This window comes from Gnatocerus cornutus, chromosome 7 (genome assembly GCF_029298725.1).
Source record: "Gnatocerus cornutus isolate USDA-ARS CGAHR chromosome 7, icGnaCorn1.1, whole genome shotgun sequence".
NCBI lineage: Eukaryota > Metazoa > Arthropoda > Insecta > Coleoptera > Tenebrionidae > Gnatocerus > Gnatocerus cornutus.
The window spans coordinates 8,072,434-8,336,055 of NC_142239.1; the positions used below are offsets into that span (position 1 = coordinate 8,072,434).

The 263,622-nt window shown below is 36.2% G+C and overlaps 8 protein-coding genes and 1 long non-coding RNA gene across 12 annotated transcripts; 4 read left to right on the forward strand and 5 right to left on the reverse strand.

Moving 5' to 3' along the window:
• Positions 1-9,216: 9,216 nt before the first annotated feature.
• Positions 9,217-128,723, reverse strand: LOC148170692 (uncharacterized). The gene is made up of 4 exons (XM_088041965.1): positions 128,529-128,723; positions 128,429-128,470; positions 61,158-61,344; positions 9,217-9,682 (listed from the first exon to the last, which is right to left on the reverse strand). Exons 3-4 carry the CDS (start codon positions 61,302-61,304, stop codon positions 9,401-9,403), a joined length of 429 nt encoding a protein of 142 aa, XP_087898091.1. The 5' UTR covers positions 61,305-61,344; positions 128,429-128,470; positions 128,529-128,723; the 3' UTR covers positions 9,217-9,400.
• On the reverse strand, positions 32,533-34,163 carry LOC148170693 (uncharacterized). Its single transcript, XM_088041122.1, has 4 exons — positions 33,657-34,163; positions 33,294-33,605; positions 33,094-33,238; positions 32,533-32,704 (listed from the first exon to the last, which is right to left on the reverse strand). The coding sequence occupies exons 1-4, from the start codon at positions 34,065-34,067 to the stop codon at positions 32,607-32,609; spliced, it is 966 nt and encodes a 321-aa protein (XP_087897248.1). The 5' UTR covers positions 34,068-34,163; the 3' UTR covers positions 32,533-32,606.
• LOC148170694 (uncharacterized) lies at positions 74,111-74,773 on the reverse strand. Of its 4 annotated transcripts, none has more exons than XR_015770491.1 (3): positions 74,683-74,773; positions 74,303-74,607; positions 74,111-74,256 (listed from the first exon to the last, which is right to left on the reverse strand). It is a non-coding gene; the product is annotated as an uncharacterized LOC148170694 (long non-coding RNA). The 4 variants fall into 4 exon arrangements; XR_015770493.1 differs by having other exon boundaries at positions 74,327-74,607; positions 74,679-74,773; XR_015770490.1 differs by having other exon boundaries at positions 74,679-74,773.
• LOC148170695 (uncharacterized) lies at positions 92,492-93,077 on the forward strand. The gene is made up of 2 exons (XM_088042230.1): positions 92,492-92,933; positions 92,965-93,077. The coding sequence occupies exons 1-2, from the start codon at positions 92,492-92,494 to the stop codon at positions 93,075-93,077; spliced, it is 555 nt and encodes a 184-aa protein (XP_087898356.1).
• Positions 103,578-104,221, forward strand: LOC148170696 (uncharacterized). Its single transcript, XM_088042232.1, has 2 exons — positions 103,578-103,823; positions 103,874-104,221. The coding sequence occupies exons 1-2, from the start codon at positions 103,578-103,580 to the stop codon at positions 104,219-104,221; spliced, it is 594 nt and encodes a 197-aa protein (XP_087898358.1).
• Positions 106,053-106,576, forward strand: LOC148170697 (uncharacterized). Its single transcript, XM_088042233.1, has 2 exons — positions 106,053-106,168; positions 106,207-106,576. Exons 1-2 carry the CDS (start codon positions 106,053-106,055, stop codon positions 106,574-106,576), a joined length of 486 nt encoding a protein of 161 aa, XP_087898359.1.
• Positions 128,724-168,208: 39,485 nt separating the features above from the next.
• On the reverse strand, positions 168,209-168,716 carry LOC148170698 (uncharacterized). The gene is made up of 2 exons (XM_088042234.1): positions 168,489-168,716; positions 168,209-168,343 (listed from the first exon to the last, which is right to left on the reverse strand). Exons 1-2 carry the CDS (start codon positions 168,714-168,716, stop codon positions 168,209-168,211), a joined length of 363 nt encoding a protein of 120 aa, XP_087898360.1.
• Positions 168,717-182,222: 13,506 nt separating this feature from the next.
• Positions 182,223-182,657, reverse strand: LOC148170699 (ADP-ribose glycohydrolase OARD1-like). Its single transcript, XM_088042235.1, has 2 exons — positions 182,581-182,657; positions 182,223-182,535 (listed from the first exon to the last, which is right to left on the reverse strand). The coding sequence occupies exons 1-2, from the start codon at positions 182,655-182,657 to the stop codon at positions 182,223-182,225; spliced, it is 390 nt and encodes a 129-aa protein (XP_087898361.1).
• Positions 182,658-256,886: 74,229 nt separating this feature from the next.
• On the forward strand, positions 256,887-257,504 carry LOC148170700 (uncharacterized). The gene has a single exon (XM_088041711.1). It carries the CDS (start codon positions 257,026-257,028, stop codon positions 257,305-257,307), a length of 282 nt encoding a protein of 93 aa, XP_087897837.1. The 5' UTR covers positions 256,887-257,025; the 3' UTR covers positions 257,308-257,504.
• Positions 257,505-263,622: the final 6,118 nt, after the last annotated feature.

Below are 263,622 nucleotides of genomic sequence, written 5' to 3' on the forward strand. Positions count from 1 at the left end.
ATTCTGCACGAAATCATCAAAATTCTTACAGAAAACCGCATATTTCGATGCAAAACGACGATTTCTCGCCGATTTTCGTTGTTTTCTGGCTTGAATTCGCAAAGAAGAGCACGAAATCTACAAAATCATGACTTTTTACCAAGATTCAACGGCTGAATTGCAAGAAAACAGCAGAATTCTGCACGAAATCATCAAAATTCATGCAGAAAACCGCATATTTCGATGCAAAACGACGATTTCTTGCCGATTTCCGTTGTTTTCTGGCTTGAATTCGCAAAGAAAAGCACGAAATCTACAAAATCATCACTTTTTACCAAGATTCAACGGCTGAATTGCAAGAAAACAGCAGAATTCTGCACGAAATCATCAAAATTCTTAGAGAAAACCGCATATTTCGATGCAAAACGACGAATTCTCGCCGATTTTCATTGTTTTCCGGCTTGAATTCGCAAAGAAGAGCACGAAATCGACAAAACCATCACTTTTTATTAAGATTCAACGCCTGAATTGCAAGAAAACAGCAGAATTTTGCACGAAATCATCAAAATTCTTAGAGAAAACCGCATATTTCGATGCAAAACGACAGATTTCTCGCCGATTTTCGTTGTTTTCTGGCTTAAGTTCGCAAAGAAGAGCACAAAATCGACAAAATCATCACTTTTTATTAAGATTCAACGCCTGAATTGCAAGAAAACAGCAGAATTCTGCACGAAATCATCAAAATTCTTACAGAAAACCACAAATTTCGATGCAAAACGACGATTTCTCGCTGATTTTCGTGGTTTTCTGGTTTGAATTCGCAAAGAAGAGCACGAAATCTACAAAATCATCACTTTTTACCAAGATTCAACGGCTAAATTGCAAGAAAACAGCAGAATTCCGCACGAAATCATCAAAATTCTTACAGAAAACCGCATATTTCGATGCAAAACGACGATTTCTCGCCGATTTTCGTTGTTTTCTGGCTTGAATTCGCAAAGAAGAGCACGAAATCTACAAAATCAGCACTTTTTACCAAGATTCAACGGCTGAGTTGCAAGAAAACAGCAGCATTCTGCACGAAATCATCAAAATTCTTAGAGAAAACCACAAATTTCGATGCAAAACGACGATTTCTTGCCGATTTTCGTTGTTTTCTGGCTTGAATTCGCAAAGAACAGCACGTAATCTACAGAATCATCAGTTTTTACCAAGATTCAACGGCTGAGTTGCAAGAAAACAGCAGAATTCCGCACGAAATCATCAAAATTCTTAGAGAAAACCGCATATTTCGATGCAAAACGACGATTTCTTGCCGATTTTCGTTGCTTTCTGGCTTGAATTCCCAAAGAAGAGCACGAAATCTACAAAATCATCACTTTTTGCCAAGATTCAACGGCGTAATTGCAAGAAAACAGCAGAATTCTGCACGAAATCATCAAAATTCTTACAGAAAACCCCATATTTCGATGCAAAACGACGATTTCTTGCCGATTTTCGTTGTTTTCTGGCTTGAATTGGCAAAGAAGAGCACGAAATCTACAAAATCATCACTTTTTACCAAGATTCAACGGCTGAATTGCAAGAAAACAGCAGAATTCGGCACGAAATCATCAAAATTCTTACAGAAAACCGCATATTTCGATGCAAAACGACGATTTCTCGCCGATTTTCGTTGTTTTCTGGCTTGAATTCGCAATGAAGAGCACGAAATCTACAAATTCATCACTTTTTACCAAGATTCAACGGCTGAATTGCAAGAAAACAGCAGAATTCTGCACGAAATCATCAAAATTCTTACAGAAAACCGCATATTTCGATGCAAAACGACGATTTCTCGCCGATTTTCGTTGTTTTCTGGCTTGAATTCGCAAAGAAGAGCACGAAATCTACAAAATCGTGACTTTTTACCAAGATTCAACGGCTTAATTGCAAGAAAACAGCAGAATTCAGCATGAAATCATCAAAATTCTTAGAGAAAACCGCATATTTCGATGCAAAACAACGATTTCTTGCCGATTTTCGTTGTTTTCTGGCTTGAATTCGCAAAGAAGAGCACGAAATCTACAAAATCATGACTTTTTACCAAGATTCAACGGCTGAATTGCAAGAAAACAGCAGAATTCTGCACGAAATCATCAAAATTCATGCAGAAAACCGCATAATTCGATGCAAAACGACGATTTCTTGCCGATTTCCGTTGTTTTCTGGCTTGAATTCGCAAAGAAAAGCACGAAATCTACAAAATCATCACTTTTTACCAAGATTCAACGGCTGAATTGCAAGAAAACAGCAGAATTCGGCACGAAATCATCAAAATTCTTACAGAAAACCGCATATTTCGATGCAAAACGACGATTTCTCGCCGATTTTCGTTGTTTTCTGGCTTGAATTCGCAATGAAGAGCACGAAATCTACAAATTCATCACTTTTTACCAAGATTCAACGGCTGAATTGCAAGAAAACAGCAGAATTCTGCACGAAATTATCAAAATTCTTACAGAAAACCGCATATTTCGATGCAAAACGACGATTTCTCGCCGATTTTCGTTGTTTTCTGGCTTGAATTCGCAAAGAAGAGCACGAAATCTACAAAATCGTGACTTTTTACCAAGATTCAACGGCTTAATTGCAAGAAAACAGCAGAATTCAGCATGAAATCATCAAAATTCTTAGAGAAAACCGCATATTTCGATGCAAAACAACGATTTCTTGCCGATTTTCGTTGTTTTCTGGCTTGAATTCGCAAAGAAGAGCACGAAATCTACAAAATCATGACTTTTTACCAAGATTCAACGGCTGAATTGCAAGAAAACAGCAGAATTCTGCACGAAATCATCAAAATTCATGCAGAAAACCGCATAATTCGATGCAAAACGACGATTTCTTGCCGATTTCCGTTGTTTTCTGGCTTGAATTCGCAAAGAAAAGCACGAAATCTACAAAATCATCACTTTTTACCAAGATTCAACGGCTGAATTGCAAGAAAACAGCAGAATTCGGCACGAAATCATCAAAATTCTTACAGAAAACCGCATATTTCGATGCAAAACGACGATTTCTCGCCGATTTTCGTTGTTTTCTGGCTTGAATTCGCTAAGAAGAGCACGAAATCTACAAAATCATCACTTTATACCAAGATTCAACGGCTGAGTTGCAAGAAAACAGCAGAATTCTGCACGAAATCATCAAAATTGTTACAGAAAACCGCATATTTCGCTGCAAAACGACGAATTCTCGCCGATTTTCATTGTTTTCCGGCTTGAATTCGCAAAGAAGAGCACGAAATCTACAAAATCAACACTTTTTACCAGGATTCAACGGCTGAATTGCAAGAAAACAGCAGAATTCAGCACGAAATCATTAAAATTCTTACAGAAAACCCCATATTTCGATGCAAAACGACGATTTCTTGCCGATTTTCGTTGTTTTCTGGCTTGAATTCGCAAAGAAGAGCACGAAATCGACAAAACCATCACTTTTTACCAAGATTCAACGGCTGAATTGCAAGAAAACAGCAGAATTCTGCACGAAATCATCAAAATTCTTAGAGAAAACCACAAATTTCGATGCAAAACGACGATTTCTCGCTGATTTTCGTTGTTTTTTGGCTTGAATTCGCAAAGAAGAGCACGAAATCTACAAAATCATCACTTTTTACCAAGATTCAACGGCTGAATTGCAAGAAAACAGCAGAATTCTGGACGAAATCATCAAAATTCTTACAGAAAACCGCATATTTCGATGCAAAACGACGAATTCTCGCCGATGTTCATTGTTTTCCGGCTTGAATTCGCAAAGAATAGCACGAAATCGACAAAACCATCACTTTTTGCCAAGATTCAACGGCTGAATTGCAAGAAAACAGCAGAATTCTGCACGAAATCATCAAAATTCATGCAGAAAACCGCATATTTTGATGCAAAACGACGATTTCTTGCCGATTTCCGTTGTTTTCTGGCTTGAATTCGCAAAGAAAAGCACGAAATCTACAAAATCATCACTTTTTACCAAGATTCAACGGCTGAATTGCAAGAAAACAGCAGAATTCTGCACGAAATCATCAAAATTCTTACAGAAAACCGGATATTTCGATGCAAAACGACGATTTCTCGCCGATTTTCGTTGTTTTCTGGCTTGAATTCGCAAAGAAGAGCACGAAATCTACAAAATCATCACTTTTTACCAAGATTCAACGGCTGAGTTGCAAGAAAATAGCAGAATTCTGCACGAAATCATCAAAATTGTTACAGAAAACCGCATATTTCGCTGCAAAACGACGAATTCTCGCCGATTTTCATTGTTTTCCGGCTTGAATTCGCAAAGAAAAGCACGAAATCTACAAAATCATCACTTTTTACCAAGATTCAACGGCTGAATTGCAAGAAAACAGCAGAATTCTGCACGAAATCATCAAAATTCTTACAGAAAACCGCATATTTCGATGCAAAACGACGATTTCTCGCTGATTTTCGTTGTTTTCTGGCTTGAATTCGCAAAGAAGAGCACGAAATCGACAAAACCATCTCTTTTTACCAAGATTCAACGGCTGAATTGCAAGAAAACAGCAGAATTCTGCACGAAATCATCAAAATTCTTAGAGAAAACCACAAATTTCGATGCAAAACGACGATTTCTCGCTGATTTTCGTTGTTTTTTGGCTTGAATTCACAAAGAAAAGCACGAAATCTACAAAATCATCACTTTTTACCAAGATTCAACGGCTGAATTGCAAGAAAACAGCAGAATTCTGCACGAAATCATCAAAATTCTTACAGAAAACCGCATATTTCGATGCAAAACGACGATTTCTCGCCGATTTTCGTTGTTTTCTGGCTTGAATTCGCAAAGAAGAGCACGAAATCTACAAAATCGTGACTTTTTACCAAGATTCAACGGCTGAATTGCAAGAAAACAGCAGAATTCTGCACGAAATCATCAAAATTCTTACAGAAAACCACAATTTTCGATGCAAAACGACGATTTCTCGCTGATTTTCGTTGTTTTTTGGCTTGAATTCGCAAAGAAGAGCACGAAATCTACAAAATCATGACTTTTTACCAAGATTCAACGGCTGACTTTCAAGAAAACAGCAGAATTCTGCACGAAATCATCAAAATTCTTAGAGAAAACCGCATATTTCGATGCAAAACAACGATTTCTCGCCGATTTTCGTTGTTTTCTGGCTTGAATTCGCAAAGAAGAGCACGAAATCTACAAAATCATCACTTTTTATCAAAATTCAACGGTTGAATTGCAACAAAACAGCAGAATTCTGCACGAAATCATCAAAATTCTTAGAGAAAACCACAAATTTCGATGCAAAACGACGATTTCTCGCTGATTTTCGTTGTTTTCTGGCTTGTATTCGCAAAGAAGAGCACGAAATCTACAAAATCATCACTTTTTACCAAGATTCAACGGCTGAATTGCAAGAAAACAGCAGAATTCTGCACGAAATCATCAAAATTCATGCAGAAAACCGCATATTTCGATGCAAAACGACGATTTCTTGCCGATTTCCATTGTTTTCTGGCTTGAATTCGCAAAGAAAAGCACGAAATCTACAAAATCATCACTTTTTACCAAGATTCAACGGCTGAATTGCAAGAAAACAGCAGAATTCGGCACGAAATCATCAAAATTCTTACAGAAAACCGCATATTTCGATGCAAAACGACGATTTCTCGCCGATTTTCGTTGTTTTCTGGCTTGAATTCGCAATGAAGAGCACGAAATCTACAAATTCATAACTTTTTACCAAGATTCAACGGCTACATTGCAAGAAAACAGCAGAATTCTGCATGAAATCATCAAAATTCTTAGAGAAAACCGCATATTTCGGTGCAAAACAACGATTTCTTGCCGATTTTCGTTGTTTTCTGGCTTAAATTCGCAAAGAAGAGCACGAAATGTACAAAATCATCACTTTTTACCAAGATTCAACGGCGTAATTGCAAGAAAACAGCAGAATTCTGCACGAAATCATCAAAATTCTTACAGAAAACCGCATATTTCGATGCAAAACGACGATTTCTCGCCGATTTTCGTTGTTTTCTATCTTGAATTCGCAAAGAAGAGCACGAAATCGACAAAACCATCACTTTTTACCAAGATTCAACGGCTGAATTGCAAGAAAACAGTAGAATTTTGCACGATATCATCAAAATTCTTAGAGAAAACCACAAATTTCGATGCAAAACGATGATTTCTCGTCGATTTTCGTTGTTTTCGGGCTTGAATTCGCAAAGAAGAGCACGAGATCTACAAAACCATCAATTTTTATCAAGATTCAACGGCTGAATTGCAAGAAAACAGCAGAAATCTGCACGAAATCATCAAAATTCATAAAGAAATCCACTTATTTTGATTTCTCGCTGATTCTCGCCGTTTTCTGGTTTAGATTTGCAAAGAAGAGCTCGAAATCTACAAAACCAACAATTTTTATCAAGATTAAACGACTGAATTGCAAGAAAACAGCAGAAATCTGCACGAAATCATCAAAATTCTTAGAGAAATCCGCATATTTCGATGCAAAACGACGATTTCCCGCTGATTTTCGTTGTTTTCTGGCTTATTCGCAAAAAAAAGGCTCGAAATCTACAAAACTATCACTCTTTATCAAGATTCAACGGCTGAATTGCAAGAAAATAGCAGAAATCTGCACGAATTCATCAAAATTATTTGAGAAATCCGCACTTTTCGATGCAAAACGACGATTGCTCGCTGATTTTCGTTGTTTTCTGGCTTGAATTCGCTAGGAAAGGCCCGAAATCTACAAAACCATCACTTTTTATCAAGATTCAATGGCTGAATTGCAAAAAAACAGTAAAAAACCTGCACGAAATCATCAAAATTCTTAGAAAAATCCGCATATTTCGATGCAACACGACGATTTCTCGCTGATTTTCGCCGTTTTCTGGTTTGAATTTACAAAGAAGTGCTCGAAATCTACAAAACCACCAATTTCTTTTAAAATTCAATGGCTGAATTGCATGAAAACAACAGAAATCTGCACAGAATCATTAAATTTCTTAGAGAAATCCGCTTATTTCGATGCAAAACGACGAATTCTCGCTGATTTTTTCTTGTGGTTATAGATGAAAGAGTTGGTATACGCAAACCCCGTGAATTAATGGAATTGTCAAAATTATTACGTTTACATCAAATTTTTACAAGTCACTTTATATTATGGTATGAAGATCAATTGGATTAACGTTGCTTGTTGCACCTTTTGGACCCTAAACAAAAATAGTTGATTTATCTACATTGAAAAAGCAACAATTTCACTAAATAACACTTGATCACAAATGTTGCCCGACCCTATATTAGAGATAAAAAATATTAATTCTTAATACACTTGCTGAAGTCCCTTCGATGTTTGTTGTCGAGGGCGACCAGTTGAGTAGCGCAGACCTGCTCAGATGATTTGACTTTCAAGGGTTTTTACGACGGTGCGGTTGGGGGGCCAAAAATTTCGGCTCTAAAGCCTGGGTTGTCACTCAAACACTGCTTACGTGACTCGCATTTAGGAGTAGTGTTATTTTTATAAATACTATCGATTTTCTAATTTGAAAACGCTTTCTTGTGATCTTGTTATTTTAAATTTTATATACTTAATTTCACAATTTGGGACTGTTTTTTTTTACTATGCAGTAAACAACAACAACAATAGCAATGATGGTACTTGTCACGTGCGGATTTCACGTGCCACGTAAACTTCGAAGTGACCTAAAACACAGCGTTAAGTTAGGTCTCAAAAGAGTATGATTAACTGTTGGTGCAGAAACGATTCTCTTCCGTTTTGTTTTTTTCTGTTCTTCATCTTCTTCTTTGGTTCCTTTTCTTTTGATCTTCCCTTTTTGTAGCTGATCCAGAAGGATTCTTCCATCAGTGAAATCGAGGGGCAGTCAATCTATCTTTTGAGACCTAACTTAACGCTGTGTTGCATCAATGCAGATGAATTTAAATTCAAATGTGTTTCAGCAAATTTTTGTGGTATCTTTGCTTAATTAATCTACCTTTATTATTTTCGAAGGTCATTGGCCTCCAAATCTGCACACAAATTGACACAATTGACATTTATGCAGCGATGCCAACTTGGAAAATAAAACCAACTATACGAAATGTCACGTTTGAGTGCCTAGACATTCAAAATGTAATTTTCTTGCCGCAAATGAGAATCACAATCTCATGAAAAGTGACAGAGGCCCCCAAAAAAAATGTAGCTACTAGTTGTTATCTGAAGATTCACGTATTGAATAGTTGGTTCGAATTTTTTTGAACAACTGTATGTATAAGTTGATGATATATTTTTATTCACAGTCAGTTAATAATACATAAGATTCCATTCTTTTAAAAGTTGGGAAATGAGCTATTACCATGAGAGTTATAGTATTCCCAGTTTCCTAAGGTCATATTGCTTACGCTATTGTTGTGGAGTCATTCCTCTTTCAATAGGCGAAATTATCCAAACTACTCTATCATAAATTAAAAATTCTTGCCTGGCTACCTAGTTTCCATCTGGCTGTTTCCCCGGATTACAGCAGGCCTTTGATTAACAAGCGTCACCATCATTTTAACAATGGTGCATATTATGGAGCGTGGCTACCTCTTAAACGAAGTTAAATAGGTTTATGGAGGCTATATAACCTTATTCCACTGGGAATTCTATACTTCCTCGCGGGTTAGGAAATACCCATTTCCCACCCTCAAAATGCCGGATATCTTAATTATTATTAAAAAGCAGGTAATATTCTGCAACTGACATTTCTAATAAGTGACAAACATAAATTATATTTGGCTAGCATTGTGCAGATCTTGACATGTGATGTCTGATTTTGAATGTACCTACGCCTCTTGAGTTGCGGATGGCAGCAGGAAAGGTTACGGCGGACCAGCTCCCTGAAAATAGAAAAGGTCGGTTCGAATTTCTTTTCAAGAACTAGTGCGCCCAGCAAGGAATGCGAAATTATGCATCAGAAGCATCGTCAAAGTTAATTTTGTGATAATGAATGTTGTTAGTTCAAGCAGTTTGATCTCGGGCTGTAATCTACTATTATAAAGGTTTTATGGTGCTGATTAGGAAAATCATATTATTTTATCTTTGTTTTTTATTGCTTATTCTTGAATGCATTCAATTTGTTTCATAAACTAAGCCTCAAATTACATTTACTTATCACCCACAAAATTGTCTTCATTTTGAAAAGGTGTTGTATAAATTAAATTGAAACTCAATTAAATTTAATGTCTTTTTTTATTAATATGTACATTATAGATGGATAAGTATAAAAAATTACAAATGTGTGTCAATCGCTACGACGACTTTTCTACATTTTGGAATTTGACCGTCGCGTCAGTCCAGACGATTGACTTCTTTGTCGAGCTTCTGGCGTTTTTTGGCATAAATCGCCAGAAGCTCTCATTCTCTAATATTTATGTTTTCTATCGCCCGGTTCAACGCCGTTTTATGATGAGCCGACCAAGCGAAGACGATTTGGGCCAGAGATTCGTCCGGTTCGGGATTGCTATCGGGCATAGATTCCTTAGAAGACGGCGAATCTTCTATTTCGTCTTGGTAGGCCTTCCCGAGGACCGTTATATTTTTCCCCCGGGAAGCATGAATCAATTTTCTTAGCGGTGGTGTAGGTGAAGTTGCAAGAGGAAGTACATCAGTCAAAAAATCCTCTATAGACTCGCAACCCTGTGAAAAAAAGAAAGATTTAAACCAAATTTTATTGTTGCCAATAATAATTTAAATGCAGAAATATAGGGTGAACCCGAATAAAGTGCAAAGATTTTAATCCCAATATCAGACAACACAGTCTGACATATTGGCCAAATTACGCGTTCCAAAACGTGACCGTTTGTAAAAAAAAATGATTAAAGTTTTCTCCAGAAATCTGGATGCAACACTGATTGTGCGGTAGGTCGAGGATCAAAAAAATGTCTTTACCGGAGATCTCGTCAGTTTAGCAATAATCGTAGTACAGAAATGTGGGTTTTACAGTGCCAAAGTATTTAAATATGGATTATTTTGAGTTAGATTCTTTTATTCTTTGCTGATGGTATCTTCAAAAGTGTTATGATAAACCTAGAGTTATAAAAAGTGTTTTGTTTGCTAGTGAACTAGTGAAAAACTAAATTTATACGCGTAATAACATTGTGGATTGTCCACAACATGTCGGGAAAAGTCACCTTACCACCAATTGAGATAAAAATTGGTCCTTTTGAGAGCCCAATTTATTTCAAGCGAATAAACTTTTCGCAATAAGCACTTTAGAAAATGTTGTTTTAAACCCAGTAATTAAGTGAAAGTTTAACAAGTATGATAAGAGCAAGCGTAATAGTTATTTAAATATTAAGGACGGTTTACTGATTGAGGGTAATAAGCTTTGAGGTCGAGGGCGCTTGCGCCCGAGACAACCAATATTACCCGAAATCAGTAACGCCTAACGCCCGTGATGCTTATTACGTTTTTTGCACGATCTAATAATAATAATTGATTTTGTAACGTAATTGCGTTTATTTTGTGTTTATTACGTGGAGGATTCCGTCCAAAACAAGATTGAATTTGCAAACAAAATTTTGTTCCGAAATGAAGCTAATACTTCTGCTCTCGCCATTGTAGCGAGTACTTCGAATCAACCTCAGGTATCCAGCACAGATATTATTGAAAGTGAGAAGATTGTTAGCGCAAATGCTCTTGTAACATTTAATAATTGTTCAAATATTAGTGTAATTGTTAATAAACAAATTTCAATTTCTAAAAATGTTTGTAATTTACACCGGTCGGTCGGTAAGAAAGTAATTACCACCCACGGTCGGTAATTAATTACTTACCGATCAAGTTGTTGGTAACCATAACTTCCCAATAATATTAAATGCTCAGTAAATACACCAAATCGCCAGATCGTGCAAAAACGTTTTTTGTTCGAGCAGTTTTTGGAGTCTTTGAGAATTAGCGTTTAAATTTAGTCCCATAAGCGTCGAATAATGGGTAAGCCAATGGTTTCTCTTGTCCGTTTGAATAGAGCAGAAGATAAATTGACAATTAGTATTTTTCGTTGTAACAACGAAAAAGACAACATGGACGAAATTAATCAAAAAATAGTAATAAAAAAATTGCTATAGCCTTAGTAAGATCACACATTGAAGGACGAGATGTGCAAGCACTTCCCCGAGATTTAAATGCTCTTAAGGGATTTAAAGCTGTAACTCTAATTCATGTTAGCAAAAAACACGTCAGAAACGCAAGACATACCTACTGTTTGCCACTGTTTGCCTAAGGCAAAAAGCCGTAAAAACCAAGATCGTCTGCTAAAAATGCAAAAGTCATACATGCTCTTCGCATAGACGCACTGTCCATCCAAATTGGCTTTAATTATACAGGTTGTCCGGAAAGTCGCGCACCACCGTGAAACTGTATCATCGGACAATGCTATGGATCACCGGAAAAATGTTAAAAAAAATCCATGTCTTCAATTTTTCGAGATATGATGGATTAAAGAGGCAAAGTTTGATGCGAAAATTAACGATTTCTGTGCAATAAGTTTACGTTCAGATAAATTTGTTACCTAAAGGACATTTTGCGCAAAGGCAAGAAAATCGGAAAAATTTTGCAAGAAATGCCTAAAAACTGTTAACAAGGTTTTTGAATCAACAATCTCCATCAGTGTGTCATCGTTCACTTGAAACCATAGTTACATTACTCGTTCATGAGCCGACATGACTAACGCCAACAACAGCAACAGCAACGTTATAGCTTTGAATACTAGAAATTGAAATTATTGTTTTTTGGTACCCTGGAGAACCACCCAATTACCCCCCTTTCAAGGTGGTGCGCCACTTTCTGGACACCCTGCATGTTTTTGTAAACGACTATTTTTGTATTCAAAAGCCAAAATTTCTGTTTTATTATTGGGATACCACGGGACCCCACCAGGCACTTAACGTTTGTTCAGATCACCAAACCAGTTTAGGGTTAAAAGTTATTTATAATACATATTTAAGTATTCAAATTATTATCATTTATTGCATTTACATTTGGTCGTGGAGACTTTTTCAGACTCAGGTTAAATTTCTTAGCGGAAGTCATCATCTTAGTCTTCTATATGCTGACTGAATGATTTACATTACAGAATAATCCATTTTTATAATAAAAAAATTCTTGATTTTGGAAAAGTTCCCCACTGTAGATGGAAAGTTCATTGATCATTCGGAAAAATCTGCTGAGCTTGCTCGGAAGAATTAGATACATACCAGATTATTGCATCTATTCAAATATGGATATTGTCAGTGCACTTGGTAAATGCAAGCTTGCATTTCTCATGACTGGGGTCATAGAAACACGTAGTGTGCATGAGTTTGGGACATAAACAGGATCCGGCAACACGTGTGTCCACCTTCAAAATCGTCTTTAATTTTAAAGATAAAATTTTAAAAATTTGCGTACGCTCATGGTTGACAAAGCTCTAGAAGCTGGCGCAAAAATTTGCAGTAACAACAGCAACAGCAGCAAAAGCTTCACCACCACCAACATACATCGAACGTAAAAATAGAAGAAGGTTCGTGGGATGATTTTGATCATCCAGGATATCGCTCTGTTGTAAGGGGTGATATTATAAGACAAGTTCCACCTTGCTTGTCAAAAAGCAAAAGACGAGAATTTTGTAGACAGGGAAGGTTGCGGATGAGCGCTTATTCGTGGTATTCCGTAAGTAAATTATCTTGAAGTAAAGCAAAAATATTAATGTTAATGTAATTACAAGAATGATCGAAAAAGTGATACAACCATCCCTTTTTCTCTACTCTTCCCGCCCTGTCACCTATCAACACTAAATGTCCCTAGCTTGCAGTGCCCTCACCTGTCACTGCGCGCTAAGTTCAAATTAGTTTAATACAATGACATACCAAAAAAGGTCACAAAACGCATAATATTGTCCGTAACAGCACAAATCTTTGACCCATTAGGTCCAATCGGTCCCATCATTATGCGAGCGATAATTCTATTGCAACAACTTTGGTCTTTGAAACTGGGTTGGGACAAGTCAGTACCATTATCAATTCACATCGCGTGGACTTTGTTAATAAATGAGTTTTAAACAGTTGAAAAACATAAGCATTCCACGCAAAATTATGTCATATTCATCTCAACTCGTGGAAATGCACGGATTTTTAGATGCCTCCAAGCATTGACAATTAATACTAACTAATAAGACTAATATAAACCAGTGACAATTTGATGACAAGGGTAAAACATAATATCCCACAAAAAATCGCGCGAGAACTTTATTAGGCCGACTCAACGATCGTGTTAAGCTGGCTAAAAACACCTGTAAATACGTTGAAGATTTTTGTAGCGAAACGCGTTTCCAAAATTAATACCTTGACATCACCCGAAAATAAGTACCAGGTACGATTGGAAGCGAATCCCGCTGATATCATCAGTCGTGGTAGATCGCCGTTGGACCTATTAAAAACAAACTCTGGCTCAATGGCCCGGAGTTTCTTCTAGGTTCCGAAAAAACCTGGCCAAAGTCACAATTTAACCCAAACCCAGATAACGTTCCGGAAACAAAAAGCCCAGTAGTGCTTTGTAACGTAAGCACTCTGGCTGCCACGCTGTTAACAAAATATTCGAGTCTTAAGCGACTTCAAAGAGTCACAGCCGGGATACTACGCTTCATAAAAAACTGCAAAACCAAAACCAAAATCAAGACCGTAAGCATAAGCAACGATAAACGCAATGAATCCCTTGAAGTCATAATTCGCATTGTTCAAAGAGATGAATTTCCCGCGGTTTGGGCACATTTAAGCGCGAATAAGCCAGTACCGAAAGAATCAAAAAGTTCTGTCGTTAGATCGATATATGGACAATTCGAAGGTTATTCGTGTTGGTGGCCGACTCAAAAACTCCAACTTAAATTTCGACGTGAAGCATCCCATCTTAATACCAAAAAATCATTTTGTCACCAAGTTAATTATCAAGCACGAGCATATACGACAACTCCACGCAAGCCCACGGGCTACTCTGGCACCTTTACGTCAACGTTTTCGGATAGTTTCAGCTCGCAGCGCGGTTCGTCAGTTACATCCCCGTACCACCCGCGACGCAACTTCGGCACTTTGTTGCATTATATAGAGTCGTGAGAGTAGTAGAAAATATAGTTTGTTAGACGTAGTAAGAGTAGTTCACCTTTAGTTGTAATAGCATAAATAAATAGTTTTTAAAAAGTTTAAAAAGTTTTTCCCACATCGAAAACTTAACTGGCGAAGTTGGTAGAATTGACTGAAATCATCTCACATCGAGTTTTGATGATCTTCGTTTCAACGATTAATTCAGTCATTTAAAATTAAGTGATTGGTGTCTTCATACATCGAAGAATCCGAGGAAGAAGAGAATGAACAAATTTGTCACACTCATCAGCGTGTAAGTTGCTCATCCTTTTGCTTTCCTTCCAATTCACTTTATTTTACTTTTACTTTAAGTTTTAAAGCATCTAAGAAATTTAGCATTTTATTTTTAATTAGTGTAGGTCAAACAATTTTGAAGATTTAAATAATTTGATTGCTCAGCTAAAATCTATGAATATTGTTGATAAAATGTCGGAAACAGAAACAAATAATACTAATACAATTAACGATCCTTTATTAAGATTTTATGCAGATAATATACCTCATTTTGATGAGAACCCCTATCAACTAAATCGATTCTTAAGTTCATGCGAAAATCTGATTAGAACATTCCAAAATGCAACAGGTCCAAATGCTGCAATTAATGTTTGTTTATTGGATACTGTTTTATCAAAATTAAGAGGTCGAGCCGCAGATCTGATTGGTTCGAGGACCGAATTAGTAGAATGGCACAATATAAAAAACGCATTAATTTTAACATTTTCCGATCAAACGAGTATCGATTGTTTGATCCAAAACTTAATAAATAACAAACGGGTAAAAAACGAAACGTCAATTCAATTTGGTATGAGATTACAAGATGCAAGAAGTCTTTGTTGCAGTTGTCAAAATTAAATTCTAGCATTCAGAATGAACAGGAAAAATTAATCAAAATTGCGCACTATGAAGATTTCGCCCTAAAAACCTTTATTAACGGGTTAGAATACAGTACGCAACTTCCGGTTAGACTGAAAAATCCCAGCTTTTAGAACAAGCTCTATCGTTCGTGATAGAGGAAGAAAATTTCCAATATTTAAGCGTAATGCGTAAATTTAAGAGTAATGATCAAAATTTAAAGCAGCAAACATATGAACCTCAACCCCGATGTACAGTTAATGATAACAATCAGTCAAACTTCAAATTTAACTCAAAACCTCCACTCTCTACTTTTAAACGAGTTCCAACAACACCATATCGCAATTTGTCATATTCGAACCTGTTGCGTACCCAACGCACATGCATTTTCGTGGTAAGCGCCACGAGTGATTCAAACGGGGATGTGTCGTGGGGATGCGCTACCCGCCGCCACCAGTAATGTGTTGTCGGCGGTAAGACAGCAATGTACACATGTAAAATGAACTGTAAAAACCAGCACCCTTACTTTGGAAGTTAACCCCACCTGCGTTAACATTTGGTCCTTCGGAGCCACATTGGCAGTAGCAATATTTTGGGTACCGTCGACAATTTTGGTTCTCTCAGTACGAGCCAACGAGGAAGCACCTCTCTCTCACCGGTATCAACACCAGGTGTACACACTCAGCGACGTCACCAAGACGCCATCGTCAACAAGACAAACTTTCACATTGATCGTCAACAAGACGACGTCACTAAGACGTCATCGTCAGCAAACGATCTCACAGCCATCGTCAACAGAACAACAAAAAGGTCAGCCCTTCAACCCATTTATCATTATCCCTTTTTTGCTTGCTCTAATAGGGATTGTGTGTAAATTTTCATAAAGCATCGCGATTTTTACTTTGCTGAAATGGCAGAACAAAAATTAACAAATCTCAAATTCAAAAGATCACAAATCTTTAACAAATTAGGCAGAATTAATAAATTCATCACTACGTTCAAGCCAACTGATCAAATTTCTTTGGTTAAGTCTCGTTTGGATGTAGCTTGATCAACACTTGCAGAATTTGAAAAAGTTAACTTCGACATTGTTGACCGGACACCAGTTAAATCACAAGCACAGTCAAATGAACAAATACAATTTGAAACTTTATATTACAGTATTGTATCAAATTTAGAAAATTTAATTAGAAATTCAATACAACAAAATGAGACTACAACAGCTATTCTCAAAGATGCGAGTCACAATCGTAGCAAATTAATTTTGCCAACAATTCAAATTCCGGAATTCAATGGAGCCTTTGAAGGATGGTTACCCATGTAGCACCGGACGTCCATCGGACGTACAGTTCATGTCCAAAATGATCCATATTTATCCGTCTATGGATGGTGTGTTTATGGACATTTGTTGGCTGTACAATGGATGTACATTTTAGGACTGTTTTTTGATGGACACATAATGGATATCCACTGGATTTATATTTTGGGATTAATTAGGGATGTAGATTTTTCGACGTCCAATGGATATCCATTTTTGGACTATTGTTGGATGGACACATAACGGATATTCATTGGATGTACATTTTTGGATTTATTTGGGATGTACACTTTTTGATGTCCAATGGATGTCCATTTTTGGACTATTGCTGGAAAGACATATAATGGATGTCCACTGGATGTACCATCGGTGCCCTTTAAAAACTGGTACAGCAAAAATTTGTTTGCTGTAAATGTTGCTTTACAATTATTGTCAATTTATTTGTCAGCGTCGGTTGATTTGTCAGATCCAGTAAATGTCAGCATGCCGAGACTAAATAACATTCAAAAAGAGACAATCGCAGTGCGTTTAAGGGATGGGGTTTCAATTCGTCAAATTAGCAATGAATTAGGTGTGAGTAAGAGTACTGTTTTGCTTGCAAAAAAAAAATTAATGAGTACGGGAGCATCGTCAGAAAAGCAGGTTCCGCAAGACCGCGAGTTACCACTCCCCAGGACGATCTGCAGTTAACGAATTATCTAAAAGAAAATTCTTTTGAAAGCGTCATATCTGCTAGACAAGCAACTCTTTTTCCGGCATCTTTGAAAACCGCCCGTAAACGAGTGCGTGAAACTGAACTACGGAATCGATGTGCGGCAAACAAAATATTTTTAACGGAAGAAAATAAAGCACAAAGAATACTGTTTGCTCAACAATATGTTAATGAACCGCAAGACATGTGGGACAGAGTAATATTTTCTCATGAAAAACCTTTTCAATCGTGTAATAATGGACACATCAGGGTTTATAGACCTGATGGGATGAGATATAATGAGAGATATGTGCACGACTACAGTAAATCAGGTCGATTTTCCGTTAACGTATGGGGTTGGATTAGTGGCATGGGTCCTGGAGTCTGCCTAATAATAGAAGAACGACTTAATGCGGCTGTTTACCGAAACATTTTGCGAGATGTAATGCTCCCATCGGTGCTACCAGTATTTGATAATGTTGAAAATTTTATATTCCAGCACGTTGGTGTTGATTTACTATTTTAAAATATATTTTTTCAATGTGTTATTGTAGGACAACTGTCCGGTTCACAAAGCTCGGATAGTAAATGAATATTTAGAAGAACAAGGCGTAAATGTTTTACCTTGGGCGGCCAAAAGCCCTGATCTGAACGTTATCGAAAATGTTTGGGCACGTATGAGAAAGGTCATTTATACCAACGATTTTCGTCCAAGAAATGCAGCCGAACTTCGTCAGAGTATTGTTCAGTCTTGGGAAAGCATTACTCCCCAATTTACAGCGCACCTAGTTTCTTCTATGCCCCGCCGTCTCCAGAGTGTAATAGACAGCAACGGCGCTATGACCAAATATTAGTTCAGTTCCTTTAAATACTCATAAATGCTTAATTTGTTATTTTTCGAATTACTCTGTGTTTTACAATTATTTATTCAGAAAAACAATTTGACAAGTTGTCATCTAACGTCATGGCAGTTATAACCTAATTTAATAATTCTCACAAAACCCAGGTTAACACGATACAAATTTTCAATTTTTGACACTAATCAGTTGTCAATTCGTACCAGTTTTTAAAGGGCACCGATGGTACATTTTTTGATTAATTTGGGATGTACACATTCGGACGTCGAATGAATGTATATTTTTGGACTTTAGTTGGATAGACAGATAATGGATGTCCATTGAACGTAAAATTTGGAATTATGTATGGATGTACACTTATGTACATATATTCAATGAATCTACATTTCTGGACTATTTTTGAATGAACATGTAATAGGTATCCATTGGATGAAAAATTTTGGATAAACTTTGAATACACCCCTACGGATGTTCGTTGGATGCACTTCTTGCACGCGACTCAAAAAAAAACTTTTTTTAGTAAAGTAAATAATTTTCTCAATATTTGCCTCTTATCAAATTGTAGCATAAGGTTTGGTGTTTTTAGTAGTCCGAATGACAAAATCTATCAATTAGGATGGTGTGAGATATCAATCCGAGAATAGGAAGTAATAATGAAACATATTTTTCAAATTGAGATAGAGCATGGTGCTGTTTGGTTGACGATTTATATTGGATAATCCATTTAATAAATGCATGAATCTATTATTTTGAATTAACAATAAACACACATTTAACATAGCTGTCTAGAATATGTACGAATTCATAAATATCTGTCCCTCTAGTGTGTCGTTCGTACGAGATCTTACCTCTCAAATTAACAATTTGGAACTTTATACGTATAGTAATATTTTGTCAGTCACTTTTTTTTAAATTAGGAACATTTATTTACAAAAGAAAAGTTGTCAGTTCATCTGAACTTAATAATAAAACAATTAGAATAATAAACCTTCATCGTCGCACTTCTTGTATTGCATTTTGACGGAAACCCCTGGAAACATGTGACGTCTCAAAACTTTTTTTTCTCCGTTTTGTTGATTTGCCGGCACCGCTTGAAAGGAAAGCAGGTAGTGATGTTATCTCAGTTTAACAAATTAAGTTTTTAATCTAGCGCATAGACTTTTTAAGTAATAGTTACTACTAAATAATTACAACTAAAAACAATGAAGACGTATGTATAATATATACTTATATTTATCAACATACTCTTTGTAGAACAGTTAATATAAAATAATTTCCAATGAATATCAATAAGAGAAAGTTTGAAATAGTATAAAAGAGACGTAAGCTCGTAAACCCTAAAAAAATTTTGGATCGGGAACCATTGTTAAAAATTCGACTGCACTGAAGGGTGGACACTTTAGACAGGAATTTATTGCACCAATCTGGTCCAGAAGGCCCTTCGACAAGTGCCAGATGTTGAACAAGTGTTATTAGACACTGTTATTGACGAATACTAAGAAGAAACAAACACTAAATTAGTTAAAGATGAACCAATACTTTTGACTTGATGAATACAAATATGTGTGCTTGTTTAGCGACTTTATTCATAATTAAGACAATTTAAATTACATGTAAATTTTGTTTATTTTTTCCTTAAGTTATATCTGTTATAATATATTGTAGTATACTTTTATTACTTGTAGATTATAAGTATTTTAACGGAAGTTTTAATAGATACAATTTTTTTTTATTTCTTTTTATAAAAAAAGTTTGTATTTTATTAAAAATGGAATAATAAAATTACTTATTATATATTTATTTAATTTTAAAAAAACATTCATACGATATATGATCAATTTGAGATAAAGTGTTTTTAATGAACGTGTGTTGTGTAATATAGTGTATAATTAGTAAGCATTTTAGGTAAGTATAATTTTCAACTTTACAATTTTACAATTTTTTTATAGCCTCCCACTTTTTTATGGTTTTACCACCATTTTTGCCCTTCGTTCTCAAATCCTCTTGTTTGGGCTACGCGACTGGTGCACGTGACCACGTAGTTAGCGTCGTGTGTTAAAATAATGCGCTGATTCGGAAATTCTTTCTACCGTTTATTGGACTACTGATACAGATTCTTGGTTCCTTTCTGAAGGTTGTGAACCGACTCGTCTTTACAATAATAGCAACCCTCCCAAGTAAACTTTGTACATTACTCTTTAGAGTGCGCTTACGCACCTCCTACTCAACCATCCCAGTTTACTTGGGAGGGTTGCTATTATTGTAAACCTTCAGAAAGGAACCAAGAATCTGTATCAGTAGTCCAATAAACGGTAGAAAGAATTTCCGAATCAGCGCATTATTTTAACACACGACGCTAACTACGTGGTCACGTGCACCAGTCAGGTAGCCCAAACACCTCTGACCACTTGATTTCTGTCCTTGGTCGGTGTACCTTGTGTTTTCAATAAGTGTGGTTGTATAATTTCTAGTATAATTTTTAAAAATTTTTCTCGCTAAAAGTTTCTACATACAACATAAAGGTAAATCTTATAAGTCTTCTATAAAATTGGTATAAAATGCCTAAATTTAGTCGATCTGTTTATAGAAAAGCAACTGAAGATTTTAATAAAACAATACAATCTCTTGAAAATAAGTCAGATAGCGCAACTCATGAAAATTGCAATAATTTAGCAACAGGCAGTACTTCTAGTATTCAATCTTATAATGTGCATGTTAGCAATACTGTTTTACCAACTAATTTAACGTTTGATACGGATGATCAGCAAAATCCTGATAATGAATTTGAATCAAATTCGAGTAAATGTAATTTTCCGGAAATCGTCATTGAAACAGCATTTCCTTGCGACATTAGGCGCAGGAAAATTGGATTTCCCTGACTAGTACTGTAAAAACTACAAAAATGACGCAAAATAATTAGTTATTTAAACAAGAAAAATTTATTCAAAATTTCGTAAATTACACTATTTACAGATATTAACACTAATTGTAGAATTCGATATATTTGCAATGTTAATTCCAGACAGAGATTTATGATCAAGTTTAACCTTTTTATCAAAAATTTCAGTCGAGATTTCGGTGCAACAGATTTCAGATGAATCACTACTTGTAGAGGGACACGTCTCGATATTAGTGAAGGGTCTTTTTTTCGGACCAGCTTGTATTTTATTAGCTATATCTAATTTATTTTCGATGGACTCTTCTATGTATCCTTCTGCTACTGAACTGCTTTGCCATCCTCCATGCCTTTTTAAGTTGGTAATATCTCCTCCTCCGTCTACTAGTAACGTCGCGGAACTGCGCCGCATACAATGTCCTGTGTATTCCAGAGGTGTTGGTAGACCAAGGTAGGTAGCAATTTGAGAAGGAAATTTACCAAATGAATGCAAGCCCACTGGTTGGACCGTACATTTCCCTTTCTTGTAATTTAAAAATAAGCGCTTGTGTGGAGTACTAGGCGGACGTAATTCCAAATAACGTCTGTATGTAGCAAGATTTCTTTCATCAACAACTACAAAGCGTCGAGGTTTTTTTGTTTTAGAATCAGGAATGTGTACTATAAGCACGTTATTTTGATCTTCAATGTCGTCAACTAACATCCTTGATAATTCGTCGCATCGACAGGCTCCAGACACCCCAAAAATAAGCGCCACCTGAAATTACCAAATTTAATAAAACTTAAATATGTGATCATTGTAATAACTTACTTTCATTAATAAAAATTCCTTGTCGGGAGCTTCAAGCAGAAATTTATCTATCTGGTCCCGAGACAAACATTTCGATTTTTTTGGTTGGTAATCAGTCGATTTTCGTTTTAGGTAAGCAGTTACCTTACAAAACTTGCTGATATCCAAATTTTGCTTCAACAAAAGCACGGCTTTCAACATAGAGTAAGTGCTCCAGAGGCTTGAAGCCTTATAAGAACTTGATTTTTCCGCAAAATAAGCCAGAAATACGTCTTCCGTTAGCGAAGTAACATTTTTAAGCCTGCGCCAATCTTCAAAGATTTGGAACTGCTTTTCATACCGCTCCTTAGATTTCGACGGTAACAATTCTTCTGTAGCAGCAGCGGCTGCTTTGCTTAGGTCAAAAGGAACATCCTCACCAGTGTTTTCGCTTGTATTCATAATTAATTAATGAAATAAACACACAGCTCTGACGTACGCACAAAATTTTATAATTGTTTTGTTTGTAACCATCGTTTTCAACAAATTGACAAACTAGATTTTTGCGCAATTAATTAAAAAACTTGTTGGAAAATCTCGATTTTTAACGATTTATTGCGATTTCCGGAAAAATTTAATACAAAACTCGTCAGTAAAATGTCTTACTTGACTCGGAGCTTTAAAATACTCGGCACAAAGTGCCTCGTATTTCAACATAGCTCCTCTTCAGTAATGAGACATTTTCCTGACTTTTATGTAAATAACTATTTTTTAAGGAAGAGCAGGAATTAGAGTTTGAAAATGGATTAATAAATTGGATTTTAAAATTTGGTATTAAACATAACGCTGTAAATGGTCTGCTTCAATTACTAAAACCAATATTCAAAAATTTGCCTTCTGACAGTAGAACTTTATTAAGAACACCTAGATCTTGCGACATACAAGTTGTTGATCCTGGTAACTATTACCATTTTGGTCTGGAAAACTGTGTAAAAAAAATTGTTTCACGTTCTGGGGGTCTTGAAATAGAAAATAAAATTGAAATTTTAGTTAATATTGACGGTCTACCGATTGCTAATAGTTCTGGAAGTCAATTTTATCCTATTCTTTGTTCGTTATTTGACAATACGAAAATTGTAGAAATAGTAGGAATTTACCATGGGTTACAAAAACCAAAGAATGCTAATGAGCTTATAAACGATTTTGTTAACGAAGCTATTGTTTTAACAAAAAATGGTGTCTTCATTGGAGAGAAAAAATATGATTTTAAAGTTAAAGCAATAATTCTAGATGCTCCAGCGAAAAGTTTTATCACATTTACAAAAGGACATGCAGGTTATAGTTCTTGTTCTAAATGTGATATTCGTGGAAATCGAAATGATAAAAATGTGTTCTTTTCAAAAACTGAAAATTTAAATAATCGGACAGACGTTGATTTTAGATTAAAAACAGATAGCGACCACCATATGGGCGTCACTATATTAGAACAAATTCCAAATTTTGATATGGTTAAAGACATTCCTTTAGATTATATGTATCTAATATGTTTAGGAGTAATGAGAAAATTATTAAATTTATGGTGCGGAGCTGCAAAACCTCCAAAAAAATTATGTGGTAGACAAATTATTGCTCTTTCAAACGTATTGACAGAATATTCGTCTAACATACCAGCAGAGTTTGCAAGAAAGCCACGTTCGATCAGTAAACTTAAACGTTGGGTAGCTACAGAATTTCGTCAATTTCTTTTATATACAGGTCCGGTAAGTTTAAAAATTGTTTTTAATAAAACATCTCATCAAAATGAATTGTTTCAAAATTTTCTGTCGTTACATGTAGCTTCCACCAAATAAGTAAAACTTATTTTAGAAAACATAAGGAGTATGCGAACGAATTATTAAAGTATTTTGTTCAAACTTTTACAATATTATTTGGAGAATAAATTGTTTCTCACAATGTACATAATTTACTCCATATTGCTGCAGATGCCGAAAGATTTGGTGTACTAGATAACTTCAGTGCATTCAATTTTGAAAGCTACTTGTATAAAATAAAAAAAAAATGATTGTTTCTGGTAATCGTCCACTTGCTCAATTAATACGACGAAAAAAAAAATTAGAAAGCTGTAAGCTCAGCGTTGTAAGATGTCTGACAAATAATTACGCATTAAAATTGGAGCACAGTGATGGACCCCTATTACCCACATTGACAAATCCACAGTTTAAAAAAGTTGTATTCAACAATTTTATATTAACTAATTCCAAACCGAACAACTGCTGTCATTTATACAATAATAAGATTATTTTAATAGAAAATTTTGCGTCAAATTTTGAAGGAGACATTGTTATTTTAGGTAGAGAGTTTTTACAAAAAGAAAATTTTTATTCAAATCCATGTAATTCATCGGATATTGGAACTCATTTAGTTAGTAAGCTTGGTCCGTTACAGTTTTGGTCTATTAAAGAGGTAGATTTTAAATATGTGAAGTTGCATTACAAGGATAAATACGTTGTCCTGCCTTTGCTTCATACTGAAGACATAAAAACATAGTGAATAAAATCAGATAACAAATAATAATAAATTAATTAATTAGTATTAACAACATACCACATATTACATAAAAAATCAATTTATTTTTACGACTAAGCATACAGCCACATTTAAAGGAAAACAATTGCGGTACTACATATTATTATATCACCCTATTATTGTACATTGTTTAGGGCTTTTGTCATCATTTAAAACTTTAAAATTTAAGGTAATTTATCAAAACACGTTGATATGATATTTTAAGGGGATATTCATTGTCTGCCTATTGTTTCCAGTATGTCTTGGATAATTGTAAAATTTATCAATGAAAACAATTGCGTGGAAGCAGTCCCAACATTATGGATGAATACGATCAAAGGAACATGTCGTTGGCCTCCCTATCGCAACGACGTTAAGTTGAGAGCGGCAATCAAAAATTGTGAAACACCAAATGAAGACTGGGCAAATCACAAAGTTGTACCATTTGACAATGGATGTTACGGTAAAATTTATTATATACGTTTGAGGATAATGTAAACATGTTTTTTTTTATTTGTAGACGATTACAATATTGCGATGAGCAAGTCGGACAAGGCATTATATATGTCGGACTTAAATTCCGATCTAGAAAGAACTTCGTCAAACAACACAAATGTTGGAAAAAGAAGTTTCTCGCAACGATTAAATTCTTCTTCGTCAAGTGACGAAGAGGAAATAATCAATAAAAATTTTCCAAATGCTCCACCTCTAAAAAAAGATATGATTTAACTTATTTTGTTAAGAACTGATATTGCTATATTATAACATTTTGAGTTGCCCAAAATACATATATGGAAGACGACATTATGATCCTTCCGTTTGAAGAAGAACCAGAAAAAGGTAAATTTTTAAGAGTAAACTTGTTAATACAATAAAAACAAAAATTGTTTAAGGCTCATGCTGTAGTTGCCAAAAAAAAATGGAAGATATGGCTAATGACATTGCCCAGATTAAAAGTAAGTATGCTAATTTAAATACATAAATTATTACTAACATTTATGAATTTATTTTTTTTAGATTATGTTGACAGCCTAGTAAAAAATATGGCTATTGTGAAGGCTTCACAAATGTAATGCCTCAAAATGTTGGAATTATTTCATGCAGCTGGTTCTAGTAAATCTTTGGGAACACAACCAGAGGAAATTCAAAAACAACTGACGGAGTTGCCGGCAAAATCAAGCCAAACTCTGGAAGCTTTTGAGTTGCTTTTGGAGGATAGGGAAAAGCTTCTTTCTATTGTAAGTAGAATATTACAAAAACAGGATTAGGTAAATAGAATTATATATTTTATTTCAGGCCACACAGTTCTCTTACGTAGGTGGAGACAGCCTATATGAATTCATAAAAAGAATTATAAGCCGAATTCTGTCCGACCAGTTAGGAAGTAACTACAATATGAAGGGCCGTGGACACAAATTGTCATTAGGCAATTCAGAAATCTTACAATTAATTATAGGTATGGTGGATGTTTCTAATTATAAGCAAATAATGCAAATATCTTTGGTCTTTTATAATATGTAGCATTCAAAAGAACTGACTTTTGAACTGAAATTTTGATAACACCAATGTAATATTTATCATGTACAATTTTTTCTAACAAACATTTTTCAGAATCCACTAAAACATCAGGCAAATTTGGGCAATCAACAGAAAAAGAAATCGAGTCATGTGTAGGGAAATGGCTTAGGCGCTGCACCGAAAGAGTGAATAACCGAAAGAAATGAGTTTTACATTACTTTTTATATAATTATTATTTTACTATACTTTTTTTATATTTTAATGAATGTAATAAATCCATTATATTTAATAAAATTTTATGCAATTAATTTTTCTTTTTAATTACATCCGACTAGCATCCATTGAACATCCCGAAAACGTTGGTACAATAAAATGTAATCACTGAACATCCAATGTACATAAATTATGTGTCCAAAAAACGTTCAATGGAGCACAAACTGGCATCCAGTTAAGATCCAGAAAAGGTTATTCTAATAATGGACATCCAGTGGACGTCCAGAAAATATCCTTCAATGTCCATTCACCTTAATTTGGGGTCCAACTGGCGTCCAAAAAACGTACAGACAAAGTTAATCCAATACTGGACGACCAGCGGATGTACATTTATTGTCCAAAAAACATCCGTCATTGCCTATGGACATCCATTCGATGTCCAAATTGAATGTACAGTCGGTGTTCAACAAACGTCCAGAAAAAGTCAGTCTTAATATGGACGTCCATTGGCCTTTTATTGGATGTTATTCCTATATTCAAAACACATCCGTCGACGTCTTTTTACATCCAATTGAAGTCCAGATGGCATCCAGAAAAAGTACAGAAGAGGACAGTCCAATAGTGTGTATCCAATGGACATCCAATTTGGCGCAAACTGGATGGATTATGGGCTTTAAAGACCAATTTTGGTCAGAAAAGGGACATCCATTGGATATATCCAAGCACGATTTAAAAATGTACATCCATTGTACGTCCCCGTGCTACATGGGTAGCATTCAGGGATATTTTTCAGACTCTGATTCACAACAATCCAAAACTGAATAACATCGAAAAATTTCATTATTTAAGGTTATCTCTCAAGGGCGATGCATCCAAAACAATAGAGAGCCTTCCATTAATTGAAACAAATTATCAAGTGGCTTGGTCTTTGTTAAAAAATCGGTTCGAAAACGAGCGATTATTAATTCATGCACATGTTCGGAAAATTCTGAATTTCCCAAATATTCCAAAAAGTTCGGCTACCAATTTAAGACAACTAGTCGATGACTTATCAATTAACATTGAAGCGTTAAATCGTTAAACGTATCAATTGATACATAGGACGCGATTCTGATTCCAGTTATCACAGAAAAATTGGATTTTCAATCTTCAAAAGAATGGCAATCAAGACTAACAAACAATTTGCCAACATTGGATGAATTAAAGACCTTTCTTCAATCTCGGTGTCAGTATCTAGAATCAAGCGCAACTGTTCTAACAAAGGGACAATCTAAACCTAAATTTCAATCACATGTCGTAACAAATGAAAAAAGACACTGTGTAATTTGCAAGGGTAAAAATCATTTTATCTACAATTGCAATAATTTTCTCCGTATGAAAGTTGCGGAACGAATAAAACAAATGAACTCGTTGAAGCTATGCGTTAATTGTTTACATGATAACCACCAAACGGAGCATTGTAAATCAAAACGAACGTGTCGCGAATGCAACCATGCATTCATGCAAATCATAACACATTATTGCATCCCAATTCCGGTGACGATTCAAAAGAGTCGGTTGCGTCAACAAGCTCTTCTCTTCATTCTAAGAACGGTTCAAAGCAAGAGATGCTTCTCGCAACTGCCATTGTTCTCATAAAGGACATCAATGGTTATTTACAGAAATGCAGAGTTTTACTCGACAACGGGTCACAGTCAAATTTTATAACCAAACGAATGTGTAAAATGTTAGGCTTGAAAACGACTTCTTCGAATAATGCAATCGTAGGCGTTGGTAATCAGCAAACCGTCTCGACAGAATCCGTAGACGTTACAATCAAATCGCTTCATAAAAATTACAACGCACACGTCACATGTTTTGTATTGAAAGAAATTAGTGCAAACTTGCCTTCAAATAGTTTCTCAATTGATAACCAACACATTCCCTTCCGAGTTACCTTTAGCGGACGATCAATTTTACCTTTCAGATAAAATTGATTTACTTTTGGGCACAGAATTGTTTTTTGAACTCCTGCTAGATGGTAAATTTCAAATTGACGGTTAAACGGCTGTACTTGCCATAAATTCATCTCTGGACTTGGAAAACCAAATAAAACGATTCTGGGAACTTGAAGGTTATCACCCCATCCAAAAACATTTGACTTCCGATGAAAAATTTGCGGAAACGCATTTTTTGAACACGTTCACACGTGATGATGGTGGTTTTGTAGTTTTTTAGTTAATCTTCCTATAAAGGACAACGTCATGTAACTAGGTCAATCAGACCAACAAGCCAAAAAGCGTTTTTTTTAATCTAGAAAATCGATTAAAGAAAAGTCCAGCACTTAAAGCAAAGTATGTCGAATTTATGACGGAATATTCTGACTTGGGCCACATGGAATTAGTCTCGAATAATGAATCAGACAATTCAGAAACGTATTATTTACCGCATCATCCCGTCTTTAAGGACAAACAACCGTCCTCAAAATTACGCGTTGTTTTTGATGCTTCCGCCAAATCGACCAATGGCAAAAGTTTGAACGATAATTTGGTCGTGGGCCCCACAATTCAAGACGAATTATTATCCATCATTCTGCGTTTTCGTACATTTCAGTACGTATTTTGTGCTGATATCGTCAAAATGTACAGACAAATTTTAATCGATTCGAATCAAACTGATTATCAGCGTATATTTTGGCGCAGCGATAGCGATGACGAATTGCGGACTTATCGCTTAACAACGGTCACGTATGGTACTTCATCGGCGCCATTCTTGGCCGTACGTTGTTTACATCAATTGGCGCATGAAAATCGTGAAAAATTCCCGGAGGCGGCAGATATTATTTTACGAGATTTTTACATAGACGACTTAATTACGGGCGGTAACTCAATTGAAGAATTACAATCAATTCAACATCAACTGATAGAAATTTTGCGATCAGCTAAATTCGAATTAGCTAAATGGGCGTCAAACAACATAAACTTATTGCCAAACTCTGCGAAGGATTTAATAAATACCACAATAAATCTCGATAAACAACAAGATACCAAAACATTGGGTCTTTTTTGGAATTGTAATCAAGATACGTTACGATATAATGTTCAAAACATTCTTATACCAAGTGAGTTAACAAAAAGAACGTTACTTTCGATGATTTGTCGCATCTTCGATCCACTTGGCTTAATTAACCCAATTGTAACAGTGGCAAAACTTCTTATGCAACAACTATGGGAATTGAAATTATCATGGGATGAATCGCTACCTGACGACATTAGTGAACAGTGGACACAATTGGCCAACGATTTACAAAAGATCGGAAAATGTCGAATTCCTCGGAACGTGGTACCAGCAGAAACGGTTTCTATCGAACTCCACGGTTTTAGCGATGCGTCGGAAAGAGCGTATGGAGCTGCCTTGTATTTAAAATGCACAAATTCAAACGGTGAAACGCATGCAAATTTATTAATTGCAAAATCGCGCGTGGCTCCTCTTAAAACGCAAACGATTTCCAGGCTTGAACTTCAGCGAAAATATTTCAAGTGAACTCACATCGTGTGATCTTTACTCGGAAAAAAAATACAAACTATGCAAACTATTATCCTTACGCAGAAAATGCTACTTCGACTTGTGAAGAAAATTATCGTAAAGAAGATAATGATGATATGCAAAACCCAGAAGCAGCCTGCAACGACATGAATTTTTATCTGAGTGACAACCAGAATTATCATAATCGCACGGTTAAAAATGCAAGTTGGCAAAATTTTACCCCAAACGGTCAAAAATTAACAATTATCTAAAATCTGCCATACATTTACATCCCAGAAATAAACTCCTACTTTCTCATAGATACAGGCAGTACAAAAAGTTTCATTTCACCAAAATTAGCTCGTGATCTTTGCGAACCATTTAACAAAAAGGAAAATTTTCGAATTGAAACAGCACATGGATTTTCAAAACATTCGGAAATCGCTTTCATTCCACTTTTCGACATTTTTTGCACAAAAATTAAACATAAATTTTGTGTTTTCCAATTGTCACAAAATTTTGACGGGTTAATTGGAGCTGATCTTTTAAGAAATTTAAAAACTATTGTAGACTTCCAAAACCAGAAATTAATAATAAACAATGACAAAATTTCAATGATCTACGAGGAAAATGACATCGCTGTCAATGCGAATTCCAAAGAGTGCAAACCATGCTCTGTAACAGTTCAAGCTCAATGTCAACATATCGTTAAAATTCCTTTGAATTTAAAAGATAAAGCAGTCAGAAATAATTCAAATGCTGATGCTATTTCTCAGATCAAAATCAATGCATAATGACGATGTTTCAAAACCTGTACAAAATTCAGATAAATTTGTTGGAGTCAAATACAAGAAATTAAATGTTCTTCCCGATTTAAGTAAACCTTCTAAAGTGAAAACTCTGCAAAATATACAGATTTTTCCACCAGTTGAAGACCCACATTCAACTCAAACTACAATTCATTCAACTGATAACGCAAATTTAATTAACGATGGGATTCCAATTTTAGATGAAATTATTAATAACAAGCGAAACAAATTTTCACTTCACTAAACCATCGTCCTAAAATTGAAGTCAGCAATGATGATTTTGAAAACCACAAAATTTGCCATCAACATAAAAGTAAAATCAACCAGCAAGATGTTAACAAGACTTTCGGCAGATTAAAAAGAAATTATTATTAGCCATCAATGGAAATTGATGTTAATAATTATATTAATAACTGCCAAATATTCTTGAAAAAAAAACATACATTCCCCTGTTTTAACTGAAATCAATTGACAAATCTTTTTAACTTTTAAATGCTGATGTTTTCAAATTTCTAATTGATTGTAAATGCTGATGTTTTCAATTTTCTAATTGATTCTTTTGCTAACCATTTAGTTAACAAGAATTTCAAGACGAAACTACTTCTTCTTTATTTCTAGACAAAATCTTTTCGAAAAAATCATTGAGATTAAATTTTGTAGCAAAGGAAATCAAATTATTTTTATAATTCAAATTTCACTGATCAAAGAATTTGTTATTAAAATTTTCTCACTTACCCAAAACCTGCATCCAGCTTATAGTCATTTAAATCTCAATCCAAATACCTAACTTTTAATGAGCATATTACACTTTCTTCAACAAAATCTGGATAGAAATTGCTCCAGAAAATGCATCTGCTACATTCTTCATTCCTGGCTGAAATATCAGTAGTGTAACAAAGCCGGTTCTAGACCGGAAGTCGTAATCTCGAGCGCCCGTCCGGTGATGTATTGCTGGTCATCTACCAATCAGGCGCACAGATGGTGTCGGCGGCTCTTCCGGCGTATTGCTGGTCATCTGCCAATCAGGTGGCGGGTGATTTAAAAATTTGACACATGGCGGTGCGAATTTGACAGCTGGTGGCGGGAAATTGAAATGTGTAGCCGGTTGGAGGCGCCGCGAGCCGATAAACAGTTCAATTTGCGCGTGCGCGGCTAAACGGCGGGAAATTTAAAAATTTGACAGATGGCGGTGGAAATTTGACAGCTGGCGGCGGGAAATTTGAATTGACAGATGGCTGTAAATTTGACATTTGATCGTTCAAGATGGCGTCTTTAATTGTGACAGCTGGTAGAGGATCAAGATGGCGGTGACGGTTTGGGTGACAATCATAGAGGGCGCTAGAGAGAGAGCAAAAAATTCAAAAAAATTTGAGTGCGGTTCTCGGAAAAAATTGCAATTTCTCGGAAAAAAATATTATAATTTCTCGGAAAAAACATGTAAAATAGTTCGTTATTTGGGTGTGGTCATTTGGTCTGATTTCCGCGTTTCTCGGAATAACCGCAAACATTGATAACAGACCAAACTAGATGTTTTCAAACAAGACAAAAATTTAAAATAGTTCGCAGGGTATAAACAAGGTGTTTGAGATTTTCAGTCGCTGCTTGTATTTTTTATGAGACTTTTGGTGGGTCGTATGTACGATTTTCTGTAGCGGGATATTTAAAAATGGTGGAGTGCACGCCATCTATCCATCGTGGTGTGGTAGAAATCTGTATTATCGATTAAAAAATTTTCTGGAAATATGTAAAAAGTGTATGGGGCAATGACACTATTATAGCGATCGAGTACCTATATAATAATAAATTAATGAAAAAAAAAAATTCTGCAGATCGTCTAATGTATGCAGGAATCTGCAAATCGATCAACATTAGTAGATGTCATATTTTTAGCGCAAATTTTGAATTCGATAAGAGGTGTGTGAGTGGGTGGTGCGTGCAAATATAAATCCAATTGAACTTCCGTAATTTACAAGTATTCAAAATGAATACGCAAACAAGAGAAGAAGTCAAATCAATTATTAGAAACCGATGGCCTAATCTTAAATTTGTAAGTTTATGATCTTTATATAATATATTTATGTTTTATTTTAACCTATCTTTATCAGTTTGTCTTGGTGTCTCTTGAAAAACTCCCTGAAGATGCTGATATTCTCAATATATCAGGGTGTGAACTAGGCAGTGTAGGTTGTATAAACAATACATGGGGCCTACATATTTACCATAAGGTGAGTTCCTTTTTTCATATATTTTCAATTCAAGGAATTTATTTTTGAATATCTTCACAGTATCCTGAGACAATTCGAAGGCGTGGAAGACCACGGAAAAGGAAGCCTTCTTTTCAATTTATTGCTTTGTAAATATATTATATACAAATAAAATTAAATAAAAGTATAAAGTTTTATTTATTATTCAAAATAAAGGGCGTGCAATATAAGCAATAAAGAATTACTTAACTAATTACATATATGAAAAGCGTGTTTGGCGCTTTTTGGTAAGGAGCTTATATTTTTTCTTATTATAGTCATCGTCGTCGTCGTCCTCATCGTTGCAGTGATCTGTGAGAAAAATATTATCAATATTTCATAAGAATGATCATCAATGTGATGATTAGAATAAATTGAATAATGATCCCCACGAAAGTGAATTAATTTTATTCAAACTAATAAATCGTTTATTGTCAAAAGATGATAAAGCTTTTATTAATTTTAAAAGTGCAAAGTGATGTATTTGAATTAAATGTATTCTGTCGTGCCCATTTTTAAAGCTGAAATAAACAATAAAGCAATAAATAGCCTGTTCAGAATACGATTTTTCACAATACCTACATTTCATAATTTGAATTTAAATTCGAATCTAACGAATAAATTGTGTTAAATTAATCTTTATGCGGTAAATGATGTTAATATAGATGTTAGTGTTAAAATCAAGACATTGATATTATTACCTCTATTTTTGTGCTTCAACTTCCTCGACTGTGGCATGTATGAATTTGATCCTGCTGATATTTTAACGAATTTGTCGATTGAGAGAGTTAGAAATAAAATTGAATCAAGTTGCCATCCACTTCCAGATGATTCAAAATTACATGTCTGCGAATGAAAAATTAAATTAATACTAATAATAATAAGACATGTAAGTACTTACTTGGGCAATGAGATTTCGAAATAAAAGCGTCAAAATATCGTGTAGTTTCTCATTCGTTGTTGTTTTCAAAAATATTTTATTTTCAGTAGTAAAGTATTTATTTTCTCCGTTGACTTTATCATCATCCGCCAGCCGTAACACATATTTGCTACATAATTCCAAATTAAATTTGAGAGCACCCAATTGTTTAATTTTTTTATGTAACAAATCTTTAATCATATTCATCGAATCAACCAACAACTCGAAAAGTTCCACATGGTTATGGTTGTAGAGAATGTAGGTCTCAACGCGCGATTTGAACGCCAATAATGGCTGTAAAGGAGAAATTAATACCAAAATTTAGTTAAAATAAAGACTACTTACTTTGATTAGAGATAACCTTCGTAGTGGAGCTAATGTTGATGATGATGTTGATTGCTGGTGCTGGTGCTGCTGCAGTCCACTTCCTTGAGGTTGATGATGATGATGGGAAAATGCTTGTAGTTTTTCGTCTAGTAAATGTTTTAAACATTGGAGTTGAATAAATTTTGTTTGATTTTTGCGTTTTTCCCAGACAGATTTTGATGAACTCAACAATAGGTTTTTACATTCTTTTGTTGACTTTGCAATTTCTTCATTGATTTCGGTCACATTTTCTTTCGAATCCAAAGAAATATTGTTCAACATGTTTTCTATGTTCTTGATTTGTTCATCCATGCTAGTAGATGATGTTGATGAAGATGCTGATGATGACGATGACGACGACGATGATGATAGTTTCGTTGATTTATTCATGTTTCTCAAATTCAAAAACGTTGGCCTTTTCTGCCTTACCAACGTCTTTCTGCCCTCTGAAGATGATACTTGATCCTTTACCGCTCAACAAATAATTTCGAAGCTCGGAATTATCCAAAAAGTTTTGCGCCAAACGTTTGGGTAAAAAGAGATCACCTTTTCCATCAACAGAACAAACAACCGAATTTCCAAATTTTGTTTTAATACACTTTATATTAATAATTTTATACGAATGATCAACTACTAAGTCTTCATTTGCCCGAACACGATTGGGCAATGTGCATGAAGCGGTGTCATTTAATGACTGAAGAGTATTATGATGATTGGAATTCATTTTAATGATTTAAGTAATGCACGCGGACAGTAAAACTAGAATGAAGTGTCTGAAACTGAAATGAATAATAGATCTCCTTGTATGAAATAATTTATTACGTCACACAAAAATGATAAGCAAAAGCGTAAATTTGATTGGTTCTAAAATTAAAATATTTCATCATCGGTAGAAACCACCGAAGAAGAGGAAGAAGACGATGAAATATGTACAGTACTTGCTAATGTATATTTTTTCAAATGTAATTTAATACAACACCTTTTAAATGACTGTATTGAAAATAATGGTTTGTTGATGCACCATCCACACCAAGACCCAGAATCACCTACGTATTGGTACAATTTAGTAGATTTTATGACATAATGTAAAACAACTTTTTTTAGTTTAATACTAAAATCTGAATAAGATGTAACGTTTAATGAAATTATGTGGTCCACACATTTAAAACATACTCCAAACATACAGAGGTATTCATCATCACCAAACGTAACATCATAAAAATCGAAATTTATGCAAATGTACTTGTATCTTTGAATATTTCGAATATGTAGTCCGTATTCATTATAATAAGGGTTTTGGTATATCAGTAGTTTCATAAAGTTTTCACACTTCACTCTTTCACCCCACGTATAATTTTGATTAAGACAATTTTCACATTGACAATTAGCAAATTCGGTACCACTTTCAGCATTTTCAACGGAGATTATAATATCATTCTCAAGTCTTTCAGTCCAATAAAATTTGAGAAAATCGTACCATAAAATTGTCGGTAAAATATTGTATAAATTAACAATGCTATTTCCAAATGGAAAAGATTTTATTATTTGTATAAACGTTAAGTTTTGCAACGATTTTGGAGCTGAACCACTCATTTTTACTGTAATTGATTGATTGATTAGCAAACGACAGCACGACTTATTGCAATTGATTCGACTGGAAATATAAGAATATAAAACACGGAACTTTACCACTGAGGGAACGTTTTTTAATAAATCTGGGAAACCACGATTACCATAAATTACGTAATTGAACGGAAAACCTAACCAATGAACTAATTTGATAAAAAGCTGTAGTTTTCCTTAATATTTCATTAATCAGTAATAAAGTTAAAATCTGATTTACTCATCATTCTGACAAATTGGGATAATTTAAATCAAATTGTTTTTCATTAGAACAATTTATTTCGAATATCGACAAATCTTTAATATTCGATCGGGTGAACACAATTAAATTCATATTATTAAAAACCGTTAACACTGATCGAGTTGGTGATGTAATATTTTCTACAGATAAGACGGAAACATTACCACTAACAGAATGTTTTTTATAAAACACGGAAACCACTTTTACCACAACTTCGTATTTTTACAAAATCCTTTAAACTAATTTGATAAAAAACGGTGGTTTTATTAGCATTTTATTTATAAAACTTATAAAAAATATAAGTATAATATAAGTATAATTAAAATTTTTAATTTACTCATTATCATCTTCTATTTCTTCTCCTTCTTCTTCTTTATTTTCGAATGTTACAAGCCGAAATTCTTAATTTGAATCAAAATGTTTTCATTGGGGCAATTTATTCCGAATATCGACAAATCTTTGATAGCGGATCGTGTGACCGCATTTAAAAATTCATCGAACTCAAAGAAATTCATTTTATTAAAAAAGTACATTTTTCCGTTAACATATCGTATTGCACCTAATAATTTATGTGCAGGAACGCCTGGAAATCGTTCCGATATCAAGCCGACACTATTTATTTTATTAGAACACGGATTAATGTTTACAAATTTATTATGATCGAGAAATAATATCACATCACCAGAATAAGTCATTAATGCTGAACGAATTGGTGATGAAATGTTAAACATTTTTTCTACAGTTATCGGGTTATTATTTTTACTTGATAATGTTAATTGAGGTAATTTTACGATATAAATTTGATTTTTTACAATAATCATTACTTTTTCTTCATTATTTGAAGGCAATTGAAATATTACAGAAATTTCCTTAAAATCCAATGGAAGAAATTTCAACCAATCAGTAATTAACATTGGTTTCGTATATGAATTTTTTCCAATTTCGATTAACCATACCCATTTTTTGTAAAAAATATAAAAATGGTTTTTTACAATTAAAAACGTACTGATTTTTTTATTTAATTTACACAAATCCGGATATGTTTCATTTTGTCCTGAACTCGATGAAGATGAGCTGATACTAGTGGTAGCTGTAGTAGTAGTGGTTGTTGTTGTAGCAGTAGTTGGAAAAGTATTTTCATTCTTCTGGTTAATGCTTTTGGTAGTAGGCAAATATGTTCCATATAAATTTTCAATTGCTCGTATATCATCAGTATTTAAAATTTTTTACCATGTTGATAATAAGCATACATAATAGATGAATTTATATATGAATGTTGTAATCCTAAGGTATGTCCGATTTCGTGAAGAATAACAGACAAAAAATCTAAATCATTTTCGTTTGGGTTATCGTAAAAATTCCATCTTTCCGCTGAATCAATATGCACTTCCGATACATTTGAATGATTAGGATAATCAGCATGTGCTAAAACTCCTCCTTCTCCATCTAATTTACTAGAGCAGGGTCTTCGATGTATGAAATAAGAATGCACACCGTTGGCGAATGTAATAAAAATATTTGGAAATCTGCTGAAATTCTCTTCGATAAACTTAAAATTGGTATTTTGCTCCCAAATTTGAAATGCTTCACGAATAATTTTTTTAATTTTTTCATCTCTCATATATGCACGCCACGTGAGGTTCATGTGATGCCATATTTTATCTTTCTTTACATTAAAATCCGATAAGGTATCCGGTATACCACAACGAGGACGTTCGATAAATTTTAATGTTTCGTTATCAATCTCTCCAGTCGAATTTAAGCTGTAGAATTCTTGAAATTCAAATAAAGCAGATCTTATTTTTTCGTAATTATTTTCTAATAATGATAAGGAGTCTGATGATGATAATGATGATGATGATTCGTCAGTACTATCACCGAAAAGATACCCATATTTATACAAATAATGAACTACAATTTTCTTTTCATCTTCACTATTACTGTTGAGATAATTCCCATAAATTATCATGCGATTTAAACATAACCACAAAACTAATAACAAAGTCGTTTTCATCATTATTTATTCGTAAAGATGAAGTGTTTAACTAAGAAAAAAATCGTAGTTACGTCTTTATATATCTATATTGAAATCAAATACATATGTATTTATAATTACATAGTACAAACATATTTATCATTACAATAGAAGCTGTAGGCACCTATGTATTACTACAATTCATATTGTACAATTTGATTTCTATTTAATTTATTGTATGTAAATGTAAGTAAGCCTGAAAGTAGTACGATTAGAGACATTTCAATAATCGATATAACTAACAAGAAATCATTGTAATGTTTGCATTTTGCTAATTTTACTTTTTCATCAAATTCATTAAAAATATTATTTACAACATTATTCCATACAGATGAAAAATTCATTGACGGTTCTGATGGTTTTATTATTGAAATTGAAGACGTAGTTATTGGTACTTCCGCTGACTGTGATAATTGTGTTGGTGGAATAAATAACGAATTTGATAATTTAATCCAATCAGAATCGAAATAAGATCGATTTTGAAAAACAAATCTTAATTTATAAAATATTGTTCGATTTGATGATGTCATCATACTCGTTATTGTTGGTGACATCGTCGTCGTCGTCTCGGTTGCCGATATCGATGAATCGTAATCGAAATTATTTTCTTCATCTTGAAAAATTGAAAGTTGAAAATCTCGCCCCATATTTTTCATCATCATCCAATTATCAGGCCATGTATCGTTAAAATTATCACTAATGGAGATATAACATTCAATTATATCCGAAGTACGTTGTACATGTAGAATGTTGTTAATTAATACAACAAATAATACATATATATTCATCATCTTCTTATTGTGTTTTATGATGTTGTTGTTGATGATGATGATGATGATGATGATGATGATGGTTTCGTTTGATGTCAATACACCTGGGGCAATTTTCTAAAGAGGGTGGTGGTCCGTCAATTACATCGACGTTCTCGTTGTAGTCGTTGTCACAATAGTAATGTTCCAAACAGGGTAAATGATTTTTGATATCGGAATCTTCTTTAAAAATTGCTGGTAACTGGTTGTAAATTTGAAATAAATCAATCGAAGATAAATTAATCAATTGAAATTTAATTTTATCCAGTAGATAAATTTTGGTTTCTTCAAAATACAAAATTTCTTGTAATAACTTTTTCTGTCTAATCACTTCACTACAACGATTACTGCTGCTGCTGCTGCTGCTGCTGCTGCTGCTACCGTTATTGCTACTACTGCTAGTATCACTACTGTTATTGTTCATAGCAACACACACACAAATAATTTGATTTAATTTGATTTATGGAAGATCATTTATATAACATTTCTCCCTCTTTTTTACTATCAGTTTTCATATAAAGATTATTATTTTTACCATTTTTGATGACAATAAATATTATACAATATGTATTTGAATAAAAATTTTGGTACAAAAAAATCTTGATCTTATTTCAAAGGTTGCAACTCTCAAATATATGAGCTGTCACACTATTTTTCATCATAAATTTTGGATCAGTCTCATTACGTATGCGAAAAAGAGATAGAGCATTGTCGAAAGAGGAAACTATATGAAAGATCATATTAAGACAAAAATCAGTCAGTGTTTCTACGTATAGAATGAATAAAGTGTCGAAGAGTGTTTCTGAAAATGGATCAATTTTGTTGTGAAGATGCAATCAAAATTTCAATAAGTAACATTGAGAATGATGCGTATTGTTCGTTTTCCGATTTTCTTCAAAAAATAATGATAACATCATCATCATCAACAACAACAACAACAACAACAACAACAACATCACCATCAACACCAACATCGAGAAAAGTGTCATCTATAAATTTTATATCGATCTTATTCTTACGTGCAACAGATACATCGATAAAAAAATTTCATTTTATAGTGTAATGAGTGAAATAAAAAAAATACATCTTTTGTATAATAAACTAAAAGTGATTATTCCCCCCATCAAATGGAGATTTAAAACCAAATGCAAAAAATGTAAAAAGAAAAAGAAGACCATCAATTTACTGCGACGACTCCCGTAAGAATGATGGTGATTAAATTAGATCTTATTAGGTATGTAGTAGGAATAAATTTAGACCAATCATAATCATTATCAATAGGTACTTTATTTGTCATCTAGAAGAAAAAGAAGTTAGTTGTTAGCTAGCTAGCTAGCTGATAATATTGATGTGTTGGTGATTTCCTCAGCTCTCTACGAAATAATTAATAATGAAGATTATCGTGTGTGACATCCAAGGATTTTGTATTCCTGAATTTATTCCGAAAGAGCTTACACTGTTCGACGGAAAACAGATCAGCCATTACTTTTTCAAGTCTCCAATACCGTACCAATCACTTGATCCAGAATCGCGTCGACAAGTCAACTATTTAGAAAAATCGCATCACATGATACGATACACTTCAGGAATAATTCCATACCAAGAAATCGACAACATTTTAGGATATCATTTCGATTCCGAACATGGTGAGCGGGTCGATGTGATCTACGTTAAAGGAAGAATGAATGTAATTTTCTTAAAAGACTACTTCAAATATCACACCGACACCATTACATGGTCTCCTGAAATTATTAATATAGAAAAAGACGTCAACACCACAATTCAATGCATCGAGAAATTTCCAAAGGCCATTCCGTTCTGCATGTATCATGAATATGCTTCAGGAAATAAAAAACTATGTATTTGTAGCGCCAATAATGCACATTATTTATATAATTGGATATGTAATAATAAAATTTATAAGAAATAAAATTTGTGTTTCGAACACTTTTGTCACCTTCTACAAGCTTAATTAATACAAATTCATAATTAAAATGATAAAATTAGAAATATCAACGTTTGCGGTGAATGCAATATGCTTTCGTATCTGCAGGAAAACCACTTGCGGCTTCAATATCAACCTTAAGAATCGATTCGAAAGTCACTAACTTGGTTGATTGCACTTTAAAAATAATATTTAAATTACTACAACTACTCTGTACCTTGGAATTCAAATCATAGAGCTCCTTTAACCCTCTGGTCCCCTTTTTGTTGTTTCTTAAACAAATTTTAAATTACGTCGTAATTAATCTGACATCTGTTATAGCCAACTGGCATTGTGATTTTGTGAAGATTTTTGTTGGAAAAGCATTCCCGAAGTATCTTTTACCTTTCTGAGGGTAAATTGAGGTCTCTCGAACCCGATTTTTTCATTCGCAGACATGCAATTTTGAATCGTCTGGAAGTGGATGGCAACTTGATTCAATTTTATTTCTAACTCTCTCAATCGACAAATTCGTTAAAATATCAGCAGGATCAAATTCATACATGCCACAGTCGAGGAAGTTGAAGCACAAAAATAGAGGTAATAATATCAATGTCTTGATTTTAACACTAACATCTATATTAACATCATTTACCGCATAAAGATTGATTTAACACAATTTATTCGTTAGATTCGAATTTAAATTCAAATTATGAAATGTAGAAAAATCGTATTCTGAACAGGCTATTTACGACGACTCCTTACCTAAAAACGCCAAACACGCTTTTCATATATGTAATTAGTTAAGTAATTCTTTATTGCTTATATTGCACGCCCTTTATTTTGAATAATAAATAAAACTTTATACTTTTATTTAATTTTATTTGTATATAATATATTTACAAAGCAATAAATTGAAAAGAAGGCTTCCTTTTCCGTGGTCTTCCACGCCTTCGAATTGTCTCAGGATACTGTGAAGATATTCAAAAATAAATTCCTTGAATTGAAAATATATGAAAAAAGGAACTCACCTTATGGTAAATATGTAGGCCCCATGTATTGTTTATACAACCTACACTGCCTAGTTCACACCCTGATATATTGAGAATTTCAGCATCTTCAGGGAGTTTTTCAAGAGACACCAAGACAAACTGATAAAGATAGGTTAAAATAAAACATAAATATATTATATAAAGATCATAAACTTACAAATTTAAGATTAGGCCATCGGTTTCTAATAATTGATTTGACTTCTTCTCTTGTTTGCGTATTCATTTTGAATACTTGTAAATTACGGAAGTTCAATTGGATTTATATTTGCACGCACCACCCACTCACACACCTCTTATCGAATTCAAAATTTGCGCTAAAAATATGACATCTACTAATGTTGATCGATTTGCAGATTCCTGCATACATTAGACGATCTGCAAAATTTTTTTTTTTCATTAATTTATTATTATATAGGTACTCGATCGCTATAATAGTGTCATTGCCCCATACACTTTTTACATATTTCCAGAAAATTTTTTAATCGATAATACAGATTTCTACCACACCACGATGGATAGATGGCGTGCACTCCACCATTTTTAAATATCCCGCTACAGAAAATCGTACATACGACCCACCAAAAGTCTCATAAAAAATACAAGCAGCGACTGAAAATCTCAAACACCTTGTTTATACCCTGCGAACTATTTTAAATTTTTGTCTTGTTTGAAAACATCTAGTTTGGTCTGTTATCAATGTTTGCGGTTATTCCGAGAAACGCGGAAATCAGACCAAATGACCACACCCAAATAACGAACTATTTTACATGTTTTTTCCGAGAAATTATAATATTTTTTTCCGAGAAATTGCAATTTTTTCCGAGAACCGCACTCAAATTTTTTTGAATTTTTTGCTCTCTCTCTAGCGCCCTCTATGATTGTCACCCAAACCGTCACCGCCATCTTGATCCTCTACCAGCTGTCACAATTAAAGACGCCATCTTGAACGATCAAATGTCAAATTTACAGCCATCTGTCAATTCAAATTTCCCGCCGCCAGCTGTCAAATTTCCACCGCCATCTGTCAAATTTTTAAATTTCCCGCCGTTTAGCCGCGCACGCGCAAATTGAACTGTTTATCGGCTCGCGGCGCCTCCAACCGGCTACACATTTCAATTTCCCGCCACCAGCTGTCAAATTCGCACCGCCATGTGTCAAATTTTTAAATCACCCGCCACCTGATTGGCAGATGACCAGCAATACGCCGGAAGAGCCGCCGACACCATCTGTGCGCCTGATTGGTAGATGACCAGCAATACATCACCGGACGGGCGCTCGAGATTACGACTTCCGGTCTAGAACCGGCTTTGTTACACTACTAATATCTCCTACATCAAACCAGAAGAATCGGAAGAAAAAAAAATATATCGTGATCGTATTAAACGAAATCGTCACCATTCTTCTTTGAAGCTAACAAGAACAACGTGCCCATGCTGGTGAAAACATGTGTTTGACACTTGCAAGATTTGAACATTCAGCATTCAGCATAGTATGAAGTGTAAAGTCATTTTTCAATTGCAACTCTCAAAGTGCTTCAAAATTTGAAACTATCGGAATTCCTTCAAACTTACAACGAAGAAAAAAAGAAGAACTATCGTGAATGGACCGTTTTACAAACAGAAGTTTATAGGTAATTTTATTGTATCTTCCAATAGTTTTAATTCTGGTTACCTGGTTTTGTTAGGTTCAAAGATTTTTCGCATCATCAATCGAAGGAATCAAGGCAATCAAACTCGTAAAAGCTGTCCGAACGAAGAACCCAAGGACCAACCAATAGTCTTTAGAAGGCTTTTTTCAGCCCTAAGGTCGCTTCTTCGGCAGGGAGGATTTACATCCCCGTACCACCCGCGACTCCGCGATAGTGCAACTTTGGCACTTTGTTGCATTATATAGAGTCGTGAGAGCAGTAGAAAATATAGTTTGTTAGACGTAGTGAGAGTAGTCCACCTTTAGTTGTAATAGCATAAGTAATTAGTTTTTAAAAAGTTTAAAAAGTTTTTTCCTAATTTGTATCTTAAACATTCCCAAGTTGCTATGGAAACAATGCTATTCTAACATTCCGTATCGAAATGGATATTCTAGCACTGAAAACGAATTGGAAAATAGCGAAAATAGCTGTGTTACAAGAACAAATTAGGAAAAATAATATAAAAACCTCGTTCATAAGGCCATTTAGGCACTCATCCATTATAAAACTCGCGGCTTTGCCGCTCGTTTTATAAACTTGGATTCGTGCCTAAAAAATTGCCTTATGAAACTCGGTGTTTTAATATACTATTCTCACATCGAAAACTTAACACGTCAAGTATTACACCGCTGTTTACCATGTTTTTACATTCATCCTAAAAGAGCAAAAATCAAACTCGTTCGTTTTTTGTGTCAGGAGTAAATTAAATCTGTTGGTCGTGAAAGACGATTAATCAAGGTCTTTGTCGCGTTGTTCATATGTTTCTCGACAAAGACGATTCACATTGAGTGTGCTACGAATCTGACAACGGAGGGGTTTCTTGGCGCATTGCAAAAGATTTACAAGCAGACGTGGACAACCACGTGATTTATATAGTGACATTGGTTCGAATTTTGTCGGGGCTAAAAATAAATTAGCTGAATTTTTTAATACGTTAAGGCAGTCAGAACCGAAAGTTACGCGCAAATTACCGATTTTACTACTAATATGGCCCCTTCAGAACACAATACATTTTTAATGCTTTTAGCTTGGTTTCCAAAGTAACTTGTGAAAAGTTAATGGTCAGTCACCCTTTTTTTAAAAAGTCAAAATTTTAAGAAATATATCCTGTTTTATCAAACGTGAATACGGTTTCGGCCAAGAAAAGTTACCATTTAAAAACACTTAAAATTCGCTTTTTTACTGTTTTTTCTGTTGGGCTACTTCAGAACAAAAATGAACATGATTTTGGCCAAACAAATTCCCCTTTTAAAAACACTTAAAATTAAGAATTTTGCCCTGTTTTTAATGTATATTTTAAAATTAACATTTTTCAAAAATTTTACCCTGTTTTGAATTTTATACTATACAGGCCCCTTCAGAACACAACACATTTTTAATGATTTCAGCCTGGTTTTCAAGATAACTTTTGAAAAGTTAAAATTTTTAAAGAATTTGCTCGGTTTTTCAAAATCACCCTTTTCAAAAAAGTCAACATTTCACGGAAAATACACCGTTTTTTCAAACAAGAATACAGTTTGGTCCAAACAAATTTCTCTTTCAAAAACACTTAAAATTCGTCTTTTTACCGTTTTTCTGTTGGGCTACTTCAAAACAAAAATGAATACGGTTTCGGCCAAGAAAAGTTACCATTTAAAAATACTTAAAATTCGTCTTTTAACCCTGTTTTTTCTATTGGGCCACATGCCCTTCAGAACACTTTGTGTTTTTAGTCATTTTGTCTTAATTTTAATGGTATATTTAAAAAGCAGATATCCTCCTCTCAAACTCATCTAGAAAACCATTTTAAACGAAAATTGATAGATTTTTCCGACGGGTAAAACACCCGGGTAAAAACTATATTTGATAATGAATTAGGATTATATGCGATTTTTCCTGCTTTGAAGTTTGTACTATATGGGCTTGTTCAGCACAACAGTTCAAATTTAAAGTCAAAAATAAATAAAGATAAAGTTTAAGTGATCTTAAATCATTTAAAAAATATAATATTTTAAGAATTTATAAAATAGAAAATTAATTATTTATGATCCCATTCCAAGAGTAAAAACATCTCCATGTTTATAAATTCTTTCAATTGATAAAGTCTCCCATTTATGTGCATAAATACCGTATGGACCATTTGTTATAGGTCTTTGATATGGGCTAGCACAAGGTATTACTTCTGTAGCTTTTTCCTCTTCTTCCTTATATATTCTCATATATCCTTTACGGATAAAGTAAAATAGATCGAGATATCAAATAGGATCTTTGAAACATTTTTTAAATTTAAAGATAACTTCTTCTTTCATTGGATAATTAAATTTAATTTCTATCATGTTATTATGGCTAATTCTTTGATTAAATATTTTTTCATATCTCTTTAAATTATAAAGTCTACCTCTAAAGTAATAAAACCTGAAAATATGTGTTGTTTGTCTTCGCTCGACATAAGTTCGTCTAGATCTTTTTGTAATTCTTGTATAAAATCTTGTGATAATTCTTGATAGCATAATACCAAGAACAAATTAAGTTTGTGTTTGTTTTCTCTGATAAAGTCTTGAGATAATTTTTGATATTGTGATATTGCACTATCAACTTTATCTGCAAAATCTTTTATAAAATCTTCAGATAATTTTTGATAACGTGATATTGTGACCCAATCGAGTACATTGTGAAACTCTCTAATAAATACTTCAGATAATTTTTGATGGAATGATACACATTTCCAATCAACTTTAGATCTAAATTCTCTAATAAAATCTTCAGATTCGGTTGTTTCTCATATCATCTTCCGTCATTAAGTTAATTTTTCTCCATTCTTTTTCTTTAACCCTAAGATAAGAGGAATTATCATCTGAGTCAGTTAAGTCACTTGAATAACTTAAGTCAGAGACAGCCATTTATTTAAAAAAAAAATCATATGAAAATGATCTAAACAAACACTCATCAAACTCAATGTTCAAGACTTTGTCATAAAATATATATGTTTTTCCAGAATAAGTTCTAAATATTGCATCATTTCTTTTTCCTTTTGGTATTCCTAAATTTTCAATAGATTGACCGTTATATCCACTTTTAACATTAAAACTTGGAAAATCAATTAAATAATATAAATTTTTAACAACCATTAAAACATCACCTGAAGGTCTTTGATAAATATGTGAAATTTCTTGAAAATCATCTGGCAAAAAATATAAATAATCTTTAATAAATTTTGGTTCTTTATCATAAGTCAAGTCTTTTAAATTGACTAACCAAACATATTTCTTATAAAAAATATACATATGATGATTTGCAATTAAGAATGTATCAATTTCTTTATCAAAATCACATAAATTACCGAATATACCTCTAGGCTGACCTTCAGGGAAGCTTTGCCTCACAGTAGGTTTAACTGTTGTTGTTGCTGGTATTAATTCATATTTTAATCGTTCAGGTCTTTCATATAAATATTGAATTGCCCACACATCGTCTTGAGTTAATTTATCAATATGACCTTTATAATAGGCGTACATAATTGAATTATTATTTGCAGAATGTTCAATACCTAATGTGTGTCCGATTTCATGTAATAATAAAAAATAATAAAAATTAGTTTTTTCATCAGGTGTATTGTCTGATTCCCCAAAATACCAATTTTCATTTATCAAAATGAATTCCTAGACATTCATCATTATTTGGAAAGAAGCCATGTGCTAAAACATTACCTTTTCCTTCAAAACTGCTAGAACATATTCCTTGTTAACACCGTGAATTATGATTATGTTGAAACAGCGTATTAGAAAATGAAATAAGTATGTCCGGTTTAACGCTATTGTAATTAAATTTTAAATTTGAAACAGATTCCCGTTGATCAAAGGCTTTTTCTGCTAATTCTTTCAATTCGTTTGTAGCTAACGAAAAATACCATTTAAGATTTGTTTTATTCCATTTTTGATAATAAACTCTTTAAGCTGTTGGATTATCTTTGACACCACATCTGGGTGTTTTCATTAAATCAAGTGTTTCCTGATTCAAAGTTCCATCAGTTGGATGTCATTTTGAGGTTTGACTCTCAAACCTCAAGGGATGTTTTTTACAAGGCGGTTGTTGGGTAAGAAAAATGTCTCTACTATTTAATTTTATAACAGTTATAAGCTGTTTAACAAACCACAAGGAAAAAATATTTATTAGATAAAATAGATGTGAATTTAAAGTAGTATATATAGTATTAAAAATAATATCTTGCGTTTGTATATTCCACACAATACAATACAAACTGATTTTTTTTTTCAGCTACACAATGGGGATTCAAGCGCCATGCCAGAGCCAACTATAGCTTACGAGCCTACGCCTAGGAATCGTGACGTCACATCAGTGGCCGTACCGCGCTTCGAAAAATGCATTGTTTTAAAGGGAAAGACGCCGTCCGTTCTTCATAAAAAGGCCTCTAAAAACTTCCCACTTGTAAAACTTTTGTAAAATTTTATAAATTATGTTGTGATTTATAATGACAACAGCAAATTTTAAGAAAACAAGCATTTATTCAATCATACATACAATATATAAACCATATTTAAATGAGAAACCAATACACCAGAGCAGATTTTAACAAATCTTTCATCAAAATGTTTAATACACACAACACTGCTCTTGTTAGGTACAAAGTTTTTTCTATTTATACACTGTATCCACTTATCTTTCAGAAGTTTATTCTTTGGAAATTGAAAAATCGACACTTTTTCACTTTTATTGTAATTACTTCTACAATTAGGTACACAGCAACTATTTGGCATTTTGATTAAAAAGGTATTACACCTATTATATGTATGTAGACAACAGAATAAGTAAATCAGTTAATTTACAACTTTGGTCACACACCTTGTTTGTCCGTTCGAAATGAAGCAAGTACTAAAAACATTTTCATGAACATGGGAGTATTTATAAAACCCAGAGAAAATGATGGAAAGGGGTATTTTGTCATATTCTGAGAAAAACATTGAAGGAAGAAATTCCGAGATCCTTCTCAACCCAAAAAGTCAGAAAAAGAGGTAAATCTTTAATATTATTCCGAGAAGATTTAATGTAAACATGAATGCTGAATACGTTTCCAGAAATAGAGAAAAATCTGGTCACATTTTTTTCCATTTTTTGTAGAACTAGGAAATAAAATTATTAGATAGGCATAAAAAAGCTTTGGGTCGATGGTCGATGTCCTTTTTAAGAAAAATACAATGGTTTTTGTATTTCATGATTGAAAGGGTGCAAAATACCTAACAGTACCTAAATATGGGGCTGTTTGTTCCCGCTTGAGCTGCCCTAAATCCGGCACTGCTATTAAAATGTCAACTTTCAGCATTTATTACACAAAAAAATTATTTGTAAGGTTTCTAGGAAAATCAAGCTTTTAAAACTATTAACCGTGTCCGCCCCAGTAAAAAGTCACAAAAAAAGAAGTAATTCCGTAATATTTTGAGAAGAACATTTAATGATCAGATTCTAAGAACATCCCAAAAATTGTCATTCCAAGCAAAACGTAATTTACAATGTCTAAGTTTGTTAAAATGAAGAAAATAGACATCTCATTCCCATATTTCCAAAAGCCGCAATGGTGACCGTTCGGCCACTGTGCTGACGTCACATCGGGTCTCCGGCCGCTAGGCGTAGGCGCGTAAGCTATAGTTGGCTCTGGCCATGCCCATCTCCAGCATCTTCGGGGACACCATCTCCCCCGAAGAGCAGCACCCTATAAACAACATCTTCACAATCTTTAAGTTCAGAATAACAAATATTTATATTGTTAATGTCATAAATATTTAAACAAAGTTTGTTGGAATTTTATTATTATTATTATAGAGGAATTACCAGAAAAACAAAAACAAGGCAAAAAGGCGAATTTTAAGTGTTTTTAACGGTGAAGTTGTTTCCCTGAAATTCGTATTCATTTTTGTGCTGAAGCGGCCCAATAGAAAAACAAGGCAGCTCCCTTAAAGTTTTAACTTTTTTCAAGATACTTTGAAAGACGGGTTAGACTCCATAAAAAATCATGTGTGTTGAGGGGGCCTTAATAGTATAAAACAGAGTAAAATTTTTGAAAAATGTTAATTTTAAAATATACATTAAAAACAGGACAAAATTCTTAATTTTAAGTGTTTTTAAAAGGGGAATTTGTTTGGCCAAAATCATGTTCATTTTTGTTCTGAAGTAGCCCAACAGAAAAAAACAGTATAAAAGCGAATTTTAAGTGTTTTTAAATGGTAACTTTTCTTGGCCGAAACCGTATTCACGTTTGATAAAACAGGATATATTTCTAAAAATTTTGACTTTTTAAAAAAAAGGGTGACTGAAAAACCAGGCAATTTCTTTAAAAATTTTAACTTTTCACAAGTTACTTTGAAAACCAGGCTAAAGCATTAAAAATGTGTTGTGTTCTGAAGGGGCCATATTAGTAGTGATTTTAAATACGAAATGGCATTTCATTCCAGCAAGATCTCCACATATGGGTGGTCTATGGGAAGCCAACATCAAATCGATGAGAAGACAACTGAAAGCAGTAATCGGTAACGCCCATTGAACATTAATCGAGTTTCAAACACTGTTGGTTAGAATTGAAGCGTGTTTAAACTCCCGACCAATGCTACCACTAAGTCCCGATCCAAATGACTTGTAAGCCGTAACCCCTTCCCATTTTCTGATTGGAGAGCCATTAACAGCACTTCCAGAACCCGACCTCCGCGAAGTTTGGATCAACCAATTGTCCAGATGACAGCTGGTAGAACGTCTTCAACAGCATTATTGGAATCGGTGCTCCCGCAAATATCTGAGCAGTCTCCAACAACGAACTAAGTGGAAACAAGACGAAGTCCCCGAGAACCTCGTAGGGACCTTGATGCTACTCGTCGACAATTCACCTCCACTGTGTTGAAAGATGGGCCGTATCGCCTAGGTATAGAATTCCCAGTTTCTTAAGGTTATATTGCTTACGCTATTGTTGTGGAGTCATTCCTCTTTCAATAGGCGAAATTATCCAAACTACCCCCATCATAAATTAAAAATTCTTGCCTGGCTACCTAGTTTACATTTTGCTGTTTCCCCGGATTACAGCAGGCCTTTGATATACAAGCGTCCCCATCATTTTAACAATGGTACAAATTATGGTGGGTGGCTACCTCTTAAATGAAGTTAAATAGGTTTATGGGGGCCATATAACCTTATTCCACTGGGAATACAATACATCCAGGCAACGATGGCCATTGTCGTGTGGTCAGCGTTCGCACCAGCCAAGGCGTCGTAAAGCAGTCGTTGAAAAGGTTGTGTCTTCTACCCATCCAGGACCAACAGTAGTGACTGTGTACTACGGACTTCAGTCTCCACGTGAAGGACAATTCACATTTTTTTCTTCTTATTGCCTTGCCTTTCTTTACTCATTTTAAGTTTATATATACATATGTTTATTCGTTTGTCGTTAATGAGTTAGTTAGGCGTAATAATCTTTGTAAATATAATATATGTAAATACGATTATTGAAGTACTAAGTAAGTAGCTTCAAGGGGAGCAGTATGTTTAGGCCACCACTAGTTCTGTACCAACTGAGGGTGGCAGGGTGGGGTGAGACATTACAATTTAGTTTTTAAGGAATCAAAATTCTGAACTCGACAGAGTATTACCGAGTATTCAATAAACGTTTAAAAAACAGTTTAAGTCGAATAACTATTCCGTCTTACAACATTCCAACGTGAGGTGAAACAGTCGTTTTAAAATTAAAATGAAAGGGCAAAAAATGTGGAGATAAGAATTAAGTTTATAATATTGGCAGCATCGCCGAGAAAAATAATCACCAGTTAGTAAGACTACCTCCGTATCACTGGAACTTTAATCCGATAGAATTGATTTGGTCACAATTGAAATATTTTGTCCGGAAGAAGAATGTTACTCCCAAATTGCGCATTGCCTTTAATTCGCGAAGGAGTTGCAACCATAACTGCCACAAACTGTCAAACTGCGGGCAACACGTAGTTAAAGAACATATTTATAGGCAAAATTTTGTTCCGGAGCTTATTATTAATTTAGAAGGAGATTCAGATAGTGACTGATAAAGTAACCCAGAAGGTATAAGGCTATATAGTAGCAGTAAAATTATCCCATTGTGTAAAAGTTAACTTGTCTACAATAGAAAACATCCCAGAGTGGTAAACCATCTGGTTGTACCGCTGCGCTTACTTTGGTCACTTCGACCAGTCCCGGCTTAATAATATTTGAAAATTATGGAAACATGTGCATGAATTACATCAAACTTGGACAAAGAGATTATTATTAATTGTAGATTACCCACATTTCTATTGTTTTTCTTAAAGAATGTAATAAATGGTAAATTAAGCACCACAGATAAATCCTAATTTTAATGATTACTAAAATATTTTAAGCCGGTTCTGGTTAGTTCAGGCAAACCATGATTTATTGTTGGGACACGCGCTTGCCGATAAGGGTACAAAAGAGATGATAATTGACGGTCAAAATTTTTATTAGTGCAATATAGCCTTATACCTTCTGGGTTACTTTACCTGAGTTTTATAAATTTTAACTTTATTGCTATTTTGAAAAAACTTTCTGTTTGTTAGTTTATTCCTAATATATAACATTTATTTCTAAAACTGTTTTTATTACCTATCTTTTTTGTAAACAATTAATTATATGAAACAAAATAATTGGGTATCCTGTTCTAAATTACGTGAGATAATCAGATTATTCCACAAGTTCACCGTGTTAATCAATCGAGTTATTAAATTAGATATTTACATAACAAGTGCGGAAAGTGAGCAATTTCGCCACGAGTGTAAATGTAGATGCACGAGGCGCCAGCTGAGTACAGATGTTACACGAGTGCAAGAAAGACACTTTCCGACGAGTTGTGTACACTATTTTTCCTACGACCTTCCATCATCAGGAAGAAACCATAAGTCTTGACAATAGTTCATTTCTTATCTTTTCTAAATATCATTTTTTACGACCATGAGGTTTTATATGAATAAAAGTGACGTATTCCACATAGTTAGATGGTTGATGTTTTCGTACATCAATTTACGAAAGTAAAAGTCACCAGTGTGAAATGGATATATCCGCATAGACCTGTCAAAATTGTCTTGGCAAAAACGACCTAACCAATTCATTTTTACCATTATGCATGTTGTTTTACAGTGAATCGTCTAGATATTTAAAACAAAAATTCAAGAATTACATTTGTTTGATTTTATCAAATTACATTTGTTTCAAAATAACTGTCAATTTTGACAGGTCTGTGCGGATATATTTATATCACACTAGTGACTTTTACTTTCGGAAATGGAGGTACGAAAACATCAACTTTCGGAGTCATTTAACCGTGTGGAAAATGTCACTTTCATATGGGGTCGTAGGAAAAATAATTATTCTAATTCTATTTGTAAGTTTCATATAATTGCCTTTCAAGCCATATTTTAAGGAATTTCATTGTTCCGATTTGTAAGATTGACCAGTCGGGTAAAAATATTTATTACGGTTCATTTCAAGGCAGATAAGACCCAACCACTTGAGGTTTACTATGTTTATGGAGGTTTGTGGTAAAGAGACTGTAAACAATATAAAAACTCAAAGCCATAACCGCATTAGACCGTTTGGTGAACTGTAATGATATACCATTTTGTAACGTATTATAGCTTAAATATTATAGGTTAAATAGCTGACAATTGTTTATCAGGTAATTACTAATTAGCAACGCCCTTTGGAGCGTAATGAATAAACAGAAGCACTGTTAAAACGGATTCGGATTCTTCTAGAATCTCATAACCGTTCACATTCTAATGGGATTCAAGCTAACTCCAAAAAACTAGGAGTTGCCACCATCTGGTTACCATTTAGAAGTCTAGTTCTGCAAAGGAAAAATAGAAAAAATCTCTTACCATGAATAAGTCGTTCCTAAATCAATTCCTATGACTGTGCCCACTTCTTCCTTCTCCTTTTTGTCTTAATTTTCAAACAATTGACTTTTGACAGATGTCGCTATATTCGCTATTTTAAGGTTGATCTGCTAAAAATATAACGGTAAATTTCAGGTTCGAAGCAACTATGCATCGGTCTCACTCGTCTCACTTCTGGGTAGGTAAAGTTTGGGGTATGGTCAAATCGAGGGTCAGATCATAAAATAGTAAATAAACATAAATCTAACGGAGTAGAAATGCAGCACTAGTTTGAAAGTTCTTTCCACAAATATTTCACAAACAAAAAAAAGACACATTTTTTAAAACAAATGTTGTAAGTTTTGCTTACATTTTGTAACGTATTACCAGTAAATATCCGAAATTGACTCCAAGTTTATTCAACAAAAACCATTAATTAATTCAAATTGAAACAAATTGGTTTTAAAAGTATGACAAAAAAATTACAAGATTTGAAAAAGATATTTATCTTACTCGTCAACAGTGTATATGGACAATGTCTAGAAAATTTTGATAAACGCGTAGATATAAAATTGGCTTCTCACTAGAGAAAGCAAAAATAAACAACCTGGGGCACATATCAAAAACAAATTCTAAAAATTGTACAATTTTTGTAAAAACCTGGTTGCGAATCAAATAAATATAGTTAAAATGTATGTATATAACAAAACCAAATTATGTTGGGTTTTGTACTTTAGAGTAGACTAAGGATGTTAAGTATGATTTTTTTTAATACCTTCAAAAGCTATGTAATTTCTTCATTTAATAGTGATTTGTGAAAATATTTGTAGCGATATACAGGGTCCGGCAACACTTGTGTCCACACCCAAAATCGTCTTTAATTTTAAAGATAAAATTTTGAAAATTTGCACTCGCTCACAGTTGACAAAGCTCTAGAAGCTGACGCAAAAATTTGCTTTTTATCACTGATAGTTTTGGCGTCGTGACGCCTTAAAATGTAATTTTTAGGGAATTGTGAGGGTTTGTGATATCAACCCTTAATTTAATTTTTTTCCAATAGAGATGTGTTAAGACTATCTCAGTTATTATTTTAGATTCAATGCAAATTCTTTTCAAAATTTGAGAAAAAAATGCGGTTTTATCAAGTTAGTTTCCAATTTCATTACGTCAAAATTAGGAACTACGTTTACACCCATCTGTCAATATTTTGTGTCACAAATGACATCTATCTTTTGGCTCGCTTTAGATTGTAACAAAAGTCTTACTTGGTGAAATTGTCGCTTTGTCGATGTTAATTAACGATTTCTGGTGTCCATAAAGTGCAACATGCCCGTGTTAATCAAAATTAACCTTTATAAGAATGAATGAAGTGACTTGTGAAATTTTGGTGTAAACGTAGTTTGCCGCTGCGCTGTCAGAATTTTGAAAACTAACTTGATAAAACAGCGTTTTTTTTCCAAATGTTGAAGAGAATTTGCATTGAATCTAAAATAACAACTGAGATATTTTTAACATATTTATATTGAAAAAAAAATAAATTAGGGGTTGATATCACAAACCTTCACCATTAACTAAAAATTACACTTTTAAGGCGTCGCGACGCCAAAACTAGCAGTGATATAAAACAAAATTTTGCGTCAGCTTGTAGAGCTTTGTCAACTGTGAGCGTATGCAAATTTTCAAAATTGTAACTTTAAAATTATAGACGATTTTGGGGGTGGACACAAGTGTTGCCGGACCCTATACAGTAACCGTTTTGATTTATAAAATTTTTATAATCATTAATGAAAATAGAATCACTCCAAATGATTCAAACCTGAGTTCGCCAGGTTGCTTATCCAAGCTTTTTATGAAACCGTGCGAAGGTCACAGAAACATGTACATGAAATGATTTCCGAATTGAGAAATAAAGACTCCCTCTCTAGGTGATCAAAAAAATTCACCAAAAACACTCGCTTGGGGTAGAAAGACACATGTCTCTTGCTCAAGAACATAAACCAGCTTCAAATTCATACTACATTTCACATCACCCCATTATCAAAGAAACGTCAACCAAACCAAACTCGGAGTGGTTTTCGACGCCTTAATCAAAACCTCTAGCCATATAATCGGACCCAATGTCCAAATGATATTTTTCAAATCATTTTACGATTTCGAACTCATGCATTTGCAATGACAGCTGACATCAAACAAATGTATCATCAGATTTTATTAGACTTGATACATTATGACTCATCAATACGCATTTCGAAATGTTAAAACTAATATTATGCCAGATTGGCGACGCCACCTTAATTTACCACTAAGATATTAGTTATGTACTGTTTATTGATTGTGATTATCGAGGAAGATTATAGCATCCTGACACAGGAATTGCATCACTGGGAACTCTTAAAAACTGTTGCCGTTGTCAAAATACTCGGTGGGAACCGCTGTGTTTGCATCAAAGATGACGAATGCAGTTATCTTTGAGGGCCTACGATTCCCACTCTGGAGGTGGACCCACATATAACCCCAGAAGAAATGCGATGTTTCCTAGCTATTCTAATTGTGAGTGGCTACGACAGCAAGCCAGGAAAAAGATATTATTGGGATTCATCCGACGATATGAAAAACATTGCCGTATCTAATGCAATGAGACGAGACAGATTTACAGAAATAATGAAATGTTTACATTTTGACGAGACAATGGTCAAATACTACGGTAAACATGGATGCAAACAGTTCATAAGAGGCAAGCCAATCAGATTTGGCTTTAAAATTTGGTCTCTGAATGCATCTGATGGGTATTTGCTAAATTTTGAAGATTACCAAGTAAAACACCCTCACGCAAACGAGAATTACGATGCAGCTTTTGGTAAATGCACCGCACCTTTTGTAGCAATGGTACAAAAAATTCCAAGTTCTCATTACCCTTATAAGTTTTACTTGGACAACCTATTTACAAGTGTAACTTTGTTAGACTATATGAAAGAAAAAGGCTACGAAGTTGCAGGTACATTTCGCGAGAACCGCATTCCCCATACCTGTCCTGTTACAAAGAAAAAAGATTTGAAGAAGGCGGCAAGAGGAACATACATTTCCGCATTAGATAAAACCCACGGAATAATTTTTGTAAAGTGGGCGGATAATAACATCGTGACGGCGGCTTCAACGTGTCATGGAGTCCAGCCTATTGGTAATGTCAAAAGGTATAGCAAAACGGAAAAAGCGTATGTAAGAGTACCAAGGCCAAATATTTTTGGGCAATATACTGCACATATGGGAGGTACTGACCTGATGGACCAAAATGTCTCAACATACCGCATCGGAATTAGGTCAAAAAAGTGGTGGTGGTGCATTTTTACCTGGCTCATAGACGTTTGTAAGAGTAACGCATGGTCACTATATAAAAAAGCGGTAGACAAAGACTTCTCGCAATTAGACTTTAGAAGAAGCATTGCTCAAACGTATCTAATAAAATACCAGAACCCACCAAAAGGAGCTGGAAGACCTTCCACTTCTAAATCTAGTTTATCCTGCATAAGAGTTTCTGACGACCTGCGATACGATCGGCGAGACCATCTTTTACAGTACGTTCCTGACAAAAAGAGAAGACGATGTGTTGGGGAAGGTTGTTCAACGCACGCTCGCACAATGTGTCGTAAGTGCGATGTTGGACTGTGTTTAGAATGCAACGTAATTTTTCACTCTGTAACTAAAAAATAAATAACGTAAGTACTTAATTGTTCTAGCGTTACATATATGTCACACTTATTTTTATGCCCCATTTCAACAGAAAAATGTAAAAATGTCTTGTTTTGTTCAATAAAGTGATTTTGAAGTTGATATATGCCACTTTTTTTAAAAAATTTAAAAATAAAAATTCCGGACATAATGGATTAAGACGGGAATTATTAAAAGAAACCGGGACTGTGTTTATGAGAGAGCCCGACCTTACCATAGATAAGGCTGTTGAGCTCGCCAAATAGGCCTAACTTAATGAGAATCTCTTAAGAAATCGGTCAGGGTCAGTAATGTGTACAAATATCGTGTGTTATCGCTGCGGAACATCTGGTCATATCGCTCGAAACTGCCGAAGTTTTCCTAATCAATTTAATAATTTCAATGGACCCAGGAAAAATAATTTCGGGAATAACTTTGGAAACCAAAATAATAACGGGTACTATTCAAAAAGCCAGGGAAACTTTAATGGTCAAGGTAATAATAATCGAATCTTTAATCAGACCGTGAGAAATTCACCGGAGAGAAGAAATATTAATTATCAGGGTTATCGTGGATCCGCAACGCCAAATCGCGATTCAGGTACTAGAAGCACTCCTAACCAACTCGACCGGGAACAGAGTTCTTTAAACGCGACCGCTCCTCGATTCACGCCTGCGATTACAGGCTCGGGCGGTGGTAAAAATCCACCAACGACGCCAACCTCCCCCTTTAGTATTTAATTTTATTATTTGTTACTTGTTGGGAATGATATAACTATGTTTAGATCTAATAAGTTATTTCCTTTTATTTATTAATTATTTTGATGATGAAGAACGGTTGCTCGACTTTTGCTTCATATTTTGTTTGATTCTTTTAAATTTTGAAACTTTCGTACAAAACTCGACCAATCATGATTTCATTATGTATGTTTTATGTATCTTTTATAGCCCTATCCAACACCATGTTGCGCCTAATATTAACTCTGACGCTAAGCTTGCATTGGACTTCGGGGCTCGTGGCGTACGACTGTGAAGATCCGGCTGTTAACGCGACAGTGATTTCCCTAAAAAACGTTAAACCGTGTGTTCACGAAAAAACAATCTATGGTAGTAACAGACTAAATGTGCAAATCGTACAAAGGGACGAACTCAAATATGTGCATGTAAGATCGTGTCTAAACGAAATAACTCGAATTGTGTTTCATTGTGGCACGCACAGCCACTCAAGTATCACGGGTCAAGGAATTTTAACTTACATCAAACGCGTCGGGGCGAAAGAGTGCAACAACATCCATCGATCCCGCAGCTATCAACTAGCCCACCAGTACGTCGGGGAAGTACCCATGAATGGTACCGCATCGGCATCATTTGTACTATTTGGTGCCATACAACCTAACGGCGCCCTCAACGGTGTGTCATACACCGAAAATGGGTATCATTATGATGATGTTACCCAATCAGCCAGTATCAAAATCCTTACCAGAGACTACTCCGCCACCTTAAGTTTAGACTCAAACGAAATAAAACTCCTTAACGGCCTTACTTGCCCATACCTCAAGGAGCACAGTTTCGACTCTACATATGGTGACACGGTTTGGGAGTTGGACGTGATGAACCATGACAAAGAAGGCTTATCAATACTGTACCAAGGAATTGCTCTTAGAGTTACCAATAATGAAACTAGGGAAGAATTGTTAGTGGTGGAAGATCAAGAGAGAATCTTCGCCCTTAGCCTTCTCAAGACAGTCCAAGTCAATGGCCGAGCTGCATTGCAATCCGAACATCCACGAATTATGGTACTCGCATCCCCAAAATACAAACTTGTTAGTCTACGTAAATAGCAAATTTTTGTATATGGAACAATCATTTAAGAGAACCGTGGATGAAATGTACCTTGATGCAATCTATCGACGATGCGAGCTACACCGGCAAATTTTGCTTACCAAACTATCCTTTGTGCAGACGTCTCCTCCAAACAGTGGCCATATCCTTAAGAACGAACTAGGATATTATGGAAGAGTCCTTGGTGAGGTGGCGTATCTCCTTCAATGTGTTCCCCGTCTTGCAAAAATTCGTCGAACCACTAAATGTTACAATGAACTACCTATCCATCTGGGGGATGACCCAAAATTTCTCTCCCCTATCACCAACATCATTCAAAACCAAGCTGAAGAAGTTGATTGTTATTCCATTACACCGGCCTTATTCTATGTAGACAACGATTGGTTAGGATGGTTAAGATTTAATCCTAACCCAGTCACGAATCAAATACCCGACATGTTGGAACCAACCACCGAAAACAAACTTACGTTTAAATCTATCAAACCCCTTGGTAGAGGAGGTATTTATACCCAAGAAGAGCTAGAACTAAGTCGACGAAACATTCTATTTGGTATTAAACGCAAAGCGGTCAAAAGTATTCTCATCCGAAAAATCGCTGGTATGCAGCCTATTAGTCAAGGATACTCCGCCCTTGGCATCTTCAATCCAGACGAAATTCGAAGTCTAGCCAAGAATTCTCTTCAATATGTTCGGAGATGGTTCACGGACTTTTGACATGATCATGAGTGGGTTGTATGGAATTTATATTATCTTCGTTCTTTTGAAATATGTGGCTGTTTGCCTTAATGGATGGCAGATTTAAAAAACGCTAGCTTGTGGCCTCGAGATTTTGGCTTGTTTATGGGACACGTTAGCAACGTGTCCCATTCACCGCCATCATACCCAAAGAACTGGTTGTACTGCACCCCCGGAATCACTACCGGACCAACCGACCCTTCAAGATCCACCCCGGACTTCTTCGTTATATCCACCAATACGAGTCGTTACCCATTGGACAGACCCAGCTAACTCCAACGAGTCTCCGCCTCAATAAGCTCGTACCCCTCACCCGACTCTTCTTGTAAGTGCGGAAGTGTATAAAGGCCATTTATCGAGTGACTTGTGCGTCAACTTTTTATTTTATTTTTCTTTGTTTGAAAGTATTATTCTTGTTTGTTTGTATAGTATTAGCTAGTTTATAAGCTTATATGTATTTCTTCGTGTTTTTGGAGACTCGAGTACTGCAACGTACTCGACTCTTCAAATTTAGGGGGAAGTGATGTGACGAACCACGCACTATGACTCATCAATACGCATTTCGAAATATTAAAAATAATATTATGCCGGACTGGCGACGCCACCTTAATTTACCACTAAGATATTAGTTATGTACTGTTTATTGATTGAGATTATCGAGGAAGATTATAGCATCCTGACTCAGGAATTGCATCACTGGGAACTCTTAAAAACTGCTGCCGTTGCCAAAATACTTGGTTGGGAACCGCTGTGTTTGCATCAAAAGATGACAAATGAAGTTATCTCTGAGGGCCTACGATTTCCACTCTGGAGGTGGTAACTCCGATAAATATTGGTACCACCACCAGGAGAGAGGAGAATTGATTAATCATTGAGTAAAATAGAGTCAGTTGTAAGTCGTGAATTTTATTTCAAATTTTTAAGGTGTTTTTTTATTTCTTTAATTTAATAATTATTATTCACTTTTAAATTGAGTGTCTCCAACTGATTGCAACTGCCCTGAGTGTGGATATTCGGTAAGTCCTCTAATTTTAGTCCGCTAATTTTCCGTGTTTAGTTTATCTGTTTCATTATTTTTATTCCGGTTTATTTTGTACTTTATTTATTAACATTTATTTTATTTTATAACATTTTATATTGATCCGATTGACTATTTTCAACTTATTCACCTCTCCGAAGACCTTTGTCTTTTTTTAGTTCTTTCGTTTTTGGTTGCACACGCCATAAAAGTGTGCTGGTGACAGCGACATTAAGCCTAACCGCTCGCAAACGAATCGCCCCCATAAGGGCCGATTCGCCACATTAAATTGTGTCTTGTCATTCATTGTTATTTTGTTTATATAATTTTTGTAGTCTGATCACATTCACAACAGAGCGAATGGAAGATTTTTGAAGTTCTTTTGATGTAATTCACTCCCCGTTAGTTTATTTATTGCAGTTTTGTACCGAAACGTTTCTTCGTAAAGTGACTTCCTCTGACAATAAAAATTATTAAATATTTTGTAACATGATCAGCTCGTCTGTTCAAATACTTGTACTTCTTGAAATGTTTTAAATGAACAATTAGCTGTAAAATTTAAATCAAAACCACCCAAAACTTCTAAAATCTGAATAAAACAAGTTAAACTACATCTTGTCTGGTGTATTTTTATTTCTTTGTGTCGGTACGCTCTTTCCAAAAGTCGATGCACTGCTTTGTATCTAACGAACATCCGCCTTCACAGCACAACGTAGGTTCTAACCGTTTCAGACGATCACGATTTTCGGCCATTTTATTTCTTTTAAAGTTCGCGATTCTCGAGTTTTGGCGGAATTGGGTTGCAGATCATAAAAATTTGGAAAACATCATCAAAAGTTATCTCAGCAATAGACATATACAATTAAAAGATAATTCAAATGAGCTGTGGGGTCGCGCAGGGTTCTATCCTCGGACCACACCTGTGGAATATTCTTTACGATGGCATCCTGATACTCGATCTTCCAAAGGGCACAAGAACTTTGGCATGCGCGAATGATCTGGCCTTGCTGGTTACTGCAAAAACTAGAGAAGACATCATGGAAAAAATTAATATGAGTGTTACTCATATCAGCCGATGGTTAGCCGAAGCTGGACTGCAACTGGCCCCTGAAAAAACTGAAGCTGTTATACTCTGTTATACTCTCCAAGTCGATAATCAATCGATAAAAACAACTCTTAAGTACTTAAGGGGTAATCTTAGACGAAAATCTGCGGATGGTGGAACACATGCACTACATAGCAGGTAAAGCTGATGTGCAACCAACCACCTTCCTGAAGGAATGCCACATTGGCGCTTCCGGGAAAGGTGAAGAACAACAGGTTGCGGGGAAGAGTTTTAGCCGGTAAAAGTCCGGCAGTACCCAAAGCGGTCGATACTAAGCTTCGGGTGCCCATGAGAGTTTCCCCTTCCAAAAAAAAAAAGTCAGGTCAGGTCAGGTCATGATCTGACCTCACCGTCCGACCAGGCCTTGGAAATAATCAATGGGATAAAAGGCAAAAGCCTTCTGTAATGATAAAATATATTAAATTTGCTAATAGTGTAAAGTCCAACAAAGCGGACTGTTACCTCTACCAATTGCTGAGAATGCAATTGAGTAATGAGTTCAATACCCATTACCTTTAGCGAAATACTTCCTTATATGGTAATGGTTATTGCAGGGGAATCTGCTGATACTACTCAATTTGTTTGCGTAAATAGTTGCTGTAAAATGTATAGATAGTAAGAGTCATCGTCCTCACAATTATTGCATTGTTAATGCCGAAATGTGTGTAAAAGAAAGCGTCAATAAAGTGTCAAGTTGTAACCGACCAAGGAACTGAATTTCTATCCTTAATTTTTTCAGAATCGTGTAAAATTTTAAACATCAAACAACTAAAGTCTACCGCATATCGTCATCAGACCATAGGTGCTTTAGAAAATAATTATAAACATTTGGGTGCATATTTGAGAATGCAAGTAGCTCATCACCCGAATGCTTGGAGCACTTGGTTACCTTTTTGATGTTTCGCTTATAATACAACGGTTCATACAACTACTCAGTATACACCGTATGAGTCAAATAGCAGGTTACCGTCTACTATCAATGCAAAAGTAGATTCTTTATACACATTTGAAAATTACCCTTTAGAACTCAAATTTAGGTTGCAAGAAGCATGGCATGACGCAAGTCAAAAATTAGTTAATGCAAAGATTAAGCGTAAAGAAATATACGATCAGCATACTTCTAAAATTAATTAGTTATAAGACAGGTGATTTAGTTTTACTAAAAAAATAATATGCAAAATAAGATGCAACATTTATTTAAAGGACCTTATTGTGCAGTTAAAGAAAATACGCCAAATGTAGTTATAAGTTTAAATGATAAGGAAATAATTGTACATAAAAACCAGTGTAAGCCATATTATAAGTAAAATGTTAAGTGTACATAATGATAGATTGTATAAATTAATTATTTAAAATTGTAAAGTAGTTTAAGAACAATTTAGATGGGGTTAGGTAATGTTAAGTTACAAAAAAAAATTGTAAATTGTATTTTTTTTTCCTCTTGCGGGGGTGGTGTAATGGTAAAATATATTAAATTTGCTAATAGTGTAAAGTCATAGAGTAAACACATATAGAGGAATCGTCCAATGTTAAATTTTGTAACAAAACGAACCCACTAACATCCAGGGGGCGACACTAAATCCGCCTAGCGAACAATGTTAACAACTAAATTGAAATGATGAAATTCAGAGACCTCTAGGGTACAATGTTTCGTAACCAAAAGCTCAGTACGACTTACGTTGACGTCATTTCAATGTCTACAATGTTGGCTGTTTGTTGTTTCTAGAATTAAATTCACGTAACCAAAACAAAACCGCAACTCGAGCACATCGATACAGTTGGATCAAGCAGCTTAATTTTAAATTTTTTAATTAGGTTCTTCCATCTTCAGCTATGCTGTAAATTTTTTAATTTCTTCCGTTGTTTTGAACAATAAAAGTTTTCGAAATGTTCTCGTGTTACAGTTTAAAATTTTATTTTGTCAAAAACGACAAATCTGCTTGGAAATCAAAAAAATTTAAATTGAAAAAGGCGTGTTAGTTCAATCGTGATGCACAGGGGCGGCTGAAGACTTGGGCAAGTTGGTCGAGAGGCGCCACCCGCCCAAGGGCGAATTTCATTTTTTTAATAATGTAATAATTAATAAAATAAAATCTAACTGCCAAACTTGATTTATTATAATTAATTAATTATAGTTTAATTTACTTTATTATAATTAATTAAGCTTCACCATGTTACATGATCGTTTGGTAGGCCTACTACTTATGTCAACTGAATTTAAAATTATAAATATAATAATTATACATAATACAAATAGAAATATGTAGTAATAAAATAATTACAAAATTGTTAATGAAAAAGCTAGGAAAAATTTTTTGTATCTGATTGTAATAATAACTGTAAAATAATAACTATTATATCGCGAGGTGAGAATTATAAGGTTCTAAGTGATTTTTGTGAAAATTTAAATTGTTTCTTTTGCGATTTTTTTAAACGTTTCCTATCAAGTATAAAAATGAAGTAAGTTAATATTTGAACAAGCCAAAATGATATTAATAGATCTTGTCATTTTTTAAAATAAATACTTCATAAATTAAAGAAATATCACTGATAAAGTGAACACTGATCAATTTAATGCAAATGTTAGTTCTCAAGTCGCGAAATATTTGCTCTTAAATATATCTGAATAAAATCAATTAACCTTGTCTATTTGTGATTATTTAGTTAACTTAGTTCGTGTTGCTTTTTATGATGACTAATCCTAATAACAAATACTGAAATAAATGCCTGGTGCGTCATAATTTTGTTGATCCGTTCCCAAATTTTCTTATCATCGCAATATTATTTTTCGTAAAGTGATACTCAGTTGATTGCAATACGTTCACATTTAAAATGTATATTAAATTCTAGCAAAATAAAATATCTGTGAGAACCGAGACATAGCTAAAATTGCATACGTATTAGAATTCAGAAGACACGTGAAAACCATTAAGAACCAATATAAAAGCTTGAGTTTGGAAGCAAATTTTCATTATTTTACTTGCGAGTCTTGTGATCGCAACACAAAATTATTAGCTCCTGTACTTTTTAAGCTGGTGGTAAAACCGCTAAAATTTACAGATAAAAAAAGGCTTGGAGTGGAAAAACTTCAAACTTTATTGTGGCTTTTAATAAATATTCTATAAATATATTTTAAATCAAATGTGAATAATGTAATGACAATACAAAATTACAAGCTGCTGTATTTTCAAGCCGGTGGTAAAACCGCTAGAATTTACAAATAAAGGATTTTAGTGGAAAAACTTCAAACTTTCTTTCGTGGCTCATATAATTTTGTAATTTTATACCCAATTTTAAACATATACTTGAACAACCTAAAAAATGTCCTACACGAAATGTAATTACTTCGGTTGTGAAAAACTGCAAAGAAGAAGTAATTTAAAAATTTTTCATTTCCCTGTGAACGATAATGAACGAAGTGCAAAGTGGATTAAAGCCTCGGGAAATCCTAGATTAATTGGTAAGTTTAACAATATAATTAAATTAAAAATGTGTGCATTTTATTATTACAGGAATTGACGCAAATCAACTTAAAAATATGTGTATATGTGAAAGTCATTTTTCTGAGCGATCTTTTGTGAACGAAAGTCATGACAGATTAATTCATTCTGCAGTACCTATACCTCACCTCTTGCAAGGATCATCAATAGCTTCAGAAATAGAGAAACAAACCACTTCAGACTGCAATATTGAAACGGTAAATGAATTCATAAGATTTTTTTTTAATTCACACTTTTTTTTTGCAGGCAATTATTACTCCAGAAAAAATAATCGGGCCAGTTAAAAGAACTTACTCTAAATCAAAATTATCAAATATTTTTACATCAGAACCTGTTGCTAAACGACAACTTTTTGAAACATCGGACATTCCAATATTTTCGACTCCTTCAAAAAACACTGAATCAGTGTTTGAAAATTCGCCCTCTTTAGAAAAACCTGTCTCAATACCCAACAAAGATACTCCACGTAAAAAACGATTAAAGAAAAATTTAGCGACATCTAGACAAACGACAAGACGAATTAAAAAGAAACTTTTTCAAATGAAACCTACAGTAAATAATTTTCTTAATAACATATTTCCTCAAACTAAAACAAATAGTAATATTCGCACTTTTATCGAAATGCAAAGTAAATATAAAAGAAGACATACATGGCAAAAACAGAAAAAAAACTCGCAATAAGTATTTTCCATAAGTCAACTTCATGCTACAAATTTATGAGACACTACTTGAATTTTAATCTTCCCGCAGTATCTTCAGTTAAAAAGTGGATAAATGTTTTAGGATTAAGACCCGGCTTTTGTAATATGCTTTTTCAGAAAATCCGTGCAAAATTGTCAGTAATGACTTCACGAGAAAAACAATGTGTCCTCTTGTTTGATGAGATGTCCATAAAAAAACATTTGGATTATAATTTAAAATTTGATATAATTGAGGGTTTTGAAGATTTGGGTAATTTGGGAAGAGCCAATAAATTAGGAAATCACGCGTTGACTTTTGAAGTTCGAGGCTTGTACGATAACTGGAAAATACCTGTAGCATATTTTGTTTCAGCCGGTACAGTATCTGGAAATAATTTAGAGAAACTGGTCAAAGAATGTTTGTCACACCTATATAACGTAGGACTAGATGTCAAACTTATTGTTTGTGACCAAGGAAGTAATAATAGATCGCTTTATACCAAGCTAAATGTAACAAAAGATAAACCTTATTTTCTTTTTAATGAACATAAAATTTTAGCGATTTTTGACGTTCCTCACTTAATAAAAAGTATCCGAAATGTTTTGTTGAAACGTGAAACGTTTCTCCTAACAATTTTCAAAAAATGAGTGTGTCACTGGCAGCGCAGATATGTATTTAGTAGACGATTTTCATCGGCAATGAATACTTGTATTGCGACAAAAGAGTTAAAGTCAAAATCAGGTGAAGCAACAGCAGATTTTTTATTAAAAATTAACGATATTTTTGACAATTTGAATTCTAAATTTAAATTTGACAGAAACCCAAATAAATGTGCGTTTTCTGATGAAAATCCACAAGTTGAAAATAATTTGGAAAGTGCGGTAAAATGGATTAATACGTGGACTGTAGAGAAAAACAGACCATATTGTTTCGATGGTTTAATTCAATCAATAAAAGGGATACTAACTTTATGGCGTGATAATAATATTATTCATATCTGCTTACAAGTCGTCTCAATCAAGACCCGTTGGAAAATTTGTTTTCCCAAATTAGGCAAAAGAGAGGATTCGATCCAAATCCTTCAACAAAACATTTTCGGCTTGCACTACAAACTATAATTTCAGCGTCTTTAAATAAGTCTACTGAAAGCTCTAACTGTGAACACGATGAAGATGTTTACATGTTCAAATCAGATAACTTTGACAGTAAAACAATTGAAAGTGATTTTGAAGAATATTCTCAGGAGTCGGAAATACATATTTCCACACATTTTTCATCTTCATCGTCTTCCGAATCTCATAATAAAGATGAAACTATCAATATTCCAAATTTAGAAACCTGCTCAGTTAATTATTTAGCTGGTTTTGTAATACAACGGTCTATAGAAAAATTTAAATGCAATAATTGCAGAACTAAATTAACACTGGCTAATGAACAAGAGATTGATACTAATGAATTGCTTATACTTAATAGAGATTACAGTGATAGTTCGATCAAATATCTCACTAGGCCCCGGATCGAGACTTACCAAATTGTTAAAAAAATGTTAAAAATCTATCACCAAGTTACAAGCAGAGAACCTCATTTATCAAATATTAAAGGATTTTTAAAAAATAAAATAAATTGTGACAATTCCATCAGACAATGGTTGACAGGTTTAGACAGTTGCTTAGAACATAGGACATTTTTAGTGAATAAGCTTTTAAATACCAAGTTGTTCAGTATTTCAAAACCGTCTAGTGAAACAGATGCAAAACAAGTCCAACGTAAAATTAAGAATGTTACTCATAAATAACATTTTGTAAATTCATTCATAATTAAGTGTTTATATATTTTTTAAGATATAGATAATTAGGTTTGTTTAGTTCGTACACGAAATAAATTATTATAAACGTAAAAGCAAGAATGTTTTACAATCGATCAAAAAATATGGTTTGTGTAATTTAGTTTAGTTGTTACTTTATGTATACGATATAATATAATTCAATGTAGTATTGAAAGTGTATGTATTCCAAAAAGTTGAAATAAAAATTGTTATATTATGTGATTTGATTTTAGTTCCCTTTATAAGTTGTAACGTTTCTAAAATGAGAACAAGGTCATTTCGTCGCATTTCGTAACCCAGGGCGACTCGGTGTGGTTTAAAGCCCCTTTATGTTGTCCAGTCCAGGAATTCGTCATGATTGGTTCCCGTATCTTTATCTAAATCCCTACAAAAACCATTTTAGCTTTCAAGATCAACCCTCTCGCGACTACTATGTTAGATAACAGTATCACTTACCAACCTACGTTTATTGCGGACATTCACCAACAATAACAAACTAACATAACCTGTCAATCACGACTCTTTGACAAGTACGACATTGAGAGCGGCGGCGGTACTCGCGCAAAGGTCAGAATCTTCTGATCATCAAAAAAATGACAGAGAGTGCCACCTACGATTCCTCGTGGTATTTTAACGGGGTTTTTTCCGTTTTGGGTTTCGAAGGAAGAGACTACTATCTGAAGTCCCGTATTTGCGGCTAAGAACCCCAGAACCGCATTAAATATCGTTCACCCTCAGAGAGGCCTACAACTCTCGCACATACGCCTACAATTCTCGCCCGTAAGTCTATCAACGACTACCAGACTCTCGCCGGTGCGCCTACAACACCCTTGCCCGTCGCATTGAGTCCCCGATCGACCTCGTGGAGTAGCTGAGACTTTCTCGCCCGCTAACAACCACCCCGAGCGGCCACATACAGCCCGGACCAGACGACAGAGGCACCTGGAGCGTTCCCGACGGCGATAAGTACCTTTTTTGTGATAATATCGTTTCGTTGCGTCACCGCCTGAGTCGTACTACCGACGTCGCCGACAGCGTGCTTATATCGACTCCATCGAGAGTCTTGTTTGTCTGTAATTTGATTTTATTAATTTCTTGAGTTCAATTTAACTGATCATTACTATTTTTAATATTTAACCTTTTTTTTTAACATAGTCATTCTGTAAACCAATCACAGCTGTGACACGGTACCGAACCTGTCATTTAAATTCAACTAACCAACATCACCTCAAATTTCACCAATTGTCAATTTCACATTTTTTATTAAAGCCTATTTTTTTAAAACCATTTATTCTACTTCCGCGTAGCATTGAGCGACTTGGCTACTTTTAAATCAAACTAAGTTCTTGGCGCCCAGACTCTCTGGCCCACGACACCAGCTCACCAAAGGCTATAAGAGCACCGGTGCGGTGTCACCTACCGACCTTTTTTTTGAAAGGTGTGACACAAGATTTTGGCGCCCAACGTGGGGCCCGATTTAACTTAATTTTTTGTCAGACAAGTGGGCCTAGTTTTCGTTAAGTCAAGTATCTATTTTCAGTATTTTTTTTAAATAATAGAATCATTACCAGGCTTTACACGAACATGGATGCAAAAATGATTGTACCGGAATATCTGTCGGAGGCGGAGGTTAACTATGAACTTCTAATTCGGCGAATTAAGACTAAACGTCCTATTGAGGAGAAAAGGCGCTTGTTAGAACACGAACTGTTTAAGGAGAGGTCAAATCCAGTTCATTTCTCTACAAAATAGCTTATCTTTGAGTCAGACATTCGCGAAATTTCCTCCACTTTGGAATCGGTAACGACCCTCATCCTTGAATTCGGTTCAGGACCACCGGGTGACTCCTTGTGCCGCCGGATTACCTCGAGACTGAATCATGTTCGCGAGCGAATTTTGCGAGTACCCATTCCGGTTGAGAATAAAGATGCAGCCCTCGAACAACGTGACGAACTGTATGCTACCGCTCTCAAACTCGAAGCAGACCTTCGAGATTGTCTCTTGTTGTCGCCAGCGACTCTTGTGAATCCGTTGCGTCCGTGGTTTAACTCTACGACGATGTCTTTTACCGATGCCGCTAAACTCCCTTCGACTAAATCGGTTCCCGCTTTTAAATGGGGAATTTCTTACTCCGGTATGCCGCGAGATAACTTAATCTCTTTCCTAGAGCGTGTTGAAGAGTTGGCTCCTGCTAGAGGATTCAGCGAAGCGGAATTATTCGCGTCTGCGGTAGATTTCTTTGACGGACCTGCCTTACAGTGGTATCGCAAGTGGAAATCGTCTTTTACCAATTGGAAGTCCCTCAAGGAGGCCTTAAAAAAAGATTTTCTTCCTAGCGATTATGACGAACTTTTGTGGGCTGAAATACGCCAAAGACAACAACACCCGGACGAGCCAGTTTGCATTTTTGCTGCCGTGATGGAAACTCTGTTTAACCGTCTTATTGAACCTGCTTCCGAAACTATTAAAATAAAGACTTTGCTTAAGTTAGTTCGACCCGAAATTGTAACGCCTCTAGCTCTTCAAGAAATCCCGAGCGTAGACGAACTAATTTCCTTATGTAAAAGACTGGAGAAGTCATTTGATCTCAGATCTTCGGGAACAAAACAAAAATACCGACTAATAGAGCCTCAGTTGTTGTCTTTAGAAGCACACCCGGAAAACCTCGTACCGTCAACATCAAGTCCCTCTTCTAAAAATAAACAAACTCCAAAAAAGGTCCCCAATGCGTCTCCGGGAAACAAAGTGACCAAATGCTTTAATTGCGGAGGTACCAACCACTTTTACGCCAGCTGTACCTTACCTAGGAAACGTTTTTGTTATCGTTGTGGTACCCCCGACGTTACCGTATCTAGTTGTCCTGCGTGCAAGTCAAAAAACTAAGCATGGGTGCGATCCCCAGGGCTCGCACCAAAGTTAAAACATCTCCTACTGACTGGACTTCCTGGTTAGAACGCGTGCGGAAATTTTGTAAACCCGGCATAAAGTCAACTTCAGTAAACACAGTCTTTTTGCAGCCTTTAAGAGATAATCGACTTCATGTCAAAATTTCGATAAGCAGTAAGCTTGTGACTTGTCTTCTCGATTCCGGTGCCTCTAAGTCAATTATCGGCGCGAAAGGACTTTGGTTATTGAAACGTCTCCAACCTCCCCAGACGAAATCACAATTTCAACTTGCTCGAACCGCGGACGGAACCGTACATAGTATCGATTCAGAGGTTGAAGTGGAAGTGTCCTTTTCGAGTGTAACTAAATTGATGACTTTTCTCGTAATACCGTCCCTTCAACACTCCATCATCCTCGGAAGCGATTTTTGCCTACTATTCTCGTTAAAGTTAGACTTTCTAAATAAAACGTGTGTACCTCAGCAGAACTCCGTGCCTATCTTTAATATCGAGTCAAAAGATGAGTTACCGTTGAATGAAAACCAAAAAGCGCGAGTCGGTGAAATTGTCGAGAGATTCCAACTAATCGGTGGCGATAAAATAGGATTAACAAATAAGTTGATTTTGACCATCGATACTCAAGACGCTGCGCCATTTCGACAGTACCAGTATCCCTTATCGCCATTCATGCAACAGAAACTTAACCAGGAAGTAGACGACATGCTCAGACTCGGCGTTATAGAACCCTCTAAGAGTCCGTATTGCTCCCCCGTCTTATTAGTTAAGAAACCCTCTGGAGAGTACCGATTTTGTTTCGACGGTCGCAAGCTGAATTCGGTTACCAAACATGATTCCTATCCCTTACCTCGCGTAGATCGCATTTTGAGTCTCTTACGCGACGCCAAATTTATCAGTTCTATCGATTTGAGGAAAGCGTTTTGGCAAGTCCCACTGTCCAGTGAGTCCAAGGAAAAAACCGCTTTTGCTGTCGCGGGTCGCGGACTTTTCCAGTTTAAGGTCATGCCTTTCGGTCTTCGAAATAGCGCACAGAACCTACAAAGAGTGATGGACACCATCTTCGGTCCCAAATTCGAGCCAAATGTCTTTGTTTACCTGGACGATTTAATCGTCATCTCGGCTGATTTTGAGACTCATATTCGGCTATTAGAAGAAGTTTTAGCGCGATTGAAAGACGCCAATTTCACGATAAATACGGACAAATGTAAATTCTTCCAAAACTCCCTCAAATACCTCGGTTACATTGTCGATTCTGAAGGCCTAAGAACAGACCCGGAGAAGGTAGCATCCATGATCGCTTACCCACAACCGACCACCACCACGAAAATTAAGCGCTTCATGGGACTTTGTAGTTGGTACCGTCGTTTCGTTCCAAATTTCTCGTCACTAGTTGCCCCAATTAATGAACTGTCGAAAACTAAGAAGAAAGGTCAAAATATTTCGTGGAACGCTGCAGCCGATAAGGCATTTAACGCCATCAAAACAGCCCTAAGCTCAGCTCCAGTCTTAAGCTCTCCAGATTTCTCCCAGCCTTTTGTAGTTCAGTGCGATGCGTCCGATGTCGGTCTAGGAGGAGTTCTTGTTCAAAATATTGCGGGTAACGAACGTGTCATTTGTTTTGCCAGTCGTTCACTTTCTAAAGCCGAACGGAATTACTCTGTTACCGAACGAGAGTGCCTAGCAGTCATATTTTGCGTCGAAAAATTCCGTCCCTACATCGAGGGTACTCGATTTACAGTTGTTACCGATCACCACTCTCTACTTTACCTTTTTCACATGAAAGAACCTACTGGTCGCTTAGCTCGTTGGATTCTACGATTACAGCAGTTCTCGTTTGACATAGTCCACCGGAAAGGAAAATTTAATATGGTTCCAGACGCTTTATCACGTATACCGGTCATTGAAAACGTAGATCGTACCGTACTCGCGGAACTTGCCTTGATTAATATCGAACCTGGAGAAAATGACAAATGGTATCGCAAGATGGTACAAAAAGTCAACAACAATGCCGATGACTACCCTGACTGGCGTGTACAAGACGACAAATTACTGAAACTTCGCGAAAATCGAGATCCGTTAAACGCGAACTACCGTGAATGGAAAATCGTCGTACCCAAGTCTCAACGCCATACCGTGACTCGTTCCTGTCATGACCCTCCGGAAGCCGGACATTTAGGAGTTTTTAAAACTCTCAGGCGGATTAGAGAAAATTATTTTTGGCCAGGTATGCGAAAAGACGTTATCAAGTATGTGCGTGCTTGCAGAATTTGCGCGTCCCAGAAAGTTCCGACTACGTCTCCCTTTGGTCTCGTGGGCCGTGAAAAGGTCGTACATTTTCCGTGGCAGATAATTGCGATAGATTTCATGGGTCCATTTCCTCGGTCAAAAGCCGGACATCGTTACCTGTTAGTAATTTCCGATTGGTTTTCTAAATATTCGCTATTGTTCCCTCTCAAGAAAGCTACGGCAAAACCCGTTATAAAATTGCTGGAAGAACGAGTTTTTCTTATCTTTGGAGTCCCTCAATTTATCATGGTAGATAATGGTACTCAATTTATCGGAAATACCTTCAAAAATTTCGTTAATTCCTATAATGTAGAAAAAATCTGGTATAACGCAAAATACCATCCTCAAGTTAACTTCGTCGAGCGGAATAATAGAACTATTGGCGCTTGCATCCGGTCATATGTGACAACTCACGATACCTGGGATCTAGAACTGCCAAAAATTCAATGCGCGATTAACACAGCTTGTCATGAAAGCACCGGTTACACCCCATCCTTCCTTAATTTTGGACGACATGTACCGTTATCAGGTGACTTTTACGATTCTTACGATCTTGACGACGAAGAACTCGACCTCACCACTATCGATAGGCGTGATTATGCGGATAATCTCGATCAGTTACGTGAAGTCTTTCGTGAAGTTCGTGTCAATCTCAATAGAGCATATCGTCGACAATCATCTTATTATAACGCTTCCCGTCGCGACCAAGAGTTTAACGTTGGCGATCGCGTATGGCGGAAAAATAAAACTCTCTCATCAGCTGTTGACAGATACATGGCTAAATTAGCGCCTCGATATGTTCCTGGTACCATTACGCAGAAGGTGTCCAGATTAGTTTACCGCATCCGCAACGAAGATGGCTCGGACGCGGGTAAATGGCATGTAAAAGATCTCAAGCTCTATTATGATGACGATGTTACCGACACGGACGATTCGGACAGTGAATCGAATTCGACCCAAGATACCGAAAGTTCAGACTAACTTTTTTCTCCCTCGTTCTCTCATTTATTGCCGTTACTGACAACTCCTCATTTACCTAAATTAAAATATCAGTCAACCTACCGCTAGGACGTTACCGACGTTCTTTTACCGAAATTACCGTTATTTAATCTACCGACTACCTTGGACGATACCGCGTCCTCTTATCGAAATACCCCTGGTCGATTAAATTATATTTCCCTACGATTAAAACTACTCTACCTCATTTACCGATTTTTTCTCGCGCAAGGTATTATCTAGCCTCATGCTACAGACTAAATTGCGAACAGTCCTTGACAAACCCCAATTTTGACCCCTACCGATTTTGACAGTTTCCAAAAAAAAAACGGAAACTACTGATTTTGACCCTCCCGAGGCGTATGGTACGCGCAGATACCGACACTGTTTTGCTTTTAATTGCCACATGACACAGATGTAACGACCTTTAAAACGCGGATTTACGGAAATTTTACCGGATTAATAGATTGGATACAAAGAGTTGATTATTGTAGAGCTTTTCTCTTCCTGACGACAGATTATTTTAAGAAAAAGACTTCATCTTTTTCTTCTTTTTTGGAAGGGGGCAGTATAACGTTTCTAAAATGAGAACAAGGTCATTTATTAAGATTTTTATGAATTAGGGGATAAACGCGAGACACCGCTGGTATGGGAGGCGATTTAGGAGTCCCATAAATGCCCGGGTACTTTTCCACCGTTGACACGACAACATCAGTGTTCAACCTAAAATGAATAATAGTCTAGTAAGTCTCCACAGTTCAAAACTTACTATTATCGCGTTTATCTTCTTTACCTTTTCTTCGGCTCCAATCCTAGGGGAAGTTAGATCAAGCCTTTGCCCCAAAAAAATTTCGTGTGTTCGCCAGGAAGGGGTTGGTGAGGCGCAGACCACCCCTGAGCGTTTCAGACTGGCCCTCTGGAAGGTGTTGGCACCCTTCCAGTGAATTTCAGAGCCCACGTTCCTTCTTGTATCGTCGCACCGAACCCAGGGCGACTCGGTGTGGTTTAAAGCCCCTTTATGTTGTCCAGTCCAGGAATTCGTCATGACTGGTTCCCGTATCTTTATCTAAATCCCTACAAAAACCATTTTAGCTTTCAAGATCAACCCTCTCGCGACTACTATGTTAGATAACAGTATCAGTTACCAACCTACGTTTATTGCGGACATTCACCAACAATAACAAACTAACATAACCTGTCAATCACGACTCTTTGACAAGTACGACATTGAGAGCGGCGGCGGTACTCGCGCAGAGGTCAGAATCTTCTGATCATCAAAAAAATGACAGAGAGTGCCACCTACGATTCCTCGTGGTATTTTAACGGGGTTTTTTCCGTTTTGGGTTTCGAAGGAAGAGACTACTATCTGAAGTCCCGTATTTGCGGCTAAGAACCCCAGAACCGCATTAAATATCGTTCACCCTCAGAGAGGCCTACAACTCTCGCACATACGCCTACAATTCTCGCCCGTAAGTCTATCAACGACTACCAGACTCTCGCCGGTACGCCTACAACACCCTTGCCCGTCGCATTGAGTCCCCGATCGACCTCGTGGAGTAGCTGAGACTTTCTCGCCCGCTAACAACCACCCCGAGCGGCCACATACAGCCCGGACCAGACGACAGAGGCACCTGGAGCGTTCCCGACGGCGATAAGTACCTTTTTTGTGATAATATCGTTTCGTTGCGTCACCGCCTGAGTCGTACTACCGACGTCGCCGACAGCGTGCTTATATCGACTCCATCGAGAGTCTTGTTTGTCTGTAATTTGATTTTATTAATTTCTTGAGTTCAATTTAACTGATCATTACTATTTTTAATATTTAACCTTTTTTTTTAACATAGTCATTCTGTAAACCAATCACAGCTGTGACACGGTACCGAACCTGTCATTTAAATTCAACTAACCAACATCACCTCAAATTTCACCAATTGTCAATTTCACATTTTTTATTAAAGCCTATTTTTTTAAAACCATTTATTCTACTTCCGCGTAGCATTGAGCGACTTGGCTACTTTTAAATCAAACTAAGTTCTTGGCGCCCAGACTCTCTGGCCCACGACACCAGCTCACCAAAGGCTATAAGAGCACCGGTGCGGTGTCACCTACCGACCTTTTTTTTGAAAGGTGTGACAAAGTAGAGACAAAGATTTTTGTAGTGCTTTTCAGCTTATCAAATAATTTTGTTTAAAAAAAGAAACGAAAACAATCCTGCAATAAAACCGATACCAGGAATTGAATCGTCAGCATATTATTCGATAAACGCTTTTCCGAATAATCTATCTTTGTTTAGTACCGTCCTTTTTTGGATACAGATAACTGTAACGGTACTATTTTTTAAGCTACCCACTGGCAGGTTGATGCACTTCCTTAGGCACAAAATTGTCAAGTTTGCAAAAGTTGGCTCGTTACAAATCTCCCATAAGCATGATTCCTCTATATGTGTTTACTCTATGGTAAAGTCCAACAAAGCGAACACTTACCTCTACCAATTGCTGAGAATGCAATTGAGTAATGAGTTCAATACCCATTACCTTTAGCGAAATACTTCCTTATATGGTAATGGTTATTGCAGGTGAATCTTCTGATACTACTCAATTTGTTTGTATAAATAGTTGCTGTAAAATGTATAAATAGTAAGAGTCATCGTCCTCACAATTAATGTATTGTTAATGCCGAAATGTGTGTAAAAGAAAGTGTCAATAGAACTTCCCCGCGAACTTGGCTTCAGTTATTTTTGGTACCCAAATCCCATCATCACACTTCAAATAGCTAAAGAGAAGACAGAGGCGGTGGTTCTGATTGGAAGAAGGAAACTTGGCCCTATCCACATTAAAATCGACAGAGAAGATGTGGGTATAAAAGACCCCATTAAATACCTGAGGGTGATCTTAGAACGCCGGATGACCTTTGGTCCGCATGCCGATGCTGTTACTGAGAAAGCCGAACGTATGGCAGGATGGCTGTCTAGAATGTGCCGAACACAAGAGGACCTGATTACGACAAGAGGAAGCTGTATGCCGCGATAGTCCAGAATATAATATTCTACGCCGGACCAGTACGGTCTGTAGCGCTAAAAACGGGGAGGATCAAAGAGAGGGTCGAGAAGGCCCAAAGAAGAATACAGCTAAGAACGGTCGATTGCCAAAGAGCGATCAAAAATAAAAAATGGAATAAAGCCGCGCGAGGACAGAAAAGCCACAATTCAGAAATGGCAGCGAGTTTGGAATAGTGCTGAGAAAGATATGTCCAAGAGACCTAATAAAAGACTTAGAGCCCTAGTTGGAACGTAACCACGGAGGTATAACATATCATCTACGCCAGGCGCTCACAGGGCATGGATGTTTTAACAGCTACCTGCACAGGTTTAATAGACCGAAAAGGCGAGCTTCGAACTCAAAATTAAAGTTTTCAAGAAGAATTACTCTATGGTACTGCAATAGCAGATTAACCGGTAAGCAATTTAAAATTCGATTTTTTTGAACTTGTGTACACTCTAGCTTGAAAAGTTTTTAACCAATCGTTTTGAAAATTCGCAGATTTTTTCTTTATAATATTGCGCTCTATAAGAACCTAAAATCGGAATATTATTACTAATTTTTTTACAAAAAAAGTTGAAAAAAAATGGTAAAAATCATGCATTTTTTTATTGACCCCGTGAAAAAATAAACTTTCAATTTTTTTGATAGCATTTAGGTTCATGCAGATGTAGCGGCCCCTTTACAAAATATCATCAATCTGAATGCACTTGTTCTAAAATCTATCATAACATTGCCCGAAAAGAATACACGCATTGCTTTTAGCTGTCTCTTCACAGAGTCTTTTAGAAATCAATACCAATACATCTATTCTAAAAATATACCATGACATTGCCTCAAAGGAATGCACGCATTGTTTTGCATGCGTACCCATAATAAACTTTCAAGTTTATGAAGGCAGGTGCGTGCCCCTTATCTTTCGGATCAAGTTTGACTCATCATGACTCAATTCCTCACAAAATGGCACCCCCACACCATAAATACCAATAAGGAATAAAATATCACTATGCAGCAGGTAAAAGGGGGCGACCAGGACAATAGAACCACCCATATCTCAAGTAATAAATATCGATGTAACAAAAATAAACTATGAAAAACAGGTAAACAGGGTTGACAATTATTAGACAGGCTAACGTTTTATAGTATCATTAACACCCAAAAATAGGATTTCTGAGAAACTCTAAAAAGCTTTCATGATAATTGTAGTTGGCATAATTTGGAATATTCTAAAACTTTCGATTTGAGTAGTTATCTTTGATTCTTATTTCTGATTGGTTGGTGTACTGAAAGATAATGATTTTAAAGTAAGAAAGACATTATAAACAATTGGTAAATGATTTTTAAAAATAATAAACTTAGGAAACAGACACACAACGACATCTCTTTTCCAATAGCTAAACTAATAAACCACTCCTAAATTAGAGAAGGGGAAGAATTTAACCCCCTAACCAACCCCTAGCAACCAATCGGATTTGGGCAAAACAAAAACAACCAATCAAATATAGTTGCTGGTATTACGACCCATAATCATGCAAATGATGGGATATATAAACTCGAGAGATTTGGTAAACTACATCTTTTGAAAATTGAGTTTTTCGATTGTTGTAGTGCTTGTACTAGTGCCGTCAAAGCTTAGCAACCCCCAAGATGCAGACAATTACAAAGCAAATAAATACCTTCGAATTTTCTTATGGGCCGCCGCGCCACTCCTCCCGGCCCTATGGGCTCTACGTGAGAAATGGTGAAAAAGAAAATTGACGATTTAATCCAAGTGATATCTACTGTTAACATTCTTACTTGACTAACTCTTGTGTCGCACGCCATTGTATGTTTAACATTAAAACCTGCACTGGGACTATGTAAGAGAATAGAAAAGAAATTCCTTTCTTTCTTTCTCTTGTTTCTAAATTCGTACCATGTAAAGAAAATCGAGTACATTCGGTAGTCCCGAAGCAAATCTCGGAAGACTGGAAATAGAAACAGTCGGGGATGTCTTTCCACACTCTTTCTTATTTATTGTCTTTGTTTAAACAACTCTTTCGCATATAACTTCTACTCTCTCAGTATGTGAGGTTATATTGTCATTTGGCGGGAAGTTTTTAATTGTGTTGTGATTGCGAATTTGAACATGGGTAAGTACGAAAACATTATCTATCTGTAAGACAAGTGAGACGATACATTATAAATTTATATTACAGAGTCAGAACGAGAGTTTAAAACAAAGTCTGAACACTGGACATTAATTATTAATTATTTGGAAATGTATCCCTCCTTATTGAGAAACAAATTTCTTCATAAAGACGGGGACAATGCCCGGAATAAAAAATATTGGACGGAACTAGCAAATCAATTAAACAGCCTTGGGTATGGTAGAAAAACCGTGGACAAATGGCAATTGGTATAGCGTTTCACATGTTGTATCAATGTACCATTTAGATTGTGTTAACAGGCACTAGGACGTTGGAAATCCAAAGTTAAGGCCAAAGCAACAAATATTCGTTTAGAAATGAAACGCACAGGTGGAGGCCCTGCGAAAACAGCACCCCTAACAAATGTTGAAGAACGGCTTATCTCGTTGATGGGGTGGAAATTTGTAACTGGAGACTTAAACAAAGAATTGGGCTTGGTACGTATTATTAAAACACGAATATAAAAATTCAACTACATAATTGCCTGTAATACATATTTGTAGGAAGCTATAGAACTGGAAACAAATATACCATCAGCAGATCAAGAAATGCCACCATCAGTAGTCCAAGAAATGCAACCATCAACTGTCCAAGAAATCCAACCACCAGAGTTTCCGCTAACAGGACCATCAAACTCACCTCCGCCATTAGAATTGTATTCAAAACAAAAAAAAACACCATTCACTAAACGTAAAGTTCCGAAAAACACAGAAAGTTCAAAAAAAAATGTAGGTTTGGCAAAAATGCACAATGATAACATAGAAATTTTGAAAAACATTAATTCAAATTTGGAGACCATCGCGAACGTCATGCAGCAAATACTTGCAACTATGCAACAATATCAGAACAAAGGATAATGTAGATTCTGAAGAGTTATTGTTTTTGTTTCACTTTTTATATTGTATATTATTAGTTTAGTGTTGTTACAAATTAGTTAGATACGTTACTGTTGTTTAGGTTGTTAGTTTTGGTTTTGAAAATAAAGATTTACTATGTTTCGTCGCTGTTGTTGACCTTGTTGAAGTATAACTACAGGAAAAAGATGAGGAACATTTCGTTCAATCTCATCATCATGAGCTTCTTCAAAATCATCTTCTGGAATTCCAGCTCTGATGCACATGTTGTTTAATACACAGCATGCATTAATTATAATTCCTACTGTGTTGGGGTCATACCTTAATATTCTATCTTTTAATAGACACCTAAAGCGACCTTTTAGAACACCTAGAAGAAAAAGTGAAAATACAGCTAATAAATTCTAATAAGATGTTTACCAATGCATCTTCCAAGTGGAGTCATGAGCCATGGCTGTTGTGGATAGCCACTGTCTCCAATTAACCAAGATCGTTCATCACCTCTTTGGTAGTTATTTTCCAAATGTCTATATACAGCTGAATTCCTCCATATAAAAGAGTCATGAGCTGCTCCTCCAAAATTAGCATTTACATTCAAAATTTCCATCTTACTGTCACAAATAATTTGAACATTTTTTGAGTGGTATCCTTTTCTATTAAAATAAATATGCTCATCTTCAGTAGGCTGTAAGATCGCCACATGGGTGCCATCAATAACACCAATAATGCCGGGAAAGTATTTTTCATGAAATCTGCGTTTTATGTCTTGTTTTTTTTCTGGTTCCACAGGAAATTTAATCCATCTAGGTGCTACTGTTTCAAGAGCTACAATTACTTCTTTAATTGTTTTGCTAATTGTTTGTTGCGCCCCAGCTATGTGACATTCACTGCCAATGCCTTTCTGGTATGATCCTGTAGCGAAGAACCGTAAAGCAGCCAAGATTCTGTTTTCTATAGACAGCCTTGTTCGTCTTCGTATCGGTTGTAAAAAAAGTCTTAATTCTACTACAAGATTTAGATAAAGGTCTTTATTCAGTCTAAACAATCGTCGAAATTCACGATCTGGCAAATTTAAAACATCTACTCTGTTTCTTAAAAAAACTCTTTCTAACTTTAATTGGTGTTTTCGACGTGCCTCCTCTTCGTTAAGTACTTGATACAAAAATATGGCATTCATTTTGAAAAATTTTACTGAATTTGACGTTGGTTGTAAAACGAAACACTTAAAAATGCCGATGTTTTCAGGTAATTCTGTAATGTTAATATAATGAGATTTCTAACGCCGAAAACCGCCGAACCATTATAGAAAGATTGATAAAGAGTACGATCATAGAATAAAGAGAAATTTCCTTTCCTGTCTTTTTCTTTTCTACCTCTATTTCCAAATGCTTACATAGTCCCAGTGCTGGATCTTCGATACAGTTGTTTATTGCCATGTTCCTTTGTTACGCTACCATTTTTGGGCCAACGTTGTATTAGCCTCCGAAGAGAATTTAACATTAATGGCTCCAAGAGGGTTCAATTGTAAGTTAATATTTGGCCCGAACACTCCTGTGAGTTAAGGGCGGTAAAGGGAAGATAACAGCTCGGTCGAACAAATAAGGAAACCTTAATTAATCAACACCCCCCCCCCCCTTCACCGGCTACACAGAAGAGAGACATAATTAAAATAAATTCCAATGCCATTTGATTGCAGGTGAAAATTGCGACCTCCAGGGTGCACGCAAATTGCCGAGTCTGATGGGACCTGCAACATGATGTATCGAGCGTTCAAAAAAAAAACGGATCAGATCGTCTATGAAATTTTTCGTAGCGTAGTCACATGGTTCATGTTGTAATGGCACTTGACATTACTAATGATAGTCCTAACCTCACTTTATCCCAGACTCAAAAAATTAATTAAACGCAATTTATGAGAAATATGTCTCTGACATATTCCGACCCTGGTCAAAGATTTGCAGTGTTTCGGCCACCAATTCTATCCTCAAAAACATTCTCAATAGGGCCAATGTTACTTGTGTGCAATGAGGAGTTGCTCTATCCTGCTAAGGGTAACTGTGTTGCAGTTGCAGGTAGGCGTGGACCTTCACATTAAATACTTGTCACTAGTGTCATTCTCAAATAGTTTAGATCAACGACATACTTCCACACTGACAAAAGCATGTCAAAGGTGACTTTGATCCGTTTTTTATTTGAACGCACTATAGCTAATATCTTCGGTGTTTTTCAAGGAAATACTTAAAAAAAATTACAGTATATACTTAAATATATATGTATAAAATATTGCCAAAGTTTCAATAAATTATATTCTACTGTTATACTGTAAAAAAATCATGAAAATCAACGAGAAAACGCTGTTTTAACCCTATTTCCCCCCTTAAAGAAGTTGAATGAAGACTTGCGTCTAAAAGATTTTATAAGTGAGAAGTTTTTGGATGTAAATAAACCATTTCAAGTTGACATGTGAAATCACAGAAACGTGTTATGCTGACAAAATGTGCATCAATTGTCAAGGTTTTAAAACTCTTTTACCACAGGGTTTACAGAAGTATTCGAAAAGAACAACGTTGTCAAACCAACATAGAATTTGTTGAAGAAAAGAGTGGTGGAACATCCCAAAATAAATTGTAATTGTACATTAAATAAATCTAGTGTCAAACATAAAAATAGAATGTTAAAACTAGAAAAGCATCTTAAAAAAACATGTTTTTGACATAACGTTTTTAAGACGTTTGAAAGTTTTTATCACTATCTGATATCACTTCAAATGTCCCAAGTGCAATGGAGAAACTGATATGGAAAATGCCAAATGTATAGCATGGTAGTTCAAAACCATCACAAAGGAAGATCGAAAAACTTACCTGAAAGTAATTTATATAAAAAAAAATGACTATAATAAAAAAATCTCATTTTTTTTCTATTCAAGCTTACACCTTCCTCTGCTATTATTGACAATGCTGTATCGAAATCGAAACGTGCAGAAACAATATAGAACACATCTACGATGATCTCGCACAGTGTAAAGTAAAATTTCTGTGTGCTGAGAGACGATAAATTGAAAGAAATCATTATGATGGATCCAGCACTACAAAATATGCTGACGAAATCGCCATGCTCTCCCATTTTAACGACACGAAAGTCAAAAATACTGAAAATGAACTAAGAATACTAGCCAAGTTATTACAAATTATTCAACAAATAGACATTTCAATTTTCGATTTCGACATTCTAGCCCAAGTTAAATATGAAGTTTTACTTGAAGTTCTCAGGAATCGACGTAGAAAACAAAAACATTTTAAAAACTACTTTATGTTCAAAATTAAAAAGCTAAGCAAAGTCACCGTGTAGATTCGTACACATAAACGATTTTTCTATTTCAAGGCTTGTCCCACAATAGTTGACGTATAAGTTTTTACAACATACTTAGAAAAACTCCCAGATAAAGCTGTCACAAAGTTAGAGGGGAAAGCTTTTGACCTCAAGACCTAGCCCACCTTGGAAAATCCAGATTGCCTTTGATAATAAATTTTACTGACAGAATCAGCGAACCCTGGCAAATCATCAAAGCATTAAAATCAAAAAAGAACCCCAAAGGCATACCTCCCCTTGTAACATCAACCGGTGCACTGACAGCAGACAACGAAAAGGCAGAATTGTTTGCCTCCATCCTGACTGAACAATTTCAAAACAACCCAACCTCCAACCCAGACCACAATCATGCAATCAACACAGTAGTTAAGCACGCTCTTCAAGTCCCAAAACTTTATGACATTCCTCCTACAACTCACGAAGAGGTCTCCTATGTCATTCGAAAACTAAAGAACAAAAAAGCCCCTGGAAAAGACAACATCAAAAACAACTTGCTCAAAAACCTACCAAAAGAAACAATGCAACAAATCGCAGAAGTCGCCAACACCATTCTTCAGTTAAGAAAATTCCCCAATCAATGGAAGGAATCACAAATAATCATGCTACACAAATCAAGCAAACCTAAAACCAAAGCTAACAGCTACAGACCAATCAGTTTGTTACCATCTCTAAGCAAACTTATTGAAAGAATATACCAAAACCGACTAATTCCCATCGTGAAGAGTTCAAAATTCTCCCCAACGAGCAATACGGATTCAGAAGCGGTCACAGTACCACGCATCAAGTACTAAAAATAGTTGAAAATGTACTAAATGGTTTTAATAACTCCAAATGCACCGTTGCCGTTTTTATCGACATATCCAAAGCTTTCGACAAAGTTTGACATAACGCCTCCTCTACAAAATGATCAAGACAGAAGTCCCACTGGCATAAATTAAACTAATCTAAAGTTACCTAGAAGACAGAACATTTCATGTAAAAAAAAGTAAACGATCAAAACTCATCCATCAAACCTATCGAAGCGGGAGTCCCACAAGGATCAGTTCTTGGGCCCTTGCTCTACAACATCTATACCAGCGACATTCCGAAAACAAACAAAACTGATCTAGCAATCTATGCAGATGACACTGCAATAACAGTGTCGTCTAAATTTCACTGGGAAACCACAAAACTGCTTCAAAACCACATCACTGAAATAAATCAATCGACCAAGCTATGGAAAATCAAGATAAACCCCGACAAATGCCAAGAAATCTACTTCCAACCCAACAAAAGAAGAAACAAAGGTCAACAAACACACAACATACAAATAGACTCAACAAAAATAAAATGGGACAACGAGGTCACGTACCTAGGCTTAACCCTAGACAGACAACTAAAATTCCACAAGGACATTGCCAACACCACAAAAAAAAAGCCAGACAAGCCAAAGCAGCACTATACCCACTTCTAAATGCTAAAAACAATCTGGACCCTACAAACAAATTAAGGATCTACAACTCCACCATCCGACCAATACTGACATACGCAGCTTCATGCTGGATACAAACAGAAAAACACATACTACATAAAGTTCAAACAGTCCAAAATAAAACAATCATACAATGTGTCAACGCCCAATGGTATGTCACGAACGAACAACTCCACAAAGAAACCAATCAACCCACCATCGAGCTATTAGAAATTAGCAAAATCCGTTTTTGAAAAAATGCAATCCCACAGCAACCCAACAATACAAGAAACAACGGAATACGATCCCTCAACCGAAAGAAGCCACAAGAAGCCAAAAACCGCCCTGACGGAATAAACAAGTCCCAAGAATCAATGCAAAAACAAATAACAAAATGGGCAATACATGAAGACTTCTTTTCGAATTGCTAAACTAGGACACATACTGGAACTGGAACTCGACCAAGCAGTTTCAGTTTCAAATCGATCCCAGAATCGATAGAACTGCAAACAGCGAAAAAGAAGACAACGAGAGCGACCACCAGTGCATCGAAAACTGTGAAATCAGTGAAACCCACCGAATTGAAATCCAAATCCACCCCAAATCCGATCTCCAAAATTCCATCAAATTCCATTTCTCCCCCGCCCACAACATTGACTCAAGCACCACCACTAATGTCTCTTAATTTTCAGGATTTCATCGACACCAACACCTAAACGACAACAACCTCAAGAACACCAAACGCAACTTTTCCCCAATTTTCCGATGACGCAGTCAAATCCCAAGAACCCCCATCTTTTAAATACACCATTAAAGGTATCCCAGACCTGATCTCTACCCAAAAAACCTTTTATACCCACCTAGCCACCCAACTCACGATCACCCATATAGAAATCCTGAAAGTCAATTACAACAAAACCGCTCTCCTAATCCTATCCAATTCAATACCCTCAAACTTCATCACCCAAACCAATCTTCTCTACAGGAACTCCCAAATCAGCGTCCACAAAGTTGGATCAAAAAACACCACTCAAACCCTGAGGAAACTCCCGACCTTCACCGCTGTCATCAAAGGAGTCGAGTTGGACATCACCAAAGAAGACATCCTTGAAGAAATCAAGAATTCAGCCCTCAAACTTCACATTGAAGAACTCTGGAGGATCAAATCCAGAAGAACGAACAAAATGACACCACTCCTCCGCATCTTCACCTCCGACACTTACACCCTGGACCACCTCCTCAACAACGGAATCACACTCTTTGGGAATAAGTATCTCTGTGGAACCATCCCACACTTCAGCCCCAATTCCGATCACTTGTCAAAAGTGTTTCCTCCCAGGCCACACCCAAACCGATTGCCCCAAAGAAAGACAAGCTTGTCCGAAATGCCCGAACAACCATCCACTAAAACAATGTCCATAGGAAAACCAATCAACGTGCCCCAACTGTCAAGGACAACACCCAGCCTGGTCAAGAATGTGCCCCAAATTTGTTCAATTCGTCCGACAGGAAATGAACGAAAAAACCCCCACCATTCCGACCAATATCGTCAACACCAAAGACTCCCTTGAAGAGGGCCCACTTGAAGAGAACGAAGACGAACAACCCAACCCCGTGACGTCCAGGAAAATCATCGCTTTCCTCACGAAAATTCTTTTCGACCTATTCCCCTCCTACAAGTCCAAAATCCAAATCGTCATGGAGGAAACTTCACGACGAGTCTTCTCCACCCAAACCAAAATTTCTCACTCTGGGAAAGTGACCTGTCCATTCTGATCCTAACAGTTCGTTGAGATGGCGCCCCCGGCTCCACTTCTTCCCCCTTTTCAGATTAAGTTCGCCACTGCCAACACCTCGGGAATCTCCAGGAAGTTCAACGCGATCAAAAATTACCGAAGTACCGAAGAGATTGTGTAACCTTCCTGCCGAGGCCGAAGTCGAAGAGAATCTAAGTCCTGCTATAGACGAGCAAGAAAGTCGGTTAAATCATCTCAAAGATGTCATCAAATTAGTCAGAGAAAATTTATCGATGGCGTTTTCCAAGCAGAAAAAGCATTACGATCTAAGAAGACGACCATGGAAATGTGCTGTAGGAGGCCAAGTCTTGAAAAGACTTTACGGCCAAACTTGCTCCAAAATACGTCGGTCCTTTGGTCGTGACAAAAATCAAATCGCCAGTGGTCTATGACCTTGAAGATGCGCGCACAGGCCATAAATACAAAAATACGCGTATCAAGGAAATGAAGCCCTTTTTCTCAGAAAACTTGACAGAGACTGGGCAAAATGGCGGCGGAACTTCTAGAGAGTCCACACAGCTGGCTGGAATTAACTACGTCACCCCTCCCAGCGACCCCCGAGACACCCCCGAGATCCTGGGGATCGGCAAGAGTGAATAATTCCCACGCTAGTATTACCATTGCCACCAACACCGCCGTCAACAGCACCGGACCTACCCCAATTAATAGAAGAAATAACGGCCGTCGGTCTGGTGGGGAATACGAATACCGAAGTAGAAATTCAGGAACTCATCAACTCGCTCTGCCAAGAACTGGGGATCGTGACTCCTATCGCCCCTATGCCGCCTCCGACCAACTGGTGGTTACTACCGCCGCCGCCGCCACCACCCGTCACGGTACCACCAGAACTACAAGACCCGCTAGCCGACATACCCCTCCCGTCATCGATCCCAGACCTCTGGTGCCGAATTCCCCTGTGGAGGCTAAGGCCATCAAACCAACCCGGGGGAAGGTATCGTTTCCTTCTGCGGAAACGAGCCGGGAGACGACGGTGGGTGAACCTCCCAGAACAACCGCAAGAACCACTCAAGAAATATTGCTAATTTACCATATTGTTAAAGTTCATAATAGAAAGTCCCACCACGACACCATGTGAAACGGCATGGTCCCACCACGACATGTGAAACGGAAATAGCGCATGACTGACTGTCTTAGACGGAGAGCTAAGGGGAGACTGTCCTTGGCAATTGACCTTGAAAAAACAGGGTGGGAGGTGCTTCCCCATTAGAACGGCTTTGGAGTGACCTTGATTTGCCTCCCCAATCTTATACTACTAAAATTTAATGTTGAGTACAATCTACTCAAAAATTAAATCAAGACTGCCTCGAAAATTTTTTCTTCCAATGACTTTTCAATGTCTTATTGGAGATGTATGTCCCAAACCCATGCACGCTTCTTGTTTCTATGACCCCGGTCATGAAAAATGCAAGTTTGCACTTACAAAGTGCATTGACAAGTTCCTGCGACAATGACCTGTCTTTAACATTGATGTAATAAACTGATATGTATCTAATTCTCTCGAGCATTGACTTGTCCTTCAAAATGTGTAAACTCAGCAGATTTTTCCGAATGATCAATGAACTTTCCACCTCCTGCATACGTATCCACAGTGGGGACCTTTGCAAAGTCAACAATTTTTTTTATTATAAAAATGAACTATTTCCTAATGCAAATCATTCAGTTGACAAAGTTAACAGGATGAAGACTCCCACAAAGAAGTTCAACCTTAGCCTCAAAAAATCGCCTGCTGTAAGTAAAATTATTTCAATATCTATTTTTATTTATTATATCTGTATATATATTTTATTTTAAATACTATTTTTTTAGATTTCGGTCAAAAGCAGCGCCGAAGAAGAAGAACAAGCAATAAAAGTCCTGCAAAATGTTTTGCTGCAGGTCAATCAATTTTACAATTTTTAATACATTACAAATAACATAATTTATTTGGCTTTCAGTAAGCAGGTGGAGTGGAGTTAAAAGTTCTCCAGGTAGAAGAAGGAGAATTGCTCTCTCTTAGTTTTATAAATATTTCTCTAACAATCTTTTTTTGGTTATTTAAAATTTTAAAATTTTTAATTCTTTTCGTTCAATTTTCAGGGTTATGAGTCTTTGGATACTTTTATAACGACGGCGGGACAAGTACCTTCAGTGCCACCTCCGATGACGAAATTAAATGCGAAAAAGTCTCCAAAACCTAGGGAAAAATCTAGGAGAAAAAATTTACGTTTGTTAGAAGAAAAAGTGTTGGACGAGGAGTCACCTTGTTCATCACAGGGCTCCACGGAAGAAAAAGAAGAAAACTCCACAGCATCCACCCTGCGAGGTTGTCGAAAACAATTGATAGTTAAGAGACAAAAGCACCTTTACCATCTGGAGGGTATAGAGAGGGCCCTCCAGGCACTCAAGAAAAAAGAAGAAAACTTACCAACGAGGCATTAAACCTTAAAAATCAAATTGACAAGTGTAAAGACGTCATCAATCATATATCTAAACAATTTTAATAAGCTACTCTAATAAATAATTATATGTTTTATTGTTTTATTTTATTTTTTTATTAAAAAAAATTGAATAAACTAGACCACTAATTTAACGAACATGTTTGTACTAATATTGGATGGTAATTTATTTACATTCCAGTTATTTCATTAAAGCGAAGTCAAATTATATATTAACAAAAAAATCTACATTTTGCTGCGTTGAATATTTCATTTAATTTAACTTATTCTCATCGACATTGATGTAATAATCTGATATGTATTTAATTCTTTCGAGCACTGACTTGTCATTCAAAATATGCAAGCTCAGCAGATTTTTCCAAATGATCACTGAACTTTCCACCTCCTGCATACGTATCTATAGTGAGGCACTTTTGCAGAATCAACAATTTTCTTTATTATAAAAATGAACTAATCTGTATTAAATCATTCAGTTGACAAAGTTAAATGAAGACTCCCGAGAAGAAATTTAACTTAAGCGTGAAAAAATCGCCTGCTCTAAGTTCAATATTTATTTATTTTATATCTGTATACAGGGTAGAACTCGTGAGCCAGAGAAAACAGGCACATGCAGACAGCGACACGAAACCAAAATTTGAAAACAAAAAATCTTTAGGACAAAAGATAATCGAGTTAAGACGAAAATACGGGAGCCAATCACAATCGCTGAACCGACGATGGCCAGAGGTATTGCGAGAGGTTTCTTATGATTGCTAGAATACCCAAAATAGAGAGTACTGTTGTCCATTTGCCAGACTGACATTACGATCCTGTTGCCTAGGAAATTGAAATAGCCTTTTATTTCCCCGCCATTCTACCTATGCAAAAGCTTTCGGGATTGGCTGTCAGTTTTTCGTCCTTCGTCGTTCGAATACTATAAGGCTTAGCTAATTTGGTTTTTGAGGCTGTATTGATGTCGGCATCTGCCCCAGCTCTCTAGGTCATGAGTTCAGGACCACCCTGTATAGATTTTATTTTAAATACAATTTTTTTTTTAGATTTCAGTCAAAACCTGTTCAGAAGAGGAAGAAAAAATTGTAAAAATTCCCTCTCTAAAATGTTTTGCTGCAGGTAAATAAATTTTATAATTTTTTAGTACATTACAAATAACATACTTTGGTTTTCAGGAAGGAGGTGGGGTCGAACAAAAATATCTCCAGGTAGAAGAAGGAGAATTGCTCTCTGTGAGTATTATATACATTTCCCTAATAATCTTTTTTTTGGTTATTTAAAATTTTTAATTCTTTTCGTTCATTTTTCAGGGCTGCGAGTCTCTCGACACTTTTTTGAGCTCGGTGGACATGTTCCAACAGTGCCACTTCCCCTAAGAAAACTTGTCAAATCTCCGATCCCAACCGTATAAGGGGAAAAAATTTGGCCTTATTAAAGAATGACTTTGCTGAATACGAGGAGCCAACCTCTCAGAGCTCCCTAGAAGAGGAAGCTGTGGTGGAAGCAGAAGACTCCACAACTACAACTATGCGAAGCTGCAAGAAGCGCCTGATGGGAGAGAAACGGAAACATCTCTACCATCTGGAGAGCAGTGAAAGAGCCCTGCAAGAGCTAAACAAAAAAGAAGAAAAGCTGCTTCAGGTGATTAACATGAAGCGAAAAAAACTAAACACTCAAGCAGCTAATCTTAATGTACAGGTGCAAAAAATGCAACATTGTAATAGATCAAATTTCAAACCAATTATAATAAATAATTTTAACATAATGATTGTTTTATTTTACTTTTTATCAGAAATCTTTAAACGAACTAGACCACAAATTAAACGAAGATTTAAATTATATGAAAACAAAAAAAAAATCTGTTGACTAAGTTGAATAACCATTTCAATCAAATTTAAATTATCATAAATAAGGAGAAGTACAAAAAGAAATATGAGGTTTGATATACTTTATTTTATTGTTTTTATTAATTAATTTTAAGCCATACATTTTTCTTTGTAAATCAAATAATTCAATTTGTTACTTTAATTGAATCAAAGATCGAATATGTCGCTCAATTATTTTTCGATAAATTTTTAAAACTATAATCTTATCATGATCATAAAGTTTCTTGTACAGATTTTGATCAAAATCGTCTTTTTCTACAAATTCTATGTCTGTGGACAAATACACCGTTCCTCTGCTAATCAAAAATATTTCTTTTCTCAATTTGATTTCTTCGTTGAAAGTTTCGGAGTTGTTCTTCTTCAATTTATTTGTAAAACAATGGGGAAGAAGAAAATGTTGGAGTTTGCAGAGAGACAATCTGGTAAGAAGCATTACATCATGTTTGTAAAAATTATTTTCTGTTATTTTAGGATGGTCTTTAATTAAATTATTACACCTCGATATTAAAATCAACTATTACAACCCAGTACGAGCTTCCTCTTACATCAGACTTCCACCATACATTGCGAAAAAGCAGGCAGTTTTAAACCTAGTGAACAGAGATGTATTTTGCTTCGCCTGGGCCATAGTGGCTGCGTTAAGAAAACCGAAAAAGACCTTAACAACATCTTATGAAGACTTCAATAGCGTAATTAGAGTAATTTTGAATTTCCGGTTAAATTAGATCAGATAAAAATTTTTGAATCTCAAAACAATATCTCCATAAATGTTTATGGATTAGAAGTGTGTTCACACCAGGGTGAGCGAACTCATGATATCGTCGGACCTTTATACTATACAACAAATGAAAAATCCACCCTTATTAATCTTCTATTATTGGAAGATGGTTGTGGTAATCAACATTATGCAACAATAATAAATGTACCTAAACTTGTTAGAAGCCAAATATCAAAACATAGGGGTAAAACCTCTTTTTGCAATCGTTGTTTACAATATTTCACTACTCAAAAAATAGTTGATAGACATTTAGAAAATGATTGCAACCACATTTTTACAAAACTACCCTCAAACGATCCAGTTATTAATAAATTTGGTAAAACAGTCCGTGAAGATATTTTAGAATTTACTGCTTTCCAACGTCAATTAGCGGTCCCATATATTTTCTATTGGGATTGTGAAGCCATGTTGACACCTTTAAGTACTGCTTCACCGAATCCATCTCAATCATTTTCTATGAAAACGTTTAAATAACACATCCCATACTCTTGTGCATATTACTTGCACTGTTCGTTTAATGATTCTCTATCCAAATTTTTACTGTTTCGTGGTGAAAAGTGAATTGATGACTTTGTAGCAGCTTTGGATGCTGAAGCTCGCCATTTAGCGAAAATTTGTTTAATGTTATAAAACCTATGATTCCTAAATGGCATTTGTGTGAACAACCCTTTAAACACGATGATAGAAAAGTCCGCGATCACAATCATTTTACAGGTAGTTTTAACGGTACAGCCCACCAATCATGTAACTTGCATTATCAGACTCCAAATTTTATTCCAGTAGTATTTCATACCTTGTCGTGGTGGGAGAGCTTAAGTTAGCTGCTAGCCCATGCTCGGTGTTAGAGGCAGCGACGAACGAAAAATGACTCAAAAGAACACACCGTAAACCGCAAGTGGAGGGGTTTCCACTATAAAAAACTCCTCAATCCCACGGTGAGGTACGCGCCAAAGGGATGCGTGGCTGGAAAGCGTACCAGTCAGGAGCGGCCAACTTCGGGGCAACAGGCTCACCCCGCCGGAGGAAGCCTTTCGCACGTGCAGGGGGCACCGCGTGCGACGACAGCCAAATCCCCATACTCGTGGGACGAAGATCCAAAGTAGGAGAAGCTACTTCGGGAGCAAGAAGGCAGCAGGGGGCCCATCCCGCGCATGAGGGCCCTCCAAGTCAACTTGAATAGGTGTGCAGCAGCGCCGGACTTGCTGCTTACGACGGCGACTGAGAGGAAAACAGACGTCGTGATGGTGGCCGAGCCGAACATCCGGAAGGCGGGCGTCAGAGGGTGGCTGACTGAACCCAACCGGAATGCAGCGATAAGGTTCACCAGTACCAGGTACAAAGGTAAGTACACTGGTGGCGGGGAGGGATATGTGTGGGTGGACGTATGCGTCATGTACGCGTGTTACGTTTCACCAAATGTGCACATAGAGAAACTGAGTAGAGTCCTAAACTGTATCCGCCATAGTGTTAGGGCAGCAGGTAAGAGCGTCATAATATGCGGCGATTTGAATGCAAAGTCGTCGGAATGGGCGTCCAGAGTAGAAGACGAAAGGGGCAAGATCCTCAGCGAATGGGCTGCGGCGATGAACCTGTGTATCCTCAACCAAGGGGATGCACCTTGTAGCGTTTCAAAAATTTGCCGGCGGAGAGGGGCATAATAAACAAATATTTACTTCAGGAACGTCTTCGAATGCTAGGGTATTTAAAATCACGGCTTTAACATCACTGCCAGAGTAGAGTTATCATCTCAAAAACTGAAATGGAAGTTTCTCTAGATTAGAGGTAATTATTGAATTTTTCGCAATACTCGTGCTAACTTTAAAATACCGTTAAAAACTTCTTTGGGAGAGTATCAAACTCACTCGTTATACCGCTTGAAATCACATTCTTAGAAGCCATGAGGACATAGGACTATCATCCAACTTCTCGGGTGTCCCGATCCTTATTGCGAATGCCGTCGTCCTCGGCCCATTGCCAGTGATCCAAGCAACACGCAAAGATAAGTGGTACTCCTTAGTTTTGCGCTCGAGAACCTCAAGTCATTTTATCGAATTATGTTAAGTTGCGCCAACGCCTCTTGAGATTAGGAACCTGCCGTTCCTATCAACTTAGAAGGGCGAGTTGGTAGACAGTTTTAATGCCCTCACCGACATGTGAGTGAGCGACACATGCCGTAGCGTTAAGCTCATGTTTTTTGTGTACATAATCCTTTTGTAAAAGATACAGATCTGAATCTTCACTTAGTTATTAGATAAATTGTTCGATCAGGACCTGCTTCACAGATGTCTTGACTTTTGACAATTTTACAGCATCTACATATTTAACTTTGATTCATTTTGATTAACCTTCAACTTATTATTTGTCATAACTTTAAATTTGTAAGAATTTAAACAACCATGTAGATCGTTTAGGACTTGATTAATAGACAATTTTTATTTTAGTACTTTTCGTTTCATTCACAGCCTTATTTCAGTGACCTTCTGCGGGGGTTGCTGATAGTGTTAAACCGCAGTGGCGCCCAATCTCGTTATTATCTGTCTGGTTTTGGAAATTTAAAAGAATCGTTACTTCGACCTAAATGTTCTCCGGACGTAAAGCTGCCGTTTGCTGTTGTGTGCGCAGTTCTGTACCAGAAGTTGTGACAATATCATACAAAATTCAAGTACTGATTTGTTCCTAATGAATTTGGTTGGTGAACGATATTTTATTGTTTTTCATTTTAAATTGTTTTTTGTTCAAAAAATCAATATTTTATTTATTTTTCATTTCTAGTTTAAGTATGATTAAGTAAGACGACGTTCGATACTTTTATAAAAATAATAAAATAAAAACAGTTTCGAAAAATGGGATTAAAGTTATATTTAGTAAAATATTATAAATTTATCACCAAAAATCCAAGATAAGCCACAAAACGTATGTACGACTTTCGTTCTTCCATTGAGGCATATTGGTCGTACAAATACGGCGGCCTCCAGAAACGCGCCCTTAGTGGCCGTAAATATACGGTCGCATAAAAACATTGCGTACGCAAAGCGGCGTACATGTGCGACATTGGTTTTACAAAAGTGAAAAAATTAACGGATATCGACGTCAGCATATTGGTCAGACGTAGAGTAAATATCGCAGACATAAGTGAGGAAAAGTTAGTGAATGGTGACGAAACAGAGGTGAAATTGATCTTATGATCTGATTTCAAAGTAACAAGAGGCAAAGAATTTGACTATAGTTATTCTCCAAAATACAATAAATCAGTCACTATAAGATTCAATGTGCTTAATATGCAGTTACAAAGAAATTTACAAGACATATAAACCAATACATAGATCAATGAGTGGTGATACTTGCACTGATGGCTGTGAAGAATGCTTGAAAAGTTTAGATTCCAAAAGAATTGAGCAAAAATACCGTTTTTGACATAAAAAAAGATGGTACCAGTAGTTGGAGCTGTGATGGAGCAGGATGTATGTCTATAAACAGTGGGTGCACATGTGCAAAGTGTTGGTGTGAAGAAATAAAAGGAAGAAGAACAAAACTTTGAAGAGTTAACTTACTACCAATTTCAACGACTATTCTCAGCCAGAAACAAAAAAGTGTTGTGACTACACATAGTCCAACACGCGCAACCAAATGATATAAAGATTTCGTCACATAAATGCTTCTTCTCAACCAAGCGACTCTTCCTCTTTCTTGTGCACACATGATTCTTTAACAAAGTTCATAGTTTATTGTTAGAATTTAATTAATTAAAAACCCTTTTAACTACGCTAATAACACGCAGCTAGCCTAAAAGCTAGGGCTTTCAAATCTACACAAAACTCAAACCTGAAAATTATTAATATATATTAATTATTATTAGATAAATGATTTACCCCCCCATTCTCTAATCTGGCATAATTTGGCATACAGATATAACAACGCAAACACCACTAGAAACATTTTCAGAAGCTGCTGGTCCGTGCAATATCCCCTGCGAGGTTGATAAACCTGTAGACGTTTTTCTTCTTCTATTTCAAACTTCATTCTTCAAACATATTGTCTACCAAACCAATTTGTATGCGTAGTGAGAGAATGGGGAGGCAAACGAGGTCACTCCAAAGCCATTCTAAGGCCACCCCCACCCTTGTTTTTTCCCAAGGTCAATTGCGGCAGTGCCCGCCCGACCGCCGACCGGGGACAGTCTCCCTTAGCTCTCCGTCTAAGAGAGTCATGCGCTATTTCCGTTTCACGTGTAGTGGTGGTAGTTTGCTTAGTGAAACTTGTTACTTCAATCAATTGGGCCATTTGGACTTGGATGGTAGTTTTCTGCAAAGATTTTTCAATTTGTCTGATTATTGCAAGTGTTGTTACGATAAAAGAAAAGAAGAAGCAAGTCGTGTGACGTCCCCATATGAAACGTTTGATAGTACCGAATTTACATGAGGTCGACCTCATGAGAAGGAATTGAGGGAATGCATTCAAGAATATGGAAAACCGTGTAAGGATTGTAAGGAGATATTTTTTAAAGTGACTTCCGTGGAACCTTACAATACAACACCATTAGTGACAACCACGGTATAAGAAGATAGGTAGACCGACAGCCGGCCTCGCATGTGTAATCGAATGGGCTTGTTCACAGTTCGCTATGAGCAGTGGCTGCTGAGAGAGAAAGCAACTACCTTTATTGTTGCATCTTTTTCTTACTCATGCACATCCCTCGTTTTTACTCCCTCCAAATACTTTCTCAGGTTGTCTCTCTTGTTGTTCGGACCGGGACCGCATCTGATCGCTTTGTTGGTCTACCTATCTTCTTATACCGTGGTGACAACAGAGCAGTGATGTGAGACGCGCTGTTTTACAAGAAACGTGTATAACATTGTTTAAAATATTGTTGTTAAACAAATAAAATGATTTACAATAAATACTGACCGTTTATTGAACTCCTTTCCCGTTGACCTTGATGACCGACATACATTTCTTTACTCATGTTAGGGAGTGATATACATATTTTTTATTCATACACAGGGTGAATTTTTTTAATCATTTGAACCTTGGCTGCCGATGACTGATATACAGGATGATTCACCAAGTATCTAATATACAGAGTGGATTTTTTATTTGATTTCCTACCCATGGCCTTGAACCTAGATGTTTTACTTTGACCGATGATTCACCAAGTATCTCATATACAGGATAGTTTTTTTTTTATTTGATTATCCAAGTTGAATGCAGGAGCGATGTTTTACTCATTTGATATCGATGATTAATATTTTTTTATACTCAATTTATTATGCGATGATTTTGAGGGAAATAAACAGTTGATTAAAAAAATCCTTTTTTATTAGTAGATGTATATTTAAAACTAAGCCCACAACTCCTCATCAAAATAGATGTATTGTTATAAAGTTTGGGAAGATGAAGAAAAAGATTTCGTCTGTAAATGGTGCATTAAGCTTCAACAAAAACATTGGTTGAGGCTTTATCATATCCATTCAGTCGGACCAACTCGTTATCAGTGCTATCACTGTAATTTAATTATATGTGATAAGGGACCAAGAAGTTGTAGGGGTGAAGAGGAGTGTCAAATTAAGTATTATATAGATTATACTTCTGCAGTGCGAAGTGAAATATATTATGACACTGATGAAGAATTCGAAAGTAGTAGTGATATTGGATTGGGGGATGAAACCTGTTTTGAATCTTGGTCCGAGGATGAGATAAGTAGTGATTAGAGTATATAAGACATGTGAAAACGTAAATTGTATTAGTCTTGAATATGTGTGGAGATTAAAAGCATGAAAAAAAATCGTGTTACTAAGAAGAAAACAGGAGGTTCAATTATTAGAATTGCATGGTTGCAGTTGCATATAAAAAATTGAGGAGTACAGTCCTACTTCAGTTTGCTTTCTCGTTAGCACTGTAAACATTATATTTTATAACATAAACAATGAAAAAATTTATAGAATCTTTCCAACCGTGTAGTCAACCCTCTACGTCGAGAGGGAGTGAGTGTATACAACAGAACGTAGAGAATCCACCCTCTATTCCACATGTTGAAACACAGTATTCTTCTTCAGAACCCGTAAGTACCACGCTCTTACAAAGATGTCTGGAGGGTGAACCTGGTTGTAACCCTTATAAAAAAAATAGTTATTCATGAAAATATTTTGGTGCAACCACCCACCACTTTAGACATTAAACGAAGTGTGAGGACTCCTACAATATTAGATATAAAACATGAGTCTGATATTCAAAAATATATTTAGAAAATGCTAAACCTCTGACAAATCGATACCCGTTTTATCAGATTCGTTGTTTGAAACTGTTGATACTCCTTCCCCACTTTCAAAAACATATATAATCTCACGTAAGGGTAGTCTCTCATATTCAGATCCATCAGTAAAGTCGATTTCGAAAAGTGAAAGTGTTTTATCATTTTCATTAATGAATCTGACTTTAACGAGTCGTGGGGAAAAGCAGCCCCATGCATAAAATCCTCCGATGAGTCGTTCGATGTTAATCCCTCTATAACATCTACCCCAAAATCGAATACTGAAATTATTTTTTCACCAAACTTGTTTGACAGTAACAATTCTAATTTGGAAAAAAATTATTAACACCTCCAACAATGTTTATACTCCTATGTTTTTACTCCTCCTCCTCCTCCTCCATCAACTAATCCCTTTCCTGATGAGGAAGATGACCTATATGCAAATATTCCTTCCCCAGTACATGAAGAATTAGGTGAGAAAATTATTAAAAGAATTGAAAGGAAACGTAAGGCCGCCATATCAAAATGAAAGTGTTTGATTAAATTGCGTAAAAAAGATATTTTTTAATCGACACTTTTATGTCTTGTTTTTATGTTTAATGTTGGAGGAGTATAAATCAAAATTATCATTTTGTTTCATTGTTTATAATTGGTAAACACCCTCTTTACAAAGGAGGTATGTGATAATATTTATCACATAAATGGATACTAACTGGTTTTATTTAAAGAACCAAAATATTTAAAATTGCGATTCGTGAATTCATTTCAATTTTTAGCTACATCATTGGAAAAATTACAGAAAAGTTAAATATGGCCACTGTCAACAGTTGGAAATTATATAAGTTTAGTTAATGCAAAAAAATTGACCTGCTCGATTTTCAAAGGCAAATTCTAAGGCTTTACCTCCAAAACTCCGCAAATTCAGAGTTTATAAGGAGCAGACCACCTGGGTCAGTTCCAATTACAATTAGAGAAGATCGCGGCGGCCATTGTCCAAAGAAATTAGAGAAGCAAGTGCGGTGCAAGAACTGCCATATGAGAACAAGATCGGCTTGTATCAAATCCAACGTTTCTCTGTGTCTCGAGAAAAGAGACTGTTGGACTAAATTCTATTCACCCAAATAAATGTAATGTTTCTACAACATTCCATTGTACCCAATTGAGTACGGGCTCAAATCTTTTTTATATTGAAAATAAATACTCTTTTCATTCTCAGTGTAATTTATTATTAATTTTCAAAAAAAATCTCATAGGATCTAATGAGTTAAACCTATAGTGAAAGTGCAAGATTCTGGAGAAACTAATAAGAATGGAGAAGTCAAATTTCAGGATAAAGAGTTGGGAAATTATTTATTTGAAGGAGAAAGCTGCAATCAAATGAGAGCAGTAGGAGAAGTGGGATTATTTAGATTTGACGATTGCTGCTCAAGTAGAATCAATGAGTATATGCTAATACCAGAATACAGAATCTGCAGTTGCAAAGGTCTTAAAAACAATGAATGTAATGAGATAAAAGATGATGGAAAGATCAGATGGGAAATATCATCTTGCATGGATTCTAGTAATAATAAACAATACTTTCAATTAGAATTCCCTGACGATTGCTGGCCATCTTTATATGTTATGGATGATTCTTTGACCAGTGAAAGTAGAAGAATGGACTATTCTAAATATTTTGAAGACAACATACTGAACCCAAAGTGTAAAATGAGTTGCCTACCTGCACCTTGCTGTTTTGCCAATTCCATATCTTCAACTATATTAAAAGTAAAAAGTTTAAATGAAAGCAACGAAGAAAAAAAACACATAGCAATGTGCGAAAAATGTTTTTGTAAGGAAATGGAAAGTAGGTGTGCTGTAAAAATTTACACTGACAAAAATGAAGTTGTTGATTTATTCAAAATTCTGGATCTTGTATTTATTTGAATAAAGAAAGAAAAAAGGGTGAATTTTAAGAAAATCGCCAATTGAATATAAAAAAAGAGAGAATTTCAGGGGCATACAAGTGTAACTTTTACCATAGATGGACCAGGATCATACACTGATTTCTTGAGGAGCAATGGAGTCAAGATAGATAGATCTTTGGTATGGACTGTAAGAGTATTGTGATAACAAATATCCAAGCATCATGAAAACAAGAGCCACATTTTATTGCAAGAATTCCAACAGGGTGAAAAATATGACCTTAATGTTGATCTTGGTGATAAATTATATGTTTAATGAATTATTTTCAAAAGTCTTCTCATTTTTTATTGTAATGCCCTCAACACAACTTCTATTATTGTGCAAAAAAAATATTTTGTGTAAATTCTGCCTGAGTTTAAGTTTACGATTCCATAAATGTCAATTCTTGACTTGTAAATTTTGTCATGAACAGATAATGTCTAGAGAGTACAATGACAACAAAGGCATAGAAGACAAGCTAATGAGATTGAAGAAAGATTTAAGAATCTGTGAAATGAGAAATAACGGAAGTGAACTATGGTGTGTCATACTGTTGACTATGAAGGCTATATCTATATTAAGAAAATCTGTAGCAATTTCAGTTAAACATAATAGGATATTCAAAAGCTGAAGGGGAAATAGATGACTTCTTTTCATATGAACAGACAAGCTAAAAATAACAACTGCAACATTCTAGATCTCACCTTAATGTATTTTGCTTTAATTCGGTGCTGTGTTCATTTTTTTTGCTCAAGAAGATTTTAAAGAAAGTGCTACCCACATTGATCTTCATCTTTTCTTTAATGTCACAGAGATGTGAAGCAGTAAGTCATAAATTAGAAATGGAAATGGTCGAAGATGATATGTCAAACTTTATTAGAAAAATTCAAGATGAAGATTTTTCTTTTCATTCATTCAAAGCAAGATTTACTGGAGATTATATAGATGGAAAAGCAGACATAAGAGAGTAAAAATTAGTGAATGGTGACGAAACACAGGTGAAATTGATCATATGATCTGATTTCAAAGTAACAAGAGGAAAATAATTCGGCTACGCTTATTCTCCAAAATACAATAAATCAGTCACTATAAGATTAAATGTCAACTTTGAAGCAACAGGCTTAATCTGCAGTTACAAAGAAATTTATGAGACATAAAAACCAATACATAGATCAATGAGCAGTGATACTTGCACTGATGGTTGTGAAGAATGCTTGAAAAGTTTAGATTCAAAAAGAATTGAGCAAAAATACCCTGTTTTTAACATAAAAAAGATGGTACCAGTAGTTGGAGCTCTGATGGAGCACGATGTATGTCTATAAACAATGAATGCACATGTGTAAAGTGTTGGTGTGAAGAAATAAAAGGAACAAGAATGAGAGTCTTAAACAGAACTTCGAAGAGTTAACTTACTACCAATTTCACCGACTCTTCTCAGTCAGAAACAAAAAAGTGTTGTGACTACACATAGTCCAACACGCGGAACCAAATGATATAAAGATTTTTTACTCAGTCTATCGACAATGTTTTAAGTATGACAGCGATAACACCCTGTATACCTACTAAAAAAGCCGCAAATTAAACTTCTTTCATAAACTAGATTTACAGTTGCCATTTTCGTCACATAAATGCTTCTTCTTAACCAAGCGACTCTTAGTCTTTCTTGTGCATTCATGATTCCTTAACAAAGTTCATTGTTTATTGTTAGAATTTAATTAATTAAAAACCCTTTTAACTACGCTAATAACACGCAGCTAGCCTAATAGCTAGGGCTTTCAAATCTACACTTTTTCTTCTTCAGTTTCCAACTTCATTCTTTGAACATATTGTCTACCAAACCAATTTGTATGCTATTCAAGAAAGCACTCAAAGCGGGCGACAGTTCATTATGACAATTTGAACGAAATGAAAATTTTCTTTGCTATTAACATTGTTATGGGAATCAAGCATTTACCAAGTTACCGCGACTATTGGGATACACAACTAGAGCTGGGAGACAATTATATTTCTAGTCTAATGTCTAGAACTCGGTCTGACTGGCTGCTAAGCCATATGCATTTGAATGATAACGTCTTGTAGGCCAAAAGAGGTCAGCCAAACTTTGACAAGTTATACAAAGTCAAGCCATTATTAGACGTTTTGAAGAATACTTTAAGTCTTACTACAAGCCATCGAAAACAATTTCAGTTGACAAATCCAGAGCAGTAACGGATCTTTCAAGATCCCTTGTTGGTAAAAATTATTTTGTGCACTTTGCCAATTTTTTTACGAGCTTGCTACTGTTGAGGAAACTCGAATCGGAAAACATTTATGCATGTGGGACCATTCGTAAAAATCGGCAAGGATTGCCTGAAGACATAAAATCGGATAAACAACTGCAACGAGGAGAACACGACTGGCGGATCACCAGCGATGGAATCAGCTTTTTGAAATGGGTGGACAAAAGGATTGTAACAATTGCGAGCAATTTTCATGACCCTTCATCTGTTGGGACAGTTCAACGCAAAAAGAAAGATGGCACTATTGAAAATATTAATTGCCCCAATGGTGGTGAAAGAATACAATAATTAATATGGGCTTCATAGATAAAGCAGACATGCTCAAGAGCACCTACGCCATAATCAGAAAAAGCAAAAAATGGTGGTCACGCATATTGTGACACTTTGTAGATGTCACAATTGTGAATTCTTTTGTTTTGTTCCAAAAAAGAGAGGAAAACACATATGTCGCTAAAATCGTCCCGGCTTGCAGTTGTTTGTGGGCTTGTGGGTGCCAAGTCAGAACCCCCAAAATAAGATAGACCTAGTAATGAAATCCCTACAAATAAATTTAAAACCAATGTGCCATTGGAGAAACGATTAGATCAAGCTTCACATATACCAATGCATGGAACTGTATACCAATACAAGGCGATGTGGTCTATGTAGTATACGTTCCGAACAGCACAGAACCCGATGGTTCTGTTCAAAATGTAACGTTAGATTGTGTCTTAATGACAAAAAAACTGTTTCGCCAAATTTTATAATAAAAATTAAAAACAAAAATTAAAAATTGAATTTATATTTCTCCTTTACTGTTCTGCTTTCTGGTGAAACTACTTACAAACTCATTCTTAGCATCATAAAAGGTGTCTGAAATAATTTTCAATAGTTTCTTAAACTGGTGTGATAAATTCATTATCGCAAAAATTGCGATCAGAGCGTCTCGCCTTCTTAGAACAAGAGATACGTTTTAATCACGGATGAGAAGCGCAGCATTAGTGTCTATCCAGAACGGATGCAGCTGTTGCTGATGTAGGTATTCAAAGATAATCGCCAACACCCCCGGTGGTGGTAACTGTTGACTTCGGTACCGCCACCGGGAGCGGGAAGACAGTCTAGTTTCACGGTTCGAGTCGCGAACACTTTCAAAACTAAGCCGCAGTGTTGCTCTTTAGGTCCCAATTCAAAATTTGTTTAATAATTTATAAATTCTTTAATTACCTTATATAAAGTTACGTGTCAATTGGTACCCGTTCTAACAACGGCAAGGTCTTCTGGTGAGTTTGGTTTAATTTATGTTATATTATTTTCATTTTTTGCTGATTTGTTCTAAGTTCGTATTTTTGCGCTTGTTTTCTAGTATGTATCGTTGTTCTCTAATAAACCGCCATACTATTCAATTTCTATATTAATTCGTACTCTGCGTCCGAAGGTTGCACACGCCTATAGGTGTGCTGGTAGCAGCGAAAAACTTTTACCATCATCGAGGGCCTTACCGCCCGCAATCCAAATCGGCGCCATAAGGGCCGGATTCGCCACAATTGGTGGCAGCGGTGGGATAGATCGATTTATCGGTTGAACAAAGAAAATTATGGAAATTGACCAGTGTAGGCATATATTTCTAAATTAGTAAATGCGATAGAAATCGGTTGAACGTAAGCTATTTTAGAAGTACGCTATGAATGCCGATGAACGAGATCCAAGCGTAAATCAGTTTCTCTTTCCGCCGCTACTACCTCCACTAGGAGCACAGGTCCCCCAATTGACCTAAATGAATCTCCAGTAATGTCGCCAATAGCACCACCTATCAATGCAAATGCACCCCTAGCACCTCCAAATTATGTGCATGTATTACCTCAATTAAGCTTAGGAATGCTAGCCAATACCGTTGATCCTTTTACCGAGAAAGAAAATGTTCGGCAATATTTCGACAAATTAGAACAGCACTCACGATTGGATAATTGGAATAGAGCAACCACCTTACGTATCGCGCAATTTCGGTTAGCAGGAGCCGCGTATCGTTACGCTCAAGCAGAAAATTTGTTAACGGAAATAGAATAAGAAGCATTTAAACTAAATTACTTAATCAATTTGGACCTGTGATTGTACCTGGACAGGCACTCAGCCAGCTTAGTAGATGTAACCAACGAGATGACGAAAGCGTTTCGGAATTTGCAACACCCGTTAAGTATTTAGGGACTAAAATCCTGGAAGAAGATTTAACTGCAAACTTCCGCGAAATCGAAGGCATAAAGAAAAAGTCAAAGGACCTGGTCTTAAACCAGTTTCGTAACGGGTTAAGACGGGAATTATTAAAAGAAACCGGGACTGTGTTTATGAGAGAGCCCGACGTTACCATAGATAAGGCTGTTGAGCTCGCCAAATACGCCGAACTTAATGAGAAGCTCTTAAGAAATCGGTCAGCTTAGGTCAGGTCAGGTCCCCCCTCGAGAATCATTACCTTGTCGCGGTGAGGGGGCAATAGTCAGCTGTGAGCTAGCCCATACTTAGTGTGGGAGGCAGCAGCGGCGAACGAAAAATCGCTCAAGGATCATACCGTAAACCGCCTGCCAGTGCAACGACCCCGGGAAACCGGGTACGTGCTAGCAGGGGGCACGGGGGTCTTGGCTTAATCGCCTGGGCCAAGTGGAGGGCTACCACTATAAAAAATCCCTCAATCCCACGGTGAGGTACGCGCCAAAGGGATGCGTGGCTGGAGAGCGGACCAGTCGTGAGCGGCCAACTTCGGGGCACCAGGCGAACCCCGTCGAAGGAAGCCTTTCGCACGTGCAGGGAGCACCGCGTGCGACGACAATTCAATCCCCCATACTCGTGGGAACATCTATGGATTTCACTACTAAACAAATTAAGGAGGAAAGGGTGGACGAAGGAGCCTCCGGAGAGGAGACAGGGACGGATGCAGGTGAGAATCCGTTTCAGGGAAGGGCCTTGGCAAGATCGCCAAAGCCAAACGCCCAGGGTGGAAACCTGAGAGACGAGCTGGAGGCGTTTGGTAACATCACCATCAGCATCTCTTCTACGGATGAAGAGACGGATGAGGCCGGATCCGGAGGGAGGCAGGAAACCCCCCAATGGAGAACCGTCCGTGCTAAAAAGAAGAGGGGCAGCCCTCACGACAGCTGGTCTTTCATGGGAGACCAGCAGAAAAAGATGGCAGCGCTGACTGCCACATTGGAGGAGCTCCAGAAATTGGTGAGGGAAAACCCGAACACCAAGAAGGAGATCAAGGCGGCGATTGCGAAGTCCAACGGAATCGTCAAGAGCATGGGTGATTTCGCAGCTAGCGAGACCAGGCATGCTGCCAAAAGATCCCCAGGTGCGACAAGGGCGATGGGCTGCCAAACGGACGCTCCAAACAAGAGATGGGTGCACCAAGGAACCCAAACGGTGAGCGAGGAAGAGATCGCACTCGAAACAAGGAACATCCGCGGGCGACAGAGGGTGGCTGACTGAACCCAACCGGGATGCAGCGATAAGGTTCACCAGTACCAGGTACAAAGGTAAGTACACTGGTGGCGGGGAGGGATATGTGTGGGTGGTCGTAGACGTATGCGTCATGTACGCGTGCTACGTTTCACCAAATGTGCACATAGAGAAACTGAGTAGGATCCTAAACTCTATCCGCCATAGCGTTAGGACTAGTGGTGTAAAAGTAACGAAAACAAGCGTACCCGTATGTATTCGTTACTATAACAGTTAGTACTCGTTACTATCGTATCGTTACGTTACTCGTTACTTTTGATACCTTATAACAAGCCATGTTATGTTAGAGCAACGAATCGAGTCATATTGCGTATGCGTACTGTATGACTTCGCACGTTTAAGTAACTCTATAATTTTCAAATTATACTTTACTTAATTATCAAACATCATTCTTTGTAACGTACATTTTTCAATTCACCGAATATGCGCGCACATGCGTAAAACATATAGTAACGAAAAATGCGAGTAACGAAATGCATTTGTGAGTAACGTTTCGTTACTCGGTACTAGATGACGCACCCGTTACTCAGTACCGAATACATACGGTTTGCTACAGCTTTAGTTAGGACAGCAGGTAAGAGCGTCATAATATGCGGCGATTTCAATGCGAAGTCGTCGGAATGAGCGTCCAGAGTAGAAGACGAAAGGGGCAAGATCCTCAGCGAATGGGCAGCGGCGATGAACTTGTGTATCCTAAACCAAGGGGATGCACCGACGTGGATCAGACATAACGGGGTGTCGCACATTGACGTCACGATGTGCAGCGAAGAACTGGTAAGTAGAGTTACGGGGTGGAAGGATGACGTTAACCTGAGCGACCACCAGAACATAACTTTTGAGGTCAGTAGCGAGACTCCAGGGAGAGAAGAGAAGTACTCCCCGTGGAGTCAGTAAATTACCACGTTGGCAGAAAGCACGCGGTCGCCGTGGCTGAGAAAGCCGATAAGACGGCCGTCGCGCTGAGCAGACTAATGCCGAATGTGAAGGGACCTAAATCAAGCAAGCAAAGGGCCATAGGGATGGTGATAAACTCAATTATCCTCTACGCAGTTCCTGCATGCGAGAGAGCCTGGCAGATAAAGAAGTACAAGGAGCGACTAGAGAGGACGCAGAAAAAGATGATGCTCCGGATCTGTAGCGCGTACTGCACAGTATCAACGGAGGCACTCGCGGTAGTAGCAAGCGTACCCCCGATCGACCTTCTGGCCGAGGAGAGGAGCGCCCTCAACCGCGACAACAAGGATAGGCTGACGAGAAGCCACGCAAGGAAACAATGTTGATCATGGTGATAATGTATATCAAAGAAAATTTATTGGATCAATTCTTGGTGTTGTTGACAAATTATCAAAATTACAATTTATTCCCCAAACAACAAATTTGACAAAAAATCAGAGCGATGATTAAACAGTTTAATCATCGCTCTGATGATGATAACATTGCTATCGAAACGCGCGTCGGCATTTTTTGTCAAATTTGGTGTTGGGGGAATAAACTGGAATTTTGATAATCTGATAATTTATATGTTGTAACGTTTCTAAAATGAGAACAAGGTCATTTATTAAGATTTTTGTGGATTAGGGGATAAACGCGAGACACCGCTGGTATGGGAGGCGATTTAGGAGTCCCATAAATGCCTGGGTACTTTTCCACCGTTGACACGTCAACACCAGTGATCAACCTAAAATGAATAATAGTCTAGTAAGTCTCCACAGTTCAAAACTTACTATTATCGCGTTTATCTTCTTTATCTTTCCTTCGGCTCCAATCCTAGGGGAAGTTGGATCAAGCCTTTGCCCCAAAAATTTCGTGTGTTCGCCAGGAAGGGGTTGGTGAGGCGCAGATCACCCCTGAGCGTTTCAAACTGTCCCTCTGGAAGGTGTCGGCACCCTTCCAGTGAATTTAAGAGCCCACGTTCCTTCTTGTATCGTCGCACCGAACCAAGGGCGACTCGGTGTGGTTTAAAGCCCCTTTATGTTGTCCAGTCCAGGAATTCGTCATGACTGGTTCCCGTATCTCTATCTAACTCCCTACAAAAACCATTTTAGCTTTCAAGATCAACCCTCTCGCGACTACTATGTTAAATAACAGTATCACTTACCAACTTACGTTTATTGCGGATGTCCGCCAACAATAACAAACAAACATAACCTGTCAATCACGACCCTTTGACAAGTGCGACATTGAGAGCGCCCGCGGTACTCGCGCAGAGGTCAGAATCTTCTTATCATCCCCGAAATCACAGGTAGTGCCACCTACGATTCCTCGTGGTATTTTAACTCTCTTTTCCGTTTTGGGCTTCGAAGGAAGTAGACGTATTATTTTACCTTAAAGTACCGTATCTTTACCGTCTAAGCACTTCCTAGTACTATCTGAAGTCCCGTATTTGCGGCTAAGAACCCCAGAACCGCATTAAGTATCGTTCACCCTCAGAGAGGTAATATTTCACGTTTTTTCTTGACGATATACTAATTTAGAAAATTAGGGTCGCACGGACGCCTACAACTCTTGCTCGTAGGCCTACAACTCTCATACGCCTACAATTCTCGCCCGTAAGTCTATCAACGACTACCAGATTCTCGCCGGTACGCCTACAACACCCTTGCCCGTCGCCTTGAGTCCCCGATCGACCTCGTGGAGTAGCTGAGACTTTCTCGCCCGCTAACAACCACCCCGAGCGGCCACATACAGCCCGGACCAGACGACAGAGGCACCTGGAGCGTTCCCGACGGCGATAAGTACCTTTTTTTGTGATAATATCGTTTCGTTGCGTCACCGCCTGAGTCGTACTATCGACGTCGCCGACAGCGTGCTTATATCGACTCCATCGAGAGTCTTGTTTGCCTGTAATTTGATTTTATTAATTTCTTGAGTTCAATTTAACTGATCATTACTATTTTTAATATTTAACCTTTTTTTTAACATAGTCATTCTGTAAACCAATCACAGCTGTGACACGGTATCGAACCTGTCATTTAAATTCAACTAACCAACCTCATCTCAAATTTCACCAATTGTCAATTTCACATTTTTTATTAAAGCCTATTTTTTTTAAACCATTTATTCTACTTCCGCGTAGCATTGAGCGACTTGGCTACTTTTAAATCAAACTAAGTTCTTGGCGCCCAGACTCTCTGGCCCACGACACCAGCTCACCAAAGGCTATAAGAGCAGCGGTGCGGTGTCACCTACCGACCTTTTTTTGAAAGGTGTGACAACGTCAGGAGATATTGTTCGAAATTAATTATTGAAAAAGCGCCCAATTTTTCGTAGGAAGGAACTCTTAACAACCCCCTTGCCGGAAAAGACTCTCGTAGCACAGATCATGCGACACTTCCCGGAGACAGTCCAACTCCAGTGGGCTCTCAAACAAGAGAACACAATAGTCGAGGCGGCGGAATTTCTCCTCTGCCACGACGTTCCGCAAAAAGTGAAGGCACCTCCATCGACAAAAATGCACGAATTGTGCCACGTCAGGAGATATTGTTCGAAATTAATTATTGAAAAAGCGCCCAATTTTTCGTAGGAAGGAATGTTTAAAAAAGAGCAAAAAACATTAATAAAAAAAGGAAATGTGCTGACAATAAAATCAGAACCGACGATAACAAAAATAAGATCAGAAGCGTTAAACAGTAGAACACGTGATAACATAGATTTGTTATTGATGTGGCAAGACCAGCCCGCATTTATAAGTCAGATTGCTTTTCCTTCGAATGTAAAATTATTTAGTTGTGAGCAACTCTGTATTTTGCATTCTTCGAATGGGGTTTTATATTTTGAAGCAACTTGTAGCGGCCTCTTTGCAAAGTATCATCAATACGAATGCAATTATTCTAAACTCTATTATGACATTTCAACAGATATACGGGATATAGTCTATTAAATCAAGAAGATTTGGAGCGATTATTACAAGATACAACGAAAAGATTGTATGGATGGCTTACCTTTATTGGAAATTGGACCAGTACTTGTCTGGGAATTTACGTCGTGTGTCGACTATTTAAGTTTATGCTGGAAATCGTCCTCAACGCTCTAATAATTCACCGTAGCGAAGGTGGATGTACTTGGAAGATTTTTGCTTCCTTTTGGGACACTATGGCTTATTACGTTCTTTACTACTCATATAAGAAATTTCTACGTCCTACCACTCAAGAGACCGAGTCAAGTTCTTCGGATTATGAAATACCAGTCAAGTCGGACATGGAAACTGCACCAGTTACATTGCCATCTCTTAGCACAGCGCCTCCACCCCCGCCGCCGCGTCCTACATATCTTACATTACAAAAACACGTTGAGAACGAACTGAAAAATAAATAGACTTTACAATTTATCTCACAATATTATATTCTCTCGCACTTAACATTAAAAATCTTATAAATAATCTACCTCACTGCACTTAGCATAAATCAAAGATCCATTGCACAATATACACCCTTCGGGTTTCGCGAGGTGACAGTAACAAAAGTTCAGTTCGGGATTTTGACAAGAAATACTTCTAGTGCTACTGTGTCTTCTTACCTACTGGACGGTAGGGTCTGCAGCACCCCTACCGGTTACTCTGGCATTGGGAACCATCCCAACCGTGACATGGGCCGGCATGTACCGTCACGTGACGGTCCCGACAAATCAATGTCTTGTCCAAGTGGACCTGACTGCGTTGTCCAGCCCACCATGGGACCACACGTTGGTCGTCTGGACAGACGAGCAAACGGGTGACCTTCGTACCCTAAAAACCACCCTTTCCACCATCCTCCTCCAAGGCCATGTAGATAGAACTTATAAAGTGACCATCCATCATCTCCATGTCCTTTAACAACAACACTTCCTCCGAGCTTGAACGAAGATATATCACGATCCATTGTTTGCCCCATCCCTAAATTACCGGTTCTTCCTGGCCGGTTGGACAACTGGCCTCCTTTGTGGCTTTTTCGTCGTGGTTGCTACCTGCGCCTATTTGGCACATCGCATCCAGAACCCTGCATCCCCATGCATCCACCCCCTTAACAACACCTCCTCCAGCCACTTGGCGTTTTGACGAGTCAGACCAACCCCATTATGCAACTCCTCGAGTTATGCAATTCCCCGTCGACTTTCCTCAAGCTCGTCCTTCCACTCCTTCCAAACAGATCTCTATGTGGACATGACAAATCCCACTTCCCCTCCCTTCGAGATGATCCACTTTCCCCCCCCCCCCCCCCGTTTAGAGAAACATTGGTCTAATCGCTCTTCATTTAGCGGAGGACCACCCGGCATATAAGGTCTTCCTCCTTGCGGAGGCCTTTTTCTTACGAAACTTGGGGAGCTATTATTCCGGGGTGGGCGCCCGGAATGCATTGGGTTCAAAGAGATTGACGACATGCAGTGGGGTTACGCTCCGGTAACCCAGCGACCACCGGTCTTCGCTGCCCGGTTTGAGGACAGGGTGGCAAGGGCCTGGACCGTGGAGGGAAGTGGGCCCTGCCATGTGGCAGTGCTCATCCATCCGGGGTATCACACCACCCCGCCCCTGCTCCAACGGAGCTATGGAGCCACGACAGGTTTTACCATCGACGGCCTCCACTGGTTGGAGCACGCTCCGCTCCGGGAATGGCACTTACCGCGTGCGACCTCTCCAGCCCCCGCCGCCACTCCAGTCATGACGGTGGCACCCAGGGTTCTTCACCCACCCCCGGCCACCATAACAACGGAGGAACCCATCGAGATTCCCCAGGGAGGCACTCTTTCCCCCCCTCCCCCAACTATGGTGGAACTCACGTCGGCCCCAAACGCTACAGATTCCGAAGACTCGGATTGGGACGCCTGAGCTAAGTGGGGCCCCGCTAAGCCCCAACAATTATTTTTTTCTTATTTTATGTTATGCATGTGTTTTTACCAAGTATAAGTGTTCTACCAGATGTTAGACGATATTTTCTTTCCACCTGCCCACATTCTTTCAAAAACTTATGCAATTTTAGCATAACTTTTTCTGGAAAATTGGGAGCCAATGTAGCGGCCCCTTTACAAAGCATCATTAATCTGAATGCACTTGTTCAAAAATCTATCATAACATTGCCCGAAAAGAATACACGCATTGCTTTTAGCTGTGTCTTTTAAGAAATCAATACCAATACATCTATCCTAAAAATATACCATGACATTGCCCCAAAGGAATGCACGCATTGCCTTGCATGCGTACCCATAATAAACCTTCAAGTTTATGAAGGCAGGTGCGTGCCCTTATCTTTAGGACCAAGTTGACTCATCCTCAATTGCTCACTCAATTGCTCTCAAACTGGCACCCCCACACCTTAAATACCAATAAGGAATAAAATATCACTATGCAGCAGGTACAAGGGGGCGCCCAGGACAATAGAACCATCCATATCTCAAGTAATAAATACCGATGTAACAAAAATAAACTCTGAAACGGGGTTGACAATTATTAGACAGGCTAACGTTTCATAGTATCATTAACACCTAAAAATAGGATTTCTGAGAAACTCTAAAAGCTTTTAGGATAATTGGATAATTGTAGTTGGCATAATTTGGAATATTCTAAAACTTTAGATTTGAGTAATTATCTTTGATTCTTAATTCTGATTTGTTGGTACACTAAGAGATAATGATTTAAAGTCAAAAGGACATTATAAACAATTAATAAATGATTTTTAAAAATAATAAACTTAGAAAACTAGAGTTACTGGATTTAGAGAGTACCGCAATTGGTATCGCCACTGTTTTGGAGTGAAAATGGCGGTTTTGTAACTAGAAACACAACCGGACGTAACCAGACAAGTGTCACAACAGTGTTCTGTGGTTATAACCTATGGACATAACCTATAAGATATATGACAGAATAGCTGTAATAAAGTACGCAATCCTGATTGTAATTGTGTAATTGTATTAAAGTCGTGAGGTGTGATAAAAAATGCCAGGATGTAGAGTGCCATCGTGCAAGAATCGTACGGAGAATGGTTTCCGTTTATTTCAATTACCACAAGGTGCCAATAGCAAACAGAGAAAACAAGTGTGGGTGCAGTTTATTAATAGGACTGAAATACCGTCAAGAGCTCATATTTGTGAAGTAAAATACAACAATTATGGTTAAGATAAGCATATATTATATAATGTGAAAATTGCAGGCACACTTTGAAAGTACTGAATTTGAACCCAACAGACGAGATGGCCGAAAACTTTTAAAATGGAATGCTGTGCCCACCATCCCAGTGTTAGAATTACAAGGCCCTTCCGCAAAGAAAGGACGCACTGGTATGAGTTTACTAATTGGTGACACACCTAGCTAAGCTGTTTATTTCTTACACAGAATTAGAGAAGACCACAACAGTAGACTTGTTACAACAAACTGTTGGTGAAAATACTGAAAATTGTTATGGTATGTATTTAGGACTTGTCATATATTTATAATGTGAATACAAGTAACGTTCTTGCAGAGGGGAATAATGACCCAACAACTGTGGTTTCTACTGATGAGATGAGTAAAGAGTAGTGTGATCATGTACAGTACCAGAATTTAAAAACCAAATTAAAAAACACGCAGCGCGCATATCAAATGTTACAAAGGCGCGTAAAAAAGATGGAAGAGACATACAAGAAATTGTTTAATCCAGATCAAATTAATTTTTCAACAAACGGAAACCACAGAGGTGTGGAGTGGTCGGATGATAGTATTAATAAAGGCCTCAAATTGTATATGGCTTGCGGGGCAAAAGGCTACGAGGAAGTTCGCAGACAAAAGCTGCCATATCCCAGTATTAGGACCTTGCAACACCGTATTAAGAACTTGAAGTTTGAAGCAGGTGTGTTGACCGAGGTGTTTGACCTGTTAGAAATAAAAGTAATTATAAATACACAACAGCTAATACAACATATTTTTTTTGTTTATCTGCAGACATCAACCTTTCTTGCTGAGGAAAAGCATGCCTCGTTATTAATGGATGAGATGGCAATCCAGCCTCGACTTCAATATGATAATAGTACCAATAAAGTCATCGGCAAACCAACAATGTCTTCATCAGGAAATGCATCTAGCGCTGAACTTGCGACGCATGCTCTTGTATTTATGGTGGCAGGTTTGTTTATCGAGTCGGTGGAAACAAACAGTAGCCTATGAATTTAGAGGCAATTCATATAGCCCTGAAGAGGCTTTGAAGAAAATTCAAGAAATTATTCACAAAGCAACTACAATAGTGTCAGCAATTAATAATTGCTGCGACTAAGAGGTTAACTACCTTTGTACGTTGCACCGGGTTTTCGCAAGTGGCTTAGCTAGCACTCCAAAACGGAGGACTAGCAAAGTCAGCTTGCGGAAGCGAGGTGACATGAGCAACGTACAAGGGGTAGTTAGCCAGTATTAGTAGAGTTAGCGAGTAGTAGAAGTGGTAGTGACTACAGAGCTGGTAGTTGGTGGTCGTTGTGATTATTAAGTGGATTGTGGTCGCGTGAGACAAATGTCTACCCCTATATTGTAAGTACGTAGTCTTAAGTCATTAGATTAGTATCAATGTAGTTAGTAGGAATTAGTTAAGAATAAACAATAAATACTCCCATAACCGTGTCGTCATTGAAAGACCCCGTCACAGACGTGACATATGTGGTGGAGGCGCGGTGTTTTGATCTCAGGAAACAAATCTTCATATTTGTTTCATCTCAACTATGAGAAAGTACCGATGTGATTGTGTGAGTAGTAAGGGTCGAGTAAAGATGACATAGTGATGGGAGTCGATTTTGCGCTAGTTAAAATTTCGAATGACGGACCGGGGATCACCTCCTGTAACACGTAGGAGACAAAGGGAAGCGGAATACAAAAAATTCAAGCCAACATATCGCAGTACTGAACAATTTCAAAATACGGGAGCTAACGTAAAGCTTGAATTATCGGCGCGAAACGTACCTGAGGATACTTTAAGCGAAATTCAAAGGATTTTGGGGAAAGCAGAGGGTTCTGAGTTAGAACGCGAGGAACAAAACTCGGAGATTATTACGTTGGAAAGTTCTAGTAGTAGTAAAGAGGGCGAAAGCGAAGACGAAGTCGAAGACGAGGATAAAGAACAGACCAGAATGGCGAACGTGACGTTACGGGATGCACTGTCTTCAAATAAGACACCGGCTTTACCGAAATTTTTGGCACCCCCCACATTTAATCCGGCTAGTTCCGAACCCACCAGTTTTATCGAGTCGTACGACAGGGTTGCCTTGATGAACTCCTGGGACGACAAATTGAAAATCTCTTATTTACCTGTGTTTTTGGAAAAAGCGGCTCTAGGATGGTTCCAGAAATACATAACAAAACCGGATAACGCGACAAAGAATTGGAAACAATTGATGGAGGATTTTCTCAAAGAATTTGGAGGCGGTGATTCCAAAAGAGCGGTTAGGACTAGATTTGAAAATCGAAAACAGGGTTTAAACGAAGATATTAAGGCATATTTTTTCGAACTGTTGGCGTTGCAACAGGAAATTGACCCCGCGATGTCTGACGAGACCTTCAGATCTCGATTTGAGAGAGGGCTATCACCGGCATTAGCCGAAACTTTCTATATGTTTGCAAAGCCGGACATGACTAAGGACGACATTAAATGCTTAGCGTTCAAAATTAGCGAGGTTAAGAAACTGACGCTAATAAACAGCATGTCTGCGGACGCAGCATTTTTGACAACTCAAAGTCCGACGAGGGAATATCGCCAATGGACTCACCAGGATACGCGAGAGACCGGAAATTCAAAATTTTCGACCAACAGAACGCTACCGACCACAAGAACAAAAGATGGACGTCCCAAATGTTTTGTGTGTTCAAAGCCAGGTCATTTCGCGGCTGCTTGTCGCAATTCCCAAAAGAATCAGGACGGAAGAAAATGCTTTGTTTGCGGAAAAATTGGTCACATTGCTAGGGATTGCAGAAACAAATTCAATCCAGACAAAAAATCGAGTCAGCAAGGAACGAAGGAAAATGTCCCAAAAGTTTAAGGGCGGCATTGCGGGCGCGTCAGGATGTCGTCCTCGCAAATAGTTTGTTAGGTATACGGGCGCGACAGGATATTTTAAAAATACAGGGTAGGTTACAGGGTAAATTAATAGACATAATCATAGATACGGGATGTAGCGCTAATTTAATTTCAAGAGATTGGGTAGGTAATTTAGATATAAGAGGTAGTCATATTTTGCTAAAAACGGTAGGTAACCATAGAGTGTCGACGTGGGGAAAAACGGATTTTAGTATAATGGTGGATGATCAGAAATTCGAGGATGAGGCCATCATTGTAGAGAACTTGCCAAGTCCACTTATTTTAGGCGTACAATTTTTAATGCGGGAAACAGCAATAATTGACTTTGGTAAGGGAAAAATTCATTTCAAGAAAGAAGACGGCACGAGGACAGACGTAATCAGGTCAGAACTCAATGACCCAGCTGAGACGTCACTACAGACAACGATAAACGCTGACCAAAGAATTAAAGTTACGGCATCCCAAGATTGCGTCATACGACCCGGAAAGGAAAAACAAATGACGTTAAGTGTCGAGGGAATTCCCAACTCAGCAGAAAACTTAGTGATTGCGAAAAACGAGAATTTCTTGGTCAAAAGAGGCCTACTTTTGGAACAATTGGACTGCAACAAAGGCTCTTTGGACGTTGTCATCAGCACAAGGGCAAATACACCAATAAAAATTTTTAAAGGCACTACGTTAGCTTGGTTACAAGAAGATTCGGTCACATTAAATGCGGATGAGTTTACCTTGCAAACAACACTCGAGACTGATCAAGTGCGTACAGAAGACCATAACATCGACAACGAATTGAATGATGAAGCCAAGCAACAGCTAAAGAAATTGTTAAAAGATTTTTCCGGAATTTTCGCCAGTTTACCATCGCAGCTAGGTAAAACCACATTGGTGGAACATGACATCGACGTCGGAGATGCTAAGCCAATCAAATGCAAACCCTACCGAGTGTCTCACAAGGAACGCAATATTATTGATGACCAGATCCAGGAGATGTTACAAGACGATGTAATTGAACCCAGTAATAGTCCTTGGGGATTTCCGGTAGTTTTGGCGAAGAAAAAAGATGGAAATATGAGATTTTGCATCGATTATCGGAAGTTGAATCAAGTGACTAAGAAATGGAATTATCCCATACCGAACATTGATGATGTGTTGACGTACATTGGGCACGACTCTAATTGGTTTTCTACATTAGATCTAATGAGTGGTTACTGGCAAGTGGCCGTAAAAGAAGAGTGCAAAGAGTACACATCGTTTGTGGCTCAAGGTCAGGGGCAGTACCAGTTCAAAGTCATGCCGTTTGGACTATGCAATGCTCCAGGAACATTTCAGGCGCTCATGGACAAGTTATTTTTCGACATGAAATGGAAGGACATCTTACTGTATTTGGATGACATTATAATTTTTTCAAAGACTATAGAGGAACACATTGATAAGTTGAAAAGAGTTTTCCAACGTCTACAAGATGCAGGACTTACTCTTAAACCAAGTAAATGTGTGTACATGAAGAAAGAGATCGATATTCTTGGCTTCAGAGTGGGTACAAACGGTATTAGTGTGGATACAAAGAAAATAGAGGGTATCGCCAAATTTACTACACCACGTACAGTCAAGGAAGTTCAACGTTTCTTAGGAATGTGCAACTACTACAGAAAATTTATTCAAAATTTTTCGTCCATCGCACGACCACTGCACGAAATAACAAAGAAGGACACGCCATTCTTATGGGGCGACGAAAAAGAGCAAGCGTTTAAAACTTTAAAGGAGAAAATGACCACAGCTCCAGTTCTACAACGGTTTAACCCAAACAAGGATTGTGAATTGAGAGTTGACGCCAGCCTTCAAGGCTTAGGAGCCGTTTTATTACAACAAAACGAAGAACAAGAAAGCCATCCAATTGCGTACGTTAGTCGGAGCTTAACAAAAAATGAAAGGAACTTGGGAATTACGGAACTGGAATGCTTAGGATGCGTATGGGCTTTGTCTTATCTACGACATCTAATTCATGGACGACATGTGAAGATTATAACTGATCACAGCGCTATCAGATGGTTAAAAACAATTAAGGACCCAACAGGAAAACTTGCAAGATGGGCAATAAAGTTGTCAGAATTTGACTATAGCATCGAGCATCGAAGCGGCTCAAAGCATCAAGACGCGGATTGCCTGTCAAGAAACCCAGTATTGATTGGAAAGATCAGCGACGAAATAGAGGCAGATGAAATTCCCACATATCTGACATCAAACCAAGAACTGAGAGAGCAACAATTGGAAGATCACGAGTTAAAAGAGCTCATAACAGCAATAGAAAAACAAAGTGACGATGAGTTACCAATCGGAGTCAGGAAAAGGTCAAAAAACTTTGTTATAAAGGATGGAGTGTTGTATAAAAAGAATGCAAATGCAACTGGAATTGACGAACTGCTAGTTATCCCGAAAGATCTAATTGGAGAAATCCTTTACAACCACCATTGCGATCCTCTTAGCGGACATCTAGGCACCACAAAAACCCTGAACAAAATTCGGGAACGGTACTATTGGTCGAAACTACAAAAGGATGTTGAGAAGTTCGTTAGGGGTTGTACAGACTGTCAGTCCAAAAAAGGCGAGGACTTTAAGAAGAAAGCGGGGCTGCTACACCCAATTCCGGTTGGCCGAGTTTGGTCAATTGTATCAGTAGATTTAATGGGGCCTTTTCCAAAATCTCGATCAGGAAACACGATGGTTATAGTATGTACGGAATATGTGTCCAGATACGCGATAGCTGGACCGCTGCGTGATGCCACAGCCAAAAGTGTAGCCAAATTTATTTTTGAGAATTTAATTTGTATATACGGGGCGCCGCGTTGTTTTCTAAGTGATCGAGGAACAGTTTTTAGGAGTCAGATGGTAACCGAACTTCTTAAACTAATGGGAGTCGCAAAAGATCTGTACACAACGGCGTACCATCCGCAGTGTAACGGTCTTGTCGAAAAGTACAACAAGACTCTTGCTAAAATGCTTGCCATGTTTACGAGCACTGACCAGCGAGATTGGGACCACTACGTGAAAGCAGTCACATTCGGATACAACACGAGCGTGCAAGCAACGACGGGGTATCCACCCTATTTGGTAATTTTCGGTAGGTTAGCAACATTGCCTTCCCAGGCAAATCTCACGGAGGCTGAGATAGAGAACGCGGATATTATTCAGCTAAGAGAACGACTGTTGGCGATTCAAGCAAACGCAGTAGAAAACATCACGAAACGTCAACAATACGACAAACAACGTTATGATGAAAAACATCGAAATTTGGAATTTGAGGTGAATGATAAGGTAAAATTGTTCATGCCTGCAAGAAAAAAGGGCAAAAGTCCAAAATTGATGTGCAGATGGTTCGGACCATACACAATCACCAGAAAGGTTAACGACGTCAATTACGAAATCGAACGGGGTTCAAACAACAAATCAAAAAGGGAAATTGTTCACGTCAGTCGTATACTTAGTTATTACGACCCTTGGACGAGTCCGGCCAGTAGCGATGACGTCTAAAATATGTTATTATTAAGTTTTAGGCATACAATTTTTTTTTTCTTGTTTGTTTTTTTAATATTAGGATAAAAATTTCTTGTGATTTTAGGTTATTGTTAGTGTTATGCCATGACAACTTTGTTCAACAGGACTTAGTCGAAATCAGTATGAGGATGTACTGGAAAATGGTATTATCTGTAGAGTTGGTCTATGTTTTGATCCGCCGAAACCCAATTGGATTGCTAGCCGTCACCACTCCAGGTGCACATGGATGGAACAGCGGTGGCACCAATCGATCATTATAGCGATGTCTGTTGTGTTTTTTCGTATTAATTTAGTATCTAATCGTCAGGACGATTAGAAAGATTTGTAGGAGGAAGCATGAAGAAAACGGTTGCCCTTCCCGGGAAGAGAGGTCTCGGAGACTGCCAGAGGAGGACAGTAGGGTAACGCAGAGCACGTGCCATGTTGAGATAGGGAAGGAGACCCTACTCGGATTGGCAAAGGGGCAGAGTGCCAGTATTACACTCTACCCACCAAGGAATTTGAGCGAAGAGGAGAGAGAGTAAAACAAGGTAAGCCAACAGACACAGAAAAAAAAAAGAATGGGGAAAAACGGGAAACTTTTTTAAAGAGGGATATTTTAAATTTTATTTGGGTTGGGAGATATACGCGAGTAATGGAACAGCTGATCAAAAGGTGAAGGTCGACAACAACAATGTTATTTTCGCATTCTTGTTGTCAGCAGTTTTAGAGTAAGGTAATACGTGTAAACGCTAGAGAAATTTGTAAATAGCTTGTAAGGTTAGATTAGGAGTTAAATATTTTAGTTTGTAATTGTTGTTTTTGTTTGTCCCATCACCTATGGACCGTCCGAGATGTCACGACAAGACCAGACTGTCCTAGTGGTAGGCTAGAGGGAACATCAGACTTCCAGGAGTACCATCAAAGAACCGGAGGGCAAAGTGGAGGCAGAGTGACCACTCAACGGAACCAACAAGAAACTGCGTGATCTGGAAGGGACGGCTGGAGGTCAATGCTACTTGAGTTGATACATGGTGCCGAAGGAGCGGCGAGGACAACGAGACCGACCATTCTTTTTCCCTGCTTACTTAACCTCACCCTTATTGAGAATCCCGTAACCACATAACTTTCCTGAAAACCTAAGTAAGATCCTCCTGAGTAAGAGTTCCTAAATGGTCAAGAAGAAGGTACAACCCAAGAGTGACCGAGACGAAGCCCCTCTCCAGAGCAGTTCGAGTTTTCGCACCTAGAAAGACACGTCAGTGCGGTTGGAAGAGTTCCACTCCGAGGTGTGGAGAAGTTCTGCTTGTTCTTCTAGTCGAAGCTAGTGACAGGATGCAAGGAGTCAACGTTTCCGGACATGAGGGAAGTGCGGGACAGAAGAGGAGATTAGGCATAAGATAGAGATGTAAATGGTTAGGATAATTTAGTTAAGGTTTAAGCTATAAGTTAATTGTCGGGACGACAATTCTTAAGGGGTGGGCATATGTCAGCAATTAATAATTGCTGCGACTAAGAGGTTAACTACCTTTGTACGTTGCACCGGGTTTTCGCAAGTGGCTTAGCTAGCACTCCAAAACGGAGGACTAGCAAAGTCAGCTTGCGGAAGCGAGGTGACATGAGCAACGTACAAGGGGTAGTTAGCCAGTATTAGTAGAGTTAGCGAGTAGTAGAAGTGGTAGTGACTACAGAGCTGGTAGTTGGTGGTCGTTGTGATTATTAAGTGGATTGTGGTCGCGTGAGACAAATGTCTACCCCTATATTGTAAGTACGTAGTCTTAAGTCATTAGATTAGTATCAATGTAGTTAGTAGGAATTAGTTAAGAATAAACAATAAATACTCCCATAACCGTGTCGTCATTGAAAGACCCCGTCACAGACGTTTGACTGTTAGGACGCTGATTTCAAATATGGGGCCGCAAAACCGAGCTGTTTGGCGACTGTTGCATATCACAGCTCACCGACATGGAAAAATTGTCAATTGGTGTCCTCACTTTGTTGATGAAGAAAAACGATTATATATAATGCCAGATGTCATTCATATATTTAAGAATGTGGCAACTGCATTGCTGAAGCACAAAGTGTTTTATATGGATGAACAGATTGTTCACAAATACAATTTGCTTTCCAACACCATTAACCTGGAAGCAATTGAAAACGTTTTTCATTTAGAAGAGAACCTAGAATTAAAAGTAGCTCCTAGGTTGAAAGAGTTTATGTTTAATCCAACACACTTCGACAAAATGAACGTCAACTTAGCTTTCGCAATGTTTAATAATGATACAGCAGCTGCCATAACGTATTATATTAGCATTAATAAGTTGAATTCACATTACCAAACAACATCGTGGTTCTGCAAAACATTATTTCACTGGTTCAGTTTGATGTCCGCTCGACATCAAAAAATGGGGATATCTTATAACAATAGAACAGCCTATGACGAAATAATATCATTTTTCCAGAATTTTATGGACATTATCAGAGGAATGAAAATTCGTGATGCCTGGCCACTTTCCAGAGTGGTATGTTGCTGGCAACCCAGACTGCTCTTGATTTACAAGAAGAATATCTTGAAAGAGAAAATTTTAAATACTTAATATTGGGGCGTTTGACCCAAGACGCCCTTGAGAATTTATTTTCTATGGTTCGAGTTAGAACACCTGTTCCTGGACCACATGATTTTAAGACAGCATTACGATTGATTTTGTTGTCGCAGTATGAAGCTGAGACAAGAGGTAATTACTGGTTTGAAAATACTGGAGCTCTTATAAAATACTGCAAAGAATTACAACCTGACGCACCAGTCACTGATGAAAATTATGTAGACTTGATACCCATTGTTGATTTTCACGACTATGAAGAGATAAACAGCAGTGCCCCAGGTTTATATTATTTACTTGGCAACATTCTCCACAAAATCCAGCCAAAGACTTGCACTAATTGCTACCAGCCATTGTTATGCAATCCTCAAGAGCATGAACATAATGATATACTACTTGTGACTAAGCTCAAAGATTATAAAGAAAATTTATTAACGTATCCTAGCTTTGAATTATTTGAATTTATTAAAAACGCCGAAATCTTTTTCAAAACAGTGCAGCATCAAATGCTGAACAATGAAATTACTGTCCTAGGTGCTGCTGCATTGTTCCTCAATAATAATACTTTTATACACATAGACTGCCATAGTATCATTAAAACAATTGTTAATTTGTTCATGCGGACGCGATTTTTCTTTGCGTTGCGTGCTGCAAATAGAAAAAATAGCAAACATACTACAGATCCGACAGAATCGTGTAGATCATCACGAAGCATTACTATGAGAAGTGTACTGAAACAGTTGAAATAAACGTATTTAGATATGGTTAGTTATTTAGTATTATTTTTCCTGCACTTACGTTACATCGTTGAGATATTTTATACTTTCTTATTTTCACTGATGTAGCAATCCCATTAAACCCGTTACAATGTCATTTTTTACAGTTTAAGTTAATTCTACTTTTAAATTTGGCGCACTTTTTTGGAGTGAAAATGGCGTCCATTGCGGTACTCTCTTAATCCAGTAACTCTATAGAAAACAGACACACAACGACATCTCTTTTTCAATAGCTGAACTAAAAAACCACCCCTAAATTAGAGAAGGGGAAGAATTTAACCCCCTAACCAACCCCTAGCAACCAATCGGATTAAGGAAAAACAAAAACAACCAATCAAAAATGGTTGCTGGTATTACGACCCATAATCATGCAAATAATGGACTATATAAACTCAAGAAATTTGGTAAAAATAACTCTTAGAACTCTCTACAACACTCTGAGTCTTTTCATTTTGAAAGTTCAGTTTTCCCTTCGTAAAAGTGCTTGTGCCATCAAAGTTCGCCAAATTCCGTGATGCAAACCATCACGAAGCAAATAAATACATTCGAATTCTGCTATGAGCCGCCGCGCCACTCCTCCCGGCCCTATGGGCTCTATGTGAGAAATGGTGAGAAAGAAAATTGACTTTGTTTTATAATTCAAGTGATAATTATTAACTAACATTCTTACTCTACTAACTCTTGTGTCGCACGCCCTTGTATGTTTAATATTAAAACCTGGATCTTTGATACAGTTGTTTATTGCCATGTTCCTATGTTACGCTACCATTTATTTTGGGCCAACATTGTATTAGCCTCCGAAGAGAATCTAACATTAATGGCTCCAGGAGGGTTTAATCGTAAGTTGATATTTGGCCCGAACACTCCTGTGAGTTAGAGCCGGTAAAGGAAGATAATTACTCGGGAAACCTTAACTAATCTACACGCAGCCCCTTCACCGGCCACAAAATAAATCTTTAATTATAACTTTAATATTATCAGGCTGTGTTCTTAAAATCGATAAAAGGTTATTGGATGTTATTCAGTTAATTACAATTCATTTTGGGATAAATCCAGAGATTTGGGAATTAATAGATGGGGGGACATAGTCAAAAGTCTTAGAAACATATCTACGACTAGCTTTACAACTTTCGTCCTTGTCTGTTGCACGCATTCGCTGGATACAATCTATACCTATCTCTCTCGCCAGGATGGAGAGTTTTTGATTGGCTAATTTTAAAATTTGACAACAGATTGACAACAATTGTAATGTGTGACAGTTCAAAGCAAAATGAGTAATCCAACGTACTGTAACACAACAAGTTCTCTCAGCACCATAAAACTACCGACGTCGCATACTACAGACGACAGAAAGTGAGTTCAAAGAGGAATTTTTGGCTCAAGACGCATTTGAACAAATTTGTGCGAGAATTGTCGAAACAGATTTTGTAATAAGCGTAGAATAGAAATGGTACAAATAAGGGCTAACTAGTGAAATAAAAATCAATGGAATATTACAACTGGCATGTTTCTGAACTAAATCGTCGTGAATTATTATGCGATTAGCAGATGATTTATAATTGAAACGGAAGTCACCAAACATACGGAGAGGAAGAAAAACATGGATTTTGACGAAGAGAGAAAAGATCAAGATTCAAGTGAAAGAAATATCCTAGTTAATAAAAATCCAAGGTGTACCTAACTAAATTGGATGAATGGGGAAATGTTCAAAGTATTGAAGAAATGTACATGAAAGCAGTAAAAAAATACATTTAAAAGGGACAAGTAGATTGTTTAGAACATCAAAAGAATATGAAGCTCAGAACTGGTTAACAAAATAATGGACAGCTCTGACAACAAGTAAGAACAGAAAGAAGAACACGCTAGGAAACCTGTGACATTGTAGCAAATAAGATTCTGTTTAAGATTTGGACAGAGGCAAAAAGGTTGACAATGAGTAGAAAGGAGTAAAAGAAGATCGTGGCAGACCGAGAGAAGACTGCGCTTTTTTCTTACACTCGTACGAGGAACAAAATCAAATTGATGTAAATAGTGGCAAATACATCTTAAAAGAGACTTTCTGCATTTTCTTCTTTAGAAGTCAGGGTCTAATGTAAAGTTTTCTATGTTCTTACAATTAATCTAGGCTGTTTGAATTAGCTTCTCCATTTTGCCAGGTTTCTGGTGTCAGACTAGAAAAGTGTTAGTCACACGTTGGTAATTTTGATTTTGTCATTAGTGTTTGACCTTAAACCTATTGAAAACTATGTTATGCACACTGAGAATTGTATCAATATCGTTTAATTGTGGAGCTATAAATGGTCGGTTTTACCGCATTCATATTGTGAGAGTCTCCACTTGATGTTGAAGAGCTTCGGCCTATTAAGGAATGAAAGTTTCAACATTAAAGACAGCAAAACAAAATCAAACTAGTGATGAAACAACCTTGTCACAAAATTTAGCAACATACAAGAGAAATAACGTCTAAAACTTTTAAATTCACAAAACCTTGCATTCAAAGTTCTTTACTGACATTAGCTATGACAATTTGGATTTGCCATTTGAAATTCGAGTAACGATCTACGTCATGATCTCTGATTGGTTCCATCCTGACGAGAGAGACAATACTGCATAAGCGTATCAGCGATAGGAATCAGTGCAATAGGTAGGGACGGAAATAAAAATTCTTGTTGCACATGTTTTGTGTAACGTATGTCCAAATTTCCATAAGGTAACCGGATCTATTATTTTCCAAATCTCTGGACAAATCCAATAAAAAAACAAAAAATAACAAAGAACTTTTTATTTTTTATTTTGAAAAAAATGTCAAAGGAATAAAATTTATTCGTTAATCTAAACAAATTTCAACTATTCGATTAACCCACAACGTCTTTCAGCACACAATTCAATTCTAACTCGTAATTCTTTAAGAATGTTTTCAATTTCCTCAATTATTGTTATGGATGCAACTGCATTTCTTATCCGATTTTTAATACTTATATACTTTTATACACCTTATTTATTGATATTTTCCCTTTATCTTTAACGTAATATTTGTTATTTTGAATCCACAGCCTGCTTATATTTACATACAATGAAACAATTTAGTAAATAAAAATATGGAAAAATTGAATTTCAGAGTACAAACTAATAATTTTGAAATTTTAATTGCACATTTATCAGTTTTGAATTAAGCAAAAATGTTATTCCTTTGTCATTTTTTTGTAAAATGGAAAATAAAGTTTTTTTCCCTCTTGTGAACTCAATCCGGGCACATACTGTATATATACAGGGACCGGCAACACTTGTGTCCACCCCCAAAATCGTCTTTAATTTTAAAGATACAATTTTGAAAATTTCCATACGCTCACAGTTGACAAAGCTCTAGAAGCTGACGCAAAAATTTGTTTTGTATCACTGATAGTTTTGGCGTCGCGACGCCTTAAAAATGTAATTTTTAGTTAATTGTGAGAGTTTGTGATTTTATCCCCTAATTTATTTTTTTTTTCAATATAAATGTGTAAAAAATATCTCAGCTGTTATTTTAGATTCAATGCAAATTGTCTTCAAAATTTGAGAAAAAAATGCGGTTTTATCAAGTTAGTTTCCAATTTCATTACGTCAAAATTGGGAACTACGTTTACACCCATCTGTCAACATCTTGTGTCACAAATGACATCTATCCTTTGGCTCGCTTTAGATTGTAACAAGTCTTAATTGGTGAAATTGTCACTTTGTGGATGTAAATTAACGATTTCTGGTGTCCATAAAGTGCAACATGCCCGTGTTCATCAAAATTAACCTTTATAAAAGCGAATGAAGTGACTTGTGAAATTTTGGTGTAAACATAGTTTGCCGCTGCGCTGTCAGAATTTTGAAAACTAACTTGATAAAACCGCGTTTCTTTTGCAAATTTTAAACACAATTTGTATTGAATTTAAAATAAGAACTCAGATATTTGTATCACAGTTATGTTGAAAAAAAAATGAAATCGCGAATATTTCCGCAAGAACTCGAAAATCGCTAAAAATTATACTTCTTAGGCGTCGCGACGCCAACCAAACCGTGATAAAAAACAAATTTTTGCGCCAGCTTCTAGTGCTTTATCAACTATGAGCGTATGCAAATTTTCAAAATTGTAACTTTAAAATTAAAAACGATTTTGGGGGTGGACACAAGTGTTGCCGGACCCTGTATATATATATACATATATTAATTTTTACGCGATTGGAAAGAGTTTGGCAATATCTACCTCGCTCTTGATTTCTTTTTCTTTCATGTTTGTCGAAATTAAATTTATTTTAAAAAACAATTTTAAATTGTAACTCTGAAAACAATCGTTTTGTTGGAATTGGCGCATGATTTACAACCCTCTTCGAAGTCGGGTGGCTACCTCTTTAAGATGGTCATTTATGAGGGTTGGTTTATGACTAGTAATTTCTAACCAGCAACAATCTGAAAGAATTTTTGAAGTGGCAAGATATGTTTGGTATAAATTTAAATTTAGATTTCTATAAAATTAAAAAAAAGGTTGATGATAAAGTTAATAATAAACTCAATTTTCAATAATAAAAAACATAAGAATTCAACAATCATAATAACAGCCACTATTTCTAAGTGGTTCCAAGAATTTTGTTAAGTTTTTGAAAAATTTAGGTAGGTACATAATCCAAAGCGGTCAAGCTTTATCTTCTTATGATCTCTTTTTCGCAGAGGTGATTAATAACTCATTAATTCATAAGCAATGCTTCTTTACAATTAGATACATAAGTATTCTACTATTTTGTATTTTATTGGGATACTAACTACACACCATACCAATAAAAATAATAACAATGATAATAATTATGCCCATTTATATAAGTGGTCCAAAAAGTTCAAGCTGAAAAATTTTAATATAAGCGCCTTCTAGTTACCTCCGGCTTCACAGAAGGGATTACTAAACTCATTAGGCGATTTAAGTACTTTAAAAATACTTATTTTGGCCCAGTGCTGCTGAGAAAATGAGAAATCATAATCTACAACGGTTAAAATCTTTGCACTCGGGCTCATTCTGTATATAAGGAAGTAATTATATTAAGAACCGAGAAGTGATAAGTTAAGTAATAATTAATAAGAGTGAATAAACCCAGGTAGCAGAATAAGTGTCTTTCCTCTTTTCCTCTAACATAACAGTTTTTATAAAACAATTGTAAATGTAAATCAAGTGCTCTTTTGAACTTGCATGATCAGTCCAGTAAATACCTTTAAATTCATAATTTGCAAACAAGAAAAGCAAAAAAAATTGCAAATCTGCAGCTACAGCCACAAAAATGAAATAACACAAATTCAAATTCGTTGATCTCTTATACCCGAACAAACATGCATAAGTTGCCAAAGCAAGAACACTTCCACTTTCCAGTTAAAACCAATTAAAAATAGCACTACAGCGTTAGTTTTAAATTTCCAAGTTTATTTAAAAGGCGCAAATTAGCACAATAAATACCATGGTTTTAAACCATATTTGTTATACTTGCAGTGCAAAATTTATCAAAAAAAATCCCTTTAATTCTACTTCAACTGTACTACAAATAATAAAAAGCAATTGAATAGTATACAGGCTAGCACTTAAAATGCAGAAAATAATTAGTTCTAGAAATCAAGATAACTTTTCTGCTACTCCACTACAGATTGAGTGAGATTTTTTCCTTTTGCTGAATTTAATATTAAAGATTTAAAGCCAAGTCACAACAATCTGTTTCTATGCAAAAAACTCACTCACAATGACAAAACCTGTCCTAAATTAAACAATTATTGTGTGTTGAAGTGAAAACCTCAAAGACAATTCAAGAAAACCCGACATCTGCATTAGACCGAAATTTGACAGCAATAAAAATTCTGGTTCTATACAGATCTTGAAAAGGTTCACCTTCGTATTCACATTTAAAAGAGCTAGTAAAGCCCTATCTATTGCTCTAAAAATTAGGGTTGAAGGCAGATGTCAGGTTTTGCATTTAAGCGACGCAATGTGTTATTTCATTTCTCACAATCTTTTCCAAGTCAATTTACGTAAACCCAACTCGGAGTCGTTATCTAGAGATAAATAGCCTTAATTTGATAACGATAGTTGACTACCGGTGTAGCGGAACTGGCACATGTACCACCCATAATTATTACCTGCATTTTAAACGTTAAGATAAGTACATATTAAACAAATTCCTAAAAATAACTTTAAAAACAAAATTAAGACTATAAATATAAAAACTCACCCAATCCGGTGGTCCTAATAAACTGAAATACGTAAAGCTCATCTGAAATAAAGAAATATTGGAGTCATCGTTCGATGTTATCAGTTGGAGCATTTTTTACCTGCTTTAATTCAAGAAGAGTAAATATTTAACCCACTTTGCTACCGTAAAACACTAAAAACTCAATAAAAAACACCATTGTGAACAAAAAAGGTTACCGATTACTAACGAAATTAAACAATAAAAACCACATGCTCAATAACTGCGTCACTCCTTGTTCCCGGTTGACACAATATGGCCGAACAGTAACATTCGCGCTACCAACATAATTACCAATCCACATAGTGAATTCCCCACTCGGGAAGTTAATCTGTTTTATTGGTTGCATATAGTAATGACGTAAATAATATTTATTTCGTTTTTAAACACCAATACTGCATTCTTTGAGCACTTTATAATTAGCAACAACGCACAGTGGTCGTAACATAGCAATTTCTAACATATTTTTAGCAAGTTATCCAATACAACCAAATTTAGTGCTTCAAAAAAACCCAAAAAATAATGAAACGAGTAAAATAATATAAAGTCCATCTCATTGCTATCAGCCCACTCTCCTGTGTAAATTTTCGAAAAATTTTTGGTGTAAATCAGGCTTTCAAATCTTTAGGGAGAAAATTAGGGGAAAATTGAATGTAGCGATTTTTGAGGTTAACACGTTGTCAAAGTTGAGTGTATTAATCAATAACTAATTAAATATTTGTTGCAACAGGAAGTTTTTAATAGATTTGACAAGTTTTGGCAATGTTGTGCAAGACGATTAGCTTCTACGCAGGCCAGAGTTGCGTCAAGGTCAAACGCTTTTACTGCCAATTGTTACCGATAATAATTGCTAGGTGCTGCGGCCAGAGAGTTGAAACTAATATTACTAGAGGATGAAAAGATGGTAGAGAGGGTAACCAAAACTGTTCATAGATGGGCGCCATATTGGAAATAGCCAAATGCTGTGTTTTGGGCTTAGTGTAAATGGGGGTTGCCTACTAATAAGGGGTGTGCATACGACACAAGTAAATAAAAGTGCTGTTTTATTGAAGAAAACATATCCATAAATCACTAGACGTATTATCACTTTTCATCAACAATTGATAAACAGTTCAATATTTTTTTTAACTTAAATAAACTCAAAGAATTGTTATACTAATTATGACTCTCCCCGATAAATTCAAACTAATTTTATATACTCTTTTTAAAAGTTGATGTTTTGAGATCTAAACAAAGTACTAAACAATATTTTTACGTTTTGCCTTCGTATCACGTACGACTACAATAGGTCAATTTAAAAAATAGTTAAAATATATAGAAAAGAGGTTGTTTTTGCAGTTTTTTTGTGATATTAACGTATTTATCGTAATAAATATACAGGATGTCCCAGAACTCGCGCCTTAGAGAACAAGGGAGGGTGCCGACAGCAATACAGATGGTAAATTTCAAAACAAAAATTAACTAAGTTTAATAGTATTCGAGAACTGATACAAAGTTAACAACCAATCCCAAAAGCTTATTCGAGAAGTGGAGTAAATGGCCATTCCAATTTCCTAGGGAACGAGAGTCTAATGCTTAACTGACCAATGGATGATAGTATGTGTCCATAGTTACCAATTTTCAAATTCTGTTCGGCTTCGGGATTGGCTACAGTTTTTTTGTCTTATCTCGGTTATTTTGTGAGTTAAAAAATTATGGTTTCAAAATTTTGGTTCAAAATTGTTGCCTCCATTAGCCCTTTCTCTCTGGGGCGCGAGTTCTGGGACACCCTGTATAAACTATATCAAGAAAAACGAGGATTTAAAAAAAAATAAAGAAAAGAACTTATTATGCACATCATAAATCATAAATTCTCTGGCCGCCAACTTTGATGTAAACTTTTGCGCTCACAAAAATTCGTTCTTTTTACATTAGTTTTGAGTTAATTGTATTTGAGCAGTGTAAGGACTTTTGCATTGAAAACAAAAAGGTTTAATACTCACAAAGTCATAAGCTACTTGATTTAAAAATTGATAGCAAAACAAATGAATCGCAACAATTATAATATTGCAGATATTGCAGTAAATTACGAAAAAAAAAACTGGTTTACTATTGAATTTGCACATGTTGTAAATCAAAACTTGGCATAAAATTTGAGCCCCTCTCAAAAGTATGAATAAGAGTGAAATCAAATTGTATGAATTTGTTATTACTGGTGTCTAAAAATCAATTTTGGTGCATTTTTGTCTAAAACTTCCTCCAGACAATTTAAAATTAAGCTGTCTATTGATGTGGTTGAGCCGAATCTTTAAAAACTTGGAAATAATTTGTTTAATCAGTACATTGAATCAAATTTGGTTGCATACATTTAAAGAAAGACTATTTCCAACGTGGCGCCCTTGTTAACACATCCCCACCACCACCTTTTCATCCTCTAGTAATATTAGTTTCAACTCTCTGGCTGCTGCCAACTTAACTTTTTATTGAGTGGACCGATAGTAATGAGCTCTGGAATACTCCTCATTTATTTTGAATACCGCATTTCAAGGTCATAATTTGTGACAGTTGTGGTGTTCTACGACAAATTTAAGAGGATTTATGTATTGAAAACAATCACGAACATGTCTTTGGGTGTTCCAGTACTCGTTTATGTTCAATTCAAGGGATAAATCTTCTCAAATTGGCCGTAGAGCTCCACAATTTTCACAAATTTTGACCTTGAAATGCGGTATTCAAAATAAATGAGGAGTATTATTAATATAAAATTGTAAAAATAATTATAATGCAACTTATACACTCACCTACAAAGTACAACAAAATATCTTATTTTAAAGGGATATCTAACAAACTGTAACGGTAAATTCTGCTTCAAAATTCTGCGTAAAGGAAAAATTATATGAAACATTTTAAACATCCAAACGTCAAATGTAGCATCTCCCTTCAACCCTCATTATTTGTAGACGGCACTATTTTAGTGAGTTACCCATGGTCAGTCTGCTTACTACGGTAATTAAACCAAAATTAAAAACTACATCTTATAATCCCAGCCCGAGTAGTTTAGATTATTATTCCCATCATCTTGTGGTCAGGACAATAGCTAATAGTTTTGACTGCATTGATGGCCAAATTATTATTGCCCATGGGCAGTAAATCTTAAATACTTTGATAGTAGAGTCCGATACTTTACAAATTACACCCATGAAACGTAATAATTACAATATCTCATTATTATTATTTAATGTTTATCTTCATAAATAAATTAAATTTTTCCCGAAAAGGTGGGATTTGAGTAATTGCAAAAATTGAAGAATTAATAGATGAACTGAGATCTTCGAATTTTGTCCAAGACTTTTGTAAATGTAACAAAAAATAGTGAACAGAATTAGAAATAATTAAATTATAAATAATATGTACTTATATTCTGTTGTTTTAGTGATTGATCTATCCTTTAAAACCTTTAAATTACCAGAAATTTTTCAGTCTTTTCATCACCCCAAAGTCATAATTTTGACAACAAAACGTTATACTACTGTCTGCTTGTTCTCAAAATACGTATGTGTGAATTTTGAAAAGTCTACGCATGTGAAATGCTAAAAATTATTTCGCTTTCAGCCAAATTTTCGTATTTAATTAATCAAAAAGTCACTAAATATTCATTTTACAAAAATTGTATATAGCATTTAACATAGTGCACGTTAAACAGATTCATATGCAAAAAACAGAAACCAATTTACTCAAGTAGTTTTCGAGTAATCGTGTTTGGAAAAATACATTGAATTTGTCTTATATTGAAATTTGTTCGAGATCTTAAAAAATAAAGATAAAGTCAAATATTTATCACCTAAACTATTCTAAAACAATTTAAAATCCTAATTCATCAGATATAAAGTTCAAAATTTTGAAATGATTGTCCTCAAAGCTACGTTCAGTTTGAATAAAAGAGAAAAATCTTGTTTCAGGCAAATTTAAGATTTTGTGTGTTTATGGAAAAGCTTCAGTTGTAAACTATCCCTTCGGCTACAAAATTGATTTATGGTACCCGCATTTCTACCTACCAGACAGACCTCTCTGGTACAGAGAAAAGAGATGTCACTGCTAGACAAGGATAACATGCTTCGAATATGAAATGTTCCAAACACGATTTCTCAAAAACTATTAACTTTAAAAAAAATCGGTTTGGTCGACATTATGTAAAATTAGTCTACGCATGTGGAGTGCTAAAAATTATTTCGCTTTTAGTCAAGTTTTCATATTTAATTAATCAAAAAGTCATTAAAGAATCATTTTACAAAAATTATATAGCATTCAACATAGTGCACGTTGAACAGATTCATATGCAAAAAACAGAAAGCAATTTACTCAAATAGTTTTCGAGTAATCGTGTTTGGAAAAATACATTGAATTTGCCCTATACTGAAATTTGTTCGATATCCCCTTAAGGGTGGAACACCGTAAAGCAAAATTTCAGTTTTCGTAACTATGCAACCCAACTTGCAGTCGACCTGACAGCTGTCAATCATCAATAAGGATGCAAATCCTCTGTAGAAATTTTCTTTTGGAATGTTGTTTTGGGATCTAAATTTTCTACCTAAAACTGCCCTGTCCCGCACCCACCATTGAACACAATAGAGTAAATGCTGTAAAAAATCTTTAACTAGCCGCAAGTGTGTCCTTCAATGCCAGATGTTTGTATCTCTTTGGCTTTTAAATAACTACGAAAGATTTGATGTGTTAATGAATACATAATAGATATTTCGCGAGCTGAGAATTACATATAAGGTTCTCATATATCGTGACCTGAGAACTATAAGGTTCTAACTAACATTTGCATTAAATTGATCAGTGTTCACGTTATCAGTGATATCTTTTTAATTTATTAAGCATTTATTTAAAAAAATGGCCTATTTAAGTCATTTTGGCTTGTTAAAATATTAACTCACTTCTTTTTTATACATGATAGAAAAGTTTAAAAAAATCGCAAAACAGACAAATTAAATTTTCACAAAAAATCACTTAGAACCTTATAATTCTCACGTCGCGATATTTTTAATTTATTAACTATTTAATTAAAAACGACAGAATCTATTACATAATATCATTTTGGGCTGATTAAAGTATTAACTTACTTCTTTTTATACTTGATAGAAAATGTTAAACAAAATCGAACCAAACAATTTAACTTACATATTACAAAAAATCACTTAGAACCTTATAGTTCTCAGATCGCGAATTATGTAACCAGTGGGATAGAGACATCATTATAATTATGAGTGTGGTGAGTTACTTGTCAAGGGCGTTAGCCCGAGGCATGTAAGAGCACGAGATTATAAGACTGCTATTCTTCGTGTGAGATGCAACGTTTTATCTACGACTTCCTAATAGCCTACTTTTTTAATACAAAATAAAAATTGCAAAATTAAAAGAAAATTGTTGGATCAACTCTAGATGTTGACAAAAATTATCAAAAATACAATTTATTCCCACGAAATTTCGTCAAAAAATGAGTTTAATTATCGCTCTGATTGCTATCGAAACGCGTGCTAGCATTTTTTGACGAAATTTGGTGATTGGGAATAAATTGTATTTTTGATAATTTTTGATAAGCAAAATTAAAAATCCAAGTAATAAAATATTCATGACAAATAATCCATCTTTCGAATTGCAAATTTTAGTAATTAAAGTTATACGGACTACGGTAAAAATAATAGTATACAATGTACATGTTGAAATAGATGATATGTACCTCTCTACCAGAGAAATTTCTGACAGTAAAAGACGGGTTTTTGTTAAAATTATCACAATCGGATCCAGTTTGAAAAAATTATTCGTATTTAGCTAGCGAAAAAGCAAGTATTTTTGCAAGATTTTCAAAATGAGAGATTCAACCGATTCAACGACATTCAGGCCATTTAGTAAACTACAGAAATGGTGTTAAAATGAAACGATAAAAATTTTATTTTCGAATAAATTTGAAAACATATAGTGTAAAAATTGACATAATTTCGAAACAATAAAAACATAAAAATTTGTATTATCAATTTTATGCATTTTCATATTACGAGCCGGTTTACACAATAATTTAAATAAAATTAAGTTAACTTGTTGACTCGAAACCCATGAAGTAAAAATTGTATTATATTTGAAAACTCGGATTCTTTTATGACAGGATGGGTCTCTTCACTGCAGGCATAAAGGGACAGACACCCCATCAAGAGTATTAAGTACTTAACTGCATATCGTAAATCATGCATCCAGAAGAAAGTTGAGTTGCCTATCTTCGCAAAAATTGCCCTATTTTGTGATGGACTTTTTTCACAATAACTAAAAAAGTTGCGACTTTTAAGAAAAAACGGCTTCGTACCATATTGTAAAATAAAAGTTGCTACAACCTCGGCATTTTTTTAAAACGGTACGGCTTATAACTTCTTCTGAAAATGGATTTTAGAATTTAAACGTTTTATTTTTTATAAAAACAATTAACAACTTTTTTCAAAAACCGGCTTCGTACCCTAAAACAAAAGTGTTTCAGCAACTTATTCATATTTCGTTCACTATTCCAACCCATAGGATGTGACCACAATTTGGATTTTCGTTTTGCATTGCCAAGCGGTATTCTGCGCTTTACGGTGCGGAACCCTTAAAATTAAAAAACAAACAAGATAAAAATGAATGGCCGTCCGAGCAAAGTTTTATTTGCGGAATAACATTGTTATCATCCAAACAATAAATTGTAAATAAAAGAGGAAAGTTTTTTTTAATCTGAAAACGCTTGGAGACAAAGTGCTAAAAATTTTATTCAGTATTTTGAAGACCCGGTATTTCTTTTGAAATAAAAAATTGTTAAATATGTATATACATGACATATTGTTGATTCCTTTTATGTAAAACATTTCTTGGGCGAGGCGGTCGGTTTCTTACTTTTCTTAGAAACCGCCAGTTTGGTCAGAAATGTTCCCAATTCACCTACTTGTAATAAATTAAAATAATTTAAAACTGCACGTTTTGGTAATAAATAATTTGCATTTTATTCTCTTAGGCCCAAACTTTTAGTTTGCAAGTATTTTTCACATTAAATATTGATGCCAGATGTTGGCCTAAAATGACTAAAAACAAAAATTGGGGTAGGAAAGAATATAAATGAGCTAAGAGGTCTAAACTAATCACTATAGTTGAGTGCGTCACATAGTGCTTTCCTGGCTTTGTGATTTTTCAACTGCTTATCATCAACAGCTAAGTATTTATAATTTTGGTTATTAGAACCAATAATAATTAGTTTAATAACATAATTAGGAATTAAACTGGACTTTAGTAGATATAGGTCTGATTAATTAGTAGAAAATAGCTTTTCCGTTTTTAATTTACCTAAAATGGGACATACATTCAAAAACAATCTTAGCGTGTTCGCCAAACGTAAAAGTAAAAAACAACTTGTTAAATCAATTTTAAAGAAAGAAGACAGTGTTCAAAGTCTGAACCGACAAATCAGAAATCAATTAATAGCTCAGATAACGGTAACTTTAATGTTAGTGAAAGTGATTATTCAGAAGAAGTTTTCCTAATTGAAGAAAATTCAACTTTGCATAAAAATAACGCCGAAACGTTTATTCCCGATGGTCGTAGAATTGTTGATATTGGTCATTTTTTCTCAACTCGGAAATCTATGAAACATAAGATTTTTGATTGATAGGTGATATGTCACCAGATGAGTTTCTGAAAGTAAAAGACGGGTTTTTGTTATAGATATCACAATCGGATCCAGTTACTATTGAAAAAAATACTCGGAGCCAGCGGAAAAGTAATGAGTGGAATAAAGAGAGAGCCATCCGATTAACTGCAAGTAACTTTGGCAAGATTTTCAAAATGGGAGATTTAACCAATACTGCGAATAGAGTTAAAAATATTGTTTGTATCGATAGAGCGTCATTAAAAACACTGCTAAAGTCAATGCAATTTGGAATCTATAACGAAGAACGGGCTAAAATTAAATTTGAAAGTATTACGGGATTAAAAGTAGAGTCGTGCGGGTTATTTATTGACATCAATCAAAAAAATTCTTGGGAGCAATAGAAATTAAATGTGCTTATGCGGCTCGCGACAAAAGGATCAAAGAAGCGATTAGGGAAAAGATAATTAGTTACTGTGCTTTTAGTAAAGATGATATGATTGTATTAAAACGTAATCATGACTACATGTACCAACTGCAGGGGCAACTTCATACAACGCAAAGAAAATGGTGCTATTTTGTTATCAGGGTCCGGCAACACTTGTGTCCACCCCTAAAATCGTTTTTAATTTTAAAGATAAAATTTTGAAACTTTGCATACGCTCATAGTTGACAAAGCTCTAGAAGCTGACGCAATACCCGGTATATGGCTTACGATTTTTCGTTTTTGAAGCGCATTTTGGACTTTGAAAAATCGCTCGACCTCTATATGTATGCGTCACAGGTAGAGCTATGGAGGTGACATCTTCGAATTTTGAAAATGTGAAAAATTTGACTTTAATTAATTAAAAACCTTAATTCCCATTTTTCGTTTTTAAGGAATATGAAGCAACCTACAAAGTTAAAAAAATACCAACATGTAGAGAATTAAGACCTCTATGGAGGTGATATTTTTGTTTTTGTCATTATGCTATAATTTTGAAGTTATTAATAAAAAACAAATCAAAAATAGGCAACCAACAGTACAACTAACGCAAATCATCTTCAAATCTCATAATTTACGACCGCTCCCTAGGGGGTCACTGACGTTCCGCCCAATTGTAATAAACTGCTATCGGGTAAAAGCAAGTAAAGACCCAACTGGTCGCTATCGGCAACAAACACCGAAGGTACAATTGCGTCCAAAAATAATGCACCATCCCATTGCTTATTTCCAAACAGCATCGGAAAACATTTTGAGGGCCTCGCCAGGGCAGGTACGAGTCTGATCTTGACCGTCCCAGAATATCTGGGTAGTCATAAAATGGTAATTTTTCAATGTTTGCTAAAACCCTGTTCTAAAATTATTTAGGTCTTATTTTGCTGTGCCTCAAGTGGTGGGTCTTGTCTGATGACCAGAATTGATCCCCAATAAATTATAGCCTTTTTGTTGATTCAAATTTACTGAAATTGGGGAAAAAATTTTTGGAAATAAAGTTTCAGGACATACAGACAAATAATATAGGTAGATTACTCAACGTGTGAAGCTGAGTTTTGTTTTAATCTAATGTGGACTTGTAATAATAGAGTTGAGGAATGATTAAAATTTAGATTAGCTTAAAAGTGCAATGTGAAAATTTTCAAATTTCGCTTAAATTAAATAAAAATATAATTGTCAATTTTGACATGTCAAATCACTTGCTCTCATTGTTATGTAACTTTTTCACTTACTAATTAGTAGAAACATAAGTTAATTACTAGTGAAAAAATGAAGAAAATTTGAGTTTCTTAGGTCTCAAACAATGACAGAAAATGTATTTTTATGTCAAAATTGAAAAAAAAAATATTTTTTAGCTAAAGACAAATAATTAAAAAAAATATACACCCGGTTTACAAAAACAAAATTAAATCCTTAATTTTGATCAAAGATTTTTACGAAACCAAATAACGTTATTGGGGTTTTTACATCTGAAAAACTAAAAATTATAAATGCTAGTTGGCCATAATCAGTAAAACATGTAAATAGCTTAGCAAAATCACTAGTATTGTTGCCAAATTTTTAACAGCACTAGGATTGTTAAATGTGTCTTTATACAATCTACTGCTAAAGTGATACTGTTACTCTAACAATTTAGAATGAAATGAAATATTTAACATTATGTTAAAGTGAAATAAGTAAGTTGCAAGTTTAATTTCATTTCAATTAAATTATTGTGTTAAACCGGCCTATACTTAGTTACTTATATTAAAAATCGATTGTTCTAAAATTTACTTTTTTAGCAATGAAAGTGAATTGTATGAAGAAAAATGAACGTTAGAATAATCAATAATTTTAAGAAATAAATTAGAAATTAAAAATTACATCTTTAATTCCATCAAATGTCAGCAATCAAACTTATTAATTAATAATTAAATGCGTGATTAATTTAATTGCAATCAACTTATAGTGGGATCGGGGTCCTTGATTAAGAATACAAACATAGATTCAAAATTTCTTTCAATGTTCTTCATACCATGTTGTTTATTCGACTCAATCTTCAAGAGTTGTCGAGTAAGTTGTAAATAAAATTTGGTTGTCTGACGCACCCCTGCACAAAAACTGACCGCTCAGATCTCAAGCAGACCAACCCAAAAGTTCTAGGGGTAAAATGTATTGTTGGGTGCATATTCTGTTCATACCATGGTGCATTACTTTTTGACGCAATTGTACTTGTAGCAAGTGTATTGAGAAATAATATTTTTTTATATCTGATATATATATAGGGTCCGGCAACATTTGTGGTCACCCCAAAAATTGTCTTAGAGGTAAAATTTTAAAAATTTACATAACGCTAAGAGATAGTCGAAGAAGGTCTAAGAGATGACGCAAAAACTTCTTTATTACCGATAGTTTTGGCGTCGCGACGCCTTAAAAGTGTAATTTTTATCTATTTGTGAGGGTTTTTGGAACCATTCAATACACCGTGGTCCACGAGTGATAATGAGCCTGACCAAACTCAAACTGCAACGCAACAAACATTTTCATAGCATTCGTTGCCAAATTTATATTTATAGTAAACCCAGTTGACATATACCTAGTAAATTTTATGGCCACATTATGAGAGGGCTGGGCAGTACTAATCCTTGCGATTGGAGACCATAAATGAGCACGAAATGAGTGCTGGCCTATTCAACCATCGGTCAACTCTCTACCTAGAACTTTGTCGGCTGCAGTTTACAACACCCAGTTTTATTTCTATGGGTGGTTTGACTTAAGCCATAAAATGTTTACTAGGTATATGTCAACTGAGGTTACTTTACAACACGACAGCTGTCAGAGTTTCGACAAATTCTTTCACTCAAGAGAGTTCTCCTCCAACAAAACCTTAAGCAGGTAAAAGCAATGCTAAAACTTAGCAGTCTTCATAAATTAAAAGCATAACAGCGTGAGTAGATTGTTCTGAAATATTTGTCAACTTTGACGTTCATTTCAAATATCTACGACAGCTATGAAAATGTATGTTGGGTTGTAGTTTGACTTACGTCAGGCTCGTTATCACTCGTGGACCACGGTGTATATATATTCTTTTAATAAATATAAATGAGTTAAAAATATTTCAATTGTCTTTTTTGATTGTGTGCAAATTGTGTTTAAAATTGTGGAAAAAATGCTGTTTCATCAGTAAGCATAGTAAGAAGTTATTTTTCAAAACTCAAGAACGTGAAATTGTTTTTTTTTTGGGTAAACCTAATAATGTGTAAATTATTGTATTGTGCAAATTTATTGTTTATTCATTGAAAAAGCTCTTGCGAAAACACTGTGTCCGAATAATTGAGGTAAAGTTGAGCTAAGTTGAATAAAGTATCGGTTTTTTTAATTCACTGTACAAATTGATAATACATAGTTATTAAGGCAGTAAACCTTCATATTCATCCTGACATTGTAAATGATTCTTTAGCGATGGTAGTATGGTAGGGAGCAAAGGTATCTTCAACTGCGTCAACGCAATTTTGCGCCACTGATTTGAAATCGGGGCCTAAGTTATTATTTTTCAGTGTAAATAATTAACTATTTTTATTTAGTGTCCAAAAAGTGCAACAATCAACGTTAACCAAAATTGAAGTGACTTGTAAAAATTTGATGTAGTTTGCAACTGTCCGTCATAGTTTTGAAAACTAACTTGTTATATAAAACAGCAATTTATGCTCAAATTGCACAAGTTACATTAAATTTAAGATGAAGCTGGTCATAGTTATGTTAAAAAAACAATTCGCGAGTATTTACGCAAAAACTCAAACATCGCTAAAAATTACTCTTCTAATGCATCGCAAATTTTTGCTTTAGATTGTCAAGCTGGATAAAGCTAATGCAAAATTGCAAATATTTATTTTTGAAATTAAAAACGATTTTGAGGGTGATTATTACTGTTGCCGGACTCGGTATAACATAATTCACTGTTTTTCACCCAAAATTCTGTTATTTACGCATTAATTTTACATTTCGAATTATCCAGTTTTAAACTAAAAGACCTTTTTTCCGCAATTATAAAATGAGTATTATTGGGAACATTTTCTATTTCAAAAACTTTATCCGATAACTGTGACTAAAAACCGCTTTTTACATTTTCACTTTCGGAAATATTCCTAATATTTTTCATCACCGTTTTTTAATAAAATTGTTGGCTCAAATCTTGGTGTTGACAAAAATTATCAAAAACACAATTTATTCCCAAACACCAAATTTCGTCAAAAACTGCTGACGCATAAGTTTGATAAAAGCAACTGACCAACTTTAATCCACAAAACTCTAGAAATTTAAAAAAGTACATTGATTTACAAGTTGAGCACAGTCAAACACACAAGTATCCAAAGATTGAAATAATTTAAATATTTTTTCAAGATATTTATTTATAGGTTTTCTGAAATACATTTTTAATTGCTTTTGGATGATTTGAAGTTTTGGGTTTTACAGTCTTTTTTTAAAATAAAAATTATGGTGTTAGCTTCCAAATTTTTGAAAGCAAATTGTCTTATTGGTAACGTATTAAATCCACCGGTAGCAGGTAATGATTAGTGGATACCGGTTTTTTTAAAAAATAGTTGTTTGCATAATATCATTAAACGCCAATGTTGCTTTTCCTGAGGGGTCCTGGCTTAAAAAATATTAACCAATATAGAAACCTATGATAATTTAAAATGTTAAAATTGTTAAAAATGAATTAGGGAAGTATTTTCATTGATTAGTGGGATGTATTATTATGAAGAGTTAATTTTTAAATCACAAAAAACAACACAGTAAGAAAAGCCCAAAAACTCGTGTCAGGTAAAAGGTTTGGTTAAAAAAAATTAAATGCGTTTTTCTCAAATAAAAATAATAAAATAATAAGTAATTTAAAATTTCCCCGGCGATCAGTGAGGAAAAATTTTGGACCACGTTTACGAAAATTACATTTTTCAATTAATAAAACATTCTGCCATTATGTACTATGGTGGAAACTGGAAATTGGCGGATTTTATACATACATTTTACATTAATTGAAAAAAAAAATTACGCCCGTAAAATTTTTGCCTACCAGAACCAGAAATTTCACGGGCTCAAAACGCAGAGAAACTCAAATCCTGATATTTTAACTCATCTTTGGTCCAATACGAATTCATTGTTCCAACCGCTGGGTTTCTTTTAGGAAATGTGCAGGTCAAGCGACCGATTCCATAAAGTTTATGATCACCTCATTACCAAATCCTCGGTAATCCCTTTTGGCAGCTGTCAATCAAAGGTGTTGTTAAAGTTGCACACTTTTCAAACACGAAATTTTCGGGCAGGCTCGTAGACCCTTAACATTGTTTAGCAATGAGTCCTTGGTAAACATTAAAAATAATTCGTTTCTCGCCTTCCGAAAGATGATGATGGTTATTGGAGACTTTTGCAACCCTGTCTTCCACAACGATCGCATTATCGCACTGAATTTCTGGAGCAAATGAACTTCCAGCGATTTCCCATGGACGAAACATTCCAAAAATTTGATTTATAAACTAAACAGAAAAAAATTTGTAGCATCAACTGTCTTTAAAAAACAAACTCTACCTTGTTTAAATACGAATACGAAAACACTGTTTAATTTTAAAAATCAATGGCAAACGAAGAAAGACTCGGCGAAATATTAAGTATGTATGTACTTTCTACCTGAGTTTTGAAAATGGCTGTTTATGGACACAAATGAAATAACAGGTATTTAATCATTTCTTATATAAATAAAAACAATTAATAATAATCTCGTTACAAGTTTGATATAATGCAAGTACAAGTTTCGATGATTTCTAAATATTATTATATAATAAGTCCGGAACTGGTCAAAATGACAAAATAAACGCTGTGGTGCACAATAAGAGAATTTTACTGCCACCATATAGCCTTATACCTTTCAAAGAAAAACTGGTTGAAATGTGATGACGTCAAAGCGACATCCCTCATAGCGATTCTAAAGTTTTCAACTGCAAACACTGCCAATCTAGACTCTAGAGTTTTACTTTTAAGTATTTATTTGTTAAATTTGAAATAAATTTGAAATGTTTCGTAGAAATCATGTACGTAATTTTCTGTACTTCTACTTTTTAATTTATAATGTTGTTAAAACAACTTATAGATAGATACAAATTTTGACAAAACAATGCGATTTCTGCTGACTTTGAATACATTTTACGACATACCTATTTAGTTTACATAATTCTTATTAATTCTTAATTTTAAGAAGAAAATTTCAACGAGCAGAGCAATAACAGTTTTTACAATAAATTAACAGATTTAGGTTTATAGTTAACCTAATATGAAAATTATCAGAACAAAAAAAATGACAAATTATTTTACAATAGTTGAAAAAATACTGATGATACTACCCATTTTGCCTTTTCGACATGAAATAGAAAAAGAGTTCTCGAGTTAATATTAAATTATTTATTTCTTTATAAGTAGACACTAAAACACAGATTTATGTGTATCAATGTTTTAGTTTTATACAACGTTAGAATAATCATTAATTTTAAGAAACAAATTAAATTTAAAACTTACATCTTTAATTAAAATTAATATTTAATTCCATCAAATGTCAGCAATCAAACTTAAATGCGAGATTAATTTAATTGCAATCAACTCAAAGTAGGAAGGAGTCATTGATTAAGAATACAAAAATTGATTCTAAATTTATTTCAATATTCTTCAAACCATGTTGTTTTGTCGACTCAATGTGCATGAGTTGTAAATAAAATTTGGTTGTCTGACGCACCCCTGTACGAAAACTGACCTCTCAGATCTCAAGCAGACCAACCCAAAAGTTCTAGGGGTAAAATGTATTGTTGAGTGCATATTCTGTTCATACCATGGTGCATTATTTTTGGACGCAATTCTTAATTTATTGACATAATCCAACATGAAAAATTGCTAAACAAATTTGCTCAACAGTCTTGGCTTGAGGTTATACAGGTTGATTTTGAAATAGAGGCGGAAGTTAACTTTTACACAAAGGGATAATTTTACTGGTGGCTGGCTTCGAAAGTTTCTTGGAATTCTACCTGCTCCCTAAAGGGACAAACAAAATGCCGGCAAAAAGGTTCGGACTCTGTCTCCAGCAAATGGAAAACACGTGTGAAATGCAATACTTGAGCCTGGGACAAAAATGTACAGTTTCAACAAATTTGTCTCCGAAAAATTCTTTTCCTACGACCCCATATGAAAGTGACGTTTTTCACACGGTTAAATGACTCCGAAAGTTGAAGTTTTCGTACGTCCATTTCCGAAAGTAAAAGTCACTAGTGTGATATGAATATATCCGCACAGACCTGTCAAAATTGACAGTTATTTTCAAATACAAATGTAACTCCTGAATTTTTGTCTCAAATATCTAGACGATTCACTGTAAAACAACATGCATAATGATAAAAATGAATTGGTTAGGTCGTTTTTGACAAATCAGTTTTGACAGGTCTGTGCGGATATATTCATATCACACTAGTGACTTTTACTTTCGGAAATGGATGTACCAAAACATGAACCATCTAAATATGTGGCATACGTCACTTTTTTATGAGGTTGTAGAAAAATGACATTTAGAATAGATACGAAATGAACTATTTTCAAAACTTATGGTTTCTTTCTGATGATGAAAGGTCGTAGGAAAAATAGTGTACATAACTCGTCGGAAAGTGTCTTTCTTGCACTCGTGTAATATCTGCACTCGGCTGGCGCCTCGTGCCTACTTTTACACTCGTGCGAAATTGGTCACTTTCCGTACTTGTTATGTAAATATCTATTTTGGCCTCATGAATTGTAAACGTCAAATTAACATTCAATTGACATCTTCGGAAACACTAGATTTACAAGCGCCCTGGACGTTTACACACGCCGTGCTGTAAAAATTGCCTAAATCGTCTGCCCTTCACATGCGTTTATAAATTAAAATCACTTTACCATAATGAAGATTGATCACCAAAGTGGAATCTACCTAAATTATTATCTCAATTAAGACAATATTTCTATTTTTAAAGTAATATTAAAACGTTTTTTATACAGCGCCATCTTGTGTACTTTTTGTGCACCAACTACAAAATTGACAGAATCGACAGATGATGAAATTTACAAATGTCAGATGTGACAGTTCTCATAAATTTTGAAAAATCCAATTATTTAAATTGAAATTTTTCGGCCAAAAAGTTTAATACATCTCTTGTGCGTTAACCATTTTACAGCGCTCAATCATTAAAGCACTCCGGCTACGCCGTCGTGCTTCAAACTGATTTCGCGCTGTAAAATGTAAGTTACCACACGCGACTGTAAATAACTATTTTGGCCTCATGAATTGTAAACGTCAAATTAACATTCAATTGCATCTTCGGAAACACTAGATTTACAAGCGCCCTGGACGTTTACACACGCCGTGCTGTAAAACTTGCCCAAATCGTCTGCTCTTCACATGCGTTTATAAATTAAAATCACTTTACCATAATGAAGATTGATCACCAAAGTGGAATCTACCTAAATTATTATCTCAATTAAGACAATATTTCTATTTTTAAAGTAATATTAAAACGTTTTTTATACAGCGCCATCTTGTGTACTTTTTGTGCACCAACTACAAAATTGACAGAATCGACAGATGATGAAATTTACAAATGTCAGATGTGACAGTTCTCATAAATTTTGAAAAATCCAATTATTTAAATTGAAATTTTTCGGCCAAAAAGTTTAATACATCTCTTGTGCGTTAACCATTTTACAGCGCTCAATCATTAAAGCACTCCGGCTACGCCGTCGTGCTTCAAACTGATTTCGCGCTGTAAAATGTAAGTTACCACACGCGACTGTAAATAACTATTTCGTGGTCGCTAAGTCGTAAATACCATTACAATATAGGCCGACTGTCCAAAAAATCGTACACTACCGTGTCAATGTATTATCGGGCGATGCTATAGACAACAGAAAAAAAGTTAAAAAAAAACGGCTTTTAACGTATTGTGTTTAAAAGTCAACACTAAAATGAATTCCAAGAAAATCAAATGCACGAATTACTGTACACATTTTCTATTGCCAGATTTATATCAAACAATTTTTGGAAATTTACACTAGAAAGTCGACACTAATAAGAAAGTGAACTATATGAATTGCAATTAAAAAATTATTATGTAGGTAAATTGTTTACTGTAGTTTGTTTTTAGGCCTCAAGTTAAAATACAATTCTGTGGTTGATCGTTTATCAACCCAAATTACAAAATGCTGCCACATTTGATCTCAAGTTGATGTCGTTATTTCCGGTACAGATTGGCAGGTATTTCATTATGATTTTATGTTTTTTATAATATTTTAGACTTAACTTAACTTAATAATTAGACTTAACAGTTAAAAAATTAGTCAGATTGATAATTCGGAAAATTCTCCGCAGAAAAGTTAACTTTAGTATATTACAAGGTGTTTTTAAACTACACTACCAAATAAAACACGGTAATTGGTAGACTTAATTGGCAAAAAATGCTGTTTATAAAATTCTTTTTATTTCCGACATAAAGGTAATCGAAAATTTGGTCAAAATTTCCAGTTTGCCACTGGATTAAATAACATGAACTTGATTGCTTAGCAGTAATCCAATGTTTGTTGTTTTAGGTAGATGTTTTCATCAGGGATTAAATATCCGATAATTAAAAACTCTCGGTAATTTGAAGTATTACAGGGTGAACCCGAATAAAATGCAAAGATTTTAACCACAACAAACAAAAAACGTTTAAGCTCGCTCTTATCAAATTTGTTTAACTTTTACTGTAAATTGCTGATTTTAAAGACAAGACATATTTCAAAAATTAGGTATAGCGAAAAATTAATTTGTTTGGAAAATAAATGGAGCCCTGAAAAGGGCCAATCTTCATTTCGATATTTCGATTAGTTCATAAGATGACTTTTTCCGATTCGCTTGGTGGACCAAACTGAAATTTGAATTAGAAACGAAATAATAAAAAAGTTACCTGAACGTATTCCCTCCAGTATAGACAATGTCACCACCCTTAAATTCAGGTTCACCGGTAAACAAAACACTTTTGATAACTTTAGGTTTTTCACAACACTGGCAAACAATAAAAAATCTAACTTAAAATAATTAAAATTTAAACAATTTGTAATAATAATAATAGGTTTATTGACTCATGGGTGCAAGAAACACATCGAGTTTCGTCAAATTAACAAATAATTAACATAAAAAAGTTCATAAAAATTCATTTTTACTATAAACGCATCTCCCAATTAAAAACGTGTTTAATTTGTTCTGAAACATAATCAAAGATGTGACTGACATTCCTGACTTCAGCGGAAAGTTTATTAAAATAATGCTGACCTTGAATTTCAAAGGATCTTAATTTTACCAAAGTTCTAGCAAAAGGTATATGTAAATCATTTTTTCTACGCCTATTTATTTTATGAATGTCAATGTTCAATTTAAAATTGAATTTATACTTAAATATGGTAACACATAATGAATAAATGTATAAGCTACATAACAGTTATGATGTTAAATTTTTTTAAAAATTGACCTGCAAGATTCGTAAGAACCAACGCCTCCAAGTACTCTCAAGATCTTTTTTTGCATAATAAAGACTTTACTAGCAGTAGAAGATCCACCCCAAATCACAATGCCATATGTTAAATGTCAATTAGCAAGAGAATAATATGCCGTGACCAGTTTTTTCGTTGACAGTACTAATTTTGGTGTCCTTAAAAGATATAGACAAATTTTGAAATTAACTCTAAACAGTGTTCACTGTAAAACCCACATTTCTCTACCACGCTTATGGAAAGGCTCCGATAAAGGCATTTTTTGCCACTTGTTTATTACCGTTTTTATTCCCATATTTTCGATGGCCTGGACTGATTGTGAACTTGAACTAGAGTGGCGTGGCACGCTACCAATTCTGCCGAAAACTTTAATCATTTTTTTCTCGAAAACGGTGACGCGAAATTTGGCCATTATGTCAAACTGCGTTGTTTGATATTGGGGTTAAAATCTTTGCACTTTATTCGGGTTCATCCTGTATTTATAAATTTAAATGAAATAGCGCATGAGTCGTCCCTCTCCGGACTACCTGTGGAAGGGTCTAGGTCGACTTTTTTGCAATTCTAAAACCAGTAGTGTGGAAGTCGGCGAGCTGGTAGGTCGGGAGTGGAACCGAGCAAAACTTCCGATTGTTGAAAAGTGATCTCTTTGAATTGTAATTCCACAAACCGGTTTGATCCATTCTGCAGATGTCTCCAATGCAACTCAGTCAAGGTAAGACATTTCTTTTCATGCAAAATTTCTTTCTAAATTGTTATTTATTTTAACCGTTTTAAATACAAGAAGAAAACTATGCGATAAACGCATAATGCAAATTTTAGTTAATAGTTTTATTCTCTAACTCAAGACATTTTTTTGTTAAATCTGCTATTGACCACGAAGACTTATTCTTAACATTTATTGCACCATTGCAAATTTGTTTTTTGTTTCGGCTCATTAAAAAACAATAAGCGTGAACGCAAAGTACAGGTTTTATGCGATTTGTATCGCTACAGTAAAAAGATGTGAAACTTTGTGCACAAACTTATTAATTCAAGTTACATTAATTGTGGTACGGTCGTACCAAACGAAACAATTTGTCGCGAATCTCTAAGAAAAATTACATCCTGTAGCAATGAAGCTTTTATACAGCATTTGACGCGAATTAATTACTAATTAATTAATAAGTAATCCCACTACGCTGATGCAATTTATGCCTCAATTCGTACTTCTCATTTCCATGCTGTTTTCCTATTTGTTTCAATGCAAGCAAGCACTACTAGAACTACTGGACTAAACTAATTAGTAATTTAATTAATTAATCCGAAAGAAAAGATGATCATGCTACGCTCTACATGCAATTAGTTCTTCTATGACTCTAATTGCTTTACATGTTTAGAACTTATATTCCACTTGTAAAGAAATTTTTCATTACATTTTTTTTTGTGTAAAAGGGGCGTTACCATTTTAATTACATTTATTAATCTACTCAATCAAAGACTACCAATCTTACTTTACGATGTCAGGATTAAATGTGTCAGCTGAGCGCCTTGCCAGGACTTGTCAGAATTTGATGTCAAAGAGGCCAGCCAGGACGATGCACTTTTACAGGAAATTATTCCTGTTGAATAAAACGATTGTGAGCAATCTACCCTCGAAATAACGGACATTAGTGAATATGTGATAATTGGCCTTAAACAATTTTGACATGAAGTCACTCATTAACTTTAACTTTAAGAGACAACTGTTAACTTTAATCATTGACTATTTAATTTGTTCGTTCGGTTGAGCTCTGCCCAGGTTGGATACAAAGAGGACCGTTCCGACTAGTACGGCGCTGTGCAATGGTGTGAGATCACGCTGCACACCGGCCCACGTACTATCGTAGCAACTAGTAGTACTTGACACGTGCAATGGTACAATGTGTTGATGACAGATGCGGGAAATGGCAGACTGCTGACACCGGTCCTTCTCTTGTCCTGCTGCTGATGACCACCACATTTCCATTCGCTAACACACATTGTAACCGGCCCAAGCTACTAATCTCAAAGTTACGTCATCGAGATGTGCAATGACCACCAAAATACATAGATAATGATGGCATCCCAAATGACAAACTCCTTGTCCAAAGACTCCCGCATATTAAGCACACAGACGGAGTCTACTAACAGCTAGTTCTCAAATGGAATAGTCCGAAACGTGCAATGGTTACGAGGAGGTCATACTACACAACCCTATCAGCTGCGCAACTCTTTCGCTACTATCCACCCTCAAATGGAGCAGTCCGAAACGTGCAATGATTACGAGGAGGTCGTACTACACAACCCTATCACGCTGCGTAATCCTTTCGCTACTGTCCAACGTCAAATGGGGAGTGCTATGGGTCTTCCGCCCAGTCCCATTGACCACAACAAAACAATACAATCGTCACACCACATGTGACACAAAACAGTCTTGGGGGCGTGCAATGATTATAAATCTCCCAAGAGCTGCCCCAGCTGCCGTCAGGATTCATGGAAAGACGACAGTCTAATAATTTAGCTTGACATGTCAAGGCTCAATCTCAATTTGTAATTATTAATTCGATATCTGCATTAATTACTCAAATTTGGCCAATCACTTATACCAAAACACTTTGGACAACTCTTAAAACATTTAGTCCAATTGTGATTACAATTCTAATTAGCATCATTTAAATTAGAACGGACTCACCGATTAGTTGTCTTCAATTAAAAACAGCTAAATCCACAATTATCACCAATTTGACACTCAAAAATATCACATAACAACGAGGAAGACTTGCTCAATGATTTGACTCACTACTCAGTGAGATTCAACTCACCTTAATCAATTAAAGTCGCACAATCACAATTATTTTAACTTTACTCAACGCTGGTTGAATTCAGACTAATGAATTCTTCCCTAAAACTTACATGTTCCCAACCCTTCACTAGATTTTTATGGGTCCCAGACGCATAAATTTCGTTGATTAGGCACGGACTCCGGCCACTTGAGGCTGTATGTTTATATTTTTGTGAGAACGTGCTCGGTCTCACCATCTTAAAGTAAACAACGTTCGAAAAAGGGATTATTTTAATTTTTAATTACTAGGGGTTACTACCCCAAATCTACATTTAAAAACTTAATGCTACACACTTAATTAATTTATCCAAACTATTGCGTCATCGAATCGCGATTGAAGGGAAATTACCACATCTGGCTGGAAAATAAGAGCGTCTCCCAGTTTTGCCTGCTCTCGGAAGGGACAAGAGGAATGCAGGTAAAAGCAAAAAAGGTTCGGACACCGTCTCCAGATGGGAAACACGTGTCAACTGCAAGACTTGTCGCCATGACAAAAATGTACAGCACGATGCCAGTAACTCGTACGAGTGGCTAAAGGCTCGTTCGCACTAGGCCAGTAATTTAGTCAAGTAACTCGCAATTTAGTAACTAAAGAGATCAACTAGCCAAAAACTGTTCACATTACGCAAGTTTAGTGAGTGGTGAGTCGAAATCAAAATGAACAAGATACAGCGGAAAAAACTAAATAAGATGATGTTTTTGATTTTATCTTTTTTCTCCAAAATTTCCATAAAGTTGTGGATGTTCTAATATGCGGATTGTTTTATGTCTTTATTTCTACATACGGGAGACTTTATGTTCAACAAACACTCATGTTCGAGATATTTAGTTACAAATTTAAATGTTGTGGTCTCGCCCCAACGAAACATGTTGACACCAGCAGAACATATGACTAATGAACTCGACTAAAAGCAACATGTTGAACGGTGGTGGGGGTAGCTACTCGCCCAAAAAATAGGAATAAATGGATTGACTTTGACTATTTGTCCGAGAGTCCCCTGTTATTACAATTATTAGGAAAAATATTTGGGAAAATATTTGCTATTGAGTTTTGCTTTTAAGCGTTTTTTCTCAATGCCGTTTGTTTAAACTCATTCTTGCCTTCTCTGGAATATCAGAGCATTCATCGTATGATTCAAATCCTCAAAGTAAATGAAACAAAAAAAAAATGAGAAAAAAATTTTACGTGTTGTTCAAAAACATGATATAGTTTTAAAGTAGTTTTCTTATAATTAGAGCGTGATTGGAGTAGTAGATAACTGGAATTAGCGAAAAGCACTTTTATTATTATTCTTGACTACTTTATAAACAACTTCATAGGCAACTCTATTTTAATATTTGAACATTCACTCTAGCATATACAACATTTAATATATTTTTTCTCTAAGAAAGTGGCCTTTATTAATTTCTTGATATCTATACATTACGGCACTTTTGATACCTGTTCGAAGCATTCGAAAAATGTTTTTTCTAAAAATTTCCTTTTGCATCGAGTGTAGATTGTTTTATTTTTGTGCAAAAGTTTCTTAATATGTAAAAAGTGTTTGTATTCAATTTTTTCTACTGTTACATTTTTGTACGGGCGAGCTTTAATTATTCTTTTGTAAGTTTTGTACACTCTGGTTCACGAACTTATCCCGATCTCTCATAAAAGCGTTCAAAGCAAGAAATGAAGTACGTTTATAGTTTTATCTCTTTCTATCCAATAACTGAAGCTAAAGCCAACCTAGAACGTATCGCATTAAGATTGTGCTTTTCTCTATTCTTTTCTAACTTAAGGCTATGTCCTACCCCGGCCGAAGAGCATAGGAAATAGCGCAAAACGCCATTACTTTTTACGGCCACAAATTAAGAGTTGGAGTTTTGATTTTTTTTGTATGTGTAGACAATATTGAAATGTACACGGGAAACTCCGTGATTTTCATTAATTCTTTATAGATTTATTTAAAAAAAATAAATACTGAAAAAACGCCATGTCGTTTTACGGGCACAGTTTTAGGAATTTTTGCTTGAACTACGAGTCGATAGATAGAGAGTTGTATTCTACACCCGGGAAACTCCTTGATTTTTTTCAATTATGAATAGTTTTCTTAGAAAAAAATAAAATGTAATGTAAAAATGGTCCTCAATTTTCTAAAAGTCGGCAACCAACACTTCAAAATACAAATGATTTACAACCCCTCACAGCAGGGGTTTCTAATCCTAATGACGGTTCGACGACTACGGCTCGACCGAGTCGGGATTGACCATTGGAACCCCAACCAGATACCTACTCACTACCGAGAGCTGAAGATCATGAATCCCATAACATTTTAATCTCATTCTTATCAAGATTATTATTACTAAATTTTCTTGCCAGGCATAAAGCTGGCCCAATTACCAACAAACGAAAATTGTAATTATCAATTAAATTATACTCAATTAAAAAAAATAAAGAAAATTATAGAATTATAATATCATCCTATCATGTTATGCCCTTGTAGCCATGTGATAATCACATAGTTAGCCTTTAAGCTAGGACATTTGCATAAGTGTTGGGATTTAGAGCAACAGAATCTAATCAGATTTTTTTATTCTACTTACAAATCCTTTTTTAAAATATTACGAAGGGGTTCATTTCTGCTCCACCGAAAGTCAATAATCTCTGGAAGCATGGCTTTAAAATAAAAATTCTCGAGATGGGTGATCACATTATTTTCCCAAAAATTATTATTCTAAATAATCTGTATAAATCTATATCCGTATACACTACAAAATAACAATATTGCTTTTTAGTGATGTGGAGTTGACCCTGGACTTGATACATATATGCATCTAATGGCTTTGAAACTATCTTATTGCTGTTCGAATCAATCGTACAAAAAGTGATTGTTTTGTTGCTTATTGCATCTTTGACCATTTGTTTTTTTGCGGTATAAGCACATTTAATTTCTAGAATGCAATCAGAACCAACGAAACCATCAGGAGATGCCCCTAAAAATTTTCTCTCCGAATCAACAAACAATCCACATTGTAATACTGTCATCCCAGTGATAACTTCAAATTGTATTCGCGCTTCCTCTTCACAATCAATGCCAAATTGCCAAACTGAATAGACTTGGGCAGTACCTTTGGTAATGATTTGCATATAATATATTTCACAGTGTTCGCTGTATTAGTGGTTTCTCGCATCTTGCAAATGTTTCCGAAATTGCTAGCAGTTAATCGAATATTTCTTTCATTGATCCATAAACTATTATTTCTCTTATAACTTATAACTTATTGAGATGATTTATGAAATCAGATTTTCTTCTTTCAAAGTCGACATGTATCATATCCGGAATTTGAATTTGAGTGTGAGCATTTTTTCCATAATGTGAATCGGCACTTTGTTTTCTCAACCTCTTTCTTCCACTCCTACTTGAAGTGTTTTTTTAATTTAGTTTCCGCAAATCTTGTTGTAAAAGTGCCAACATTTTAATATTTAATATTTTTAAAATAAAAATTTCTATAAGAAAATACCTCATCTTTCGTAAAATTGAGATGATCTCTCGTTTTGAGACGTCAAATTTTGAGTTATCTATTGGATCTCAAAATCTATCCTTTGGATTTCAAAAATATGTACCTAAAAAGTAATTCAGTAATCGCTATGCTTTTTGCAAATGTTAGACTTGATCTTTATTGATTTATCGTCTATAAATTCCAACTCAAATATAAGATACATTTCAATTTTCAAGATGCAAAAATAGTAAGGTAGTAAGGCTAAGTATTTTTTTTGACCCAAGATTTTTATTGCTTGTTAGTTTGTTGCGAATTAATCTCATATTTTCCAAAGCGATGAAAATAAAAAATAAGTAAATAAATAAATAAATAAATAACAACACATACATGCTATCCGGAAAGTCGCGCACCACCGTGAAACTGTATCATCGGACAATGCCATAGATCACCGGAAAAATGTTAAAAAAAAATCATATCTTCAATTTTTCGAGATATGATGGGTTGAAGAGGCAAAGTTTGATACGAAAATTAACGATTTCTGTGCAATAATTTTACGTTCAAATAAATGTGTTACATAAAGAACATTTTGCGCATGCTGCAAAAAAAAATCGGAAAAATCTTGTAAGAAATGCCTGAAAACTGTTACGATGTCACACTGATAGAGACTGTTGGTTACAAAATCTTATAAACAGTTTTATGAAATTTCTAATAAGACTTTTTTCCATTTTTTTTGCACCATGCTTTTGCGTAAAATGTCCTTTAAGGGGATATCTAACAAACTATAACGGTAAATTCTGCTTCAAAATTCTGCGTAAAGGAAAAATTATATGAAACATTTTAAACATCCAAACGTTAAATGCAGCATCTCCCTTCAACCCTCATTATTTGTAGACGGCACTCTTTTAGTGAGTTACCCATGGTCAGTCTGCTTACTACGGTAATAAAACCGTAAATAAAAACTGGTTCTTAAAACCCCAGCCCGAGTAGTTTATTAGATTATTATTACCATCATCTTATGGTCAGGCCAGTAGCTAATAGTTTTGTAGTTTTGACTGCACTGATGGTCAAATTATTATTGCCCATGGCTAGTAAATCTTAAATACTTTGATAGTAGAGTCCGATATTTTACAAATTACACCCGTGAAACTTAATAATTACAATATCTCATTATTACTATTTAATGTTTATCTTCATAAATAAATTAAATTTTTCCCGAAAAGGTGGGATTTGTGTAATTGCAAAAATTGAAGAATTAATGGATGCACTGGGATCTTCGAATTTTGTCCAAGATTTTTGTCAATGTAACAAAAATTAGTGAACATAATTATAAATAATTAAATTATATATAATAATTATATTCTGTTGCTTTAGTGATTGATCTATCTTTTAAAACCTTTAAATTACGAAAAATTTTTCAGTCTTTTCACCACCCCAAAGTCATAATTTTGACAACAAGACGTTATATTACTGTCTGGTTGTTCTCAAAATACGTATGTGTGAATTTTGAAAAGTTTACGCATGTGGAATGCTAAAAATTATTTCGCTTTCAGCCAAGTTTTCGTATTTAATTAATCAAAAAGTCATTAAATATTCACTTTACAAAAATTGTATATAGCATTTAACATAATGCAAGTTGAACAGATTCATATGCAAAAATCAGAAAGCAATTTACTCAAATAGTTTTCGAGTAATCGTGTTTGGAAAAATACATTGAATTTGCCTTATATTCAAATTTGTTCGAGATCCCCTTAAAAAAATAAAGATAAAGACAAATATTTATCACCTAAAACTATTCTAAAACAATTTAAAATCCTAATTCATCAGATATAAAGTTCAAAATTTTGAAATGATTATCCTCAAAGCTACGTTCAGTTTGAATAAAAGAGAAAAATCTTGTTTCAGGCAAATTTAAGATTTTGTGTGTTTATGGAAAAGCTTCAGTTGTAAACTATCCCTTCGGCTACAAAATTGATTTATGGTACCCGCATTTCTACCTACCAGACGTCTCTGGTACAGAGAAAAGAGATGTTACTGCTAAACAAGGATAACATGTTTCGAATATGAAATTTTCCAAACACGATTTCTCAAAAACTATTAACTTTAAAAAAAATCTGTTTAGTCGACATTATGTAAAATTAGTCTACGCATGTGGAATGCTAAAAATTATTTTGCTTTCAGCCAAGTTTATGTATTTAATTAATCAAAAAGTCATTAAAGAATCATTTTACAAAAATTATATATAGCATTCAACATAGTGCACGTTGAACAGATTCATATGCAAAAAACAGAAAGTAATTCAGTCAAATAGTTTTCGAGTAATCGTGTTTGGAAAAATACATTGAATTTGCCCTATACTGAAATTTGTTTGATATCCCCTTAAGTAAAAAATTCTTTTGAACCTAAAATTACTGCACAGAAATCGTTAATTTTGGTATTAAACTTTTCCTCTTTAATCCATCAAAACTCGAAAAAGTGAAGACATGATTTTTTTTTAACAGTTTTCCGGTGATCTATGGCATTGTTCGATGATACAGTATCACAGTGGTGCGCGACTTTCCGGACACCTGTATGTATCGAGAGATCAAATAAAAACTCACCCTCAGTTGGGTTTGTTTCTTTTGATTCTGTCATGTGAAGTGTCGGTTAATCACATTTTAATGACAATTTAATGTAATACTTGGAATTCTTCTAGAACGATGGATTAGCTTTCTTGCTTTTAGGAAACTACCTGGAAAACTGGTAATGACTATGGTTTTGTCGCAAACCTCACTCTAATTTCTCTACCTGTCAAAGCACATTTACACAGATTTTAAAACTAATTTTGTTTTCCAAAATGAAAATGAAATATTTTGTTTTATTTGGAAGTGCTCAAAACACACATGCGCCAGATTTTTAAATTTGTTGCAATGGATTTTATTAATACTAGCGTAAACATTAAAGCAAAAGAAATAACAAGATGGGAAAACATCTTTATTTTATTCATTTTAATTTATTATCATTAATGATAATTTTCCAATACATTAAATTAATTTCGAGGGACATCGTATTTCGAAATAAGAAAAATCTATGAAACAAACTCTGAACCAAGGCAAACTTATCTGCCTGGTTTATTGCTGTACTGCCGTAGAAAATATGCTAATTTTACAGACGATTTTCACCCTTATGGATGATTGGCATGTGTCAAATGGTTAGTATGTTGGGTTGCATATTTTTCAAAACACGAATTTTAGTTGAGGGGTAGAACAGCCTTAGGCCCGGTATTTCAGTACTTGGTTAAACCAAGAATTTTTGGTTAACTCGTTTGAAGCGTATTTCAGTGTTGGGTTACACTCATCCGATGGTTAAATTTCTTGGTCAGTTGACCAAGGTAGCGAGGGTGGGTTAACCCAAATTTATTGCGCGCGCATTCTGAGATTTCTTCAAATTCCAATTGTAATCTAGCACATCTGGCATTATAACATTTGTAATTAATTTAAAAATTTTAATGAGGGCCTTTGGGATAATGTACTCTGCGTCACATGAAAAATATTTGGTACCTAATATTAAACTTGAATGTCAGTCGTATTTGATCTGTTCGTTGCGAAGTTTGGAGTTTGTTGAGTTTGTTAAGTTATAACTTTATTGTGTATAATATAACATTATTGTAAATAATAACACTGCACGACAAATTTAACTAATTTTGAATACCGTTTTTAAAAGTTGGTAATTTGTGATCTAAAGACATTACCAAATAATATCTTTTTCTCGAATTTTTTGTATCAGGTACAGATTACAACTTGTTTAGCAGCTAACTTTGATGCGAATTTTTACACTCACAAAAATTTGTTCTTTTTATACTAATTTTAAATTAATTGTATTGGAGTAGTGTACAAATTTTCAATTTGAAAACAAAAAAGTAAGTTTAATACCTACACAGTCATAATCTACTTGATTTAAAATTAGTATTTTTGAAAAGATATGCCCATTACATTCAAATGCGACATGATATGTCTTATAAAAATGTGGGTTAATTGTTATTGCATTTATTAGTTTTTAAATCTTGTTACGCAGTGTAATGAGTGCAAAGCGTGGCGTTCGATCAAAAAATCTCTACACACGAGAAATTGTGACACTCGTCAATTCGGTGCGTGAAAACATCAGAATAAATCAGAATCTAATCTGATTCCAACTAAGTTGACAGCCCGCTGACCGTTAACACCACAAGAAGTACTACCAACATTCGAAAATTGTTGGTTAGTTAACCGAAATATCTTATCCCACCGTTTTGGCACTGAAATACGCATTCTTGGTTAACTTTCTGGTAAACATTTAACCATGGTTAGTTGACCATGATTTTAACCAAGTACTGAAATACCGGGCCTTAGTAGCTTAGAAGCGAACAGAGACAGAAGCTCTCAAATACGCCGAGTGTTAGATCAGCTCTCAGGGTGCAACTAGAAGTGTGAATACCGACAAAAATAGGACACGAAAATCACTAAAGAATTGCCCAAAATTTACTCTAAGAAAACATACAAAAATTCACCCTTATTTTAAGTTGACTTGATTACCTGCGGGATTAGTACGGGTGACTCATTGGTCCTGACTTAAACAAAATCGTGAGAATTTAAATTTTTAAAAATAAAGTAATATTTGTCAGTACGCTGTCAAATACAGACAGAGCGGGGTGTCGGTACTTGAACCTTACTCTTAAATTTTTATGAGAGATCGGGATAAGTTCGTGAAATAGACTGTACTGTAGTGAGAATAGAATAGAATAGAATAGAATAGAATAGAACAGGGCTTTATTATTGTGTAATTACAGATCATGTTCGGGCTGTTGCCCAATATCAATTGGTTTTCTGATCGCATTTCCTAATTAGCATGCATGGGAACTGTTTAGCTGTTCCATAAGGTCACAGCTGGATATTTAATTGTCATTTATAATAATATTGGTCAATTATTAATACATCATTAAAAGGAAAAAAGCTAACCTTTACATTATTTGGGATTACCTAACCTACTATTTACACTCTTAACCTAACCTTAACCTACTATTTACATGTCTAATCTACTATGTACAGAACGGATGAGGGGGAAAAGAACTCTTCTTGTTTACAGATGGCCCGAGTGGGGAAATTTGTGCCTGGTTTAGGGCAACCTCTCTGCCTCGTTGATTATGGCGCGTAGATGGGGTTCATCTTTATGTTTCGTGAAAAACTTCCGGGTGGTTGTGTTTGTGTATTCTCGTAGCGAGGGGATGCCGCTCTTCTCTTGCAGGGTGGTAATTCTAGTGAATCGTGACATGCCCGTAACAAGTCGTAGGCACTTATTTTGGAAGATCTCCATGGGTTGGAAAGCGTTGTCTGTGATGTGTGTCCATGCTGGGGCGGCGTATGTCAGGATCGGTCGTATCAATTGGCGATAAATCGCGGCTTTATTCTCAGTCGTTAGGGCACTCCCTCTTGCCAATAACGGGTAGAGACGGATCATGGCGGCTTGGGCCTTCTTTATGGACTGTAGTGAGACAACCCCTTTTTCCCGTCGTTGTTTCCTAAAGGGGTACGTTTAATTCCCGCCGTGTTGGCGGACGCGTTCGCGTGATCGTCACTGAAGGTGAATCAAACCTTCACTTACCCTACGTTGTGTATTTTGATTAGGGTTAAAATTCTGAGAAAACAATGATAGGGTAAATCCCAGAATATCTCAAGAGGTATCTTAGGTTGATTTGTTTGCTTCTAATCACATCGTGTCACTTTAAAAGAGGATAAAATAAGATATGTTTCTTAAAAATACTGTATTAGGTAAATGGCAAATTCCCCCTTTTCTTTTACTCCCGACATCGAAGGTGGTTCGGGGTCGAAATTCATGATCCTTAGCGTTCCCGCAACGTAGAACCACACACCAAAGGAGGGGGTTCACCCATTTAAAAGCAGCAATACATATTAAGGAGTTTATTGACACGCATCAATTAAATTTACAGGGCCAAATCTTAAGTCGGAAATTCTAAATCCGGAAGACAATAACATGCAACATAAACAATACAAATGATAATAATATGGGCCAGAGCAGAAGGGGTTACGTCGCCTAATTCAAGCAACGCGTCTACGTTAATTCTTACAAGACGCGGAGCGGTGCAAGTAAATTCATTGGCGGACTTCCTTTTCGGAAATCTAGAAGAGATTTCCGCTAACTCAACAGAGTTCTGGGCATCTGAAAGAGATTTCCCAAAAATACCTTTTTCAACTGCACCTAACTCTGCACCTAACAAATTTGACACTTCGAACTTATACCGAGCCGCGGAGTTTAGGAAATAAGTGGTTGGTTTACATCGCGGGTTTTTAGATTACGCTCTAGCTAGACGGTCCAAGTCTGGTCTAAGATTGGCAAGAACACCACACGCGAGCAAAGTCTAGAATTCGGCAAAATACACCGAATGTACGACAAACGAATATGCAAAACTGAATTTGCGAACAAATGACCAGTGGATTACAGTTAACTGAGGGATAAATTTCTTTGCTTGAATCTTCTTGTTTCCTCCCATGACGTTAAAGTAAAGATGGCTCTCGTAAGAGTAGGACCCGTACGATTCACGACACGGGCCCCAAATAAATAAGTTTTTACATCTCAGAACTGCAATTTCAGGTCCCCCCCGGACCCCTATTCCAAAAAACGTTTGCGTTAGCTAAAACCCGTACAAGAACGATAACGAAATTCATTTGATGGTGGTTTTGGGATTTTCTAAATTTTTCGATTTTTCGATATTTTTGTTTTGTGTAGAATTCGTTAAATCGTTAATTACGTTGGGGATTCCGTCAAATCCATTGTCCTGCATATATTCACTTCTCTCGACCGGCGTAGTAGTTCAGTTATTTTCTAACCGCGAACCCACACCTCAAGCCCGCGCAATTTGTAATCAAAATCTCACCTTGGCGCTGGGGCACCCGGAAACTCCGACTAAGGGATGGGGACACCCACTGCACTCTTTCCCACTCGGTAAGGTTAACGCGTTTAAGTTTTGTTAGGCAAAAGAAAAAATGCAAAAACTAGGAAACGATTAAACCAGCACGAATACCCAGAAATCTAAACGAACCAATTTAAATTTAAGTGCGCGGCACAAGAAAACTCACTAGCACGAAATTACTTCGATAAACCAGATCGTCACCCGAAAGTACGACTGAAGCAATCAAAGATCGTCTAATGACTCACTCTTTAACTCTATACTAAAACGTGTAGGGTAACCCTCACTCTAAAGTTGAGATGTTCGAGTTTGAGCGTGTACGTACTTTCAAAATTATCTCCTCCCGAACCGTACCATTCTCGCTCCTTTTGCCCCGCTAGAAAAATCGACGAGTTTCCAAACTAACAAAGTGGCCGGTTTTCGTCCTCTTCGGCCGTTTGGTTTTCGCAAAATAAATTTTTAAAACTCTGGGTTCGATTCCTGTGGATTCTGGGACATCGCCGCACGTCGGTTTCGTGGGGACAAAACCATGACCATTAAGTCGAGAGAGTCATAAAGATGCAGTAAACATTTCAGAAAAGGGTCTGATTTTTTGTACACACAACATACGGTAGCGGCTTTTTTGTCTCAGCACTTATTTAAATCGGTCCGAACAAGGAAGAAAACATTAGCGGAAATTGATTTATTAATGGAGTTCGGCTTATTTTTAATACAGGATCTCTTTGACCATCAAGGTGTGTTTTGGGTTTGTATGCGTAACTTACACTTGAAAATCTGGAAGCATGTTTCGGAGCTCCTCTTTACAAGCGCGAATTAATTGTTTAATCACAGATCATCATTTGATGGACAAACATTTCTAGATACTCTGTATAAAAAATTTGCAAAAATACCAAGTATCTAACAGGCTATTTTTAAGGATACTTATGCAAAAGTACAATAGATAAATGAAATGAACGCGACGAGTATCGAATTTTATTACGACTCGGTCGATTTTTCATCGTTCGACGGCAGTAGATATTAGAGAGACAAAAAATGCAAGTGTGTAAGGCTTAATTGCGGGACTCATTACACAAAAGGAGTAAAAAATAAGAAAATTTAAGAATCTGCTAATTTACCGGTTTAATGCTTTTGTATAGTGAGTACTGCAATTAAGCCATAAAATCACTATTTGGTACCTGCTGTAACTGTAACTTGACAACGGAACTTCAAATACTGCCCGAGTATTCCGAACAGAATTTTTCACCTCATTTCTCGGGATCTGAAGTGGTATCTAAACAAATTGGACCGCCTCTTCCGGGTGACGAAGACTTTATTATTTAAAGCGTAATCAAAGAACCAAACGTGTAATGAATTTCGTTTTTCTAAATTTTAATCAATTCCCGACCTACTACAACAAAGTCGTACTCTATTATCCCCCGAAACTGTAGCGTATCGAGACAATACGATTTTTCATTAATTTTTCGCATATTGGGATTTTTCTCGAAACAGTTACCGATGGAAATTTTATTGCAAGCGTGAGATTTTGATACGAGAAGAAGTTACAAAAAAAACATATCTGCAAATAAATCCTAACTTATTCTGTTCTGATTGTATAATAATGAATGAACGGATAAACAACTCGAAGAGAACAATAAATTTACAAAAAATGGAGACTGTTAGGCGCTTAATTTTAATATTCACTACGCAATATTGCCACACTTTCAATATCATGTAACAGGCCATTTTTTTCAAAGTGTCAATTCCGACAAAATATCAAAAAACAGATTTATACGTTTTTATCGAAAGTCATGGCAGACGTAAAAAGGATTCTACTTTGAGTTAACAAAAGTTTAACAGATAAATCAAATTGATGCAACGAATTCAAATTTTGGTGACCATTACGACTCGGTCAATAATTAATCGTTGTAAGGCAGTAGATATTAGAGGGATGCAAATGCGTATGGCTTCTTAATTGTGGTGCTTCTTCTTAAATTTTATTATTTATGACATGTATTGACATCACTCCATTCCCTTCACACAATTAAAAAAACGACCATCACACAACGATAGTCGCGATAAACAAATATGAATTCGAAAAAAACAATAAATTAAAAGGTGATTAAAAATGCGAAACTTATATAAAGAATGCGACAGGACGTCCTGATGGTCGTTTTATTGTAGTTTAACAAAAAAAACCGAACCGTTCATCATAAATATCCCAAAACGTAAGTACCATTTACGACTCGGCCGACTTTTAATCGTTCTAAAGCAGTAACTAGATATTAGAGGGACTAAAAATGCAAGTATGTATGATTAATTGGGGTATTTTATTACACAAAAGGAGTAAACCATCACTTGAGATAGTTTTGTTATTTATGACCGACATCCACTTCACACCCTTTCTCACCAGAAAAAAACTGACCCTCAGACAGGGATAGTCGGGTGGCACATTTTACCGATGTTTTTCATCAATAAAAAAATCTGCTATTCGGTAGTTTAGTACTATTGTGTAGTGAGTACTCCAATTAAGCCATAAAGTCATGCCGACAAGTGTTCAAGCGGAGATAAGAATTGGATAAAGTAATGTTCACTACGAATGAACCGATAAATAAATATGAATTCGAAGAGAACAATAAATCCACAAGGAATGAAGAATTCGAAATCTCGGAAGAGTGGGATCGGACATTCTATTCGTTTTATAGTAGTTTAACAAAAAAAAATAGAACTCTTGAATACCCCAAAACGTACGTCTATAATTAATTAATTATAATTCCACAATGTTTAAATACATTAAATATAATACAGGGTTGCGGCTTCTCTACCTCCAGAGAAGCGCCACTTAATAAAATCAATCCGAGCTCTGCAAAAAACATAATTTGACATTAATTAATTACGAAACCGTATTCTCAATTTACAAAAAAAATACGATTTTTTATGCATGTTTGAGATATAAGTATTTGCTTTGGGTGTGCTAAATGAGTTTTTTAAGTCCCTATTTGGGTAAAAATAGAATGTTTCGAAAGGTAACTAACTGTGGAATTCCATGAATTGAGCTGTAGTCAAAAAACTCACAAAAATTATCAACAGCAGTCTTTCTTCATAAACTGAGAATCTATTATTGTGTGATTGCATGAGTTCAAAACAGAACGCAAATAAACCTTTTTCGCACACAGCGTATTTGCTTATTAATACCCGAAAGGTTAACCTCCCAGGAAAATCGGTGTATTTAAAAAATTACGAGGAAATCAAGGAAATCAATAGAAAATCAGTTGAAATCATTAAAACATAAGGGGCAACCAATAGGAAATCAGAGGAAATAATTAGGAAATCAGGGAAAGTTAGACAAAATCACTAAAAAATCAGGGAAAAATCAATAGAAAATGAGAGAACAATACTAGAAAATCAGAAAAATCACAAAGAAATCAGGGAAATTTAGTCAAAATTACAAGAAAATCGGAGAAAGTTAGACGAGAACACAAGGAAAAAATCTTAACTTCTGGGATTAACCTTCCCAGGAAATCAGTGTATCAGTCTTAGGAAATCACTATGAATCAGAAGAATTTGTTACGAAATCAGGGAAACCTGGACGAAATAAAAAAAAAAAACGAAAGAAAGTAAGACGAAATTACTGAAAAATTACAAGAAAATTCGAGGAAGTTAGACGAAAACACAAAGAACTCAAGGGCGTATGCTATTTTTAAAAAATATTAATTTTTGGGATTAACTTTCTTGGAAAATCAGTGTATCAGTATTAGGAAATCGCTATAAATCAGTGGAATTCGTTAAGAAATCAGGGAAATCGTTACAAAATCAGGAAAACTTAGACGAAATAAAAAAAATCAAAGAAAGTTAGACGAAATCACTGGAAAATCATTAGAACATCAGGAGCAATCAATAGGAAGTTAGGAAAAAATCAGACGAAGTTACATGGAAATCAAAAGGAAATCACGGGAAATAAGCGAGGAAATAAGAAGAAGTTAAGTGTATACCATTTTTGAGAAGTATTAACCTCTGACAAATTATGTCATTAATAAGAAATCAATATAATATCAATAAGGGAAAATTATTAAGATATCTGGGGCAATCATTAGAAAATCAGCGAATATTACTTGAAAATCAGGAGGTAGACGACATTATAATAAAATCAGCAAAGTTAGACGAAATCACAAAGAAATCAGGGAACGTTTGACAAAATCACAAGACAATCAACGAGGAAATCAGGTGAACTCAGATGTATGTAATTTTTGAGAAGCATTAACACTTGGTGAATACCAATTTATAAATTAATAAACTTAAACAAGGCAGGTTGTTCTCAAACAATGGCCCCCAAAATTTAAATTATTGTAGCTCATTTATAAATTATTGCTCAAATCTCAAAATGTTATATAGTTTTTTGACTCAACCATTTTTCGGTATGCCTGTTTAAAATTTGGCAGCGAAAATCTCAAAAATCCTGTATGTATAATAATTCTAATTATCAAAGATATTAAAATGCAATGTTTATTCGCGAATTAACGAAATTATTCTTAGAAACTCACCAATTTATATAAATTTGCGTGATGAGAAACTACACCGTGTGTCTTATATTTTTTCTTCTTTCATTGTAATAGAATTTGCAATGGACTTAGAAACCACGAAAGGCGCAGATAGTTATGAATTTTCTGCGTGGTACTGTTAAATTTTTAATAGAGAGGCCCGTTGGTTCTTTAATTTATTTTCTGTTAAACTTTTTATTCTTTTCTTTCATTTTAAAATTATCAAGAAAATTTACATTTTGCCATGCCGAATACTTTCTAACAAAGTTTCAAGAATCGAAAAACACAAAATATGAAGTTATCTGAAAATTTCCTTTTCTAAATGTTAAATGACTAAATACTATTAAATAGGTAGTCCTCGGAATTTTGTGGATCTAATAAATAAGCAATCTTAAATTATAATTCAACGCCACGGAAAAGCGAGGTTCACGAAAGAAGCGAGATCTGCAGAATTCCGAGGGCCACCTAGTCTTCCCTAATTGATGAAGTTGACCCATTTGCTGTTAATGTTTTTGTTAATTTGTTGAAATTGATTAATTATTTTATATCTGACCAAATCAACAACAAACGTGGTCTTCGGCCCTGTTTCATTTATTAGAATTATGCGTAAACCTAACTCGAAGGACCAGAAATTATTAAAATTTCAAATGTTTGATTAGAAGTTTATTCATTGGCAGCTGATAGAGGACTGACTTATTTTAGACGCTGTGGTCTCCAGAAAAGCCACCTGCACCGACACAGGGCGTGGTGGCGGTGAAGGATGACTAATGTGGGACCATACAAAAAAGAGGTTGGCACATGTGGTTTACTTGGTATTCCAGTAAACACCTAATTTAACTCTGATTAAGAAATTGAGATAAGTGTTTCGGTCGTTTCGACCTAGGTGGCGCTCTCGGGATGATTTGTGAAATCGGAAATCCCTTTTTCTAAATTTCCCTTATCAGATTTACTTTCCTGAAATTGGCATGCTCTAGTTCTATGTTAGTAAAATTTAGCGGTGTCGACTAAGTTCGTTCGGACAACGGTTTCTAAAGGGTTAACCGGATTTTGAATAGAACAATTACCTGCTTGATTTAAATCTAAACGTCACTAATCATTCTAAACAATCATTTGCAACAAAGGCCCTAACTAACAATCTTGCAAAGAATTAACACAAATTAACATCTCCTAATTAAATCAATTTATGTTAAATTATGGTTGACTTCCGCTGCTAAAAGGGTTAGTGACTACATCGACGGTGGTATCAAAATGTAGAGAAACTCTTCGTGAAATTTGTTGGAATCGCGCTGTCCCGATGAACTGTTGATTATGATCATAATTCGTGAAATTTACAAATTACGATTTTGGTCACGTAGCCCCCGAAATACTTCCCGAACACATGTGGTTTTGCTCTCTTCGCGCGGTCTTTTAACCAACAAATTTATCTGGTTATCTCATTATCCCCTATGTTATGCTTGCCAAAGCGTGTGACTTTTTCTTCTTTAATGTTGGCCAATTAATTGGTGTACTTTGATTACGTTAATTTTCCAATGTTACCGGACGATTTTTCACGGGTTAACTTTGATTGTGCGACCCTCGTCGCTACCAGTACTACGTAATCCGAACATTTAGTTTTATTAATTTATTTTCCTTTTTAGATGATCCTAATTTCGGTGTCAGCTAATCGTGGTTACGTCATATAACGTTTCTGTAGCCAAATTTTACTCGGATTATCTTTATTTCCTGGGAAGCAGGCAAAAATGATATAAATTTCTTTGTTTGAATAGACGCGGACTGTTTCTCGATTTATCACAGCTAAAAAGGGCCACTGTAGCAAACGCTTTCAAGGACTCAGTTCTCAGGAATCTTTAACACGGTTAATAAGTGGATGGCAAATTTATGGGGCTCGACCCGCACCTCCCCCAACACGTGTGGCGTTGGCGATGGGAACCGTGTTCACCCTACATTCCGATACCGGGTACACAGATTCTAATTCGTTTCGTACAATTTTTTATTGAACGCGAGCGCGGTAATTTCTTCTTTATCCTACGTCGTACCTGTAATTGTCTATTTATTTGGGGCGCTCACCACAGTACGCATGCAAGACAATGCGTGCATTCCTTTGAGGCAATGTTATGGTATATTTTTAGAATAGATGTATTGTGGTATTGATTTCTAAAAAACTCTCTGTGAAGAGACAGCTAAAGGCAATGCGTGTATTCTTTCCGGGCAATGCCATGATAGATTTAGAATAAGTGCATTCGTATTGATGATACTTTGTAGAGGGGCCGCTACCATAGTAGACCTGCTAGTCTCTTCTATAATAGTATATAATAGTTATGGAATTGTTTTAAACAAGTTTTGTCGTTACGTTTTTCCAAGTAGAGAACTTTTCTCCGACTCACAGCTTTTTCAAGGCTTAATCCAAATTTCGCAACAGAGTAAAAGCACTTGTAGAAATCAGTCTTTATCAACTTACCACCACGTCGGCCGGGGAAAGCACCTAGAAACCCGTGTGTAGTATCATTAAATATACTAGACGGCTTCATTTTTCTCCTAATTCCAATTTCGGCCATGAGGATCAATTTGTCAGAATTTTTCCTATGGCGCCAGAGATCCCCAAAATTGGATGCCATCAATCGAGTCTGTCTTTCAGCGATATAATTTTGAGTTCTGATTTTTTTTCGTGGTTTCCTAGACCAGCTTTTTTTGATCCTCTGAGTTACAAAATAAGCCAGTCATGAAATTTGTTTTCTATTTAACGTATTGAATTTATGGGCCACCTACCCTAGGATTCGCATCTAGAAGGGGGGTCGCTAATTAGTTTTCGTCATCAAAGGTTGTAAGAAGTGAAAAATATTTTTTTATTTAAGTTTAAACAAAGCAGGATCACACACCAAAGGAAGGGGTTTACCCATTGAAAGAAGGCAGTCCAAATCCTAATTTTATAAAAAAAATTTTTTTTCTTTGGAGGTCCAAGCCTTAAGGCTACCTACGTAGTTTCTAAAGCGTAGTTAAGTAGACCAAAAATTAAATAAAAAAAAATACAGATAGTTTTCCAAAAAAATATGCTCTAATATCATACGTTTTTAAAATGAAACAGACAAAGTGTATAAAGAAGAATTTTTGGGGTGAGAATGAATTGGTATTGTGACGGTACTATTATGTCCGGTCCTCGTTGTAGTACCCAAACTCAAATAATACTGTGAAACCTCGCCGATGTTTTTTGGATTCGAGTGTCTCGAGATTAGGTTGAGGAAATTTTATTCAAGAGCAATAAAAATTTCTGGAAATGGGGAAGTAGGAAGGTGAATAATATCTAGAGACTCAACTGGACGAGAAGTAAAGACAGATTGAATGAAGAAAATCTTCAGATATTACATAAATTGGCTGATTACAGAAATCAAAGTTAAAACCACTGCTAATAGTAAGTAAAATAAAAATATCAACTTGATGTACAAACTGTAGTACCTTGGAAATGAAGCCTGAATAATTAAATAAGTGCAAAACTCCCCAATTATAATTTATGTTTTTTTCTATAAAGATTCTTTTCAAGTATATTCGAGTGTCAAATAAGGGTGCTTTAAAACTATAGGGTTTTTCCCACAATGTCTTCTTTTATATAGTTTAAAATATTAAACAACACTAAGGTGACCCGAAAATATTCTCTAAATCTAATTTTGCTGCACTGCAGGTAACGACGAATTAAAAGTTCATAAGCACCTTCTTTTGGGCGCATTTTGAATAGGTCGGTCTCACTTGACCTTTCGGGTTCTTCTTCTGAAGATAACTCTTTTTCTAAACACACCAGTGAAGCAACGTCAAGTTTGTCCATGGTCGTTCAATACACTGTGGCCGGTGAAGGGGCTGTGTGGATTAATTAAGGTTTCCCGAGCAATTATCTTCCTTTACCGGCTCTAACTCACAGGAGTGTTCGGGCCAAATATCAACTTACGATTGAACCCTCCTGGAGCCATTAATGTTAGATTCTCTTAGGAGGCTAATACAATGTTGGCCCAAAATAAATGGTAGCGTAACATAGGAACATGGCAATAAACAACTGTATCAAAGATCCAGGTTTTAATATTTAACATACAAGGGCGTGCGACACAAGAGTTAGTAGAGTAAGAATGTTAGTTAATAATTATCACTTGAATTATAAAACAAAGTCAATTTTCTTTCTGACATTTATTTGCTTCGTAATGGTTTGCATCATGGAATTTAGCGAACTTTGATGGCACAAGCACTTTAACGAATGGAAAACTGAACTTTCAAAGATGAAAGATTCAGAGTGTTATTTTTACCAAATTTCTTGAGTTTATATAGTCCATTATTTGCATGATTATGGGTCGTAATACCAGCAACCATATTTGATTGGTTGTTTTTGTTTTGCCCTAATCCGATTGGTTGCTAGGGGTTAGTTAGGGGGTTAAATTCTTCCCCTTCTCTAATTTAGGGGTGGTTTTTTGGTTCAGCTATTGGAAAAGAGATGTCATTGTGTGTCTGTTTTCTAAGTTTACTGTTTTTAAAAATAATTTATTGATTGTGTATAATGTCTTTTTGACTTTAAAATCATTATCTCTTAGTATACCAACAAATCAGAATTAAGAGTCAAAGATAATTACTCAAATCTAAAGTTTTAGAGTATTCCAAATTATGCCAACTACAATTATCCAATTATCCTAAAAGCTTTTAGAGTTTCTCAGAAATCCTATTTTTAGGTGTTAATGATACTATAAAACGTTAGCCTGTCTAATAATTGTCAACCCCGTTTCAGAGTTTATTTTGTTACATCGGTATTTATTACTTGAGATATGGATGGTTCTATTGTCCTGGGCGCCCTCTTGTACCTGCTGTATAGTGATATTTTATTCCTTATTGGTATTTAGGGTGTGGGGGTGCAATTTTGAGAGCAATTGAGTGAGTAATTGAGTATGAGTCAACTTGGTCCTAAAGATAAGGGCACGCACCTGCCTTCATAAACTTGAAGGTTTATTATGGGTACGCATGCAAGACAATTCCTTTGAGGCAATGTCATGGTATATTTTTAGAATAGATGTATTGGTATTGATTTCTTAAAAGACACAGCTAAAAGCAATGCGTGTATTCTTTTTGGGCAATGTTATGATAGATTTTTGAACAAGTGCATTCAGATTAATGACGCTTTGTAAAGGGGCCGCTACATTGGCTCCCGATTTTCCAGAAAAAGTTATGCTAAAATTGCATAAGTTTTTGAAAGAACGTGGGCAGGTGGAAAGAAAATATCGTCTAACATCTGGTAGAACACTTATACTTAGTAAAAACGCATGCAAAACATAAAATAATAAAAAAAATAATGGTTGGGGCTGAGCGGGGGCCCACTTAGCTCAGGCGTCCCAATCCGAGTCTTCGGAATCTGTAGCATTTGGGGCCGCCGTGAGTTCCACCATCGTTGGGGTAGGGGGGGGAAAGGGTGCCCCCCCTGGGGAATCTCAATGGGTTCCTCCGTTGTTATGGTGGCCGGGGGTGGGTGAAGAACCCTGGGGGCCACCGTCATGACTGGAGTGGCGGCGGGGGCTGAAGTGGGCGCACGCGGTAAGTGCCATTCCCGGAGCGGCGCGTGCTCCAACCAATGGAGGCCCTCGATAGTAAAGCCCGTCGTGGCTCCATAGCTCCGTTGGAGCAGGGGCGGGGTGGTGTGATACCCCGGATGGATGAGCACTGCCACATGGCAGGGCCCACTTCCCTCCACGGTCCAGGCCCTTACCACCCTGTCCTCAAACCGGGCAGCGAAGACCGGTGGTCGCTGGGTTACCGGAGCGTAACCCCACTCCATGTCGTCAATCTGTTTGAACCCAATGCATTCCGGGCGCCCACCCCGGAATAATAGCTCCCCCAAGTTTCGTAAGAAAAAGGCCTCCACAAAGAGGAAGACCTTATATGCCGGGTGGTCCTCCGCTAAAACAAGAGCGATTAGACCAATGTTTCTCTAAACGGGGGGGGGGAGGAAAGTGGATCATCTCGAAGGGAGGGGAAGTGGGATTTGTCATGTCCACATAGAGATCTGTTTGGAATGAGTGGAAGGACGAGCTTGAGGAAAGTCGACGGGGAACTCGAGGAGTTGCATAATGGGGTTGGTCTGACTCGTCAAAACGCCAAGTGGGTGGAGGAGGTGTTGTTAAGGGGGTGGATGCATGGGGATGCAGGGTTCTGGATGCGATGTGCCAAATAGGCGCAGGTAGCAACCACGACGAAAAGGCCACAAAGGAGGCCAGTTATCCAACCGGCCAGGAAGAACCGGTAATTTAGGGATGGGGGCAAACAATGGATCGTGGTATATCTTCGTTCCAGCTCGGAGGAAGTGTTATTGTTAAAGGACATGGATGATGGTCACGTTATAAGTTTGATCTACATGGCCTTGGAGGAGGATGGTGGGAAGGGTGGTTTTCAGGGTGCGAAGGTCACCCGTTTGCTCGTCTGTCCAGACGACCAACGTGTGGTCCCATGGTGGGCTGGACAATGCAGTTAGGTCCACTTGGACAAGACATTGGTTTGCCGGGACCGTCACGTGACGGTACATGCCGGCCCATGTCACGGTTGGGATGATTCCCAATGCCAGCGTACCCGGTAGGGGTGCTGCAGACCCTACCGTCCAGGAGGTCAGAAGACACAGAAGCACTAAAAGTATTTATCGTCAAAATCCCGAACTGAACTTTTATTACTGTCACCTCGCGAAACCCAAAGGGTACGTTTCAAACTTATGGCAACATAACCTAAAAATCGGGTCTGGTGTACATTGTGCAATGGATCTTTGATTTATGCTAAGTGCAGTAGGTGAGGTAGATTATTTATAAGATTTTTAATGTTAAGTGCTAGAGAATATAATATTATTGTGAGATAAATTGTAAAGATACAAGGGTCATTTACTATAAATTCTTTTCCTTATATATGTATGTGCAATTAGAATAGATGTAAGGAGTAAAAAGTGCAGTTTTAAGATTAGATTATAATTAGAGTATTGATCAATTACATCCAACCCCTGTAATTTGGGAACGGGTTTTGCAGTTTGTTCTCAACGTGTTTTTGTAATGTAAGATATGTAGGACGCGGCGGCGGGGGTGGAGGCGGTGTGCTAGGAGGTGGCAATGTAACTGGTGCAATTTCCATATCCGACTTGACTGGTATTTCATAATCCGAGGAATTTGACTCGGTCTCTTGAGTGGTAGGACGTAGAAATTTCTTATATGAGTAGTGAAGAACGTAATAAGTCATAGTGTCCCAAAAGGAAGCAAAAATCTTCCAAGTACATCCACCTTCACTACGGTGAATTGTTAGAGCGTTGAGGACGATTTCCAGCATAAACTTAAATAGTCGACACCCGACGTAAATTCCCAGACAAGTACTGGTCCAATTTCCAATATAGGTAAGCCATCCATACAATCTTTTCGTTGTATCTTGAGCTAATCGTTCCAAATCTTCTTGATTTAATAGACTATATCCCGTATATTTATTGGAATTGACAGGTTCGCCTGATACTTTTCGTACTAAAATATTGTTTAAAGCATCTCTTTCAAGTCCAAAAACAAATGCTTTTTGTGCCTCTTTGACTTCGATTTCTTTGTACAAGCCACCAGATCCAACATTCTGGATCTGTTGAAATAATTCCGTTGTCTCGATTTCGGTTTGGAGTTCTTTCGGTGGTTGAGATGATGCTGGTTTAGGATGAAAACTAATCCATTTATAATTTATGTAGTACATAGGAGGTATAACACTATTGCAAGGTATTTCTTCGCCTGTGGTTTGAAGAATTCTCGTTAACGGTGCCATAAAGTATGATTGATTATTTACTGTGACTGGGAAGTTGGGCGTAACAAACATCTTCGCGACGGATGTAAGCTACTTTTGGTACACATTGAAGGATATACAAGACCTCGCCTGCGAGTTTCCCGAGGTATCCCATACTGCGTTGAATTAAGGATGTTGTAACAGAAGGTAAAACTGATGCAAGGGCTAGGCGATTTAGAAGAATCTCTCGATGTAAAAGACAACGGCGATGTACAGCATAGGTATGAGCTGCTGCCAATGAAGTTTTTAGGGATTGTTCGACATAAAGAAATTTAGTATTGACGTAAATTGTTAAATCTATATCTCCTTTTTGGAAGTCTTGAGTCCATTCACGAATTGGTTCCGTGGTATTGTACAAAATTATTAAAAGCTCAGGGTGATCAGTGTTAAACATCTTGGCTCCACAGTTGTATGTTTCTTTTCCGAGACGTAGGGCGAACACTTTTTCTTAGGCTTCTACTACCACATAATCTATTGGGTCCTTGGGGTTTACCAGTTCTGTAATTTGATGACCAGGTCCAGCATACAGCGCAAAATATTCCGCGCATGATTGTTGTGGATTGAGTGTCCAGTAGGTCTCGCCCACACTTAAATCCATACAATGTCCTTTTGTATAATCGCATGCAATTCCAGATCTAAGATGTATAGAATTCCCAGTAGAATAAGGTTATATGGCCTCCATAAACCTATTTAACTTCGTTTAAGAGGTAGCCACCCACCATAATTTGTACCATTGTTAAAATGATGGGGAAACAGCCAGATGTAAACTAGATAGCCCGGCAAGAATTTTTAATTTATGATGGGGGTAGTTTGGATAATTTCGCCTATTGAAAGAGGAATGACTCTACAACAATAGCGTAAGCAATATAACCTTAGGAAACTGGGAATACTATACTTTGTTTTCATCTAGGGTAACTGGTGCATAATAGTCTTCATTATGAACTTTAAGTAGTGCTTGTACTACTACATCTTCCCATGAATTTCCATCTTCATGGTACGAAGAGCCCTGACAAGAGCCAGTGCTGCTGGAGGTGGTGGTGGTGAAGTTTGGTTGAATTCTTGCCACTAGGCGTCCACTTGGTCTTCGCCATTCGTGGAAAGTGTGAATGCGATCACAAGCGTCTGCACCCACCGGATAAATATACGAATCGTAGCCATTATTGACAACACTTGTATGTGAGAACATACCACAATGATAAATTGTACGCGTAATTTCGACTAGACAAATTCTTACTTGAACTGAATTAAAACGCTTTTTCTGCAAAACTTGAACCTTTCGCGGCTCTGTTTTATACTGAGTATAAGGGTCGGGGCAGGATGCAACATCTTTAAGCGAGATTACAGAAATATTAGCTGATGGTGATTGACAATCGAATACAATAATCGATTCAGCTAAAGAAATGCATGATAGTACAATGATTATTATAGTCCATAAGCTGGCTGTAACAAATTATCCATTCTTAGTCCTCTCATAAGGTTAACCCTTCGTAATATTACAAAATAAGTTGATACAAGTATTAGGTGCTTTAAATGAGCTTTTTCAATACCCAAGGTTTAGGTGAAACAGGGCCTTTGCTGCGTGTGCGGTGATCGTCTGGCGTACGAGTATCATCATTATTACTAATAGGTTGTGGCATATTTGCTGCCGAGCGACTTGTAAAGTTTTCATAAATGACTTGTGAATCCGCGGCTTGGTCGACTAATGTATCAACTACTGAAGATACCCAAGAACTCAAGTTTGACCATTCTGCCTTGGCAGAGGACGTAGTTGGTTGAGTAATTGGAGTTGACGTTAAAAACGGATTATTATTTAAAAATGGATTTGTACTCCTATTCTCAGGAGAGCGAGATCGGGTGTGATCTGAAATATCAAATATTGTCATATCGCTATCACCCGAGGACGATGAATCCTCTGAAAATGTCTCTGTTTCGGACATTCGCGATGAATTACGCGATTCCTGCCGCCGCGGCGGCGGATAAAATGGCACATATGAGGGATATGTTAACGGTTCGTAATCAGTATCCCTTAGACCACGTCTTTCTTTCCGGTGTGAAGGAATGTGCTTCTCATTACCCTTACATAATTTTAATCTATTAGCATGTACCTTATCTATTTTTCCGTCAGAGAATCGAATCTCATACGTTACCGGGCCTTTTTGGCCGATAACCGTAAATGGTCATTCCCATGAAATTTTTTTTTTCTTTAGAGGTCCAAGCCTTAAGGCTACCTACGTAGTTTCTAAGGCGTAGTTAAGTGGACCAAAAATTAAATAAAAAAAAATACAAATAGTTTTCCAAAAAAATATGCTCTAATATCATATGTCTTTAAAATGAAACAGACAAAGTGTATAAAGAAGAATTTTTGGGGTGCACTTTATGCACTTTTACAGGAAATTATTCCTGTTGAATAAAACGACTGTGAGCAATCTACCCTCGAAATAACGGACATTGCTGAATATGTGATAATTGGCCTTAAACAATGACATGAAGTTACACATTAACTTCAACTTTAAACGACAACTGTTTACTTTAATTATTGACTATTTAATTTGTTCGTTCGATTGAGCTTTGCCCAGGTTGGATACAAAGAGGATCGTTCCGACTAGTACGGCGTTGTGCAATGGTGTAAGGAGATCACGATGCACACCGGCCCACGTACTATCGTAGCAACTAGTAGTACTTGGCACGTGCAATAGTACAATATGTTGATAACAGATGCTGGAAGTGGCAGACTGCTGGCAGACTGACTCTCTTGTCCTTCTGCTGATGACCACCACGTTTTCATTCGCTAACACACATTGTACCCGGCCCAAGCTACTAATCTCAAAGTTACGTCATCGAGATGTGCAATGACCATCAAAATACATGGATAATGATGGCATCCCAAATGACCAACTCCTTGTCCAAAGACTCCCGCATATTAAGCACACAGACAAAATCTACTAACAGCTAGTTCTCAAATGCAATAGTCCGAAACGTGCAATGGTTACAAGGAGGTCATACTACACAACCCTATCACGCTGCGCAACCCTTTTGCTACTATCCACCCTCAAATGGAGCAGTCCGAAACGTGCAATGATTACGAGGAGATCGTATTACACAACCCTATCACGCTGCGTAATCCTTTCGGTATTGTCCAACGTCAAATGGGGAATGCAATGGGTCTTCCGCCCAGTCCCATTGACCACAACAAAACAATTCAATCGTCACATCACATGTGACACAAAACAGTCTTGGAGGTGTGCAATCTCCCAAGAACTGCCCCAGCTGCCGTCAGGATTCATGGAAAGACGGCAGTCTAATAATTTAGCTTGACATGTCAAGGCTCAATCTCAATTTGTAATTATCAATTCGATATCTACATCAATTACTCAAATTTGGCCAATAACTTATACCAAAACACTTTGACAACTCTTAAAACATTTAGTCCAATTGTGATTGCAATTCTAATTAGCATGGTTGTCAATTTCGTGGTAGCGGGTGATTGTTCTTTATCGTCTGTGAATTCAGCTTCCTGTAGTCGATAGAGTCTCTGCTCGCCATTTTTCTTCTTGACTAGTAAGACTGGAGAACAAAAATCGGAATCTGATTCTCTGACGATGTTATTGTCTAACAGTTCCTGGACCATGTCGCGTAATGCGTCCTGTTCGGCCCTCGCCATTCTGTATGGACGATAAGTAAACGGCGTATCGTCTGTTAGCCGAATTTTCATCTCCGTGGACTTGACACAACCGAGTTCTTTCAGTTTCTGAGCGAAACAGTCGCGATAGCTGTTGGGCAATTCTATCAGCTTATCTTTCTCTGTCTCGTCAACTGGTCCAAGGACGATTTGGTCAAGCGGGAGGTCTGCGTCAGAGCATTCTTGGATTCGATGGACAGAATCAGAAGGTGCCTCGTCTTCCACGCACAGCCATGCTCTGGCGATGATCTCTCCTATTTTAAATTTTAGTTCCCCGTCAGCAAGACTGACACATGGAATGTGTATCAGTTCGTCTTCTCTCGATTTGACGATCGTTCTGGGAAGACAGTACTCTTTCCCTTCTTGAAGTCTCATTGCGGCTTCGATGAGGGGATCTCCTTCATATCCACCATGAGAAACCGAAATGTGACCCAAGTGGTCACGTGGAATGATCGTCGGTTTCGCTGTTCGGAGTTTGACCTTGGTCAGCATTGGTTCGATTCTTGGGAGTTCCGTTTGTGGTGAAATTATATTTCATGTAGTGTTATCTTTAATGATGAAAACGTTCGGAAGTTTAATTAACTTATTAATATCTTTCTCGAGTTGCCACACTGGCTCACGAACTATCTGCATGGTCTTAAGTACATGAACTCGATTCTCCTTACTTATCTAATTAATTAATATGAGCGGCACCATGCTCACCTGAAACTTAACCTGATAGTTTGACTTCCTGGCAAACGCAAATGTACAGAAATCATAGGCGTATGTATCATGCAAGAAACTGTTCAGCGGATTCGGAGGATCTTTGCTTACTGTTTGATTAATCGTCTATTGAATTGGACTTCGCGGTTCATATAAGGTACTACTAAACTCTAAGTCTGCTGAAGATCAAGAATTAAAGTGGCTACTTTGATCCGGTTAAAATTGCATGCACGTTGCTAATTGTTAACAACAATTGGCGGATTTTGGGGTAAAGAAAGCACCCTGTAACTTTAGAACTACCCTACGAAGATAGATGGAGCTACTGGGACTGGTACCGGAGCCCTTTCTGCAAAACCACTCATTACACCTCCCGGAAATAGATTAACTGATCAAATTGTTTAGCTGGTGGTGACTAATCGAATAAAGAAAGTACTAATCAAGAATCGGGAGTCAAATTTCGCGTACAAACTTAATTATCTTAAATCTAACTTAATTTAGATTCGACTGGGGAGGCGTTTTCGCAATTCGCAGTTCGCGACCCGCTAACGACTTCCGGTGTTACGTTGGTACCCGTAGTTGATCATTTCGCGGATTAGAAACGTCTACATGACAATTTTTCCCGTTTCTTCGAAATACATAACTGTGACGTCCAGCGACGCGGCCCCCACATCTGGAACCCATTGGCCGCTCTCCGGGTGAGCCCTCAAGCCCGTTCCGCTTGTCACAGTATCGATGGAATTAATCGAGAAAAATCTACTTACTTGACAGCTTCCTCAATAAACTAGTCAAGTTTATCGCTAACAGACCAACTAACGGAGTCCTGATTTAAAAAGAAATGTCCACCCCGTCGAAGTAATGTCTTCCTGTATTTAGGGAAAAGTCGAACCATCACAGTATATTAATATTATTATTATAATTTAGTTCCTGGCAATAAACTGCATAATAATGATTTAGGGGGTCATTCACGAAATATGATTTGCAAACGCTTACCGGAATTGCAAGTTGCAATGTCCTTACAATGACTTATCGGGAGATTTGCAATGGAATTCACAAACCGATTGCAAAGTATCAGCACCTTAACGAAGATTTATCTGCTAGACCACGCCCATAAATTACCAAACCAATCACCATAATCTTAGCCTACATTGCGAATTTAAAATTATTAATATTATTATGAGAAATGTCAAAGTAATGTCAAATTATTTTGATAATAAAAGTGTGTTGCTTTCTTGCTACGTGATACAACATGGGTAAAGGCATCAAAACGGATGGAGAAAAGCGGGCAAGGAAAGCTAATTTTACTCCGCAAGAGGTTGATGTATTAACTAGAGAAGTTGAAGCTCGTCGTCACCTTCTTTTCGGGGAATTAAAAGGCCCTCACTTAACGCAAGCTCACCGAGATTTGGCATGGGCAACTATAAAAGAAAAGGTAAACGCAGTTGCAGCAACAGAACGTACCGTAAAAGATTTAAAAAACAAATTTGCTGATTTGAAGACTAGAACTAAGCAAAAAGCAAATGCCTTATTTCGCGAGGCAAGAAAAACGGGAGGTGGACAGAACACGGCTCCGAAATTAAATACTACAGAAGCTTTCCTTTGTGCCATAATTGGGAAAGAAAGCATCCAAGGTTTTACCTATATCAAATTTATTTTGCATTTTTTTTTAAATTAATTTCTTAGGAATACAAGGAGGACAGGATGTTGGGATTCCTAGCTGTAGCAAGAGTTTGGAGGTTGAAAATAGCGGTATAAATGAACTCTTATAAAAATTTTAAGAAGACTAATGTTATTGTTTATAGAAGAAACGAATATCTGTGACCCCAATATCATTCCTCCACCGATAGAATTTCAGTTGCAAAAAGTCTTGGCGGAGCCTCAAGCAATCAACGTCTCGGCGGAGCCTCAGGCATCCAACGTCTCGACGCAGCCCCAAGTAACCAACAAGGAATCTGACAAAACGCCGCGAAAAAAAAACTTTGAAAAACAGACTTATAGATATTTCTAGCTACACAAATTCTACATTTGACAAGATACTGGGAGAACTGAAAATTTTAAGTAGTTGTATGAAAAGAAGACTTGAAATTGAAGAAGAAATTTTACTAATTAAAAAAAAGAAATTAAATTTATATGCACAAAAAAATAAATAAAAAATAATTAATTACATTTTGAGTCAAAACCTTCATTAACGAGTAAATATATTTCTAATCAAATTAGTACGAACATCATTATTTTCATTTTGAGCAACATTATATTGGTTTTGAGGTTGTGCATCTTCTAACTCCAAATCGTCATTAACTGTCATTTCTTCTCCACGTTCAACACAAATATTATGTAACACACAACAGGCAGTAATGATAGCACATACTCGTTCAGGGGTATAAGCAAGTGCACCACCAGTCATAGATAAACAACGAAATCTAGATTTCAAGCAACCATTAAATCGTTCAACTACATTTCGTGTCACTATATGCACCGAATTGTACAATTCTTCCGCAGGAGTTCGAGGATTGGACACAGGTGTCATAAGACAGTTTTCTTGAGGATATCCTGAATCTCCTACAAGCCATCCGTCAGGAAGAAAGCCTTGCGAAAAAGCTTCACGAAGTGCACTGTTACGCCAAATATAGGCGTCGTGATTTCCTCCAGGGTACGCTGCCACGACATTGAAAATTTTTAAATTTGGACCACAAACTAACTGAACATTAATACTGTGACGAAAAAATCTGTCTACATATTGTTCCGGATCTCTAGATGGTTTCTGTAGACATACATGGGTACAGTCGATAGCTCCAAGCACATTAGGGAACCCACAGCGAAGTCTCCCGTTTTGTCCAATTGCATAAAATTGCTGCTTAATGTTAACAATGCTTTCGTTGTCTTCAGGAAATTTAATAAACTGTGGTGCAATTTCTACAAGGGAATCAACGACACCTCGAATGATCCTACTTGCCGAAGCTTGAGAGATATGGACTGTATTGCCTACTAACCATTGAAATCCTCCACTGGCCAAAAATTCTAAGGCGACATAAAGTTGTGTATCAACATTAAAGGCCTTGGACCGTTTTGAATTTCTGACTAAACGGTTTCCAATTAATTCTTTAATATACAAAAAAGTTTGTCTTGTTATTCTTGCACTCTGAAATAATGTCAGATCCGAAATCTCTTCTATTTTGAATTCTTTATTTAAAACCGTTTCTTCTTCGTCTTCGCTACTGCTATCAAAAATCTCTGCTACCACCGCTGCATAAAAAGCCATTTTGTACTACAAATATTGGTAGTAAACGTGAAATTAGTTTTGCTGCATACATTTGTCCCATACTTACATCGGTAATTATATTTTTCAAAAAGTAGTAATTCTTTAAAATAAAGTTGCGGGGACCAAACGTGTACCGCAAATTACAGATGCTTATCGAGAAATTGCAAATATTTGCAAATTTTAGAGAATTAGGTTTAACGATGTTTAGAGTCTGTCATTGGTAGTCATGGTTTTTGCAGTTGCAAACTGATCAAGAATTACCTTATCCGACTTGGTAACTTGCAACTGCTTACCCGACGTTATCGAGTTTTGTGAATGACCCCCTTAGATAATAAATCTAACATAAATTTACTTAACCAGTTTTGCGAATGTAAATCTTTGATTTCATCTATTGTAATCTTTGTTTGTATCGATTTTAAATGTATCAATATTGAATCAGTTACGGCAAAACATAAAATAAAAAATTATATTTGATTCCGAAAAACTGTCTTCCAAATTTTTATTATTACATTCTGAATGTATCCATCTTGAACATGCGTGGCAACTAACCCATGCGCCACTTTTTTAGGAATCAATTCAGTTTTACTATACCTGAATACATTATAATACCTTGATTTAAATTTGTCAAAAAATTAGGATTATTTTTTTATAACAAACAATCTAGCATCCAATAAAACCAAAAGTCTGTCAAATACTGTGAATGAACCGTAACATTTCGGATCCTTTCTATTCTCAAGCCATCTACGCCTGTGTATTGAAATTTCTAGCTTTTGTTTTTTACTTAATTGTATTAATTGTATTAGAGTAAGAGAAAAAAGTGGGGAAAATGCGTTTCTTACTTTGTTTTTGTAATCGTTCAATTCGTCCTGAGTTTTCTTAACCGCTGAACGGTTGATTATGATCTTAATTCGCGAAATTTACAAATTACGGTTTTGGTCACGTAGCCCCCGAAATCAGATACTTCCCGAACACATGTGGTTTTTTTAACCACTTATCTGGTTATCTCATTATCCCCTAGATTATGCTTGTCAAAGCGTGTGACTTTTTCTTCTTTAAAGTTGGCCAATTAATTGGTGTACTTTAATTACGTTACTTTTCCAATGTTACCGGACGATTTTTCACGGGTTAATTTTGATTGTGCGACCCTCGTCGCTACCAGTACTACGTATTCCGAACATTTAGTTTTATTAATTTATTTTCCTTTTTAAATGATCCTAATTTCGGCGTCAGCTAATGGTGGTTACGTCATATAACGTTTCTGTAGCCAAATTTTATTCGGATTGGCTTTATTTCCTGGAAAGCAGGCATAAATGTTATACATTTCTTTGTTTGAATAGACGCGGACTGTTTTTCGATTTATCTCAACTAAAATGGCCCACTGTAGCAAACGCTTTCAAGGACTCAGTTCTCGGAAATCTTTAACATGGTTAATAAGTGGATGGCAAATTTATGGTGCTTGACCCGCACCTCCCCCAACACGTGTGGCGTCGGCGGTGGGAACCGTGTTCACCCTACATTCCGATACCGGGTACATTGATTCTAATTCGTTTCGTACAATTTTTATTTGAACGCGAGCGCGGTAATTTCTTCTTTATCCTACGTCGTACCTGTAATTGTCTATTTATTTGGGGCGCTCACCACAACACATATAGGGTAGGTACATGCATAATATTAAAAACTCACCCTTATTTTTATGATAATATTTTGGTAGTAATCCAATAGCTGATTTCCACACCAGCATAAAGGTACAGCCGTTAAGGCGCGTTTTTTTTAACGTGCTTTCCCCTGTAAGCCTAATGCACGAATCCCGGAATTCAAAAATCCAGCCTAAGAAGCAAAGAATGTTATAATAGGAAAAACATTTTTTTTAACTTACCCCATTATAGCCTGCATACTGTGATGCGGACGTTTGGATTATAAAATACAAAATTCAGCATGAACTTGACTTTAGACCACTCCAGACCGTCGAGTCCGCACCCTATGAGGGGAATAGCCAAATTGACAATACGCTCTTTTACAGTCAGATCCTGCAGCTCCATTAGAGTACAGAAAAAGAAGTAGTATGTTGGCTTCCAATCGGAATATTTTTTAGTGATTAAATAAAAAATATTACGCATTGGAAAGCTCAACACAATTACTCCGCCAGTCCGTTGACCCGGACGCTTCAGGACCTCAACGCCGCCAAATTTCTCCCTCAAATGTTGATATTAACGAGAAAATTGTAGAAATTCATCTTACCGGAAAGTCACCGCAATCCCCCGGCCCATTCGTAGGTCTTCTGCCACACAGTAGGACAAAGTAAAATAAGCAGGCATGCTAAAGATATCCTCTTTAATTTCCTGTTTATTGTGGTACGATTCCTGAATTCCAAATAAAAGAAATTCTTTTTCTAATTTAGCAAAAATTGCATGATGCTAAAAAAATCTCATAGGTAAGAAAACAACAACAACCAATAATAAATTAATGTAATGAATGTAATGAATGTAGAAAATCGTCTGTCTGGCCTGGGTGGTTGGGTTGCGCCGGTAACTTCCGGAGGGTTCGCAAAATACTTACGTAAGCGCCTCCACCAAAATACCTCACCCTGTTAGACACACGCGGAAGAATTCTCAAATTAATCTTTATTCATCTTAACATTGACCCTTTTGGTTCTATAAATGGTTTATGGTTATCACGATCGTCCTGTACTCGTTATCTTGGTCAAGATTAAAAGAACGGACCCAATTACTACGTTGTGTTTTAAGTCAAAGTTTACATTCAAGGGAAATTCGCCGTGTTTTCCAGAAGACAACTTGGGGTCTTCTGTTGTAGAAAGAAATTAAAAGATTTGGGCACACTTCACTTAAGTTTATTAACAAACAATTAAAAAAAAAACGAACTTAAATAAATTCGGGCAGATCGCTTATCGGTAGAGCTGTACTTCACCTAGGAGTCTCCTTACGTTACAAGCGTGTGATTTCCTTTACGCGTAGGCTTCACCCTAGCTAATTTATTTAAATTTCCCGAAGGCTTCACCCTAACTAAGGTTTTGTGATCGCTTCGAGGTTTTAGCAAATCTATTGTCTTATTGCTTCGAATGCTTCACCCTATCTAACGAATTAAACTCGCGATGGCTTCACCCTAACTGATTGTTTTATTGCTTTATCACTTTCAATGAGAGACCCCAAATCGGGTAAAATCTCCTCCTCGCGATAAATTGACAAACAAACAAAAAATAAAGGAAGTATGATCAAACTTACTTTGCAAATTGCACAAACACTTCACAAACAACAAAACGTCTCTCCGACGTACGAAACGGAATCCGGACAAAAGTCAATCTCGAATTTTGAAGAAGAATCCTTTTAAATTTGCAGTTTCAGTCCTTTTAAGGCGGCGATTTACTCAGACCATTCCAGGTTTGCTGGGTCGTTTCTCTGCTGTAATCTTATCGTGTTACACAACCATCCCTTCCACAAAATTCAGGGACTGGGGCTGTGATGCATTCGGACACCACCAGTAAATTAACCATTTCTCTCAAGACTGTCGCCAATTGAAGAGAAGAGTTATTACAGTTATACAATATTTGCGTTCAGTCACCTCTAATTGCTCCTGTATTTGAAAGTAATAATCCGCATTTTTTTTCAACTCGATCTTACCCACGCAGTCGTCAATAATTTTACAATATTTAATGATTCCATTTTTTATTGCTTCGACTGGAGTCAAACCGAGTTGATAGGCCTTAAATGGACATTTTATTTTAACGACACCAGAACCATCATCAATTAGGGCATGAGGTGATGCTCCCACAAATTTGTGAATATTATGAACGTGAAGTCCACTTTTCGTAAAATTGAATGACAAAAGACGTGATACCTCCTGCAAAGCAATCTCTTCAACATGTTGACCCCAAGCGGTAGCTGCAGAACCTCTAAAACTACTATACAGAATAGATCGATTTATAATTATAATGTGATGTATACCGGCAAACATTTTTTTTTACCTAGAATGGTCAGAACTATAGACTTCTACACTAGTTGATTCAGAATTAAATGATTGGTAACAACCATAGTAACTTTTATGTTTTGTGAATGGATATTAGCGTTAATTAATCTGATCGAGCAGTTATTTAAAACTTTAGGTACAATTACAATTATTCTTAATCATACAAATACAGAAAAAAATCATTAAATGATTCTTTTTGAACAAATCATTATCGACATTAATTTATCTAAAGCGATGAATGATTATCAATTTTATCATTAATTTTTGGAACTATCTGATTTTAGATGACTATTTATTGATTGTTATACTTAATAGAGCTGACCGATAATAATAATCAAGACACTACATTTAAAACACGTCTAGGAATTCTGGATTACCGGAAGTTTCTATGTTTTTTTTCGGCATCTTTGATCTTTGACTCTCATAAAGTGCAGAGACAGGGCTAATGAGGGGATGAAATTTTATGGACGGCGGATGAAAATGGATCGTATAATCTGATTATCTCAGGTAAATAAACTCACCAAGACGACAAGTTTTTGGAATTTTCCAGTTTCTTTTATTATGTCGGTTTAAAATTAAAGTAAAAGGGCAAATGTGGGGGGTGAGAGTTTACTTTAGTGCTTATACTTTTGAAAAGAATCAGTTTCTAGTAAAATTTAGCTTTGTTAACGTGTCTTCCTCATTTTTCTGTATTTTCTTTGGTTCCTGAGTTTTGAGTTCGAATTTCAAACCGTTGTGACGCAATCTCAGGCCTAGCGCGCGTTTTGGGTACCGGCTCGGCCAACCCTGACGGGAGGCGGGGGTTCAAGAACCAAAAAAAAATACCAGAAGGGCGCCACGGGTTTTCGGTACCAAAACTCATCATCACTTCTACAGTTTTATTTCTTTTTTCTATAGGTAATGTTTGGATGTTTCTGATTTCAGAAAGACTCAGTGGCGGCTCGTGACAATTTTCAAAAGGTGGGCAACTTTAGATGACCATCTCCATTAATAATAATCACTTCCCTATTTTTTTTCAATACCGACACTTTTATGAATTACTCTTAATGTGGATTGAACTTCACTTGCCATTTTCTACAGATAACCCGTACAAATAAACCTTAAAACTAGTGTATGTAAATTAACCATGAAGTTATTTAAATCAACAAGAACACGCAAGATTTTTTTTTTCAATACAGTCCTGATAATTTCAGATGAATACCGGACTTGACAAACGATATTATCCGATTTTTTCCGATCTTAACTACGTGCTTGCTGAGACTGTGACATTAATTTGTTACTGGGATCAGTTGATTTATTTATCGGATACAATTTACTGATATATTAATTTTTATAACTAATTATTACTATTTACTATTAATTACTATTTTTATAATTAATTATAACATAATAGGAGTATTTTCAGTATAAAAATCCATTGAATTCTATGTATATAATTAGGGTGTACGAAATTAATTCAACTAACGCTACAATATTGTGTGTTTTAAAAATTGAACTATTGAAAAAAAATTAAAAAAATTAAACTTAACGTCTGAAGGACCTAACACACAAAAAGAAAGAACGATTAAAACTAACGCGTCTGAAGGACGAAATCAAGTATGGTGTTAAAAATTGGCCTTATCTCATATCTCTCCGGGACGTCTTCTGGCGGATGCGTCCGGCTGGTTCGACTCCTCGCCCTTCTGCACCCACGGACTACTCCTGGAAATCGGTGGAGCCGAGATGGAGAATATTCAACGACGTTGAACGACGTTGAGCTGAGTCCGTTATCGGCGAAGGTTGCCACCGGCTGGCTCGAGCCAGCTCCTGATGGCCCGTCTTCATCAAACTGAACAGGATTGTCACTGAAATAATTAATTTAATTTCAACCAATTATAATTAATTATTCATTAAAAAGCTTACGTTTTTTACCCATTGGGGGAAAAAAAAAATTCGACGTCAGAAGAATCGCTGAAAAAATTTATTAAATTTTAATTCCAAGTGTTTGGTTGAATTTTCATGTTTGGTTAACTTTCTTTAACTCATTACTACCTACAAGATTAAAATGGTGGCCATAACCAGTTAACTAACAAATGGAAAATCCAGCCAGTCAGCTAATTTTCTAAATATATAGTGATTGAAATTAGGAACTTACGTTTTTTTGTCCATATTTTTATTGTTAGGCTACAAGAAAATAAAATATAAGTAATACATTAAAATAAAACCACTCACCATTCTGTTTAACATTCACTTCACTAATGCTGTACAAACTGCTGGTACGGGGTAGTTCACGTTTGTTTTAAAATTTTTAAACTCCGGACGATTTCGTACAAAGTCGGATAAAATTTAAATTGTCATTTTGGCTAAAATAATGCGCTAAAATAAGACGTGCATGCGTACTACGAAAAGTATGTTTAGACATCTAGCGCCCCCGTTCGTAATAGTATGTTTTACCCCCACAATGAACTATGGACTGTGGAGTAGTGTCTTGGCCGTTTTGAAAAAAAAAAACAAATAATGAATAACTAATCAACTGTCTTAACAAAAATCAACTCCATCATATCAATGACATAAACAAATAACGAATCAAACGGAATTTTTGCTTGCAAAGTTTAGGTCTTTTTTCCGAAATCGTTTCTTTCAACAAAGTGTCCCATGTATGTTAATTATAAAACGCTCAACAATGTTTGGGATGAAATGTCTACTTTGAAGTCTTGAATCATCATTATTAATACTTACTATTTTTTTTCTAAATTTATCAAAGCACATGTAAATTGCAAAGTGGTTAACAATGTTTGGGATGAAATGTCTACTTTGAATTTATGAATAGTAAAGACTGCAAAATACAGAGTTGCTCCAAACTAAATAATTTTACATTCGAAGCAATCTGACTTATAAATGCGGGCTGGTCTTGCCACATCAACAACAAATCTATGTTATCACGTTTCTACAGTTTAACGCTTCAGATCTTATTTTTCTTATTTTATTGTCAGCAAATGTCCTGTTTTTATTAATGTTTTTTGTTCTTTCTTAAACATTCCTTCCTACGAAAAATTGGGCGCTTTTTTAATAATTAATTTCGAACAATATCTCCTGACGTGGCGCAATTCGTGCATTTTTGTCGATGGAGGTGCCGGCCTTTGAGTTCACTTTTTCCTCGACTCGCCCAGCCCTGGGTTCTGTCCCGGAACGTCGTGGCAGAGGAGAGAAATTCCGCCGCCTCGACGATTGTGTTCCCTTGTTTGAGAACCCACTGGAGTTGGACTGTGTCCGGGAAGTGTCGCAATATCTGTGCTACGAGTGTCTTTTCCGGCAACGGGGTTGTTAAGACTGTCGTTAAGTCTACGTAGTATGCGAAGTGTGACAGCATTGTTCCTCTACCACTTTCAAATCGAGCCGGCGCGATCAATTGCTCTACTTCCGCTTGGCGACTCTCAGACGAATAAGTCCGCAGAAAATCCTTCTTGAAGTCGCCGAAACTTTGCCACCGACTCCGGTAGATGGTTGACCATTTCCGAGCGCGCGTTCGCGTGTTCATAACCGAAGTCAAATCAAATCTTCACTTACCCTACGTTGTGTATTTGGATCAGGGATTGTTAATTACCCCTTTCTATTTTTTATTTCCGACATCGATAGTTTTTCGGGGTCGAAATTTATGCTCCTTAGAGTTCCCACAAAGTACCGCCACACACCAAAGGAGGGGGTTTACCCATTTAAAGGTAGCAGTACGTATCAGCAGTCTATTGACACACATTAATCAAGTTTACAGGGCCAAATCTTAAGTCCGAAATGCTAAATCCAGAATAAAATAGCATGCAAACATTAACAATGCAAATAATAATATTGGCTAGAGCAGAGTGGGTTATATCGTCTTATTCAAGCAACGCGTATACGTTAACTCCTTCACGACGCGGGGTGAGACGCAAGTAAATTCCCTGCCTGATTTCCCCTTCGGAAATGTAGAAGAGATTTCCGCTAGCTAACCAGAGTTCTAGAAATCTGGATGAGATTTCCCAAAAAATCTTTCTCAGTTGAACCTAACTTCAAGTCTCTTGATGCGCTTCGATTTCCAGACAAATTTTAGCACGTCGAACTTATACCGTACTTGGATATGGGCGCCGCGGATTTTGGAGATAAGTGTTTTTATTTACGGTTGGTTTAAATCGCGGGTTTTTAGACTACGCTCTAGCTAGACGGTCCGAGTTCGGTTAAAAGTTGGCAGGAAAGCCACACGCGAGCAAAGTCTAGAATTTGACTCGTAACAAAATACACCGAATGTACGACAGGCGAAGCTCGTAATATACAAAGCTGAATTTCCGAGCAAATAACCAGTGGATTACGGTTAACTGAGTGATCCATTTCTTTGCTCGAATCTTCTGGTTTCCTCCCACGACGTTAAAGTAAAGATGACTCTTGTAACAGCAGGACCCGTACGACTCACGACACGGGCCCCAAATAAATAAGTTTTTTTTTACCTCTTAGAACTGCAATTTCAGGTCCGGAGAACGATAACGAAATTCATTTGATGGTGGTTTTGTGATTTTCCAAATTTTTCGGTTTTTCGATATTTTTGTTTTGTGTAGAATTCGTTAAATCGTTAATTACGTTGAGGATTCCGTCAAATCCATGATCCTGTATGTATTTACGCTTTAGCGTGGTTCCCCGACTTCTCTTGACCGACGTAGTAGTTTTGTTATTTTTCTAACCGCGAACCCACACCTCCATCCCGCGCAATTTGTAATCAAAATCTTACCTTGGAGCTGGGGCACCCGCAAACTCCGACTAAGGGATGCGAACACCCACTGCACTCTTTCCCACTCGGTAAGGTTAACGCGTTTAAGTTTTGTTAAGCAAAACAGAAAAAAAAATACAAAACTAGAAAACGATTAAACAAGCACAAACACACAGAAATCTAAATGAACCAATTTAAATTTAAATGCACGGCACAAGAAAGCTCACCAGCACGAAATTACCTCGATAAACCAGATCGTCACCCGAAAGTAGTTAAGCAATCAAAGATCATCTAATGACTCACTCTTCTTCCCTAATTTTCGGTTTTTAAGAAACGGCTCAGCCTGATTTGTTCGCGCATTTAATTTTTACTTGGACGCTTGAGGGTGGTTTCGGTTCGCGTTCATCCCCCACTCTCTTAGCACATATGCAAATTAATAACCCATTATTTAATTATTACGTTCATATTGGTAATTGAAGCCATCGCAAGGCACCTTTATGTTGTATTCAACTAGGCATTACCGATATAAAAAAAGAATGAAAGTTCTACGACGAAGTTCACCCATTTGCTATTAAATGTTTTTGTTAATTTGTTGAAATGAATTAATTATTTTATATCTGACCAAATCAACAACAAACGTGGTCTTCGGCCCTGTTTTGTTTTATTACAATTACGCGTAAACCTAATTTAACTCTGATTAAGAAATGGGCCCGTTTAGCATATTTCAAATTAATAGAAAAAACTGTATGTTTCGATAGCAAAAGGTGATCTAAAGACCTCCTGAAATTTTGAAAATCATTCATCAATTAGATCCGGAGTTATACGGCTGTGAATTTTGAAAGTTCTGAATATGTCGTGTGACGTCACACCACGGTTAATTCAGCGCGGGCAGTGAGCAATTTGCATGGTTCTGGGTGAACGAAAATCATAGCACTTAAACGGCTTAAGATAATTGGTTGAAATTTTTAGAGTTAATGTTTTTTAACTTGCTTTATTTAATTATGCAAAAAAAAATTATCTTGAAGTATAAGAACAAAAATAAATAAAAATACAAATACAGTTTTTGAAGTTTCTTAATTTGTTATCAAAAATTTAAAAAAAAAACATTAAAAAATAGTTAATCTGTATACGGAATGGTTCAACGTGATTTTCTCAAAAACAACAAGCGATCGGAATTTGAAATTTTGGGTATAAAAATAAGCCTACAAAACTAATCGAGTGAGAGTATGTATTCATATTTTAGGGATACACACACAGTAAGGCGGCGGCGGAGCGAAAAAATCTCTCTTTCCGAAAGTGACATTTTTGATAGGATGTTCTATGTATTTAACACTTTATGAGTTATAAAATTGCGGTATAATAAATAATGATTTTTGGATTTTCTATGTCTAAAATTGAGAAACTGTAAATCTGTCACTCAATTCTGTCACTCAGGAATTTGTTTTTTAAAATTATTTACCAAAATCTATTTTTGATATATGCCATTTAGTATCCAATACATGTATACTTTGACTTATAAAATATTTTTACTTATTTCACCATAAATCCTCATTCTTTCATGATTGTCGTACTTTTTTTGACCTACAAAGAAGCTCCAGTTTCCTTCGTTTTTGGACTAATCAATTCCTGTTCTAAATAATACTGTGTACAAATCGTCGAATTTAGGATGAAAGTTATGGGAAAAACAGTATCAAAGGAGCAAAGTTTGGAGCCTGCAAGTCCATTACCTCAACTTTCATAAATTCGGCAGCGTGCTGATATGACATTATCAGTTATCACTTTTTATATAAGCTCGTCTGATCAAATACCGGTATGAAGCCATCCGAAATGGTGCTAAAAATATTGGATGTCCGATATTTTCGAGCTACAAGAAAATTATATTGCCGAAAAAAAGTGCTATTTTTGTAATGCACTATCACAGATACTTGGGCAAGTTTGAAACAAAAATGATAGGAGGATTATGTAATGTATGTACTTATTTACGACTTCACCTGTGCCGTTAAGAATGACTAAAGTTTTTTCAATTGTGGCCAGACTACGTCTTTTTTCAAAAGCTTGGACCTATGTGTTGCATATCTGCATTTTTGACAATCAAATATTATGCGGTAAAACGCCGGGTTTCATTATGATTTTACCACTTTTCGTTTTAAGAACATATAATTTTCAATATCTTCTTCTGACTGCATTAAAAAAATGTGACAATAGTCTACTGCCTTTATTTGAAACAAAATCACTTTGCCGCATAATTCGTTAACAAGTTATTCTTGTTTTTTCATTTTGAAGAAGACTGATAAATTGTGTAACAGGTGCTATTACCGATGTGTTTCTAGTTACATTCGGAAACTACACATCTTTTGTATGTCATTTTTTAAATTCACATTATAATGCAAAATACGCTAGGCTCTCGGATATTTAAAACAACAGTAATTTGGAATCAGTAATGCTGAAATGTCTCAAATCTGACATCAGTTTGGAGTGCGTCGAGTACCGTGGTGTGACGTCACGGCTAGCCACGCCCCGTTTCCTAAATCTACACTTTTGGGATTTTTTTTAAGGGGATGTCTAACAAATCGTAACGGTAAATTCTGCTGCAAATAATGACGTGTAGAAAATTTTAATCCAAATTTTGACAGTCAAAAGTATTGTATAACCATCTTGCTTCAACACCCAACATTTATTGGCGGAACTCCTTTAGTGAGGACCGGTAGTGAATTCATACCCGACCGTAATAAAAGCATAAATAAATATTTCTTTTAAACCGCAATTCTGGTCGGAGATACAAGCTTTGACACCAGTGTTGATATTTCGAATGTTCTCATATCCACTCCTGTTTCATGTAAAATTGCAGAATAATAAATAAATAAGTATTTTTTTAGAAATTAAATGTTTAATACAAAATTATATGTTACATAGTTAATAAATAATAAAATAAATAATAAATAGTTAATAAATAAATAAAAAAAATCCCAAAAAAATAATAAAAATAATTTTTAAATTCGTTTATAAAAGAGAATTTGTTTCCAACAAAAATTCTTGATTTATAATTGCTGGTAGCAAATGTTCAGCGTAAAACAATGCCAACTTTGGAAGCATTTCAAAGCAAAATTTTGTATCTTTGGAAATTCTTTCGAATAAAATGCCGCGGGGAGTAAATATTGTAAAAAAACAAACTTCACGTTCAGTAATGTACAGCTGACCCTGGACTTGGTAATAATAATTATGTTTACGATTTAAAGTCATTTTGCCATCTATTATAGAGCAAAAATTTATTTTTTTCTTCAAAATTGCTTCCTCTGGAGTTAAATGTCTTGCACCGTATGGGCATTTCACTTCCACAATGGCGCTACTGCCTATCAATCCATCCGGTGATGCACCCAGAAATGGGTGTATTTTGTCAATTATTAGTCCACACGGTCTAATTCGCAGACCAGGATGATCCTCCTGAAGCACCAATTCCAATCGTTCAATGGCTTTATATTCGTTTTCACTCCCATATCTTGTAGCCACGTTACCTGCAAATTTTGGTTTTAGAATTCAATTTACGGTGTTACTTCTACTTGTTGTTGGCCGCAATTTACAAATAAGTCCAAAATTTGACGATGTCAACCTTTTTGTTCTTTCTTCGAACCATAATGAATTGTTACGTTGGCCTTCTGTATGTTTCATTATAAAGTCTCGTTCTAGGGATCTCTTTCTGAGGTGATCTAAAAACAGTTTTTTCCGCCTGTTATAATCTTCAGGATTGGATTCACAAAGATCTGGCTGATCGGCGTTTGGCCCGTAATCGGCATCTGGCTTTCCGTGGTTTTGATTAGAGCGATATTTTTTTGTTTGTTTTTTCTTCATACGAAGTTGTAATTTTTGTTTCACAAATTTTTGTGTGTAAAATTCTGATTTGCCATTCTTAATAGCATTCAAGTAATTTCCTTTACTATTAAAAGAAATCGCAGAAGCAAAACAACGCATGCGATATCCTCCTCGGGAAGTATAATTTATGCGTTTGCCCCCAACGAATTTTGCCACAATTGAATTGTAAGATTCCGCAAGGTTGTTGGTCATTTTTTTCAGTAAACTCCTTGCATTGTATTTTAAGCGATGTAATGCCGTTTGGATATCATTTAAAACACCACAATTTTGCATCTGTTCTATCAAGTTTTCTTCTGATGGGTCTTTTCTCTTACAAAAGTATGATGCACAACTTTTATGGTTACCAAAAACGTGTTGGACGCTGTTATCGATATCATTTTTTAGATGCACAATACTTTCCGATTCTGTCATATTGTTCTTTCGATAGTAACAAATCGCGGAATCAATTGCTATTCGCAAACGTAGAGCATTACACTTAATTTTTGCTCTTATTTGTAGTGGCACTATTTGGCCCGTTGAACTGCATCGTTTTCTTCCAATTTCTAAAATTTTGCTTGAAAAGTTTCGAAGAAGGTGGTTTTTACATTCAATTTTTTCAACAAAAAATTCTCTCCCGTAAGGTTTTGTTTCACAAATTTTCTTGAATGTGCTGCTGTCACCATCAGCAATTAAATATTTATCCCTTATCTCTTTGAAGTTGACCGAAACTACAGAATTAATACTTTCTCAGGTACATAATTTTAAAAATTAGAATATGTATTATCATATTATAGCGAAAATTTTGTAACTACATAGTTTTTTGAATTGTATTTGACTTTATCATAAGTGAAGCTCTTAGTGAATAAAAAGACAGTGTGACAATTTTTTTTAAATGAAATCGTTCCAAAAACACATTTAATGTTTTTTATACTTTATTGACCAGATTTTCACATACGGCGGCTTAAGTCGTTAAATTGCCAAGTTCATTTTGAATTTTTTTAACCGAGAATTCTTTATTTTTTTCATAATTATCGTCAAATCTGAGATTTGAAGACTTGGGGACTGAATATAGAACGTTTCTTAAGGCTATGTCCTACCCCGGCCGAAAAGCATAGGAAATAGCGCAAAACGCCATTACTTTTTACGGCCACAAATTAAGAGCTGGAGTTTTGATTTTTTTTGTACGTCTAGACAATATAGAAATGTACACGGGAAACTCTGTGATTTTCAAAAATTCTTTATAGATTTATTTAAAAAAAATAAAAACTGAAAAAACGCCATGTCGTTTTACGGGCACAGTTTTAGGAATTTTTGCTTGAACTACGACTTGATTGATAGAGAATTGTATTCAACACCCGGGAAACTCCTTGATTTTTTTCAATTATGAATAGTTTTTTTAGAAAAAAATAAAATGCAATGTAAAAATGGTCCTCAATTTTCTAAAAGTCGGCAACCAACACTTCAAAATACAAATGATTTACAACCCCTCACAGCAGGGGCCTCTAATCCTAATGACGGTTCGACGACTACGGCTCGACCGAGTCGGGATTGACCATTGGAACCCCAACCAGATACCTACTCACTACCGAGAGCTGAAGATCATGAATCCCATAACATTTTAATCTTATTCTTATCAGGATTATTATTACTAAATTTTCTTACCAGGCATAAAGCTGGCCCAATTTCCAACGAACGAAAATTGTAATTATCAATTAAATTACACTCAAAAAAAAAAAATTAAAGAAAATGATAGAATTATAATATCATCCTATCATGTTATGTCCTTGTAGCTATGTGATAATCACATAGTTAGCCTTTAAGCTAGGACATTTGCATAAGTATTGGGATTTAGAGCAACAAAATCTAATCAGATTTTTTTATTCCACTTACAAATCTTTTTTTAAAATATTACGAAGGGGTTCATTTCTGCTCCACCGAGAGTCAATAATCTCTGGAAGCATGGCTTTAAAATAAAACTTCTCGAGATGGGTGATCATATTATTTTCCCAAAAATCATTATTTCGTTCAACCACACAGTATTGTAAATCTATATCCGTATACACTACAAAATAACAATATTGCTTTTTAGTGATGTGGAGTTGACCCTGTACTTGATACATATATGTATCTAATGGCTTTAAAAGTATCTTATTGCTGTTCGGATAAATCGTACAAAAAGTGATTGTTTTGTTGTTTATTGCATCTTTGACCATTTGGTTTTTTGCGGTATAAGCACATTTAATTTCTAGAATGCAATCAGAACCAACCAAACCATCAGGAGATGCCCCTAAAAATTTTCTCTCCGAATCAACAAACAATCCACATTGTAATACTGTCATCCCAGTGATAACTTCAAATTGTTTTCGCGCTTCCTCTTCACAATCAATGCCAAACTGAATAGACTTAGGCAGTATCTTTGGTAATGATTTGCATATAATATTCTTCACAGTGTTCGCTGTATTAGTGGTATCTCGCATCTTGCAAATTTTTCCGAAATTGCTAGCAGTTAATCGAATATTTCTTTCATTGATCCATAAACTATTATTTCTCTGGCCCCGCGTATTTTCTTCGATTGAAATAACATCGCACTTATTGAGATCATTTATGAAATCAGATTTTCTTCTTTCAAAGTCGACATGTGTCATATCCGGAATTTGAATTTGAGTGTGAGCATTTTTTCCATAATCAGAATCGGCACTTTGTATTCTCAACCTCTTTCTTCCACTCCTACATGTAGTATTTTTTTTTAATTTAGTTTCCGCAAATTTTGTTGTAAAAGTGCCAACATTTCCGCCGTACATTTTATTTGCGAGTTGGAAAACAAAAGTGCCTTTGTTGTTGTAGCTAATAACAGCAGCTAAACATCTACATTGGTACGATCCTCTATAAGAAAAATTTATTCTTTTCCCACCAATAAATTTATTTACCACTGAATTAAATGATTCTACAGCGTTGTTGTCAACGTCAAACAACAAACTGGCAGATAAATTTGCAACTCGATTCACTGACTGCATAAACGTTTTGTACAAAATGGAGTTTTGAAATGATAAAATTTGAATTTCATTTAATTGGCCACTTTTCTGACAAAAGTACTCCGCACAATTTTCGTGATTGCCAAAAATGTGTTGTGGGCCATTCAAAATATCTTTCTTTAAATTAGCTATCTTCTCCTCTAGTGAACAAACTTCATTTTTTCTAAATTTTATTGCGCAAACCACAGAGGTTCGAAACTTCAAAACGTTGTTTCTCAAAAAATTTCGTAAATTTGTGTCCGTCCGCGGTGTTTTGGCAATTTCCCTAATCTTATTGCAATAATTACGCAAAACATGATTCCGACATTCAATTTTTTCTATAAAATATGCCGGACCATACGGCTTTCCTATTCTAATTTTTTTTAACACACTGCTGTCGCCATCGCCAATAATTCTTTTATATCTTAAATTGTGCTGCTTTAGCGACTTTTCAAACCCTTCCAAAATTATGGCAGCTTCCATTGAGGTAGACGTATGTCCCCAATTTTTGAAACAATTATGTGATGGTGTGTTCTTTTTCTGTTTTTCGTAATATTTACAAAATGCGCACAGTTTATTTTTGACGCCTACATATAAAACCTTTTTAGTTCTTGCCCCAATAATGCAGCCCACACCTGACATTGCATTATAGTTATTTTTGTAAGAACGTTTACTCCACGCTCCATCCACGATAACAGTTATACAGGGTCCGGCAACACTTGTGTCCACCCCCAAAATCGTCTTTAATTTTAGAGATAAAATTTTGAAAATTTGCATACGCTCACAGTTGACAAAGCTCTAGAAGCTGACGTAACAATTTGTTTTTTATCACTGATAGTTTTGGCGCCGCGACGCCTTAAAAATGTAATTGTTAGGTAATTGTGAGGGTTTGTGATATCAACCCCTAATTTAATTTTTTTTCAATATAAATACATATGTTAAAAATATCTGATTATTTTAGATTCAATGCAAATTGTCTTCAAAATTTGAGGAAAAAATGCTGTTTTATCAAGTTAGTTTCCAATTTTATTATGTCAAAATTGGGAACTACGTATACACTTATCTGTCAACATCTTGTGTCACAAATGACATCTATTCTTTGGCTCGCTTTAGATTGTAACAAAAGTCTTACTTGGTGAAATTGTCACTTTGTCGATGTTAATTAACGATTTCTGGTGTCCATAAAGTGCAACATGCCCGTGTTAATCAAAATTAACCTTTAAAAGAGTGAATGAAGTGACTTGTGAAATTTTGGTGTAAACGTAGATTGCCGCTGCACTGTCATAATTTTGAAAACTAACTTGATAAAGCAAAGTTTTTTTCGCAAATTTTAAACACAATTTGCATTAGATTTAAAATAAAAACTCAGATATTTGTACCACAGTTATGTTGAAATAAAATTGAATTCGCGTATCTTTCCGCAAAAACTCAAAAATCGCTAAAAATTATACTTCTTAGGCGTCGCGACGCCAACTAAACCGTGATAAAAAAACAAATTTTTACGTCAGCTTCTAGAGCTTTGTCAACTATGAGCGTATGCAAATTTTCAAAATTTTATCTTTAAAATTAAAGACGATTTTGGGGGTGGACACAAGTGTTGCCGGACCCTGTATATGGCACGCCATCGCTATCAATTTCCCCGGCTTCAATTGCAAGTTGCCTTTCTTGCTTCCCAGCTACCGCCATTTCCTCGCCCGAAATATTTTCTATTTTTGAAAAAATTTTAGATTCTACCATTTTGTAAGTTTAAAATAAATAAATAAATAAATAACAACACATATATGTACAGGTGTCCGGAAAGTGGCACACTATCTTGAAAGGAGGTAATTGGGTGGTCCTACAGAGTACCAAAAAAATGTTAAAAAAAATTGCAGACCTTCTATTTTTGCAGGAGGACCAAAAGAAAATTGCAACAATGCTGAACTGTTCCCCCAATAATTTAAATTTCTAGTATTCAAAGCCATAGTGTTGTATTGTTGGCGTTAGTCAGGTCGGTTCATGAACGAGTAATGTAACTATGGTTTTATGTGAACGATGTCACACTGATAGAGATTGTTGATTACAAAATCTTATAAACAGTTTTCTGGCATTTCTAACAAGATTTTTTCGATTTTTTTTGCACCATGCCTTCGCGTAAAATGTTCTTTAGGTAAAAAATTCTTTTGAACCTAAAATTACTGCACAGAAATCGTTAATTTTGGCATTAAACTTTTCCTCTTTAATCCATCAAAACTCGAAAAATTGAAGACATGATTTTTTTAACATTTTTCCGGTGATCTATGGCATTGTTCGATGATACAGTATCACAGTGGTGCGCGATTTTCCGGACACCTGTATGTATCGAGAGATCAAATAAAAACTCACCCTCAGTTGGGTTTGTTTCTTTTGATTCAGTCATGTGAAGTGTCGGTTAATCACATTTTAAAGACAATTTAATATAATACTTGGAATTCTTCTAGAACGATGGATTAGCTTTCTTGCTTTTAGGACTCTACCTGGAAAACTGGTAATGACTATGGTTTTGTCGCAAACCTCACTCTAATTTCTCTACCTGTCAAAGCACATTTACACAGATTTTAAAACTAATATTGAAATATTTTGTTTTATTTGGAAGTGCTCAAAACACCCATGCGCCAGATTTTTAAATTTGTTGCAATGGATTTTATTAATACCAGCGTAAACATTAAAGCAAAAGAAATAACAAGATGGGAAAACATCTTTATTTTATTCATTTTAATTTATTATCATTAATGATAGTTTTCCAATACATTAAATTAATTTCGAGGGACATCGTATTTCGAAATAAGAAAAATCTATGAAACAAACTTCGAACCAAGGCAAACTTATCTGCCTGGTTTATTGCTGTACTGTGGTAGAAAATATGCTAATTTTACAGACGATTTTCACCCTTACGGATGATTGGCATGTGTCAAATGGTTAGTATGTTGGGTTGCATATTTTTCAAAACACGAATTTTAGTTGAGGGGTAGAACAGCCTTAAGGGGATCTCGAACAAATTTCAGTGTAGAACAAATTCATTGTAATTTTTCCAAACACGATTACACGAAAACTATTTGAGCAAATTGCTTTCTGTTTTTTGCATATAAATCTGTTCAACGTGCACTATGTTGAATGCTATATATAATTTTTGTAAAGTAAATATTTAAGGGTCTACGAGCCTGCCCGAAAATTTCTGTTTGAAAAGTATGCAACTTTAACAACACCTTTGATTGACAGCTGCCAAAAGGGATTACCGAGGATTTGGTAATGAGGGGATCATAAACTTTATGGAAACGGTCGCTTGACCTGCACATTTCCTAAGAAACCCAGCGGTTGGAACAATAAATTCGTGTTGGACCAAAGATGAGTTTAAATATCAGGATTTGAGTTTCTCTGCGTTTTGAGCCCGTGAAATTTCTGGTTCTAGTAGGTAAAAATTTTACGGGCGTAATTTTTTTTTTTTTCAATTAATGGAAAATGTATGTATAAAATCCGCAAATTTCCAGTTTCCATAGTACGTAATGACAAAAATGTTTTTTAATTGAAAAATGTAATTTTCGTAAATGTAGTCCGAAATTTTTCCTCACTGGTCGCCGGGGAAAGTTTAAAATTACTTATTATTTTATTATTTTTATTTGAGAAAAACGCATTTAATTTTTTTTGACCAAACCTTTTACCTGACACATGAGTTTTTGGGCCTTTTTTACGTTGTTGTTTTCTGTGATTTAAAAATTAACTCTTCATAATAATACATCCCGATAATCAATAAAAATAGTTCCCTAATTCATTTTTAACAATTTTAACATTTTAAATTATCATAGTTTCTATATTGGTTAATATTTTTTAAGTCAGAACCACACAGGAAAAGCAAAATTGTCGTTTAATGTTATTATGCAAAAAACTATTTTTTAAAAACCTGTATCCACTTGTGTCTTTAATTGTACGAATTTTACATAAAAATCCTCATCTCTAATAAGCTACCTGCTACCGGTGGATTTTACACTTAACTAATAAGGCAATTTGCTTTCAAAAATGTTTTGCTTTAAAAAATCTCGAGATTAACACCATAATTTCCATTTCAAGAAAATATTGCAAATCCCTAAACTCCAATCATCCAAAAGCAATTAAAAACGAATTTGAGTTTCTTAGCTTACCTACTTAGAAAAAGACATTTAGAGGGTGATAGCCCCACTTCTTTATCCCACTACAACAACAAATAAAGGGATGAAAGCCCTATGTATAAATATCTTGAAAAAAAAAAATTAAATTCTTTCAGTCTGTGAACACTTGTGTTTTTGACTGTGCTCGACTTCTGAATCAATTTACTTTTCTAAATCTCTTTAGTGAGTTTTTTTGTTCAAAGTGGGTGAGTTGCTTGTATCAGAATTGCTGTTTATTACAGATATAGAGAGTGTTTATCGTTACTGACAAATTTTTGTTTTTTAGATTAGATTATTATTTGCTTTTAATTATTTTATTTTACAATGGCGAACGGTTCAATAAATCATGTAAGCACATCAGTTAAACGAAAAAGTAGAAAGCAAATTGCGAAGCGGTTATGGAAAAATGTTAGAAAGAGTTCCAAAAGTGAAAATGTAAATAGCGGTTTTGAGTCAGAGTTATCGGACGATGTCTTTGAAATAGAAAATGTTTCCAATAATACAAATTTTTCTCTCAGTGGTCGTAGAATTGTAGATATAAATCATTTGTTTAATACTATAAAAAATTTAAAACACGATCAATTTAATTGCAATTTTCAGAACTTTGATATAATTGCGGAAAAACGAATAGGTTTAAAAAGTATATTTACGTATAAGTGTAACATGTGTAGAATTGTAGATACTTTCAGTTCAGAACCAGAAAATGCTAGATGTGAAATTAATGAATCTATTGTTTGCGGAAATGTTGCTGTAGGTGGGGGTCATGCGCAATTAACTGAATTTTGTGCCGCTTTAGATATTCCACAAATGAGTTCTAAAAAATACGTTAACACGGAAAGAAAAGTTTTTGAAAAAACGCAAACATTGGCTATTGATGAAATGCTATCTGCTGGACAAGAAGAAAGTAAATTAGCGCTGGAGTTAGGTGATATTGATGCTGATGGGGTACCTGATGGAGCATGGTCCAAGCGTTCTTATAAGTCTAATTATAATGCTTTATCGGGAGTTGGATGTGTAATAGGTGCGAGAACCAAAAACATTTTATATGTGGCTGTTAAAAATAAATTATGCAAGTTTTGTAAACGATTCAAGACTGATAAGACATCAGTGCCCCGCCATAAATGTTTTGCAAATTGGAAAAAATCATCCACATCAATGGAGGCAGGTGTTATTTTAGAGGCTTTTAAAAAGTCTGTTCAGATGCATAATTTAAGATTAAAATTTATTATCGGTGATGGAGACAGTAGTGTGTATAAGAAAATTCAAGCATATGGACCATATGGACCAACATATTTTATTCAAAAAATTGAGTGTAGAAATCATGTTTTAACAAAATTGCGCAAAATTTCAAAAATTCCCAGAACAGACCTTCAAGTTAGAAAATTTTTGCGAACAAATATACTTAAATTTAGAACAGCTGTAGTAAGTGCGATTAGATACAGAAAAAATGAAAATTTGCCATTCTCAAAAAAAATCGAAAATTTAAAACGAGACATTCATAATGGACCTGCTCATATATTTGGTGATCACAGTAAATGCGCAACTTATTTTTGTAATAAAGTTGGAAATACCACAAATTTGATTGAGTATAATAATTTTAAAAATAGTTCTCTCTACGATATATTTTTACCTGCATTAAATAGAGTCGCGAATTTGTCAGTTAGTTTACTTTACGACGTGGCTAATAACATAGTGGAATGTTTCAATTCTGTCGTTAATAAATTTGTAGGTGGGAAACGAATTAACTTTTCTCTTGCCGGGTCTTACAAGGGAGATGTTATGCGGCAGCATTGAATTTTAATAGTGATCATACTTTTGTATATAAATTTTTAAAAAACAATTTTAAAGAAAGACTTATAAATTATGTTCGTTCAAATGTCCGGATTGTCATTTCTAAAATAAAGTAGTTTTATAGTTAGAGTCAAAAGAGTGCAGTAGGCCTATTGGGGAGAGCACTTAAAAAAAACGCGCCGTCTCTCTGTACCCCAAGGGTGATGTGGAAAACAGTGAATTATATGACAGTTTAAAGATATTATTTCTCAATACACTTGCTACAAGTACCTTCGATGTTTGTTGCCGAGAGCGACCAGTTGGGTCTTTACCTACTTTTACCCGACAGCAGTTTATTACAATTGGGCGGAACGTCAGTGACCCCCTAGTGAGCGGTCGTAAATCATGAGATTTGCATAAGATAATTTGCGTCATTTGTACTGTTGGTTGCCTATTTTTGATTTGTTTTTTTATTAATAACTTCAAAATTATAGCATAATGACAAAAACAAAAATGTCACCTCCATAGAGGTTTTAATTCTCCACATGTTGGTATTTTTTTAACTTCGTAGGTTGCTTTATATTCCTTAAAAACGAAAAATGGGAATTTCAGTTTTTAATTAATTAAAGTCAAATTTTTCATTTTTTCAAAATTCGAAGATGTCACCTCCATAGCTCTACCTGAGACGCATACATACAGAGGTCGAGCGATTTTTCAAAGTCCAAAATGCGCTTCAAAAACGAAAAATCGTAAGCCATATACCGGGTATAGCGTAGCGTAGACCCTTAATTTAAAATAATAAAATAAAATTTACATTGGGACATTTGAACTCCCTACAGAACTGCTGTAACAAATATTTTAGGATAAAAGCTTATGTGATAAAAATAATTATTATAAAGCGGCTAGTTCTAAAAACACAAGAAAAATGTTTATTTTCTGTTATCTTATCCCCAGTCATTCAAGAATCAGGACGCAAAATCCCATTGAGTTTAACCAACACCGACACAATAGGATTAAAACTTTCTTTCTAGGTATACATACCGTACCCCATGTGGTTTTTTCCCAAAAATAACTAAACTAGTTCCTATTAAATTCATTAAAGCAAACTGAAACATTCATTTTTCTCTTAATAAAACAAGTTTATCTAATTGACAAAAAAAGTGCATTCGAGAACTTATAATCACGTATGTCAAATTTTCGTGATTAATTAATCGAAAAGTCTATAAAGAATCATGTTATCAACATATTGTACATCATTGAACATAGTGCGCGTTCAACAGCTTCGTATGCAAAAAGCATAACGCAATTTCATCAAGTAGTTTTTCTGTAATCCTGTTTGGAAAAATACATTGAATTTCCTTTATACTAGAATTTGTTCGGGATCCCCTCAAGTGATTCTAAAACAGACAAATAGGACCATGATTCCCGTCAACTTTTAATTTTATGAGTTTATGGAAGATTGTGGGTTGTAAATTATCCCTTCGACCACAAAACTAATTTATGAATGCAGAGAATCGACGGGACTTTGTCTGGTTGCGAGAAGTGAGACATCTGTGCTAAACAAGGATAAAAGAAATTCTAAAAGACATTTTCGAAACACGATTACACAAAAACTATTAACTTTAAAAAAAATCTGTTTAGTCGACATTATGTAAAATTAGTCTACGCATGTGGAATGCTAAAAATTATTTTGCTTTCAGCCAAGTTTATGTATTTAATTAATCAAAAAGTCATTAAAGAATCATTTTACAAAAATTATATATAGCATTCAACATAGTGCACGTTGAACAGATTCATATGCAAAAAACAGAAAGCAATTTACTCAAATAGTTTTCGAGTAATCGTGTTTGGAAAAATACATTGAATTTGCCCTATACTGAAATTTGTTTGATATCCCCTTAATGGAAAATGTATGTATAAAATCCCCAAATTTCCAGTTCCCATAGTACGTAATGGAAGAATGTTTTTTTAATTGAAAAATGTAATTTTCGTAAATGTGATCCAAAATTTTTCCTCACTGGTCGCCGGGGAAATTTTAAAATTACTTATTATTTTAATATTTTTATTTGAGAAAAACGCATTTAATTTTTTTTAACCGAACCTTTTACCTGACACATGAGTTTTTGGACCTTTTAGACTCTGTTGTTTTCTGTGATTTAAAAGTTAACTCTTCATAATAATACATCCCACTAATCAATAAAAATACTTCCCTAATTAATATTTTTTAAGCCAGAACCACTCAGGAAAAGCAAAATTGGCGTTTAATGTTATTATGCAAAAAAACTATTTTTTAAAAAATCTGAATCCACTTGTGTCTTTAATTGTACGAATTTTACACAATAATCCTTGTCTCTAATCTTACCGGCTACCGGTGGATTTTATAGGTTACCAATAAGACAATTAGCTTTCAAATATGTCGAAGCTAACACCATAATTTTCATTTCAAGAAAAGACTGTAAAACCCAAAACCTATAAATAAATACCTTGAAAAAATATTTAAATTCTTTCAATTTTTGGATACTTGTGTTTTTGACTGGGCTCGACTTGTAAATCAATGTACTTTTTTAAATTTCTAGAGTTTTATCGATTAAAGTTCAATGTTGTTTTTTGATGTTTTGCTAGAAATACGGGTTTTTGTTGAAAAAAATGCATAGAAAATAGGAAAATGACTAAGAAAACTAGGCATAATAATCTGAGTTAGAATATATCATATATTTAACTACTTATTGTTTCAACATATAGTGTATTAACTTAAAAAAATGTATGTTTGAATAAAAAATAAGTACCTTCAACTTTTAACTTTTTTAAAAACAAGGGAAAGTCTGAAAAATATACTTGAAAAGGTAAAATCTCTAATTTTGAGTGTTTTTGAAAGGGAAATTCGCTTCGCTCATGGAGATTTTGTCCGAAATTTGTTTGAACGAAACCGTATTCATTTTTGTTCTGAAGTAGCCCAACAGAAAAAACAGGGTAAAAAGACGAATTTTAAGTATTTTTAAATGGTAACTTTTCTTGGCCGAAACCGTATTCACGTTTGATAAAACAAGATATATTTCTTAAAATTTTGACTTTTTTAAAAAGGGTGACTTCGAAAAACCGAGCGAATTCTTTAAAAATTTTAACTTTTTAAAAACTTTTGAAAACCAGACTAAAAGCATTAAAAACAAAGTGTTCTGAGAGGGCCTACTAGTACAAAATTCAAAACAGGGTAAAATCTTTGAAAACAGGACAAAAGACGAATTTTAAGTATATTTAAATTGTAACTTTTCTTGGCCGAAACCATATTCATATGTGTGCTGAAGTGGCTCCATAGAAAAACTGAGCAAAAAAAGTAGCCCAACAGAAAAACAGGGTAAAAAGACGAATTTTAAGTGTTTTTGAAAGAGAAATTTGTTTGGACCAAACCGTATTCTTGTTTGAAAAAACGGTGTATTTTCCTTGAAATGTTGACTTTTTAAAAAAAGGGTGACTTCGAAAAACCGGTCAAATTCTTTAAAAACTTTAACTTTTCAAGTTAGTTTGAAAACCAGGCTAAAAGCATTAAAAATGTGTTGTGTTCTGAGGGGGCCTACTAGTACAAAATTCAAAACAGGGTAAAATCTTTGAAAACAAGGTAAAATTCCTAATTTTAAATGTTTTTAAAGGGGAAATTTGTTTGTACGAAACCGTATTCACGTTTGATAAAACAGGATATACTTCTTAAAATTTTGACTTTTTTAAAAAAGAGTTCGAAAAAACGGACAAATTCTTTAAAAAATGTTAATTTTAAAATATACCTTAAAAACGGGTGTCTTTTCACGATTTTTCTGCTTTTCTGTTAACCCTTGAAAATCGGGGTGTTTTCCTTAAAAAGTAGCTGTGTTCTCAAGGGGCCATCTTAGTAGTTTAATTATACGAATTTTAAAAGCAATTAAAAATGTATTTCGGAAAACCTATAAATAAATATCTTGAAAAAATATTTAACTTCTTTCAATCTTTGGATACTTGTGTTTTTGACTGTGCTCGACTTGTAAATCAATGTACCTACTTTTTTAAATTTCTAGAGTTTTGTCGATTAAAGTTGGTCAGTTGCTTTTATCAAACTTGCACGTCAGCAGTTTTTGACAAAATTTGGTGTTTGGGAATAAATTGTGTTTTTGATAATTTTTATCAACACCAAGATTTGAGCCAACAATTTTATTAAAAAACGGTGATGAAAAATATTAGGAATAGTTCCGAAAGTAAAAATGTAATTAGCGGTTTTAAGTCAGAATTATCGGATAAAGTTTTTGAAATAGAAAATGTTCCCAATAATACACATTTTATAATTGCGGAAAAAAGGTCTTCTAATTTAAAACTGGAAAATACGAAATGTAAAATTAATGCGTAAATAACAAAATTTTGTGTGAAAAACAGTGAATTATACCGAGTCCGGCAACAGTAATAATCACCCTCAAAATCGTTTTTAGTTTCAAAAATAAATATTTGCAATTTTGCATTCGCTTTATCAAGCTTAACAATCTAAAGCAAAAATTTGCGATGCGTTAGAAGAGTAATTTTTAGCGATGTTTGAGTTTTTGCGTAAATACTCGCGAATTGTTTTTTTAACATAACTGTGACCAGCTTCATCTTAAATTTAATGTAACTGAGCATAAATTGCTGTTTTAACAAGTTAGTTTTCAAAACTATGACGGACAGTGGCAAACTACATCAATTTTTTACAAGTCACTTCAATTTTGATTAACGTTGATTGTTGCACTTTTTGGATACTAAATAGAAATAGTTAATTATTTACATTGAAAAATAAGAACTTAGGGCCCGATTTTAAATCAGTGGCGTAAAATTGCGTTGTCGCAGTTGAAGATACCTTTGCTCCCTACCATCGCTAAAGAATTATTTACAATGTCAGGATTAATATGAAGGTTTACTGCCTTAATTACTTAAATATTTTTAACACATTTATATTAAAATATATATATATATATATTGAATGGTTCCAAAAACCCTCACAAATAGATAAAAATTACACTTTTAAGGCGTCGCGACGCCAAAACTATCGGTGATAAAGAACAAGTTTTTGCGTCATCTTCTAGAGCTTCTTCGATTATCCATTAGCGTATGTAAATTTTTAAAATTTTACCTCTAAGACAATTTTGGGGGTGACCACAAATGTTGCCGGACCCTGTATCAGAGATAATAAAATATTATTTCTCAATACACTAGCTACAAGTACCTTCGATATTTGTTGCCGAGAGCGACCAGTTGGGTCTTTACCTGCTTTTACCCGATAGCAGTTTATTACAATTGGGCGGAACGTCAGTGACCCCCTAGTGAGCGGTCGTAAATCATGAGATTTGCATAAGATGATTTGCGTTAGTTGTACTGTTGGTTGCCTATTTTTGATTTGTTTTTTTATTAATAACTTCAAAATTATAGCATAATGACAAAAACAAAAATGTCACCTCCATAGAGGTTTTAATTCTCCACATGTTGGTATTTTTTTTAACTTCGTAGGTTGCTTCATATTCCTTAAAAACGAAAAATGGGAATTTCAGTTTTTAATTAATTAAAGTCAAATTTTTCACTTTTTCAAAATTCGAAGATGTCACCTCCATAGCTCTACCTGAGACGCATACATACAGAGGTCGAGCGATTTTTCAAAGTCCAAAATGCGCTTCAAAAACGAAAAATCGTAAGCCATATACGGGTATATGCGTAGCGTAGACCCTTAACTAAACTTCCAACAAAAGGTGGAGAATATCGTGCCGTTCTTTCCTTTAAAATACATCTGAATCTATTTTTTAAAACTCCAATGCATCGTTCCACACAATTACGAGCTGAACTTAATCGATCGTTGTATCTGGCTTCTGGTGATCCTTCTGCAGGGTTCAAAAAGGGTGTCATCGGCCAAGGTTCTAATGGATACCCTGAATCCCCAGTTAACCAAAATCCACGACGATGATCGTTATAATACAACCTATTTAAATAGTTCCGGACCTGTGATTGTCGCCATATAAAGGTATCATGTGTCGATCCCCCAAAGTTCGCTTTTACATTTAAAATTAACAAATTGCTGTCGCATATAATTTGAACGTTCAGTGAATGGTATCCTTTTCTATTAATGAAATTTTGTTCATTCTCCGTTGGCTTTAGAATAGGGAGAATGCAAAAAATGTAACCTATATGTTTTTGTACCAAATTTTGTAGAATATTGTTCAAATAACGCAGTGGTGCAAAAATTTTTGAAAAATACATGACGGTTTTGCCAAAATTGGCTAAAGAAATTTAAATCAGGCGGGAGCTAAAAAACTTTTTCAATGGTTTGACGTCACATCTCAGCTGCACGCTCCGCCTACTGATGGAATTCCGAATGCAGAACATTTGTTTAACACTAGCGTTGCAATTTATGGTTCATTTTGTCGGTGGCTGCTTTTGCGTGGTTTCACGATTTCTTCGTGTTCTTCCACAGTCTTGGTTCCTTTTCTTCGGTGGTTTTCTTCTTTCTTCTTGTTTTCTTCGGTGGCCTTTTGTTTCGGTGGTTTTTCTTCTTTCTTCTTCGGTGGGTCTTGTGTTTCCAGTGTGGGACCTTTTCTTCTTCTTCTTCTTCTTTCTTCTATTCTTCTTCCATTGCGAGTCTTGGTCTCTTGAATCTTCTCGTGGTGGTTTCCTCTGTTTGCTTCCGAATTGTTGGGTTGTCATGTTCTGCTGCCTTCTCGAAGTGCCTCCTGGCGATCTTCTGGATGACATCTTCAATGGGTGGGATCTTCAGGTCGTTGTGGATTTGTTCGTTGGTCATGAACCATGGGGCGTCGATGGCGTTCCTCAGGGTCCTGTTCTGCACGATTTGGAGTTTCTTCTTTCTTCTTTCGTCTGCTTGGTTCCAGGTTGGTGCTCCGTACGTCATGGTGGGCCTAATAACAGAAGTGTAAATACGTATTTTGTTTTCAATACTTACCTTACTCCTCCGGTTGAGGAGTGGGTAGAGTTCCTGGTTGATCCTTTTCGCTTTGATTTCCGCTTCGTTGATGTGCTTCTGGAAGTCAAGCTTTTGGTCCATGGTGATTCCAAGGTACTTGACTTCCGTCTTCCATGGGATGTCTTCTTCTCTGAACTTGATGCTTCTTATTGGTTTGTGCTTCTTCGGTCTCTTCGTGAAAATGATTCCGTTGCTCTTCTTCCCGTTGACTTTGATCTTCCATTTTTCTGTCCATTTTTCGATTTCCTCCAGGTGGGTGTTGATCTTCTTAGCGAGTCCTGCTGTGTGTCTTCCTTGGGCCAGAATGGCCGTGTCGTCCGCGAACGTTGCGATGACGGTGTCATCCGTCGTTGGAACGTCCGCGGTGTAGAGCAAATACAGGAGCGGCCCTAGGACAGAACCCTGAGGGACTCCTGCTTTGCTCCACTTCTTGGTGGATTCTTCTTCGTTGACTTTGACCTGAAAACAGCGATTAGTAAGGTACGAGTGGATTAACTTACCGTAGGCCAACGGGATCCGGAAATCGATAAGTTTCCGGACGAGTCCTTGGTGCCAGACTCTGTCGAAGGCCTTTTCGATGTCCAATAAGACTCCTGTTGTCACTTTTGAGACGTTGAATCCTTGGATGATGAATTCTGTGATTCTTGTCGTTTGGTGGATGGTTCCGTGTCTTCTTCTGAATCCGTGTTGTTCTTCCGGGATGATTTTTCTTTCTTCATTTACTTCGAGAATTCTTCTTTGGATGACTCGTTCGGCTACCTTGCTCAGACTGGAGAGCAGACTGATGGGTCGGTAGCTGGCGGGGTCCGTCTTCTTCTTTCCTGGTTTGTGGATCATGATGATTCTTGCTTCCTTCCATGCTTCCGGAAACTTCCGGAGACCTAAAATTGCATTGGTTATTTTCAGTAGTGCTTGTTTACCTACCTGTGGCAATTTTTGGATTGCCGTGTTGGTGATTCCGTCCTTTCCCGGAGCTTTCTTCGGGTTGAGGTCCTTGATGATTCTTTCGATTTCTTCTTCGGTTGCTTCATCCATCCTGTACCCTTCTGGTACCTGGAGGTGATGTTGGACGTTCTGGTCGGTTTCCATCTCGAAGTTCCTGTCCTTTGAGGGGTTGTTGGTGAATTGTTCTTCCATCTTCTCCGCGAAAACTTCTGCCTTCTCCCTGTCTTCGTACGCCGTTCCGGTTTTCGTTTCGAGGGGGGGGATTTCTTCTCTTTTCTTCCTCAGTGCTCTTGCCATTCTCCATGGTGGATGATCTTCTTCGTTGAGTTCTTCCATTTTCCTTTCCCACTTCTGGTTTTCTTCTTCCCTGAGAATCCGGCTGAGTTCGTGGTTCCATCTGTTGAGTTCGCTCTTGTCCTGTGGTGCGAGGGTTCTCTGAAACACTTTTTTAGCTGTTCTTTTTTTCTTGACGATCTCTTTGATCTCGTCGCGAACTTTCTCTGGTATTTCATATTGAATCTTACTCGTTTTGGATTTTTCCATCGCTGATTGGATGGCTCCTTCAAGTTTCTTCGTTGCTTCTTCTAGTTCTTCTCCGTTGTTGATGTCGATTTCTTCGATGGTGAAGTTTTCTTCGTACTTGTTCCAGTTGACCTTCTCGATGATCCTTGGTTCTCGCTTTCGGCTTCCGTCCAGCGTCAGCACGATCGGGTTGTGATCGGAACTGAGCTCGTCTTCCACTTCCAGCTTGAACCTTTTGTTGATGTCCTTGATGATTCCGATGTCCAGGATGTCCGGCTGTCCACAGTTTCCAGGCGGGTATCTTGTCGGCTCATCTGTGGAAATAACGGTGAGTGTTCGATTTTCTACGTACCTTTGAAGTTTTCTTCCTTGCGTGTTGGTGATTTTGCTGTTCCAGACGATGTGTTTGGCGTTGAAGTCGCCCATTGCGATCGTCGGTTCCCTCCTTTTGAAGATTTCGTCGAGTTCCTCTTCGTCGATTGGTGCTCCTGGTGGCGAGTAAACCGCGAACAACGCGAGTTTACCGCTCTTCGTGGAGACCACAATTCCGGTTTGTTCCACGTTTTCATTGGCGGCTGTGTTGTTGAGTGGGTGGTGCTGGATGTTCTTCCTGATGAGAATGGCCACGCCCCCTCCTTGTCTGTTTTCTCTGTCTTTTCTAAAACAATAAAAATGTTGAAATTTTAAACTGTCCTTACCTGATAGATGGGTCTCATTTAAGAGGGCCACATCTATTTCCTTTTCCTTGAGGAAGAGCTCCAGCTCTTGCTTCTTATTCTTGATTCCATCTGCGTTCCAGGCGGCGATTTTCAAACCGTCCGCCAGTTGTTTCTTCATTTTTCTTTTTTTTCTTACTCCCACTCGAGGTGTTCTTCTTAGTTCGCGGTCATCCTGATGATGCGACCGATGGTTTTGTGGAATTGGAGGATTTCCTCATCCGTTGGATTTTTAGCCTGAAATTGAATCAATAGCGATGACAGTTCTTCAGCTAACTTACCTGTTTCCGTTTTTGGGGCGGACTTTGTTTCCGATTTTTTGGAGGAGTGTGGTTTCTCCTCTTCTTTTTTCTTCCTTTCTTCCTGCTGAATTTCCTTGAGCGTTGGCTGCGGCTTCTTCGGGATTTCGGCCCACCTCTTTGGTTCTCTTGGCTTCTCCATTCCTGGCCGCTCGGGACACCTTCTCCAGGCGGAGATGTGCTCTCCCCCGCAGTTGGCGCACTTCGCGGCCGTTGTTCGTTGCTTCGTGCACTCGTGAGTGCTGTGTTTGCCGGCGCACTTCATGCAGCGGTATTCTGCAAAGCAGTTCCGCTGCACGTGCCCGAACAATTGGCACCGGTGACACTGAAGTGCCTCCGTGCGCGCCCTCAGCGCCTCGACGGTGACGCTCAGTCCTAAAATATTTCTTTTATTATATATCGATTTATACGCCTTACCTATCTCCACGATGATACATTGTCGTGGTTTCCCTTCTCGATTTTTCATCCGACGGACCATTTCCGCCGGATATCCTTCTTGATCCAATTCTTCTTTGACTTCTTCCTCTGTGACTTCTTGCGGGACTCCTTTGATCACCACCTTCAGTCGCCTTTCTTCCCTGAGTTGGTGAGTGTGGAATTCATGGCCTTCTTCCTTCAGGAACCGGTACATTGCCCGGTAATCCTGTACCGTTTCCGGCTGGATTTTGATTCCTTCCCTCGTTGACGTTGCCTTCGTCCAGTTTATGTGCTTCCTTTTGAGAGCGGCGCAAACTCTCGTCCACTTCGTTCGGTCTCTTAAAATGATCGGAGTTGAATTATGTCCCGAATTATCACCTACCTTTTTCTGGCGCGATTCGTCCTCTTTTGTTTCCTTTTCTTCGGTCTTCTCGTTTTCCGGTTCATCTTACTGGTCGTCATTTTGGAGTTTTTCGAAGATGTTCTTCGTCTCCACGGGTTTGGGGGTTTTCGGGGTCGATCTTTTCGACGTTCGTTTGGGGTTTTCGTACCCTTCTTCTTGTTCTTCCTTTGATTGTCTCTTCTTTCCTTTCTTCTTTGTTTCTCCCTCTTCGCGGACTTCCACGTCCATTTCCGGGTCGGAGTCGATAGGGGCCGAATTGGGTTGGGGCTCAGGTGTTGACGGGGCACCCATTGCGACGAGAAATTCCCGTCGCATGGCGATCACTTCCATCAAGCGATCCAAGGTGTCCACCGACATGGAGTTGAGTTCCCAGCTTCCAGTTGCGGCCATTTCGAAAATGCTTTGGAGTTTTGTGGCTTCGAGCGAATTCACAAGTGATGTTCTCAGCACGACAAGTCGTCAGAGAATCCAATTTATGGTTGTTTTTGCAAAAGAATTTATACACAATGGAAATCCTAACTTTGTTGCGATGAAAGTGTCGCGGTAACTACATCTATCATTAACTTGATATGTCAGTTTACAATGAATGGTTAGATTTTTATTATCCAAGAGAAATACAATTATAATTATTATGTTGATATGTTTCTTATTCAACCGGTATACTTTCACACGTTTATTCACATTTTTGCTTTGCATCATTCTCGGTCGGCGGGCGCATTTATCGCATTTACCGCATTTAACGATAATTTCTACGAATACATAGTCAGATTTATTATTTCTTTTTCTCTCATGATACCTTTGTAGAAAAAATATGGTTTTTACATTTTGATTTATTCTGATTTGATTGAATTTTATTTATGTATGATATAATAACCATCAATTTTTTTCTATATTCGGAAATGATTCGTATGAAGAATACGCTCTCCGTATTCGCAAGAAAATTTATAATTCAATAATTTGGTAGAAATTAAATAGTAGCAAAAAAACGGCACCATTGACGAAAAAGAATACTCTATAAACAATATCAATAAATTCGTCTAACGCCCAAATCATACGATTTTTAAAATATATTTCCTCTATTTCAATATTTATTTTTAGAAACGGTAACTAAAATACGACGTTTAGCGCTGTCTTGCATTTTTAGGACTTTTGGGTGACTCTACTGAAGATGTTTCTTTGAAGTGTTTACAAACTGATCAATATGATGTCGTTCTACAGGTCCAGATTGTTTCCTGAGAAAAACTGCAATCTTTGCGATTGATAGTAATAAACTCTTGGGTGACTCTACTGAAGATGTTTCTTAACAGTGTTTACAAACTAATTAATATGATGTGCTACAGGTTCATGAGAAAAACTGCAACCTTTGCGATTGATGGTAATAATAAAGATAAAAGAAATAAAAAATTAAAAATATAAAATAAAATGTTTATTATGAAAAAGCAAATATAAAATAACATAATCAATTCTTAAAATTTAAACGTTTTTAAAAGTATTAAAATAATGAACATAAAGAATAAAAAAGAATGTTTTTAAAATTTAAAATTGTTAAAAAAAATAAAATATACAGGGTCTATCAGAACTAGCGGACCAAAATGAAACGATGTATTCACAATCTTCTGGGAATAATTGGAAAAATGTTTAAAAAAATCCATCTTTAATAGTGATCAGAAAATGAACAATTTAAACTAACCAATCGTGTTGCTGATGTTAAGTTACCTGAAAATTAGCTTTTCCTGCTTTATTTGTAACTATGGATGCATCTTAAATATTTTTGCATTGTTGTTACACTGACGTAATTTTTTAGGTGACGTCTTCTCATAAAAATTGACAAGTTTATTTTAAGACCAACAAAATGAAATAATAAACTCAAACTTTAAAATTAACAGAATCCGAAAAACAGATTAGTAAATGAATACAGAAATAACAAAAATGAATGAATTAGCGGTATAAATTTGAAAAAATAGGTAAATAGTTTTTAAAGTAAATGTTCAAAATTTCTTCCTTCCACTTGAATGCACAGAGCAGCTCTTCTCAGTAGACTTGCCCTAGCATTACTGACCATTTCAGCTGTTATTGAAGCAAATGCTTCTTGAATGCGGTTTCTTAACACGTTAATATTTTCAGGCATATTTCGGTACACCAAATTCTTGACGTGTCCCCAAAGGAAAAAATCTAAGGGCGTAAGGTCTGGCGACCTGGGGGGCCAACGTCTTGGGCCTCCGCGGCCTATCCATGCATTAGGAAATCTAACATCTAAATGGTTCCTAGTTACATTTGCAAAATATGCTGGGCATCCATCATGTTGGAACCAAATATTGTTAATGTCAACATTTCTTAATCTTTGTAGAGGAATATTGTCTAGCAGCATGTCCAAATCATCAACTAAAAAATTTGTATAAATTTGGCCGTTGAGTCTGGCGGGAAATTCGTACGGGCCAACCTGAAAGAATGTGATGTTTTATAATTGCGTATAACTTGTTCTCAAAACAATTTACTATGGCGTTCCCAAAAATTCCAGCCCAAAGATTGACAGAAAATCTTTGCTGGGGATTACTTTGCCTGAAGACGTGCGGATTATCTCGCCCCCAAACATGAAAATTTCTTTGATTGAAAAATCCATCTTTTTGAAAGCAAGATTCGTCTGTAAACAATATGCTTTTGACGAAGTTCTCATTTGCTTCATGTTCCCGCAGAAGCCAAGTACAAAACTCCACTCTTAGAGGATAATCTTCCGGCGTAAGACATTGCACTTTAGTATAATGAAATGGGTGCATTCGTTCGTCTTTAAGAATACGTTGAACAGAAGAGGTGGACATTTCAAGATTTCTGGCCACAATACTAATGCTCGTTTCAGGTTCCTCTTCAAAAATCTCAATAACCGCTTCAACGTTGTCCACGGTTCTCGCAGTTCTTGGGGCACCCCCAACCTCCCTTCTGCATACTTTTAAATTACCAGATTCTCTTCCTCTCTGTACTAATCTTAAAATAACATTTCGGCTAGGCTGTTCCCTATTTGGAAAACGAAGTGCGTATTGCTGGATAGTAGCTGTTGCACTGCGATTACACTCTCCATACAACAAGACCATATCAAAATATTCTTCCGGGGTAAACATAATTAATTATTAAATACAATGAAACCACAAATGAACGTTTGGAATGACTGTCTAATTGTCAGAAATACTTTGTTATGACATAACAGTCAATTATTTTTTGCAACAATTAAATAGGTTTCTATGGTAAAAAATATATGTTTTAAGGTAATTTTACATCTACAACACGATTGGTCAATTAAAACCGTTCTTATTTTAAAAGCCAACAAGAATGGATTTTTTTAAACAATTTTCTCTTTATCTGCAGAAGATCATTTATCCATGGGATGATTTTGGTCCGCCAGTTCTGATAGACCCTGTATATACAGGGTCCGGCAACACTTGTGTCCACCCCCAAAATCGTCTTTAATTTTAAAGATAAAATTTTGAAAATTTGCATACGCTCACAGTTGACAAAGCTCTAGAAGCTGACGTAAAAATTTGTTTTTTATCACTGATAGTTTTGGCGTCGCGACGCCTTAAAAATGTAATTGTTAGGTAATTGTGAGGGTTTGTGATATCAACCCCTAATTTAATTTTTTTTCAATATAAATATGTTAAAAATATCTGAGTTATTATTTTAGATTCAATGCAAATAGTCTTCAAAGTTTGAGGAAAAAATGCTGTTTTATCAAGTTAGTTTCCAATTTTATTATGTCAAAATTGGGAACTACGTTTACACCCATCTGTCAACATCTTGTGTCACAAATGACATCTATTCTTTGGCTCGCTTTAGATTGTAACAAAAGTCTTACTTGGTGAAATTGTCACTTTGTCGATGTTAATTAACGATTTCTGGTGTCCATAAAGTGCAACATGCCCGTGGTAATCAAAATTAACCTTTATAAAAGTGAGTGAAGTGACTTGTGAAATTTTGGTGTAAACGTAGATTGCCGCTGCACTGTCATAATTTTGAAAACTAACTTGATAAAGCAACGTTTTTTTCGCAAATTTTAAACACAATTTGCATTAGATTTAAAATAAAAACTCAGATATTTGTACCACAGTTATGTTGAAATAAAATTGAATTCGCGTATATTTCCGCAAAAACTCAAAAATCGCTAAAAATTATACTTCTTAGGCGTCGCGACGCCAACCAAACCGTGATAAAAAAAACAAATTTTTACGTCAGCTTCTAGAGCTTTGTCAACTATGAGCGTATGCAAATTTTCAAAATTTTATCTTTAAAATTAAAGACGATTTTGGGGGTGGACACAAGTGTTGCCGGACCCTGTATATATACACCGTGGTCCACGAGTGATAATAAGCCTGATTAAACTCAAACTGCAACCCAACATACATTTTCATAGCTGTCGTAGATATTTGAAATGAACGTCAAAGTTGACAAATTTTTCAGAACAATCTACTCACGCTATTATGCCTTTAATTTATGAAGACTGCTAAGTTTTAGCAACGCTTTTACCTGCTTAAGGGTTCAGAGATTCCACATGCGATTAGAAACTGTCTTGAGTGAAAGAATTTGTCGAAACTCTGACAGCTGTCTTATTGTAAATATAAATTTTGCAACGAATGCTATGAAAATGTATGTTGGGTTGCAGTTTGAGTTTGGTCAGGCTCATTATCACTCGTGGACCACGGTGTAGGAGACTCCGAAATCTGCGATTTGGACAGTACCGTCTTCACCGAGTAAGATATTTCCTGCAGTATATAAAAATTAAATATAACAAAAAATTATTCTCAAAAAAATTAATAAAAAAATTAAAATATAAACAAAATTACTTTACATAAAATAAATCTATTTAAACCTAAAAATTATAACAGAAAATGAATAAAACATACATGTCAAAAAATTTAAATATAAACAAATATCATTAAAAAATAAACCTAAATTAAACCTATTTGAAACCTAAAAACAAATGTTACAAAACGTTGTTCTAACATTACTTTTTACTGATGTTATAAAACATTGTTCTAACATCAGTTAAAAGTAATGTTTGAACAATGTTTTATAACATACACCCGCTTTCCAGATGATGAAGGCTTAGTTGAGTTATTTTGTGCTTCAGCAGCTTTTCGTTCTGCAGCAGCCTTTCGTTCTTTGGCCTTAATTTGGCGCCAAAATTTTTTTCTGAAAATAAAAATTATTACTGTCAAATTGAAATTGAAGATAATAGATTTGGAAATAAATATTTAGATATAGAACATTTAATAATCAAATAAGATCGAAAAATAAAAAAAATACTTTAAAGTGTTTTGTTGTCCTGGTGGGAACGTTTCGTTTGTTGATGAAGGTTTGGTTTGGAGCTGGGTCCGTTATCCGCGATGGTTGCCACCGGCTTCATCAAACTGAACAGGACTGTCACTGAAATAATTAAATTAATTTCAACCAATTATAATTATTATTATTCATTAAAAAAACTTAAGTTTTTTCCCTATTGGGGGGAAAAAATATTCCACGTCAGATGAATCGCTGAAAAAATTTATTAAATTGCATTTTAATTCTGAGTGTTTGGCTGAATTTTCATGTTTGGTTAACTATCTTTAACTCATTACTAGCTACAAAAATAAAATGGTGGCCATGACCAGTTAACTAACAAATGGAAAAAACCAGCCGGTGGGCTAATTTTCTAAATATATCGTGATTGAAATTAAGAACTTACGTTTTTTCGTCCATATTGTTATTGTTAGCCTACAAGAAAATAAAATACAAGTACATCTAAATACATTAAAATAAAACCACTCATCATTCTGTTTAAGATTCACTTCACTAATGCTGTACAAACTGCTGGTACGGGGTAGTTCATGTTTGTTTTCAAATTTTTAAACTCCGGGCGATTTCGTATAAAGTCGGATAAAATTTAAATTGTCATTTTGGCTAAAATAATGCGCTATTGGTCAGATTAGACGTGCATGCGTACTACGAAAAGTATCTTTAGACATCTAGCCCCACCGTTCGTAATAATATGTTTTACCCCCACAATGAACTAGGGGCTGTGGAGTAGAAAGAGTTGTCTTGGCCGTTTTGAAAAAAAAAACAAATAATGAATAACTAATCAACTGTCTTAACAAAAATCAAATTCCATCATATCAATGACATAAACAAATAACGAATCAAACGGAATTTTTGCTTGCGAAGTTTATGTCGTTTTTCCGAAATAGTTTCTTTCAACAAAGTGTCCCATGTATGTTAATTATAAAACGCTCAACAATGTTTGGGATGAAATGTCTACTTTGAAGTCATGAATCATCATTATGAATACTCACTATTTTTTTTTAAATTTATCAAAGCACATGTAAATTGCAAAGTAGTTAACAATGGTTGGGATGAAATGTCTACTTTAAATTTATGAATAGTAATTTTTTCTAAATGGTTAATTGATTTTGTACATTTTTTTAAAATTTAAAATGATTAGGGTATTTCAACAAGTAACGTTGGTAATGGGGCGCATTTTGGTTGTTCCCGACGGTGATTGGTTTGTTAGTTTTCACGTGGTTTTGACCATTTTCAACAAACAGGGAAGTTTGGAGAAGTTATCTCTGTTTCCAGTGTGATGGAGGCAGCCGTGAAAAGTAGTGTTTCGAAGTTTTTTTCGGGTTTTTCTTGCACCGTTTAAGAGCTGGAAGGCTTTGAATGTGACCAATCATGGAACAATTTGCATAAGGTTACAAAATTTTGAATCAGAGTTACTGAAGGAAATTTTTTGTTTAATGTCAAACTGACAGTTCTTATTTTTTATCAGTGGCGTACTTGTTCCATTTTTGTGGACATCACAAATCAAGTTCGTCAAAACGAAAATGTGTTGGGTACAATAAAGGAAACATTGCTGCGTCGTTTACAATTACGTGTTCAACAAGATGGTGGCCATTTTGAACATCTAGGGTAGTGTTGCTTTATTGTCTGTGTTTTTAATAAAATTGCGTTATTGTTTTTCCCTTTTATTGACGCCACTGATTTAAAACTTCAAATGTGACGACGCACACGCAAACCGATCGTTTCTCGAATGTACAACGTTTCAATCCAAGCAGGAGAGCTTCATTATTTACGGTTGCTTCTATTGCACGTGCGTGGAGCCACAACATTTGAAGACGGTTCGATCCGTGGGAGGTCGTTTGTGCCAAACCTTTGAGAAAGCGTGTCGCGAACGTAATCTACTCGCCGAAGACCAAGAATGGAGAAGAAGCCTGACTGAGGCTCGAGAACGAGACATGCAATTTCAAATGCGAGACATGTTTGCTTACATTCTGGTCTTTGGTCAGGTGATGAACGCTGTCGGGTTGTGGAACGAATTTCGTCTCCACATCTTTGAAGACTACACGCGTCGAGGGTTCGAGGTTCAGAGAGCGCAAGACGCTCCACTCAGTTTCATTTTGGGCATCAACGGTCGCCGTCTCGCGGATTTCGACTTGCCGGAACCCACCGAGGAACAAGACCAAAACGATGATGATCATGATGACAACGAGAAACCGGAACAGATGAATTCACGAGAGATGGTCGCCCAGTTCAATGCCGACCAAAGGCGAGCTTTTAATGTCGTGATGGCCGCGATCGACGATGAACACGAGCAGCAACGATACTTTTTTGTTTGCGGTCGAGCTGGCACGGGCAAGACTTTCTTTTACAACACGTTGATCGCACATTTGAACGGCAGAAATCAGCAACTGGTAGCGATCGCCTGGACTGGTCTGGCGGCATCTCTTTTGAAAAACGGCAAAACCGTCCACAGCACCTTTCGTTTGCCGCTCGGCCTCGGCGAGAACTCGACATCTTTTATGAGACAAAATTCACCAGAAGCCAAAGCAATTCGTTGTTCTAAACTCATCATTTGGGACGAGGTCAGCATGTCAACAAATCTGGCTTTAGTCATTGTTGAAAGAACGTTGCGTTTCATTTGCAACAATGACAGGCCATTCGGCGGCAAATGCGTCATCATTGGGGGTGATTTTCATAATCATAATCATAATCTGCGTCAAGAGCGGTCAACTTTTCGGGCTGTTTCGCAAAGTGACGCTGCGACTGAACATGCGCGTCCTCGCAGCCGAAGTGGAATTTGCCGATTGGTTGGGCAGACTGGGAAAAGGAACGTTGACGGTCGACAAACGTGATCAGGTACCGATGGCCGCACAACTCGGCATTGTTCCAATCATCGAACGTTGCGAAATTAATAATTTGAATGATTTGATTGTGAACGTTTTCGCCGACATAAGAGCTGGCGATGTTTCGAACAAGGCTATCCTGACTCCGCTAAACGACACTTGCCACGCGATCAATCAATCAATTATCGACACTATTGTCGATCATGAACAACGCGTGTGCCACGTTTTTACCCAAGAGGGAAATACTAACACAAAAAAAAGACATAGCAAGAATCAAGAAACCAGGACACTTGCCGATGTTGCGGCTGACTCAGGTGGTGTGGCAAAATTGCTCGGAGCTCAGTGGAGTCGCAGGTTCGCTGAGGGCACACCTGAGTAACCCACCAAGATTAGGGCGCCAGGATCCTCTGGACAGCAGCTAGGGTACTCCGGACTCCGCCTCGCCAGCGGTCCCCGCTGCTTCATCCCTACCTAGCAGCCTCACGGTTGCCGGGTTGAAAATGAAGAATGTTCGGAAGTTATTCCTCCGTAGCATCTCTATTGATGGTTGCCACAGCCCAACCACCAACCGAGTTGAGCTAAAACCCACCCGTTCAGAGCCGTAGATCACCCAACTACGCGCTCCTAGACCTGGATTCTGTGCATCAAGTAGGCCCAGTATCTGCTCCGGGGTATGGGGAGGCCCCTGAGTGACCACTAGAGCCTTTCTTGGCTTAGGCAGGTCTGCTGAGGGTGTGTACCTCAGTTCCAAACCTTCGAGTTGTAGGTCCCGTATTACGAGCCCTAACCACTCTCTGGTTCGATCATCCTGACATTCTGTGTGGATAGCCCCTTGCCGGAGCCTACCACTAACCAGATGTGGGATGTGCCCATCCTCACTGGGCTGCTCAGACGCTCTCATGAGGGCCTCATACAACCTTTGTTGTATGGCTTCAAAATGCGCATTTGTGAGTTGCCTCGCAGGGAAGCCCTCAGGGTAAATGCTCATTTGAAGAGCCGGAGCCACCGTCGGAACGAAAGTGTCCGCCGGTTTAGCCCGTTTGGCGCGTTGACCAGCGCTGGGAGGGGTCCCGGTAGATTCCCGTCCCTTTTTGGAGCCCGGTTCTTGTGTTTCCAGAAGAGCCCTTGGGGCTAGGCCCCACGTATGGAGCCCTACCTTTTTTGGGTCCTTCTGGTTGTTTAGACGGTCCCGCGAGCTTGAGAAGCTGCACGGTCCCTGCGAGCCCGTCTTTTTGCCGCACCACTGCGTTTTTTTTTAATTATGTTGAGGCGGGCCACGTCCTCGGCCAAGCTCGAGTCCGTGTCCCTGCCACTGCTGGAATTTGATTCTTTGTCCATGAGAGTCCCACGAGTACCGAAGAAGGGAGGTCCGCTGCAGTAGAGCTCCGCATGCTGCAGTAGGAGGATTTGTGTACAACCGGAGGTCCTCTGGTATCCGGAGGTCACCGTTCAAGACTCACTGATGCAGAGCCATTCATCCCTTGAGCACGGTAGATCACACCTTGGGATTAAAGCAATTTTAATTGCAACAACTGTTTCTTTTTTAAACGAATTTTCACAATCAGCTTCAGGTTTTCTGCTAACAATAGACACCTTGCAGTCGGGAGCCGTTAAATGTCAAAATTGGCGCTTTCCATTTTTTTAAATAAGCGTTCACGTCGACCTGGACGAGACATTTTACCAAATACACTGATGATTAGACGAAAATACAGAAAGATCAACAAAACAACCAGCTAGACATTAAATACCTAATTTATTATTTACATTTTAAAGTATACTTGGGAGAACTAGTGAAGTAGGCAGTTTTGATTATAAAAAATTAATAGAGCTGAATTTCTTAGATGTAGGGGAGAAGTGACAAAATAAAGTTTATTGTTTTATGGTTTAATTATATTGTTTATTGCTGTCATACGGTAGCTGAAACGTACAATTTCAAAATTGTAAAAGGTTAGCTGAAAATAATTTTTAATCGTTGTACATCATATCGTTAAAGCTTAATGTAATAAATAATCAAGGAATACAGTCAGACCTCGCCGTTGGAGGGGGTTAGGTTCCACAAGAAACCTGCGAACCGCAAAAACCACGATCGGCAAGTACATCATGGTAAAAATAAGATTGGGTTTCATATACAGGATGCTTTTAAATTACACTACCAAAAATTAAACACGATCTTTGGCAGCCTTAAGGAATCGAATTGATCATTTCTTCTGACGAAAAATTGCGAGCGGAAAGAAATATCCGCAAAATTTAAGAACTTTTGCATTGACGTTGAATTTTTTGTCCAACAGAGCTTACGAATATATTAGGGAATCGTTTAATAAAAATTTGCCACATCTGTTTGTTTCAACAAAAATTATTTTTCGATAAAGATGGTCAAGTAAGGAACTAAACAATTACCAAAGAATAATGTTTTAATAGTTTTTTCAGAAAATTAATGTGGCATTTATCCAAGAGTTGCATGAACTGCAGATGAAAGAGGGGCTTCACCTGAGCAACAAATTAACATCGCGACACATCAATTGGATAAACAAACCATGAAAGTTAAATTGGCGGTCCAAACTCTATCCTCCAGTGTTGCGGTTGCAATCGATTATTGCTGCGATGTTATAAAACTGCTGCAATTTTTACATTCTAAAGACACTACAAATTTTATTCGTATTTGTGATAGGTAATAACTTAAGGTTATTCACGAATGGTAACGGGAGAAATTCTATAAAATCTTGTAAAAAGTTCATATTTTTTCGTAAATAACCCAAAGCATCTGTTTTTTTTTAATTTTTTTAGGCTTTTTGACATTTTCAATGCGAAAAACATTTTTGGGAAGAATTTTAAGGTCTCTTTATCTCAGAAAAATGAAAACTTTTGGCGTCCATTCTTGCAGGACAGCTTTCACTACATTCGAAATTTAAAATTAAGCAACAACAAATGCGTAGTGCAATCGTAGAAGAAAGCAGGATTTTTGGGAATGCTCACCCTTATTACAAGTACTCAACGTATATTTGATTACGCCACAAAATCAGAAGAACCTCTGCTCGAGTATTATCCGTGACAATCATCGTCAAATTTCAAAAATTCGGGGTGTACCCGGGGAGTTAATGGCCAATGCCTGGAATTTTCTTGACATCAACCGGCAAAAACGATATGGAACATTTGAAACGCCTAAGAAGCGTGATTGAAATAAATAATATAAATAATATAATAAAACGGGTTTACATACAAACATGAATAAAATTAAAGCTATATTAGAAGTACCAGCGGCAACTTCTATTTCACAATTAAAATATTTTTAGGGATGGTAAATTTTTATTCAAAATTCATACCCAACGCCTCAACCATCCTAAAGCCTTTATATAACCCGCTAAAACTCAACTCTCAGTGGAACTAGACGAAGGATTGTGACTATTCGTGTAACGAATTTAAACAAAAACTGATATCTAATTCGGTGTTGATTCATTATGACCCTGAAAAAAGATTAAATTAACGCTTGACGCATCCGATTTCGGATTAGGCGCTGTAATAAGTCAAGAACTCCTTGACAAAACTGACAAACCTATAGCGTTGGCGTCACGTTTGTTAAACTCGGCGAAACTCAAATAGAGAAAGAGGCGGCAGCTATAATTTTTGGAATAAAAAAATTCTATCAGTACTTATATTTTCAAAAGTTTATCTTATGTACTGTCCATCAACCATTATTAGCAATTTTTTTCCCAAAAAGAGGCATACCAATTTTTGCAGCTAACAGATTACAAAGAAAACAAGTCAAATCTTGTAATATTTGTCGTATGTTAGCAGCTGTACCACCTAAAGCAGATATTTTATCATGGCCCAAAGAGTGCTGGACACGGTTACGCAGCTTAAAAATGGATAGAGTGTTGTCGCGTGAGCAGTACATCAGCAGCACTAGCAATTAAATGTCAAAGAGAAACGTCTGCACGTTTTGGACTTCCACACGAGACAGGGCGTAATGTGGACGAACATAGGCATGGTCAGGATTCCAAACGTAAACAGCAATGAGTCGTCCGACGGAGGAACGGGATGTGCAGAACTGGACATTAAAAAAAAAGAGAGGCGAACGTAATCCATGGAAAGGCAGTCGACGGGCTCGAGAAGAAGATTCTGTGTAGTGCGTCAGATTTCTGTGAAAATGTCGTGAGAGCAATATACATTAAAGGTTAGGTTAGAGCTGTGGAAATTGGACAATTGTAGTCAGACTAGGGTTTTGTTAAAAATTAAGCTTCAGTTTTTATTTTTTAGTAAATGATACCAAATTGAAAGAGGTGTGTCGTCTGGAAGCCGACTTTGTAACGGAGGGGATGTAAGATATGGGCACCCCGTACACTAAAACCACCTAATAGACATAATGTAAGGTCAATGAAATCGATGAACTATCGTACGATCAGACGATGCAATTCAGCAGTAGGAAATGCAACGTCGTGATTTGAGGGGGTTCATCGGCTTCTTGACCAATGGAGTTTTGTAAGATGGGAGTCAGTTGATGGTTGGTGTCGAAGGTGGTTGTTGGTTGGTGTCGGGGGTGCCCAGAAGGCTAAGGGCCAGATCGACACGAGAATACCCCCCAATAATGCAAGTAGGCTAAGAAGTAAAATAAACAAGTAAAACTAAACTAAGCGTCTAAATATACTCCACACCCTGAGCTTACACTTCTAAGGTTGTAAACATGCAACAAATTTCGACATCCTCTGGCAGAACGGTTAGACTTCGTCCGCCTGACAGGTACGGGGTGCAGACTATTTACATGTACATAAATTGTATTTCTGGTTTATTCTGGTTTATTATCTCTCGAATAGTTAACTTTGTAACGGTACGAATTTGTGTAAGGGATTTTTAGCATCATTTTAAGTTTAGGGTGATTAAGCTCTGTTGGCGGGGCTGGAGAATGCGCCGACGCTAAACTCTGGCGGGAGTAGAAGTCTCCCAAAGTAACACTACTTTTAGAGGTCCAGCATCATCCAGGAATCCTCCAGCGCTGAAACAATGCGTTTAGTTTTGGCTTAGTTGGGGAAGTTGTTTGTTGGGGCCAAGCAAGCACCACATTCCTCTTTTACCCGCTCCAGGGGTGGCTGCTTGGACACCAGTCACCTCAGTTTTAGTGTCCATGTTTTGGTTGTGTTCTTTTGGTTTCGTTTTGTGTTTATTTCCGGTTATCCCTTAGTTGTGTCGTGTTTTCGCGTTGTAAACAAACCCTATAACCTCACTTTTGACTACTGTCATCTGAGTCAACTAGTTCGTTTGGCTATAAAAGGTTGGTAGTACCGTCCGTCGTGACGTACTTCCCCTTTTTTATAGAGGTTTTCGGAGGGCGCGAAATGAGTACCGGATCGGCAGTCATCTTAGTTTTGGTACTCTAACAAGTGAGACGGTGGTGATTGTGGGTGCAGAAATCGGTGGTTATGTGAGCCATCCTCGTGGTTTTTGGAAATTGTTAGACGGAGGCTCACTTGCGGCACAAGCCGGTTGTGATTTCTGCGGCCCAATTTTGGGTTTTGTGATTTTTGGGAACACCACGTTTCACCCACTTTGAAGCCGCCCTCCATCAAAGGTGAATATTTCTAACTGAAGGGACACAGCGCTTATCACACTTTTGGTTATTCAGGCTTCTTCTTCTTCTTCCTCCTCTTCGTCCTCTTCTTCTTCTTCTTCGTTTTCCCCGCTTCATCGGCGTCGCTCTGGCTTGGGACGAGCTGTGCTGCTTTCCGTCATCGTGGGCGTCCTTAGTGGTTCGTCGCTAGCCTAGGAACAACCGGGACTCCGCCGTCCTACGAGCGTCATCGCCAGGGACTTCGACACCGTACACTAACCTAACCGATAAGTAGATAGTCGTATGCCCGCACTTTTCGGTCGTAGATTTAATTTGATCATTTCTTGTAAACGTAATCTCGGGAGCGGTACTCCATCTGCTCGGGAATATCTGTTGCGTCCGTTGACAGCTGTCCGCGTGTGTCGCATTCGCCGTAAGTTCGCCCAACGAGATTAGGTCCTTGTTCTGACTTGTTAGTAGCATTAATCGCTTGGATATTGTTGTTATTTCCCATCACCACCCGCCTACATTTAATACACGTTGTGCTGAGAATAAGTTATTTTATTTTGTTTCCTCGTGTCGTGCTACCTTCGGGTTTGGGTAGTTCCCTGGACTCGTGGTACTCCCCGCCTTCTTCACTGGGGTAGTCGTGGCCGGGACCGCGAGGAAAGTTCGGGGAAGGTAAGGCTCGAGGAGCGAAGTGGGTTACAACTTCAGTGTTAATTTTGCATAAAAGTTACACAAACGTTTACGTTTTTGAAAACAGTAAGTAATAAACTCTTTGTAACAGGTACATAAAACTGCTTTTAAGATAATGGAAACACCAAAGCCAAAACGGCAGCGATCTAGAAACTTTCTTGAAGAGGAAAAGGAATTTCTTTTAGAATTAGTAGCTGCAAAGAGAAACAACATTGAAAATAAAGAAACGGACTCAATTGCTTCCAAGCACAAAAATGAAGCTTTGTGCTCGATTGCCGTCAAATTCAATGCGAATCTTCGTTTACTTCTATTGCAATGTTATGCAAAACCATAGTCGCAACGATAATAGGTAGAACTCTTGCGGTTGACAAGCAAATAAACAGCGCTGAATTACATAAATTCTTAAGACAACGCGAAATGAAGAGATGTGAAAGCACGCAGGAAGTCATGAAGGAATTGGCTTCTAGAGGAAGCAATTGTCCAATACATTGTTGATGGAATTTGTAACGAGTACGAGAAGAAACTGTCGCTTTATGAAGCGGAATCGTAAAATCAGTTAAAACGAAAACTTGAAGTGTACGATAAAGTAAAGAAAATGCGCCAGAGCTCTGTGAACACCGAGAGCAAGCACCTTACGCGTAAAGTGAGAAACAATGACTTTAAAAATAACATGAAAACTATGTTAAAGTGAAAAGTGAACAGAAAGTGTTTATAAATGAAACCACGTGTTATAACTGCAACGAAAAAGGGCACATTGCATCGAAGTGTAGTTGGCCGAAAAGGGAAAGGGGTTCTTGCTACAACTGTGGAGAAAAAGGACACATGAAGAAAGACTGTACAAAGAAGATTGCTGAAACACAACTGGTGGAGTTGAGTGCCAAAGAACATTTTGTTCCAAATTAATTATTGTTGGTTGAACTAGAGTTTGCCAAGGTTAACGCTATTTTAGACACAGGAAGTCCGATTTCGCTCATCAACAACAAAATCGTTCCGAATTCGTATAAGTTGCGACCGCATGCTAGCAGCGATAAATTTCGAGGTGTAAATGGTAGCGAAATTAACATCTTAGGAACAATAGAACAAAATATTAGATTTGAACAAAACCGCGATGCGCCAATTACTTTTAATGTAGTTTCAGACAACAATATGTCAGATTCTTGTTTGTTAGGGCGTGATTTTATTGCATGCGACAAAATTGAAATAATGTTTGGAAAGGAATGTAAAGTGTTAGTTAAGGCTGCTGACGACTCTATGAAATCCTCAAATTACGAAATTTTTAATATTGAGATCAATCATGATTCAGACGGATATTTTCAGTTGAATGTGAATCCTGAAATTGATTTCCATTTCAGAGAGAACTGGTTGATATTGTCAAAAATTAATATGTAAATGCGGAAAAACCCATTGAACCTGAAACGAAATTAGAGTTGAGATTACAACTGACATGTGATAAATTATTTTCAGCGAAACCTAGAAGACAAAAAATAGTCTGTTCAACATATTATTAATGACTTATTACAGCGACAAATAGTTCATTCCAGTAATTCCCAATACATAGCTCTATTGTTTTGGTCAAACAGAAATCAGGTCAATATAGGATGGCAGTAGGTTATCGGGAATTAAACAAAATCAGCACACGAGACGTTTTTCCTATTCCACATATCGAGGATCAGCTAGATGGCTTGCAAGGTAAGGTTTATTTTACTAGACTGGATTTGAAAGATGCCTTCCACCTTATCAAGTTGCATGAAGATACGTGCAAATATACGTCATTTGTCACACCTAGGTGACAATACGAGTATGTAAAAATGCCATTTGTATTGTCTCAGGGAAGTTCTTTATTTATGAGGTTTATTAATAAGGTATTTTGGCCTTTGTTAGAACAAAAGAAAATTCAGATTTACATGGATGATATTTTGATTGCATCGAACACAATTGAAGAAAATTTGGAAACATTAAGAGAGGTTTTGGAAGTAATTGTCAAAAATTGTTTAGAGATTAGATTCGATCAGTGCGAATTTCTGGCAACCAGTATTGATTATTTGGGAAATCGAGTGAACAAAGACGGCATTTCTTTAAATTAAGAAAATCTGTCAGCTATTACAAATTATCCGATGCCTCATAATTTTAAAAAATTGCATAGCTTTTTAGGACAGTTTCCTATTTTCGTAAATTCGCTGACAAATTTGCGATCAAAGCGCAACCATTATACGATTTATTGAAAAGTAAAGAAAATTTCAAATTGAATGATGAAATAATAAATTGTTTTGAGTCATTGAAGAATGCTTTGACTTCAAGTCCGGTTCTTAGAATTTACAATCCTAAAGCACCAACAGAATTACATTATGACGTCATTGCACATGGTTTTGGATCTGTTCTGTTGCAAATGCAAGATGATAGGAAATTTCATCCGGTTATGTATTTTAGCAAACGCACTAGTGTTGCAGGAAGCAAGCTTATGCACTCGAAAGATTTCGTATATACTTACACGGCATTAGGTTCAAAATTGTGACTGGTTGTAACAGCCTTAAGCAAACACTACAAAAGAAGGAAATCAACCCAATAATTATGAGATGGTCTTTGGTATAATGACCTTTTTGTATTGTAAAAATTGTACCCTTATACCAAAAATTGTTTTTAAAATATCAACTTTGCATAACAATTTGTCAAATTTACCATACCGAAACGTCATGAATCAGAGACCATTTTTATTTATAATCTAGCCGGTTTCTCTCGTAGTCTAAATTGTATAAATTAGACGTTATTTTATTTAAAACAATGGGATTAAATGATGCTGCTGCTTATTTCTATTTTCACTATGTGGGATTTAATTAACTGGGACGATAATCCTGTGGATTTTGTCCCTTCCTAAAGGGGCAACAATGATTGAACAAAATATAAATATCCAGATGACGGACTGTCAGACAAGAAAAAAGACAATTTATGAATGCAGATGTTCCATTGGAACATAATTTTACATGGTATTCTGCAAGATTGAAAAAAAAATCTATTAAAGATATAACAAAGGCAAAAAAGAATGACGAAACTAATGATTGAAGCCAACGATCTTTTAAGACGAAAAAGAAAATCCCATTATTTCGACAATTGCTCCAAAAGAACTATCGTGGATAAAGATAACAGCTCAGATGAAGCTTTTAAACCGACGAACATCTGGAGTCGGTCCATCAAAAGAAAAAAAACTATGATGCATTTTGTATACGGTGAGGAATCCAGAAACCCAGTATTTAAGAGGAACACAGGGTCGTCAATTGCGAGCTCTATTAAACAAACGCAAACCATTTAATGCCGAAATTGTAGACTTGAATTCTATGAAAATTTTCAAACTGGACAGATGGGATGGCTATTCATCTGGAAAAACTTGGAATGCAGCCATCAGCCAAATTTTTGTAAAATAAGGCAATGTCCGGAATGTACGGAATGCTAGCTTTTTTTAACTATATGTGACCGAACAGTAATTTATATAAATTTGTATAATATATCTACTGTCTGTTCATAAATTAAAAAAACAGAAAACTGACAACGTGGTTGAAAAATTCAACCGGCAACACCGTATAGTTTGGTCTTTGAAGGAATTTTGCCATTGACAATTGTTAAAAAAAAGGACTTTATCTAACTAAAATCTTTTACTAAATGGTAATTTATAGTTATTTGTATTAAAAATCATAACTATATTTCTAAGTTTTAAATTTTTTAATTCTGTTTCAGCCGACGCCGACGCAAAAATGCACGGTATAAGATTTGAATTGAAAGAAATAAACCGGAAACTTGAACGGTTAGAAACACTTCTTCTGTTTGCGAAAGCTGAATCTGGTCTTCCCAGTGTGAACGGTGCAACCTCATTTGAGGATATGCCTGTAAAAACTAAAGAAGATCTCAACAAACTCAACGATGAACTGAAAGACTTATTTAAATTTGAACAGTTGGTAAATTAATTTACCTATCTTTTCTCAAAGTTCCTAATTCTACAATTATTGCAGACAAGAATGCTGTCTTTATTAGGGGGCCAATCCATACGGAAAACTCTGTTCCTCAAAATGGACAAAATGTTTTCAAAATCCCTTGCGACACAATATTCAGGCCAAGGAAAGAAGAAGAAACACCCTTTCAATGAATTGTGAGAGATATATCGGCTAGTCATCAGTGAGATCTACAGTCGAACTCGGCTATAACAAACACGGTATATAACGAACTCTCGGTTGTAACGAACGAATTAAAAATTCCCGCCAAAATTTCTTATTAAACACATGTAATTTTGTTTGGATATAACGATCCCGGTTATAACGAACACACGGATATAAAGATCGCAATATTTCATCCGATGAGGCAAATTACCTCGGCTATAGCGAACTGACGAGTAAGTAACTTTACGATCGAACATTCCCGATCGTACATTAAAGAACATAACCTTTACATACTCGTACAAAGCGGGGATTTACTTTGTGACGTGTTGTGCGCTGTTCTTCTACAGAATGGCAAGTGCTCCTACAAGAAAATCTATAACATTATCCACGAAGTTGGAAATAATAAGAAAATTAGAAGATGGATGTGCAAACCCACAAATTTGTCGTGACTATAAGTTATCCAAGTCCACAGTCTCTACAATTTGGGCCAAGAGAGGTAAATACTTGGGTGCAGAAACTTGCACAAATCCTTCTAGGAAAAAAATGCGCCAACCAAAGAGAACTGATGTTGATCAAGCTTGATTGAAATGGCTTACACTGAAACGGAGTCAAAATGTTCCTACTATGGGACCAATTTTACAAATAAAAGCCGACCAATTTGCTCATCTAGCGGAAATAAAAATAGGCGGGACAGAAGATTTTAACTGCTCAAGAGGCTGGGTCGATCGTTTCAAAAAAAGGCACAACATAAACAGCGGGAAAATTCATGGTGAAGCTGGAGCTGTATCACCAGAATTAACCACAAATTGGCTTACAACAGTATGGCCAGGTGATGTATAAACTTAGATTTTTTTTTGGTTTTTACTTCAACCAGTGTATTTTAACTGTAGGTATACGTAGACGATATGCTGACAAGGATATTTTTAACGGGGATGAAACGGGCCTGTTCTATAAAATGACACCAGATAAAACTCTCAAATTTAAGAGCGAAACATGCACCGGGGGAAAGCATTCAAAGGATCGGCTAACAGCATGGATTTGTGCAAATATGGATGGGTCAGAAAAAAAGAAATTGCTGGTCATAGGTAAATCAAAATCACCTAGGTGTTTCAAAAAATCTCAAACTCTGCCAGTTACTTATGAATCAAACAAAAAAGCGTGGATGAAATCGGAAATTTTTGTCCGACTTTTAACAACGTGGGATGAAGAGCTTTCGCGAGAAAATAGAAAAATCCTATTAGTGATTGATAATAATTGTCCTGCTCATCCTAAAATGGTTCATTTAAAATGGATTGAATTGATTTTCCTGCCGCCAAATGTTACTTCCATCTTGCAGCCCATGGATCAAGGTGTAATTAAATGTTTAAAATCTTACTATCGAAGGCGGTTACTTCTAAAACTCATTGAATCATACGATAATAATGTCGAATTTAAAATTTCGGTACTCGATGCAATTTTTATGTTAAATGCAGCTTGGAAATGTGTTACAGAGAAGACAATTTCTAATTGCTTTCGGCACGCAGGATTTAATGTCGACATAGGGTTCAATGAGGAAGACGACATGCCCCGACATGCCCCTTGCTCAGTGGATTTTATTACCTGAAGAAATCGACGACGACGACGTAGGTCTAGCCCAGTGGGCAGAAAACAATTTACTGGTCGACTTTAACCAGATGGACTTAAATGATTACGATCGTATTGACGAAGATCTCGAAATTGCCGAATATCCTACAGATAATGAAATTATGCGGTCTGTTATAGAAGAGGTTGAGGAAACACAGAGTGACAGAGAATATAGAGAAGATTTGGACAACAACGAAACTTCTTTACCAACCACCTTGCTGCATTGGAAGTTGTTTCACGCTATGTTCAGTTAACCCACAATGACGATGAACGCCTTTTTAATGCTGTAGTATTAAAAACTAGAATTACCAAAGAAATGCTGCAACATAGATACGTCCAGAAAAAAATTACTTATTTTTTTGTTCAAATGTTTAGTTTATAATATGTAATAATTTATTTTTATTAAACTACATTCCGGCGTTTAAAATAAAGTTTTTATTTACAACCATTGACAATTTGTCTATGGCAAACTCTCGTATATAACGAACCGATTATGTGATCCCTTGGTGGTTCGCTATAGCCGAGTTCGACTGTACTTTGTATGTTGTAGATGCAGGTTTTTATAACAGTATATCTTCAGCTTCTACACCATTACGACATTGCAATGCCACGGATGAGGAAATCAAAGTTAATATAAGTTTGTTTTTGGCGTCTGCCAAACAACGTCTCCCAAAATGAAGGAAGAATAAGTTATTATTATTATTAAGTCATCCTATTTCATTCATCATTAACTTTTTATTGGTATTTTTAGTACATCATTAGTTTTATATGTATTATTGTTAAGTTTCTTTTGTTTAAATAGTATAATAAATTGTATAAATTTATATATATAGTTTTATTGATATATAAACGTAGATATTGTACACATATTTAAAAAAATAATTTTTATGATATTTAAACAAATATAAAATATATATTTAAGTGTAATATTTTTTCTGTAGTCAATTAGACCTGTAATGTTGGTTGCCTGCTGACTACAAGTTGGCAAAACCGAACGGCGTGTCATCTGTCCAAAGGGTGTGGTTCAATAAACCGTTGTTTTTGTTAGATATGTTATTTTGTGTTTATTCCTGGCCATCGGGGGGTTCTAACCAACCCCCTACATTTCCATATTTTATTTAATATATTTATATAACAATAAAAAATCTGACGGAAACGATGTTTATTACATATTTCAAATTACATATTTTCTCAATATTAAATGCTGCCTGGAACTCCTATAAAGTTCCATATTATCGTTATACTAATTATTGTAACTGTATTTAAGGCTTGTTTTTTGACTTTACATTCTGATGAATGATGATGAATGTCGCAGAATTTTCAAGAAAGAGTGTAAAGTTCTTTTCGATGAAATCCATGAGTTACATGCAGAAATAAACCGAAATATACTTTCTCATTCTCATTCACCTGTGCATGAAGAGGTAACTCCAGCATATTCGGATGTACCAAAAAGTAAAGCGCATCCAGATGTAATAGTAAAACCAAAAGATCTGGAACGAAAACCAATTACCACTAAGCTTGACCTATACAAAAATATTAATCCTGTTGAAGCTTAACTAAATCTTGTTAAGGTTAAGGCTGTCAAAGAAGGTGGGCTACTCCTGGGATTCCATTCTAAAGCGGACAAAGCTAAATTCTCAAGACTTGCTTCGGAAAAATTGTCTAATGATTACATTATATTAGAAGTCAAAGGAATTCGTCCTCGTATCACGGAGTCAACGCTGTTAGGAATATCAGTGGGGAGATTTGTACCAATTTAGAGTTTCGCACATTAAAACGTGGTGTACGAAAAATAATGCAAAACATTTTTCAAACATTACTACAGGCCGATAAAAACTCATATGATTTAATTATGAAAGCTGGCGGGCTATTTACAGGCTATGATCACTGTAATGTATTTTCAGTTACGCGACTATGGTGGAGTGTTGGTTACACGTGTGGACGGCACGTGCAACATCAATGCGCAACTTTTGTTTGATGCGAAAAACCGACAACTACCTACTTACGGACCACTGAGAAGTTTTGGTCATTTTGTCAGTTTAGTAAAACATTTGAAATGGAGTGGACTGAAGAAATTACGCTGGAATTGATTGAGAAATATAGGTCCTATGAAATTTTGTGGGATTCCAAAAACTCATCATACTACAATAAAATAAAAAAAAGTGATGCTTCGGAAGCAATTGCCCAAGAGATCGACGGGGCAACTGCAGGAGACTGCGAAAAAAAGTAAACGGTTTACTAGCTGCACTACAGCGAGAAAAATCCAAAATGAAAAAGAGTCAGCGGACAGGAAAAGGTAAGCAGCAATAATTAAACCTTCCGTTTTTAAAACTAAATGTTTATAGTTTATTTGTCTGTTTTAATAGTATACTTATTACAAAAATTGAAATAACAATAATTCATATTTTTTAGGACGTTCCGAGATATATGAGAGCAGCTGGTACGCCTTCAAAAGTTTACAGTTTCTTTGGGACAAGAACAAAGTCCGGAAAACAACAAGCACGGTGAGTACTCCACTCATATTTATGCGTATTTATTTTATGCGCCCCTCGTTTTGAAAATAGTTAACTAAATCTTCTCGTGCTAATTTAGCATTCATACAAGCTCTTCTTGGTACGTTTCTTATTGAAAGTAACGAGAATGTAGATTCATTTGTTATAGTTCTAAATGTGCCTTCAATTAAATTTCCTTCAATTTCTTCGTCAAATGTTCCATTCGGGGTATACAGGGTGTCCCAGAACTCACGCCTAGCCGAAAAAGGGCGAATGCCGACAGCAATCAGGACGCCAAAAATGCAATTTGTTTTGTCCTGATGTGCATTAAAATTGAGAAATTGCTTAACGAAACTGACCAATCCCAGACGCTCAAGCACAAATAATATTAACGTTGCTAGGTTTCATAATTAAATCCTAAAAAGGAAAATTGATTTGGTCCACTACATTTTTATAACTGACATCTAATGTCAATTTGACAGATAAAAACCACACAATGACGGTTCATTCAAGAACCCTTTTATTACAACAAGAAACAGAACAAGGCACATGATGTAATGGTTAAATCAAATGCTTGAACAAACCACTATTATTTTGGACACACAGATGAGCTCTTCTAACCAAACTTTGACATGGTACGGGTGCCGGTGATCTGTCGCGAGAATTTTTTGTACAGAAGATTTTCCGATTTCTAACTGGCGTGCCACAGTTCAGATACTTTGCGTGGAGTGTTCATCAACCGCTTCCAAAACGGCTTCTTTATTTTCATCAGTTCTGGCCTGTCTTGGTGCTCTACTAACTTCGCGCCGATCTGTTAATAACTGATCAGTGTGTCCAGCCCGAGAAACAACACTAAGAATCGTTTTGTTGTCCGGATAATAATCACGACCTGGAAAACGTCCTCGGTACGTTCTTGCTGCTAATACTAATTTCGATAACACTTTTCAAAAATAAGACGCATTTCGAGGCATTCTGCCGCCGAGTACTCCTGAACCGTTTTAGGACATTTGTTGACACCAAACACCAACTAGGAAACCAGCAAGCAAGGGAAACCAAAAGAAACGCCGTTTCACACTCCACTTCGATTTTCAACTGTGTCAGTTGTCCTCCAGGTGTGCCTCTAGTCAATTTCTAAAGTACGCTGAGCCGTTTGTGCACACTAAGTTCAATATGAGTTAGATTTATTGAAGCCTGTCATTCTAACGTCAGTGAAATTTATAGTGGACCAGATTGTTCATACAAAATTCAAAGGAGAAAATTTAAACTGGTTTCTTAGCAACACGCCAGTGTATCCTCCAGACCATCTTCACGCGGGCTTGTGATTGGTCAACTTTGTCATGTCTTTTCTCAGTTTCTGTTGGAGCTGGAACTTTTTTTTCAGCAATTTACACATTCACACCTTTTCCCGATATCCCCGGTTTTCGGCTAGGCATGAGTTCTGGGACACCCTGTATAAAGAGCAAGAACTTGAACTATTTCTCAAAAAAATATGTAAATGAGCTATTGCCAATACAATTAATGCAGCTTTTCCGGCCTCTAACAACACTGGTTTGCGAAGTACTCGAAATATCGCTGAAGCAATATCAAAAACATTCTCCACAATCGACCTCTAGATAAACGGTAATTAAAAATTCGTTCTGGTGATTGTAATGGCACGATTTGAATTTAAAAGTACCGCCGCCGCGGGGCGGAAGTGACAGCGCCACCCGCCCGGCTAGCGGAAAATACGGGAAGGGATGTTGACCAGTGGAGATCACTTCCGTCGAGTACTCCAAAGAGAGCAGTCGTCTTGGTTCCAGTGGTGCCGCCATTGTTGAAACACAATTCTTCGGTCGAGGAAGCTTTGATTGTTAGCAGGTTTCTGGGAGGTTTTTCGTGTTCAAATGTTAAGGGAAATGGGGTTGAAGCGTGGGTGGTACTTCCAGGAAACTTGTTACTTTGTCTTGTATTTGTAATTATGTGATAAAAGACTTAATGTTGGGGGGGCGCATGTCGGTTTTCGAGGACTTTGCCAAATTTGCATGTTTCAGAATGAGCGTGGGAAAAAAACGCGCCAAATCTGGCGCGTCGCTTCGGTGACCGTTATGGTGGTTGGGGGCGCCATATTGAGCGCGTCCTAAAACGTGGTTGTATTATTTTTATTTTCTATATTTTCCGACAAGTCGTAATGTGTCGTACGATGCCGCGATTCAAAAATTCTTGTTCTTTTTTGTCGTTCAAGAAATGAAGAAAGAAGAAGAGGGCCCAAGTCGTCATGTATGTCTTGTCTGTTTCAGCCGATACCACGCGGGGCTTTGATTTAGGTGATTTATCGTAATGATCCTCGGTCGATAATAGAGTATGATTGCTAAAACCGTCTTGTTTCCCGCGAGAGTGAGAATGTGGAGGGAATGAGTGTCTTTGGTCGTTCGGTTTTCAGCGGCAAATTCAAACGCTTTATCTTTTCGGGTGTCCGTATTCTGACTGGAGGCCTTTGAGGTACTCCCACAGTGGAGTGTTGCGGGCGCTAGTCGGCCGGGTTCGCCCGGAAACGCCGTCGCCCGTAAACCCAGTCCCGGGTGTATTTTATGATCCGAAAATTCCAAAGATGTGATGATGATCTAATGTGCTATAATATGGACGAAAACTGAGAAGAAGAGGCAGGCAACCCGCAATACGACAATCAACTTGCCATTCAATTCAAATTTCTCGCAAATTCGAAACAAATCGTACAGACACGTTACTACGCTTTCATAATTGTAATTTTCTTGTTCAAATCATTGTAATCTTTGCAATCGTTTTTGAAAAGATTAAGGATTATGGGTAGCTTAGTAGTTGACTGTGGAGGCTAGGTTTTTATCCCACTGGGTTTTTAGTTCAGCCAGTCTTGTAATGGGTGGTGGTGTTCATGTAAATTTTGCTTTTTTGTTTTCCATGACTGTAAACGGGTTTCGACGTTTTGACTAAACACCCTCACTACAGGTCTAACGGTCCATTTCATGACTAGTTTTCCATTTTCCATTCTAAATCACTAACTACACAAATTTTCCAAGCAAATAACATCAAAGATCAACGTTTACCAATACAGCTCTCCAACCCATTTGTTGTTTTATTTCACTCTTCCGTTAGTGTCGCTTTGCCCGTTACACTAAAGAACCGAGGTCCGTTTTCTAGATTTTCTTTAGTAATTTTGTTTTTCTCAAACACAACGTAGGTCCTAACCGTTTTTGACGATCACAGCCAAACTTTGGATTTTAAATTTCGCGGTCTTTTAGCGCCATTTTTAAATATGTTTTGTTTACATGTTAACGTCTTTTTTTGGCGGGCCTTTTGGGTTATTACATGATCCTTTCGAATGTACTCCAGAAAATGGCTTCATTAATGTTTCACTCAAAGCAAATGCTTCATCCCCAAGAAAAAAAAAAGACTCTGTTGCCTACTTTATAAAGGTTCGGGCAATGGAAAATTTAAAGAATTTCGTTGAATTTTCTTAAAAAGAGAACTTTTAAATATTCCTCCGTTTGAAATTCGTCCCTGAGCACCAATATCAACGTATAAAAAGTTGTAAAGTGCAAACAGTACAATCGAAAATGTCGATTTGTAATTGAAGAATTCACTTCCTGTATTAATGAGTGCTTGCAGCACGACATGTTTTCCATCTAGAGCACCCAAACAATGTGGAAAATTCCAAATATCATCATATTGTTTCGCTATGTTTAACCATCCTTCAGCTGATGAAGGGATCTGTAAAACGCAGACCAGGTTAATACATATAATAATAAATACAGTTACAGCAAAATGCAGTAAATGTTGCGTCGAAAATAGATATATCATAAAAAAATTCGGAGTATATAAAAAAAAAATCATAAAAATACAGTATTCTTTATCTTATTTTAAATTTCAGATTGAAACTGATAATGGGGAGGAAAATGGTGATGAAGACTTCATACACATCGAATCGCAAGATTCTATTCCGGCCACTAAAGAAATTATTGAAACCCCAATTAGAAAAAAACGAAAAACGAATCAAGAGGAAAAGCTGGAGGCTCCTTTTAAAATTCTTAAAGAAGCCTCCCAAAAAGAAAATAGTGAACATCAAATTTTCGGAAATCTTGTTGCCTCGAAACTGCAAAAATACTCAAAAGAGACACAAATACAACAAATTATGGAGATTTTGTTTCGTGCTGACAAAAGCGAGTATAATGGCCTCAATGAAGATCCTCCACTAATTTATGAACCATGTGGTTCAAAGAATTATTATAATTTGTAAATAAATGTTCTTACCTGTATATTTTGTTTTAAGCCTTCCACTATACTTTTACAAGCCACGAACATTTTATATACATCAAAACCGAAGTTTCTAAAAAAAACACCATAAAAGAGTTCATGCTTAGCACAAGACGTTCAACTTCAAAAATGTGTATCAATCGAAACTAGACCGTCGTCTTTGGAGTGTAAAAGTCAGCTAATATATCAACTACTGCCATTATTCTATCCCATTTACAGATAAAATGGTGACATGAACACTAACGATAAGAATGGAATGGAAAATAGATCACTACCACTTATAGGAACAAAGCTAAAGGGGAGAAAGACCAAACTGTAAGGGTAATGGTGTAAGAAAATACAGCAATATGGTAACGGCTCATCATCCCCACTTCAACACCTAAGAAAATTCTTACTTCATCATCCGCAAATTCTATTCTAGGCAAAATATGACCGCGCTCCTGTATCTTTCAACCAAGTGTTTGACCCTAAATCAAAAGCTTTTAGAAGACATTTTTCAACAAGAAACCACCTAGACTCATCTTCTATTCTCATACATGAACTTTGCTCAATGTCAGTGTTTTACCATGAATTAGAGTAGCCAAATTATTTTCCAATGAACATGTGTTCGATATGAATAAAGTAAGAGTTCCTGGTCAATCCTTTACAACAAAATCTATCGAGCTTTTATGTTCTCGACGTAACTCCAAATGATGTGGCTCAAAATTAGATCGATCATTTGATATCATCCATACCAAGACAAGCATCTGAGAGAAAAATAAATGTTGGCGGTACTGTGTTACGCAACAAAGATCTAACCCACAAAACATTTTAATGGACTTTATCGCGTTATTAAATCGTTGTCACCATCTGTTAAGCCGTATACAGTTTGGGAAATTAGCAACCGTAATATGGCAATATATTTTAATTGAAAGTGGGAGATTAGAGGAGTGATGGGGCGTACCGCTGACGCATTCCCCTTAAATCCCGCGATACTCGTGCTTAGATTGTTCTTTTCGAAACGTCAGGGTAAACGAGTAGGTGTCATTGTTCAATAATAATCTCACTGTCAAAATGAACTTAGAAATTTCTGAGAAGGTACAAATTGTAAAGTGGTTTTTTCAAGGTCACTCGATTGTAGAAATCACTTCTAATTTATTTCTTCTTGCGTTTGAAAACCGTCCTCCTCCCTCAATTTCTGCAGTGTACCGAATTATCCACAATTTTGAAACACACGGCTGCGTCTCTCCAAAAAAACATAAATTTCCGAAACAACCAATTCTCAATGAAGAACGGGAAAACAGGGACACAATGATTTGTGCAAGCGTTGAGGAAAATCCAATGCAGTCAAGTCGAACCCTTGCTGTGGAATTTGGAGTTGACAAAAACACAATCCGCCGTGTGTTAAAAAAGAATGGTTATCGGTCATTTAAACTGCAAAAAACAAACGAAATTTTTCCCGAAGATCGAATCAAACGTATGGATTTTTGCGAACACGTAATGGAAAGGGCAAATCAAAATCCAGAGTTTTTGGAAAACATTTTATTTACGGATGAATCCACTTTTCCGTTACATGGGCACCATAATCCATCCGTTTGCCGATATTGGGCCAAAAATAATTTGCATTTAACCTACACTGCTCGCTCTCAATACCCCCAAAAATTAAATGTATGGGCAGGTATGCTTGGGAATCACGTTATTGGTCCCTTTTTCATAGATGGGAATTTAAATTCTCGCAAATACTTAGATCTACTGCAAAATAACATTATTCCCGCAGTTAGACAAATTCCTAACATACGGATTGAAAATATTTGGTACCAGCAAGATGGTTGTCCTGCCCATAGTACTCTTTTAGTTCGGGAGTATCTACAAACAACGTTCCCGAACAAAGTTATCAGTTTGAGAGGAAACATTTGTTGGCCCGCCAGATCACCGGATTTAGCTCCAAATGATTTTTTTTTGTGGGGTTATCTTAAATCAAAAATTTATGGGTTTGAAGAAAACCGAGCTAATAGCTTGGAAGAATTGCAAATTGGTATTCAAAATGCAGTTACAACTATTGGCCCAGAAATGTTGACAAACTAGTTTTTATAACCGTTTAGGTTACTGTTCAGCCCAAGAAGGAGGACGTTTTGAACATTTTTTATAAAAATTTCCTTTTGTGTTTTTAGAACTTAATTTTGTTTTTGGAATAATTTTTATTCTATTTTTTTAGTTAAAAATTTCTTTTTATTTTGGGTGGGTTGTAATTATTGCAACAATGAGAATATTTGTTTATGTTTGATGTAAGATTAATAAATATTTGTATTCAATGATTTAGTTAGCTAACGATTTCAATTTATTGTATTTCAGATTAAAACAACAACATCCCAACGATTTCTAATGAGTACTGTTGAGTACGGCGGACAATTTCATGAACTGAGGTTGTTCATGTGGTGGGAGATACTTTCTTTTATCTCTCTTGCACTAGTGGCAAATGCATGTTTACTTTATCCCACTCATTATTTTTCCATCTTTCGGCGACAATTCACCAAAAACCAGGATCTATCGTGTGCGCGCGAGTGAAACGATAGTCATTTGCCTTAGTGTGAGAAAGACACCCACTAATGCGGGCGCAATATGAACAAGTAGGTGGGAGAACACTTGTCCCCCACATCGCCTTATAATTTGGTCCATATTACGGTTGTTAATTCACCAAACTGTATGAATCTAAAATTCTTAAAGCTAATAGTCCAACTGAAGTGCTACATCAGTTTTAATACAGTTTTGCACAAAAAAAATCGGTTTGAATAGCCATGATCTCCATTTTAGACAACAGCGGCTGGATCTTTGTTTCTTTGTTGCGTAACACTATTCAATTAATGCCCTACTTAACTTTTTTTTTAACCAAATAGGTTTATTTACCAAACAATCAGAAAAGCGACTAAATCTAATAAATGTAGCCCTTGGAAATGATAGTAAAGTTGCATTAAAAACAATCTTCAATGTTTGTAAATAAATAGAATGAGCAGCATTCATGCTACAACTGAAATGCATTCATTTTTCAGACGCTCTGTAAATGGATTATTTGCTTCACCAAGAGTCCAGATGCATTTTTGAAACGACAAAAAATATATGGCAGGGACTGTCGAACAGAAAAACACAGTCAAGCATCGGTGTTCAAAAGTTCAAGTTCAAGAGTTCAAAAGTTCAAAGTTCTCGCAACATTTTGTTAAATTTTAATCATATTTTCGCAGATTAAAGTTACCTATGTCGGAAATCAACAATTTGAGCTTAGAACAAAAGTTTTGAAACGATAGACATCGTTGTTAGTCCTCCAAAAAGAATCTCCAAATTTTAAAAAGTGAGGTTAGTTTGGACTCACGGTGATTAGCTGGAGTAGCTGAAGCGTTCGTAAACTCAAAAATTTTAATGGCGTCACATCAAAAAATGAACTTTTAACCCGTTCTAAAACAAAGTACGAATCACATTTTTCGTCGTGGCATCGGAATGCGACGAAAGTGGTGAAACATGCGCAATGATAATGTGGATGCGAGTTAAATGTCAATTCCAATTCGAGGTTATGTTGTTATTTTATTTTGGGGTAACAATTAAGCGACTACTAAAAATTATTCACTATGGATGTTACTGCTGCAGCAACAATAGTAGGCTCAGTAGCGAGTGCCAGTGAATTGTAAAATCAAATAGAAGAAATTCTAGTTGAAAAGGCTATTTCCACTCGACAACGGCGACGTGTCGCAAGAGGTCAAAGAAGGATTCCTAGTCGTGTTCAGTTATTTGTGGAAGTCACTGTTGTAAATTTTAATGATAGGGAATTCCAAAGTCATTTCAGAGTAACAAAGCCATGTTTTGAACATCTTTTAACGCTTGTTGCTCCTCAACTGGAAAGTACAAAAGTTATGAGTCGTCCAAGTATTGATCCTAGAAAAAAGTTACATTAGCGTTCGCCAAATCCAAAATAAAACAGGGATTCCATCCACATCAGCCTACCGAATTATAAAAGAACACAAATTCATAAGCTTCAAGATGCAAAAACACCAGCGATTTCGCCCCGATGACTATTTTCCACGTATGGACTTCTGTAAAACAATGGTTACTAAAATTAATGACAATTCAAGAATTTTGAATGCACATTCACATTAAGTGCGAAACCCAATGGTCAAAACAACCGAATTTAGGCTTTAAAAAATCCACATCAATACATCGAAATTGACAGAAAAGGTCGTCAGTCCGTAAACGTCTCGATAGGGCTTCTGGGTCATCGCATTATTAAACCATTCTTTATAAATGACTCGTTGACAGGGGCGCGATACTACTGTGGCAACCTCGCTAGCAAGCTGGCAACACCGCGAGAGAGAACGCCCCCTAGAGACGCGAGAGAGCTACGCGAGAACAACGACATAACATGTCGTCGTGATTTTTAATCATTTTATCATTTTTAATCCTAAAGTTAATATGTAATATGTGAATAAATATTGTTACACGAACACAACCACATTGGTGACCGCGCCGAAGTGCGACTACTAGAATGGCTGACGACGACCGCAACGACGGCGATAACCGCAATATCGGTGAAACCACCGCCATTTTGGACGGAAAATCCAAAACTATGGTTCGCACAGCTGGAAAGCCAATTCATATTGGGGCACATCACCGCTGACGAGACGAAATACAGCTACGTGATATCGTGCCTAAACAAACGAACGGCAACGGAGATTCAGGATCTTTTATCCAGCCCGCCTGCTACAGATGATAGGTATGCAGCCCTAAAAAGCGCCATCATAGATCGCCTATCACAATCAGAGGCAAAAAGGCTCCTACAAACCGAAGAACTAGGAGATCGTTCTAGTGGTGTAAAAGTAACGAAAACAAGCGTACCCGTATGTTTTCGTTACTATAACAGTTAGTACTCGTTACTATCGTATCGTTACGTTACTCGTTACTTTTGAAAAAGTTGAAAAACCGTTGAAAAACCTCGCAGATGACACAGTGCAAGACGACTTCCTCAAAAACATTTGGCTCTCTAGACTTCCGTGCGACCTCCAAAAGATTCTGGCTGTTTCGGATGAAGGCCTTTCTGCCCTGGCTCAAACCGCTGACCGTATAATTGAGCTTTACCCGTCGACTCCACGAGTTGCATCTACATCCTCAACGCCTTCCGACCCATTGCAAACAACTCTCTTGGCTCTCCAAACTCAGCTCACCTCGCTGACCAAAGAAGTCGCGGAACTCAAAAACTCTCGCTCAACAAGCAGACCACCGTCATGTCAACGCTCCGCAACACGTAACCGTTCGTGAAGCCCCAGTGACATTACTGTTTCAAAATTGTCAAAATTAAAATCAATGTTGGAAAGTCAACGAGAAAAAGTAAAGACACTTAGCGATTTGTATAAAACTAATAGATTTGCCTTTATTGAAGAAGACTTAAATTTTGTCACTAAAGAGTTTATTAATTCCCAACTTAGAAATTGTAATAGACGACCTCATGCACGACAATGGTCAGAACAGGATCAAACTGAAACGTTAATTAGAAACGAAATGACCAAATGCCCTCCACTGAACAATCCACAATGTCATCACGAATATAAATTCAGTTTCACCAGTCACCGAACCTATTTTTATAACATGAAGTTCACCTTTTGAAAAAAAACACTAGCAAAGAATAAAAAAACTAACTCAAAATAATCAAATTTGAACAATTTGGCACTGTAAAACTCACATTTCTGTACCACGATTACTGCCAAACTAATAATAGTATATTATGATACGCGTTTCATAATGAACATTTTGCTGCACGCACGTTATTTCGCCTTATTTTAAATGAAAAAACTTGATTTCGAGGTAGTTGACATGTGCAAAATGTTCGGGAAAAAAATTCGAAGTAGCCAAATCCAATTTCAGTCAGTTTGACAGGTGTGACGTTTTGAGGTTACCGGAGCGCAAGGGAGCCAAAAGAGCGAAGATGTTGATCATGATCATGATGGTTCTCTTGCATCCAAAGAATTTTTCTCCGATGAATTATTAAGCCAAGTACAACAAGAAAAAATAGTGTATTGATCGATTTATCATGGTTTATCAAAACCAAAATCTAAATTGTCAACGTTGACGGCAGATTGACGGTTTGTCTGCTGCAAACCTAAGAAAAATATATGCTCCTGGAAATTGGCACGGGATCGGTCCATTACGACACCGAGATACGCTCAAACGCATATCGAAATATCTTCATTATGAACGCGAAATAGAAAAAGTGGTTTGTCTGCATACGCACAAAAATTAAACTTTTACCGTGACAATTGGGTTAAACAATCTGTCAAATTTTTGACGTTTGAAAAAAATCTATTTTTTAGGCGACTTAAACTGAAAATGGAATTTTTAGGCCTCAAAAGCGGCCTAAAAGTAAGTCTTTTCTGGCCGCAAACATTTTTGGCCGATCTATGGTGGCGCCATCTATCAGTTTTGCATATTACCCCCAATTTTATAATTATTTGGGTAAAATCAAAGCGACAAACTGCTGTAAAGTGCAACAAAGACGTGTTGAATTATTGAAAACGAACATGCCTTGTAGTGCTGCTGCAACAACATCAAAAACCACATTAAACCAAATTGTGAAGTTACACATGCCGAAACTGCAAATGTAAAGAAAATATGAACTTTTTTGAAGGATTCATGAATATTTACAATTATTCAGTCATTAAATCAATAAATCATAAATAAAAATGAATTAACTTGTAAATTTAGTGATGTCGCCTAAAAAATCTTGTGTGTAACACGGCCAAAAAGTGCTATTTTGCCCTCGCCTTCTTTTTGGCCTCGACTGTCGCCTCGGCAATTAAAAAAAGGCAAGGCCAAAAAAGACACACTTTTTGGCCTTGTTACACAAATAACTCTTTTGAAAGACTAATTTGACAGTTGGAAAAATAGCCTGTTAAATTTGATATTGTTGTGTATCAAAAGAAGATTTGGTGAAATCGGAGCAAGTGCACTGCTTTTTCTCCTATTGCGAAGGAACTGAAGCACGACAAAGACATCATTTTTGCACCATACAACCATCTACTTGATCGGAAAAATAGAAAAGCTTTAGGTCTGGAGTTATCAAACAATATCGTCGTTTTTGACGAAGGTCACAACATTGAGGCTTGTGAAGAGTCGGCATACATCCAGCTTAAATCCTCTGATGTCACTCCTTGTGATGAGGAAGTAATGTCGGCAACGAAAGCCCTTAGTAAGACGCCAATTTTGGATTATAACGGGAGAGAAATCCCTAAAGACTTTCTCGCTGTAGAGCTTTCCGCCATCAAAGACATTTTTCTTAAATTTAGAAAAAGCTTTGAACACCATCGTAATCAAGACTTCGTTTAACGAAGGCACATGTTTATTATTAAAAAAAGGTGAGACGCAGAGGCGAGCCTTATTGAGCGTCTAAATAAAAAATACTTTAAATATAAAAATAAAAAGTAAGAAAATAGATAACTAAACTGCTAAATTGAAAAAAAAGATGTGAATATGTTTTTTGAATGAACCTACTGTTTGGCTACACACAGCAATACTTGGCAGATAATTCCATCTTTGAAATGACTGGTTGGTTATAAATAATTGTCTGACGAGTTTTAAAAGGTTCTTTTTTGTCGGAGAAAAGCAGTTTGCCATTGCAAATAGTTGTTCCACTTTTAACGCACTCGCAAAAACACGCCGATGACGCGCTCGCAAAAGCAAGACCAGTGGTTAAAAATATTAATTTATAAAAATTATATCACTTACCCTGCAAAAACTAGACGATTGATTAGGAAACAAATGGTGTAGAAAGTGAGAAAATGATTGTCCGCAGATCTAGTGACAATGTAAACAACATGCATTTGTAGATTAGAACACTAGTGTTGCAATTTAGCAAACTTAGAAGCATTGGGATGCTTAGTTGATTAAGAAGTAGTAATAAGTTGAATTACTGTATCTCGGGACGAGCTAATGTCAGGATGGACGAGCTAATGTCAGGATGGACGAATTATAAGACGTCAAAAATTGAGACGAAAGTAACAACATTAATGTGAATAAACCTCCCCGCTAACATATTTATGTTTTATTTGAATAAGACAGGGCGTTTTCAAGCTTAAGAAAACTTAAACTGCGCAGCGTTTTATTTAATTGCGAAGTTTGTCCTAGGTGGAAAACAAAATAGTGAGTTATGTTAAGCATTTTTTTGTTTTTTATTTAATGTTTGTAATAATAATTTATAAAATGTTTAGAGTCAATCGGGCGAACACTTAGAACTAAGTATTTTTGTGGCATAATTTTAATTGAAAGGACAAACCTGAAATTCATGTATTCAGTGATCCAAATGACTTCGACGATGAAATAATAATGGAACAGACCCCATCACCGCCGGCAGAGATTTCTCTACTCACAAAAGGGTTTCTAGAGTTTATGAGAGTTAAAGATTATGATGGTTACTCTGCCGGAGGTGGAGAACGTGAGGGTAGAGAACATCTTCAAGCAGAAAACCGGTGGAAAACGTAAACATATGACAGCAGCGCCACCAACATGAAGTTGAAATGTCAATCGTCGAAAGACAAAAGGTTTTGTAAAAATCGAGAAAACGGCCCTCGAAGCGCCCAAAGACTCGAAACCTCGCGCATTAGTTGGGGGAAAGGGTCCTCTATCCGAAAATCCAGCCAAAAAACGCCTCGATCTTTCCGGTTCGGAGGAGAAGCGCCCAAAGCGAAAAACTCGGACCTCTCAACTATGGAAGCGAGAGAGCCTGTTCAGTCACAGGTAAGACCAGAACACAAAATGCCCGATTAGTTGATTAGGCGCAAGCGCCTTAAACAATAAATCGCACATTTTTTTTTACGGAAGGCAGTCTGAGTCGAGCAACAAAACACGAGGTCTCTGCGCGCTAACTGCATCGGTTACCCACTTTCAACGAACAGCAACTTCAAGGGTCTCCGCGCTGACTATATCGGTCAGCCACCCTCAACACGCACCATCTTTACGGACACCATCTCCGACGAGGGCCTCTGCGCTACCTATATCGGCTAGCCACCTCTATACACGCTTGCGACACGGGCAACCTCGCTCTTTCTACCTTTCCGTGGGAAGGTTAAAATATAATTGCGTTTTAATTCCCCTACCCCCACACCTACCCCAACGTCACCAGGAAGTTGGAACAAACTCCTGGTAACAGAACATTGGTTGACTCCTTTTGCCCCAACAGGTCGCAACAAATGGAGATTTCCAGACAAACCAAGACGAAAGAAAAAAAAAACTTCATTTTTGCTGCCCCCCCCCACAAATTTCAGGGGTTGAATTTCCAACCACCCCGCAACAATTAAGATCCTAAAAGCAAATCGAAGCCGGCCCTGCCGACGTCGAGTAACAAACTCTCTCAGGCTGATCTCAGCACGAGCCACACAAAAATGGATTAGCAAACCATATAAATCACATAGTTAAAGGTAATAAGTATATGAATGTTACGATTGGGGATAAAAAACTTTTACAATTACTACAACTTTTCAATTATATTTAACGATATTTGCAAATGTGATGCTGCGAATTTTTGATTTGATAATTGACAATATTATCATTAATATAAGAATGATGAATTACAAAATGACCACTGTTACTGACTAGAAATACCTTAACAGATTAGAAGGGTTACGTCGTTTTACTTTGGCATATTTAAATATTTGTAAGAACTGTTGGTTTTAGTGTAAATAATAAATAATCGGAATCGATCCCGCTAAGACTCTTTCTCTCTCTACTCCACGACGCAAGTCATCCCGCTCTTTCTAGCCCAGTCGCAACAGTAATAACCTTGGCGATCGAATTACCCCGAAGCTCCTCCCACTATTCCTTTCCAATAAACACGTCTTATCTTAATTCTTTCGCTTGCTTCTAATTCTATCGCCTTCACATTTACAGTTTTTGTTTCCGATTTCTGCTGGCTGTTTTTCTGTTCCAGACGAGACCGTCACGCCGCGCAGGACAAAGGCCGCCATCTCCTAAGCCGCCCAAGGTGGTCTCGACATCCTAGGTTGGCAACAGAAAGTGGCGGAGAATGGACAGCGCGACCATGGACTTCTCGGAACTCGTCAAACAGCACTCAACATAAACACAGTTTCTCTTTCGCTGCATCCGCAAGACGATTCTGGCACAGGTTTTTCACTGTTTTCGCGTGTCTTTTACGCAAATGCGAGAATCACGTCATAAGTCAGCCGTGACCGCCCTTTGGATGCAACTTCTCCTCTCTTCCAAGCATAATCTCTTCTTTTTAACACCACTTTTTACTTTTTAAATTTTTTTGGAACATTTTACCTTAACGCCACCAGCGCTGAAAAAGCATAAGCCTAAAGCGGCGCTTTGAACAGTTTGTAATAATATCATTGTCTGTGTTCCGAAGATTTGTCATCTGTTCAGACGGATTCGGGTAGACCCAAGAAAGGAAAAAGGTCCCGACCAGAGTTTACCTGGATTCTTCCCGAACATAGTTATAACAACAGAGTTTGGTCATTCTAGTTCAGATATCCTGATTCAGTTAGTCACATTCTATGAAAAATCACTTATTCGACGGTGTAAATAGTATGTAAATAAACTAGTTACAATCTAAATCTCAAATCATTGGTCCCTTCAAATCTACTCTAATCGAACCGGGTTTAGCGCCGCTTGAAAGCCGCGATTATCAAACCTCAACATTTTGGTCAACTTCGAGCCGGACACTAGATCCAGCAAATCAGTGCATCAGTGAGGTGCAAAATCCAGAAAATCACGAGAGCAATAGAAAGCATCTCCGAGAAGATCATCACTTCGCAATTCTCGCACAAGCCAGGAAGCAAAAAATCGTCGCCAAGTCAATCGTTTTAGCAGACGAGCATTCAGAAGGTCAAAGGTCCCTTACTTTCCCTTATACTATGTATACAAAAGTCAAACAAGCAGCTGTTGTGTAAAATAAATCACTACCACCCTGAGCAAATTGCTCATCATTGCCTAAATCGCAATAATACCCTCCGAAATGACGGTTTCGCAACAAATCTCCAGTGTTTGATATTACAAAAAATTACATCTCCCCTGCCGTCAAAAACGATAAACAAGGGCGAAATTAGTTTTTCCCACAACATAGCAATTGCTGACCCAGAATTCCACATCTCCCGCGAAGATGACTTGTTAATCGGAGCCCAGTTGTACTGGCAGTTGTTAATCGGAAACCCAATTCAATTAGATGCAAATCAGTCACATTTTCAAAATACAAAGCTAGGCTACATCGTAGGCAGTCAAGTAGTTTCTAGTAATAACCAACAATCAAATCATGTGCATGTATCTTGTCAAGTAAATTCAATAGAATCAAGTTTAAAAAATAACTTCACGAAATTAATAAACCAAGAAATCGTCAGTCAGCGAAAAGGAAGTAAATTGCGAGAATCACTTTCCCCAAAATACACTTCGCACTCCATCCGGTCGGTTTCAAGTTAAATTACCGCTAAAAAGTGTGGTAAAGTGGAAAAACACAAGAGAGAAATTTTTCAGTTAAAAAAAAAAACAATAAAGACTCAAAACTTAAAATCGCATACCAAAAATTCATAAAGGAATATTGGACCTTCGGCCATATGGTGTCGGTTCCCAAAAGAGACCAGGGGATCTATTCTCATCTAGTGCATTTCTTCGTTCGCGAAAAGCACAGGCGAACGTATATACTTCATACCATTTGATAATGACGTCCAAATGTCAAACTTGGCCCGAAATTTGGAACTATCCCAAAAACTTGTGTGGAGGAATGTACTTCATAGGAACATTTTTATACACCAAAAGTTGACGACCTTGTCTGACAGCACTTTGACAGAAACGTCATCATTTGTAAACATTGACAATTGGCTCCCGTATTTATGGAAATTTAAATTTATTTCAAAATTGGAATTGCTTTTGAATGGTTTTCAAAGAAGTGGATTCTTTTGCTAGTTGTTGACAATGAAATTAGAAAATTTCCGTGGCCCGCAGTCGTATAACTGAAATAATAACTGAAATCTTGGCGAAAAGTATATACTCCTATATTATATTTCTCATCTATAACACGTTTTATTACATATAAGACATGGCAAGACAAGGGCAGCAGAACAAAATTAAAAATACTGAAGAAAAAGAAACATGCATGTGGTACTGGTGGTGGAAAACCACTTGAAGTGAAGCCGAGAGTGCATTATTATAAGTGATAAAAACGGTGTCCGTAAAAGGACACAACGAGGTATACGAATCTTTGGTATTTACTGAAAATCAAAGTGACGACCAGAAAATTAAAAACCTATTTAAAAATTACATAAAGACTTCTTCACTGACTCAGGAATAACCAATAGTAGAACAAGGCCAATATGTTGATGAGCAAAATCATCAATTTCCAGACACTGAATTATCTTCAGTCAAGGAATAAAACGATACATACTCCCAAAACTGTGTCATGATTGAAAGGCCCCGTCACAGACGTGACAATGCAAGTTTTATATAAAAATAAACACCCCAAGTTGTAATATATGTAAGTTGAATGAAAAAAATTATAAATTCTTGAATTTTTATTTTTTCTTTCAGAAATCCAAACAAGAATTGAAAAATCTTATTCGACGAAAACGAAAGCAGGCAGAGTCCTTACTTAAAGCTATACAGAAATTGAGTTTACACAAATAAAAAGAAAAATGCAGATCTTAAATGTAAAATAAATAAACATGTATGTCAATTAAATTCATTGATTTATTGAATCCCTTGGTTATAATGTTGCAAACCGATTAAGACTGAAAACTAGATGACAAAAATTGCCTTGTGTAAGCTATTTTTTTCCCATTGTTAATCATGCAAAAACATGTAGGGAAACTTAATATAAATACTCAAGTAGCTGTTAACTCGTCGTTCAGTCGATTGAAATCTGAAATGAGTGAAAAGTAAGAAATTATTTGTATAATTTGAGCATGTCTATAATTATTTTCTCTCTAGAACTAATTCAGTGTCCGCTAATTAAAGACCATTGGGTCAAACCAACACGCATGTCTTAAATGTAAACGACGTTTTCAACTCTCCTTTGAAGCTTCAAAAGAACAACAATTTAAAGAACGATGGAAACTTTTGAATAATGAAACTTATCCACACTACCAGCACCTCAGAAACCACCACCACTTCTTCAGCAGCATCCGGAATTAACCATCAATACCAGAGGCTCTCCGTCTTCACCGACGAAGGATGACCTTCATAGAGGTCATGGACAGATGCGGATGGCATAGGCCATCGAAGCGTCCGATACTACTAACGTTTAAATAAACTAGATTACAAATTAAACGAAGATAAATTAACATATTTTGGCAAAATTTTGGTTATTTATTTACCTTCCAGTTATTTCATAAACGCTAATTCAAATTGTATTTAAAAAAAATCTTTTGTTGATAATGTTGAAAGCTTATTTGTCAGAGCTGGAGCTAGGCAGGCGGAAACCCAAACTAGTAAAAATTGCTTTTCTTCAACCCTTGTAACAACGTTAGTATACGCAGCTAGCCTTAAGGCTAAGGTTTTCAGCAATTTTACAAAATTAACAACAGGATTGCTTTGAGAGCGAACTAATACCTCCGGTTGTAAATAAATCCTCTTACTACAAATGCGGAGGTAAAAATGTATCAAAATTCAAGACCGCTATAGCAAGATCGTTAAACCAACCAATGAAACCAGCAGTTGTAGAAAACTACAGTAGTCGGAGTTTGCATTTAGCGACTCAAATGACATAATTATTCATTATGAAAGAAAAATCCGTTTCCTTGGCTTTTTCAATTTGAGTAGAAAGTCTTAAGCAGATGTTTTTAGAACATTGTAAAAATGAAAAAATTCTTCAACCCATAAAATGAGTCAGGAGCACACAATTGTTTTTGCAATTATAAGAAGAATGCATAGGGAAAGTAACAATAACCCGACAGTTCAACAATTTATGTCGACTTATAAAAAAAATAATTCCTTTGGAATTAAAAGCACACGCTGATGGGAATTGTGTATCATTATTTTATATTGCAAAACCTTGAGTTCTGAATGCAGGATTAAAGTACTGGCTTCAAAGCAGCAAAATAAAAAAAAATAAAGAATTAGTTATCACCGAAGATACTGCTCATACCGATGTGTCAATCATGTCAAAACTTATAATTACTTATATTGCAAGTTTTGTAGTCAAATATTTATTTATAAAAAAATGAAAATGTCACAATTGAAAAAAAAAAAGTTTCAAGAAAACTCAACAATAAAGCTTCACTGATGTAAAAAATAAGGGCGGATTGATATATCCATCAACTGATATAATCAGTAATTGTGAGACTGCAGAAAAATCAATTAAACGAACTTTGGTAAAAAACGCTAATCAATTTTTAAAAATAAAATTTGATTTAATTTTTGCAAATAGCGGTTGTTTTACATTTTGAGCACCAAGTTAGTAGAAAAAAACTATTTTTAAGTCATTGTTACATTGTTACATTGTTGCATTCGTATGACCAAGAACCTTTTGAAAATCATCGAATTTTAATTAATAAAAATTACGGCTGAAAAATATTCAAATATTAGGCTCAATTATACTGCAAAACATGCAATTATATTGCAAAGTATGTATGTTAGAATCCATGGTCGGGATGTACTCCCTCCCACACTAGTGGGGGTAGAGAACCGGGTGGTCACCATCCCCTTGACGGTGGGGTGAGAGTCCTGTGCAAGTGTCAAGACAGAAACATTTAACCACGGGGTAAAAGCTTTATAGGCGACTTTGGTTCTCAATTGATTTAGTGTGGGCATAAATCTAAGGAGGCGCCACATTCGACAAAACGTCAAATGTAGGTAACTCAGAATACAAATTTAATGCTAAATTGTCATTAATTGACTGTCATAATCAAAGTCACAATCGTTCATGTTTATTTTGAAGATTTGTAGTCCCAGCTTCACATCACCAGGCGTCAGAAGCTGTACACCATGGCACAGAAGCTAGAAAAACGGTTGAACCGGTTGTCCCGGAGTAGAATCTCCGCTAAAGCGGTGGCGAACACGGGGTTGCACAAGCAGTTAGAGCAGTCAACACCATTCCAGCAAAGGTTTTTTTTTTAAGCCAGAAGAAGATTTACGTTCGATGGCAAGGCAGATGCCATTGCTTTATGGAAGAGTGGTCCAAGGACGTACAATCTTTTAACAAAACTGTTTACGTTACCAACTGTCGGTACCTTAAAGACTGTACTTAACAAAATAGCAGTCGAGCCAGGCATCTCAAAACCCATTCTTTAAGTGTTGCGGAAAGAAGTAGAAAAAAAATGGGAGTTCAAATATTGGAATCTACTTTCTGACGAAATGACGCTTTAACCGCATCTGGATTATTTAAATTATTTCGATTCAATAATGGGTTTTGCAGATGATGGCTGGGAACGCATCAACCTATCGGGATTGCATTTTGCAGGTCCACAATGAAGACAGAAACAACAGTCCGCTACTTCAAGGCCATTGTAGAAGCAGCTAGTGATGCTGGTTTGTGCATTGTCGCCTCAATTTGTGACCAGAATACCACAAATGTTAAGGTGATTGACACCCTCCTTGAACAAACACGACAGCAGCGCCCAATCTGCCTCTTTAAGAGATGAAGGGGAACAAAATAATGTAATAATTGTGGAAAACCACAAAGCATGAGAAATAATTTACTAACAAAAAATTTTAAGTTCAAGGAAGGTGACGAACAAATGGTGGCAAAATGGACTCACATTGTAAAAACATATGAATTGGACAAGAGTAAACTTTCGGAAATTCATATTCATCCGAATTCGGTACAAAAAATGAAAGTGTCATTGTGTGCTCAGGTGTTTAACACATCGGTAGCTGCTGCTATGATGGGTTTTGCGACTGGTTTGGTTAAAGAGGTTTTATATACCACCTGATGCCAAACGGACTGCCGTTCTTTGTGCATTTCAGAATAGTCTTTTTGATAGTGTTGACGGAGGTTTTGGAAAGTGTGCTTGGACTCCATTGCGTGGAAAAGTAGAATTGAAATCGCCTCATTTCGAGTGCTAGATAAAAGAGAAAAACTCTTTTTAAGTATGGAATTCATAAAATCAAAACCATCTGATGAAGCCCAACTTCCAGTTATGGATGGTTGGATTCGCACTCTGGATGGTTTTATATTGATAAAAAAAAATCTAAACGAACTAGGTGTAAAGTCTTTTTCGGCTCGGGCTTTTAACCAGGACCCTTTAGAAAACCTTTTTGGTCAAATAAGACAATGTGGAGTGCGAAACACGAATCCATCTTGTTACGCATTTATTCCTTTTTACAAGACACTTCTTATTAGGAATTTTCAATCCTATCAACAACAACTGAACAACTCCAGGTGAACATTAGAGATTATTTACGTCAAACAAATGTTCAAAGTCGGAGGCAGACTGGGAGCGATCGGTGGTTTCCTCCACAAATTGATGAAGAAGCTGAAGTATCAACAGACACTAATGTTTTAGGTTATATAGGTGGATTTCTCATTCACGACATCTCCCCTGAGAAGTACAAATGTGAAATCTACTTACGTAACTTAAAACATTAGAGAGAGCCGGAGCAGCTTCATCATCGATTAGTGGAGTGAGGGAATGTGATGATGACAAGCCGCGGTTGCAGTATATGAACATTAATGTGATTAAAGTTTTACTCAAACTTTATAATCATTTGAAAATTCTAATTCCTTCCGCTGATCATCATGATCAAATTTCAGCTCGAGTGATTAGTCATCTGCGAGAGACAATTGATTTTGATTTTCATGTATGTGACCACAGCGAGTCTCAATCAAAAGTGAACTTTATCATTTGTTTTTGAAAATATACATTTTTAAGTATGTGAACCAGTTGAATAAGCTCGCTGCTAGTAAATCCAGATCCTTTGGAGAAAGAAATGCATCATATATTGTTTAAACTAGAAGTTAAACAGAAGAATTTTGGGAATCCATGAGGGCCAAGCAACCCGGAAAATGTCACAGCAGTTGCTTAAGATTTTTGTATAAGCAGAAGAATCAGCAGGCGTGCATAACCGGGTCACTTGGTCAGCGGTAGCAAAACACTTTATTGTAACACATAATTAGTGTAATAGGAAAATTAACAACTATTTATTACAATTAAAGCATTACTTTTTTTTATTATAAATATTTCATACTGTAGTGTTTTCAATTATCAAAATTACAATTTATTCCCCAGTTTAAACAGTTTAATCATCGCTCTGATGATGATAGCATAGCTATCGAAACGCGCGTCAGCATTTTTTGTCAAATTTGGTGTTTGGGGAATAAATTGTAATTTTGATAATTTGTCAACAACACCAAGAATTGATCCAATAAATTTTCTTTGTAGTGTTTTTGTACATTTTCGTGACAAAGTAGTTTTTAAAAATCGTCAATTAGTGTTTATTTTTGAGCAAAATAAATTGTAGTACCTGGACCCTGACTTTTATTCGAATTTTCCATTATACACGCCAATTTGTCAGTTTAGAACAATTATTATTAATTGTCAGTTCAGAAACACTAGACGCAAAATTGCTGTACAAAATAGTTGCACTTTTTTAGCATAACTGCGTCCCACGTGCCGCGTGGTTTTCTCGAACAGCTGATCACAATCATAGGTAAATTACTTATAGATGAGTAAGTTCATTGTTACCATGTTAATTTAAGTTTGGAAGCAAACCGGAAAAATCTAAACTTCTGTGATCAGCCACTTGGGGTCACTAATAAACATTTAACGTAGGTGTAGTTGGCAAGGATATTAAATGACAAGCTTGACAAACGTCACAAGTGTTTATAGTATTTGAAAGAAGGGTTTTGTTGTGTTGTATTTCGTAGTTTTGTTGTGTTGTTTTTCGTCGTTTGGGTCTTTATTTGTAGTTTTCTATTGTTACAGTGTACGTTATTGTGGATTATACTGTTAATTTGTCAGTAATAGCTACAGATCAACTGTTTAGAAGTATGATATTTTCATTGTTTCTCGATAGTATACAATTGATTCGTAGGAGTAGGAGTTTGAAGCCTTTTGAGATTTTTACGGAGTTTGGACAGATATTTTAAATATGGAATGTTATCCCGCCATGAAAAGAAAACAACCTTGTTGTGTGCCTGCATGTGAAGACATAAGCAGCAAAAGGCATCGTTTTCCCAAAAATGATGAGAAGCTTTTTGAAAAATGGGTGCGAAATGTAAAGAAACCTCGTTTGGACCAGATAACACTTATGGAGATCTACAAGCGCTATTATGTTTGTGATCGTCATTTTGCTTCTGAATATAAAGTGCCTGGTACGTTAAGAGGCTTGCGCAAAGATGCTGTTCCTACATTATATTTATCAGGTAAGTAGACACAAAGAAGTTGTGTCAGTCAATTGAGAATTAAATGTATTGTAATGTTTGTTGTAGGACCACGTGAAAAGATAGACACAGTGGAAGACGACTCAGGAATTGGACTTGCCCTTCCAGGCCCAAGTTTATCAATGATAGAAGAGAATGTGCCAGATATAGAGGAGACTGCGCCGCCAATAATCGAACAAGCAATAGCAGGTAGGTACTATTACTTTAGCAACGTTTTCTGTCTATCATTAGGTGTACATGTATCCTATCATAGTGTATTAACATTGTTGTAATATTTCAGTAACCCCAAAGAAACGTCAAACCCATTTGCAAACCGTCGGAGCAACAAGAGTTTTGCAGTTAACGCCAAAATGTAAAAAGTTTTACAAGCGCATTGGGGAGTATAGCAAACGACTTACTCAGCAAAATTTAAAAATAAAGAACTTCAAACGACGATTTATGAAGGCGGAAAAATTGAACAATGATCCTAAGTTTGCCAATTTAATTGAGAGAGTCAATGATACGACATATAAATTTGTTATGCAGCAAGTTCGTACTCAGCGACTACCACCATATGCTCGGCGATTTACACTTGACGAGAAAATCATGGCACTGAGTTTATACAAAGCCAGTCCTAAAGCTTATCGTTTGTTATCGAAAATGTTTAGTTTCCCTTCCCCACGAACACTAACAAATTTGCTTAATAAAATCAATTATAAACCAGGAATCAACGACGAAGTTTTAAACACTTTAAAAAAAAGTGTAAGTCGTTTAAACAATCCAAATGATCGCTTGTGTGCGTTAGTTTTTGACGAAATGTCAATTTCATCATTATTGAGCTATAAATCTTCGTCAGACGAAATTATGGGACTTGAGGATTTTGGCGACCTTCAGACACCCCACTTGGCCGACCACGCCAATGTATTTATGGTAAAAGGAATTTGTGAACAATGGAAACAAGCGTTGTGCTTTTCGTTCAGCAATGGTCCCATCAAGTCCGTCAAGCTAAAAGAGATATTGTTAACCCTAATACAGAAATTGCAAAGCATCGGACTTGAAGTGGTTGCAACCATTTGCGATCAAGGTGCCGCAAATCAAGCAGCAATCAAGTCTTTGTTGAAGAATACCCGCGTGGAATGCCTGCGGAACAACTACGATTATAGAGGCGTTGGGTTTCGAATAAACGGCCAAGAAATTATACCATTGTTTGATTTCCCACATCTTTTTAAGGGGATTAGAAACAACTTATTGGTCAAAGACCTTCAGTTTACACTCGATGGTGAAACGAAATTAGCAAAATGGGAGCACATTAAGCAGTTCTACCTCATCGACACGATGGAATCGGAAAGATTGTGTCCCAAACTCACAGACAGCCACATTTTTGTAAAAAGAATGAATAAAATGAAGGTGTGCCTGATGACCCAAGTATTTAGCCATCAAGTAGGGGCGTTAATGAAACGTTTATGCCAGTGGGGTAAATTGAGTCAAACTTCCAAAAAATTATATTGACATATTTTTATATTTTTTTACAGATACGCAAACAGCGATTAATTTACCACCGGAAGCAGCGAAAACTGCAGATTTGCTGCTGTTCATGGACAAACTTTTTGATAGTGTTAATGGGAATGTAAAATCAAATCATAAAATCGGCTTCATTAAGCAAACCGTTAAAAGGAGGTGTTTCAAAAACATCCGCCCATGAAGATTTTTGGCGCACTGCAATACTAGTTTTAAAGTCTATGAAGTTCTTCGACCAAAAAAAGCAAAAATTTGTAAAAGTGCCCTCAATTGTAAATTTAGAAGAAACATTGTTCCGTCTCGTATACCTAAGGAAGCAACTACCAACCCGAATGAATTATTTTTTGCCTAGGGCATTAAATTAAGATTGTCTAGAGAATTTGTTTTCAAGTTTACGTGGTCATGGTCGTCATACGACACCAGATGCTAGTCATTTTTTAACATCTTTTAAAGCACTACTGGTTAATAGTTTTACGTCCAGTCATTCTCCAGGAGCTAATTGTGAATTAGATGATACAGTTGGTCCGTTAGATAATTTAAGATGTTTCCTAACGAATGAAATGAATCCAGTAGTGCAGGCAAAACTTGATGCACTTCCTGCAGGGCCTGAAGTAATAACAAAGTAAAAGTAGTAAGAAGTAAAAAAATGTTGAAAAAACAAAATTGTGATAATTGCAAACGATTACACAGGTCTACAAAAAAAATTTTTTTGTTTGGTGCCGCTAATTCTATGTGAGAATTTGGTTAATTAGCCCGCAAGATTTCGTGCGAAGCTGTCAAAATCGTGAAGCTACGTTCAGGTTTGTATCGATCAAACATCTAAAAAATGTATTTTTTCAGACTTAATGTCATTATAATCAATTAGTTTGTTTTTTTAATTAATACTATTAATATGTCGTCGTCGAGAAGGCGTTGTATAAATAATCCAAATACATTTTGTCACATTTGTGGTGAATATGTAGTGAAAAAGTTCAGAAAACCTATAACAGATGCAGTGAAGACATACGTTGATTACTTTAATATGGAGATGAAGGCTCTGAACAAACCGTGGGTTCCAAATATTGTGTGCAAGTTGTGTTGTGAACATTTAAGACAGTGGGCAAACGGTAAACGTAATCATTTGAAGTATAGTGTGCCGATGATTTGGACAGAACCAAAAAATCATATTGATGACTGTTATTTTTGTGTTGTACAATTACATGGTATAAACAAAAGAAAAATGACATATCCTGAATTACCATCTGCTAAAAGACCTCGACTGTGTTCAGAACCTGTAAAATAATGTGTAATTAAATGTAATCAAATGTTTTAAATTAAATGTTCTTTGGTTTTTTAATAAATTAATTAAATGCTTTTTAATTTATTTACCCTTATGAAATCTCGAAAACTACACGTAGGATTAAAAAAGTAAGTATCAAGTTTTTATCAGGGTACTGAATATGATTGAAATCAGTTTTACTTTTAGCGGCACCAAAATCATTGTAGACCTGTGTTATTATTGCACTCGGACGGTGATGTACCATTGCAAGTAATCCAAGCAAAAGAGTACAGACCAAACGTTTTAGTTAGACCGGGTAGTTTTTTATTTTTTATTATTAGGGAGTCTTTGTCCAGATTGTTTTATATAATACCTAGGTATTGTCATAAAAAACAACTCAGTGAACTGCTAAAATCCTTTTTGTTGCATGCGTTAAACTGGAAACCCTTGCAGTGCCAAGAGCATAAAATACTTCCCGAAAAAATTATTTCAACTTTATTGACTTGCACATTGCATTTTTGGTGCAAGCAAGTCAATAAAGTTGTTACTGGTAAAGACGAAAAATTCTCCAGATTTATCCGTTCTAAACCTTCATTTGTTGATCCCGTTAAGCTTGAAGCTTACAATAAATATTTAAAAAGATGCAATTTTAAAAAATTATATAAATAGGTAAACTTTTTAAATCTTGTAAGTCTTGTAATCTTTGTAAATCTTAAAAGCTTGTTTAATCTAAGTTATTTTGTTTGTAAACAGTATTGTTTGAGTTTTTAAAGAAACTGGGTACATAGGTTTAGCCTGGAATATTGAGAAAAACTTGCTAGAGTTGCTAGAGATTTCTTGCAAATCTATTTCTGCCTTTAGTGAACTCATACATTTATTGTAATGAAAACCTTGTTTAATTTATAGGCATTATTCTGTTTGTAAATAGTATTGTGTGAGTTTATTAAGGAATTACGTACAAGTTTTGTGAAAAGTAAATGTCTTCATATTGTTTGACGAACTCACACAATACTATTTACAGTTTGGTCCCAATTAAAAATTAAATTTAAATTTTTTAGTCATGAGTATTATTACTATTATTAATATTATTGCTGTTATCAGCCGCCAGGGTGAGCTTCAAACTGTGTGTCCGCCGGTAATACAGAACTTTCACATCTAAAAGTAATTTACCTATGATCACAATCTGTGTGAAGTTGGCTGGCGACTAGTTGCGAAACGCTGCCGCGTTAGTGGCGCCATCCAGAGCTTCTCAAACAATAAAACAGGTCCCATCATGGTCACATTAAGCCCGAATTTTTTTAAGTAATCTCCTACTTTTTTCCGATGGAAAGTCTGTTTCACAGTCCCATATAAATAAATCTTATGCACTGAATTGTTTCGTATTTATTGGTTACGGAAACGGTTGCGGGTACTTACCGGTTACGGAACTGCAGATTTCTTACTTTGATGCACCCTTACTTCTATTCGGATTTTACACGCTAGTTTGGCAGTTTAGAACAAAACAATTCAAAATTATCAGTTCAGAAACACCAATCACGAAATTACTTCACAAAATAGCTTCACTGATACACGCTTTGCGTTCCGCGTGGTTTTCTCGAACAGCTGTTCACAATTTGGTGTGAAGTTAGCTGGCGACTAGTTGCCTCAAGCTCCACCGCGGTAGTAGCGACAATCCAGGGCTTCTGAAACAATAAACAGAATGCAGAGGTGGGTTCATAAAGTGGGACGTCTGTCGGAGCGTGTGACGTCAAAGTGATGTGATTAACACTCTGAGATTGGCCAGTGTTGTTGCGTTTATAAACGTTTTCCGTGGTTATTTGAATGTTCGACAAACAGGACATCACCTACATACAAAACGCAATTTTCGCGAAAATTCATGACTGAAACTACGCCAAACTTCTGATTTCTCACTTATTTTTTTGGAGTAAACTTGAGTTATTTACATCATTGGTAACGTAGAATTTTCCGCAGATTCCAAATCTGGGATATAAATTCACATCCGACAACAAATAACTGAGTTATGGTCGATCAAAATTTTGGAAAGTTGATTTTAATTCTTCCTCATTTTTCCTAATTTTTAAAATTAAATATCTCGGAAACTATTTGAGATATTAGGATGCGGTTTGCGCCATTCTCTTTCTCGGCTAATTTTACGTTAGAAAATGTTATCTATAGGCCGAAATTCGATAGTAAATTTTATGCGAAAAAAAATTACGACTCAATCGATAAAAATTTTTCAATTTTTTTAATTTAGGCCATAACTCGTAAACTATTTGTCCGATCGATCTCAAATTTGGCCAGTGAATAGATCTCGAGCTTCTCTTTCGATTTATGTAACAAAATGGTAATAAACGTCGTTTTCACCTTGAAAACAGTGATGGAAAATCACTCCAAAATGGTCTCTTCAAAACAGTTTGGCCAATGCCTCGTTTATTTTTTAAGCAAGTTAAACAAATTTTAGCTCACTTTACGCAGAATGTCACGCTGAATTCGAAGCTTTATGAATTTTTAATTTTCGTCAACAAATGACTGAGTTTGAATTGTTGGGTTGTCGCCAGAAGGCTAAATTTTTAAAAGTTCGAAAGAATTCGTGCTCAATATCTCGGAAGCTTACAGACATTAGGATGCGGTTTGCAGCTTCGTTCTTCTCGCGATTTTTTACATAAATCTAGTTATAATCTATAGCTATAATAAATAATTAGCTATAATCTAAATAGTTCTTAGATTTTTCAAAAGTCGAAATTAGCAAATTCTTGCGAAAATTTATGACTAATAAAACTATGCCAAATTTCTGATATCGACATCTTGCTTATTTTTTTTAATAAACTTGAGTTATTTACATCAGTGTACGCAGAATTTTCTGCAGATTCCAAATCTGGGATTTAAATTCAGATCTTAAAAATAATAACTGAGTTATGGCCGATCAAAGTTTCGGAAAGTTGCGTTTCAGTTTTTCTAATTTTTCCTATTTTGTCCGATTGATCTCAAATTTAGGCAGTTCATAAATTTTGAACTTTACTTTCAATTTAAGAATTTGACTAAAATCATTAGTGCAGGAAAAGCTGGTCGATATTATTAAATGTACATTTGAATGCAAGAATGCAGCAAAAGTAGGTATTGTTGATTGTCTATTCAGAAACTAAATCATATTGTTAATTTTTGTTTAAAAATCCTCAAAATATCTAATAACGGCATTAAGGACCCTAGCAGCAACCACTGAAATAGTCTGGACAGCCGACAAAAGCTGAAAAGCTTCATTCAAAACCATCATTTGAGATTTGAGTGTTGATGACTTAAGAAATAAACGAAGTGCGCAGACGCATTGCATTGAATTTTTTAATTAAGTCTTTTAGAATATTTTACGTTATACGTTTACGTATTCTAAGTTTATATGCTCTTTAAAAAAACAATGTATAAAAGTCTAACATTCATGGGTCCAAGATTCTTAAATATTTCAAGTAAAAGCACAATTTGCTAGCACAAGATGCTTGGATATTTGAATCCTTAAAGACATTATACATAAGGTTCAGTTTTAAACCAGATTTTCAAG

Bases quoted from the DNA above. Each gene is read 5' to 3' on its own strand.
- LOC148170693 (XM_088041122.1), bottom strand. From the start codon at position 34,067: ATGAATAAATCAACGAAACTATCATCATCGTCGTCGTCATCGTCATCA. The intron at 33,606-33,656 runs GTAAGTAGTCTT...TCTCCTTTACAG, and splicing joins GAAGGTTATCTCTAATCAAA to CCATTATTGGCGTTCAAATC. The intron at 33,239-33,293 runs GTAAGTACTTAC...TTTCATTCGCAG, and splicing joins TTCGAAATCTCATTGCCCAA to ACATGTAATTTTGAATCATC.
- LOC148170692 (XM_088041965.1), bottom strand. From the start codon at position 61,304: ATGAGTAACACTCATATTAATTTTTTCCATGATGTCTTCTCTAGTTTT. The intron at 9,683-61,157 runs GTGTGGTCCGAG...TTTTTTTCACAG, and splicing joins TCGTAAAGAATATTCCACAG to GGTTGCGAGTCTATAGAGGA.
- LOC148170695 (XM_088042230.1), top strand. From the start codon at position 92,492: ATGAGGGCCCTCCAAGTCAACTTGAATAGGTGTGCAGCAGCGCCGGAC. The intron at 92,934-92,964 runs GTATCCTCAACC...TGCACCTTGTAG, and splicing joins GGCTGCGGCGATGAACCTGT to CGTTTCAAAAATTTGCCGGC.
- LOC148170696 (XM_088042232.1), top strand. From the start codon at position 103,578: ATGTCGCCAATAGCACCACCTATCAATGCAAATGCACCCCTAGCACCT. The intron at 103,824-103,873 runs GCAGAAAATTTG...TAAACTAAATTA, and splicing joins CCGCGTATCGTTACGCTCAA to CTTAATCAATTTGGACCTGT.
- LOC148170697 (XM_088042233.1), top strand. From the start codon at position 106,053: ATGTGCAGCGAAGAACTGGTAAGTAGAGTTACGGGGTGGAAGGATGAC. The intron at 106,169-106,206 runs GTACTCCCCGTG...CCACGTTGGCAG, and splicing joins ACTCCAGGGAGAGAAGAGAA to AAAGCACGCGGTCGCCGTGG.
- LOC148170698 (XM_088042234.1), bottom strand. From the start codon at position 168,716: ATGGACAAACTTGACGTTGCTTCACTGGTGTGTTTAGAAAAAGAGTTA. The intron at 168,344-168,488 runs GTGGGAAAAACC...AAGGTACTACAG, and splicing joins ACTATATAAAAGAAGACATT to TTTGTACATCAAGTTGATAT.
- LOC148170699 (XM_088042235.1), bottom strand. From the start codon at position 182,657: ATGCCTGCTTATTTTACTTTGTCCTACTGTGTGGCAGAAGACCTACGA. The intron at 182,536-182,580 runs GTAAGATGAATT...TCAACATTTGAG, and splicing joins GGGATTGCGGTGACTTTCCG to GGAGAAATTTGGCGGCGTTG.
- LOC148170700 (XM_088041711.1), top strand. From the start codon at position 257,026: ATGGAATGTTATCCCGCCATGAAAAGAAAACAACCTTGTTGTGTGCCT.